This window comes from Rhea pennata, chromosome 2 (genome assembly GCF_028389875.1).
Source record: "Rhea pennata isolate bPtePen1 chromosome 2, bPtePen1.pri, whole genome shotgun sequence".
Classification (NCBI taxonomy): Eukaryota; Metazoa; Chordata; class Aves; order Rheiformes; family Rheidae; genus Rhea; species Rhea pennata.
In genome coordinates, this window is record NC_084664.1 from 98,826,720 (window position 1) to 99,115,077 (window position 288,358).

Here is a 288,358-nt window from a genome sequence, read left to right on the forward strand (position 1 = left end):
GGACCGCAGGGCGGCTACTTCAGGAACAGATCCCTTTATTTGAAAAGCAAAAGCGCGCGGTTTTTCGCGGTCTGACTCATGCCGGGGTGCTCCCGACGCCGCGAACGCCACAACCGCGGAGCCGAGCGGAGCGGTGCGCGCACACGCGCTCATGCCCGCGCCGGCTGCGAGGCCGCGCCCCACTCCGCACACGCCCACCGCGCAGCGCCCCGCTACCGCGCATGCGCGCATCCCCCGCGGCCGCGCCGCCGACGGACCCGGAAGTGACCTCATGGCACAGCTCCGTTGCCGCTTCCCGCTCGCTCTCCGCGCGCTGCCTCGGCGAGGCGGGTGACGTTGCTGGGGCCGCTCCCCCATCGGCGGCCCGGCCCGGCCCTTCCCGCGGCGCGCGGAGCTCGCTGGGGAGGAGCGGGAGGATGTCGGTGCCGCTGCGGCGGCTGCGCCAGGCGCCGCGGCACCTGCTGGTGTGCGAGAAGAGCCACGCGCGGCACGCGCGCTCGCGCCACGCGGCGCACGTGCGGGACCACGCCTACAACTGCCGCGTGAGTGCGCTCGCCCGCCGGACGGGCGGTGAGGGGCCTCCCCGCCCTCCGCCTACCCCGCTGTCGCCTCCGAGCTGGCGCGGCGCGGGGGGGGCGTCCGTTAACGGACGCTGCGCGCGTTGACTGTCGCGCGAGCGTCGGCGTTGGTGGCTCTGGGGCGCGAGGAGAGAGGGCCCCTCAGGCAGGGTGGCCGCGCTGGCGTACGGCAGCCCCCTTTTACAGTGGGCCTCGAGCGGAGCGCGGCCAGCCTACGCGGGGCTGCTTGTCGGCGTGATTCTCCTGTGGTAAAAAGGCTGAGTTGCTGGAAATCCCTCCTCGAAACAGGCCCCCGCATCCCCACCTACCCCGAGGAAAACCAGAGCAGGCCTCAGTCCGAGCAAAGTGCTCATGTTTGGAGTTGGTTCTGTGGCTCAGTTGGTTCTGTGGCTGTTTTGCCAGGCTGGTTTGTGTCGTTGTGGACTGGTCCAAAAGCCATTGCTTGCATAACAGTTTCCCATCCTTGTCAGAGGTAACCTGCACACATCTTTGGGGGGGGGGGGGGGGGGAAGACAGAAAGAGAAGAAAAGTACTTTTTGGCCACGTTAACTTCGCGGTCTGGCACAGCATGCAGTGCCTCACAGAGCAGAACCAACACAACCAGAATATATGAAGGGTGAACTGGTGGAAGAGGTGACAACGTTCAGTTGTGCTAGTGCCTGGAGAGAGTAATGTGGGTGACTGTATCCGTAAAAGTCAAAGCAGTGAGGGCTATCGTGTTTCAACTGAAGCCTGGCCTCAGGTATGCCCTGAAAGGCCTTTCTCATGTGATCTCCACTTCTCCCAAAGTATTATGTATTGCTGTTATTAACAACTACTTCCTTATTTTAGACAACTTAATGCTGCTGTGTTCAGTGTTTGTCTGCTTACTGCCGTCTTAGACTCTTGCAGGTTTTGGTCAGATCCTGTCTATGTCCTTGCCTAAGGAATTTTTCTAGTAGGTAACTGGTTTTTACTGTGCGGTAAGCAGTTACTTCTCTTGTGTGTGTGCGCCAAAGGAGTTGTGTACCTGTCCTCTGAGAGCTATTTTGCTCTGCAAAACCTTTTTTCTTGGTGTGTGATGTGGGGGGCAGGGAGGACCTTTCCTCTGCTAGCACACAGTTATTGGGAAGCTTGGTGCCTATCCTGGTGATAAACTTGTTTGCTCTGGAATCCTGGACTTACAAATTCTCTTAATCAGTGAAACACTTAGAGCAAAGGCTTTAAACAGAGTAAATAGATATTAATGGTAAGCAATTGGACTGAAAGACTGAGTGCTGAATTTAGTAAGAACAGCTAGGTGCTCAGCCCTTTTGAGAATTAGTTTCCTAATTAGATTAGCAACCTGTTACTGAAATCTTAGCTGTAATGTGTCTTTTAAAAAGGAAAAAGACTTTACAATTTTTTGTGATTATTTTGTCACTAATAAGACCATCTTCAGGTTTTTGTCTGGTGGTGTCTTCACCCTGCTAATCCTCAGAATATTTCAGTAATATGTATTTGTTCAAAAAGAGATTTAAATTCTACTTTGATTTTCATTTTTAATGGTGGTTATGTAAGTGACTAGCATACATTCTTAGTTATAACTGCATCTTGCAAAAAGGGCTGTAGGAAATTGTCTAAGCTAGCTTTATCATGACTTGAAACAAGATCTTTAGTCAGGTCATGCTGTGTAGAATTGTCTTGTTACATAACATCTCCAGTGCTATTGTATAGCATATAAAATGCAAAAAACTATTTATTGCTGTACATGGAGACTTTGTGAAAATTGTTAAATTTTGAAGGTACTAACATTTTTTATTTATGTCATTTTGATGTAACATATTGATCTCCTCAAAAATAAATTTATTTTAATATGTATTTCTCTGTTTTTCCCCAGAATAATTTCTGGACATGATTAAAGTTACAAATATGTTCCTAATAGGTGTCTTTTTTGATCCCTGAATGTGGCATACTACCTGAAGTGCTGAAAAGTACGATTGCAGATGTTGGAGAGTACTATCTGATGAGGAATTTATCACTTCATCAATTGGTCACTCATGAATTCATTGATACTTTTGTGAAGAAAGGTAAGGAGGTAATCAGAATGTGATAAATACAGTAATATTATATGTTCTTCATGACACAATAAATTTCAGTAATTATATGCTTTAAAAAGTATTTTAAAGGAAGGGAGGAAGTACTAACAAAATTCCACATGCATTTCTTTGTCTGTTTTTTTCTGCTTTGTGGTGTGTCAGCATATATTTACACCTGACAGATCCTTCTGTGGTTGTTCTGCCCATTCCTCCCGCCCTTTTCTGCAGTTTCCATATGATGCATATTTTCTGTTCCCTAAAAATCAGCTTTCAGACCCATGATTCTCTCTCTAATTAATATTATAATTTATTGTGCTCCTAATGAAAAAATTGCATCTCTAGTTCGCATAAAGTCAGCCTTGTGTAGCCTAATGTCTTCGTTTCTTCCTATCGCATCTTAATTCTACAAACCAGCTGTCAAAAGTGTTTCCATATATCCTCTCAATTATTTATCTTCTACCTCTCATCTTTATTTAGATTCCTGCAGAAATAGCTCCTTCTCCACTTCTGATTCCTCATAATTCAGCTCAGAACTGTGTTCCACACCTGGCAAAGCCTAGGCTTCCCTTGCAAGAGAAAAAATAGCCTTGTTTCTAGCAGAGTTGTAGTGGGTCATCCCTGAATAGTAAGAACAAAGTGGATGTGAGGAAAGATGCAGCCTTTGCCCAGCAAACTTGCTTTTATTGCATATTCACAGCATTCTGGTTTCGTCTACTAGAGCACATCTTGAGCTCAAGATAAATGTTGTTCCCTTCAGATGACTTGACAGAGAGAGAAAAAAAAGCTTTAAAGGACATAAGAGAACATATAAGAGAAATGGGAGAACAAGAGATACATTACTTGCTTAGTGGAGGACTATGTTTCCTCTTTTCTTTAGTCTCATTAATAGGTTTTATGCTAGTAGTTTTATGGAAGCGGTATGTTATATGCCAAGTTTACAGGATCTGACTCTTGATTTCTAGAAAAGGAAATAGATTGTGGCAAAAACTACTACAAAATATATTGAGTAGTACGAGTATCTTCCATCTTATTTTTAGGTGAACTGATAGCTGAAAAGTGTATGGAAACAACTTTTTTTCCATTTACAGAGTAGGAGAGGTCATAAGTGGAAATAGTGTTTTTTGTATGGGCATTATTGCTTGTTATTTGTGTTACAGATCCTTTAAAATAGTGCTAATATAAGGTTTATAAGGATAATAACAAAATGCCTTTTTGAGAAGGTGGAAGAAAGTTAGTTAATTAAAACACAAATCAAGAATGATTCAAACAGTATTTGGCAGGCTCTGTTATCTTGAGATGAGTCTCATGTTGTCATATCTTTCTCATGTGTAATCTCACGGTTTTCTGTTTCACTGTTAAAGGTTCATGCTACGCACTTACCTATAACACAAAAATTGATCAAGATAATACTGCAGCTCTGCTACCAACTGGTATGATTCTTTTTAATAACACATAATGATTATAGTCTCTTTTTCATTTGGAATGATGTAAACTGGAAAGTATAGTATCTTCTATAGTTGCTACTTTATTAAAAATATGCTTGTATTATTAAAATATTTCATTTTAAGTTATTGCTTGATTCATGCTGTTAAATTACTTTATTTCTTAGAAAACTAAGTAAAAATTAGTTTCACTTACAGAGTCAGATTGTCAGTGCTTCAGCTGTCATTGCAAATGCTACCAAGGAATATTTTTGTTCCAACTCTGTTCCAACTACCTGATCTTAAAAAGAGAATTTGTATCAAAAAAGCACATCTTTTAATAAAATAAGCACTGTTTCGGAAATCTTATTAACTACTCAGTGCTCATTATTTGAGAAATGTGTAACATATTAAAATACTCTATTGTATTTCCATCAGAGTTTTACAACAAAACATTCTGTGATTTTCTAATTACTTTTCAGGTGAGATTTTTCATGCAAAGCAAACAATGGAGCAATATTTTGGGGGTTATATTGTATCTTCTTTATCAAATATAATAGACATAAAAATTAGTTCAATCACCCTCTAGCCTAAAATCTTTAAAAGTAACAGGTGCTAATCAGGGCATCAGTAAATTCAGATTCTTCAGAGCAGGAAGTCCTTTGTGTGCTGTATTTGCATAGGCCTAGCAGAATGGAAACTTAATAATGATTAAGTTTGTATGATTTAATTATTACAAGATATACACACTTAGTGTGAACCAATGTTAGAATTCCTGGTGATGCCACCTTCCCAAATTTGTAGCAACAGCCTTATTTGTTTATATTATGTATTATGCCATTGCTTGTATTCAAAAGACTGTGGTTAAGAGCTTTGTGGAAGTTCTGTACAGAGCGGCAGATCCAGGTTCATGAACCTGGAAGTGGGATTAGTGATAAGCAGATATGCTCTAGAACAATAAATTCTTATCTTCACTTATGTGAGCAGTCCCATTGGGGTTGGTAGAACTACTCTTTTATGTTTGGTTGTGTGGTGTATGTATGAATATTTGCAAAATCAGGCCCAGTGTTCAACAAATCATATAGCAAATGCTAGGGGACAAGTATAGGAAGGGTTGGGGTAATATAAATAAGGTAGAACAGATAGGAATGGTAGCTGTGTGTATTTAAGGAATAATATTACACTTATTCTGGTTCATGAGACATATTTGGTAACAAAGAGTAGTTGAGTTTTGGCTTTTTTTTTTAAGGATTAATCAGGTAATCCATTTAACTGGCACTAAAGGACTCTGGATTACATTGGTAATATCCAAGGGATCCAGCGCTATCATTGCATAAAGGTTCTCAGAAGACTTGAAAGGGAGCTATTTTGAAGATTATTTGTATTAAGGCTTGTTTTGTTTATAGGAAAACTAATTTTATCAGTGGATAAGGATACTTATGAAGAACTTGGACTGCAAGGTCGCCCTTCTCGGTATTCTGGCAAAAAAGTAATGAGATATAGTAAGTACTGTTTATGTTAACAGCACTTATTTCAGATCTGTCTGTGAAGCACCTTATGTAAAACTAGCCGTACTTAACTTTTCTTAAAATTGATTAGTGTCTCGGTGGTATTTTTCCAGATGTACATACGAGGTTTTCATGATGAGAAACATTAATTTTTGAAATAAAAAAGCAGTTGTAAGGAAACACATGTATGATCTTATGGGTAATGCTATAAAACTTTTAATTCTCACATTTTTCTAGAAGTATTATTTATACTGGAGTGATGCAGGAGTCAGAAATTTTTATATACTGGGTACAGTATATATGCTTTCTGATTTTACTCAGAAAATACTCACCTAATTAAGGCAAAGTTTATAATTTGCACACTCCAAAAATTCAGCAAAGAACGTCATCGAAGATTCCTTTTTTGAGAGGGAGAATTCTATTACATTTGTCATTTAAAATAATAGCATGTATCTACTAGGTACTGAGAAAAAAATAATATTTTTGAACGGATACAGAGAATGTTGTACATTTTGTTATGTACAAAAATATTTTTGGGATAACAGGATATCATTTTACCATTCAATTTGTCAAATAAAATGTATGTTGCAGTTTCCATCTTAAAAATAAATGCAACTTTTAGCCTGGGACTAACTTACATGGAGAAACTGTTAAAAAAAGTGTTGTAGCCATACACATGGCTTTTAGTGTTAGAAGATTTAGCTTGTTTAGTGCTAATTACTAGTTACTAAGATATTTTTAAATCCACTCTTCTGTGACTTCTGTTACTGGTTTTACAAAAGGAATCTATCCCTCCTGTCCCTAGAAGGCAGTTTACAAAATGTATTAAAATAAGGGTGGCAGAAGAATGTTCATTGGCAAAATGGGGAATAGCATTTGCTTAATTAAATACTTCATAAAAATTCTGTACCTGTCAAAAGGATGTTTATTTTTTTCTGGTTTCTTTAATTTGTTTAATTCTTGTAACATTTAATATTAAAATTGAGTTCCATTGAGTAAAACTTGCTTTTGTTTATTTTGCAGTTATAACTATTGACTTGACAGATTCCAGCTTTCATCCTGACAGTAAGAAGCATAAGAGGGTGCTTTGGGCCTTGAAAGAAAAGAAACCTTTAGAATTTGACTTTCTGCTAGCTTGGTATAATACAGGTAATAAGAACAAAACAGAAATCTAAAATGTAACTGACACTGGAATCTTAAATATTCCTAGTTAACTGTTCTTTTCTAATGATTGTCAAACCATGTTTTTAGTGGAGGGAAAAAATTGATTTAAGTTTGCTTGGGTGAGCTGTTGGCTTGTTTGTTTGTTTGTTTTGTTGTATATACGTGTGTGTATGTAACTTCGTATACACCAATTTCAGTTCAGGAAGGCAGTAGTGATTCATGGGAGTTAGTTGTTTCCTTTCCCTGTCTTTCCTGTAGGATAAGCTTGCTGGCCTAATTTTACCTCTTTGATAGCACTGCCTCTTCTTTATAAATCTGTGGCATCTGTAATTGTTATTAATGCACAATTTTTAAAGCTTTATTAATGTGTATGTGGTACAGATTTGGTGTTGTGTTGTCAAAGTACTTGAGATGGAGAAGTTTATGCTTCAACAGTAGCTATAGTGCATGTATGGAGTCTCTGTTTTTGTCAGGTGCTGTATATACTGATGCAGACAATATCCCATGTTTCTTCATTTTATTCTCAAGCACTTGGTTGAGATTGGAGCAGAGTGAGAGTTTCTTGTTATTAGAAATTGTGTCATCTCAAATCATCTTCTAGTGTTTGTAAATGTACTGTTTTCTGATGACATTAATTTTTTTTTCTGTATTTACTTATTGCTTTTCTTCTGAAGGTCGTTTTCCAAAGTTCTCAGTTGCTTGTATTCCCTCAGAGCAGACTGTATTGAGGACTATAAAGCATTTGCATGGCATTGACAGAAACTGCAGGAGTCACTGCTACAGAAAAAAAATGTGTATTTGTTCATCAGAACTGTGATGTTTCGCTAAGAAACTCTACTGCAGTGCAAAGGTGTTTGAGAGGTCCTCAAGTATGCTTTCCCTTCTGTTCTTTATATTCTGACTGGTTTTTGACTCTTCAAGACCAAGTCTGAGAAAGAGTTATTGACTTGAGAAATTAAAAATGCTTACAGCACCCTTTAGTACTGTCCTATGTTTCATTTGAGTCCTTCATGTTCCTTCAACCCCTTTTCTTTTTAAGTATTAATTATTTGACAAGGATTCTTCTCTGCGGGTGATACAGCAGAATTTTAGAGGCTTACATTCCCACTTTGTCTTCCTCTTCAGGAAAGGATAAAAGAATAAAGACTCTTGCTACCATAAATGGTGACATAAATTCAACTAAGGTAGCAGAGATCCAAAGACTCAGCTTGCTTAGATTTATTGACCCTGGGCAGAGAGCAAAATGCTTCTAGGGCTGGTATGCTTCTTATGTTTGCTGCTGCCAGTGTAGCAGTATTCAGGAAGAATAGCATTCCTTTTCTGGTTTTTTACTCTCCAAAAACTATAGTTCAGTCATCTTTTGAATATGGAATTAAAATTGAGTGCTTTTTGTGCAGGAATCTAGTGCTTATAACATACGCAAGACTGTTAGTTCTACTGCTGAAAATAAAATCTTTATAGATTTTATTAATAGATATGAAGCATCCTGTAGATTTTTCTGGAAGGGGAAGGAAGGACTGTATTTCCTCCTGAGGTTCCTCATCCTCATCAGCATAGAAGAATGTTCTACTTACAGTCTTAGTGCTGATACCTGGTGTTTTTTGCTATGGCCAGCTCTGCTGCAAATCTATAAACAAGACTTTTTATTTTCCACAAGCAAGGTTTTCTGTTTTCGTACCTTTTTTTTTTTGTGTGTGTGTGTGGTTCTGGCACTGAGAGAAACAGAAAAGGGGAACGTGAAATGTCTCATGTCTCTAATGACAGATTGAAAACAATCTTTTTCTTTTCTCTTCTTTTTGCTGTAATTTCTGTGACAATTTTAAATGTTTCTTGACTGAAAAGAAAGAACTTTGACAATGTGCCTGGTTGTTGTTGACAGGAGAAGCTATGCCGTAGCTAGAAGAATTGTTGTGTTGAAGTCTTGGCTGTAGCCTTTGGAATTTCCTGAAGCTGTGACTATAGCTGAGGCTCCCATTTGGAATGGACATTTGTAGTTTATGTATAAGTTTTTACATTTGACTAAGAATTCAGGGGAAATATTATACATTCTATATACATCCTGTTAGTATAATGAAGGCCTATAGGAAGCACAATCTGAAGAAGAATCACCTGTTCTAGCATTTTTCAGACTTCAAAACAAAAAACAAATTAGCAAGAGTTGAATAGCTGCCTCTCCTTGTCCCTGCACCCTTTTGCACTTAAACAGCCTTTTCTGAAGGACTGTTAAAAGGGATCAGCTTAGTCCTTTTCTGTTCCCCTAAAAGATTGTCCATTGGAAGATAGGTATGGCTGATGGAATTTAGGCAGTTCATAACTTTTTGGTAATGGGCCTTGGATATTGGATCCCCAGTTATTCTATCCTGTTCTTGAGTTTCATTTGTTCATACTTGCCTTTACAAGGGTAATTTGAATGCTTTTCTAAACTTCTGGCTTCTCATGAGTAACAAACTACATTTTTACATTTTCTTAAAGTAATAACTACCAAGAAATAATGCTTTATCTAGAGTATCAAATGCAGGAGAATCGATTTTGCATCAGTTACCTTATTGCTTCAAAAAGGCATTTGGTTAATATCCCTTTATTTGTGAGGTGTTTGTCTCCAAGTGTAGATTAGGTTTTTATAGTTTTAGCGTTATACAGGCAAGTGGATCAGATTTCTTCTGACAATATGTGTAGCTAGGTTGTTGCACTGCATCCTTGATCTGATTTTTGTCTACCGTTTTGGATTACTTACTAGATGTAGAAGATACTTGACCTTTCCCACAGATCGGTCATAGTGCATCTAGCTACTATATCTATACCATATTTGAGATTGTCTCACTTTCTTCTGTCCTCTGAACTGAAGTAATGGATTTCTCCCCTGCCCCTTCTTCTTTCTCCCTTCAAAGTCCTGCTCCCTCCATGAACCCTTGAATTCATCTTCATGTCATTGGTGAATCTGTTCTTCAGCTTGTAATCACCTGTTTACTTTCCCACTATTCAGGAAAAGCTGGATTCTAGGATGGCAGACGCCACAGGTTTAGCTCAGCTGGTTAGAGCGTGGTGCTGCTAATGCCAAGGCCGTGGGTTCAGTCCCCGTATGGGCCATGCTGAGGGTTGGACTAGATGATCTCCAGAGGTCCCTTCCAAATTTATCATTCTATGATTCATTCTATGATTCATAGTGAGGTGGGTAGGAGAGCTTCTAGTCTTGATGACTACTTTGGATTTTTTTCTGAGATAATATTACCTTGCAAATACACCTTATCTGAAGGTGATTTCAGGATTTCATATAAATCTCAAATTTTTCCAGTATTCCTTCCTAAATTGAAGTTTCCTGTCACACCTGGAATATCAAGTGTGCAGTCTTTAGATGATGGGATAATACATCCTAGAATGGTTCTTATATGTTCCTGTCTTCAGATGAGAGACTAAAAGAACCACTAATTTGACCTGCTAGACAGCAGACTTTGAGCGTCTTCTAGGACAAAGAAAAGGGAAATATCCTGTGGTTGTCAAGGCATGTTGCAGGAGAAATGCACACTAATAATTTTTTGCAAGGTATTCCTGAGATCTGCTGGGCTGCCACCAGTGATTCTGTCAGACTTGCTCATGCTTCTAGATGTCACGTGTCTCTAGAAGACTGTTCTTATTGAACTAGTGATCTTGAGGTTCTCCAGGTATTCAACGCTTTTGGAGGGAGAATATGACTTGAGTTCATTTGAATTTACTTCCCTCTACCTGGTTCTGGATGCATTATCTCCATATATGTCTTCGATACATATTCCTATCCCTCTTGCTGAAATACTGAATTACTTTCCCAGTTAAAATGCTTGAATTTTCTGTTGGCAAATCTATTTCTTTATATACCAGTTAAATAGGACTTTTACTGAGCTGTACGAAATTGCTAGAACTTGAACTAATTCTCACTTCCAAGAGAATAATGAAAATGACAATTCTATGGCTTTTGCAAAAGACAGATAATAGCATGTAAGGTTTTATTTGCAGTTTAACATTGCATTCTATTTGCCTAACAGTGCATGTATGAAGATTTCATGTATTCAGTGCTCCCTTTGTTCTGTAGTTTTGTAACAGCTCTTTGTGGTGTTGTGTTGTTAAGGTACAGAGGGATCAACACTGATGTCATACTTTCCCAAAACCCAAATACAGGCTCTGAAGCCAAAAATAACATTCAGCACATTAAGAGATTTGCAGTGTCCAGTGTTACAAAGCAATGAACTACAAGGAAAGCCAGAAGAGTCGTGCAGCACAGAGGAACTGTTTGAATGGTTAGGGGCTGTCTTGAATCAAGTTAGTTTGTAAGTATCTGAACTTGTTTGATCTTAAATATATTTTTAAGTACGGAAAGCCACAATATTTTAAATAAAGAAAAGGCATATTTCTGTAAGTGGAATGCCTGCGAAGTATTTACGTACTTGTTTAACAGTCTTGAATAACTTATCTGCATTTTTGGTGATGCGCATGACATCTGAACTGTTTGAGTATAATTTAGATGATATACACAAATATTATTTGCTTGGTAGTAGATAGCATTAGGAAGACTTTCGGCAGAAGACCTAAAATATGTTTATTTCAGCTATGCTTTTTGTTTTTTTTCCAGAGACAACAAATCTTTTAGTTTTTTATCAACCTACTGCTGTCCTCAGCCCAACACAGTAGTGGAACAAGCTTTCTTGTGCACAATCACAGGGTTCATAATTCCTGAGACGATAATTCAGTTATTGGAAAAACTGTGGTAAGGGTTGACAGGGGTACATGATTAAAACATTTATACTCTACATGAAGTTTTTACTTCTCAGAATCACTTTTAAATACTTATTTTCACTAGTGCTATTGGAGGTAAGTAACAAAAACAGTACACAAAATGAAGATACTTTTTAATTAGGAAACTAGCAAGAAGCTTAGCAATGGTATAAAAAACAATAAATAATTTTGGGTACTTCAAATTTGAGAATGCCTGCCCTATATTCTAATACTGACTTTGCTTTTTATCTTAATTTCTAAAATCAATGGCTCCACTGAGCTCACGCATCTTTCAAATTTCCATTTTCTATGATAGTCTGGCACTCTGAAACACACTTGATCTGCACTTTTAACTGTTGATGTACAGTATGATTGGAAACCTTTGCGATACCAAAAAAATATTTCACGTTGTTATTGTGGTGTTGTGACAAGTTAACTTATAATAGGTTTTTTTGTGTGTCAAGTGGTATAACGTGGCATTGCATAGTGATGAGCAGGGTATCTGTGATTCTAATTGAATATCAAGCTACATGGTACTGGTGTATTGTAGGTTGTTGCGATATCTAAGCATGTTGTACACTAGTGCTGCTGCTACTGATAGCAAATTCTGGAAGCTCCTGGCTCTGTGTAAGAAAACCTGTGGAGTGGCTGGTGGCTAATGGTTGCAGCATGACAAGTGACAATATTGCTGTTGCTTTGTCTGGAGTATTATTGTTGCTTCTCTGAGCAATTTTCAAATCTCATGCTGAAAGCTTGTAGACTAGGGTTAGAACACAGATACACTTGGCTTTTAGTCTTTGCTTAAGACCAGTGGATAATGTCTGGTTTTGATCGTTTGTTAATCTGTTTCCTTTCTGTTGGTAAAAGTGTTAGTGTCAACCATAGTCTGACTGTGCGTCTCTTGCTCTGATAGTGACTGCTCTTAGTAAATGTTCTTGAAAGGTGAAAGAATGTCTTAGGAAATTCAGAATAGCTAGTTTACACTTTATAACTATTTTTAAGTTATAACTTGCAGTTTTACCTGTCAAATAATGTAGTGGGAATACTAAAGAGTCAATCACATTTCATTTCCTAATATCTTCTAGAATATATATATTTTTAATTTATTTATTATGTACTAAAGCATTTTAAAATTCTTTAAAATAGATGCTCCAATTTGCGCTTTAACTTTACACTTCCATCTTACTCTGTATTAATCCTGGAGCATCAGTTGAAAAACAGTGCCCCTTTGGACTTTCCAGTTGTATCTTTCAAAAATAATGCAATTTGAAGTTATAGATTCTTTACTGGATAAAAGGAAAAAGTATGTAATGGTTTTAGTAGGCATCTTCCACAGCTTAAATGATTTTTTAATTCTTTTAAATAAAAATGTTTATTATGGCATTATGCCATATGCCTGTGTCTTTGATTTTATACTTTGTTGTACACTTGAACATACTCTTTATTCTGTTACAGTTATTAACTTGTTTTCTATCTTGCAGCTGCTATTTTGATGAACCAAAACTGGCACATTGGTTGACCTTAACTGTGCATGGCTTTGCAGACAGCCCTGTTTCCTGGAGAGAAAGCGAACATGGTTTTCACAAGGGAGGAGAAAACTTGTACAATTTTGTTGTTTTTAGAAACCTGGACTATTGGCTTCAGATGGCTGTAGGAACGAATGATGATTGTCCTCCGTGAAGTTCTGTCTATGGAAAAAGCATTCTAATAATTTCATGTTATTGTACGGAAACCTAATAAGATACTTTTTATAAAAAATAATTGGATAATAAGTTAAGTACTAAGAGAATGTTGTGTTTTTTTTCCATTATTTATATCTCCTTAAAGGTGACCGACCCGCAATGAAATAAATGGATTTTTGTTTCTTGATGGTCATACAATGTCTTCTGAAAGACCACAGTTTTAGCTTTAAGAAGATTTTTTAGTTCTCAGGAATTGACTATAGGTGGTGTTTCTTTTTACCCAGGTGTTACCCAGAATTTGAAAGTTTGTTTCCAGATTGTTAGCTAAAATACTTGGGAGGAAAGCTCATTTTGCAGCTTAATGTCTTCATGCTTTAAAGATCCAGAAAAACTTCAAAGTCATGTTTTTTCAGCCTATCTACTGGTTTAAAGGCAAAAAGTGAGATGTTTGGGAGGGGAAAGGAAAAGAATGGAGGTGAGGAGGAGCTATGTAAGAGTGGGTGGAGCACCTCTCAAATGTGGAAAAAGCAAAGGTAGCAGACCTGCTTTGTTTTTGTAGATCACTATTACCATAAAGAAGAAATTCATTTTTAGCAGTGATACAAATGGATCTTCCTCACTTTCTTTATCTACACTTTTCCCATACAGATACATACACCCCAAATCTCTACTTTTAAAAGCAGCTTGTGATTCCTACTTGCAGGACAACTTACAGAGCTAAGACTTCATCAGTTACTGGAGACATGCTCACATTTGGGAAGAACATGATGGACCTACCCTCAAACAGTGCAGTTGAAGTGAAACAGCTTTCTTTAAAGATAAACAGTCATCCTAAGGGCATAGGCAGTTCTAAAGAAATCAGTTTAACTTCTCTTGAGATTCTTGGAACTATTTTTGTTGAGAGGGTACGTATCATTAAAGTACCAATGCAGTGCTACAGTAGAAGCTGTTCACTTGGTAGATGGAGAGATTGGTAGCAGAAGTTGGGGCATAGCTGTAGAGGAAACATAAAGATCTCCCATCAGAATAAGCAGCACAGAAAAGGAGAGAGCCCAATAGAAGTTATTGATCGATTGATTCTATTGAATGAATCATCATCATTGATTTATTGCATGGTATTTTTTGTTTGTCATGCACCTTCAGTAAACAGAATTGCTTTTGCTCAATTCTGTTACATCTTTCACAAACGCACAACTCTGACAAGCCAGCAATTTTCTGCAGCAGTCAAACCTGCAGAAAAGTAGTAATACAAAGTTAAAAGTCTAAATCTTCACGCAAAGTTGGACAATGGAAAGTGTTGTTGCTATTCCAGTGAATGTTGTCATCTTTCTGGCATATTCTAATAAACTGATTCTAAAAAAACTTTCTTCCCTTCAGCAAAAAGGAGAATGTTCCCTTGTTTTAGAAAACTGATACTTAACCTGCTTTACCACCATGCTATGTACAGCCATACTGAAAAGTGTAATGCACATTCTGCTTTAAAAAAAAAAAAAAAAAAAAAACTTTCCAAAACTGAAAATCTTAGATCAGGGAGTTAATTTCCCAACTGAGAGAAAGACCTGAAGTTTTGTGCATATGCTTCATAATACTCCCAGCAGGAACACAGCTGCTTTTGGCTTTGGCACTAAAACAATGCAGTATGACCAGGTGAAATGAGTTTTCAAAGGGCTCCAGTTACAGAGCACTTCAAGACAGTTGATGAGGAAGCTGTTGTAGAAGCATTAGCAGATAAACTGTGATCACTGAGAAGACTCTGAAAGGAAAGAAGCTTGAACAGACCTGACCTGATACCTCTATTGGTTTTCCTCAGCCTGTGACTATTGAGATGAGCCTTTAAAGGATATTTCGTCAGACCAGCCAACAGTTCCCTCTGCCTCCTAGATATGTAAGTGAAGGACTGTATAAATACTTCTCAAAGCTCAGTGTAGTAGGGAGAGAGTTATTTGGGCATGCTGGTTTTTGCAATCTCTTGTCCTCAGGACAGGTTGGTTGGATGGCTTTTCCAACTAAGGAAGGGATAAAAATACCATACTAGCTCTGAATTCAGCCATCTTGTCCTGTTGATAGTCACTGCTGTTGGTCTACTCTTAGACTCTGTGAGATGATACTGCATTAACCTGCTCCTTGTTTTTCTAGCAGAGTCTTAGGATTTGCCTGCCTCTCAGGAGGCAGTGTTTTCTGTGCTTACTGAGCCTTGTTGCACAGAAGAGAAACTCCACTGTGTGGAAGTGGCCCCCTGCACATCTCTGTGACCTGGTTAAAGATGGTTGGTGGCTAGCAGCCTATTCCCTACTGTTTGTAGGCGCAGACTGAATATTGTGGGAAGGATGTGTGCCTTGCTCTGGAAACTCCCAAGGGTGAAGTAGTCCCTTACTGGAGAAAGGAATAGGAAGTCATTGCTGACATGCTTGGGAGAATGGATAGAAGGAAAGAGCTGGGAATGGGCCAGGTGAGTGGTAATTCAAGGAAGAATTGGGCAGAGTAGATAAAGCAATAATCAAGTTTTGCATGAAATTGAAAGGTGGCTGCTGATGTTCTCACTCTATATCTGACTGTGAGGAAGGACAAGAAAATCTGAAGGGTTCTTGAGAGCTGTAAATATAATGGAGAGCAGCTGTGCTCCAGCTGCTTCTGAGATCAAAGAGCTGAGCGCTTACAAAGAAGTTTGGCGTCTGGGGAGTGTTTTATCTAATGTGGGGAAGAAGAGCCAAGTGTTTGAATAGGAAGACATTCCTATATCTTTGAGCCTCGGGCAAGCTGGTTGCATGAGGAGTAGAGATTTTTATTGTCCTGGTATGTGAACAGAGTGATAAGACTCCTTCAGAGCTAGGGGAACCACTTTTCTGCTTTAACCTCCACCCTTCTGCTGAGCTGTGCCTTTCTCTCATCTGATGGAAGGAAAGCAAATTTTACTGAGGGTTTACTGGGGGATATTGGAACAAGCTGAGAATGGGCTGCAAAGATCATGTACTTCCTTCCAGTCCCATATCTGAGTCAGTAGTTAATATGTATTCAGAAACTGGTGGGTGTAGAAAAAATTGAAAACAAGCTTTCATGGTGGTAATGGGTACATAAAAGCTGAGGCAGTTGGACAACATGTTATGCAAAGTCATTCTAAACAGAATATATTTGCTTCTTCATTTAGCCTTTGCAAATGCTAACTGAATCAGGAACGTCTCTGGGGAACGAAAGGTATCTCCGACTGACAATGGCAGGAATGTGAGTTAATTTTGGTAGCACTATTCTGCATGAAGAGGGTAATGTGAACACAACAGATCTAAGAGAATTAAATAAGAGTGTGAGCAAGAGTCTTTGTCAGATTCTAGAGGTGATGTGGTAGCAAGCTGAAGGCAGCAAGATTTGGCATGGCTTAGATCTGGGGAATGCAGGAGTAACAAGTGTTAACCTAAAGCTGCTTGAGAGGGAGATGGTAGAGCTTAATAGTAGAAGCATGATCTTTGTTTTGGCTGTGTAATGCTGTGGTTTACGAAGAAATACCTATTTTGGAGAGGCTAACCAAGATGTAAAGTCAGATGCCTGGAAAAAGTTCAACAAAAAACAGGTTTATAGTTCATTGGCCTGGGGATTGTACAGAAATCATGGGAGTCAGTTTGCTCAAAGATGGGTGATAATGATTTTGACTGAAGTAATTTATATGCTTTTATTTTTCCCTGCTATAGGCTGCCTCTTCTTGGCTTGTCTGTAAAGTTTCTCAGAATATTTCAGAACTCCCAAAGATATAGAGCTGTGTTGAAATAGGTTGGACAATGTTGGTATTACTTTTAATTGCAGTTAGCACCCAAACTGCTCACCAAGGCTGCAGAGCTAGTGTGGGGTTTTGTGCATGTAAAGAGAGACCTTCTGCTATTAAAAAAAAAATGTAAAGCAGACAAAAAATAGAAAGGAGAATAAGGGTTTTGAGGAATGATTTGCCTCCACGACAACCTGCAAGGCACATAGCAAATGAATGTCTGCTCTGGGATTAGAATGAAGGCTCATTATAGTTACCCAGTACTGTAAGATCTAACTCTAGTTCTTAGATTATAGTTTCTCTGATGCTATTAATTAAATATTAATATGTGTAAGTGACTCTGTCTTTACCATTTCTTTATGTGGTAGCTGGAACATGCTTGAAGTGTTTTAATCATTTTTATACACGGAATTAGATCATAAAGGGAAAAAATCAGAATAATTAAATTAGTGAATTATTAAATAATCTTCTGAATGTTAACAAGAATTTCAGACATATCTAGTGTAAATGGAGGCAATTCTTTACGGATCATCATATTTGTTTTCGTGCAGCCCTATATAGGAACAAAAAGAGAGAACAAAACTAGCAAACAGTTTTCAGCTTTCCAGCCAGCAGTGTGCTTTGGCTATGTCAAGTTTCTTTTAGCTGGTTTTATTAGAACAATTAAGTGGGCTTTAGTTGTTTGAACATGGATGTATTATACTTAGGCAATTGAAGAATATCCTAAGCGGTGATTTATGTTTTAAACATCTCCTTTCTCACCCACTCTCACATGTAGATTGTAGTATTACTATTAATATCTAGGCCAGATGCCTGGCTTCACTAGATACCAGCAAACTAAGTTTTCTGCATCATATTTTAGTAGAGTTGCAGAGGATACATGGGGATTAATTTTTATTATGTATTTGTAGATGAAAAATAGCATGTTTATTGGTTTATCATAAAGATGGAAATTTCTAATCTTCTTGATCACTGTCAGTCTGTAACTTCAGTACTACCAAATCAAGTATGTGATTTTAAAAGAATTGTAAGGCTGTAAAGAAAGTTAACCCTGCATTACACTGCAATTTTCGAAAGTTCATGTAGTTCAACTCCCAAGTTTAACACTGGAACAACGGAACTAGGCACCATACTGTCATAGGCTTAACACAGATTGTGTTGAGCAATGTTTCTTCTTTGTTATTGAAGCAAATAAGAGCTTACCTTTGCAGGGAAGGCACAGAATCAAGCAGTTATACATTGGGTTTTGAGCCTGTAGTTCAGTTGGATAATCCAACTTTAGAGCTCCTAGTCAGAGCAAAATTTTAGAACAAACTTACTCAAATATGTTTAAACATTTTTAGGAGTTTTATGACAGTTTGTGTATCATTTGTCTTCCTGTGGTTGCCCTAAATGCTGTATCGTATACTTTGACTGATTTGATAGAAATGCAGTCGTATGTTCCAGATCTATTGAAATGACTTTTGTACTGCTGTTGGCATGTGGCGACTCGCACATCTCATCTTAAGTATTGTGGCCTCCCAGTCTGAGGTGTGTGGAATCTCTGTACCTACTCTTAAAGATCAGCAGGAACTGGGGGAGGAGAGAGAAGGTTTTGAGGGGAGGTAATGTTGGAGAGGGAGAGGTATTTAAACAGGCAGGGTTGCCTAGAGGACTGAAAGAGGGGGATCTGGGTTTTATTTAACAAATTGCTGGGTGACCTTGTAGAAATAACTTTGCGGCACGCTACCGTGACACTTCCTCAGTCAATGGAACAGACTTATTGATGCTACTTGCTTTGTAAAGAACTTTGAGAGCGCTACAGGTTATTATTTAGTATACACAAATTACTTCAGAACCTCAAATCAGCTCTTGGCACATCCATTTTTCTTTGAAGACTGCTGATCAGAGATGGCTGACTTTTACCAGAGCTCCAGGGCAGAACAGGTCCCATCATGCCTCTGCCTGTCTGGAGGAGGATATAAATCAAGGAAATGGCATGGGCTTTACTCTACTTACAGCAAGATTGTGCTGGAAAACATGACTCCATTTTGTCAGCAGCACTGTAGAAAACAAAGAGTTGAAGGGTAACTAAGCGTAACATGAGGCATTGAGGATATTCTGACTTTTGTTAAATGGTTTTTCTCATTAAAAGAATAGATATGCATCATTGAAGGCTACATAAGCAAAGTGGGAACATTCTTCCAGTATCAGGAGGAGAGAAATCCTTAGCAGCTGCTAATCTGTTTATGTTCCAGTCATGCTCACCATGTGGCTTTGGGGGCTGAAGGTCTTGTAATTGCCTGGAATATGTCATTCATTGTTCTACTCTCACCAAGAGGAAGGCTGAGACCTCTAGCTGTAGGAGTTCCCTTGAATTTGAGTAGAGAGACATGGCTAAATTCCTGTGTATTGTTTTGTCAAAACACTATTAATAATGACTTTCATCATAAGCATGTTAGTTCTATGTGATCTAAGTAGAAATTGGTGCATTTGGTGCTAAGCAGGTAGGCCAGATTTTGATTGCTGTTAATAGAAGTCCCCTACACTTTGCAGGATCAGTAGGATACTCATTTGGTCCCCTCACGCCTCCAAGGATCTGAGAGCTCATTTTTTCTTTCCTTTTCCTCAGCTTCTTCCTGGCAGTCTCCTTTTGCTGTTCCCCAAACACTACTCCTTATAACATATCTCAGAACTTAAACATAATGAAATGAGAGTGAGGTCAAAGCTTCATGCCTGACATAAAGATTTAGAGGGGCAAGATTCAGCAGGGATTGAACAAACTTTAATGAAACTTTCTAAGATATGACTTCAAAGGGGCCTCCAGCCCAACCTCACTTTTCTTTTTATTGTTTATGGGAACCTTCTCCTTTATGCCTTGAAGAGAAGTGAATGCATTTTTAAATTATGAAGCATTCCTGTAGCTTCCCGTCAAATCCCCAAGGTATTGCAGGCCGTGGGAACCTCTCTATGTAGCTCCTATGGAAATGGGAGCTTGGAGTGTGGCCATGGCACTTCCATTAAAAGAACACATGCTCTATGGAAAAGTCTTTACTGACATTGGTAGACTGGACGGAAAAGCGTGTTACTCTATAGATTCGTTCTTTTTGTGAATAACAAGCTATGCTGATGCTTATTCACTACAGCTTGAAAATGGAATTACTGTTAAGTTTCAACTAAATAAGATGTTTTTAGATTCAGACATTTTTCTCCCTCCTCCTCCTTTAATGCATGGCCTGATCAAGTAAACTCTGTACTGAGGATTTCAAGGTAGAGGAGCTGTGAAGAATATGTTTTCCTTCAGGCCTGGCAGAAGGTAGGCCTGTTCCATCCAGAACTGTTTCTCTACTTCATAGTTTGAAGTGACTATTTCTTTCCTTTCTTAGTTCAGTATGTGCTGACGGGTTGGTTCAGAAGATTCCCAAGTCCTGTATTTACTGGCATTGTTGCTAAAATTCTTCCCTGTGCTGAAACTTAGAAATCAGCCAGAGAGATGGGCTTCGTTGCAGGCAGGGCACCTACTCAGTCACTTAAGTATGTCACCCAGCTTGACTCTGCCCTTGGCTAGCAGTTACCACAGCCTGTGTAAAAAAGCAAGCAGGATTTGCTTCCAGGGCATATAAACTGTGGAGTTCTTGGCCTCTCTTCTAGAAAGAGCAATCTAACAGCCATCAATTGACAGAAAGTCCTCACCATTGAGAATTCTTCCTCTGCTCTTTAACTCACAAACAGTTAAAGAAAGGTGGGTTTTTTGTTTTTTTGGTTTTTTCCCCCCAGAGATCACAGAGATTGGTCATTTCAAGAATACCTGTCCTTTTCTGAAAGACCAAAAAATTTTGATTCAGAAACTAAGTTAAGAGATTAGAATTGCAGTGGAACATAAGGCAGATGTCTGAGGCATTTTCAACAGCAAGGAACTTGCTTTATTAACCAGATTTTGTCCAAAACATCATAGGTTCCTGTCCTTTTAAATTATGAGGTCACAGTGAATACACCTCAGGTTTTGAAAAAGGGCTGTGTATACCAGCTATTACTGTTACTACTCTAAAATGGCTATGGAGCCTTCCTTTTTCCTTCTGAATATTTCAACAAAAAAGCAAAAATGGTTAAAGAAGGAAACTAGAATAGCTTAGAAACTGGTCTTAGACTGAGATTAAACATAAGAAATTTTACCCTGATGGAATATCTTTTAGATAGTAATGAACAAAAAGATACAATATTTGAAGACTAAGTTGAGTCTGATGTATTTCTCTCTCCAAACTGTCACAAACAACATGACTAAGTAAGAGTCATGCTGACTTCTAGAAGAGGACAGAATGTACTAAGATGGGTAATTTCAGGGTAAATCTAGAATTCCCAGGTTCTTCCACAGAGTCCTGAATTTGGACATGATTTCTCCCTAATGAACAGATAGCTTACTGTGCCAAATGATGAGATGATGAGATACTGCCCTATTGCAGAAGACTTATGAATATCAGAGGATGCACAAAAATCAAGAAGTTGATCAGCATTCTAACAAACATAGCTATGCCCTTGGGTAGCTATGGAGAGAAATAAAGTCCTCTTGGTAAATGCCTCTGAAAGGCATTTCTAAAATTTTATTAAAGTACCTGCAATTATGCCTGGTCTTGTGAGTAAGCACTGTTATGAATGATATGTTGTTAACTAAATGGTCTGGTTCCAGTGGCATTGGACTGCTGTCCTCTCATCAGCACTGAGCTGTTCTTTGTGACCCTGAGTGTGTGTTTGGGGTGGTATCAAGTCAGACGTTTCAGTGAACTATATTTCTATTTAGAAGTAGAAATAAGTAGCCACCTTCTGTGGAGTTAAGGTTTTCTGGACTTCAGACGTGTCTAACACTTCTTCTAACGTTTAACTCCTCCACCTCAAGTTGCTTCAGTACTTCTGTAGTTCAGAAATAGCCATAGTCGATTTTACTACAAAGAGACAAACCTTGTCTCCTGCTATCTAAAACCTTCCTACATAAACTTCTAGGATGTCTGCAATGAATATTCACTATTTGTAGTAGTATATTTCAGAGAAAAACTACAAATTCTGAGAATGGGAGTTTCTTTAAACTTCACTGAAATTCTAAACTATCCTAATACATGACACAATGTTGCTATCAGACAGTTGCCATTTGGTGATAAGTGCTATAGTAATATGTAATAAGAGATGATCTCTGCCTTCTAGTACTTCCAAACTTAAAAAAAACTAAGCAAAACAAAAACCTACCTCAGGGAAAGCTGCAAAGTTACACTGAAGGTCCTGCTGTTGTTAGAAAAGGGATGATAGAGTAGAGAGAAATACACTTCAGTGTTTCACCCAAGCCAAGACTTTTAAATTTTGTTGGCTGTTCTTAGACAAAGTTCAGAAAGTTTGGCCTTGCCCCATGGTTTTGATTAGATATGTAGCCCATTGTCCTTTGTCCCTGTAACTAAGGATTTTATTACCAGCAGAATAATACTGAACCATCCTACTTACCATTTTTTGGAGATAATGCGGAAGTACCGAAGGAATCTGTCACTCCTTATTTTTTCTTCTCTCCCAAAGGCATCTGGCTTCCCTTGTTGGTATATGGAAAATTCGGAGACTGACTGTCAAGAGCAATAATGTTTTCAGAGTGTGAAAATCACTTTCAAGGTATTGTAAAGAGCAAGAGGAAGCTTTTTGGAAGGGAGTTGAAGCCAACCGAAGAGAAGACTGGACTATTAAATTAATTAGCCTGTCATGAGGTTTTTGAAAGCAAAGATGGAGTTGTTGGCTCCATGGCAAGTGAGAGCTGGCTGGAGCCTGCTCATCTGCATGTAGTTTTGGAATGAATTAAAGCCTGTGGTTTTGCTGAAAAATGACGTTTTGAAAGAGGCAAGTTGGCTGCTACGAGTCAGAGTCACAGCAGAGCCAAAATAAGCTTCATATTTCTTAACCTCTGTGTTGCTATGAAATGTAGATTTTCCCAGATGATACGCAGACACACAAGGACCAAGCATTGTGAGCTCCCAGGTTTCAGTGAGGGGAGAAAAAGGAAAATAAGCTGTTGTCCATTATGTAAATACATGGCAGGTATGAAAAAGATAGAGTTACTCAGACCTGATGTTTAAAGGGAAAAGGAGGGGCAACTATAGAATATGAAAAAGAGGTAGGGATGTGAGTGAACTAAAAATTCAAACTATGACTTCAATGTTTGGCTGAAGTCAGAACAATAAATGAAGTACTTAGATGGTAGGGGATGGGGAAAAGAGAAGTGTCAAGATTAGCATAAATAGTGAGAGTCTAGATCCAGCACACTGTGCATTGTGTTAGAAGGTAAACAAAAGATTGAGCTGTGCTCCAGTATTTCTTGTACTCTGCTATGAATCAGATGCAACTTCATGGTGATTAAAAGAGGCATTTTGACATAATGGTAGGAGAGAAATTGGCCTTCTTTTTAGAAAAGATAAAAAAATAGATAAACCGTGATTTATGTGATTCTGAGTATGTGGGGTGCTGGCATCAAGGGCTGAAAAAATAACAATTTAAAAGGCCTAAAAAAAAACCCAGAAGAACTGGAGTCTGAGGGACTGCTGATTCTCTCTTAATACAAAATCACCATTAAGAAAGATGAATCTATTTAAGTATAATTTCAGGCAGACTGTAAATGACATTGCTATTGGCCTACTTCATATATGTGCAAATGGGAGTTTAGGAGTCTGAACACCTTGGGATCTTGAGCTTTGAAGTAACACTATGTAGTGTTAGCTCATGACTGATAAAGCAAGAAGGGTACTAGGCTCCTTTCAGCTTCCAAATGTTCCTCGTATAGATATCACTGATCTTTTAAACTGGTGAGCGATTTCGCATTTCGCTGTTAAGAACTGTTCTGAGCTTCTGCTTCAAGGCTGCTGTGCCTAAAGGTAGCATAACACCATTCAGCCTTCTTTGTTAAGTATGTAGCTGGATACAGTCCTGCTCTGAAAGGAAGGGAAGGATACAGTACACAGCCTTTCAGGGGCTCGATTATATTTTTATATAAAAAATTATGAAAAGTTAATACAAAAATGTGGTTAGCATTCTTGAGATGAGCAAAACCATGCATACTAGCTGTGCTGTACATGCAAAATGTACTTGTGAAGACTGCATGTTATATTTTATGTTTATACAATCAACTGGTCATGTATCACAAGTTTATCTAAAACAAAGGATTTTTTAAAAAATTTAGATCTATGCTAAATTTATTTTTCATTTGCTTTTGTTGACAGATGTGTGTCTAAACTATTATCTTAGGACTGCTCTAAGTTTATTAATTTACAGATATGGAAAAATAGCAGCAAAAAATCTGTATCTAACATTTTATCAGAAGTTGAAGGCCATTTTGCATTGCTCCAGAACCATGCAAACCATAGCATGTTTGTCAGTTACGCTAGATCAGGGATGTTTATCCTTTCTGGACTTCCAGCCAGGCTGACTTACAAAATTGCAGTTATCATAGTTATTAGGAGTAGCTGTACTTCTTGCCTGTATTTCCTGTCCTTGCTTCCTTTCTTCGTCAGGGAAGTACTAAAATTTTCTGGGGAGACTCATATTTTCCCCTGAGGGGTTCCCACATACACCTTTGACATGCAGAGTCGCAAAGACTCCCCACCTCTCTAACAAACTGCAAGCCTTTTTGAAACCATCTTCAGTCTTCCACAGAGACAGCAACAAGGAAGCACGTCAGTGGTTCCCCATTATCAAAGCCCTGCAGGCCCCAGGCCACAAAGCAAAGTCTTATTGTTCAACAGAGAGCTTTAACGGTCAATATTTTTATTGTTTAACACAGAAATTCTTAATGTGCATCTTACTGAAAGGCTGAGATGCTTTCATATTTGCATTCTTCCTCATTTATGACCACACCATTTCTAATGGCATTTCTTCTATTCTAGCAGTTGTGAATGTGAAGAGGAAACAGGTAACATAGCCCATCCCTCAGTGATGTTTTGACACTCATTAACAAAACACAAGAAAGAATTGGCACTAGGTGCTGGCCACCCAGCAGGTTTTGGTCAGAGTATGCAGGAATGACATGAGGAAGGCTAAGTCCCATTTGGAATTAAGTCTGGCAATATATGTCCAGGATAACAAGAAAGGCTTCTTCAAATACATCGGTAGCAAAAGGAAGACTAGGGAAAATGCGAGCCTGCTGCCAAATGAGGTGAGTACCCTGACTGATGAAGGATACAGAGAAGGTAAAGTTACTGAATGCCTTTGATTCAGTCTTTATGGCTAAGGCCAGCCGTGAGGAATCCCAGACCCTGGAGATGAGAGAGAAAGTCTGGAGAGAGAAAGACTTTCTCTTGGTCGAGAAGGATTGCATTAGAGATCATTTAGGCAAACTTGACATCCACAGATCCTTGGGCCCCTGTGGGATGTACCCTCAAGTGCTGAGGGAGCTGGCAGATGTTATTGCTAGGCCACTTTCCAACATCTATGAAAGGTCATGGAGAACAGGAAAGGTATCTGAGGACTGGAAGAAAGCACATGTCGCTCCAGTCTTCAAAAAGGGCAAGAAGGAGGATCCAGGAAATTACAGGCCAGTCTGTCTCACTTCCATCCCTGGAGAGGTCATAGAACAACTCATCCTGAATGTCGTGTTTAAGCATGTAGAGGAAAAGAAGGTGATCAGGAGTAGTCAGCATGGATTCACCAAGGGGAAATCCTGCTTAACCAATCTGATAGCCTTCTATGATGGCATGACTGGCTGGGTAGATGAGGGGAGAGCAGTGGATGTTGTCTATCTTGATTTCAGCAAGGCTTTTGACGCTATCTCCCATAACATCCTCATAGATAAGCTCAGGAAGTGTGGGCTAGATGAGTGGACAGTGAAGTGGATTGAGAACTGGCTGAAAGGCAGAGCTCAGAGGGTTGTGCTCAGTGGTACAGAGTCTGGTCGGAGGCCCGTAGATAGTGGAGTTCCCCAGGGGTCAGTACTGGGTCCAGTCTTATTCAACTTACTCATCAGGTCACTGATAAGTAAGATGAAGGGACAGAGTGCCTCCTCCTCAAGTTTGCTGATAAAAAAGCCCCCCCCCCCCCCAAAAAAAAAAAAAAAAAAAGGCAGTTGCAATGTTTTGATTATTACTTGGCTTGAAAGCAGACTGAAAAAAGTCGAGGAACTCTGAAAATCATACAGGACACAACAAGCTCCTGACACAACAAACTACTGACCAGGGAAACAACTGTTTTAAGAACACCTATTAAATATGGAGTTATTAAAATGCAAGAGTCTGCACACTTAAGAGGTTTCTGGAGTGGAGTGGACCCAGTGTCCTCCCATCATAATGCATTACTGAGAGAACTGTGCTGATCCTCACAAGGCTTCCCTGCTCTACTCTGAAAAGTAGAGGTGTTTCGAATAGCTCGGTGAACACGTTTTGTCACTACGCTGGATTAAATGTGACCAACTGATATTTTAGTTAAAACAAAGCACTTAGTGTAGATGAAGGTAGCAAGGAGACTTTTCACAGATATTTATAAGTTTAAACACTGGTTGAAAATTTACAGATTTCAGTGAAAAAAAAAGTGATACTCATGCACAAGAACTCCATTAGTGAGTCATCTCAAAATCTGAAAATAGTTGAGACTTTACTATGATTAGCATATATTAAAATCCCCTTCAGCTTCCTAGTAAAGGAACTCAGACACCCTCATTATATTTCCTAAGAACAGAGTAGGTCCACCTAACGTTCCTCTAGTAAGTTTTGTGAGCAAAACTTGTTGAAAGAGAGAAAAGACATTATACATCTGCCTCTCAACAGTTCTTGATATAGAGAAATTAAGTGACTCCATCACTGAACGATCACTGCTCCTCAGCATGTCATTTAAGATCTTTTCTTCAGTTCCTTCTCTGGTAAATTGGGTTTATTACTAAACTTTTTTTTTTCTTTTTTTTTTTTAAGAAAAAGCCTATACAACAAATTGCTCCTATTTTTGTGATGCTTCCTACTCTTCTACTAAGAGGCTATAAAGTTCTTCAAGGCAGAGGAAAATAACTACTTTTACTGGGGGACAGGGAATGCTAGAAATGATCTCACTTCACCACCTGACATCTCTTAGTTCAATGACTTTAAAATCTAAATGATGTTAGATGACAGTGTTTCTGCAGTTCAGTTTTTATGTTGTATGTCAATTCTTTATTATTTTTTGACCTGAGCTAATTTATGTTGAGGGAAACTTATTTTATGTGTAGCCAGAAATAAATTTTATGTGTTTTAAAGAAAAGACAGCTCTAGATAGTCTATGAAATACTCAATTTTGATACCTGCTTACCTTAATGGGTAGAATTCTGCTTTACACTTTCCCATTTAAAATTACATACAGTGGCTTTGTGTTTTGATCTTTTCTCATACACCCAAGTCTCTCAAAAGAGCCAGTATAACTTTTAAAATTTTTAATTGACAAAAGTATTTCTGTGACCAGTCTGTATTGAGACAATCTATCCAGAAAAATAGCTACTTTTTCTTGCTGGTGGTGGGGAAGCATTAGTTCAGAAATTCTTGAAAAAGAGTACTGAATAAAAATGAGGAGAACTTCTTCCTGAGGAAACAAATGACCAGGATATGACTCTTCCTGGGGAACTTTTTCTTTTTTTTCTTTTTTTTTTTTTTTTTTTTACTGAATTAAGCTATAGTTTACTCATCAGCACAGTCTTTTCACTACTCTCATCTTCTTTTTCTTGTGTATATCCTGCAGTAGTCCTGTCTTTTATTTTCCTGGTAAACAGGGACAATTACCTGTTTGAAATTGAAAGTTGTAGGGTGTAGTGATTTTCTTTTGTTCCTGAAATTGCAACATGCCTATATTCTGAGCTGTGTAGCCAAAGTCAGGTTCTGCATCTTCTCTGTAGTGATGCATTTGTATTTGAGCAAAGAGGGCTGCTTTGAAAATGCCTCTGAGACACTGAAGCTGAGCCACAATATCTAGGTCTGGAACAGAATATATAGAGAGTTGAGTGAAGATCTTGCAACTTCATCTGGATGGTTGATACTTTGATCCTGTTAAAAGGATGTATCCACTGTAGGTGAACCTGAATCGTAGATCTCGAGGCTGCATATTTTTAAGAATTGAGTGCAATAGCCTGCCTGTTTTCTTGTGCCAAGACCTTTCAGATGCACTAGGGATCTGAATTATAGTTAAGTGTTTGTTCTGGTTCAGACTTGGGCTATGTATGGCCCCCAGATTTCCTGCTTTATATTGATTGAACTAATATTTTACAAAGGTCTTCTTGTCTTGAAGATACTGGACATAATTCTGTGACCTGGCGGTTTAAATGAGGAAATAAATTTGAGTTGAAATAGACTGATTTTAAAAAAAATGCAAAAAATACTGCAGAATCATTGTACCTGTTTTACTTAATAAAGCTTCTGTTATGGTTTATTTTCCTTCAAGAAAATTAGTGTTGAAACCTAGCTTTAGGGTTTTTCTTTTTTCCCCTCTTACCTTGGATGTATGGACTTCTAATTTGTATCCAGAATAAAATTTTCCAAGCATGAATGAACATGCGATTCCTTCATGAACATTCAAAAATGAATATGTGACTTTAATTATTCCCAGGCACAATGTAAGGCTGATTTCACACCTACTTCTGAGGACATTGTAGCTTGGTTCTTAAGATCAATACCTTTGCTTAAGTTTGTAGGCCCCTGTTCTGGCATGATTGATTTTGACAAGCTTACTAAAAAGCAGACAAAAACCTCTGGTGGACAAGGTTGCTTTTCCTTTGCTGTCCTTATTTTCGTCTTTGTTCAAGGGGATCTTCCAGCTTAAAATTACCGGTTTTGCATTTTTGTTAAGTTTGCTAACTCTTATTTAGAATCCAAAAATTCTTCATGTACATAGGTTCAAGGTTTATCAGATTTTCAGCTTCAATCCACACCACTCTTTCTGAGCATTACACCCTGGCAGAGGAAGAGGAAAAAGGGTAGGGAAGGAAACAGGTGATGTACCTGCCTTTTGAGATTTGAATGCTCCCATGAGCATTACTGGCCTTACTGAACCTGACATAGAAAGAAATTGCCATGTTATTTATTTTGTCATGTTTACATCATATAACTCAGGCATTAGTTTTGTAGACATATGTGTCCCAGTTATCACTGTTTGTTTGTTTGTTTGTTTTAATAGTGGTGTTTGTCTAATGATCCCAGTCCAAACTGACAAGCTCAGTGAATTTTAAAAACATTAAATGTATGAGTAGCAGCATGTGCTTTTCACAAAGGTTGCTACTGGCAGTAGCCAGTTGGCTTAGCACATTAGTGGGGGTCGCTTTGAAGGTGGGCTCAGTGTGCGTGCATCCCCCCTGCCCCCCACTAAGACAGATGGTATGGTGAATTTTGTGAAAATTTAATTAATAGGAGGGGAGAGAAGCCAAGTAGGACTTTGAAGATTACTTATGTTCTAGGTTTTGTTTAGTAATCAGAACATTTTGTTGGAGATTGAAGTCGAGGGGTATAACGAATGAGTCTTGGAAAACAGTATCTAGGAAATACTGTTTTATTACAGCATTAAGAATTGGCTTCTCACCCTGCAGTTGTCCTGTAGTGTGTATTTGCTATGTTATATCCAAAGGACATAGTAACGATGTGTTAAATTGAGCTTACAGACTCGTGCTATATATTGGCTTGTTGATTAGCCCATGTAGTTACATTTCAGTAAGCCTGCCAGCTTGCTGGATTGCTCTTCACCTTGGTTGATTAAGGCAGCTCTTGGAGAAGGGGAAAAAAAAAAGAAGGTACTTCTGAGATCGAAGCAATGTTTCAGGTTCTATAAAAAGCAAGTTTTACAGTCCTGATTATCCTAGAAGGAACAAATAATAAGACCTTTTCTTTATGCTTTTTACTAGACAGGATAAAGGATGATGCCTGTGTTAGCTAACACTCACACGGAGCGGCTCTTTGGTCTGCGTGATTGGTACCATCCAGTAAAAGGCTTTGGGTTCTCAAGGGTTAAAACATATCGTGTTGCAGAGCCTTCTAATACTGCAGCCCTAGCTACGGAGATCTTTTGGTGAGTGATGGGTAGGTGGTCAGAAAATGAAAGCAAGTACTTTTTCTCATAGCCTATGTAAACTTAGGCAGAAGTACTGGTAATATGCTCCACACTGATGTATTAAACAGGTGTATGTCCATCTCATGTTCTTGTTGTTCAGTGCATCTCCCTTTCCCTTGAGACAAATGAGGCCTTAAGATGAGAGTTAACTGCCAACCCTTTATTTCCTCCTGCAGCTCCTGCAACTACTAATGGGCTGTGTCTTGGTAGTTTCCAGTTCTCCTTGTTTAAATTTTTATTTTTTCCCTGTGTAGGAAGGATGGGGAGGCCCAAAAGAACTCCAGTATCATCTCCTCACTTCAAAAATCTTTGCGCATCAAACCATTCTTTATCATCATGTGAATTCAACCATAAATGTTTGCTTGCTAGCTCATTCTCTAGGTTAGATTTTTGCAGTCCTGTTATATCCACCCTTTGGGTAAATTATGTAACTTACAAGTGTAACATTACATAGTTAGAATTCAGTATTAAAAGTAAAAAAATATTAAAACTTCAGAAGTTGCTAATCGAAGTCTAGATGTCTCTTGACATCTAGAATGTCAGAAAGCAATTCTGACACCGTATTATCAAGGCTCTTGGGCCGCTTTACATTTCGGCCCCAGTACTGAACACATCTACTCCCAACGATTGGTGTGTAGTGTGCCTTATGTTCTGTTAGTAATTTATCAGATTTTGTAGTGACCAGATCTGTAGTGATGCAAACAAGATGATAGCTGACGGTCTTCCTGGGAGATTCAGGGGTCAAGACTGAGCAGGCTGAAGCCATTTCAAATTTATCTTTTAATATCGTCTTTCCCTGTTCCACTAAACATTGACTAGAAGCTTGACACCCATTTGGTAGTGGTAATTTATGTCATCGCATCTGATGGATGAAAAAAGTGAGGAAATACTCTTCCTTGGAAAAAAAAGCCATATGAAAAATGCTCTCTGGCATTCAGGCAGATACTGGCTCTATTTTTATGTTTTTACTTTGCACCTGGGTCAAACGACGCTCATGTTCTAAAATGCTCCATGAACAAGCTGTTCACACATCAGTCCTGGAATAAGAGAAGAAAAGCCATCGCAAACATCCAAAGCTGTTCCTGCGCGGCTGTGATTCCAAGTGAGCTTCCTCACTGGTAACACTGGCTTAAACAGTCTCCTCATGCTGTTTGGTCCCAGTCAACTTTTTGTGGCTGCAGTTGTAATCAACCATCAAAGGCTAACGCTGATGCTTCAGGGTGATTTACAGTAGGTATGCAGTACTGCAAATTTATGTAGAACACGAGCATCAGAAATGAAACACAGTAGACAAAAAGAAAGACCTCTGTCTCCTGCAGAGAAAAACCTTGAAACCAGTGATTTAAAAATGTCTCAGGTCACTCTTTATGATTGCTTATGTCTGATTGATTGATTGCTAGAAGAAGAAAAATCTTTCATTTTATTGTCTTTGCGCTGTGATAATTTTGCAAAGACTAAACTAGGCTTAACAAAGAAGTTCCATTTAGATAATATAGACTCCTCAGTTGTTTGTTTGAGATAATTTCTAGATTTATTTTCCCAGGATAGATAGTAAAAAGTTCTGTGTTACCTATTAGATACTATTTGATGGAAAATTTTCACCTTGCTATGGTTCCTTGCAAATGTCAGCAATTTAGTTGCCCAGAGTGTTAGGAAACATGCAAACTCTTTTCAGCAATACAGGTGGCTGTAATAATTCTTAATAGAATTACGTCCTGCAAGAACATAAAACACTGACATATCTGTAACTACTGTAGGTAGCTGTTGTGGGTCAACAGAGCCCTAATTCTGACTGGAGATGAATGAAAAATACACCCACTGTATCTTAATTCCATACCTGGTGCCTACCTTGCTGGATATGCCTCTCCTGTTGGATTAGGTTTTCAGTTCATGTTACTCCCACATATATATTTTAGAGCCAGAGAAAGAAAGAAAAAAAAAATCCTTTTTAGTAGCAGTTTAGCTACTTCGTATATGACTTCTTTAGTATAAATGGCTACACAAATAACTAACGTCTACTGGCACCACCAAACACATCTGAGTCTAAGTGAAAATCGTCTTCAGAACCAGCATGGGTAAGTAAGTAAGTTTTGCATATGACTGACTAACTCTATCATGCATATTTAGACTATTTCTTGACCTATCCTGAAGAAAATTAGAAAGTATTTTTCTAAAGAAACAGTGACTCTGTAGTTCAGTATATAGATATGTGTACATTATTTATGAATGAGAATAGAATTTGTTAAGGGTAAAGTCAGCTACTACTTGTAATATAAAGGTAAGGAGACTGCACAGTGTGCAGCTGTGACACAGGCAGTGTAAATGAATTGGTCTGAACTAAGGACTTTTTCATTCAAAAGACAGGAATGTACATAGGTCACCCGACTTATTTACATCCTAATATGCAAATTGTAGGCAGCATAATAGACTGATAATAAAAACAAAAAATGAAGCAAGTGGTATTATTTTTCCATTGAATTGCCTTCACCTTGAATAGATCTAATTCTTCTAAAAATCGCAAGCTCAGATCCTCTGTTACAGTGAAATTCTTTCATACTTAATGACAGCATAAAGCATCCTAGAGCTGCAATTTATGCTGACATGGCTCTTACATGTGCCAGAAAAGGGATACTAATACAAACTTGAGTGAAACTCCAAGAGGTCTAAAGGTAAAGGGTAAGGTCTCTTTCCTTCTCCCTTTCAATTTGATCAGATTCTAATACGAATTTCCATTTTGTTGTATACAACAGAATTCCTGGGAAAACGGCCTATTTTGAGGAGATTATAATAAACATTTACTAAATGTTATTTTATAATTGTAAACAAAATAATTAAGAGTACTTAAGTGGCTTCCTGTACCCCTACTTCCTCTATCTGCCTTAAGAGAAAAAAAATCTATATAATTTACAGCAATAAATTAATTTTCAACTTTTCATTGAAGGAAATTGCTATAAGCCTGAAGAAGTTTAACAGAATAAAGCATTAGCATGATCTTTTGTCATCTTTAATTTGCAAATTTAGGTAACTTTTTTACCTAAGAACTGAAATGCCTTTGAAAGAGACAACTGTATGAGAAGCACATTTAAAATGTGTTAAGAAATATTAGTTTTATTTAACCAGTTTTCACAGCTGAATATTTATTCTATAAAAACTTTACAGATTGTACAGTTTATATATAGTTCAAACTACTAGAACAAAAAAGTAGGTCCCACAGATGCAAAAATACTGTACCAATCCAAGGTAAAGGCAGATTTACACACTGTACAGCTCTCCACTGGGAAGGGGAGGTGGGTCAGTTCCAAGTAAAAACTTCAAAACTGTACAAAAATAAGGTTTGATTTCTTTTTCATTCTTCATAATACATTCAATAAGATTGCAAGCACAGATACCCAAATAATAATAGATATCTGCAGTCAGGAATCAATAACCACTCCTGAAAGGAATGCAAAATAGGTCTATTTACACAGGGCACTCTTTTACACCATACTGGATATAGTGTATATTTAAAATAATAAAAAAGCATAGACAAAGAACATTAAACATCTAATATAAGGTAGTTTTTTTTTTAAAGGAGTTTTTGTACTTTATAGTGTGCCAAAAGAATTTTAACTTATTAAATAATATATTCTAAGTGAACCTAAAATTTTATGAACATAAAATGCATTTTTGGTGTAATACATCAATTAAACCAGCAAATAGGAAAAAAGAAAAAAAAAACAAAAACCAAACTGCATATAAAGTAGTATTCTCACCCAGCAACAGAAGCACTTATGTAGTTATTAAAAAAAAGTCAAACCCAGAGAGACTATTTAAAAACCCACTAAAACTAACTTTTAACTTAGGATATTCATACATAAGATATTCAGTGATTCACTAATACTGCAAAACAAGCTCTTTTTTTGTTTCTTCCCCCTTGACTCAGTTCCCCTCCCACTTTCCCTTATTCCCTCTCCCCAAGAGACAGTGGTTTCTTCATGCTATCTGGGTAAGAATTAAATATATTCCTGCCCCCTTCCTCCCACCCCTCTATACCTCCCCCCAAAAAAGGACAGAGTGTTTTCTTAGCATTAATCCTGAGCACACTCTCTTTTTTGGGATATCTATGATTTTTTTTAATCATTCTGGGGTTTCATTCTACAAAAAAAAAAAAAAAAAATTTAGAATGTTCCATTACTTGAGGTATTTCAACCTTCTTCTGAGACAATGCCGTGTATCTTAACTGACTTGTTGGGCAGTGAAAGTAAGGGCTGGCTAATACCCGTTTCAATTTTGTATTCTAATGAAGGAAAAACAAACAAACAAAAAAAAGCATTATTCCAGACTTCCCTGCCACACAGAAAATAATGCAACACCATTCACTTTTTAATCCATTCTCTATTTGATACAGTACTAGCCATAGATAACAAACTAGAGCCTTAACAGAGATGTTTCGTAGTGCACTCTATCATCTTTTAGCTTGTGTGTGTGTGTCTACATACACACTCTCACACACATATTACTTTATATATATATATAAAAAGATATTTTGTGTGTGTATATACATTATATGTACACACACGTGTGTGTGTGCATGTGTATGTATATGTGTGTGTGTGTGTGTATATATATATATATACACACACACATATATATATATCTCTATACACACACACACACACACACACACACACACATATATATATATATATATATATATAAGGGAGAAGGGAGGTTTGTTCAAATTTAAATGATACAGTACTTTTCAACCCCTTGACAATAAAAGGTGGGGAGGTCCACTCCTGTTCCCAAGCTGAGCAAGGGGTATGTTTTCTAATGGGCATAATTTGTTTGCCCTGATGTCCAAGAGATACAATTCCAGTGTCAATGGGCATCTCATCAGAACTCATCAATTTTCTTCTGCAGGTATTTTAACATTGAGTCCATCCCTTGTGCAGAGCCCCAGATTTTCTTCAAAACTTCACACTCCTTTTCATTTGCTTGTTCCAAGTCCACCTTCATGATATTACGTACTAAAGCTTTGGATTCTTCAAGTACCTAGAACAAAAAAAATGAGAGTTGTTCAGTATTACACAAGACATGCACACTTACTGATTTGTTTTTGGTAAGTCATGAAGTTGATAGTAAATTTAAGCATATAATTAATGGACATACTGTGTCCTCAAAAGCTTTTTTATAGACTCATACAGGATTTCCTTTATCCTATATCAATTCAATTTGCAAAAGTGTAAAAATCTGGACATATTCAAAATCCCAGATATGGCATTTATAAGTATATGTATACACACAAACATTATATAGGTTTTAAAGTGATACTCAAGAGAAACTCTAGTTTAGTGAAATCTAATCAAATCACTATTATCCAGGACTGCTCTAATAACCTGGAAGAGCTTGAAGCTTGCTTAAAGAAAGAAAGACCAGCATTTAAAATATACTGAAAGACCTCAAGTTTGCTTTTTCATTTGAAAGACTGTTACTCTCATTCAAAATCCAAAATTTCTAATGAAAGGAACAGTTGATTTTGTACTGAAACTGACCATCTCTTCCCTTAAGAAAACATCAAATTTTGATAGGTTTAGCCACTGCCAGTGATGCACCAACTATGAAAGACCAATTTCTTGAACTATGCATTAGTAAACTGTAATTTCAACCTAATGTCAAGGATTGCATTTTTGCTACATTTGCTATATTTACAATTTTCTACCATGTGATACTTGAAGAAACTTGAAGAAGTGATTATTAAATGTGAAGATATGATTAGATGCAAGTAAAAAGATTTCTTGTCCCTAAACCAGAATGATTTAGTAGCAGACTAAGTGAAGCTGGTTGAAAAACTGCAAAAAGTTTCCATTTATCTCGCTATTTCTCTTCATACTGACCTTAGCCCCAGATAGTTTTGCTAACATTATTATTTTATAGATAGTGGCATCCATTCCTCTCTCTCCAATTAAAATTGGATAACTTCTGTATTTTGATTAATTTTAGTGACAGTTTTTTTGGTAAAATAATTTAAATAAATCTCATTAGCACAAAGTTAATACTCGAGACATCATTTCTGTGATTCTGTGTAGTTCTTAGGGCCACTATTTACATCACGTATACTTCAGTAAAAAATTTGTTAAATCCCATTTTTTTAACATAATTAAATGCAAAGTGTTATGGTATGTGATAGAGAGGAGATCAGACACTAAAATATATATATATATATATATATATATATATATATATATACACACACACACACACATATATATATATATATATATGCACACAGACATATATATATGTGTGAAAAGGCAGCGTAACAGAAATTTGTAGCCCTTGTTCCATGAAAACTGTCTTTCTAAGAAAAAGAGTATAATGATGTAGTACAAAAATAATTAGATTTTTATTAATCTAATTATCAAAGTATACTGTAAGAAAATAAGTGAAACTTACAACTGAATTACATGTGACAAGTTCCTTAATTCGAACCATTACTTCCTGTGTGAATGTTCCAGGCCAAAACACTTGAGATACGAGTCCTTTGGCACAAGCTTCTTGCGCAGTCAACTTCCTTCCACTGAACAACATTTCATTGGCCTGAAGGGATAAAAAGTTACTTCTGGTATGAAATGTAATGAGGCAAAACTCATTAAAGGAAAAATGTTCGAAACAAATAAGGAAAATGCCTGCACTATGTGAGACATAGTTTTATTATGGCTCTTCCAACATTTAGTTATTTTTATTTTTTTTTTAAAAAAAAAAAAAGACTTTGCCTTCAGAGGAACTGTTCTGTGTTATAAACTACACTACTTCAGTACTAAAAACACACAGGTTCTACAATTAAACATGAAATGTGAAAATATTGTCATTTCCTATTCATGAACAGCATTCATCAGCTCTAGTTTTCTTGAAGTTGCTGATTTGATTAACTTGAAGTAAATGTGGTAACAGGCGGCAACGCCTGACAAATCTGTAAAAGTGTAACGAAAACATCAAGTTGCCCTTCATAATAACAAGAATATTAATTGCAGCTAATCTTTCCTAAAAGTCTACATTATTTTTAAATTACGAAAGTAATCTAGTTTTGGCAGGTGACCGCTTGGGAACTGCCACCTTGGAAGGAAAGCACAGTTAAATATTTATTATTGTTTTGCTTAAGTATTCTGCAGCTAAAATTCTTCTTACTACTAGAATTTTTTTGAACCCTAAATGTACATGGTTAATTTTCAACACTGCTCAAACCTCTTCAGCAATGTGGTATTTCATTTACAATACAACATTTGACAAAGCTGGACAGTCTTAAGAGCTGGATCTCCAAAATCACTGAAGTGAAGGGGATATATTCCAATTTGCGATCAATTCTGTAGAAAAGAAACACTTCTGCTTTATTCAGAAGTTCAATATTCAACTGAAATTATTTCAAAAGCTAATGTAGTGTTGTTCTTATTTAAAAAATCACTATTTAAAACAAGATCTTACACATAGCTTGAAAGCATCAATTTAAAAATATATAGAATAGAATAACACATTCTATGCAGTAAGAGATCTCGTTTTGAAATTTTTGAGTTGTAATTATCACACACTTCACTGTTTAGCAGTTTCCGTGTTAAAACCTCAACCTAAAGTAAGTCAGTCATTGATTCTCATGCTTTAATTTCACCTTTAGTGAAATTTCTTATACAGATAAGCTTTTTGTTCACACTGACATCTGCACAGAAACAGCCACTGAAGATAAAAATTCAGAGTAATTACCAACCTCAAAATATCATTTCTACTGTCTCTGAAGGACTAATTTACTTCAAAAATATGACAAAGCCATCACTGGACTCTTAAACTATGGGAAATGAGGCTGTTGTTAGAAAAAAAAAGAAAATAAAATAGAAAGAACCCAAACCCAACAAGTATAGCATTTCTTAGGACAAAATGCTGAATAATTCTTGGTAATTACGATAGCAACTTTTAGTTAAGGATTTCAAATGATCTAATTACTATAATGTTATTAGTACTGCCCTTTTTTAAAGATGAAGAAATTTAAAACTCAGAGGTCTATTACTTGTGATGAAGTGTAAAGTCTGGGTTCTACAGACAGTTTGCTGACTCCAGTGTGCTAGGCACATAGAAAGTGATGTTTCTTAAGATCTTTTCCATGAAAGATACCATACGCAGATCTCTCACAAGTTAATATGGAAAGTTGTGATTCACACTGATTAGTTTAAAAAAGGGTCAAACTAAAGGTATAAATTATATCCTTTTAGTTCTACCTTCTGTGAAAGGTTCCAGTAAAATTGAATATACAAGGTTCATCGACTATTGTAATTATGCTTTCTGATTTTCTAGACTATATGTGAATGATAATAACTTGAAACTGCAGCGATAGTCAATGATATACAAGTTTTGCTCAAAATAGGAATCATTTTCCTAAGGAAATATATAAAATGTCTTTCAGAGTCATTTTAGAAGATACTTTGCACTTACTTATATCAAAGACCAAAATGTCAAGTCAATCTACTGGGAGTTAGGAATTTCAGAAATGTAAAGTCAGCTGGTAAATTCTTACACATTCTTCACATGTATCTTTTGTGATGAGGAAAAAAAATGTATGCCGGAGAACTTTCACAATCTTTTTCTCCCCAAACTCAGTAAATACTACTAAGTTTTTTTTGAACATGAAAAACAACAAATAATAATGGTGCAGGTCATCTTAATTCTGTCAAGCCGTCACACCCTGTTAGCATCAAACGTCACATGAAATGAGTGCTCTCATTAGCGTCCTCAGCTGAAAGGGTTTTGAAGGCAAATGTTGCTCTCTGGCATTTCACTTTTGATCTATTACAATACATGCTGGAGCCCCACTACTAAGAAATTTTAATCATTCAATCATGTCTTGTATCTGCTGTGAAAAATCATCATACTTGTTGGCTACTCACCAAGAAATATGATATAAAAAAAACTAAGGTGACAAAAATATTTCACTCTTTATTAACTCTCATTTTCTACTCGGCCTGCCTTCCTCTTTCCACTGCGGAGTTGCCATACTTCCCTGCAACATGCTGTGGTCTCCCAGTTCCCTTCTTCCGGAGCGAGCAGTTGGTGGCTCACGCGGGGCCCCTCGCACAAGCCCTAGCTGCAGTGCAGCACCTCAGCTCTGCCCTGTGCTCCGAGCTGGCTTGTGAGAGGCAGCTGGTCTCCAGAGAGCCCGAGACCCAGGCTGCGACATGGCCTGGAGACACTAGGAAACGTGAATCCCTCACGGCTGATAGAAAAGCGTAAGAAATACTGCTAAGCATGCCAGAGACTGACACAGAAACCCAGCGTGTGAGACCTGATCACATGGATCCTGTGCTCTATGGCCAGAACCAGCTTCTCGACAAACCAGACGGAGAATGGCACGGCAGACAGACACAGAAAAACATATCCCCCAAAACAGACTTCACCTTACTCTATCAAAGATTGTTTTAAAAACTCAAGAGCAAAGTTTCAGAATTCCTCTAGAATCCTTGATATTCCTAATATAGAATCAGTTTTAAACCCTAAGGTCTTGGCTTCAAGTTTCCTGTGCTAATGAATTCTGCATCAAAGACATGTTCTGTGAAAAACATCTTCATGACAGTCCTGCTCAACAGTCAAGATTGACCTCACAGGGAAGGTATTTCCAATAATCTTGAGCTAGATGATTTTCACTTAGCTGTTGATCAGAGAAAGAAGGCACTGAATCTGGTTAAAAAGAGTTAAAGGTGGGACTAATATCTCTGAATTAATATATTTGTGGCAGTTTTTGTGATGGATACAAAGATCCCCAATTCTTTTTCTAAGACATATTTAATTTGTTTTTGTTTCGGAATGTTTTGTTTTGGAATCTCACTCTTGCCATCATCTTTCTGCTGACTTCTCTCTCCCTTTTAATGGATAGAAAGCAGGCTCCTTTTCAAAATTTTCATATTCTGAATATATTTAATGAAATTCACTGATTAATCAATCCAATTTTGGGCCAGTGCTCATCACAGCACTGACATTGCTACAGTATCAAGGGTCAAGGATGGTAGGAGAAAATTGGCTTTGACTTCACTGCCCCCCATCCTTCCTTTTGCACTTAAAAAGCTACTGAGTATTGTGGAATTGTGATCACTGGAAGCTTTCACAGATAGTAACTATATCTTCTCTAAATTATAAAAATTAGAGCATTCACAAAGCACATGAAAGTATACTAGGGAAGAGCTTCTTGTATAAAAAACCAATTTCTAAAATAAATAAATAAATAAAAATAACAACCACAAGTCTCTAAAGAATGGGCATGGATGGATAAATGGATGGATGGATGGATGGCCAAATAAAAAGGGAAAGGAACAATCAGTAGTTTGAAACATGCTAAGATATTAAAGACAGTTCTATAACTTTATTAATCTATTTCATTTACCTTTTCTGTTTTCTTCTAATAACTAAATCAGACATCACACAGTTAGTCAAAAGGTTTAGGTGCTTTTGCTATATCTAATATATTTACATTTCTATTTTTTAATCAATAAATATCTATATGGAAAAATTGGCTTTTACAGTAAAGAGTAATTTAGGAAAAACACTTTTAGATGCAGGCATTTGTTTCATACTGTTACCATTCATTTTCAAATTGGAATGGGATGTAGGTCTAAATTTTCAGAGAATGCAGCACAAAAATTTTAAGCAACATGAAAATAATATAGCTAAGTGACTTCTAAATAGCTTGTGGTTTTATTTGATTCTTTCATCTAATTGGGAAGCAAAAAAAGAGAAACTAAATATAATATGCAGGTAGTTTCAGCAGTAACACAAAGTGTTACCATTTTTTCGATCCAGCAACACTGTAAATCCAGAGCGCAAAACTAGAAAGCCTGACTTCCTTCACAAAGGAAAAAAAGATTGGACTATTTCCTGCACGACACACTAATGTTAAACATCAGCATAGTCCTACAAGGTAGGGAAAGTCTGACAAAACTGCTTGTGCTGCATGAAATCTGCATCACCTGTTTTGCACATCAGCATGAGACTGCTAATCGCTGATGGTACAGTACTCTGCTGTGAAAAGATAACCGAGCGCAGACCAGCCCATTCTCCGCTGCGCTCTGAGACATGCCAACTGCACGACACTCGTGGCTGATCCCTGTGAGGGAACAGCAGGGAACGTGTGTCCAGTTATACCCCTTTCCTTTCTGGCACTGCGCCCGCGAAGGGGGGGGTGCTGTTCAGGCCCCCTGCTTGCTTTCCCTTTTGTGCACTCAGGTGAAGACTCGTCATAAAGGCATGGAGCAGAGAAGCTATAAATACAATTTTCTCATGAAAAGCTTTTCATGAGAGAGCAAATAAAAAAAAAACAACAGAGCAAACATAAAAAAAATTGAAGTTGCTCTATATAAATGAGCACAACTGCATTGAGGTGCTGTCATTCCCTCCCCCACAAGCTACTTACAGAAGCCAGGCCCATTATCCGAGGGAACGTGAGCGATGAGCATCCGTCTGGACTTTGTCCAAAAGTAGTGTATGGTGTCTGAAACCAAGCCTTCTCGTTAGCCCAGACCACGTCACATAGAGGCAATATAGACGCTCCGAGTCCAATAGCTGGACCATTTACTGCTACAATGATGGGCTTCTTGAACTGAATAAAAGTATTCACAAAATTCCTGGAGAGAAACAAAAACATGCATTTACTATGCTTTGTACAAGTAAAATATACCAGCCCTTGAGAACTCAGTAATAACTCATCTCCACAGCAAAATGATTTTGGTAATGGACTATTTCTCCCACCCGGACACAGCACAGCCCCCAGGCAGGCACAGGCTCAACGCCGCTCCTGGAGCACCATCTGCTACAGCGCCGGTGCACGGTGCTGCGCGTGCTACAAGCATGCGCCTCGCAGCCCCTCTCAGGTGAGGCTCCAGCCGTACCTGACCACAGGGCAAACAACTGTCTTTACAGCCCTGCTTCAGCTTTGCTCTAGGTTTCCATACGACATCGGTGTAAGTGAAGAGCCAATAAGCAAAGAATTAATGAGTTTGCTTAAGGAACAATTCTGGATTTCAGCGAGAGCTCTCTCCTAACGAACAAGTCTGCTTGTTTTAAGTTGTGAACAGGCCATATATAGTTGGTCTCCGTCCTCAAATACCTCAGACCTTTAAGCTTCTCCCCCTCATCTCCTCCTTTTTGTTGGTCATAATGCTATTGGTGCTATGCTATTAATTTACAAATGTATACTCTCATCCTTGTTATCAACGCAAAATAGTAATTCACGGCAGTACCCAGATATGTTGGTCGTTGTGTAAAGTATGGATGCTTACACACCTCTCAAAGAGCAAATGTCTTCAAGACACTCTGACAAGTGACTTTTCATTGCAGCATTAGATGCTGAATGTGGGATTTTTTAAAATGAAAATTTAAAAAATGTATCAGATTGAGTGATTTGGAGGTAGTAATATCTGTATTTCTACAAAACAGGGTATTTTTACTGTATTTCATACATCACTAAAGATTACCATGTTTCTCATTATCTCTTTACATTTAATTGAAATGAATGCAAAAAAAAAAAAAAATCGATAGGAACCATCCTGTCCAAGCAGTCAGACAAACAGCCCACCCAGAGACCCAGGACAATAATTGTAATCATGTCTGAATATTCCACAGACGACAATCTCAAGGATGTATATGAAAAATACCATTACTATATTTGAGGGATATTTGGTAGGAGTTTTAATTTGCCTCTACATTTATCCGTTCTATTAACACTGAGCAGTGGGTCCTAACTCAGGCTTTTGGAAGAGCCTGAGTTAAAAACTACGATGGCAGAACCTCACTGTTAAAAGCTCTGTCCATTGCCAGCATCTGAAGTCCCTGCATGAGCAAACGTTATATGGATGACAGAGTTTTCCTTTGAAAAAATAACTGTCGTTATTCTATGAGTCAACTGTGCCTACAAGAAAGCACGCTTTAAATGTTACAAGCCCTTCTTCAGGGACATAAATATTGATAACAACAACAGAACATAGAGAATCTGTCATTGAAATACTGAGGTCTCTGAGGGAATATAGATATTCTGGAAGAAAACAAAAGCTATTCTGGGATCTCAGGCCTTCAAAACCAGAGTGCTGAAATGGATAAACTACTTCATAGAGTACGTATGAAGAAACTTCTTTATAGTTTACTCATAAATATAAGATGAAAATCTTGGTTTTATGTATGTAAAACAGCCATAGAGAGTTTCAGGAAAAGAAATGTGAGTCTTTTAAAACTGGTTTCAACTACAGAAATATTATCATAATAACAGCTTTTCATAGTTAAATTCTAATAGTATAAATAGCAATGCATGAAATGACAACCCAGGTAGAAAGGGAATATAAAGAAGTTCTACATACTGTATCATACAACAGGTGAATGTTTGAGCTCTTGCTGAATTAAAGGATTTTGAAAGAGCATAGTTTATTTTTATCAGAAGATAAAACAAGCTAGTCTAGACAACGAATAACACCCACTCAGATGACTGAAGACAAGTTTACATACCTAATCGCTTCTGCCATCTTAGTGCTTTCCTTTTTTCTATCATCTGTTAAACGTCGTATAAAATAAATAAAATCAAGACCACAGCAGAAAATGCTACCAACTGCACTGAACAGCACAAGTTTACTGTCATCTGCAGCTGCTGTGTTCAGTGCACTTTGGACTTCCTTCATTACCTGAAAAATCATCAAAATTTAATCAGAATCTTTTTAATTATATTATTAAAAAGTAGCATACTGTTCTTTTTCCCCCCTGACAAATCAGAATCTTTGACATCTCTAATTTTTTCTTAAAATCTACTCAACAGTTATACTTAAAAAGTTAACTTCTTCATTATCTTAAAAATAAAAAGCATAAAGTAACATACTATTAAATGTTTTGTTGCATCTCAAAAATGTAATTAGGCTAAGATAATGAAATCATTAAGAAAGGATCTATTAGATGTTATCTGTAACTACAGCATTCATTCAGCATTTCTGTAATTTGGACAGCAGATGGCATATGCAACCAGTTCAGGAGAACCTTAATTCAGGCTAAAGTTTGTTCCAAGTTGCACTTAACAGATAACCACATTTATAATAAGAGATAGTACATCTAAATATTCAGATAATGTAGTATACATAGTTAATAACTAAAAGTGGATTATACTACAAATCAAGTTGTCAAAGAGTAACAAAATACAACCAAACGTAGAACACTTTGCAACTCAAGTCTTGTTTCGTGTATGCGTGTGCTTCAATCAGAGGCGTAACTGATGCGGATGTCTGGAATTCTTTCTGCATCCTTCCCCCAAAACTCCAAATGGTTCTTACCTCTGGATTTAGTGAATTGTTTTCAGATGATTTCGTTGACAGCAAAATGTGTGTGAATCCATCCTGTTTCCTGACGACAATGTCTCTGTACCGGTATGCGCTCTCCGTTTGTCTCACGCTGAAACGTAGCCTTTTATCAAAAGGTTGATCTCTCCTATCATCAATAAATCTCCGCTTGCTGGCTGACACTCCCGTTACAGATGTCTGTATATTGGTTGTACCATTGGCTGCTAATGATTCCATAAGGGGGGAGGTACCTGTAATAATTTGAAACAGTAACAGTGTGTTACTTATTTTATTAGTTCAGCAGTTTCAAAATCCCCATTTAGTTTGAAAACATGATAGTCATATTTTTAAGAACACACAATAAATATGAAACTCATTCATCTGGAAGTTACTGAAACATTGCAAAAATATATGGTATGCACAGCCCAAAGTTAAAGGGATAAAGGCATCCAGTGAATTAATTTTATAATTTAAAAAAACAAATTTTAAACTATCAAAACAGACCAATCATTATTTACTTATTTTTAGTAAAGGGGGGAAGCTTTATCTGATGTTCCTAATATCAATGCACTACAGTAAGTTTCTAAAAATTTTAAAATTGTGCAAGATACTAATGCTCTGCTTTTTCCTTTTCCAAATCCTTTAAATGATCTAACAGCATCAAGATTGCAAAGAGAAAGCAAAGGCCTTGTGTTTTCAGTCAACATGAGGTTAATATACTAAAAGAATGACACCTACAAGGAACCAAATAAAGCATTTGATTGACAAGATCACATAGAGCATAATAGTCTTTAAAGGAAAACAGGAATGAATGAAGAAATATAGACTCTACTTTGTTGAGAGGGAAACAAAAAAAAAAAAACCCATGCATATCTGAATATATGAATATTTTAGTAGATTCATACACAATGAGCTATTTCTCAAGTTAAACAATTTTGCAATTAAAACTGGCAAACAGAATATTTTGTCTTTCCGGTCTTCTTCCCAGCAATTTAAATAAGCAGAATTTGATGGACTGCGAGTAAGCAGGCCGTTCTTCATGACACAGAAGGGACACGCTTTTCTGTACTCCACAGTAGAAACAGAACACTGAAAAATCAGCTTTCATAAGAGAAGCAAGAACAGGAGAACATCCTGTGTCTATTGCCCATGTGTATTTTAAAATCTTTATAAAATTTGTCAGATTAAAGTACTGGAATGTGTATGTGCCGGAGGCAACAGGGTTAAAAACACTGGAAAAACACATTACAGCCTTATATAGGAGAGCTCTGAAGTGCAAGACTTTGTTAAAATCTATTGCAAACCCACTGCTATCATCTCACATACTTCAGGACATCATGCATATGTCATCTTAAAAATACAGGTTAAATATCTATAAATAAGTTGTTGATTAAATGTCACCGGTGGATATTGCTTTGTTCCCCATCATTGTTTTGAAGAAGCTATAATTTTAAAGTTCTGCTAGCATGTAATGTCCTTTCTTTTCTTTTTTTCTTCTTTTTTAAAGACACATGAAACACGTGTGTGTCCAGTGATGGCATTAAGTAATAGTTCACCTATGTGATTAAGTAATGATGGCATGATAATGATGGCATTAAGATGTCTCACCTAAATAGTTAGATTATTGTATATCTCTACATTTCAACAATATTCAAATATTGCTTACTTTTACCCATATGAAGTGGGAGAACTATTTTAAGAAAAAGGCTAACTAAAACAAAACTAAGAGGTTATACATTTCTCTATTTATTTTTCAGAAACCACCTTCAAATAGAAATGAAATTTTTATATTAAATTTTTTATATTAACTTTTTGCAGACACACACATCTCTAATTACAAATCTGTTCTGATTAATTAGGTATGTTGCCTGTGAAAGAGGCTATACTGTAATAAGGTTTTATTTTACTTATTCAATTCTTTCTTGTTGTATTTCCTCCATAAAAAGTGATGTGGTAAGAGAGAAGAAGATAAAGGCAATTCAAGATTTTTCAATTGCTTAAAGAAACAGAATTCAGTTTGTGACCATTTGCTGGGAGAACAGAAGGGAACAAAATGAAATGGAAAATGAGTATTTTATATTGTCACAGAAAATTCTTGTTAATTCTTATTTTTTTAGCGCTTATCAAATTCTTTTTTTATTTCAGTAGAATAAATAAAAATTTGATCCATGCCAAATGTGAAATTGATGACAGATACTTTAGATATTTTTGTCTTTAAAACCATATCATCTTGATTATTGTCCTTTAGAAGAATTCCCTTCAAAGGAAAATGGCAGGGTCACCACTGATATCCAATTTTTCGTTACTAACAGAAGATGAAATGTTATCACTCACTTCAATGGTTTGGTTTTCCATAGGAAAGGTAAAAGGAATGCAACTTAAATCACCTCTGATTACCAATCCCCTCATGCAAGACTTTATTGCTCTTGTCCTAGCCATAGCAAAAGCTAGCCGAAGAGGCAGGAGAGCGCAGCACGTTTGGCCAAGAGTCAGCTACCTTGTGTAACAGCTTGGGGTAGATCTTTGCCCACAAGCCATGCTTCTAAAGGTGCACGCAAGCACCAGAATATTACTTTTGAGATTTAAGAGGAAATGATCACACACTTTAAAAGACAAAAGATAGACCAGGGTATTATAAACACCACACCAACACGTGTCAGGCTTATACAATTGCCAACAGTTTTTATATAAAGTATAAAAGTTTTTATATAAATTGAGTCTGCACTTGTCAATAGTTACAGTTTCAAGCCAGAGACAAGGGACAGCTGCAGTTCAGTGGAAGGAGTCCCCTCGATCAAACACACTTTTAGGACACTTAGACTGGAATCAAAAACCTGTTGGCTTTCGAAACAGTACATGTTGCACAGGGGGATTTAGCCAGCTGTTACAGATTAGAAAATTGCACTCAGATTTAAAATACATTCATTAATATTTGTCAAGATCAGCATCCGGTTGTGATGGTCCACAACTTTTAGGTGTAGGGGACCATTTCTTTTGGCATTCGGTCTTCAGAAGTGAGGAGAAAAGTTAGAGAAGTAAGGCAGTACGTTGTGCTAATTGTAAACAGGCAAAAGTTACATCACTGGACAGTCTTGGACATCTGTTGCAGCAAAGAAATATGCCAGAGAGAAGTAACTGTATTTCCATAGATTCCACAGATGATAATTTGGCACTGAGGTCATTTATTTTCAAGTTAATTATAACTACATTTTACAACTCAAAAAATGTATTTCACAAAAAAACAAAAGTTCTGCATTTCAATATTTTGAGACACATTGTAGATCAAACAAAAACCCACAACACTCCTTTTTCAAAGGTTAACCTTCCCCCCAAAATATATACATCTAAAAAATATACATACATACATATATATATATATATATATATATATACACGCCACAATTTACCCTGGATGTTTTGAACTAATGCAGAACTTTGTTTGTTTAAAAGATACACAAACAGCTTATAGTTACAAAAATACTTTCCAAATGCAAACTAAGTGTTAATTAACACAATATGTTCTTCTCAAAGGTGGAGACATAATACCACTGCTCAAAGCTTCACCATACAGACACAGAATGGATTTAGCAGGACTACCCAGTTTTACAGCTGCTGATCAAAACCTGGTAAGAGTCACCCTTTTCATGCAGCTGCTCCTAGTTAGAAAGAAACCTATGGGCAACAGATAAGAAAGGAAACAGTCTTATTCAAAAGGAAGAAAGACAGAAAATATGTAAGTTGAAAAGGGGCAGAACAGCAAAGATATCCCAGTCCTACTGCCAGAAGGCTCTGACAGGAAAAAAACATAGAAAAAGCCTCCTCTCCAAAATACAAAGGAGATAGCAATTGAAGTGCATCATGCCAGGCATACATAAGCATTTAGTTAAAAATAAAATGAGCAACGCGACTCCACAACGATACCAAAGTTAAAACCCCAAGGTCCTCTCTGTGCCATACTCGACTCACTATTAGGTTTTCCCAGCTCTGTTTTCATGAGCAGCAAGTTTAGTTTAGTTATAGCAAGTAAGTATCTATAATTTTTCTGGAAATCTGAGTAAAAGCATCCCCTCCTCAACAATACAGTGGACACATCCAAAGAGATACTTTAGCAACAGTGACTAGCCTCTAGTGCATACTTATTTTCAACTACAGATGTACTAGCACTGGTACTCTTAACTCTTATGTTAAAACTTAGGTTTGTCAGACACAGTACTCTGCTCCTGAAAGGCTTATCGCAGATGGCAAGGAACGAGCATAGGTAGAGCAGAGGTACAGAACAACCCTATGTGAATGTTTTCCTCAACTCTAGCAATCAGATTCCCAGAAATTTGCATGTCCAGAACCAGCGAGTGCATCCAAAACAATGCATTTAAAGCTTTATCCCCTACGGACGTATCCCATCTGCTTTTGAAATCACTATGCTTTTGTCTGCTAAAAGATCTCGTGGCAGAAGGCTCCGCAATGCACTGTTTCCTTTCTTCATAGGCCTTTTCCAGACTCTTTACTCTCTCTTCCAGAAGCCATCCCAAACCTGTCACTCTTCTTCTGCTAATCTTGGAACAGGGGACCAAAATGGCACCATACTCAGGAATGGGACTTATATTGTGACATATTCATGGACTCTTTTGTTCTCCTTCTCCAAAATAATTTTTAACAAATTATTTAATTTTTAAATAATTAAAGCTGAACAGAACTTTGCAGCAAACTACCTAAAAAATTCCAGTGCCTTTGTCCTGAGCAGTAACATCGAATCAAGAACAAGTCATTTTCCAGGTGCAGTTTTATGGTTTGTTACTGGCATAGTTTTGTTTACAATTCTGTTTTGCCCTCTCTTCGTTATTTGGCCTGCACCAGCACTGAAAATAATTGCTTACTTTAATCGTGAAATCACTCTGCATTTTGAGATACGTCTACAATGTTCACAACAAGCTTCAGATGTGGCTAGCCATAAAAATCTACTGCTTTATAGTTTCCACGGTCACTCCTGGAGTTCACACAGCTTCTGTTTCTTTGGTGCTGAGGGCAACCAAATACCTCAGTAATTTTATATTTGAGTGCCTTTAAAACTCTTAGGGGAATATTGTTTCATCCTGGCAACTTGTTCTGATCATCCTTTTTCCTACATATTTTCTACTAGTCCTCTGAGAGTGTTCCTGAGATTCCTCTTCCAGGAGAAATGGCTCTTATGTGAGACTTGCTGTAGTGAAAAGCAAAACAGTATTAATTTGTTAAAATAATTACAGTAAAAACAAATCAAACAACCTTCCCATTACCTCCCCCAAAACAAAGAAAAAGCCCTTACACTTATGTAGTGCTGCTTTTAAACCTTAATCATCTCTGGGCCCCACCTGACTCCCTGGCAAAGAAACATTCTCTAGTTTCCAGTTTCTGCCCTAGAGAAACTCAAAGGGAGGGATTCAAAAGATATCAAGAAAAACAGATATTCAATTCCCAATGCTAAAAGAAGTTGGGATCCTCATTCCTTTTCTCTGCTTTAATGTGCCAACCACTTCCTCTCTTACAATAAATAAAAAATTTGCTAATAGAAGTTTCCCACTTGAAAAAGCAAATGAATCATCTAACACTATCAACAATTTCTTAAAGTGTTAACTGCAAAAAAGCCACTGTAATTTTAACTGTTTAAAACTCAAATATGAGAGAGAGAAAAATATGATCTGCAAAACTGAAAAAAAAAAACAGTAGTAAAAATTAGTTGTATTTATCCCAGGAAAACTGAATACAAAGTCCTTTCTGTACTTTCAGTGCTTTGTAATCCCAGGATATATAACCCACAAGACTGCGTCCATAGATTCAGTTGTCCAGTGCAGGTTGCCTCACGTTCCCTTTCGTCTACAGATGAAGAAAACCTCTTGCCCCAGGTTTGTACGTACTAGCGAGTCGTAACTGAAGTGCTATTAGGCCTTTCCAGTTTGAACTCTGCACTACGGCAAGTATTACACACACTGGGACACCAACCCCAAACAGCAATACTGCAGTGCAAATATAATATACACTGGCTCTCAAGAATTTCTCCACCTCTGCTTCAGTAATTACAGAGCAAATATTTCTTAAAATTACAGGGTATTGGCACAAAGTCTAGAAACCTGTACTGAGGATGTCTAAAAAGCTATCAAAATCTTACACGCTCCAAAAAGCTACTCTATATGTATCCATTTTTTGTTGTTGCCTTCCTTTGAACCTCACCATAAATATTTTTAAGAAGAAAAACACACTGAATTTATTGTACATTTCCCCTAAAATACTGGTTTGCTCTGCAATTTCAAAAGCGTGTTCAGAATGTATTATGTCCTTTATGAAAGCTACATTTTGCAAAAATCATTCCAGAATACGTTATACTGATGTGGTGCACAAAAACAGTGCTAGCAAAAATAATCTGCACATACCCCAGCATTAGAATAGGCAGCTAAGATATCCCCAAACAGAACTGGGAGGAGAGATGGGGGGATGGTGGTAAGTCCTTCAAATTACAGGCTGCTGAACATCGTGATACCCTGGCACTAACTCTGAAACCTCCTCAAAACTCTTTTTTTCTTTTGGGTGGTGGTGGTAACTGTCTCTTTTCAAATAATTACTTTTTGATTCTGTTTTAAGGAAATTGTTCCAGAGGAAATCACTGCATATTCCTCAGCCACCTTCTGCTGTTTCTGCAAACCCCTCACCCCTCCGTACACAGCGAGTGCATGTTTTAACCACCGGCTAACTGGCAAATTACTGTGGGAGCTCTTGGAGGAGCAGCAGCAATACGCGACTGCAACCCAGCAGCAGAGAGGAACAAACAGCCCTGCAGTGGCTGGCAGCCTTGACAGCCAATTTCCTCCCTCAGCTCCTAAAAATCTGCTTTCCCAGGGCACACCCGCAAAATACCTGCACTTAATTTCTATTCCCCTCCACATATTTTGTATAGGGTTTATTTTAAAAGACAATTTGAAACGCACACTCTTTCAAAATGTAAATTTCTTACAGGACACTGTTTTTGTGGACAAAACTAATGTAGAGAGAAAATAAGCCTAACTTTAAAAAGGCGCGCACACACACACACACTTAACCTTGGTAGTATTTCTCTATTTTTAAAATTTTCAGTCCTACACTGATTTTTATCTCGGCCACCACATCACATTTAAAGTAGTATGGTCTATAGTAGCCATTCTTTCCTGTTTTAAGTACCTGTCTCTTTGGTAACTCCTAGCATTGACAACTCAAATATATTCACAGCTTTACATGATGCCATTACCAAGATGGCAGCATTACTGGCCACCTTTGACATTAGAAATAAAGGTAAACTCCTATTTCCAACCAGATCCAAACACTGAAGTTCTGCGGCTCAAAGTGGGCAACTGTGACAAGTCACAACAGCACTTCTCCACCATCAGCATGAACAGGCTTTCAAGTCATACGTGTAGGACTGACAGTTTACGTACTTTAAAAAGATGTGAATTAACAAAGTAGTAGACCTTACGTTTATTAGGACTATGCCTGTAAACACAGCAGGGATAATGTTATGAATGTTATTAATCAATCGAGTCTGATTGATTAATACCGCTAACTTGGAAAAAGAATTACACATTTTTATGCAAAACGGTATTAAGTAACTTTTTCACAAGCTGCCTTGCAATGAAAATAAATATCCTCTTTTTAACAACTATACGGCTTTTAAGATACATTTTCAGTCTTATGCTCACTTCACCTCAAATAGGTAAACAACCACTCCCAAGATGAGAAACTTCTTTTTCTCCTTTGCCATGGCATCAGAATAAATCGGGATTGCTCTCTTCTTCCCCTCCTCCCTTCAGCTTTAGGTTGGATTTTTCTTCCATTAAATCTACAACCAGAACACTACTGACAAATACAAAGCAGTGCATATGCTCATTCTAACCATCTCAACTGTTATTCAAGCCATCTGAAAGAAAAAAGCAAAAAGTAGTAGTCCAGCAGAGGACTACTAAGATGATGAAGGGACTGGAGCATCTCTCCTATGCAGAAAGGCTGAGGGAGCTGGGACTCTTCAGCCTGGAGAAGACTGAGGGGGGATCTTACAATATGTATAAGTATCTGAAGGGAGGGTGCCAAGAGGATGGGGCCAGACTCTTCTCAGTGGTGCCCAGTGATAGGACAAGAGGCAACAGGCACAAACTGAAATGCAGGATGTTCTGTCTGAACATGAGGAAAAACTTCTTTACTGTGAGGGTGACAGAGCACTGAGACAGGTTGCCCGGAGAGGTTGTGGAGTCTCCTTCCCCGGAGATACTCAAAAGCCATCTGGACACAATCCTGGGCAACACACTCTAGGTGACCCTGCTTGAGCAAGGGAGTTGGACGAGATCTCCAGAGGTCCCTCCCAACCTCAACGCTTCTGTGTGAACACCTCCAAGTCCTTCCGACATCATTCCAGTCAAGAAATCCCAGCCATATTTCAAAGTAACATGTACCAGTGTATTCAGTGGAGAAAGCAAAGAGTTAGTGGTATTACTTTTTTTCACAAATAAATATAAATAAAATAAACCTTAAGTTACAGATTGATTTTTAAGGCCTTTAACATCAGTGATATTTCATAATAACTCATATTTCATAAAACCACTCTGTATCCTATCCTTTGATAGTCTCTAACTGCAGATTATGATACCACAGCATTCATTCAAAATGCTCTCAAATCTGAGCGTTAAATAAGATCACTTGGGACTCATACATAGAGGAAAACTATCACAAAATAGGCTAAGGTTTAAACTTCAAGTACACCAAGCTATTTCACACTAACTCCTGAGGTGAACACATTCTATATTAAGAGCACTTCACTGCAATTTAATCTAATTCCCAAAGTGATCTAAAAAAAGGCTCTCTTCATGTGGAAGAGTGCCCTAATGTAGGGCTAGCCTAGAATAGATACTGCCAAAAGACATGCCAGGCAGTTTCATGTATAGACATGAACATACACGAGTTCTGTACATGTGACATTTTCTTGTAAAGTTATCAAAACTTTCTAAAACACTACCTAAATTATTAACAAGATTTAATAGGTGAGTATAACATCCTTATGTTGACAGAATACTCTATTTACCTTCTTTTTTAAAAAGAAAATGTCAATAAAAAGTATTCATATTACATATCTATCACATAGGTGAGGCACAGAGTTTGCAAGAACTCCATAGACAACTGTACACAGAAACATTTGGCATTCCCATGGTGGGCAGTCCTACGTAAGCAGGGCTAGTGGACTTCCAGGTCTTATAGAAGACCCCAAGCTCTGAGACCTTGGAGTGTCTGGAGTGAGCATCTTTGCTGCAAAGAGCTCTCTCTTGTTTGTACTCATCAACCCAGCATCTGGCATTTATCAAAGACGACTCAGCTTCCTGTGGGACACCAACCACCAGGTTTGTTAAGAGGTGGTCAGTGAACAGACTATCTGAAGCCATACCAGCTTGCAGCACAGGTGCTATTAATACTTGTAATCTACTCTGCAGCAGTAGTAGTCCCTTATCCGAAATTACTGATCTTAATAGAAATAATTGGCTGGGGTGAGAAAAAAAAAAAGGAGGAGTCTCTTGAGACTCTTGGGTATCTCTTAGAAAAGCAAGGAAACAAAAACAAAACAACCAACCAACCTCCCCCAAGTATTGCAGTGCTGGGAATTCAGCCCCGAGTCCTGCACTTAGGCAACAGTGCTCCTAGTTCCTTGAGCATTTCTGTCACGAAGTGTTGCAGAGAAAAAAGCAACAGAGCTGTGAATTGACACCAGAGGGGAGCAGAAGGAAAGGAAGTATGAGTGAAAAGAAAGTTAGAGGTAGAGCACTCTGGGGAAGTACAATACAGCTCTGGAGTCCTTTGAGGAATGAACACAGATTTAGAAATGCAAGTGTCAAACAGATTTTTCCTTTTGAATCAGAGGTATGCAAAGGAAAGAAGTCTCTATGGGAGAGCCAAGGATTTGAGTCAAGAGGATCCATGTAAGACCATGTCTTCATGCAAAGCATGAACTGCTGTTTATATCACACCTAAAGAGGCATTCCCAAATTGTTCTGGAGGCAATCAGTCTCCCAAAGTTTTCCCAGGATTCGGGGAAAATAAACCTGCATTAAAAGCAGGATGATGAACGATATCTTTGGGTATGCCATACAACAGGTGCTGGATAGTTGGATGCTCTGAACCAAAAAAGCGATTCAGAATAGTACATTATCTTGCCAAATTTGTCCTTTCATACTGTTGGAGAGAAATATATCCCAAACATTACCTACAGGCAACAGCTGAAATGAGGGATGATGGAAAGGAGTAAGTTAACTGAACCTGTGCTTTCAAGTTGATTCTGATCTTTCACTTACTTTTGGCAACAGCCTTACAAGATGCTAAAGGTTGCTGCTCAATACTAGGTAGGAGCAGCATGTATGCAAGGATACATCTAGAGTGGAGAATTAATGAAGGACATCCAGAATTCCCTGTACCGTCTACATTAAATAATAATAAAACACTCCAGAAAGTTCTAAAGTCTACAGTAGAAGCCTTCTGACACTAAAAAGAGCAGTATCACGTGCTTTCCATGAGGAAAGCATTAGGCTTTGTCCAGCATCACTGCGGGTAACCACTAGAGAACATACGAGGCATTTGCCTCCACACCACCCTGCCCCACAACTTGACCCCAGTACAAATGGTATGGTTCTCCAGTTTGTGGGATTTGCAGAGGTAGCAAAAACCTTGAACATGGCAATAGGTCTTGGAAAAATGTCCCTCATAAGAACATATTTCCATCAAATATTGAAATTGAGAAGATAGTGGTACACAAGCAAATCAAAAGCCATGCCCACAGTAAATCTCAAGAAAATGAAAAAGCTGAAAGAAGTGAAGAGAAAAGGCAATGCTCCAATCTCCGCCAGTGGCTGGGAGGAATTCAGTGGAGTGAACTGTCCTTATGCAGCCGCATGCATACCGCATAAATGAGCGGAGCTTGTCTGCATGCCCTTGCTAAGGAAAAAAAAAAAAAATCTGACAGTCTTTAAGAGAGACAGTCAATGAAGCAGAACAGCCTATCAGAGGGGCCAATCTCACACACAAAACCTCAAAACTGATAACACTATAAAAGAGTAATTATGTAGTTAACACATGCTACCATACATAGAAAATAGTGCAGAATTGCTCAGGTGGCTTGCCTCAGGCTGAAGAACAAGTCAACTATAGAAGCCAGGCTTCTTGCAGTTATCAGTGGTCTCAACTCCTCTCAAAATACTTTCCTTTGCAAAAATATGCTAACTTTTAAAAATTACTAGAAATTTTTTTCAGAAGTTATATGGATCTAGATTAAAGTACAAGTAGCGATTTTGATACTATTGTTAGTCAAAAGAATCAGATAAGGAAGCAATGGGTTAGGTGCTATAATATATAAGTGGGACACTATTTCAGCAGCAACAGTGTATTAATATGAAAACACAGGTTCTAAGAGATTATGAAGAATAATATTAAAAGGATGAAATCCTGAAGTAAAACTCAAAAAGTTTGGAAGCTGCAGATGTGGCAAAGAAAAACAAACCAACAAAAAAATCAATAGAGTTTAGGGCAAATTTGGGGGATGGGCAAGGTGAGTGAATAAGCAAAAGCAAACCGTCTCTTAGAAAATGGGATTTAACAAATACTATTGACTTCGTCAAAGACAAAGTGAGCTTTATTAGGTACCAGGAATGCTCAGCAGCTACACAAAAATGAGGACAAAATATATCACATCTGATGCTTCAAATTAAAAGGGGCACTGGCCTCAGAGATTTCTGTAACTTACGTAGCTAGCAATAGGAAACTAAAGTTTATCTGGCTATTTGGAAAAGGAGATAGGAGCACATTTTTTTCATAGGTGTGACACTAGCATGATCACAGTTCAAGGGTCATAGAATAGAGTATCATAGAATTAGTAAGGTTGGAAGGGATGATCTGGAGATCATCTAGTCCAACCCTCAAACAAGTGGCCCCCATACAGGGATTGAACCCACAGCCTTGGCAGGGTCATTTTGTAGATTTTGTAATCTTGTCACTGTAATAGCATGGAAGTACGTGGTACTGATAATTTGAAAAATTTGCTCTTAGCATCTTTAGATTCAGCCTAAAATGCTGCATCTTGCCGTGGGAAACAATCCATTAAGAATACACAGAAAGGTCTAATATGTCAGAAGAGGTCAATACATAAAGGATAAGATAATTACTATTAAATAAAGCAAAGATCACATGCACACAAACAACAGGACGAGCATATAACCTCACTGAGAATTATGCACAATTGTCAGCACAATTTTAATTTGGAAATCACTTAGAAATGTGTTACAGATGAGAAAAAAATATAGATGAAATAAATGACTGTTTCTTTAAACCTGCCAAAGACCTACCTGTCCAAATTGACCACTGGACAGAGCAGAATACGTAAAATGGAAACAGGACAACATAGTGAAATGGAATTGAAATTTAAATTCTACAGAGATGAAAGTTGTGCAATATAAGGTAAGTGTATATATGAAAAGATATAACTTAAAATATTTTTTCAGACAATTACCACGACACCTCAGTCATAGTATATGCGTATAACAAACGGGTGCATAAATTGAACTAAACGTATACAGTAATTAAAATGTTTTCTTCAGAAGTGAGATGTAGCTTCAATTAACTCCATATGGTTAAACAGGTCAATAGAAACTGAGGGGAAAAATAGAATATGCTATACTTACAAGAAAATAGGAAGTAAAGAACACTGGGAAGAATACAGGGAGATGCTAAAACAGATAAAGAACGGTATTAGAAATGCAAAGTAAAACTCTGAAGTTTTCACAGTTACAGATGCTAAACATAAATTATTTTTCCAGGGATACAAAATAAGAGAGGAGAATAAAGACCAAAAATAAGGAAGTGAAATGTAATGTAAGTTGCAGTTGTGTTCAATTAAAAATCAGAGGGGAAACCAGCATGCCATAAGAAAACAGAAAAGATTTATATTGAATATGAATATATTGAACATATAATAAATGACAGACTAAAAAGCTGCAACATGGCAAGATTGCTGACTTACGGGAAAAAAAAGAGAAACATACAACTTTGATAGCCTGTAATGGGAAATGTCTTTTAGTAAATGAAAACCTTTGAGACTTGCTTCCTTAAAGACTGGCAAGTTTGCAAGTTATCTTGAGTAATAATATTTGTATTGCTGTGATTTCAAAAGGAGTTGGAAAAAAACTGAAAGCAACAACAACAAAAAAGCCTTAAAACCTCTGCAGTTTATTTCTGTTTATAAGATTGCTCTCATAAAGTCATGTTTTAAAAATTCCCGTCTGATTAAAATCTACTGGGGATCCAAAGCAATACCCAGCAGAGCCATACATACTGTAGAGAATTTTAATCTTCCAAATGTTCACTCATTACTTGCCATATGTTTTACCAATATTCTGTAGTTTCATACCATTATAAAACACGCATCAGAAGTCTCTCTATCATGAACACTTATATCTAATGGAAACTTCAGAATTTTTAAAAAATAACACAAACAACTTGTTTTGCTCAGCATTGAAACTGTATACATAGAACGATTCTTAGTCACATAAGTTGGGAAATGCATTGAAAACTTGAAAAGTGAAAATTTTCTATATAAAATAGTTTATTTTTGTAAGATGCTAATACTTGGGAGTCACTGATGCTAAAAAGTAGATCTCAGTACTCATTTCTGATTTTCTACCTAGTCAAAACCAAGATTTCAGGGGTTCATGTTTTGTATGACAAGAATAGTATCATTCTCCATCATTGAGAGGTGGATTTACACAGTTATATAAAACTCTGCTTCTCCATTTGATTTCAGTGTGTTGCCGTGTCACTATAAGGTCACTAGTGAACTCAGAGACCAGAATCTCATTGATATATTCTGTTCTTTTATTATCTATAGATAGAGTGGTGATTTTTATGGACCCAAACATTGTCTGTTTCTAATTACTGTAGCATATGAATTTTAAAATACAGGTACGTCACAGAAGATACTATACCATCAAGTATTCTTGCCTACAGCTCAGTTAAAATACTATTGAGATCTCCGAGGAATTTATCTTCAAGGTATTGTTTCAAATCATTATAATCAACAAAATAAAACTCTGCAATGAGACCACCTTACTAACATTTTCATTATTTTTTAAACAAAATAATAGGCATGTTTATTGATTTTATTTCTAAAAGAATCCTTGTGGTGCTTTGTTCAAGGGAAAAACAAAAAGAGGTTTTCTCCTTTTTCGTACTTTCTTTAGAGTTTTAAACCAGCTAAGAGACTAAGGACAAGAAGCATGGTCATACGTTGGCTCAGATCAGACCAACACTCTGAATTTGTTATCAAAGTCTACCCCTGCTACAAAGAGGGAGAAGCCTGCCGCAGGTCTGTCCTTGGGCTAGCATGATCTTGCCTGCAGACTTGCACTCTGTTTAGCCAGCAAGACCAGGAAATCAGCTGAGGATCTTCCCATGAGTCTCAACTCTGCACAGACTCTCCTTCCCCTATGATCCAAGGGAGCAGCACGAGCTGGATTACTTATTGGTACTTCAGTACCAATCTACTTTACAGGAAACGAGAACGAAGATTTGTTTTCCTGAACAGCTTGGTTGCTTTCTGCATAGCCTAACAGCCTGGAAACAAGTCATCTGTCATGGGTATTCATGCCTAACCAAACACAGGGCAGCAGAGTTCCCTAATACTTCCCCTTCCTCCACTGGTACTTTTGATGATCAATCCCTTCCCATGAAGGCTTCCAAAGTTAAGCCAAATTTTAGTATAAAATAATTGTTTTGTCAGCATCATCAACGTTTTTGCCCCATTTAACTTTCCTCTCCTTTCTCTGTCTCAAGCAAAAGAACTGGAATCCTGAACCAAATTTATGAAGATCATTAAACATAGTTCAATTAAAATAGAACATTCAGGAAAAAGTAGTAGTGTTTTCCTACTATCAATTCAATATTGGACAGAAATATTAAATTATGACTAAGTAGCAATAAATGAATAATACACTAATATAATCTAATGAAAAATATGGAGAGAAGAGTACAAAAGAGCACAATAACAAAAGGAACAGGCCAACCTTTTTTGAGTGGTGTATTGGGATAGTTTTGAGCGCTATCTCTTCCCTCAGTTGGCTCATCATGCTGCCTGACTAAAAAGGGCAGTAAAAATGTGCAAGAAGGGGCAGTAGAAAGATAGGCAGGATCACTGAGAATAATTTGAAAAGAGATTTTAAAGGGAGCAGTAACACATTTCTATCAATTAAAAAAAATAAACTACTGACTGGTAGATAACAATTACAGAAAAGAGTAAGTATTTCCTCATGCAAAGTGTTTAATTATGAGATTGAGTCTCCTGCTTTGCAAAATAAATTTCAACACTACTGATCTATCTGCATAGAAAAATGGCAGAATTGAAACTATAAGATAATAGATATTATTGTATTGCTGCATACTCTTTCACAGTCTATAATTTAAAACATTAAATAAACACCTGCTCTGAATCTATCTTCTGATTTTTCAATTACACGGCTACAGCCATTAAGATTTTGAGCTACTTTTGCAGGCCTAAGTAGACTGTGAATCTAAGCACTACTTAGAATGAATGTGTGCACTACTTTATTTACACTGTATAAAACAGTCTGCAATTTAAGCTCTTCAGATTTTCTAAAATGGAGAAAACTGGAGAGTTCTGAAAACTCTTTCATGAGAAAAAGAGTTGCAAAGCACTGGAAGGGAAATACCGCATGCTTCGTTGCTGCCATCAGTTTGTAGTTTATCACTGCTTGTCTGGAAAGCAAAGACACAGGAAAAGTTGTCATAAAAAAGAAAACTGCATGAGAAGAGGACAGGAGGTCCCGCTGAGACATGAGCAACATTAGGAAGTGGGGGGTAAAGCCACGCATCCTCCGAGACTGCGACAATTTGCAATGGCGCGATGCACAAGCAGGGACAGTTGGAGAAGAGCAGCTATTCATCCCCTCCTCTTCACAAACATTTGCACACAAGGCATTTCCCGGCCTGCTAGGTCCACAACTGTCTGTTGAGTTTGGACTATAACGAATTCTAGAGTAAATTCGATAGGATAGGAAAGGAGAGTAATGCTCAAGCTGGGGTTTCACAGATCAGACTCTCAAAATGATCCAGCAAGCCCAACTGAATTTTAGACAAAGGGTGGAAGGTCCTGAAGTGTTTTCTTTTAAAAGCTTATCCTTAGGAGAATATTTTGAATGATATAAATCATACAATTAGTTCATAAAAATGCTGATAGAGAATAGTCACACATCACTGAGAATTATACTAGCAAAATATATACTCAAAAACTCTATTTTGGTTTGTTTAATTGCTGCCTTTGGGAGCCTTTGGGAGGATACATAAAACAGTGGAACCAATGCAGCCTCTCAAGCTATTGGGAAAGTTTTGTTTTTATTTTTTTGAGAAGTAACGGCTGCAGTAAATAGTAGTCTTCACATCAACAGACATCCCTTCTACGTGCCATGATATGTTGCCCATCATTACCAGCCCACGAAATAGTCGTGTTTTCAGAGGGACTTTCACTCGGCACCAGTCCAGGAGCTCTCTCAGGACTTCTTATTCCAAAGGCAAGTCTTATTACTATATGCCACTTTGTGTGCACAAGCAAGTGAGCAAATATTTCTCCTTAATTTTACGCTGGTGAAACCTTAAACCAATTAAAAACATTCTCACTTCCTTTTCATCTGGTTTATGCATTGTCCCTGTAATATACAATCTGCATCCTTCTTTGATTAAAAAAAAATATGACGATCACTAAGTAGGAAATATCAAGAGTAGAAGTGGGCAAATAACAGATTGATTTTGGCTCAAAGGCTGAACTGCAGAGGCAACAATAAACCTGAAAAAATTCTTCAGTCTTCCGTCTTTTATTTTCAGACTTACTCCTTCTATGTAACATTTTTTAAATTGTTCTGAAAGGAAATGAAACAAAAATGCTGCTCCAAATACAGTCATTGGAGGTGGGAGGAGAGAAAAAAAAATTGTTTTATTCCCCCCCCAACTAGTCAAAATACTTGAGAAATCTGACTTGTATTTGCAAATACAATTCTGTTCTTCACTCGTAGAGAAAGCATCACCTATAACCATTCAGGAATAAACATATTAATAGTATTTATTACTACAGTTAACATAGCAGTTTTAATTCTTTTGCTGTATGATCCTGAATATGTATTATTTGTGTTGTTTGTAGCAAAGATAAGTAAGAGGCATAATAAAGTTTGCAAACACTAGTAAGGCATCTAACTCATCAGATTCTCCTTGAGAAAGGCTAAAATTGAAGTAGAACAAACCCACCTCTGTATCTTACTGGCTTATTTAATTATAACTTTAGGCATACATGCATTTAGCTGAAATTAGGCACACGTGCATTTATCAAGAAATGATTTATCTTAAATACCAAGACTGGAAAGATGCTTCCCATATCTGGTGAAAGGAAACTCAATCTGACTTTGGGCCTCACCTATTTCAAGATCCCTGTTCAGCAGGTCTGTTCACTGTGTTTTAGCAGCTCAAGCATGCACTGTTTCAGTGGTCACAAGGCAACTGGAACTACAAACTTATCACAACTATTTTCCTTCTAAAAGCATTAGAGAAGGAAAATCTCCATCTCAACCTCAGATCCACAGCTCCTTCAGTCAGGATTCCACTTCAAAAACACTCACTAGTGAGCTACTACATATTCCATACAATCATACTACATAACCAAACAAATAATCCATTACCCCTAAGCAAAAAAAGGGAAGAGGTATGACCAATTCAAAATAACCCATAAATACTGCTTTGTGTTTTAATTCTACATTATAGGCCTAAGAGGTGTCTTTTAAAGTTGTGATGCAAATAAACACTTTAAGTAGTGAATTCAACCTGAACTCTAAGAGCAAAACCAGATTTCCCCAATTTGTAGTCAACACCAGCCGATAAGATTCAACAAATCAAGTATCTCCAGAGACAGGTAAATTATTTGCACTAAAAACCATTTTCACTTAAAATTTCCTTCATTAAAACTCTTTTTTCCTGCATCTTTGACTGTCTGCACCTGACTGTCTGCACTACCTAAAATACCCTTTGCTCCACCAAAAGAGCCTCAGAGAGCTTGCTCCATTTCACAGTTCCTTGCTGTTATCTAAGCACAATAATACAAAAGCCACCAGCTTTTTTTTCTTTCTTTCTCTCTCTCTCTCTATCTTTTTTTTTTTTTTTTTTAAACAACAGGCAGATTGTTTGACCACACAACTACAGGTGTTTCATTATGGCTTTAATGAATTCCTCTGCATGTGAGGACAAGTTGTTTGAATCAACAAGTAGCATTTACAAAAAAGTTTGGGGCAGGAGGATGGATTAGATGACAAAGGTCTCTTCCAGCCCTATTTCCTAGGATTCTGTGAGGAGTACCTGATGGCATTATGTAGGAGCTTTTGCCTTTTTGTCCTGACTTAATGGTAGGACAAAAAAAAAAAAAAAAAATAAAGAACAAAAAAGTACCTGAACTGAGGAGATCAGATGCAGATTTGCAAACCTTGGACACCAGCAATTGCTTCCTGTCTCTGTTGATGTTACAGATTCTTAGCTAACTGCTGCTTTCAGTCTTGATGAGGTACTCTCTGCCTGTGTCCTTGAACAACCCCAGAGAAAAAAATATCCTCTTCTGTGGACATGCCTGAATTTTTGTCTGGAAAGCCACAACCACAGGTCTACACCGGTGCTTTAAAATTTGCAGTTTCTTGCTGTTTCTATAACAATATTCCTATGGATTGCAGTCTCCACTGCCCTCTGCAGTGACTGATGCGACAATTGCTCTCATTTAAAAAAACACTTTATTTGTAAAATATTTCCAAATCAGGAGCTTGGATTCTATGACTAGGTACAACAAAGGATAACCTTCTTTATAACAATTTCAAAATAATGATGAGAAAAATAGCCTGTAGTAACAGGAAGCTTTAAATGATCAGATTAAAACTGACAATTCTCTTTTCTCCAAGGGTAAGGAATATGAAGAGCTTTCACCAGGGGAAACTGCTAAGTTTCTCCTTGGCTTTAAAACACATCAAAATACTATTTAAATTAAACATGGGTATCCACATATCCATAAATATGGATAAATTTTGTGCAATGCCTTTCAGATTGCACAGGGTAGTTCACGGTCTACCCTGGGAGCAACTCTCTGAGATGACCTTCTGCAATGCTTGGTGTTTATCTAGAATTTGGCAAGGTTGCAGCAACAGAAGTGAAGCTAGTCCGATCCTTCCGTAATTACTGGCATTTTAAGTGGGGACCACAACAAAATCACTTTTCTCCTTACAGGGGGAGGCAGAAATATCTGATAAAACAATAGGGAGGACATTAAAGACTCCCCCACATTTCCCTGAATTCCTTATATTCTTGCATTTGTTCACGACAACACATTCACATTTTTAGTGATACTTTGTCCCCTTTGATTTACAGCAGTGTTGTAGCTCCCTGTTTCCTCCAGCACAGTTCCCTGTTACCACACTACTTCTACTGACTCCTTAAGTTACCTGATCCTTCAAAGCATACTAGGAGAAATCATTTTTTCCATAAGTCCCAGCCAAAGCAGAGCCAGTTCCCTCATGAGGGGCTTCAGGTTCCTCCGTTTTTTCCCCTAATTAAAGCAATACTTTGTCAGGGAAACATCCTTGTGAGCCAAACCAGCATGCAGTAGCTGAACAAGAGTTGCAGAAAGGTCCCTTGCGCTGGCTGTGCTTTTGGCCGTCTGCCGTTCTGCAGCTGCTGGCCTGGGGCTGGCAGGCAGAAGGTGGGCTCTCGGCTGTGCCGTTGCGGAAAGGATGCGGCAAGAGCACAGAGACGCTCTTCTACACTGTGACTTGAAGCAAAGGTTTACATTATAAAAAGATAGAAAAGCCCAATGAAGTTTTTCAAGAAAGAAGGGAGGGGGGAAAGGAGCCGAAGCCAGGAGCCCTTAGCTAGGCACCAGCAGAGGCTGGTTGCGATTTGGTGAGCAGCCCCCGTCCCCACCTGGCCTGCTCAGAGCCCACTGACCCTACTCCAGCAGCACAGTGTTCCCAGCATAAGAAGGGTAAGCTACAAAACACACTGCCCTTGGGCAGAAAAACATTTTCTTGGTAGATTTTCAGTTAAAATTATATCCACTGAAGACCACTGCCCACTTCAATGTGTGTAAAGACATACACACACTAAAAATTCTATGTAAAGCTTTTTTTTCTTTTTAAATTTTTCCTGGCAAGCATGTTACTTTTTCTATCATACTAAGGAAGAGGTTAATTTGCCCTATTATTTCCTCATCTGCTTAGCAGAGCTGCATTTGTGATTCAGCAGAATCAGTTTTTGTTTAGTTCAGGTTTTGTAATTTTTTGCCAGTTTAACTGATTCTCATACTATGTGGATTCTGGTATTAAACTCTATTAAAACAGTTTAATATGTGCTGATCTAATTTACATCTATAACCTATATTTCAAAAAGTGCCCTAATTCTCTCTTGGCAAAGACTCGCTTCTTGCTCGTATTTAATCCGACAACATTAAGGCTTATTTTCTCTTACAGAATATGACAAAGTACATATTCAGTATTACTATAAAGTCGAAAAAGCGAAACATAGTTTTGGGTAAACCATCAGAAGCACATATACATTTCTCTGCACATCTGTGTTTATCCCCAGCTTGAGAGATTGTGAAAGTGGGCAATTCAAAGCAAAGGGTCACGTCTCCGCTGTCAGTTCTAATGCTGAAGTTTAGTTTGGGGGACGGGGGGACATTTAAGAGTAGTCCAGAAGCCCCAGCAGGAGGTTTGGAGGAAAAAGGCCAACGCCACTTGGAATGCACCAGCCAACCTTCACCCTAGAAGACACATGACTAAAAGTATCGGCGCTTTGGCAGTCCTGACCACTACAGCAGCAGAAAATAGATGGACTGTAACCTGCTGCACTTGTAAGGATGGCCATATAGCTCACGGCACAGAATCGCGCACACTTCAGGCAAACTAATTCAGTCAACCAGATTATTTGGCTATTGAACTCCTTTAGTTTATACAAGCACACAATGTTTTCAGAGAGATATACTGACAAAGAAAAGAGATCCCCTCTAAATTTTAAAAATTTGTCTATTGCCTGTTACTCTGCTCCACAATTTAAAATATTTAATGATAGTTTTAACAAAAAAAAAAAGAATACAAAGAAGAAAAAAACGAATAACCCCCAAATCAACCACAAATACTGAGGTTCCAGAGAAGTCTAAATATTTTAAACACTGAACTATTGCTGCCAAGATCAAACAAGTAAAGTAAGAAATAACCTTTTCTATAGGACTTTATGCTCAAATTAACAGGCAAAAAAAGGGGCTGCAGAGCAACAATTATAAGGGGAAGCCCAGGTATCTTCTGCTGAAGAAACTCTACATAGATCTTGGTGAATGAGCTTTCAATTTTCCTGGTAATATTTAACTGAATTTTTACTCACTGAAACCTGTGGCACTCGATTATCAAGTGTTCCAAGCCAATCTTACAGATTCTTGTGGTTTAAATCCTGTCAAGTAAGCTAGAAATGAAGAGTAATGCTATCTGCAGTTTTAATTTCTATCATGCTACCATTACCTGAATCTTTTCCCCTCACAGTAACTGAAAAGCTGCATTACAGTGAAAGAACACTGAAACCTAAGAAACCTTTTACTATTGAAAAGCAAAACCTTATTAAAGTTATTGAAAAACTAAAATGAAAAGACAGAAAGAGTAAAGGTAAAACAAAGAGAAATAAAGGTACTGATCTGAAGTAAGTGTTGAGATATCAAAAAAGCGCTTTTTTCCCCCACATAGCAGTAGTATAAGACAACGTGCTAGTACCTGCATCAACCGTAAAAGAGTAAAGAGAACTTCACCCCAAACAAAACACGCTCCTAAAAGATATCTGTATTTCTTCAGAAGTAAAACGCAACTTTTTATTAAAAAATTTTTATTAAATAAAGCTTTGAATATATATTAGCTCTTTCATGGAAAGATCAGAGTATAGTAAACTAGCCAAATGATTATACAGCAATTAAGTACTAGAATTACACCAGCTTCAATTTAATTAAAACACCTGCCAATGACTTTAATGTATGCTCATGTTGGAAAAGGGTAAAAAACCCCATAAGAAAAAAAATATACATATATCACCACAACATAGCTATGTGATAGTGAAAAAGCACTATGTGCTTGACTTTTGCTTAATCTAAGCCAGAAATCCAAATCCTGGAAATGCTACCATTAATTGCCAATCATAGCAAGTTACTGGAAGAAGCTTACAAAGTACTAATTGTACGATCTTTAATAGAAAGGAAACAGTGAACCTCATCTCCCAGCTGAAATAACCCATCCTGTGTACCTCAACTAACTCCAGAAGAGTCGTATGAGATGTGTCATGAGAAAGCACAGCTGAGATGCAAGAGTTAAAAATTCTCTCCCCAAGTCATGGTCTTAGATTTTTCTTCCTTTATTTTATTTTTAAACAATCTACATTCTGTAGGTCACAGAAATAATTAAAGGATTTGCTACCAAGCCTTTCTCCTATTAGACTGACTTGAGCAAGAATCACAAACACCTGGTTAAAGCCATGAGAAGACTAAAAGAAATGGAAGAGGCAGCAAAGACCATTAGTGTATAGGAACTGGGATTACCAGTTGTCACAGTCTTGGTAAAACTTAAGGCTTTAGACCAACCTGGTATATTTGCAGCATTCCCTACTAGCCTAAAGAACCATCTGGACTTCTCACCGAGCTTAGACCTCTGGCATGACCAGACAGTAGGACAGTGGAGAACACTCTACACTGGGATTAAAAAAAAAAAAAAAAAAAGCAGGGATTTTCCGGGTATCAACATTGGCTAGATCTGTTACTTTCTAGAATATGTAGACAAGTTTAAGAGTCTAAGGTAAGAGTCAAAGGTTTTAATGAAAGTCCCAACTGATTAATGCTTCATTGCTTATGGTATTTGAATAGGTACACACACACAAAAAAGTAATAATTTAAAAATGAAAGGCATTTCTGCTGGTAGGACGTAAAGACAGCCAGGCTTTTTAGGATACGCATGATGTTTCTTTAAGTTCGTTACAGGAAGCCAGAGCACTGACAGGAAAAGTTCTAAGCAGAAATTCACTGAACTGGAGCTCTGCCAAATCATAATTAGTGATCTGACCCATTATGATTTTAGTTTTCATCCTAACCAGATATTCTGTTTTGAGAATAAAAAAAAATTCCGTAACTCTCTATTGTTGTCATACGAATTGTCATACGGAACCAGAAGCTGTTGTGCTTTGTACTATTTAAACCTAAAAGCAGGACAATGAAATAAATGCTGAAAGTCATCTATTCAGTGGATACTCTAGTGTTATCAACTTAGAGGATATTTTAAGAATAAATCTTTTCCCCCTATATCCTGAATCACAAACCTTAATTTAAGAAAGCTAAAGTCCAGTAGCTAGGCTACTAATTCAGATACTTGAACTTAAGTGATTTATAAATCATTTATCTTCACAGAGGAAAGAGAGTAAGATAACTATGGCACTGTTTTAAAAAATGGATGAAGATTACAGTACAAAATATATAAAAATGGCCCACTTTTACTTACAGCAGCACAGCCCAAAGAATGGCAGTATTTGTGAGTGCGGTATGAGGAAGGACAAGTATACAAAAAAAATATTCAAACAAGCAGCACATAACCTTCTGGAAAGTTTGGAGCTAAAAATGACAGAGAAAGTGCAACTGATTCAGCATTATCAACTACTGAAAATGCAAGTTGCTGTGCAATCAGAGAGCCAAGGCACTATAAATACTGGGAAAGATTCCTATGGGAAAGAGTCACACAGCAAATAACTCCTCCTCCAAAATCAATACTTAAAATAGTAGCACTTACAGAGTTCCTTGGTCAAAATACATCGTTAGTGCTACAAAAAGGAAATCAAAATCCACCGCCTCGAAAGAGATATATGTGGAGGGGGGAAAGGAAAAAAGGGGTTTGCTGTGTGTTGCAAACATACATCCGATCATCTGCTCTGATCTCTCTCAGTGAGCCATACTTTCTGAAGGCCGCATCTACAAATACATTAAGGCTGATAATCACCAGCGATATTTTAAATCTGACAGGCAAAATGCTTCAAATTTGCAACTGAACAGCACATACTTTGATTTACAGAAGCTGACGAAAACGTGATGCAGTCATAAACTAAAGTAGCCCAAGTCACTCTTGGCTTGATGGCACTATGGATTACCTTACCCGGGGCAGTTCAAAGGTTGCCAGCAAACACAGCCCACTTAAAGAAAGGGCCATGATTTAAGTATCCAGAACTCAAAGGGTACAAAAGAAGGAGGTAGGACAGTGAACGCAGCACAGTTTGGTGCTAAGACAGTGAAGCATGCCCTTCTGGTCCCAGTTCAAACGAACGAACAAACAAACAGAAAATCTAGCAATCTCTTTGAAGAGAAAAAGGAGGAAACGTATTTTCTTCCCATTGCAGAATATAACACCTAGCTTCACTGATGCAGCAGATGCAAATAGGGTATTAAGCTTCACTGTGAATGTATCAAGTAAAACAATTCAAAGGTGCGACTTGTCTTTAACTCCTTTTTTAGCTTCACAAAGATATGAGAAATTTCTGGGAAAAAAATGAGGGCACTTGAAAAATCTCACAGGTGAAAATATCATGTCTAAGTTTGAGAAACAGCAAAACAAGCTAAAGAAATTTCTGAAGGCAATTTTAGCTGCTGGACCAGACAAACACGGGGATAAAAGCATGCTATGACAGATTATTAGGGTTAATGAGGCAGGTGGTTATAAGCGTAGATGGAGTGGGCAAATACAAATGTGAGTTTATTTCTTGGATGTGATGATTGCCATGCTGATTTCTAAACAGGGGAATAACATAACACTGTTTGAAAGCAACAGTTTGGCTCTTTCCCGTTTCTATCATTTTATTTGTATCAAATGATAGAAGTACCCCTATCTATCAAAGTACATTCCTCAATTTTCCTTTATTTGGTGAAATTTTGGCTCCTGCTCCCACCCACACAGTAAAAAACAAAAACAAACAAAAAAAAAGAAATCTGCAAGTTGCTTGAAATCAAGTAAATGACCTAGTTATAAGGGCAAAAAAAGCAGACGGAGTAGATGCTTTTGGCATTGTTCACATAACGAGGAACTATTGCCTAAGGGTAATAACCTCTGTGTGCGCACACCGCAGAATACATGACTGGTTGGAAAAACATAGGCAGAAAAACTACCATCCATACACTATCAACTGAAGAGGACATTTCAAGTTCCAAGGTTTGCCAATTGTAGTCAGCATTCTTGAATACTGACTATACTTAATGAAATCCCTAGGTTACACCAAACTGAAAGGACTACAAGCTTTCAGAAAGGCACATTTCTGAAGTACATCACTGAACTTGGAAGATGGTTTGAAGAGCAAATTTTTACTCTTGTAGAAGAAAAATAAAGCTAATACACAAAAAATCCCTAATAACAAGCTAGAAAAAATCCCTAATTATTCCCCAATAATAAGCTAGGGAGGAGTACACAGAAAAGGTTCTGGAGTTAACAACATCAACAATAACAATAACATGATGTTAAAGTGTGGGGGGGGGCAGAGACCAAATCTAAGACATATTAATAGGGAAAACATACATATGCAGGGAGATAATGCATTCTTCTAAGTACTTGTGAAGTATCTGCTGAAACAATCCAGTTTGGGGCACCACACCTACAGAGAAATACTTCAGACATTCCACAGGAGATGAGCAACTACAATAAGATTTTAAAATATGACCTAGGAGAAAAGATAGAAAGAATAGAGTTTATTTAGTCTAGAGAAAGAATTACAGAGACTTGACAATTTTTTTTTTAAATAGCACATTGAAATTAAACAGGAATTGTTCTTGTTCACTGGAAGAAAAACTACTAAATGGCATTGGCTTAACCTGTATCGATTAAAAGATATCAGAGAGAAAAAGGAAGATGACTTTTCTAATCAAAGCAGTATAAAAGGTCAGTTAGGGATGGTTTAATCCCCATTATGGAAGCATTTTAAAAATAGGATATAACCCTTGTCAGGAAAAGCACACTTGTTTGATTCTGCCTCAGTACAAAGATGAACTAAGCTGATGAAGACCTCCTTTAGCCGAAGTTGCAGCCAGAACATCCCTGAGGTTTTTAAAAAAATAAAATAAAAAAGCTGTTTTCCACATGCCCAGTTTCAGTGCTACCATAATTTGAGAACAGGCCAATATTTATGGCTTCAGTGACACATTGTTCTAACACAGCTCTTAAACTTAAGACGTTAGGTATTTCTAAATGGAGAAAAAGCATTTGAGTAACAGACTTATTATAAACACATACCATCTTACTAGCTTGAAGCTACTGGACCTCTAAAGACAGAGTCAATGGGGCCTTACCTTTCTAGGGCATTTAAACTGACTCTGGGATACATGCCACAGAATTCCCACCTCATAACAGATACCTGTTTAAGGAGCCTTATTGATCATTCAAATTCTCCAGCTTTACAACAAAGACTGTGAAGCCACATGTCCAACTATTCAAACAATTCAAACAGTGACTAATATTGAACAGCAACATTGTTTACAACAGCAATAGAGTTTACAAACCTAACCTGGCTATGTGCTTTCATCTATTGCATAACTAAAATTCCCTCTTCTTTCCTCAAAAATCAGACTCACAAAACTGAAAGCTAACAAGCAAGGGCAAAAACCTTTCAGCTGGTGGTTTCTGCAGTCTCTGTAGGATGGAATGACACTTTGGGAAGACGCACTTAATGAAAGCCGAGGATCTTATTGATGTCTTTACCTAACAGGTGGCTGTACAGAAGCAGAACTAGCTTCTTCTTGGAGCTTTACATGAAAGGACAAGGACAAATGGACACAAGTTGCAACCAGGGAAATTCTGATTAAATTTTAGGAGGAGAAAAGAAGTTCATAATGAGGGCAGTTGGACAGTGGTGCAAGCATCCCCAAGAGAGGTGTGGAATCTCCATCCTTGGAGATATTCACCTTGACCAGATCAGCCCTAAGAAACCTTTAAGCCTTAAGATAAGGTTTATCATCATCTGACTGGGAGCAAAACAAAAAATAGGACCTTAAGAGCAAGACCGAATCATGGAAATTTTCTTGACTAATCAGATACCACCCAATTTATCCCATTCATTAGATTACCTGCTAGATAGTGACAATTAACATTATCACAGAGCTGAGTAAAGAATAGGGACATATTTTTCTGAAAAGCACTGGCTTTTTAAATGTGTTCAGCTTCTACCTTTTTGTGACCTGCATCTTTGTTAATCAGGCAATTCAAAAAAGAAAGTCATGTTGCAAAATGTAGCCTGGGTTCATTGATTTGGATCTGAATTACAAATTTCTGGGCTAAAGTAAGGTTTCAAATCAGTTAATTCCACTCTCATCATCCACAGGGACACAGCTCCAGTGAAGAGTGCCAGATTGTTAAGGTAAATCTTCATTAAAAAAGACCCTGTATTAGCTTAGTTAAGGTATAAAACAAGCTTTCCGAGCTGTAAAACTCACTTCAGATATTTTTATGTTCATGGATTACATATTGCTCTTCCTAAGCAACACTGTTTACTTCTACAAAGGAGGTAGCAGATTTGTGTATTGTGTAGGAGTTAAGAGAAACATCTAAGAGCTCTTTAATTAGGAGACTTCAGAGTTATCCCTGTACTTCTACTCGTTGTAATAAAAGTCCTTGCTCAGTAAAGATACCTACTCTTTTTTTTAAAAAAAGTAAAAAAAATAAATAAATCACTCTCTACCACTTTTCCAGATGTTTTTAGCTCTCACACAAACTAGACATCTAGGAAATGGTCATCTGAGCAATAAACACAGCTTAAAGATTCCCCTCCTTTGCCCACTGCCTTCTTGTTTCAACTCCTACTCAACCCTTTAAGTGGGTTTGTATAAACTGAAGCATTTCGCACCGGAACAGGAATGAACAGTCAAAACTATGGATGGTAAGAGGGACAGGTAGAAGAAGAAAAGACATTGTGCAAACAGGCTTAGGAAGTACTTCTACTTAATGTTTAACTACAGTACTAAACTGAAGGGCTTCAGTTGGATTGGGCTATGTTGCCTGACATAAATCTGGGGCTGTATGTCTTCATTCCCTCAAGGAAGCAGTGTGAGTTGAATATTTAGAAGGAGCTTCATTCAGACGGAATTAAATTGAGGAAGACACTCTAGAAATTCATGGGGAAAAATGATCCAAATGCTTTCTGGAGAAAAAAGAAAAAAAAAATCCATTCTTTTTGCCAGGATCTTCTGCACCTTTGGAAGGGATCAATATAGGGAAGTTGAGGATATTCCTGAAACTAACTGCCAATAATTTGAACTTTTTCCTTACTTTTGCAGAATTTTATAGCCCTCATTATGCAAGGATAAATATAGTGTGTTTGTGACACCTTCTATCTCAAATTTATTCACATTAGGTTGTCCCTGGACTCAAGCTCCTGGTACATGTAATATACAAATAGAAACATCTTTGAATATTACAACATAGGCAATTGCAAGAGTATAAAGGGGAAGAAAAAAAAGACATACCCCAAAACAATCAACACCCCTCCTTTGTTAAAAAATGAAATTTTCCATAATTCTCTTGTATTCATAAAGCTTCTTATGCCAACTCAACTTTCCCTTTTACAAGGGAGAGAAAATCCACAGATTATGCTGCAAAGATTTAGGAAGGAATCCTCTAAGCCCTCTTCTTTTTTCTGAGCGGAAAAGGACACTAAAGGTAGAAATCGCTAATAGCAGAGGAAAGCCCTTAAATGGGATGACCTCAACAGAAGCTTTAAATCTCTTGCCTACACAGTTTTTCATTGCCAGCATATTCAAACATTGTGGGAGGCAGAATATTCTGCATGAAACTCAGTGGGAAGCAGAGGTTGCCAGAAGGAAATGTTTGGAGGGCACACTATCAGGGCTAGGCTATGTGTATAAGGCTGAAAATTAGCTGTTTTTCTGCAAGGAAGCTCTTTTAAGAGGAATCTAGTTTATTTATTTATTTAGATGCAGATGGCAGCCTCTCAAGATGTTATGCAGAAATATGACACACAACACAAGTATTTTCATCTGAGCATATTTTTTCTAATCAACTCCCTGCTATTCAGCACTAAATGACAAACAAAAGTTTAGTCCCCAGAGTCTGGTAATACCCTAGTCTAACTCAATGCTATATCTTGAGTCCAACAGTTTTAAGTGATGAAATGTAACGACTATTAATACACTGGAGAGCAGACCAGATGAGCTCATAGGATTGTCTGACTAAAATCTTCTAAAGGAGGGAGGGAAGGAGATTCCAATTTGTGGGGAGGAAATCACACCATCCATGCTGATGAGCACATTTGATGGACAAACGCCATAACCTAAGGTTAGTCAGAAGTGCCTAATGCAACTTCTTGGTTCTGTACAAGGGAAAATAAGAGGAAAGAAATCCAGATTATATTGGCTTAAGACATATCATAAAATATGTTAATAACAGTCTCATGTAATCACTGTATCACATGATTCTCTATGACATTGCTGATAGCTTTCACATTGTGTTTTCATGCAATTCATCCGGAATCATGTACCTCCATTTACAGTGAAATATAAGCAGCCAAGACTTGTGGAAGGACATCATATAAGGATATCACATTAAAGAATGTTAGCACTACAGACGGCAAAAAAATTTAAAAGGAAGTCAAACACTACCAAAACCTTTCTTCTCTTGATCCCTCCCACCGTACATCTAGTTTCTGACACTGTCGCATACCAGCTTTAATAAATATTACATAATTTCCTTTTGATGGGAAAGTCATATATACCCAAATGTGTTGATGCAGGTTCATTCACCACACAATAGTGCAATGCAGTACACCAAGAATGAGTCATCCTCTCATTATAGCCACATACGAACATAATTAAAAATGTAAGGAACTCCCACACAAACTGAAGTGGTTTTAGCATTTTCTACATGAAGAATGCACATGGTTATAATATTTTCCAATAATTTAGCAATTTACTGTTTTTATTTTTAAACAAGAGCATGCTAAAAGAATGTTAATGCCAGTTCAAGGAATTTCTATATGCTGCGCTATACCAGGGTGGTCTAACTTCAGCAGCCATGGCATTCACACCCAGCTTTTATAGTCCCTTGCCCCTTCCTTCCAGCATTTCCAATTCTTTTCAGTGCCCTCCCCACCTCCCCAACAGACCGCTACCTTCCATGGTCTGCGCAAGTAGGTCCTTCCCCTCCTCTCCTTCTCCCGTACAAACAGCCTTGCCTTCCATCAGCAACAGCTGCTCCTGCACACACCACTCCGAGACTGCTAAATGTTGTCTGAGGAGCAATGGGCCTGGGAGGGTTGCTGCTGCCAGGTGAGGCAGGCCATGCTCGTAGCAAGAGCGTGGCAACTGCTGCTGCTAGTGCAGGTTTCCCTCCCAGAAGTAGGAGCAGCAAGCCTGGATCCCTGGGAGGCCGAGGAAGAGGAGAATTTCAGGTACTTGAATCGCTGCTCATACTTGCTGCTCAGAACAGCTCAGTCTCCTTTTGAAAAGGGCAGCAGACTGCAAAGACGGGTCCTCTGCCCAAGAACTGCTTGTTGAGATCAACTATTACGCAATTAAAGATATGAAAAACAAATATTTCTGACACACTAACTACATCTCAAGGAGACTTAGTCTTTATGGTTAAGAACAAAAAAAATTTACAAAGTCACAGTTGCAGTAATAAGAAGTTTCTGTATCTTCTGTATTTTAAAGGTAACTTGCTTAGGTAAACAAATTCTCACGTGAATTCTTCAGTCCGTACAAAGGATGTACTCCCACTTTTATCCTTAAGAGCTATGCCTGAACATGGTTAAGAATAAAAGCCCCAAACTTGCATTTCTTTTAAACTTCAATTTCTCATTTTGAAAAGCAACTGGGGTCTTTACTATTCAGATGATTTTGCTCTAATTGACCCTTTGAGAAGATTATCCCAAATCATTACTTTCCCTTCTCTGCTACATCCAGTAAAAGTCTTATGTGGCATGCAAATAACACTTAAGTTTCAGCTTTGCTCGGCAACCTCATGTATTTCAGATTTGAATAGTTTTTTTGTTTTCAGGTAGATGCCCAGCACTACCAGCAAGTATGCTTTTGTGTTCCCTCCCTCCTTTTGGGAACGTGTAGTTGAAGATAACTACTTAGAATTTGGGATTCTAGCAGTTTCACACGAAGGAACCATCAAGCTTAAATCTTCCCCTTTAGTCTACATCTCTCTCAGTTAAGCCTACTGAAAGCCAGCTAACTAGCAGCTTAACACTACAGAAAACCTACCAAACTAGCTGGTAAGAAAGAGCTATTCAGATCTCTTTGCACTCCTCCTAGTTATTTTTTCTGAAAAATAAAACTGTGAACGTGTATTTCATGAGAAACTACGATAAAAGGAAAATGAAGGGTTTAGATTCATGCAGTTTTCTCCCTTGAAATTAGCAGTAAAATCAACTTACCTGCTGTGCCAGAGCATCCTACCTTTTCAGAAATGATGAGCCTGTTACTGTTAGGGGAAAGAAATGGTTGGAGCAAGTGAATGGTTACAGCAAACTATATAAATTGGGCCCGCATATGAAAACATATTAAAAAAGAAAGTGATCACTGCAGCTGGCTGTCTCAGTGCTGACTTTTTTTTTTCATTTTTTTTAAGGGAATTTACCCTGTTGCTTCCTACAATGGAGAAGCAGTGAAATGGAGGTAGTCATTTCTCAGCTTCAGTCTCTCAGTTGCTCCCTGATGAGAATAAAAGATATCTGGGAATTTAGTGCTAACTAGAGATCTCACAATTCACCATAGCTAAGAAAAAGCCTTCCTGCACTTCTGAATTATTTTCCCCATTAAGGGAGGTATATAAAACCTCCCTTTTCCACTCCTTCCTTCGACTGGGTCTTCTCTAGTTCTCCTCAAAAGAAGCAGAATGCATACACAGCCATGGATACACCGCAGGGCTAACCCTGTCAATCCTAGATAAAAGTTTCTTTCTATCAATGTAGGTGTACCTTGAACAAAATTTCAACTGTATCATTCTCTTCATAATTTTTCAGCTTGTTACACCACAGTTTGGGGCGTACGAGCTCTTTCCAAGCCAATCAACTAAATGCCCAAGCATTAGAAACTTCATCGTAGCAATGGTGCAGTATTTGATTTGATTAGAACAATCACTTCACAGTGTCTGACTGATGTAAATGAGACTGATTGGAGGTACAACCCAGGACAGACCAATTCTAGGACCTGATGGCAATTTTAGTAATTTTCTGCAAAACCTATGTGTAAAAGAACAGCAGCAAATCAATTTACCCACCTAACCTCACACCCTCCCCCAAAGTTCTCACTTTAAGAGAAGCAATAATACAGTTAGAGCAGAATTATAAAGATACCTGAAAATATCTGTAAATACTGGGCACATACCAAGATACATATCGACCTGTAACAAGATCTATAAAAATAGAAAAATGAGTACATAAATACTATTGTGCAACCAAGAGAGATCTTTCTTAACGGCTGAGGACTCCCAAGGATGCTGAACTACCTACGTTTCCCTCCAGTGGCCTTACCTAATCTTGTAACAACGCTGCCTAACTAATTCGGGTGCTGATCTCTTCTCCTCAGAGAGGGAGAGAGTAGGTGTAGTGTGTTAGGAAGCATACTATCATTCTTACATGTCTTGGACAGAGACCAGAAAAGACAACTAGCACATTAAATGGGGGGGGGGGGAACAAAAAAACAAAAGAACAATAACAAAACAGTGCTTGAGAAACAGAAATAAAGAGTCAAACTGTAATTAAAATCTCCCAAGAATGTAAATACTAAAAAATAAAACAAATTGCAGCAAAAGTATAGAGATGCTAATACTAGGTCAACTATAGACCTGTTGAGTGAGTTTTATACAGATATATCCTGAAATTAATTTTGTGCCTTTTAAATTTAAAAAAAGACAAAAAAAAAAAAAAAAAAGACAAAATGCATTTCACTTTGTACTAATGAATTATTTATGGAAAATAATCATAAACTCGTATGAGAAGAGAACCTTACCTATCCTCATCCTTTCATAAAAGTGCTTATAGTAGTTGCGTAGTACTTGGTAAAACATATTTTGCACAAGATTATCACTGTTATCTTCCCCTTTTCACCTAAAAGTATAGAATTATATGGCATATTTGCATTACATTACCCTTATTAGGCTTGTAATTTATAATATACAATAGTGCAGCAAAAGTTTCTTCAGGTGGGCATTGAACAAACACTACACTTTAACTGCAAAGAATCTGGATAGATGTATTAATTTCACTGGGGGCTAAATTTTACATGCCATAATCTAAAACAAGAAAGATATCAGTAAGTCAAAAATCATACTTCATACCAGGAATTTAAAATATAAAAACTTGAAAATAAATCCGTATTTTATTATCAGAAGTCTCTATCTTTCAAAAAATAACTCTTAGTGATTGCAATTTGTGTATTCTATTATTATGTTAAACAAATCTGTATTATTGTTGATAAACATAAAAGATGTAAAAGGTCATGCAGTGCTCCTTAACATTTCATGCATCAGTTACAAATTTATTCATATATCTTTTTCAATTAAATGACATTTCAAACTGGACTATACTAACAAAATAATAATAGGGAACCCTTAACTACAGCATGATATAGCGAGAAGAATAATTATTTCTTGAAGATGACCACTGTGCCAGACTAAAATCTAATACTATAACAGATAGGACTTAAGAGCAAAATATCTTGACACATTATTGTAACAAACTCATTTTCTTCCTTAAGTTTCAAAACAAGTGGAAAATTAAAGATCAGTTAGGGATACTGATTATTTTAACTTGTATTACTTTATCAGGAGATTCAAAACTCAGCCTTTAATGTTAGCTGGGTGAATCCATACTCGGAAATGTAAGTAACAAAGTCTGACATCTGAAAGTGCAGAGCATCAGTACTTCCCTATGAAGTCAATAAATTCAGTATGTATCCAAATTATCAATTCAAAAAAAAATTTTTTATTTTATTTTATGGAATCTAAAGAGTTGTTGGCATTTAGCATTCCAGAAAGGCAAATAAAACCTTTGAAACAAATATTTCCTCTAATTTCTAAGAGCAGAAACATCAAGAAGAATTAAAATCAAGTTCAGAAAAACTTCATTTTGGAGGGCTTACTTACCCCAGAATAGGTCCAGAATCTTGGCCCATAATAATGAGCAGTTAGCCCATTTACTAAGTTATAGTACAGAATCTTTTGAGAAGGCAAGTTCTCTTAATTACACAAAATATTTTGTATTCATTTTAAGGTTCCCCATCCTATTTTCTTCTGAGGGAGAGTACCACGTATATTTGCTTAGTATCTTAAAAAGCCAGTTCCTAGAAGAACATGAGATAACCAGTATATCTAAATGTCCTTTTTTTACTCTCTAATTTAAAAAGTTTTTTGCTGCTCCACTGTTCATGTTTAGAAAGATCATTTCAAAAAAAAAAAAAAAAAAAAAAAAAAAAAAAATCAAAAAAACCCCCACACAGACACAAAACACTTCCCCTGACCTAACTGACTATACAGAAATCAATAAAGCTGACTGAACATGAAGCACTGTCAAATGTACTGAAAATGGAAAAGAATCAGGAAACAACAACCACTAGCTTTCAATAACATTAATCAAAGATATAACTTCTGTTGATTTTGCTGTCTGATTAATTGCCTACATATACACACAAAGTAAAAATAGATAATTCTTAAACAAAACACAATAATCTGTCATCTTTTATATTTGGGAATAAAAAAAAGAAAATCACAGAACACCGTACACTGTTCAAAATACCCATTTTTTGCTGTATTAAGTTTTTCTCCTTATACTCATGAAAGAAAAAAAAAACTTATCTTCAAATTCCTTGGTGAAAGTGTGTTTCCCTGCACTGCCATAAATACATCTTCATACAATCACTGACTTCAAGAGACGCTCTAGTTGGTTATTCTTTCCATATGTTGAAAAGTATTTTTTAAACTACCTATGTCAATACAATTTTATCTATGGCCAAATGAGAATCAGCTTTATGGTTACAGTTGGTTTTGACTCATTTCTGTGTTTTGAAGAAGTGCCTACTGAATTTGAAACGTGGCCAGAAGTCTGAGGGCTGAGGGCAGGGCACAATCCAAAAAAATCTGTTTACACTTGAAGGGTTTTTCTTTGAGCTTGCTGTCCCAAAACCGAAAGGGACAATGAAAAATAAGTAATCTTTACTCAAAATATTTACATTTTTTGGTTAGACTACCTTTCTCAAAATGATCTCTTTAAGCAGTTCTCTAAGCATCTGTTAAAGGATGTCATACATGGATCTAGAGTAGAAAAAAAGACAGTATCCCAATTCATAACCAGTCCCCTAGAATTTGTTAATAACAAGAAACTGCCTTCTATTTTCAGCAGACATTAAGACTCTATTCTTTCAGTTTCCAGCTTTTTTAAAAAGTCTTACATTAGACTACTTCAATATGTATTATTTATTTGCTACTCAATCACACAATGTTAAAAGTTTCTTTTGAGTCTACAGAAATAAAAACACTTCATGCAGTATTCTTGCGTGTCCTGCTAACAAGCACATGACATTCTCCAGCTATATATTTGATATGCAAAATGGCTCCAGAACTGGGCATATTTGTTGATGTGTGATGAAAAGCAAGTATGTAATGAAAAAGAAGGGAAAAAAAAAGTTTATTTCACAGGCACTCCTTATATGCTGGTGGAAAAAATACCAGTCATCCATAACCCAGAATGTAGTCCAGGTTACCACAACATTAAAAAAAAAAACTAGTTCTGGATTCCAAGGAGCTGCCAACACTGATGGATTTACAAAGTAGGTACCTCAGTAGAAACCAGACCAGTGCTCCACTTCACTGGTTTGTACAGTGCCTATTCTAACAGGACAATGAGTAGAATCTCTCAGTGTTTACACAGTACAAAATTAATTTCATAAATAATAATTTAGTGAACTGTTCCATAATTGTTAACGATGCAGAAGGAGGTCTAATAATCTCTGCATTACAATTTTCAAATATCTCACACGAAGTTCCCTCCATCCTATAGAAAGAGGACTTGCATTCTTTCCAGAAGTATTTTTATACTACTTCTATAAACATAGTTTTTTCCTATTTTTCTTATAAATGCCTACAGTTCTTTTAAATATTCGTTACCCCTTGGCCTCATATATATTGTAGTAAATAGTTCTTAGAACTAAACAGAAGCAATATGAAAAGCTATTAACTTTTTATTTTGAATTTAAATTTCTTTGTACGTCCATTTGTCCTAATTTGCTTAATTCCAGAATAGACATTTCCATACACATCAGCCATTATTTCTTCATGTCTCCATTTTTCCTGCTCTCTAAAATAATCAGGTGCAAGCTTTTCAGCATTCCCTTCGTATACATTATATATATATATATATATATATATATATATATATATAAAGTATCCTCTTTGTTGCTGTTGTGTCATGTTTCATCAATGGCACGTCCAAGATTCTCCAGTTATATATACATTAGAAGTCCACATAGAGATCTCTCACATGGAACTAGCCTGAGAAGACAGCTGGCCAGTCTCTCACATTGAACTAGTCTGAGAAGCAGCTGGCTAGTTTCTCAACTCTTTCTCATTTTATCCCATCTTAAAAACGATCTAGCAATCCAAGTCGAATTCTGAGGGACAACAGTACTAACACATGGAAAACACTATGCCAATACATATTATTCACAAAGTCATTCCACACCAAGCTTGACTGAAGAGAAATAGCAAAGACAGGACTAAGAGAAACCTTGAGAGGTAATTCAGTCCAACATTAATCCAAGTCTTCTCCGAGTTGCCTTCAGCAGGCAACTGCAGCAAGGCACGCAACTCTCACCTCAAGCCAAAAAAACCCTAGGCGCTAGTAAGGAAAATGAGCAGTTTAAGTTATTCTCTCTGTTGTTCATCACTTTGCTTACCTTCCTGCTTCAGTTATGTCAATCTGAAGTTTCTATTTTCTCCTGTCTTAAGTAGTAAATAACTATGTGTTTTTCTGCAAGTTTTGTACCTTTGCGGCTCTTTGCATTTTTTTTAAAATCAATCACTAATAAATATTAATAAGCAATGATTTTTATCAAAGAACCTTATGACATCCTACCCTTAAACTTCTGACTTGATAAATGAAATAAATTTACTGATTCCTCCTATAATTTTTCCTCCTCTTGTAACAGCCTCCTTCCAAGGATGTTTTATTGACTGAAGATTTAACTGTACTCTCATCATATCCCCTTTTTAAGTTGCTAATGTGATCTAGACAAATCTTCCTTGACCCATATTAAAATGATTTGGTCCAATTTTTACACATTTTTGTATCAACTTGTTAACATTAATCTTGCCAACAGGAACACAGAATAACCCTGAGAGCTTCTTTAGCAAACATATATTCTATCTACTTCACAGTCTTATGAGATTGGAGACATTACTTTCTTTTTTGTTTGTTTAACTGAAGCAGCAAGCAAGAAAAAGTTGAGTTACTATGTCATGCATAGCTGCAAAAGACAACATACTTTTTTCTGATTTCAGGTTTCCTCTGTTATTACCACAAGCTATTCTGAAGGCCTACAATTTTAGCAATGATGGGGGTGGGAGTGGGGAGGAAGTCTGATCTTCAGATATTCTCTGTACATAAAGAAGTGAGCCTTGTAAACCGAGCCTTTACTTCATTTTGCTTCATCTATGCTTTTCCAACGCTGATATATCAGGTATGACAAATATGTCCTCAGAAATCACTTTTGTCTCTTGTAGGAAGATGTAATGACTGTTATTGATACCTTTTGAGTAGTCCTTAGAGATTTAGACTCCAGAGATCAGATTCTCAGTTGGTATGAACTGATGCAATATCTGAAAAACTACACAACTAATAGCATTATGTTAACCACTGATCCTGGAGATATAACACAATTTTTGGTGAAAACAGCAGGAGTTTATGTCTAAAGTGAGTATTTCTTGCTAGTATATTAGCCAGAGCTAGTATTAAGTTTTTTTCAGGGACTGAATTAAAACAAGGAAAAGAGTGAGTGAGTCTGTCTGTCTCCTCTCTTTAATGAAAAGCTAGTAAGAGTCTGTCTCTCCTTAAAGGAACAGTTAGACGATATTATAAACTGAGCATGCGAAAACACTGGAAAGGAATGGGACTGTTCTTTCCAAAGTAGCTAGCTTTTAGATCAGTCTGGCTTTGTCAAAGCTGTATGCCAGTCTTCAAACATGCAATACACACAAAAACACAAAATATAACACAATTATGAAGCACCTCTGTTCAGAAGTAGCAGAGGATGGCAGAAAAAGCAAGCAAACAGTTACTTACACCTCATGTTCTCAAGAAAACAGCCTTAAAACTCAAGCAAACTCTGCACTTAAACCCTGTATTATTATTATGATAGTATATTAATGTTGTCCCAAACAATAAAGCCAATATAGCCCTTCACAAGAAGTTCTCGACCCTGGACCAAGACGTAAAGCAATGATTATCTGTACCAGAAACTGCATAAGGAATGGGGACGGGATAACTGATCAATTTTCCCACACAATGCAGACTATCCGGTCTACCATATTACTTAAGGCTTTTGCATTTATATTAAGCCAGAAAATACAGATAAAGAAGAAACTGGCAATGCTTCAGAATATTATTTAAGAGCAGAGAAGCTGAACAACTTCAAAATGACTTACAGGAGTAATATAGATGGAAAGTTTGGTGATAGGTTACAATGTTGCAATACTAATGGGAGTAATAGTGTGAACTCTAAAGAGCAGGTTCTAAGCAAAATGTAACTTCTGAGGTAAAAACACACAAGTGTCTTTTATGGTTTGCTAACTGAAAACTCTTCTGCTCTGAATTAACCATTTGCTAAATGCATTTGCTATACAAAAACATACAGAAATACTCAGTTGAATTTGATAAATACATTAACAAATAATTTCAAAAGCTTACATGGTTTTACAAAGGGTTTTTAATCCATTTCATAGGCTCTTGTTTGGACTATTAAAAATACTTGGCTGCTTTCCAAATCACTCAGTAGAGATCAAGTCACCATCCAAGTGCAATGTACAAACACACTGAAAAAGGAAGTTCCTGTCTTGAAGGCTTTTTTTGGAATAACATTTTACTACCAAGAAAAATAAATAAAGGGAGGGCTGAAAGCAGCTTCTGTCCTTCCAGAATGCTAGAGAAATCTGAAAAAAATGTAACACATCATCCTAATTTTCTTTTAGTTGCACTATGCACTGCAATTCCCCAAGCAATGAGCTTCTGCAGCTTTCCTTTTACCTTTGCCTTATGGGAGGGTTGTACGTACAACATGTGATCTACCAGGAGAAATAATTTGGTTCATGCTGCACACCTTTCTTGACTGCTATGCTATTGCAGGTGACCTGAATGAGTTATGCTGGAGAGGACAGACTTTTCTAGAGGCCATTTTTTGTGTGGCATCACTTTGTCTTCTGTTACTGTAATGCCAACCATTTAGGCACATCAAGGGTGGGAGCAAAAGAAACCGGGAAACTGGAAAACTTGACAGCTGTCAGAAGAACAATTCAAGCAGCCTGCTCTTTGCCATCCTCTTTCCCAAGATGCCTTTAAAAACAGGCAGCAAACTGGACAAATTGCTGTATTGCAACAGCTCAGAGACTTACTGGAAACTTGCAGCTCAAAAACATATCGCGCATGCAGTCAGCTCAGCCACTCAGCAGAGAGAGCCCACAGCACATAGCCACTGTCACTACCACCAACTACATAGTTCACTCGTGGCTAGGATCAGCTTCATGCCCACTTACAAGTCAGGTCAGGCATTACGGTCACGTGAATCAGTTCCTCTTGCCCTAAGGGACGAGAGGACGGCCAAACTCCTTTCTGCACGGCTCAGCATTCATTGAGAACATACTGCATTCCTCCCCATTTCCAGTCTGCTCCACAAGTGCTTCTACACTTGCTTGATCCCTGCTGAGACTAAAGCCACGAGACAGCCAAATAACAGATACTAATTTTCCTTTAGTGTTAGCACGGAATTTTGCTTTCGAAATCTGTTTTTAATCTCAAACTGCTCTGGGTAAGAGAGAGAAGAGGCGGTAAACAGAACTTAAGTTCGACCAGTTGTGTCCCCCTGCCTGGCTTTTCTTTCGGCACAAATATCATTGTTTCCAGTAGAACAATGACCTGCACATAGCACCATTAGCCAGCTTAAAAAAAAAGAAGAAAAAAAAAAAAGATATATTCCAATCATCTTTTATTGTCAAATGCCTCACGCTCCTGCAAGTTGTTCATCTGAACTAGTATGCACAAGGAGGACGACGCTAATGCCACAGGACATACTGATGGTGCTTGTCTATTCTAGCAAAGTGATGTAATTCACTATATTTCTTCTTTTCCTATGTGCCAGTCACCAATCTGCCTTATTTCAATTACAAATCACAAACATATAGCTAGATATGCTTTTCTTGTGTTATACTATGAAGGCCCTTCTACCCCAAATCTCTTTTTATAGAGTTTACTCTTAATTATATCCAGATACTGGACATTGCCCACTTTCTACAAAACTTCACCTTAAACTAAATGAATTCCATTGCTTGGCAAATTCCAGCTGCCCTGTTAAGGTTCTCTCTGGATCACCCAACAGATTCTTTGATTTTTATCAAAGGGTTTCAGCCCTTTCTAAAAGGGCAAGACAACTCTCTAGGCTTGTGCGAGTCACAGATTCCCTTTCTTGTTTCACTTTGTGTACTCCTATTAAATGGCACTTCCCTGGATATTAATGTGGAGCTTAATACACTTAAAAGACTTGCAATAAAATTTCATATTAACTTTTAGTTCGACTTTGATGAAGGAAACTTTCCAAAACTTCAGATGAATCACAACCTTCTGTCTGATATGAGGCCACTTCTTGTCTTGTCTAATTTTCACTAACATGCACTGCTTCTAGGTACAAGAGAAAGCCCTGTTTAAATCTTTTCTAATGATCACAACATTTCAGTTCCTTGTGGTTGTTTTTCTGTTTCACTGATCCATTTAAGGATCACTTCTTTCACTTGTGGTAACAGCTGACACCAGTATCTTTTGAAAAATTGGAACCATAGTCAAGTTTACTCAGTGACCAACTCCCATTTCTTCCACCTAACCACCTTTGAGACTTGTGTTTCACTCCAACTCCATTTTCAAAATGGTGTTTTAAAACTTTTTTAAAGTTTTAAAATACACATTTTCAGTACAACCATTTGTTTATTAAAAATGTTCTTTTGATAACAGGTAGATATTAGTGTGCTGAAACGACCAACTCCCAAAGTAAACATTCCTGTTACTTTATTCCCTGATACCCTGCATATCTGTACCATTTTTTGCTGGTTGTCTTGTCTGAGACCATACGAACTCTGGAGCAAGAGCAGCATCCCGCAAGCTTGCCTCATGAAAAGCATGACTTTAATACTAATATTTAATAGTAACTCCAGTCATGAAGATGGGATTTGACTACACATACAAGCTTTCTTTTTTTCCCCCCTTGTGTACTCTGAAGAAAAATGAAATAAAGAAATCTAGGCTAGAAAGAATACACACACACACACACACACACACACACACACACTAGACTAAGCTCTGAAGAGATTTACTGTCCTGAATTAGGGCTACACAACCAACACAACTCACATAGTTCAAAAGCATTCATTGCAATAATCCAAATATTAGTAACCACTTTCACTGTAAAGTTTTAAACAATTCTTTCCAATATTTTTTTCAAAGTCAACATCTGAATCAGTTATAATTTAAAAATTGTCTGAAAATTTTGAAGTGTGTGCTTTTCTAGAAGTTTCAAAATTATCCTTTCCAATTAACAACTTCTGTTTTGACTAATTGAGTTTTTCCCAACAATAAAGATGTTTTGATAAAAATTTCCTAAACCAACTTAAGTAATAAGTTGTTTTTCAAAACATGCTTTTGTCTTCCTGACAGCATCCTCCATGGGGAAGCAGGAGCTCTCAAAACTAACAGAAGGTGTATGCGGAGGAGGTGGGAAGTTTGGAAAGAATGCTCCAAATGCCAGATCTATCATCTGTATTAGTAATATGTCAGATCTGGTGCGTATGAAGAGCTAACGATGAGGGTAGGAATCTGATGAGATTTCTGCACAACAAATACTTTACGATATATGATCCCTGCAGTGTTGACACTGTTGGAAACGTGATGAGGTGTCAATTTAAAATGGGAGGAATGTCCTGAGTAAGGAACAAAACAGGATTCTGAGCTGCAAGGGGAGGAGAGAAAGGACCTATTTACTACATCTTACTGAATAGCAGTGTGAAGTTAAAAATATGAACAGTGAAGAGTGCAGCTTTAACAAGAGATGGAGAACGTGTCAGCTTGGGAAGCACCAAGGACAAGCTAGCTTTAGGAAGAGGGGCGTCTCTCAGCTCCTCTCTAGAAGAAGATCCACTCTGGCAATCTAGAACTGCTGAGCTGGGCCCCATGCTTCTGTGGCAAAAACATCTGCCAGAAATCCTAAGCAGCTAGAGAAGCAGATTGATGCCTGGTATAATCTAGGTCGGCAAAGTATTTTTCTTCTGTAACTTTGTTTCCAAGTTTTATAATCAGAGAATTACTATCAAGAAATTACCTCAAGAAAGACACAGATGATCATAACCAACTGCAATCTGTAATAAATCTGGAAATAGTTTTTATTTCCTAGCAAACTACACAGCTCAGTTTAGGGTTCGACAGCATTGTGTCAGGACAGAGAGGCAAAATCTCAGTTAGTTTACTTGAACAAAAGTCCCCTCAACAGCAGATATAAGATGTTTCCATCTTGCATATCTTTGGGTAATGACACATTGTGACCATCTCCTTGGCTCTTCTTTTTTAGGGACCTATACCTTAGGTCCACTGAAAATACATGAAAATACAGAAAAGTCTCACATGACTGTGATCCCAAGAGTCAGTAGACAGCTTTCAGTGTTAAATTGTCCAGACAAAAGCCTATGGAAAGCAGAAGGATGTGGTGGCAGTTGAGGGAGTAGTAACAGCTCCATGACATGCAGGCGTATGCACCTCAGATAATACTTTATGTGTTACTGTCATTCCAGTGCGGGCCTTTTCACTTCCACTGGATGTGCCGTAATGGGGCCCTAGCTGTACCAATATTAACAGAATGAAAGGTCAGTGGGAATGATTTACTCATTTGTGGCTAGTGATCTACCCAAGAAGGTCCTTTTGTTTCCTAACAACTTTTTTTTCTTTCTTTTTTTTTTTGGCGTACCATGAGGCAAAAAACCCCCCATACTTTGAAGGCAGTGCTATCAATCACTTCATCAGGAGCAACATCACACTCCAAAACCTGTATTAATTATCACAAAACCATCACACATGTGAGCACAGTCATCTAACTCAACTACTCAGACAACTTACAGTCCATCATCTCGTGCATTTTCCCCTCCAGCTTTGTTTACCTCCGTTGAGATTTACATTCCTTCCTTAGCCCATGCAAAGGCAGAGATATTCCTGGCATCAGTGTGTGCATTACCATGGTTACCTGGTTCTTCTGCAGCATAATGGGTTGGTCTATGACCCCACAGTGCAGCTCCAGGAGAGCGTTCCTCCCTTGTCTGCTGCTTTTCAACCTCGCCTGCTACAGCCCGTTTTTCTGAAAATCTGAATGTAAGCCATAGAGGGGCACCCCGCACAAACTCTAACAAAGTCTTTAGCATATTTTTGTGCTTATATAAGTTGTCTCTAAGCACGCTTTTTGGCAGACCCAGTCTTTGGTTTTCATGCAGTTTTTCCAGCAAGCCATCATCAAAAGCATACCTGCAGATACTACCTCCTGCATTTTGTTTGCAAATGCAATATTACACTTGGAAAAGTAACCTCACAAGTATGCTTACAAGAACATCTATGACTACACAACAACCTGGGTCTGCCATGAAAGAGCAAAGATTTGGGGGATCAGAACGAAGAACATGTAGTCTCAAACGAGGGTTTCAGATTAGAGGAAAAAGAAAGAATGGTTTCCTCCCACAGAAGTAGTTCAGGTTTTTGTGGTGTTATAAATTTTACAGTACAACTTGAATAAACTGTAATCTACTGAGATATTAGAAAGCCAGGCATTAAATCAAAATAAGCTCTCAATTAAAAGTATAAACAAGAGAATTTTAACAAAATATAATGAAATACAATGAAGACAGAATTCAGTTCAGATAGAAGGCATACGCATCTCCACAACTAGCTCAAATTTTCACTGAAATAAAACCTAATAACTTTATTTTCTAAGCAATATCATTCTCACAGGTTTACTCCAGACAATATTTGCAACAAAATAGATGTGTAAAGTATTATGAAGACCGCCTACTCATTTCATTCATCTGTTCCTATCATTTTTGTTTCTAATATACATAAAAATTTGAGTCTTTGACCTATTCAGAGAAATTTAAAGAAATGATTTAATCTTTGGAAATGGTACACTGAATATGTGCACCACACAATGTCAAGTCAAACACAGATGTATCTTATGATGTTTCTGAAAACACAGATATCAATGAATCTCTGTGAGAAAAGCAAAAGCTGGCAATATTCTAAATGATTTAGTCATATAGCTGTGTAAAATAAAGTTGTGAAATTCTCCAGGCTCAGTTTAACGTGGCTGAAACAAAGCAGGTAATTTGTCTGCATCTGAATAGCAAAAAAAGGTCAATCAAATGAAAAATCTACATGAAAACAACCAATTTGTACACTTACCTTTTCCATTTATTGTTAATGCTGATGCGATTGTGGCTGTTACTGGCACTGGTAATTGTGGCACTAATGAATGTATCCTTGGTCGACTCCCCATCCTGGCACGCTCGGCACCAGGTCCTAATAAAGCTCCCACTGGTTTTTCTGCTGCTACTTCTGGTGCTACAGAATCTTCTTGATCCTGTTCAATGTGGTCCATTTTATCAGGGCTTTCATTCTGGAAGCCATCAACTGTTGTCCGGCTTTTAATTGGACTTTTGGGCACTAGGATTTTAATACCTGATTTTGCAAGGTCCATATTTTTCCTGCCAGAAAGAGATGGTGAATTGTTTTTCCGGAACTTCTGGGCAGCAGTAAAAAGTTGATTATTTTTTGACTCATGGTCTTTACCCATAACTAAGGATTTAGCGGATGTCTTTGAAAAAGAACTATTGGTAGATCTAGAAATTTGTTTTCTGGCATTATTTGGAGAGGTCCTGTTTGTCCTGGTTAATGTGCTTTCTTTTTGCTTTTCATTGTGACGTCTGTTAAATTCATGTATATATTCCTCACAATTAACAAGGTGCTGTTCTGGCTCCCAAGTATCGTCTTCACTGTCATATCCTTTCCATCGAACCAAATACTCTGTTTTTCCCTTCTTGTTTTTCCTCTTGTCAACAATTCTCTCTACCTGTTAAAAAGGAAAATGAAGGGTTAGATATGATAGATTTATAAAAATAAATGTGGAGTCAAGTAAGTAACTTGCACAGAAATTCTTTTCAAGCATAGATAAATTCAAAATTACTGTTGTAGTTCTGTACTTCTATATAGTAGCTCCATAGCTTACAGGAAATGCATCTTTTTAAATTTTGTCATTATCTTCTATCTAATATAAGATGTTCTTAAAAAATTATTATATATATAAAATTTATCTATATATATATTCTTCAATAAATATTTTGCATGCACAGGAGTCTGATTGTGACACATCACAGTTGACAATTAGAGTGAAGCACTGGCCCCAGCAAAGCTTTGACATCAGCTTCAACAGGGATGGGATTTCACTCTGCAAATATAGAGAGCATGCTTAAATATGCTGTATAAATACTTTGTTTACCTTACAAAACTTATGAGTTTGATACTGTTCGAATAATTTAAATAGCACAAGGCATACGTGAGAACTTCTTGCTTATCCTGAGCTGTTCTTTGGTTACCAGGGACAATACTATACTGCTCAGAAATCAGGGCAAATACACAGAATTTCTTAGAGGCCATTCTTCTTGTGAAAACAGAGAACTTGAATGGCCGGCGTCTTTGATACACATTCTTGAGCAAATTACTATGCCTCACTTATCTGCAAACGGAGATGATATTTATGTCACAAGTATCAAGCATGATCATGCTACAACTGCACGTGGGACCCAGAGGCTAGAGGAATCCAGGCACTGGGGCAAATCAGGCAGGGCAGACGGCAGCAGCTGCACAGGCAGAGGCGTGTGCCTCGTACCAGAACTCACACCACTTGCGCTAGCCCCACAGGAAGGGAATTCCTCTGTGGAAAGAGAGATGCGAGTGCAGTCTTAGGATTACCACATTTTACCATTTCACTTTTCCTACCTAAACTCCTCCTTTTGCTAAATTCTCCAGCACTTCATTTCAGTTATAGGATTAATACAGTTTACCTTCCTGTTTCTGTCTTTCTTTTGGTTATTAAAAAGAAAAAGCAATGGTGGTGGGGATTTACTGCTTATTAACTTAACTCCTAACCCCAGCACATTTCCCTGTATGAACAAAGATCATTCACACAAACAATGATCACATATACCCAGGATAATCTCTAAAGATTATTAGATATTTGTTTTCAAAAGTGAATTCAAAATCTAAATTAGATTTCATTATTAATCTCAGCAGAAATGTATCTATACATCTAGAACATCATGTGATAGCTTGCAGGTTTTTACCATGCTATCCTATCATTAGGATGTTGCAGAGTTCTGTTTGCCTAGGTCTTAAAACATACAAACCAAAAAGCTGTCACACTAGCTCCATCTTTACCTTGTTACTCAAGTGTATGTTAGTGCTAACTCAACACACTTTAGAGAGTAATGCAAAATAAATTATCCAGATATTTAATATAAAAAAAGTTAAAATACAACTATTTTTATTCTGGCCATTGCACTTTTTAACAGTGTTACTAACTTCTGAAAAACATACAGCTAGAAAAAGATTAAAAGGAACTATTAGATTTTCATGAAACTATATTTAAGAACATCTTAAAAATGCTTCCCCAAATAGAAAAAAGTCACCATGGAGGGGAAAAAAAACAAACAACAAAAAAACCCCACATGTATTACAATGATCTTGCTTTTCTAAAATGGGGTTATTAATTATGAATCTCAGAGAAAGATCTTGGCTACCAGCAGGTATCTGTATTTTCTATCAGGAAATCTTAACAAACTGCATCTATTATCAGACACAATGTTGTACTGATGTCTTCTAACAGTGCAAAGCCACCCATTAAGGACGTGTCCTTTTGCAGTAGGAAGCCATTCTTCTCATTTAAAAAACGCAGACACCTTACAGAGATAACAGATGAACTCCAGGACAGAGGATGTAAAAATCTATTCCTAATCAGATGATTTATAGCACAAACAGGAATGCATGTGGGAAATGCTTATATTTAGCTGTATTGTCCAAGTGTACTACACAATCTACTTTGGCATTGCTCTTTGTGATTAAAGAGAAGATTTTGTTTTAACATTGTTTAGTTCTTCCTGAAGACATCTTATTTCTCTTATTTACAATACAAAAATGATAGCAATTAAGTTGTGATACACAATTTATCAGACGGTTTTATAGTTTTAGTGATAGACATCTTCAATTGCCTCAACTGGATTAGTCTAGCTTCCCTAGGATTACTTGAAAAACTGCTCAGGAATATTCTGCTGCAATACTTCTGTCGATCATTACAGCCACAGAAGTATTTGTCTTCCAAATTTGGGAAGAGAAAACTCATATGCTTCCATAACATACACTGAGTTACTCATCCTGGACTAGTGGAAGATTTAAACTCTATTTTAAGGAAAAAGCAGGGTCTACAAACTTGTGCTTATTCCTCTGTTGTCACCGAAAAAGAAAGCTTCTCCAAGTCATTTATACGCATTTGATGCCCAAGTAATTTTATATACTTTGATACACAGTGGTAATGTGACATGAAATACAATTCAAGACACCTCAAAGCCTTCTAATAGAAGATGCTTAATGACTTGCATCCAAATATTAAAAAGAAAAAAAAACATTACAGAGTGGACAAACAGAGGTCAGTGTTCCCACTTCCTGATGTGTCAGTGATGGTGCAGCCTGAGGATGCAGCTAAGCTGATGGCATAGCTAGCTGTCACCAAATAGCAATATTTTTTCTCTGCCCCTGCTGTTACCATGGAGCTGAGCTGGTGCTTTTCTGATCCTAGGATGAGTTAGTTCAGGGAGCTCTGGCAGAATGCCCCTAAGCAGCAGGGTAAGGGCAAGACCGCATCCTTAGCGATGAGCACGCCAAAAACTCTGGTGTCAACTAGTTCTTGCTTACTACCATTTCTGCAGTGTCCACTGCCTTCTGCCACAGGATAATACTTATTTTTAATTTTAAAAAGCTCTGTGCTGCCAGGATTTGCTGCTAATGTTCATTTTTCAAGTGTAGTGGAAGAACCAAAAAAGAAAATGATGTAAAAAAGGAAAGATAGAACAAGTGTGGAGGCAGTGCATCAGACAAAGATTTTGGAGGGCAAAAGATACGTATCCTAGTTTAAACTTGTTAAATGATCATTTCTCCCACCTGGGGTATTAATCAATGATGTTCAAAAACCTCAACCAGCCAAGAGATTTGACAGAAAAGCAACACACTCTTCAGAGGTATAATCCAACAGTGCAGTGCCCTAATTATAACCCCAAATACAAAAATTATACTTGAAGTTCTTTTTAAAATGGCAAATTACGCTTCCTTCCAAGGATGTTGTAAGAATTAGTTAGTGTTTGCTTTCTCTCTCTCCAAAGAGGCAGATACTTTGATTTCAATTACTTTTATTAACAAAATACATAGCACTTGCACCTTTTTTTTTTTTTTTTTAAAGGGACAATAACACAATAAGGTTGCAGTCAAATGGGCTGTTTGGCTAAATCCATGCCAGGCGAAAAGGGTACCACTTCTAGCCCATCTGCAACTGCTCCTTCCTGTCCTGTGCTCAGAGACGGCAGCTCCTCCCCATCAGCCAGCACAACTTCTTCTGCAATTATTCCCTAGCGTAGTTCTGTCAAAGTGATCTGGCTTAGATATTAAGAATACCTGAGCTAATGTAGACATCCTGAAATGACTGGTTTGGGGAGCAGCCACATACACAGTATTTCTGACACCTTTAAGAGGACTGTAACTTTCAGCAGAGGACAAAAAACACCTATGAGCAGAATGGGTAAAGTAACCTCTTTGCTCTGCTACAGTCAGAAAAAGAACATGCGATCTTACTCTTAGATGAAAGATCTTTAATTCAAGCTAATTAAAGCCAGGATTGAATTCAAAAAGATGTTCTCAAGAGTCTAGAAGAGATTGTATTTTGGGGCATATTTATGAACTCTAAGGCATATTATATGTATGTCTATCACACTTTAAGACTTGAAAAAGTTAAGAGGTATGGTTGTCCCCAGATGGAAAAAAAATAAAATAAAAAAATCCCGAACAGAATGAGCAAAATAAGCATATAAGTAGGTAAGTAAATATTGAAGAGCTCCTGCCTTACTTATCATAAATCCATTTTCCATTCCCAGTGTTCCTCTCTGTGGGAAGATTCTTATGCCAGACTAAATTAATTTAAAATTAACAGAATAGAATCTATTTGACTTCATAGTCTGGTGTCTGTAAAACAGTCCAGAAGGCCTTGTTCTGTTAGCTTAAGGCCATGTTTACATTAGTGTTTTGGTTCAGAGCAATAGTGTAATTTAGAACCAAATCCTTCCCCCAGCCCCTCCCTTCCCACCTACTGTGCAGTGGTTTTGTTTGCAGACTGATTTTTGTACAGGTGATCTGATTTTTTTCTGAAGAAAACTTAACTGGAAATACACATGGCATGGAAATTCAAACCCAAGAGCCTCCACTAAATCTAGTCCAAAATAATATTGCTGTACAGCAAAATGTGTAGATGTAGGGGCCTCAGGACCAACTGCTTCAATCTACTGATTTGCTACTATTGTGCCAAATCACTAATGTAGACATTCGTTAACCCTGACTCGAGCTAGCACAAGTGCAAGTCTTGCATGCTTACTTGTGCTACATATGAACAGCTGTCCTGAATTAAATTAGAAGCAATTCTATGTACAAATGGAACCTTAATAATCAAATAAACACTGCTGACTGCTTATTTCCTCTATAAAAATCTTGTAGAAGTCAACGATAAACATTTCAAATACTGCTTCTTATTGTAAATAAGACAAATGCATTCTACATTAAAAAAATGCAACTGATACATAGCAGCAGCCACCACTTAAAAACAGTTTAGTGCCAAATTTTGCTTAAAGTAAAAGGAGAAAATTGTTTGAGGAAAACAGTTAATAATCAAACAACTTTTTGATTATGTCTGCAAAATATATCCCAAGGTCTGCAAAAAGTAAATTAAAATCTTTTAATGCACACATTTGATCAGACAGGACAATACTTCCAATAGTATATGATTTAAAACGAGGTGTGAGCACTGCTCACTACAGGTAGTGCCAACGGGTAAGTTGAAAAGCAGCTTAATAAATATAGGTTCAGAATACCAAAGCCACAGTACTGCATGTTCAAATCAACACCCCCAAAAAAAAGAAAAGAAAAGAAAGAAACAAACTAGAATGCAGTATAAATGGAATGAACTCCTAGAGTTCATCTTCCCTGCCACTTGCACCAAGATCCAACTTACTCCATTTGCCTCAGTCTGTGAGCACATGTAACCCTGCTGCCACCTACCCCTGGAGCTGACCAATTTGATTAGCAGAACAGAGTGATTGGATTAACAGCTGATGAGCTGCTGTAAACTGAGCTGCACAACTAGGGCAGACGTCTGCAGCACAGGAAGCTCAGGCCACGGCTCCATCTGTATTATACACATGTTGTCCTGGAACTCAGAGCTGTATAAAATAAATACCCATTACATGTGGCCAGACTATTGCTTTTCTGTCAAGTTAGCCCGCAATACAGCTTTCCTGCTACTTTTATGATGGCTCTGGGAAGGGAGAGAAAACCTGATCCATCCTAAGACACGCCGCTACCAGGTTACCCCCCTAGAGTGTCTTCTGGCAACCAGGACCAGCAGGATGCATTTACCCGAGATCAACACTTCACAACTGCCAGCCGCTGGCCTTCTCGACCCAGGGCAGGGAGCCTTACGGCCTCATCCTCCCAGGCTCCTCCTGAGGCAGCAGTTTGTGCAATAAAGTTGAGACAGATTTGTGAGGTGAACAGGAGTCAGACAAAGGCTAAACTCCACTTATACTTCCTGTGGTCGCTCATATCAGCAGCACAATAAAGAACTGTATATCTCAATCCTCCTCCCAAAAGTTAAACCGCTATGTCAAAACAATTAAATACCAAAATCAAGATACTAATATATTTAACCGTAACTTGACATATCAACATGGCAAATTGGAAACTTTAATATTGGGAAATTTCATAAAGATAATCAACATCAATGTTTCTGTACAGGACAGTTAAAAGCATTTGGTTAATTCTCAAAAATGGTATTAGTTTTGAAATTTAGAGACTACTTCACACAGAAAACAAGCAGAACAACTGCTTGTTTCAAAATATGAATTTGATTCCAGACGCAAAGCAGAAATGGTTCCAAAAACACATCCACCTGGGACAAGGGATTAACAACAGAACAGTTTGAGCTATTTTACCACTGGAGATTGTAATAGCACTAAATAAAGATGACAGACTAGAGGATTTGGACGCTTCTAGGGCCAAGGTTAACAAACATGAAGGCAATCCACGAACAGGCCTGACCAGTAAATGTTTGGTTTAGATCTCTGAATAATTAGTTGCTTCAGTCATGAGACAGCAGGGATTGAATGAGGTCAGTAGTGTTGTACACTCTTTATTTCTAAGCAGCACTAGCTATTTCTCCTGAAACCACTGTTTCTCCCTCCCCTTCTCCCCCACCAGAAAGAGTTCATCACTCTAGATGCAGCAACATATGCTCAATCAACGCTTGCTGCAGCCACTGTCTCTTGTTTTCAGATCTCTCCCGTGCTTACAGCTCCATCTGCCTCAGCTATCAAATCACAATATTGGATTTCTGTAGCAGGAAGCCCCAAATTTTATTATGCATATAAAAACCAACAACAGAACCCCCAAACCCTTAGTTTTCAAGTTTCTCAGAATTTTACCACATTTGGAGGATTCAGCATTAAAATGTAGCAAAACTAAGCTCCCGTAATTTCAAAATCCCAAACAGCTGGTCTTGTTGAAATATAGTCATTGACTTTATGGAGTATTTGTTGTGAGCTTTTAAAAAACATCCACCTTTACTGAAGTGTATATATATGTATGTATGCATAGTCTCTAAAATACATCTTCACAGCAGTTTTTGATTTATTCCTTAATAATTGCTAGCAAAGACCATGAAATAAACTTTCAGAACAAAAACATCTTTTCCCTTCATAAATTGCTCAGCTTCCAGTCTTGTTTATTCATAATTTTAGTAGTTCTTTAATCCCAGTCATATTGGTCTTTACACAGCCTAGGACAAGTCACAAGCAGCACTATATCAAGTAGTTGCAGTTAAACTTTCAGAGGTTTTTAAGCTATGTAAAGATCTGATATATAGCTAACTCAAAAAATTGCTAACAAAACTAGATAGCCACCAAGACAAGGAAATGAAAAGTTATTGCAGCTGAAGTATAACTGGACAAGCTATATAAATGCCAAAACTTTCATATATCTGTCCCCTTTGATAGAAAAAATTTATGCACAAATGTGCCATCGTTATTGAAAAAGTACTCATTATTTGCAATGCTCAATGAGATGTTCATGGAAGAAATGTAGCAATCATACGGCAAATATATCATAAGCTAAAAAGACTTTTTGCTCAATATACAAATCCCTCAAGACTTCATAAGCCAAACCTCTTGATGCATCTGTCACTTTTGACAAAAAATTGTTAACTATATTTACTTAGGCTAGTATTAATGATGTTCTTGCTTTTCCACTAACTTGTGTGGCATTGGAATTTTGTCAGAATTGGTACTTGTGAATAAGAAAATACCAGCAAAGAGAAATCCATAAATTAAATTCACGAGGCTATATCTTCATGAGGCATCTTGCTCTAATATCACAGATAATTTTTTTTTAATTGACACCACTTCAAGGCTAGAAGGAACCTGATCATTTTATTTGTTATTAACTTCATACCATTTCTAATAGCTTGCTCAAATGCAAGTTATCTTCCAAAAGGATACAATCTTAATATTAAAAGAATCAAAATTTATGTTCGTCTGATACTTGGTTACAACAGTTCAGTTTCTGTAATTGTTAAAAATCTGTGTCCTACCTCTTAGTTAAATTTGTTCTAGTTTCAGCTTCTGGTTGTTGCTGCTGCTTAGGCTTTTCTCTCCAGCACTGAACAGTGCCTAATTACATAGCATCCTGTCCTCTTACTATTCTGCAAAGTCACTGTAGGCAGCTCACCTCTCAGTCTGCTTTCATAACTGAAGATGATTGAACTTTAACTTTCCTATTAGAATGTGTTTGCTTGAGCTTTCCAATAGTTTCTTTGCAAACTCTTCACATTTCCATTACCTAATTAGAAAGTTCACACCATAGTTACATTGCAGCATTCTAGTATTACTTTCACCAATATCATATACATAGGCAAACTCTCTACTTTTTTGCTAATTAATGCTTTCCATAATATGATCACCCAAGATCACATTAGCCCTTTACTTTCCTCTGGCCAACACACCTCTGGCACTTTTCCACAGATCTATATTTTCTCTCTCTTTTCTTTTTTTCCTCCTTCCCCTCCAGTCTTTATTTTGATCAAAGATCGTCCGTTCTTTTAGACTTCTTGAATACAAATTATACAAGAGCTAACTTTGTGACTATCTGCAATATTCAATTAATATTCTGGCCTACAGGTCATAATTAAAGTTTTAATTTATCCACCGCATAAATTTCTAATCAAGTTGCCTATAAAAATACAACTGTCTCAGTCAAGCTTGTAAATCATCATCAACACTATGACTGATATACTTCCATAGTCTTAACAAAGACAATAGACCAAATAATTTAGTTACTGCATTCTCATCAACACGAGCGCTTCCAGAGAACTATAGCTGCGCCATGTGCCATACTCAGGCTGTACAGTAACTTCCTAGAAAGGCATTTCATGAAGTTTTATGCCTCTCACATTCAAAAACCTGAGCATCACTGTGAATGTAAATTCTTCATGTTCTATATAAACATACTAACTAAAATCAAAAAAAAAAAAAAAGATCTTTGGAAGCCTTTTCCATGGAGAAACATTGTAAGGGAGGGAAGAGGCAGCCAGTCACACAGTAACTGTGCTTTAGAGAACTAATTTTCTGCAGAAACAGTTCAAGATTTACTTCCTCACTAGTCACCACTGATGATTGATGCTAGAATGCCTGCACCACAAATCCCTCCAGTTGTGGTTCACATAGAAATAATCACAGCAAGCTATAAGTGGTACAAGTTAAAGTCTACTGCAGAATTTTTATCAATTGCCTTAACAAAATTTCTATAATTAAGGTATTATACAAATGGTTAGAAAATCCTACTCATCAACTCAATTTTCATGACTTATATTTACAAATAGGTAATATCTTACACATATCATGCACAAAAGCAGAATGAAAATACCTGAAGAGTTATTAAAATGTATGTACAATTAACTACTAGTTATAAACAAACTCCTGCGACAATGTATTGTTACCAAACATGCACTGTTTCTTCCTTTTGAAATAAGAACAAATAGCATTGAACAGGCTTAAAATTATTTCCTTAAATGAGAAAGGCCTTGATAAAAGAGAACTACTAAAACTACTAGCATTTCATTTAGATGTGCATTCTGGGCAGTCAAAGCAATTGCACAAGCATTGCTATGTTATTCTCATTAAGTTATCAAAATTTTCTCATCACGAGTTACCAGAAGATCTCAGCATCACCCACACATAGAATCCCAAAGGAAATTCTTCCCATCTTAAATTCATTAGTAATAGCTATAACTTGGAAAGCAAATTCTGGACCTTTCATTTCAAAGGCAAATATTCCATCTATAATTGTCAAATCCTGCTGCTGGTATCTCTTGACTGTAGCCAGGAAAAGTACAAGCCTCATACTTGTTGCAACCAATACTATCCCAAAGAAAAAAAATACGTAAAACTGAAAAGTGTATTTATTATTGGTGACTATGGCAACATAAAACACAGAAAACTCTTTCAGTCAAATATGCCCATATTTCAGGGTGTGATAATTTGGGAAAAAGTAGTAACACATTAAAGCTACCTCATAGTAAGAGTTTCAACAGCTTGACTTCACTTCACTTAAAAGATAATTCCAACAGAAATAGTCACTTTATCATGCAGCTAGAATAATAGAGTAGCAGAAGAAGAATTCATCAACATTAAGCATCGAGACTGCAGACATTTGCTTTCAAAGCAGGATACACTGAACATTAAATAGTGCTCAATTACAAAGACTCTCTATAAAGGCAAATGACTGATACAGATTCAAAATATTTTCTCTCAGGAGTGCAGTAAGGGGAGAACAGCTCACAGCATAACCATGACCTACTCTATTCCAGAAAGCATCCATATGCTTTTGTTATGGCTAAATAAACTTCAGAAGTGATAACTATAGCAAGGAAGAGGAGAAAGAAGGAAAGAAGTACAGGTCAGTTGAAAAGGGAACTTGGTATGCTGTGGTTAAATTATCAAACGCCACTTAGTTCTGCTATAGCACTTTAATCTATGAGAACCAAATGATGCCTTTCAGCAGTCTACTGCTTGCAGAGGGACAGTGATACGAGTCTGCTGTTGGAGATCTCTTGACTAAGCCTCTGTAATAAGGGACACCAGACCTTGTATCAGCTCTTAGCAGCTCGGCAGGTAGCGCTCTTTTTGCTTCTCTCTCTTAGAGGTTCAGCTTTCTTTGGAATCACTGTACTTGAGAAAACAGAGTAACACAGCTGCAGGCTTCTCACAGACTCCTCCCACCCTTGCCACACAGGTTTAGGATAGAGTTACTTTATTTCAGCATGACATAATTCAAGCTTCTGGATACAAGATCGCGATTACATTTTTGTTTTCAAATACAAAAGAATGCACAATTCTAGATCATATTTAAGAGCGTTTAAGAGTAAAGATGTTCTTTACCGGCTTTTTCCTGTATTTCTCGCCTTAATTCCAACATATCCTAGATGAACAAACTAGATGAATGGGGATCCCCAGTCACTCCACCTGATACATCACTTCTCTCAATACTTAATCTAATCCCATTTTGGAAAGCTGGTGATGATCAACTCCGTGCTCCACAGCTGCCTCTTCACTTTCCTTCCTTACATTCTGTTTCTCTGGGGGATTTATTAGTAGATGCCCTCTCATCTCATGAGCTGTCACCTGGAAATAGCCATTTCTCTGGTTTAAATCTTTACTCTTTTCATATCTCCCTGGTTAGTCTAAACCTAAACACTCATTTTGCATTTAATGCAACTGCAGCTTTGAGGACTCTGCTCTCACATTTCCTTTGTCTTTTGTACTGGTTTTAATGTTTATTTGCAATAACTAGGAAGTTCTAGAGTGTTCTTACAATGTATTCATTTGTAAAGATAAGTGAATAAATGAGCCAAGCAGAAATAAAACTGATCTGCCTTATATTGCTGTAATTTAACATACATTTAACCCTTGTTGGGGTTTGTATGTGTTTGTATGTATGCTTGTAATGAATATCTCTGTCCTGAATTGTATCTAGTGCTTTAGGCATGACACATCTAAATATCAATTCACTACTCAAACATAACACATTACAGTGAACATTACTAGTCCTAAATCAAAGCAAAGAGAAGAAAATCTTGGAGGCATCAATCTTTTGAAAATATGCTTTTAGTCCTGGCTATTTACTGATCCTATCTACCATTAGTTCATGAATGCTAAAAATAACAGACATTAGAATTTAAACTGATCATCCTGTTGTTATCAGATGAAAACGTGTTGTCCCATCTCAAAATCCCCCATGCTTTGGCAATGACAACAGAAATAGCAGAAGAGAAGTGTTTTAGGCTTGGAAAGTGGCAAGTTCAGTAACAGCAGCTTGTGTTTAGATAGCTCTCCTACTCATTTTTTCTGTAATTCAAGCATTAGAAGAAAAAAAAAGCTAGATAGAAAGTTTTTTCTATTACACAGTTAAAAAGAATTTCTGAAACAACAGAGATATTAAAACCTCCTTCAGAAGAATCTTTTATTTACCTCTGAATTTAAGCAAGGTCATGGAAAATATACTCTGTTTCTGGAAGTCTGATGATGATAAAAATACTAATGTTATTTGTTACCCACATTTCTTCTTGCCCATTATTTGGGTCTGGAGAACACTGTCTCAAAGTTGGTCCTGTAGCCATTGTACTCTTAGTAAAAAAACCTTCTGTTTGTAAAATTTTTGTCCTTCAACATCCATTGCCAATATTAAAGAAACCTAAACTATTTGTTCAGTAGGTTCTGCCCATGCTCTTCATAGTCTCAGGAAAGTCTGATCCCTCTCAACAAAAATCATGGTTGAAATCTTTGTTCAGGCTGAAGTAGCATGGCACTACAACTTGGCAAATTCTGACCTCGGGAATGAAGTAATCAGTAGTTACATTTTAAAAATCCAAGTTTCCTTTTCTACTTGTATTTAAGTTTTTTTCCCTCTGAGATATCACATAAAATGATCAGTCAATCTTCTATCATTACTAAAAAATAATTATAAAGAAACTGTTCTGTGCTGCCAAGGAGGACATTTTTCTACATTTTCAGTAGATACGGATACTTTTTTTGGTGTTTGAGGCTTTCTGAACCCTCCCACACACATAAAACATTAACATTTCTTTCCCATATAATAATGCTTGTGTATATTTTAAATGCAATCAGCAGACCTTAATTTTAGCTATTAATTTAAGAAAGTCTTGAAGGATTTTTATTAATTCCAGATTTTTCCATTTTCATTCCTCGGAACTGGCTCAAAATTCTTTGATAAGAGAATAACAGCAATTTAATTTTATATTTACATTTAAGTTCTGTAGCACAAAAGTAACTTCTCCCCTAAAAATCAGCAATATTTAAAAATATTTTCAATCAACATCTTATTAACAGCACATAGAGATACAAAACATAATTCCATGGTCAGTCACTTCACCTTCTTTCTCCTAACCTTATGTAACTAAATTTACTTGCAGCTTTTGATTTTTTATTTAAGTCTAACATTAAGTGAGAACTTTTTCCACTTTGTTAGAATAGCCTTCATAATTTGTGAAAGCATTTTGAATTCTCAGTTTCCTTCCCTTCTCACATAAATACCCGTATCACCCTTCTTCAAAACACAGCCTATTCACAGTTGTTAGATCCAAGTGTTGATAAGTCTGTTTGACAATGTCAACGGATTGTCCACCACACTATCCAAATACCCTTTTATCCAAACTGATGGTCTCACCTAAAACAGCAGAAGTAAACACTCTATTGTAAACATATGCTGCCTTGGAAAAAAAAATCCTCTTAGGAAACGGAAACACTCATGAATCTGATTTTTCAGGGGAGGAACAGTGATATGGACTGCAAACTGGATACCTTGACCTAGATAAAATACTGGCACTTTGAAAGCTGTGAAGACATAATAATGAACCTGCATAGCTTGTGGGACAACGTTTCAGAAGGCAGATAAAATCATTGCTAGAATAAGGTTAACAGCAGAAGAGAGCTTATATTGCTTCCAATACATGTATTCTGCTAACAAAAGGCCTGCAGCTGCCATAATGTTAAGCTCCAAAACCAAACCCCACAAAATAAATGTGTGCTGTTACAGTAGTTTGTCTGGAACAAAACCATCTTTTTCATATTCTGTCATAGACTGGTAGAAAGAAGAATGTCCCTTTTTAAGATAAGGGACCATGGACAGTCCCCAAGATCACATACATACACACGTACAAAAAAAAAAATCTTTAAAAGTAAAAAATATTTTCTCCTAGATTTCTCTTCAGAAGAGATGCTCACTGTTTCTGTATACTGGAAACAGAAATGCAATTTCACATTTAGTGATCTATCCTTTAGCACTAAAGAGGATTCTGCTTTACTTCCCTTTCCCTTCACTCCGGTAAGATGTCACAAAATTCTGGAGGAGTCAAGAAGATTCGGTTCATTCAGAAATTGGCATCTCAATCTGCTTTTTTAAAAAATGCTTGACTTAAAGGCATTTCTGAAGTAGAAGCAGTCATGCATTTTTTAAGCTCTTTGAATGAAGATCCCAGTCTGACTCTTCAATAACACTTTCTGAACATGAAATGACAATTTAAAATGATAGTATGCTTACGTAACAAAAATAAAAGTTTTTATGTAATTCTTTTGAGTTTGTGAAGAGTACAGATATATGTTCCTCACAAAAAGATTTTCTTGTTTCCTGGATTGGGATGTCTTCCCTTTTACTTTTCTTCTCTTTTACTTGTTAGAAAGCAGAATTTCTTCTTTAAACATAAAGTCAGGTAAGGAATATGTGAAAGAAGAGACATCTTAATCCTTTGTTTTGACACCACATTATACTTGATTACTGTGAAAAGATTCATGTCATAAAACAAAGGATTAAAGGCTTCGAGTTGAAAAGCTTTTGAAGCAGATGGACTCTTCAAAACAATGATATTGTCCTCATGTAATTTAAAGCAAGAGCAAGGAAAGAAAAACTATAAGCAAGTATGAAACAAAGGTTTTAACTCATATGCTTTTCAAAGTATTCCATAAAAAGCAACTGATTAGTCCTTAAGAATTCTTGATTATATAATTAATTATCTCAATATCTTATTTATATGCAATTTGTAATGCATATAAACTCAATACTCACTCTTCAAAATAATTTCTAAAAATAACACATTCCTTCTGCTGGCTTGCCTACCTCCAATTTTGTTTGCGTTAAGGGGACTCTGGGTTGTTTCCCTTGTCTTCATTATAAATCCACATAACACGTGCTGCTACTGAACTTCAGGAACTTCCACTGTAATTCCACTTTTTCTGTATTTCAGCAAAACTAACCACCACTGTTTCTCCACCTACTTTCCTCTGCTCTGATCCATTTCCATCATGCAAGTGTATGTTTACACAACAAATCCAACCTGAAAAAAGATTTTTTTGGTGGAATGAATTCATTTTCAGGTGCATCCATTCACTAATTTAGTTTGTAACAGTTTCTGGAGAAGGAAGAGATCAGCTATGTTCTTCACAGTAACATTGCCAAGTTATACCAGATTCAATGGAATACAAAACAAAGATATTAATTTTTATGAATTATAATTGGGAAAACAGGGCAAGCTTTTCAAGCCCATCTAGTCTGTGGAGGAAAAACAAATAAGTAAATCTTAGACTTCCCAGAAATGAATAGATAGCATGCCTTTTTTAAAAACAGATTTTAAAATAAAAGTTGAAGCAAAGAATAACCAACTTTATCTAAGGCTTCTGGGTAAGCGAGGTTTTCAGATTAGAAAACTCTTCCTCACACTGATGACATGACTAATTTCTCTTAGAACAGTAAAAAGCAAACTCTTAGAGTCAAAGTCTACAGGTAACCATAGAATGTATCCTAGTGACTGAATAATAATAATAGCAAGGAAAAAAAATAGAACCATTTTCCTACTCAAGTAGCAAGGACCAGAACATGCAGGCTCATGAACTACACGACAAGGTAGAGAAGTTTAGACATAGTTTCCAAGAAAGCTCTTTAAAAATTCATTATGGCTTTGGCCTGGATCTGAATTTGTGCATTTATTTTAGTGCTTCAGTTCTGCTCACAGAATGTAGCGGTAACAGTATCAATTCATTTAGTCAAATTCTTAAGTAAGAGTAAACATAAAATTAAATTTTATTCTGTGTAGCAATAATTTACTTTATTGTGCTAAAGTATTAAGAATACTATAAAAAACTATCACAAAAGAGCTTGAAATGTTCTAAATGCAGGCAAAAAGGTATTTTTAAGTGTGTTAACAATGTATTCAATTTATTCACTAGCTGTTTTGAATACACAGGTGATTCTGGCCATTACAAACGGATGACTGGATTCATTACCAGCACCTGGAAGGGAAATTATCTATTTTCAAACGATTAATACAAAAGACTTTAAAAAATAAGACACTTTATAGAAATAGATGGACTATTTTTGCAAGGAGTTTGCACTACAAATTTTTGGATGCAATATAGTTATGCAGCAACAATGGTAGGAATAAAGATAAATAATATGCTACTCACATCACTTCTTCAAGTTCCATTTTGAAAGTGAAACATACTTGCGTATTTCAATGTTACTGTAATTGTACAATGACAAATAAGTATAATGCAATATTCCTGGAATAGCCTGACTTGCTTCTAAATAATTTGTACTTTATGCAGGCAGGGATTACCAATTTTAGAAGTCTGGAAGACCAACATAGCACGTCTTGCAAAGCATTCCCTAAATTTAAGGGCTTGTTTATGCAAGAAACTGACTGGAATCACTTCTGCATAGAAGTGGGTAGTGAGGCAGTAACTATTACAGAGGAGTAACTCCCCATTGTTGACACTGTCCCCTGATGCCAATTTCTCACTGTAGGCATCTCTAAATAACATTAATGTTGAAACATTAATTTTATGTAAATTGACATTTTACGTTCTTTTTGTGGTCACAGTTTGGATATCAGGTTTTTCAATCAAAAAGAGGGGAAAATGCTAAGATGCTACATAATAAAAACCACTATTAACTAAGAAAACATTCACTGTCACGGTGCATATTTAAACTCACTTTAAATATGAAAAGACATAATATAAAAGAGAAAATTGATGCCAGAACATATTATATGGTTAAGTCTACTGATTTTCCATATACCCATTAGAGAATTCATCTATTTCATAAATAGACGGTTACTTCTTCTCTACAGCATACACTGTATAAAGATAATATTTTGAAACCTGTCAGTGAAATTGTACACATAAGTAAGGCAAAACCACTAGTAGCCAGCATAAGTTACCAAAGGGAAATCCTGCTTAACCAACCTGATAGCCTTCTCTGATGGCACGACTGGCTGGGCAGATGAGGGGGTAGCAGAGGATGTTGTCTATCCTGATTTCAACAAGGCTTTTGACACTGTCTCCCATAACATCCTCATAGACAAGCTCAGAAGTGTGGGCTAGATCAGTGGACAGTGAGGTGGATTGAGAACTGGCTGAAAGGCAGAGCTCAGTGGTACAGAGTCTAGTAGGAGGTCTGCAGCAAGCAGTACTAATACTCCCCCCCCGCCCCAGGGGTTAGTACTGGGTCCAGTCTTGTTCAGCTTCCTGGATGAAGAGACTCAACAAGTTTGCTGATGATACCAAGCTGAGAGGAGTGGTCTGACAAGCTGGAGAGTTGGGCAGAGATTAACCTTATGAAATTTAACAAGGGTAAGTGCAGGGTCCTGCACCTAGGGAGGAATAACCTCATGCACCAGTACAGATCGAGGGCTGACCTGCTGGAGAGCAGCCCTGCAGAGAAGGACCTGGGAGTGCTGGTGGACAACAAGCTGACCATGAGCCAGCAACGTGCCCTTGTGGCCAAGAAGGCCAATGGTCTCCTGGGGTGCATTAGGAAGAGTGTTGCCAGCAGGTTGAGGGAGGTGATCCTGCCCCTCTACTCAGCCCTGGGGAGGCCTCATCTCGAGCACTGCATCCAGTTCTGGGCTCCCCAGTACAACAGAGACATGGAGCTACTGGAAAGCGTCCAGCGTAGGGTTATGAACTTGATGAGAGGACTGGAGCACCTGCCCTATGAGGAACAGCTGTGAGAGCTGGGCCTGTTTAGCCTGGGGAAGAGAAGACTGGGGGGGGGGGGAGAATCTTATCAATGGCTACAAATACCATAAAGGGGGGGGGGTGTCAAGGGGATGGAACCAAACTCTTTTCAGTGGTGCCAAGCAACAAGACAAGAGGCAATGGGCACAAATTGAAATACAGGAATGTCCCCTGAATATAAGGAAGTACTTCTTTACTGTGAGAGTGACAGAGCACCAGAACGGGTTGCCAGGAGAGGTTGTGGAGTCTCCTTCTCTGGAGATATTCAAAGCCCGCCTGGACACAATCATGTCTAACATGCTTTAGGTGACCCTGCTTGAGCAGGGGAGTTGGACTAGATGATCTCCATAGGCCCTTTCCAACCTCAACCATTCTGTGATTCAAAGCTTTTGGTTGAATTTAAATATTCTTTTATATAAAACATCTGTTTGGGAACAGTGACTGTACTACAAACAGCTGAGAGATTGCATGGATTAGAGTGAACACATTTTTTTTAATAGAGACATTATTCTGCTAACCATTCTACATATTACTTCAATTGGGAAATCAGAGAAATGAATAAGGGCTTAATATGTCCTGATAATGAAAAATAATCCGCAAGGCATTATTTGGAGATCAACCTTTAAGCAGGATTATGAAAAGCACCCCAAATAGCAATATCAAATTCAGGCAAATGAATAAAAAAAAAACTTAGACTACAGGTGATGGCATGAGAGAAGACAGATGCATAAAACACTTTTTTTAAAGCCTACTACTCTTTTTAAAAAGGGGAGGAGAGAGAGAGAGAGAGAGAGAGAGAGAGAGAGAGAGAATGAACTTTGCATTTTTTCTTCCTAGAACAAGATGGTACTCAGAGGGACTTTTTTTTGAGCTTTTTTGCAAGGATCAGTATCTTGAGGCAAGCTACACCCCATTTAGAACAGAATCCTCTGCTGAAATAAGCTGTACATCTCAAAGTCTCTACATAGATCTTTAAGGGGACTGAATTTGCTTTTGTCTTATCCATTTTCCAAATATTTTGGTTTATTGAACTAAACCATTTCCAACCATTTTCTGAGTTTACTCAGAAAAATCATTTCTTTTTTATACTCCCCACGGCCATGAAATCCTTCTTGTTTAATCAACTCATCACATACAGGAAAATTTAGAATCTTGAGGACTACATTTTTTTTTCTAATCTGGAAAGTCCCCAAATGCAATTAATGATCTTCCTGAAGTTTGCTTGAATTCCTCAAATATTGCCTGGTATAAACTTGAATACCCTTCATATGACAAAAGGATATGCAGTTCTTTCTTCACCCTTTTTGATACACCAGAGGATTACAGATAATAAAAATGATCAGAAATATTTAGCTGTTTCCAGAGAAAAGGAAACTAGACAGACAGACTCTTCAGTCTGGGAAAGAGAAGAATTATGTTAAGATTAGAGGTATACGAAATCATGAATGAGAAAATGAATAGGAAATATTTCCTAGAACTCCCATAACTAAAAAACTAACAAACAAAAACCCACAACCGGATGCCTACTGAACATTCTAAAAACAATATTGTGAAAACAGACAAAAGTAAGTTCTTTTTCTACATAAAATAAGATACTATATTGTATTGTGGAGGGACCAGACAATTTTACAGACAATAGAGCTGTTAGAGATTATGAGTCATCATGAGCTGGATATAAACTCCAGCTCAGGAAAGTACTGTGTTTTTACTCTCTATTCATTCAGTATTGTCATTTCAAGACAGGACACTACCTAGATGGATCTTTGCCCAGCATAGTTGTTCTTACATCAGAAGTCGTGCAGTATTTTTAAGAAGTGGAAAAGCAGAGATTTTTATTTCAGCGACAGTAGGGTGAAGAAGCTTTATGCAAAGGCAACCATCAGATCACGTGCTTGATCTGGAGTAGCCCTTACATTCTGTTTAATTCAGACCAGTGACACTTCAACACCAGGGTTACAGAGGTAATATTTAAAGTACAAGTGACATAAACATAACTTCTTATTTTAAATTTAAATGTTGTCAGGAGTTTTCCAAAGGAAATATTTTCGTATAAATCAGGTGGTTTCCATTAAATCAACATTTTCATGGGAAATTTCAGTTTTTCCCAAGTTATTTCCCCCAATAAACAACAAGAAGATACGTTTTCTTGGTTTTATCTTATCTCATTTGGAATGTTATATGTTATTTAAAGCAACTGAAAGCACCTTGCTTTAACTTAATTCAAAAACAATTTAACTTCATTTTCCTATAAGAATTAATGTGATGGTCTCTTTCCTGAAGCCCTCTTTTTCTCCAGAGGGCCACAGACCTTCTCCAGAAGATTACAAAACTCCTCACTTTATGCAGACATCCCTCCTACCTGCCTGTGCAGGAAGCATACACTAGACATAACTCTTGTTGCATTCTGGGAGAAATAACTTGGGTAAAGATCCTGCTCCTTTGGGGAAAACAGGATATGGAGGTCCCAGAATTACAGCATTATGTCACAGAGGGAAAATACATGTTTAAGTGTTAGAAATCAGCTCAACTTCAATATTCGAAGAAAAAAAAAGCTAGAATATCTATTGTCAAAAAAAATCACTCTATTTGACTTCCAGGAAGAAAAGAAAATCCCCCAATCAACAAATAAAGCAACTCTGAAAACAAACAAAGAAACTCTGTTTGTCAGCATTTCCATGTAGTAGAAATCCTAAATTTTGGTTAGCTCTTTACAGAAACACTGACTGTGGGGATTCTGATCTTTGAAGATTGTAAGAGGAACAAGCAGAGAAGCCTTGAGAACGCGCAGCATATTTAGGGAAGAAAGCCACTACAAAGATTAGACCCAAGACAAAATGAGACATGAAAAACATACACTGCCTGCTACAGTCTTCAGCTTTAACTCGCCCTCAATGGGACCGATTATACAGCAAAATGATGTTAAGGCAATCACAGAGCCGTGGCACCGATTCCAGAGCCATGTGATAATATTTTAAGAATTTTGCCTTCATACTGAAAAAACATTGGCATAAGAAAGTGTTAAATAACCCAAATGAATTGATACAGCAGTGCCTAAAGCAAGGATAAGAAGCATGGCACTAGTGCCAACTAAACTAGTGCCAGCTCTCTGAGGAACCAGTTAACTGTCCCATCCCCTTACTTATTTACATTTTTTAAACCATTATTAATACATTAGCACAAGTCTTTTGTGTTACACAATCAACCAGTTTGGGGAACATATACAGATTAAAAGCGTTCCAGCAAAGAAAGAAATACTGAATTCCATTTCCTGTATCATTTTGCAGCACGATTCCACAAAAGCTTTGCCACACGTGGGAGCAGAAAGGAGCAGCCAGGCACAGGAAGAAGACTTCTCTGCTTTTTATGGCAGCAGTGCTAACTTATGCAAATGTAACATAAATTCTAACTGTGGTCTGACAGAGCAAAAGACTACAGCTGCCTAAGGATAAGGTGTGATGTTGCCAGTAAATTATAAACTATCACTTAAACTTATTCTTCAGGAGCTGCAGATTCTCTGTATCTGATAAAAGGGAGGAGGCTGGGTAGCAGTGAAACCATGATTGCCTGTTTAATTGCTTTAATCAGTTCACGGCTTTTCATTGTTGGGGGGTGAAATAGTTCTTTTTATTTTTCCTTTTGTTTTATATCAGTTGTCAGGCCTCAGAAAGGCTTTTTGAATTGCTTTGAAACTCGTAACTTCGACAATAAATAAAAAAGAGAAAGGGAGGCTAAAATACAGGGAAAAAAAGCCTTCTTCAAAAAGGATAGCTGAGTCCACCTCAAAGACCTTGCTTCTGCGTTTGATGGCCTAGCATCAGATACGATTTCCACAGAAAATCTCTTTCCCAGAATTGCAAGCTTTTTGTTCTGCTTGATATGATATGACAAAGCCCGATGACTATAGCAGAGATGACACAACTCGGTGATAACCAGTCACAACCATTCCTACGCGGTTACCAGAACTAGTCTAAAGGCTTCTGGTAGTGGGCCATGGCGCGCTCCGTCACGCTGTCACACCACACTCTATCCTGAAGACTGGTTTTCCCTTCCCTCTGCTGTACTCTTCTCCTTCCCTCCCCACAGCTATCTTATCAATTGCCTCTTAACAACAGAGCCCAACGAAGATTAGCTGATTACGTGCTACAGTATTCCCACCCACCGCACAAATAAAGTCTTGCAAGCCCGAGGAAGGTCATTCAATCTGATCGCTTTACCATTTTCTGTCTTTTCTGTTAGGGAAGCTCCAGGAAAACAAGAAATCTAAAGCGTTTCTGCCACAGTCTCGCTCTTCCCACCCTCCGGTTTCCCAGGCCCCTCCGCCGGGCTCTCTCCAAGCTCGGGTTATCTCGGAGGGAGAGGATTCAGAGACCCGCCACCGCCCGCGGCGGAAGCCTCACCCGCTCCCCAGCAGCTCGGCAGCGGCGCTCGCACGGGGCGCCCCGGCGGGGCCCCGAGGGAAAGCCCGCACAGCGCGGCAGGCCCGGCCCGGCGCGGCCCGGCCCGGCCCGGCGCGCCCGAGGAGCCCCTCGTCTTCCTCTCCCGCCGCCCGGGCGCACGGCCCGGCCCCGCGGAGCCGAGGACCCCCTCGGCGCGGCAGGCTCCTGCCTCGTGACTCAGCCTGCTGCTTCGCCGGGTACTTCACTCCGCCCTTCCTCTCTCAGATCGGTTGAAGCAGTTTGGTGGGTTTTTTTGTTTTGTTTTTTAAATGTTGACTATCGGAGGGGAGGGGAAATAAAAACTAGCATCAGAGAATAATAATAAATTTAAAAGCCCAAGCCCACCAAAATAGAAAGCCTCATTTAAAAGACAAAATAAAAGACTGTTTTGGGCAGTATAAACAGCTAGAACAAAGGTCGATTATCTACTTCTCCCTTTCCATTTCCTTCTCCTCATCTATCTGCTAATCAAGTTGCTTTAACTCAGAAGCGTTCCCACCTTCTTTCCTGCCCATCTGAATTCTCCCAGGCGCACAGGCAAAATGGAAATGAACCGGAACAATTTACGAAGGGTTCAGTTCAATGATCTTTTCACTCATTTGCTTCAACCCTATCTACGGCTTCCAAAGATTTAAGGTCCTGTTCTTGTTCCGTTTCTCACTTTTGTTACATTTGGGAACGAATCCCTTCTGATTCAGTTTGTTCACCTCTTCCTTCTCGATATTCCCTTCCCTGCTGTGCCCAGAACAAATAAATTCAGAGGTGTAGGAGCAGCAGAATAGCCTCATTGAAAAATAAATAAATAAAGGAACTAAGACCACCACAGATTTTAATCCTGGTATAAGTCAAGATTTTCTGCTTGCTTGGATCATACGTTTTAAAAGCATCTGCATTTTACATATTAATGAAAGGTCCATTTTCACTGACTGGCATCATTAAGTCACAGTGACAAACATCACATTTTAAGCAAATTTGGCAGGTTTTGCTGAATAGAATAATACATTGCTTGTATTTATTAGTGTGATGATAAAGCTGTGAAAACATTTAATTCATTTTCTTCTTAAGCTAACAAATACATAATTCTTAATTCTAAAAAAAAAGAAATTGTGAATTTCTATGATTTTACTGACAGCCTTCATTAAGTTTTATTTGAATATAAATTAGAATTCAGCTCAAGTGCATAAAGCTTACCTTTTTGACTTGTTTAAGTATTATTTAACTAACAATTAGCTTATGTACTTAAATAATATTTCCATAACATGCTTTTTAAAAAAATGTTTTAAGACAATCATAAGTAGCTGGAAGCTAAGTGCTTTTTTATAAGCCATGTGCTTCAGATTTTGGAAGTAAAATATCTTACTTCATACCTACTATTTAGACAGGAAAATATATGACTGATTTCTCAAGTCCAAAGCAGTTTCTTCATTTTGAGTCAGCTAGTCAATTATCTGAGACAGCTGAATAGGCTGAAATGAAGAAAATCTTCTGAACCTACAAAAAGTTTACTACTATAAAAACCAGATTATATACTTAAATCCCAAGTTTACTTAAGGTCAGCCAGTGACTGATTCAGTGGTGTCATTCCTGTAATAGTACTGTAAGCAAAATACACAGCACTTTTTATTTTTCTTTAGTTTTAGTCTTAGTGTGGGTTATTAGAAGTTCATATCTTAACAAACACATCATATTTTAAATATGTTTTTAATAAAGTTAAATGTTTATTTAAAAGTACACCCACCCATATCATCACTACTCAATTTCATATTAATCTGTATCTTATCTGCTTATACAGTATAATATTGTCACCTCTGTGTCCTATGAGTAAAGAAAATTGTTAAAATTCCTCAGATTCAGTTCTCTTACAGCTACCTAAATGTTACTCTTTCTCTGTTATACCTTATTATTTCACTGCCTGACCTACTCTACTGAGAGAAAGAGAAGAGCAAGAAGTTACAGTAGTAAACATGGCTAAATTAAATTCAGACCCTAAATTTAACAAAAAAGTTTCAGGCACTTTTTCAGACCAGCAGTGGGGATCAGCTAATGCACAACAGCTGGGGACAGCTATTTAAATCTAGGAAATGAACAGCTTAATTAGGGAAATATGTTAAGGAATGTGAAGGACCACAAGTACAGTATGTGAGGATTAGTTCTGATAGCCATTTTCAGATCTGGGAGTCAGCATATGATCCCTTTCACAAATTATACTGAAGTGTACCTACTGTTTGTAGGTCTCAGTAACTGCTCCTATCCTAAAAATTTACGTACATGTGTGTTTCAGCTGGGGGGGTGAAGAGGGGAATGCTATTCTCTGAACATATCCCAAAATTATTTCAGACTCTATTTCACAGTCAAAGGGACTATCTGCTTGAGTCCACATTTTTCACATAAGTTGGAGGACTGGCTTTGTATTCTTCTAGAAAACAGAGGTGAATATCCCACTACTTAGTGAGACTCACCAGCATTTACTTTATTCTGAACAGTTTCCAGAAAATATTTTTAGTGTAGAACCAGCTACAATGGATCTAATGACAGTAGTACGTGCTTTGGTATTTAAAGAAAAATGTGAAAGCAAAGGGTCAGAGGTACATGTATTTAAGTTTTACATTTAGCAGTGTGCAGTGTGATTCAGTCACACCAAGAGAGTTTGCAGGATGATAGGCTGCTGACTACCAATAACCACTAATGCATCAAAATCAGCAGAAATAGACTTTAATGGGATACTAGAGGAATTCTTAAAAAATGCTCTGCTTAGCATCTGCCAAATGACTTGAAATCCTGTTGGTAAGTGCTTAGTGAGATAGTTGATCCAAAAGGACTTAAAATACAACAGGAGAAGGGTAAAGAGGACAAAAGGTAAACAGAAAGGAACAAGAAATGAATAGTGAACTACGAGAAAGGGGATCATTTAAAAGACGTCTGTCTATCCCTTGTTGCATTCAGTTCCAGAAGGTGAAAGAACAGACGCATTTTTTAATAAGCACTTAAGGAAGTATCACTTGAGAATAATGACTGAAGCAGAAGGGAAGAAAAAACATTTTCCAAAAAAGAAGCTGAAAGAACCCTCTAAAAAGAAAGTGAGGATGAGGACAGAACAAATGATATGAAGGCTCCATGTAGAAAATACTGTATGAAAACAATTTCATCAAAAGAGATAAAAAAAAGGTTGTTCTTTAGTACTCTATGCAATAACAAATCTGAAAATGACGCAGAGTAGAGGGCAGGAGCAAAACTGCCGAACAGACGAGCATAAAAAGCATTGTGGACCAAGAGTCGGGCTACAGCACGGCATGCACAGCTGTTCAGACAGCTGCCTGGTTCGGGCTCAGAAGAATCCTGCTTTGGATTCTTTGTGATCACTAGCTCCTGCCTGACTAAACCCAGTCAGGGCTCCAAGAGGGGCAAGGATGTGCTTAAGCCCAAATTAAGATCCTGGTCTAGTAAATATGCTCAGACTGCATATAAGACTCAAGATTGCACTGAAGTCAATCCAAAACTCTGCTACTCAGGACACACGTGAAAAGAATTGAAGAATAAATGAGGGCAAGGTTACTTTGAGAAATAGCACTAGACTCTCACCTAGATTTTCCCTCAGCTTAAAAAAGAGCAATTGTTACACTGGAACTGGACAGCACTGGAATTACCAACTTATTTAAGTACTGTCTTCCAGAAAGGCATTGTTTCTCTCAAGTATATTGGCTGATATTTTGGAGTATCTTTATGGTGGTGCAATATACTCTTTCTGAATGCCTCCTTCCCCAGCAGCTGGCCTGAGCTCTGAACTTAACAGTAAACAATGTTTTTCATATTTGCCTTGCAGTACAGTCATTACTGTGATTCCCAGCATAAGGGTGCAGCGCAGGTGAAAACAGTTAGATGCAGACCTATGTTTCATCAAACTTTCCCACAATCTGATGCAGACGGAGGTCTGGTAGCCTGCATTAATCTTTAGTGCCTTTTTTATGAACATCATAACAAGGAAAAATGGCAAGCCCTCTTCAGCAATATTCCTTCAGACCACAGAGTGAATTTCGAGAATGCGTTATTCTTCAGAAGGCTTCTCTTATTCCAAGATACTTCGGAAGATTGTAAGCAAATAAATCCTTAAAGACAAAGCAATTCTACATAGAAAGGTAGGGAAGGAATTCCTTCCCTTCCTGGGAAGGAACTGGAGGAATACGCCCTATAAAACATCTGACTGAGCTTCTAGGACAAAATAATTTTTCATAATTTTTTCTGGAAAGAAGATAGGAAAGCCTTGCAAGCAATCTTTTGCCACTGCTCCATGTACATCTGTTACCACTGGGACATAAATTATGTATCTTTTAGAGGATGTCTAAACTCAAGCGTAGAATTTAAGAAAGTATTAAATGCTAGCAGAGGAAAAGTAGTCTACTACTCTGATCTGCTCTTAGATGAGGTCTCTGCCTGCCCTGGGCAGCACCTCTTATTCAGATAAGAGGGTGTAAAAAAGCTCTTTCATCATTCTCTCTTGTTTTCTTTGAAAGAAATGGAAAAATATGGGAGGAGAAGACGATGCAAGGCCCAGCTGTAGTTAAAACTGAGGATACATCTTACTGAGAATGAACAGACGCCACTTTATGACAACGTGCAGAAAGTACTACCCATTGTGTACTTGCTCATCTTTGCTTCTTTTCAAGAGTCATTATATACATATAAAAAGGCGCTTTTTCTTGAAGTTCCCTTCCATTGCTCCCATGCCATTCCCTCTACGGGGCTGGCACAGGTGATGTGCAGCTGCATGTTGTACCCATTCAGGGAACTAATTCTGCTGAGAAGCAAAACAAGATAATATTTATGTTTTAGCTCAATTTCTGGACCTGGTTCATATTCAGCCATAAAAACAGATGAGCCAGCACAATAGAAGAGAGAGCACTGGGAAAAACAAAACACAACAAAAACAAACACCTCTGCCCCCCACATCACTCCTGCTGCAGTACTTAATTTATGTCAAAATTACAGTCTAAAACTCAGATGGGAATCACCAGTTTGTTTTCAAGAGGGAAGAGAAACTGATTCATGAATAGAGAGAGATCTTTCCCCATATGAGACCTTGAAAGAACCTGATCATCTTCCTCCACAGTTTTCCAAAGTGTCACAAAGTGCAAAGGGAGCCAGAAGAATGCCTGGACTCTTTTCAGGACTAACAGATCGTTCTCCACATAAACAGCATTGGACATCACAAGAAGATGGGACTCCCACTCCAATGAACTGTTATTTCATACAGTTTCACAAACTGTTTTTTTCTTTTGCTTTAGAATAGAGTATTCTGAACCTCAGATGAACAGGTTTTGTTGAACACAGTCCACAGGGATACATCGAACCTGGGTTCAAATAGGTAAAGTATTGGGGGCTGCCTTCAGTTAATCATTTCTAAATATCAACCTGATCTGGCTCACGTTGGGGCAGCAGTGCAAATCAATCTTTTATCTTGCTCTGTTTCTCATACTAGGGAAGTTCTTAGGTATATATTAGTTCATGACGAAGGAGGAGAAAAGCATGCGTCTGAATCAACAGTCTCCTAGAATCATCTTTCTAAACAATTGCTTGGAGCATCTTCAGAACTGGTTATTTTCTGAAAATACCAACGTGCCAGGCTGAGTCAGACACATCATTTGTGGCTATTTGAGAACTGCCTGCTGGTATCTTGAGCTGTCAAAGCATTCTCAAAGTCAGGAAGGTATAACCAAAAAATACCAAGTCTAGAAGCAACAGAGTTCTTTTGATGCATAGCATAATGCACACTTTTGAGCAACACTTGCACTGTGTTTCCTGGGAATAAGGAAAGAATAATTTACACACAGGCAGCTGTAAAAAGCATCTTGTAAACTGGGATTCTGTGAAAGGGGCCAAAGACCTGAGATGGAAGGTGATTTAAATTAAAAATTCCTCTCTCAGTAATGGCATCAGTTTTTAGCATTTTGTTAAGGAGACGTGTGGTGGCATGCTCCTGCTAATGTCTGAAGTTTAAGCCATTCAATCAGCAGGGAAAGGACTTTAAATTAAACCTTAATCATGGTACTTTGAAATCCACCAGGGCAGAAAAATTCCACAAGGGAGACTAGTTCTTTGTGGTCAAGTAATTTCCAAAATGGAAACTCAAAAGAATTGGTAAGAAAGCAAAAATTGACAGGAATCCTCTGTTTCCGTTTCCAAAGAGCTGCTAAGACACATACTTCCAAAGTGGGGCGTTTTGTTGTCAGAAGAGGTGTGGAAGACAAGCACTGCTACAGCTGACAGTGAACACACAGTTCTGACTCTGTGTGTAGATGAGCACTATGTACCATGAGAAAAAAGGTAGTCTACTGTCTAAAGTTACCATCAGCACTCTCAGAACTGTTATTTCCAGGACAACAACAAAAAGACCTTTCTCTTTTCATACATTTGGTTTCCAGTTGCTCAGACCAATTATAAAATCTTGTGCTTTTACAAAGCAGGCACCAGAGGGAGACCTGCACTTCAGTTCAACTCTGAAATAATGCTGTCAGGAGTCATTCAAGAGTGGACAATCAAAGACTCTCCGCCAACGTACCCCAGGTGGTTCCAGGTGAAATTGTGGCTAACAGGAACACTCAGGGGGAATGGTATTAGGCTGGGTTTTTTTCTTTCTTTTTTCTTTTTTTAATGGCTCAACAGATTTAAGAATGCTCCATGAAGAAAAGCAGGTTCCCAAGTTTCAGGATACAGACAGTCAACCAGTTTGGTCATACCTGAGGAAGACCTGATTGCTCTTTGCCATTCATGTCCCCAGCTTATCATCACATCCTGCTGAAGGTTACCAATTCTCAAATCTTCTGGCTGAGCTGCATATATAAGAACTCCCTAAACATGTCGGTCAAAATAAGCTAGATCAGCTTAAGTAATTTAAGTAACAAATCTTTCCCAACGTGGCTCAATTTGACTGAATTGGATTAGGGAGAGCTCCCATGAGCAGCTCAGCTAGCAGACCTGAGAGGGCAGTAACCCCAGGTAGAGGGCAGTAACGAATTCTGTGGGATGGACTTGCTCTTCCATCTGCATAGCCACTACTGAGGCAGGCTTGTAAAGGTATATTGTAGGCAGGTTACTTCTTCTTTATAAGCCTGATAAGAGACATGAATAGATGCTACATAGACAGAAAATGTATTGTTCTCTTAAAAACAGGTACTCCTAAATTCAAGTGGAAAAGCAGTAGCAATGACTTCTAGGAAGCAGGCAAGATCCCAATGGCTCTTACTATCCAGAAAATGGATCCCATGAACATGGAGTCAAGTATACTAACTGGAATCCACGTGGACAGCCAAATAAAAATGTCATTACTATGACTGACAGTTTTTTTCCATACCAACAGATCTATCAACCGGTATCTATGCAACTTGATACAAGATTTATATTGATGATCATCAGAAGAGTTACTGATGGGCACAGAAAAATGCTCATTCAAATTACTCCTCCTACCTCAATATGTTCCTCATTTTCAAAAGGGCAAAACCAAATCACTGAAAAAATTATCAACTCCTCACTTGCATTCCAAGTTAAGAAACTTATAGAACGACAAAGAATACAGATAAAATCTTAGAAGGAAACCAAAATTTGACCCTGCTTTCATTTGCAATAAATCAGCAGGCAGTCTTATTCAATAAATTTCTAGAATGTTTGGTTTTTAAATGCCAGTTTGAGTATTTGGGCCTCACATTTCCATTTTTAAAAGAGATATAACTCAAGTTTCTAATGAACAAATTAATTTTAGAAGCTTCAAATTATAAATACAGCAATATTGGTATTTCAACTTCAAACAGTTATTATACCTTCAAAATAATTTTGCATTCTACTTTAAAGACATTTCGTTATAGGGGAGATGCTAGTGAAATAATGCTGTATTTAAAGTTGCCTAATAACAGCAGTATTTTTGAGAAATTATAGCATCTTCAAAGTTGTCAGCAGCCTATGAAATTCAGCAGATTGAACTCTCCAAGGATATTCCTCTACAGCCACTACAAACAATCTTAATGGAGTCGACAAAATCTCTTCCTGTCTGTCTTCACCCACCCTCTGCCTCAGCATTGCTGCTTGTCCAACATGGAGGTGAACCCACTCCTGGAGCAGACCTAGCCTCAAGCTAATCCTACTTAAAAAAAAAAAAAAAAAAAAAAAAAAAGGCACGGGAAGAAGAATTTTCAGACTAATAAACTCCCCAAGCTGACTCTCAGTGAAAGCCTATGAGTACAGCATTGATACAGGGAAAACACAGCTGAGGCAGGAGGGTGAAGGCAGGATATCAACATGCATCACATTTGCAATGCCCGGGAGTCTGTGGTGGTTGTGAACAGGGGCAGACAGAACCTAAACATGCTGAGTGACTCAGTTGCTGCTCATGGCTTACATTTCCCTCTGGGGATCACCAACGGGGGAAGCACTCTTCTCCCCTCAACTCATCAAAAAGGGTGGACTAACTGAGCAGCTTTTAGTTCTACTGTAACTATGACTGCAAACAGTTTTCTTCCCTGACCACAAGATCCATGATCTCGTCTATGCACAAATTAGATCCAAAGAAAGAGAATTAAGAACTCACAGGCAAGCATAAATCTAGCATTTCCTGATTTTAGAGTGTTTGAATTTGTAAGCATAAAAAACAGTCTTTTCACAATGTGGTATAAAACATATAAAGAAAAAAAAAATGATGGTCAAACTTGGCCTTTGCCCTAGAGAGTTCACAACCTTGGTACTTGCGAAGTGCTACAGTTTTAGTGGATTTGTCAAGTATACGTGAGCTAAGGGCTAACCTAAATGTGGTTTGTTTATGCGCACAAATCTTTATAAAACAGGCAAAAGAATAATCTCACAGTCTGACAGGAACTGAACTTAACGTAGCTGTTTTTTTTTTTTTTTTTTTTTTTTTTTTTTTGTGGTAACATATAAACATTGTAAGGCAACTGTATCACAGAGCATATTTGGTATAGTTTCAAATCATATCATACCACTTTTTTATCAGTCAAATATTCTTTCTAAAAGCATCAAACAAATATTTTAAATGTGATCTACTAGAATATGCTCTAACATAAGGAATGTTGAAAATATTCGTTATGCTTGGATACAGTTTCTAGCTCATTTCCATGAATATTAGTCACGGTAGTACATTTCTGTTCTAAGTCTGCCACCAAAGGATTGAGCAAGCATCACCAAATTTAGTACATAGTGTCTGCCTTCCATTTTTCCACAAATCCATTAGTATAAGTCCAGGTTAGTGGTGGTGAAGGAAAGGAACAGATGAAGCCTGATCAAACATTACCATTTAGCTAAGGTGATCATACTCACTAATTGCAACAGTGGAAAAAGAAACAAAATTCATAGAGATTTGCACTATGTACAATTCATAGTCATTTCTCCTATATGGGCCATATTTTCCTAAAAAGAGTGAATAGCTAAAGCCATACTACAAGAAAGAGCCTGGTAATTAAGGAGGTAAGATGCTTGCTTTCTTCTTCCTAATGCAAGAGATGCATTAAATATTTATGTAGGGACACAGAACAAGTATAAACTTTACAGCATATTCCAAATAAATCACATAGACTGTAGATAAACAACAATACACAATCTCAAGAGGTATATCACCAAATAATATCCAGAGATATATACAAAGATACACACACAAACACACACACACAAAGATACACAATTAAACAATGCACAATTTTAAGGTTAGACGGACTTTCCTTGATAAATCATTTTCCCTCCTACCACTTCGGAAAATTCATATGACAAATCTAAGATAAACATAAGTCTTGAAAACAGCATTTCATCCCTTCAAATGATTTTTAAAAAAGTCTTAATTACATAAATAACAAATCTTGTGAATTGAAGAATCTTCACTTGCTATATATAATTCAGGACACAACATTAATCTTAGAAAACACTAAAGAAATTCAGAGAATTTTACCACAGTAAGTAAAATCACCATCCAATGCAGGAAAAAAAGAAATTATCCTTCCCAGCTAAAGTACAAGATAGTTAACATTAAAGCCCAGAATTCAGGAAATCAAAATAAAGTTTCCAATAAAGAGTTCAGATGCTCAAGTCAAATACCTGAAATAATCCAGACAAGCTGAAAAGTGACACACCAAACTCAAATTTTAAATTGAGACTGCCATTCAACTGGAATAAAAATATCTGAATCACAAAAGCCTTCAAAAACAAACTTCTAGAAAACTACATGCCATTCAAAGAAAATAAAATTTTACACAGTCTTTTAACTCTTTTTTCCCCTTCATTATAACAGCCTTCACTCCATATATAACACAAGATTTTGTCTTTAGTTACTCCAATGCGATAATGCTTCTGGAGTGTAACAAATCAGAACACGGCAGATAGGTCAACAACAAAAGACAAAAATCTACATGTGATCTGTTTTTAAAAAGTCATATAGAAATTACATAAAAAATGCAGCCAAAAAGGATTCTGACAAATTCACCTCTGCCCTCATCAGAGGAAGATCTACTTAGTCTTTTTTATATTGTTTATGAAGTAAGTTGAAGACTAAGTTCAATAGCTGTGACATGGTTAAAAATAGCTGCACAGCTTAAGAACTGCAACTCATACTTCTCCATAGGAAAAATTATTCTCCTGGTCAAAATATTTGCCTTTTCAATGAGCTGAACTTTCAGGTCATCTGTTAACAATGTAGATTCTTTCCTGTCTAGAAGAACTTTGTTGTCCTCTCCTTTAACAAATAGCAGGGTATTGTTCCCAGCTGGTTGCTAATTCATGCCATTATCATGTAAAAATAATTCAAAATGCTATGTAGTAGATATACTTGTTGCTTAAGTTATTGCATGTTTTTATTTAATAAATAAATCTCATATATGTCCCATGTACATATGTAATAGAATTTAAACTCATTTTTATTATACCTTCTCCCCATGTCCCAACCTTCGCTTTCTCTTCTCTCTTCTTTCACCCTACCTTTCAAACATACACAGACATGCAGTACAACTGAGTACAGGGTGCTTTTGATGCTGAAAACATCTTTGCTAGATTTTGTAGATGACCTGTGTTATCCGAACTCACAGATTTTACTGAGTGGGATCGTTCAATTTGCCCTTCTGTACAACAGGGAATTTCACACCGCATTTCCTGCATAAGGCTATCATACTCTGCTTGAGCTAGAGGCACCTTTTTTGAAAACTTTTTTGAAACTGTTCTGGAGATAACTGCCCTCAGTTTTAAGTTTATTATATTTCTAGAAGAATACATCTGGATTCAGCTTCCAGCCACTGTATTTTGCCATAACTTTGTCTGCTATACTAAAGGGACTGCTCTTACTCATCTCCTGAACTTCCCTTTGTCAAGCTAAATGGATTGAGCTTCTCCAGGCTGTCAGGCTAATAACCCAGGGCTTGTTCTCCTACTTGTTTTAAGGTTTTGAATTGTCCTTGAAATTCTTTTCTGAATCTTCAAGTTTATCAAAGGTTTGCTTTCTTTTCTGTTGCTGTTGGTTTTGGTTTTTTTGAGGATTTTTTTTTTGCATCTTAACATTAAGCAACATGCATTTTCTAGCAGTTATCTCACTAGTACAATATACCAAAGAAAACTCCTAAATTCCACTTGAGATTCCCTATATTTATACTAAGAGACTGGAAAGGGCATCTTCACTTCGGTATTGTGTCTCTGAATTAGTACTTTCCAAAGTACTATTCTCCATTCTACACGTATGATTTTACTGTCTAGATAATATATTTAGCAATATTAACATATTTAGAAATGATCCTCATTAACTAAGTACAGACCATCCTGCACATCTATCAACTCATCAGCTTTTGAATCATCTATCTACTTTACCAGAGATAATATTCTGTTTTCCTCAAGATCATTATCCAGATCCTCAATGGACCGTGAAAAGATCTCTATAAAATCCAACATGAACGTCCTTCATTTATTACTGCTTTATGATCTGTCAATTAACTAGTTTGAAATGTATTTAATATGGGCCACACTGATTTAGCAAAGAGCTATGTTTTAAATATTGGAATAACATGCAGAACTACATCAAATATCTTACAAAAACTTATTATAAGTACATGATTATCTTTGTAAACCAAAATTTCAGACTTGGGAAAAAAAAAAAAAAAAAGAAATACATAGACAAGTTCTACTCAGCATGAACAACTGGGCAAGCACTGACTCTACTGTCTTAAATTTTCTGCTAATGAATTCTTATTTCAATTTTTCAAGTGTCTTTCTTCTCAGTTTTTTTTTTCTTTCTGTGATCATTATCAACCCATCCAGCCCAGTATTTATTTACCTGACCATCTCATTTATACTTCTATGACAGTGATAACTAAAAAAACAAAAATAAAACCCAAATCCAATCTAAAAAACAATACCTCAGAGGTCTTCAGCTGGTTAATATTTTAGAATTTCGGTGAAAATCCTGACTCCTGTACACTTCAGAAAAAAATGAATTTTGGTTGTTCTTACTGGAATAAAGAAATATTTTATAAATCACTGTCAACTGTGAACACAGCATCTAGATTCTGGCCACAGAACAACAGTATTTGGACTCTCAACGTATTCTTTTATACACTCAACATTGTTGGCAATGTTTCTGTCTTCTCTCTACTATTACTGTCCTTATCTGCAGACCTATATCATGACTAGTATTTTTTGGCTCTCAGTAAATAAGAATATTTTCATATTGTCCTTAACCTCCCTAAGTTTTACAGTTACTGTCTGTATCTTTTATGAACAGTCCTTTGTTTATGACAGCTAAGTGATGGCCACTATTGTCCACTGCATTTTCTCTGTTATTTCTCTGAATTTTCATTCATTTGGTTCTTCGTCTCTGCCTTACGTATGCTATGCCAGTTTCATACTTATCCATTGACTTACTCAATGACTTCTTCCGTTATAAGAATTGTAGATTCCCTGAGTAACATTTTTAAGTAACATAATTGTCAGATACAATTGTTTTGCTTATATTTGCAGTAAATTTTGTATTGAACTATTCTTAGGAAATCATTCTTTTGGAAAAAAATGAGCATTTTACTCTTTTTTTTTTGGAAAAAGAGTGAGTACACTTTACTGGCCATGACTATACTGGATATAACAAACATAAATGAGTAATGATAACTATCAGCACTGATTGTTTTGGTGAAAGTTAAGTGATCTCATATGTCATTTCATTTTTGTCAGAAGAGTAAAATTAAATAGAATTTCTCATTCTCAGAAAAACATGAGTGACCTGACACATCAGACATTCCAGAAAAGCTTTATTAATCACCACCTAATATAATCACTTTGAAATCATGAAGCTTCTTTTCTTTGTATCTAGACAGTTAAAGAAAGATTCTTCCCTCACATAAGTGGTCCAAATAAAAATCATAAAATAGGGCACTCAGACAGAATATTAATTCAATAAATATTTCTATTTCTGCATTTTTACCTTATAGCAAATGATACCACTCCTATTCTTTTTCTATCCATAGTGTCTCCTCCCTAATACAGTACAGATGCATTGTCTTTACCATAGCAGTAGTACAAATATTCCCTAACATGTTACAGCTATTAAAATATGAAAAAGAAAATTATTCCTTAATCAAATAATACAATATTTTTCCTTCTGCTCCTTAGTCCTTTTTAGTTAGGATACCTTCAATGCAAAAAGTATTTTGGAAAGACCAAAATGTGATCAGTGACCATTTCCAAATCTCTCCCAAAACAGCAGACACAGAAAAACATTGGCGATAACAAAAATCAGCAAAACATGCCTTTATCTCTGTAAAAAGAAAGTTCAGAACTTAGGAACTCTCTAAAGATACTTTTTTTTTTCAACCCTATCCTTCAGTGTCAACCTTGTTTGTTGCTCTTATCTTGTGAATACTTAGGAATAGAATGTAGCATTTTAATCCTTGCTTTCTGGATCTAATACAACAATGTCCAGGCAAGACTGGCCGTTGGAATAACATCAGAATTGAAGCACAGAAGAAAAAAAGGAATTAGCCATAAGAATGGTTTGATTTTAAAATTTGATTCTACTCTTAATAAAGTGTGGCACTGAATAAAAACTGGCACAGTGGAAGTTCATCTCACCTAGTAATTTTCATGCATAGTCTAAAATTTATTTTTCTAAACACTTTGTTGGCAAGTAAATCAATTTAAATATATTGTTTTGAATTCTCACATACTGATGAGTAGAAAATGTTATTTTAAAATGGACCTTTATCTTTTCTGTATTTTAAATTATTTATTTAATGATTTGTAATCTTTTTTACTAAATAAAAGATTGATCCCAATGGTTGGCAATGCCATTAAATTCATAACCAAGGCAGTTTTTTTTATTACTGCTACATACACCTGTTAAAAAAAGAATTCGTCTGAATATACATTCACGCAATCTTAATTTTTTTCTGCTATTCCTCTGAAATAACAAAAATTTTAAGCATTTTAAGATGTTTTCAAACTGCATATAAATGCGGCCTAGATTTGTAAAAGTATACTACAAAAGCTTTCTAATAAAAGAAAATATCTTAAAAATGCTGAATACATAATCCTTTTTAAATCACATTTAACATTTAGAAATAATATGTTTCTTAAGTAAGTATTAGCTACACTTAATCAACAGAATATTTTTCCTCAATATAAACCAAAATAAGGGGCCTACAGACAGACACAGAACTGACTAAGAAAAATGGATTTCAGGCACTTAAACTACTTAGATGTTTTAGAAATTGTCATTTAGTTCCTATCTCCAGGTTCCCAAGTCCTTTGATAATATAGCACTATCCTTGCAGTCTTTAGTATTAGTAGATATTTTTGTCTCCTATGCTGTTTTCATTTATATATTGGAAGGAGTTAAAAAGAAAAAAAAATGTACTTCCTTATCAGTTTTCCCACCTTCAAATAAACACGTTCTAAGTGGAAATAGTTTGTTTCTGTCAGTGAAACCGAAACCAAAAGTAACTATGGCAAAAGTTTTTCTACTCAAAAGATACTGAAGGTACTTATACTTGGAATGTTAATACCATTGGAGAGACTAAAATAATCCTGATGAATGGTAGCGTTTTAAATAAAATATACCTTAAAGTGATCTCAACTATTAGGACACATCCTGTCCCATCCCATTCCCTGCCCACTGCCTATTCACCGCATAACCTGAATACTTAAATATGATTTATATTCTTAACTATGCCTGTACTCTGCCCCTGTCTTCTGATTGGGTTTACACAACAGCATCAAAGGATAATTTTAATATAATCAGGGTGGACAGATAAAAGACAACCTGACACGCCTGCAGAATTTTCTGTATTTGTGATGCATGCTGAAAGTAGCAAAATACTTTCATTAAACTTTATAACTGCTATGCTTCATGCAAAATTCAGGGAAGTGTTAATAACTACTTCAGGACTGAGAAGTCATTGGAATCCCACATTGTTGCAGGCTTAAGTTTCTCATTCTCACAGTAAAATAGAGGCATAACTGTCCAATGCAACCATATAGCACAGAATATTTTTGCTCCCTACGTTGAATGTGATCATCTCATTGGTCTATGGAGCCTCTTTCTCAGGCACATTGCTATTCACACATATCAGCGCATGCACTCTGCGTAGAGTACATGACCTCAGGGTATGGGTCTAAAGCACCCTGAGGTGGGACGCCCAGAGTTAGTGATGCTCTGTTCTTGCCCTTGACTTGTGCTGTCTCTAGAAGTTGTGCAACCATACTGAAAGTCAGTTCAGTGAGCTAATACAGTTGAAAATTAAAAGGTGTTGTTTGGTGGACTTTTTAACTGATACAGGTTGCCATCATCCCCCTATGTCTACCCACAGTCTCTTCTTCTATTCTCCTTCAATCAAGCCATGTATTTTTTCTCCTTTTCTTGTACAGGCACCTGTTTGATTTCAACCTGAGTCAGCCAGAAAACTCTTTCTACAAAGAAGTGGGCAGTTTCCAGCCACACAGGCTTCCTTGGATGGTGTTCATCTGATGCCACTGAACAAATAAGTGTCAATGCAAAGGAAGGGAGGAGACTGCATGGCTTGCTGGAGAAGACAGTAGTGAAAGGCAAGGCTTGCAGTGCTTAAATTGGCTTAAGCTGTAGAGAACGGAACCCTTGGACTCCAAGTTGAAACTGGATAAGGAATAAATAACATCCTTTCTTAGAATTCAGTATTTTTTAAAACTGCATTTTTTTTTACAGCATGCCAATCAAAGAAACATTAATAGAAAGAGAGGAGAACTGACACAAATGCTCTCAGGTTACACAAACTTCTTCCCACAGTCCAAGGGCCCTTTCATTGAGGCTATGCACAGAAGTGCATATCATTTGGTAGCTATACAGCTCAAACAACCTTTGACGTTACCTGCTTTGCCATTCTGGCAAAAATATCTATACAGTCATGCACTGAACCAGACTGAGGAATTGATTCAGTCAAACATTTCTGGGTCTAGGGTTTTTTTGTTTGCTTGTTTTTAATTAACCTAGATCAAATTTTCACTCCTTTTAATATGTGGTCGAAATGCTATTGTAGCTCAGCGGAAGGAATAGCTGAGTAGTCTGAGTAAGCAGCTGCTGAAGTCACTTATAAAGCACTAACATACAAAAACCTTTAGAGATTTAAAGTAAAATGAAATAAAGCACAATAATTATCATTCAAAAGCATAACTTGATCAGTTACTGTCATTCAGATAACAAACCTTAACTTACACCATAGTAGCTCAGTGCTGTGCCTAAATTCTTTCACTGCAACAGCACAATTAACAACATTCACCTAGTAATACAGTTCATAGTCCCAAGGCACTTCTTTAATGAATGAAAAGGTAGGTATCATCATCCTGCATTAGGTTCACAAGACAGTAGGAAAAAAAAAATCAGCATTAAGGAGGTCATATTAAGCATATTTAACTGAGCTGACTAAATTAACCAGACTAGCGTTTCTAAATATGGTTCTGGAGAAAGGGGATAAGGTTCCTACTGTGGTGATTTTCTAGAGGAATTTCACTTAGATGGGTCTCCACGGCCTTCTGGATGACTTTCATCCCTGATCGTGGAGGATATCAAAGATGACGATGCCTGCTAGTTAAATACCTCTCTTCAGTTAGCTCCACAGAAGCATAAAATGGAAACAGCTTTTTTTGTGGCTTGTAGCATACTTTCCTTCTCTAAGACTCAATCAACTTGCAAAAAAAAAAAAAAAAAAAAAAAAAAAAAGAAGAAAAGAAAAAGAAAAAAAAAGAAATGCCTTCATTCTGCTTGTGCTTTGGCTCACGGGTTTACAGTTTGTCAGGGAGATGAGCAAATGATTATCTATCCATCTCTGAAATATAGTCTAGAGAAACTATGACAGAGGCAAAGACAGAATTCCATTTTTGAAGGCCGCATTCAGATGTCTTAATGATGAGATCCTCCGTTTTCTCTTTACAATCCCTGTCTACCCATCTGCCAAGTTTTGCAAAAGACAAGGCAGCTCTAGCAGGATGTACCTTTCTAAAATGTTTACCCCACTAAAATTTTAGTTTCTTGCTCAGTAAAAAACTGTAAAAGGCATCATTACTTTATAGTCAATAGACAACTGATTCAGCACTGAAACTGCCCTTTTCCAAATAAATCAGATGAAAAAGATTTTTCTTGTGGCTTAACTGAAAGAGACAGGTATTGAGAAGCTGATGGGGAGGTGAAACTGAAACACTTGACAAAACGAAGGGGTGGATTAATGAAAAGGAAGCAAATATTCATTTAGTGAAAAGCAGAACATAAAATTACTGCACTGTTCCACAGTCCAATCACTACTTTTTCCTCTTCTCATGATTTACTGTGTCTCAGTGAACTTTACTTAGCACAAAAAAGATATAAAATCCCTTCCCCAAATTAATCATTACTATTCAAATCTTAATTCAAGCTTCTTACAAATAAACAAGTCCTCAACAAGAAGTGTGCATAATGAAGCCAAAAAAGAGCCGATAAAGCATTACTGTACTACCTGAAAGAAAAAAGTATATACACAGACAAGTTAAAATAATGAATGTTATTAATTCCCATTATTTATGAAAACATCCATCATGAGCAGGTAAAGAAGCCAAAGCATATCTTACTCATTTTAAAGTATGAGTATCATAATACATCAAACTATTTTGTATGTGGGCAAGGACTTAATATTTGTTACAGTTAATAGCTTTGATTAGAGACATATATGTTCAAGTACAGGGGATCACATTATTTAGAACAATGAACTAGGCTGTAATTACTTAAAGAGGGACTTTAATATTGTTGTTCAAATAACATGCAGCAATAAAGATAGGAATGCCTCATTTTACAGACCATTACCAGTAAAGAATGATTAACTAAAATTTTCATTTGCACTGAAAAAAAAATCAATTTCACTCTATTGTAACTGTGACTTAACTGACAGCTGTCCATCATTCAATGCTTTTCAGGAGTATTCACAGGTATGAAGAACTAGAGCATAACAAACAATTGAATATGAATAATGAGAGGAAAATAATAAAGGAATAGGTATAAATGAATAACAATTGCATCTGTCCCCATGGGTGGATCAACAGCTACCATTCATGGGGACAGGAATCATATGATATTCTACTACTCATTCCGCCTCCCCACTAAATCTATGTTTTGTCACTAATGGTAGCAAGAGTAACTCCTAAAACACCATCCTATCCAACACGCTTTTTCTGCATTTCACTATTTTTAAAGTAAATTTGAAATTAAAACTGTAAAGTGAAGTAGGTCCTTGTAAAGAATTCGTTTTAAAGATAGGAAGTTTAATGATGTACCTCCATAAGCATAAAAAAAAAATCCAATAAAAGACAAACACTGCTATTAAATCTTTACTGATAGGAAAGCAGAGAAGCATAGCACTGTTTCCACACAGTTATGACATGTATGCTGCTGATGAAAAAAATGAGCAAGACCACATCTTTTTGTAGCGTTGAAGATTTAAGATATAGTGAATTTTTCATATCCATTGGGTTTCTGTAGTCATGGACATAAACTGCCAAATCAACAACTGCTTGATGCACTGTATGATGCACTTTCATATTTTAAAAGTCTTGCAACATTACGTCTCAAAAAAGCATGCTTAAATACAGTAATTTCTGTCTTCTCATTCAGAATCTAATATTTTATTCTTGGGCAGCAGAAGCAAATAAATACAAATCTCAAGAGATTTCATGAGTACAATATAATAGAGAAGAAAAACAGATCAATTAAGGAGCTATCTGGATATGAGAGAGATGTCTCTAGCATGAATGAAATCAAATCTGAAACATTTATGGATCTTTTAAAACAGAAGTTGCATATTTGAAATCTGCATCTGGGAAAAAAGAAAATCTATGTTGTTATTGGTGATCAACAATGACCTAGATTCAAATACACCCTTTCTAGTGTTAATTCTCTGGAAGTCATGCCTCCTCAAAATCATATGATATTAAATTAGTATTAGTTTTCTGCATTACATTATGTATGTTTTTTCCAAGTTAAAATAAAATATGGATCAAGTGTCCTTTACTCTCCCACTCAATAAATACCTTTTTGTATAATCGAATCAAAAGAAGTACATAACACTAAGCATATGAATCAGATGAAGAAAGGAGCAAATCTAAAAAAGAATTTTTAAGTTTGGCTTTAATTTTCTGCATATAAGTATATACACTATACACAACCTGGTGTGCACTAAGACTTTTAACTTTGAATCTTCTGAGTTGACTATATCATAAGTGAAAATTGATTGACTTACCTAAAACTGCACTAATTTAGAACTTCCGTTGCACTTGGGAACATTTGGACATCTACTTATTTCTTCAGTTGCGTAAGACAGCAGTTGTTTGGTTCTATGGAAACCTCAGTCTTCCAGAGGAAGAGGTCCTACAGTGTCACTTTCAAGCTGCATTAGAAATCATAGCGCTAGAAATGCTCACTCAATTGACTGCAAAGTTGCTTTAAATACACTTATTTAAATACCTACATTGATGATCTAATTCCACCAAAAGGTACAGTAAAAAAAAAAAAAAACCTCAAGATTCTAAGGATGATGAAAACATCATTCCTTCTACTTTCTTTTTGCTTCTTTGTTTTTAGAAAACATAGTTAATCAAAGATCATATTTGGTCATTATCTGTGACCTAAAGAAACAAGTGAAAGTATGCTAGCCCTGCAAAGATGGACCATCCAAGATTTTAGTATAGTTATTGTACAGTAAAAAAGCCAGATTTTTTCATTTAAGGAAAAGAGGTTTTCTCAAGTTTAGAAAGATTACCCTTTAGTATGGTCTATTGTGGTCTATAGTTACACCTAAAAAATAGTCTTAATTTCAAATAACCAGACTCATTCCTTGAATTCATTATTACAATTTGTTTTATTATATGGCCATTGTCTTCTCTAAGTTTCTTTCACTAGGAGTCTACTCATATAAAACAGTTGGCTAGACCTTATTTTGGGACATGGTTCAAAAGCATATCTGTTCTCCATTAAAGACTTTGCAGGTATCTAGAGTATACAATACTTGATGATGATTTTAGATTTTATTCAGAGTTGATGTTTGTTTTGTTTGATCACATATGCTAACAACCTCTTTTTAAAAATTAAGGTTCAAGTTAATAGTTTATCGAGGTCAGCAGTAGTGATCTGTTCAGTGGTTATGACTCAGAAGAGACTTGTACAAATGCCTTAAACTCCACCATCTGAACAAGGCTGCAGTGAGTGCTAAGTGTAGAAACTACGTATAGAGAAAAAATGGTAGAAGTTTAGCCTGACAATCAATTCCACTAATAAAAGTAAATGATCTGTGATTCATACTGTTCTCCTAGTTACATCATGCACTACTACGATCAATAGCTTGTAAGACATCATCCTTCCTACAGGTCTGCTCATCCTTGCTGGATTTTGCACCAACAGCCCTCCAGACAGGTATGTGCAGGGAATGAACTTGGGCTCTGAACACCTGGAGAGCTGTTTTTGTTGCTTGAGTTTTGTAAACAATGCTGAAATCTTAGGCCCCCAAAAATCAACCACAAAAGCTCCCAGTGACCCCTGATGTCCCACATTTCCTTTTCTTTTCTTTCTTTCTTTTTTTTTTTATTTTTTTTTTTTATTTTTTTCCTTCTACAGTAAGACATTACTGACCACTGGTAAGAATAAGGATGCTTAACTGGATAGCTCTTTTGTCTCAAAACATATAGTCTTACATTCTTATTATTTCTTAGAGGCAGCACTCCAGGTCTATTAGCTTTAACCTTGTAAGCGACCTAGCCATTACATATGACTGAAAAAAATCACACTATGTTACCATGAAGTATATTTTATGTGTATCTAATTGGAGGAAAATCAGATGCTAAAATCAAAGCATAAGTAACAAGTCTGATTATCAGCAAGACAAACTATAATCCGGGTAACGTTCCTGAAGTTACTTTGAATCATTTTGTACTCTTGACGTATCTACATTGTTACTTGCAATGAAGATGTTAGCAATACACAAAAGAGGTTTCATTAAAGAACTGCACTTTTTGGGAAGAACTTCAAAAACTTTTGAATATCCATTACATGCAACAGTCAACACATTATGGTGTCAGGAAAGTATTTGAGGGGCAAGATGTGTTAATTTCTACAGTGTTAAAAATTATACCACAGTGGTCTCCCCAGTATCACAGCACACTTCCAAAGCCTGCTTTAAACTGTGATGTCTTCAAACTAAAGCCAAATTTTTATTATTTTCTAGAACAAGCAAATTTCTATAAACTAGTATTTTACAGAAAGTAAAGTGAGGATGCTTACAGAAGTACTTAAATGCATTTGCAAAATGAAAAGCAAGAAGATATTTTTAAAAGTGAAGTACATCTCTTTCCTTCCCTGACCATCCAGAGTAGTCTCAAAGTTTTTTTTTTTTTTTTTTTTTTGATTTTTTTAGATGATACCACAATCGTCAAAGTCTGAACATTAAGACTTAACTTACTTTAAAGCTGTGAAACCTTTAGAAATTGTGGGGACAGAAGGGTTTGGAGAGGAATAACCATATATGTGGTTAGGCCACTTAAAACAAATAACTCACCTTTCCCCACATAAAAATAAATCAAACAAACCATTATATAAAAACATGGTTAAGAAGAAAGATTTGATGAGACTTATACTAATTTATTTTATGCAGTATGATTTTAAAAGGTACAACCTCACTGAAGAATCACAACTGATAGTTACAGCAATTACTTTTTTTCATTATTCAATCAAACAAATATATAGTTTAAAATATTGAGTATATATTTAACTTGTTTTATTTCAAATTTCATGCCAGTAAAGTGGCTTCAAAATCATTAAACCCCCAAAAAATCTAAGGTTAAAAGGTTTTTTTAAAAAATCAATATCCATCTATGCATTCATACATATTTATAGACTTGCAAAAGATCTACAACAGATCACCATTAAAGGACATATGTAAATCTTCTGAGGATTTTTAATAAAACAGTAAATAGTCTTGCTTTCATAGGGTATTGAACCAGTAACTTGGCAATTTTATTTTCCTCCAAGTAATATGAGAGAAGTTCAAAGAACTTATTTTAGAGAACACAAAATTCTATGTGCACATATTAAAAGCCCATCAAAATTGTAAAAGTAAAAGCTCTGCTTAGAAAGATATCTTCTGGCATTGGAGGTCACACTTGATCACCAAAAATACAGTGTGCTTTCTCCGACAATATGTTGTTACTCCAAAAAAATTCTAAAAGTGAAAGTTCTGTAAGATAATATTAAAATTATGAACGTTGTATTTAAAGAAAGACAAACAAGCAAAAAAACAACACTGCATTTACTGACTGGTAAGGTTATCACAGGTTTTCCAATCATCCAAAACCTCACAGGCACCGGAAGAGACTTATGCATTCTTTTTCACCTTGCAAATACAGTCTGTAGAGCTCACCCTTCCAGCAGATATCTAAAAATAATAAATAACCTAATAATATTAGATTTGGAATCTAATACAGAACCTTAACAGTGACATTATTGGTCTGCATATCAACTACAGCCAATAGATCCACACATCTTGTCACAATATACTCAAAAAGTCAGTCTGGATGTCAAAAATTTTGTACCAAATATAGACTTTGCAAGCAATCTAATAGAGAGGAAAACAAAACTGTTAGTAAGTTTCTTTTTCCCCACAGGTTTGGCACAGGGCAGAGACACTGCAATAGGTGCAGCTTCATTTATTTCTGACTAAGGAGGAGTCAAGGAGAAATACTGCATTGCTGACACTGCTCCAACTGAACCAACCTTCTTGAAGAACAAGAGTCTGTCACATGTCTCATTAAGTTCCTTGTGCCCAATAATTTATCTCCTTTCAAGAAGTACTAAAAGTAGACATAGGCAAAGCAGCCTTCGGTGATAGTATAGACTTGTAAGTTGAAAGTAATTATTCTGTAACTGTAAATGTGACTGGCATCACATTAGCCAAAATCTTTGAACCAACAACTTCAAGAAATAAAGTCACATTCTTCATCACTTCTCTGAAAAAGAGAGACCGTGAAGGTAAGAATTATCAGAGCCTAGTATCTCTGATGGACAATTTCTCTTCCCCTCTCTCTCTCTCCTATCTTTTCATCCCTAGCAGACACTGGTAATTCAAAGCAAGTTAACATGAAAAAAAAAAAAGATTTATATTCATAACGTTCATGTTCATAAAACAGTCTTTGTATATAAAAATTGCTAAAATAGTTCATTATCTGCAATAATTCATTGCAATTCTATACAGGGCTCAAGCAGAATTTAGTAACTTTGGCCCTCAACATTTGAGCTAAAGGAGTTCTGGTGTCTCACAAGGCCAGTGACACAGAGCCTCTCCTGGGCTGTCTAGAGCCCAGGAACAGAAGATTTGAGGTAACATGCACTGAGGAAAGGCAATGGGGCAAGGGAAGTGGAAACAGGTCATCGAGTTTCTTGTGCTAAACATGGTGGCTCCACTCATTCTTGCACTGTCTCTCTAGTCTAAGAAAGCTAACGTCACTGAAAGGGGATCAACAGTGCGTGCCCAATTCTGTTTCAGGCTAAATCTACAGTTCCTGAGGGTTAGACATATATTCCTAGCCTTGTTTAGTTACTAGGGATTGTCAAGCAAGTCTCTCTTGATCTTTTACCTCCTTTGAAATAATAATATTCGCACCATCCATTAGCTGTCAAACTAAAACCACAGAGTCAACCATTACAGCCCAATGACTGCAAGACCCTCTCTATGAACAAATATCACTGATGTTTAACCAAGATTTTAAGAATCAGCATATAAGAAACAAATGCACAATATAGGCCTCAAGACATTTTGGACTTTCTGCAAGACAAGTTGAATAAAAATGAATCATTTCAATGGGAAAGAAATTGCAACAGCACAAATGGGCAATTCTAATTTTTGTTAAGATTATTTTTAATCAAACAGCTATAAAAATTGCAACAAACTCCATGTTATGTATTGCAGATAATGGAATTAATCTTTAAGTTAGGTTAAGTAAAACCAGGGCTTAAACTTCCCAGTAAAAGCACAGAAAACAGGATGCTGTGATCGCTGCAGCTGTGCTACAAGATTTGATTTTAAGATGGTAATTCCCAAGGAGTATCTAATTTTCAATAGAACAATAGCATTTCTCCTTAGGTTTTCAATATTTTATCATTTCACAACTTAGTATAGAAGCTGTCCACAGTATCAGAAACATATTTTGATATTTGTGAACACTGCTGCATACACAAAATTTAAATTTTCACAGAATGTGTGTCTTTGAGCCTAATTTATTAGGTGATCAAAATTGTCATAGATCATAATGCAAGGCCATAGAATTTCAGCCAATTACTCCTAAAATTAGTTTCAGCTTGTGATTTCTCTATATCTGCGTAATTTAATGTTGAAGGCTTTAGTTCTAAAAATAAAAACAAAAAGTACATCTTCTGAAGCGAACTACCGTCTTTAGAACACTAGGACACCTCTCATTTTACAAAACATGTTACAATTAATAGATTTTAGATTACAAGACTTTATATATGTTATCCTCTAATATTTTAAGGGAAAAATTCATAAATTTTAAGTCATTGCTAGTTTTATGACCAATGTCAGGGTGAAATGCAAAGTGAAGAAAAGACACTGACACATATGTGCATTTGCAAAGTTCTCATGAACTGTTTCATCTACCTCTTGGTAAAACCCAGTAAGAATGTTTTAATATGAGTAGCAACCACACTGCAAGTCTAACTATATAGTTACTCAAATGGATCCATTCAGTGAGTTGTGTATACCATCAACTGTAATGGAATCACTTAAAAGATGGAAACATCTTGTAGTTTGTGCTGATATGATCTACAACAGGCAGAAAATTTAAAACATTTCCACTTTGCTTAGTATAAGGAAGTTACTAAATTTTAGAAAGCGGACACTTTTCCAAACTCAGCACAGCTTTGGTATTTGTCTACCATCTGCCATCTGGTACTTCCGACCTGCCAGCTAACATGCAATGGAACTGGGAAGTAGATTCTAGTAGGTCACTTACACATTCATCAAATACAAGTTTGTCATATGAACAACTATTCAGGATGATTTTAATGCTAGTTCTCACTGCAAGGGTCTGCCAGAGGAAGTCAGGTGAGATGTATACATAGACAGCAACCATCGTTAGTTTTCTAAATGAACCATCGAAATGATTTGGGTACCATACTTGTAATTGCTCCATTGAACAAGATGAGAGAAAGCAACAATCTTGCAAGAGGCAAGAATCAGTCAGTGAAGTAAAGCAAACTTGTCACAGTGTAAAAGAAAGTAACCCTAGTATTTGCCCAAGTAGCTGTAAGTGCACACAGGACTTTCTCAAAGCTACAGTAATGCAGAAGGCTGCAGGCATGGATGAGGGATGCCGTAAGATGTCAATACATATTGACACAAATCTGGGGGGGTAGGGGAGCACCATCTTTTCTTATTTTTTCCTTTACCTATCTTGTTCACTAATTTCTCCGAGTCTGTGCTGCTCACTATGGCAAGAGTATGTTATTTGCCTCATTCACAGAGGTTGGCAAGACTACTATTTGTTTCCTTCTCTGTGTAGGAAAAACAGCCTCTTCTCTTCAATGCTTTTCAATAAATGTTTCATATTTTCCTCTAATCTTCTTCACTCCCCCCTCCAAGAAAACCCAGAAAAAGCTTATGAGCAAATAACATCCAAGATCAAGCCAGCCCAACAAAGTCATCGTCATCCTGTTAAGAGTATTTCAAGGTTTCTGTCTTTGAATTCTGAATCATTGGCCTACAGTCAAGCTCCCTCTCTCCAGACACTACATCCTGAATAAAAATAAAAATTATCCTACCAACAAATACTGAATCTGTAAAAGATTTTTTTAAGACAGGAACTTACCTCCATGTTTAACTTTGATTATACGAGGATTTCTCATTTATATTTTGGAAGAACTGAGACATATATTAGCAACAGTAGCTGGTATTCACATTTAGTCTAACAGCCTCAAATAGATTATAAACTTTTTTTGGATCAAGACATGATCAAGATTTAGGAGCAAAAAGGAGATATAGCAAATGGCACTGGATTTCAATCACTGGATTCAAAGAATATTATATTGCATGAACTACAAAGAACACATCCAAATAAGCAGAAGTAGAAACCCAGTCAATTATACGTGGTAGTTCGTAGAAGGGTCTAAATTACATAGTCTTCAACATTTCAGGTCAGCTTCCAGTTAGGTACTTCCTCAATTAGTTGTTCAGTATGTATAAATTATTTATGATTCCTGCCTTTTCAGACATGGTTCTGAAATGTCATTAAAAGACAAAACTTGTCAAAAATGAACAGCAATTTAGAAAAAAAATAAAGAGATAGCTTGACCACTTCTGAGCCCAAAACTTTAACAATTTCAGCATTTCAAACATACTTTGCACTTGCACAATTAAAGAATGTGTCTGATTTAAAAAATAAAAAAGTAGATAACCACTTCTGCCATTTTGAGAAATAGGCTTTTGCCCAATGGATAGAACATCTGGCCTGGCAAGGGCAGTCATGTTCAACAGACTACAGAGCCTTTCACAAAAGTCAGCATTTTGCACACAAACTTACACTACCACAAAGACGAATAAATAGTGGTCGCTATTAACCTCAGTCCCAATGTCCAGCAAATAAAGAGTTTTTCTGGTCATTTTTTGTGCCTACCAGAACTTGTATCCTGTGGTCAGTCTTTGATCAAACATGGAAACACACAAAATGCAAGTACTGGCCACAGCACAATCTACAGGCCCAACTCTTTAATTTAACAGAACTTCTTATGAAGTCAAAGTAAGTTTTCGGCAATTCTTTCCAAGTGCAGAGCGGTCCCTAAATTTCTTTCCTACTTCCAGAGATGATCCCTTCAAGAGTGGCTTAAGCCACATTACGAACATGGGGAATCTTGCCAAAGCAATTAACCATGATTTATCTGTCTTGGGAAGACAGGCCTTCAGTCTTCTTGTCTATGAGTTCAGCACCTCCACTAAGCATTCAACTTGCTTAAAATGTAAGTGCACATGGGATACTTTTCACTGCCTTATGCAGGTCTTTTCACCCATGGCAGCATCAATGTAATTCCATTAACAGGGGATACATGTGCACTAGCACTACAGTAAGACATCTTCTCTAAGAAAGTGTTTGAAAGGCTGTCTCATTTGACCTTAAAATTCCAGTCTCTGGATACAAATAATTTTTGAGAACACTGCCCTAATGCATATTATCTACAAGATATAAACATTTTTGGGCGTGGGTGATTACTTATTTACCCAAAAGACAAGAATGGCTCCCGAACAATAACTGCTTTTCACTCCCAGGGATGACTTCTCATAAAAATAAAAACAAGGAAGTTAAATCCAAGAGAACCATAATGCTTTTCAATTAAGGGTAAGGATGTGAAATTGCCACACATAAGACAGGAAATTCAAAGTTAGGCTGTCATCTCGTTCCCTTCTTCACCCCCAGACCCTCCTCTCCTGTTAGCATACCCTTCAACCACCTCTCGAGCAGCAAGTGAAGGATGGCGTGTCAGAGCCTTAACTTTGAATCTCTTGGCTTCTCTCACAACCTTAACCATATTGTTAAAGCACGTAAAGCCAAAGAGTTTAAATTTTAATATTTTGCATCACCGCAGCTTGCTGCATGGCCAAGGCACAGGATGGTAGCTCAGGACTTTGGTACAGACACAAATCCAAGAGGAAAGCCCCTCTGCCCTCCCCCCCTCCGGACACATGCAATAACTCGGCTTTGCACACATTTTTGCACGCCACCGGGCTAGCACTTTTGTGTGCTCACTCTCCGAGCAAGTCGCGGCTGTCAGCGCTGCTCCCCACCACCTAGCACCCCCCCTTCTCCTCCCGGAGTCAAAGTGTTGTGCGAATGTGTGCGTGTGCGGGTGGGGGGGGGGGGAAGCACAGGCCACTGGTAACACTTTGCCGTCTCCTCCTTTCAGTCATATTTCCGTCCTCCTCCAGCAAAACTGGGGAGGGAAGGGGGGGCGGGGGGGCCGGGCACCGCGCTGGGGAAAGGCACGCACTGGGCCCAGCAGCAGCAGCAAGTGTGGGTGACAAGATCGCAGTGTTTCCGAAGAGCAACAAAAAGGAGGGTGGGGTGGCCGGCGGGGCCGGGGGCAGGGCTGGTGCTCTGGGGCTGTTACCTCGTAGAGTTCCTCGGAAGCCATGCTGGGGAGTCTCACAAGGTGGAGTTGGGTGCTGGTTTGGAAATACTTTGTTTCAGTTGGGGTCTGCGTGGCCTCCTCCTCTTCTTCTCCCTCTCCCTCCTCTTCTTCTCCCTCTCCCTCCTCCTCCTCCTCCTCCTCCTCCTCCTCCTCCTCCTCCTCCTCTTCTTCTTCTCCTCCTCCTCCTCCTCTTCTTCTTCCTCCTCCCTGCGCGTCTCTCTCCAGCGCAACTAACAGCTCCGCTCGCTAAATGCCAGTGAGGTGGTGCTGCTGCTGGTGGCGGCGGCGGTGCTGTGCGCAGAGCAGCTGCGCAACTCGCCCGCTCGCTCCCGCTCGCTCCCCGTCGCTCGCGCTCCCGCTCGCACACTCCCGCAAGCACGCACGCACGCACACCCGCTCGCGCACACGCACACTCGCGCACACGCGCCCGCCCGGCCGCGCGCTCCCACCCTGGCGCACTCCCGGCGGCGGCGGCGGCGGCGGCGCCCCGCACCCCCGCCCCTCGGTGCCCGGCTCGCTCGCTCGCTCCCTCCCCAGGAACACTAATCGAGCGCAGAGAGCGCGCCACACGCAGCCACCCCGCCTCGCCGCCCGCCGCCCCCCGCTCCGGCCTCCCCCGGCTTTGATCGCCCATTGTCTGCTCAGCTGAGCGCGCCGGCGCGGGGCGCGGGGCGGCGGGGCGGCGGGGCGCAGCGCGCGGGCGCCCCGGGCCCGCTTCCTGCCGCCGCCGGCCCCGCCGGGCGGCCGCGGGGCTGCAGGGGCGGCCGGCGCGGGGCGCCGCGGGCACGCACGTGCGCGGCGGCGGATGCCTGCGCGCCCTCCGCGCGCGAGGGGAAGCGCGCTCGCGGCCCGCCGCCGCGCTCGCCCCTGCGCGCCCCTCGCCGCCTCTTCACACGTCCGGCCGCGCTTCTGCTCCGACCTGGCGCCAGACCCACACCTCCCTCAGCCATCCCTCCATTGCCCCACCAGCCCTTGTCCCGGCCCCGCTACAGCGCGTGTGGCCCGGCGCGGCCCCGAGCCGATTCCTCGTCCTGCTTCGTTGCCCTGCTCTATCCCCATCCCATGTGTAAGCAACATTATAATGTGATCATGGCTGCGCACGTTCTTCAGCCCAAACTTCCTTGGTTGGATGTCTTCGCTGTAAAAGAGCGGAGTGATGCACGTGGGGCAAATCTGTGAAGGAACTAAGCAATCCTCGTTGAGCATTGGCAACAGCAGATAGGGGGCTTACATCACCTAACTGTGTTTACAAAATCAGCAAGGCCCCACCACAGCCGCCCAGGTATGATGGGTCAAAACAAGGCGATGCTATTGTTGAATTTCCCATGAGTCCAGTGTTAGTTACACCATGCGACTTGTTCTTGTCACCTAGTATGTCATCTGGGGGTGTTTTACAGGAAATTGTGCAAATAAGTTGCCTTGTAGTAAATTGTTAACTCGATGACTTACATGCATCATTATGCAAGGTAGATGCTACATGTTGCTCCTTCGAAAGGAAATTCTACAAAATGGCTTCTCTCAAAAGGGAAAGGGTGGGATAAAACCAGTGTCAGGACAATAGTGCTGTACAGTGCTTTTTATCATACTCAGGCATCCATTCATGTGAGTATTTCTTATTCTAAACTATGTCAGGGAGCCATACTCTGCTGCGGAACAGCACAAGTTAAGCTAGAGTGCGTCATGTTCATCTGTTTAACCCTCACATTGACTCAACTAATTTTTGAACAATGTTTCATTTTGATAAACAAGTTTTGGGCCATTGTCCAGCAGGTATCAATCCAGAAAATACTGACCGTTTGTGATCTTTGGATGATTTATATAGAAGGATCTGGAAAACCTTTTTTGAGACTTGGTATACCTCTCATTCCTTGAAACAAATAGATAACATCTTCAAGGTCAACATTCTTCTAGATGACTGAAATTCTGGTCCTGGTTTGCCACAGATATCATTTCCACAGATAAAATACCTGGCAGCTTTCAAAGGAAATTAGTTTATGAAAAGGGTAGAACTGAACTTTCTTTAAATCATTGCTTGAAGTCTTCAAGAGCTGCACTTCATCTGAGTGGTGGAAAAGGAGGTCTCTAGTGACAGACAAGACCACTGACAGGCCTGTAGAAGAAATTGGGACAGTCCGATCAAGGAAATCTGCACCTGCCTTCCACCAGAAGGCCAGCATTTAATCACAGGTTCTGGAATGTGGTCTGAACCTGCTGCTTGAGCTCTACTCAGCATACTATTGTTGTTGTAGCCATCCTTTGAAAGACAACCTTTTAAAGTAACTTGTACTCATATTTTACCAAAGATGCCAACAGTAGTTGACAAAGGTGTTGATTTGCTGGAGGGCATAAGACTAGAACACAGGAAGTTCATCTTAGTCTTTACTTAGGGTCTTACCATTATAGTAAACCAGACCTTAGGCATTTTGCTCTTCTGGATGAGAAAAAGGAAATACATTTCTTCAGTATTGCTCTGTTTTTAGGAATTCAAGTAAACAATGAAAGCTCAGAATCTTTACTAATTTTTAATGTTTTATATAACCTCCACATTTCATCTTCTGTGAAAGAATGAGTTCTTCATTTCCACATATTTGCTGCTCGCATTGTCATTAAGTCTTCTTTGCCTCCTGTTCTAACCTTTTGTACTTGTTGCTTTTATAAAACTCCAAGTGGATCAACCATGCTATATGAAAACACCAAGCAGTAAGTGCTATGGTTCGAGCCACTGAGAGGAATTAAATTTTGTGATTGGTGCCCAGGTTTTGTGGTTGGATATAGTTACACTAAGTTTCCTAATAGCTTATGGTCACCTTGCTTGTACTAGAAAAAATCATTCTCTAAAAGCTGCATTGTGAATTGTCTAGATCAACATTTCTGTCATCTTTAATTAAGTGTTTCACACTTCCCTCAATAAGCAAGGATGTGTAGATTTTTTTAGCAGATTTTTAGTTTTTAAAACCATCCTTGGTGAACATTTTGTAATGGCTTTAGTGACATTGCAAATAAATGATTCCAGTGGAGAGGCTGTATGGAATACAGTAATGGATCAGTCAAGGAAAAATGAGAAGCCAAGCCAGTTTGAATTCTGACAGTGACAGCAAATGTTTTTATGTGTGTTTGAAATAGTTTTTGTTAATCTAATATTGGTAAGGATTAGACAGTGTCAACCATGCAGGAATTTTTATACTATACAGTGCTTACAATTTGAAGTAGAGGCAGCAGTCTTTTACCAGGACTGCCTGTAGTGGCAGTCCTCATATAGTCAGGAGGACAGTTGTCTCTATTTAGCAGAATGAAGAATGTTCTAGGTCAAGGATGAGCTAAACATCATGCAATTAAGTTAATTCAAAAGGTCAACTCCATTTGATCACTCTTTAGTACTGTAATGTCTATAGATATCTTCATAGCTGGTGGGATAGCTGGTGGCACAGCTGAATTTGAAGTACTTACTGTGGTAGGCCATAGTTGACTAAGAGTTTACAGTACTGAAAGTATTGGAGAGCTCTGTATTGGACAGGAACAGATCTATATCTCTAGGATCTGCTCTAACAAAGGTATCACAGCCAAATTTGAGATTTAGCTACAAGATTATAACTCTTGATATTAAGATGGTGAGCAGTAAGTATATTGATTTCATATAGATATGAAATATAAAATAAATTTGCCTTATATTTTCACTCTCATATTTTGCTGCTATCCTCATCTGTCTTCATCTTAGCTCCTATGATATAGCTCTTACTTGTACCCTGAAATTTCAACTCCTCTTCCTTTCCCCATTTCTTCTTCCTTTCCTTCTCTTTTCGGCTAAATAGCCTGAGCTGCTTCACTTTAACAAACAAAAAATGCTAGAAAAATCATTAAAGCATTTCTTGCAAGCTGTATCTATACTTTCAATGCAGAATTGAGAATTATCTATCAAAGTCTGTAGTGGCTACAGCTTAAATAAAGATTATTTCAGGGAGAAAGAGGGCTTTGGTTCTGTGACACCTTGAGGAGAAAGGGAATGACTATTAAATGTGATTCTCAAAATGGAAGTCTAGAAAAAAGAACCTCCTTATTCTCTGAACAAAGACTTAATTTTTGCTGACCTGTAAAACATTGACTTCTGGATTAGATCAAGACAACAACATAATCAGATTTAAATAACTGAAGAAGAAAATGGTAATGACACATATATTCTTGTTAATTTTTGTTGACTGATATCATTATATCTTGCTCTTTATAGATAAGGATATAACTGCTTTCCCTGAAGTTCTTACTTCCAAAGAATTCTAATGTTGCCTATTCTATAATAACTTTATATATACTCTATAATACTCTATAATAATGTTATATATTTCTTTTTTTTCCTACTAGGACCACTGCTCCTAATTGATAGTGCTTACTGAACTTTTTTTTTTTTTTAAAAAAAATCTTTTTTGTCATGTAGAAGGAACCCTAACTGAACAACAAGCAAATATTCCACTTTCTGTTTCCTTGTTTCACTTTCAATTGTGGTGTTCATGTAATAATTTGGGGGTCATTTTGTATATTCATTTTTCTCCACAGTCTGTCCATGAAATGAGTTTGTATTTATTGTTTGTTCACATGTGGAACGGAGACATGAGATTAAAGTCAAAACTACCTACTGATTTCTGGTAGATCATTTTGTGATCATCTTGTGGAATTACATTACTTTCCCTCTCAGTTCACCCACTGAGAACCAGCAGAGCCTAGATGTTTGAATCCAGATCAGAGATGAACAGTTTTAGCTACTTTCTGATCTTCTTCAATCTGTTTAAACAATTGGTGCTCTCTTGCCACTGGAACATGTCTTTTCTTGTCTTGGTGAAGATGAGAACTGGTTTATAAAACAACTAAGAACACAAAACTAGCTTAATAGTTGGGTTGGGATGGGAGCATGGACTGAAACTGGGGGACAACTTTATCCTTGAAAAGCAATTAAAATGGCTGATCAACCATAAGACTTTGCTCATTCTCATAGTCACTGTCATGGTCATTATGAAGGATGAATTACCTGAAAATTAAATTAAGGAATGTCCTGTTAAATATTTGAAAGGAGATATCATGAGCTAAGAAAGCAGTAGATTGAGAACTGATATTTGCAGGTTCTATGTCTGAAAGGTCGCCATTCTTTGCTTTCCTGTGGAATCTGTAATTTACCTTCTCACAACTAAAGACAGCTTTAGAGTCAGTACCTATGTGGAGAATACAGACAGCTAAAACTGTGTACTTCCACAGATACTACAAAGAGTCCTACAGATTTTTCATGCAGCAGGTATTCCAATATAACTCATGTAGGACATGCTGATATTTATTTATAGAGAACATTCTTTCTGGTCATGAGTATGATATTTACTGGTTGAGTTTAAAAATCTCCAGGAATTTTTCTCAGCATGGCATATCAAGCATTTTCAAAATCCTATGGCCAGTACTGTCAAGTGAAGAGAGTAGTAATCTGCGTGGTAAAACTTTTGCTGTTTTTCCTGATAAGGACATCTGTAAATACTGAGAAAGAATATGGTATTTCTTGTGATAATTGTAGAAAGCCTAAGAACCATTGTTTTTCCATTTAGGTGGGAACATTAAAAAGTTTGACCATCTTTTTTTCTTAAATAACTGAATAAGAGAAAATTGAAAAATGGAGACAAAAGCTATTTTCTAGAGCAATAGAAATGCACCATTAAGAAAAAAAGAATCTGAACTTTTGATCTAATAGTTACTCTAACAGTTACAGATACTTTGCAGATCTGACATGGATCAAAGACCTACATCTTTCTTTCAGTTTCATGATTTAATCTTATATTTTTCTGTGACAGTAAGGTAATTTTACTTTAACATGGTGAATATCAAATACTGGAGTGATGTCTCATCCACAACTGCAGACAAAATGTTACACACTGAGATTCTTTCTTTCCTCTAACTCAGAGAAAGGCAACATATCTTCTGAAGAAAATGACAAGACAACATCGTCTGTTTAGGTCTGGTCAACTGGTTCAGCACCTGTTTCTTGGAATTCAATAGGTCCTTCAGCTTCCTCTTAGTACTGGGAATATAGACCAGTGCTTGATTTCCCTTGACTATCTAGAGGAAGATTTTCTACATAGTGGATTAAAATTCAGACTGTCTGTTACCATCATAAAGTATGATTATCTGGTCCATTGTAGCATAAGCCTAGTTCTGCAAGTACCTCCTGTCAAAGGCTCTGCTTATAAGAATATTAAGATAATCAGTTGGTCTTAGTGCTTGAAATACTATTTTTATGCAAACTACAAACTGTACGTTTCCCCTTCCTATGTTTCAGCATAGGAAGGGGAAAGTAAAATGTCAAGTTAATCTTGACCTGATTCAGCATTAGACTGCAAATTTGACTGTGCATTCAATACAGCTTGAATGAAGACAATGCTAACTCCTGTAAAGGAAAGGGTGCAAAGACTAAAGAATCTCTCATGGGGGAAGTAATGTATTTTCTTGGAGGTGATTCCTGAGCCTTTTCTGAGAGAACTGTGTTCCTGTCAGTATACAGCATAATAAAAGTGTGACAAAATGGAGGAGGAAGTGGTCTGAATGCCTTTCATTTCATTTTGTTATCTTTCTCTGAGGTTGTCCATAGGGCACACTTATCTGACTGATGGTCCATAGATGAATTAAAGCTGTGAATAAGAGTTTTGGAAATAATTGTGGCTATAGTAGAGATCAAAGAGGTACGGCTTCTTGAGATTTATTCAGCATTACCACTGGAAATAAAACTTATTTCCTACAGATAGACCATGAAAATATGACCTCTTAGCATAGTAGCTTAATTCAACACGATCTACATCTTTATAGATGGAGTTTTTTTTCTGGCTTTAATGACCTACAATTGCAGATTCATGCAATTTACATCTTTTCAGGTAGCCCCCTCTAGCAAAAGCTGGCACATGCAGTCAATAGCCTTGTTGTCTAGACTGGCAGTACTGGAACAAAAGGCCTTGTTCCAGAAGTTTGTCTGTGTTAGGATAGGCTGAATTCTACTGGATTTGTTCTGTTAATTTGTAGCAGCTGGTAGCTGGGGATCTTTTGGTACCATTATTCAAGTTTTGCTATCAGTAGGCAAGGGAAATTCATTAGCAAACACTTTACTAGGTTTTTCCGTCTAGCCTTTATGTCATCTTGAACTGCACTCATTGTTTTGACATAAAAAAGATTGTGTTTTAGTATGTCATGGATACATTTCTGTCAGTCTTTCTACAGCAATGCAATGGGGAATGACTTTTCCTCTAGAAGGTCAAGCATTAAGATAGACACAATGCATAACTTTTTCCTAGTATTAATAATCTTATGTTGCAGTATAATATTCATTATTCTTAAAAGCAAAATACAAAGTTAATAAAACAAAATGGCCTAAAGTCATTTGACAGTCTAATCAAACTGTCAAACTAAACACCAACCATGTTGATGAATTTGTCTGGCTGACTGAAATTCCCAAACTGATCACTACTGTAGTTTGGAAGAAACTCCTGCAATTAGGTTCCCTACATCTACTTTTTATAGTATTAGCTTTAGATCACTGTGAAGCAGTAAGAAAAAGAAGCAAGCAAAGGAGATAGGAGAACACTCCAGTGAGTACTTTCTCAGAGTCAAGCTGTTGTTAAGCTGTACTGTTGGCACATCCCAAAAATGAGAAGCTACAAAACCTATTCAAAGAAGAAGAACATATTTTTCCTGAACGTTGTTTTGGGGAAAGAAAAAAAAAAAGAATCTTTTTAGGTGAAATATTCTTTCAAATAATTCATCCAGAAGCATATATCCAGCCTGAAAAATTGTAGTCCAAATGTTTTAAGCTTAGTAAAGATAACAACATAAAAGTGTCTTACACTAGGAAGTGTCAGGCAACATTAACTATAGGCATTACTATCTGTATTGCCTATAATAAAAACACTACAGCATAGCAGGTAAACGCATTCCCCAAATATACAATACCAGATCAGCAAAGGCATGCATAAACACCACGTGGTATAAAGATTTTTAGAAAATGAATATGGGATGATTCCACTACTTATAAATAGCAAAGTTATGAGTTAGTTATACAGGTCATCCTGAATGACTGCAGCAGACATCATCATTATATATCACATCATGGCATTATGTGCTTTCAATACAGTACATATACCAGAGAGGATCTATTTAAGAATATTTCCGAAAATTTGAAAAACAGTACTGCAATTGTTGTGTGTATCCTTTGTACCAACAAAGGCTTGCCTAATTAACTAAAGTACAATAGTTCAAGGTTCAGCAGAGATGAAGACTTAGGAGTAATACATGTAAAAGACCTCAGAACTATGGAAAATTATTTCTGTATAGGGAATCACTATTAAAGTGTAGTAAAGGATTTTCTATAGCTATAAAGACTGTAACACTGACAGTTTCCAAGGGAATAAACTTCTCACTCAAGGCTCTGCAGAGTGGCAAGGAAAGAAAACCTGTCAACCATCAAAAATATACCACAAAATGTATCACAAATCAGTTGTGTTTGTATTAAAAATATCTCAGTCCAGAGCAGAGAACGGTGCTTGTTCATCTTCTTGGCTCTACTCAGAGAATCTGTCACGTGGAATATGTCAAGGAAAATGCAGATGACGTCACACGAGAAACTTTGCTGCTTCTGAATGAAACGTGAGAATGCTGAAAGCTCAGGGCCTGCTCCAAATCACCTTCTTTACATTGACTGTGCTTAAGTGTATTTGAAACATACCAAAGAACATCATTAACAACTTTTATAGAATAGCATTAAACACATTTTTATGTTTCAGAGCAGAAACAATGTACTGTATTATGGATGAAATCTTCATGCCTCTGAAGTCAAGTAATAAAAATCTCATGGACTTGAAAGTGTGGAATTTTTATGAAGCAACTTTTAAAAGTCAACAGATAATTTTACTAAAGAAAAACATATTTATTCTTGGGCAGACAATATACGTATATTGATGGGATAATAAACTCAAAAGGATAATTCTTTTTCAGGGAGTTTTAAATTTAACAGTAGACACTGGAATCAGTATCATCATTTACCAGAATTCTGACATGTTGTTTTCAATGGTACAGGACTGGCTTCACCTCTGGCCCCTCTCTGACTTGTTTGAGTCCGGGCTCCTGTTTGTGTGGAATCTTGCTCTTCTTTTATTTTTAGTTACGAGGCAAGCACTATCTCGAATATACTGATGCTTATCAACTTGCAGATCCAACTGCTTTCAGGCCCCCACTTTTCTTTTGATATTGACAAACAGTTTTCTTAAAAGAAGGTGTCTTTATTTATCAGTTAGAATAAAGCATGAGAAAAAGAGGACTGTAAAAACACCACAGTGGCTAAACACATATTTAGTTTAACTTTGGTTAAGGTCCAGCTGGAACCAATCCACTTCATAGGGATATGCAGGAATAACACAGTCATGCTGATAGTCATCAAATAGCTTCTCACAATCCCCTTCCCTACCCTTTCCCCCCCCCCACCCCCAGACAGACAACCTCTAACAACTGACACAATCACCTCTGAAAAAGTATCTCAGCTCAGAGACCCTGACTTACATGAGTGAATTTAAAAAATAGTGGGGATATTAGTGAAACTAGAACTCTGTTGTGGAAATACTCTTATCCACAGAAGGTTAACCCAAGTGTTCAGATATATGTCAGTCACTAGGCTGAACTGGGCAGTGAAGATGTACTTCAAAGTCAAATGCATCCACTAGCTTGTATGTAGTACAGAAACATCCTATTAATGACAGATCTAAAACAGCACAAAAAATTATTCAAAGGCACACCCACATTTGTCACAGTCACATTCCTATTATATTGTGTAAGAAGAAAACAATATCTGGCAAAAATAAAATAAACAGAGGCAAATGAATGAAACAGAAAATTGGTTACAGTAATTTCAATTTCAGATTTATCTGATATTGCAAGGCTTGTTAAGAAAGGTGTTCAGTGTTATCAAGAAATGTCATATCAGGAAATACAATACTAATTTACTTACAGGCAGTTGAAGAGGAAAATGGCTATTAAGTATATGTCCTCAATAGAGATGAAACAATGTAATAGTTATTGAAGATAAATACATACATTTTGAAAGTCCTCTTTCCACCTTTTTGTTTATTCTGTTACATAGAAGTCTTTGCAACCTTTCATCATGGATACTTTTTCAGTAACATGAAAGACAGTTACATTGCTGCTGATGAAAATGTAGCACTGAATAAGGTAGTTAAGGTTTATTTTCTCTCCAACTGGTTAAGGAGAGTTTTCAAATGTGTCAGCTAATTTAGAATCTCAGGGGATGTAGGGAGTTTATGTAGGTGAAGGTTAATGACCATCTCCTATGCTACTCCTGACACTCTGAAAAATATTTAAAACAATGTTTGCATATCTGTAAGGATTCTTGAGTTTTCAAGAGCTGCCCAAGTGAGGTAAGAATTTTATTCCCCATTTTTAGGGTATTAAAGAAAAGAATTATTGTTTTCTCCAGCAGAACATAAATCTTAAAGCAAGACACACTGCACACACAGAGATTTTCCCTACTTTCCTCTCCACTATAAATAGTCTTCAGCTTGTAAACTAATGCTCTGCTGATTCAGGCTTGCTCAAGAAAGGCAGTTTATATTTAAATATTGACAGGTAATTAGGAATGTTTTCTGGGAAATAAAAACAAAAATAAAAAAGTCACCACATGGATATTTTTCCAACTCCCCTCTCCCCCATTTCTGAAGAGAAGGATAACAATTTTCTGGGGAATTTTTAGTTCTGACTGTTAAGTGACCACTGAGGTAAAGACTGGTAATATATTAAAATCTTTAGATTACCATTAATTGGTAATCAAGTACCAATAAGATTGATTTCTGAGTATTCAAGTTATGCAAAATTTGAAAGATCAGCAACTCTTGCTTAATGATAATTCTTGTCATTTCCTAGAGTGTTTATTTTTTCTTTTCTTTCTCACTTTGTCTTCCTTGGTAGTAATCCTGAGTTCCTGCCATTTGTAAAACAAATCTTGTAATCTAGATTTGTTATCTTTGTTTAAATTTGTTCTCCTCTCTTTTCTCCTACATGTTAGGATCGAGTGAATGGATCCCTATGGTTTTTCAAGCATGAAAAACTGCATTTGCTGGAGGTCAGCAGTAATTAGAGAAGATTTTAAAAGACTGAGATTGGTCAGCTTTGCCAGTGCCCTCTGTTCAGAGGCAAGCAGTCCCAGGCAAATTTCACTGTGAACAGAGTCTTCAGGAGGTTCTAAATTTTGAGGACCTAGCTGACCCATTAAGGCCACATTCTTCTTTCTTGGCTTTTGCAACTGGCTTTTAGTTTCCTTTAGCTGGCATGAAATTTGCTTTATCTTTTCACTCCAAAGTTAAATTCCTATTTTTTGATTCTACACATAACAAAACCTATCTTCTTCCAGCTTGGATTTGATAGATACAAATTCCAGATAGGTTCTTCCTATTCACTTCAGATGGTGATATCTTAGATAGGAGGTGACAATGGTTTTGATCTCAGGAACAAAATCGATTAAATTCTGGAGCAACTCAGTTACTCTTCAAGATTCACTATCAATGCTTTGGAAGCCCACACTGCTACCACATTAGATAATTTTGCTCAGAAAGCTTGTTTTATTTTAATGTAACTTATAACTATGAATAGGTCAGAGGACATATCTGTTGTTCTTTTTACAAATCAGAAGGATTCATTATTATTAAATCTCATTCAAATGCAGTCTGGTACAGAGAAGTTCTTACTAAGTCTCCTTTCACATTGGCTCTTAATATTTCTGCTATCAGTACAGTTAGTTGAGAAATATATACTGGAGATTTCTATTGCTGTCCATACTACCAGGCTGCTGTATGTTTATGCCAAATAGCTTTGGCATTTCTGATTCTCAAAGAACGACTAATGTCAGTTTTTCTTTTTAGAAACTTTCTGTTGATCTTTCTTTTCCCTTTAGACATCACCTACAAGTGAAGGTGACAGGGTGATATGTTTGGTGACATGTTCAAGCTATTTCACCACACAATACAAAGCATTCCAGAAAATAATGTCACTTGGCAAAAACATCTGTATAATTTTCTCTGATACCTTCCCTGAAACCTTTGGTAACACATTCTGTGATACCAGAGACATATGAGTAACTGCAGAATGTGCTCCTGAATTAGTGTTCAAGAAGCCTTTCAAGTGTGTCAGTCGAGTTTTTTTTTCCTTCTAATTAAGTGGACACTTACTCTCTTGAAGCTACTGCTCTGGTGATAGAAACCATCTTCTAAAACTTACTAACATTCACAGGTATTTCCACTATCATTTCAGTGGACCTCAAGCAATGCTGACAACCTGTCACTGTGTGTGTGCACCCTCTTCCTTTTACAGCTAAGCCCACCTCTTGCTCAAGCACTTTACAACTTCTGCAAAATTATTTCCGCTGTGTTTTTATTATAAGCTTCTGTAATGACAGTTTAGAGGATGCTTTTGTGAGCAATATACATTTAGTTGCAGTGATCCTTTAATGTGTACTTTCCCATGAAATAAGCATATTAAGCCTATATATGTTTTCTAATCCACAAAAAAATGAGCGTCTTTGCCAATTAATGCACTAGCTACTGACATCTAGCTGAAGAGGTTTATCTCAGGACTTAATCAGTATTTTGGGTTAGCAGTCATTTTGATCAGCGCTAGATGCCACTGCTAACAACAAGAGCTAATGTGGGTCTGTCCCATTGTTCTGTCTTTAAACCAAAATAGAACTGAGGGCTACAGCCTCCCAGTTCCAGTTCATCCATTTAATTTTTAGCTCCAGAAACTGAAATTAAACATTCTTAGCAATCACTACAAATCACTTCTCACCAAGATCCTTTGAGAACATGAATACAAGTATCTTTTGTTTGGAGCAAAGTGCGAAAAGAAAAAAGGAAATCATAGGCATTCACAAATGAATAGCTAAAATCACTCCATCAGCATATCATTAACCTCAGAACTTGAAATAGAAATGATACTACTCATCAGTCTGCTTGGCTTTGGTGGTATCAAGAGTAGCAATGGGAAAGTCTCTTGTCCAGTCCAAAGAATATCAATTAAATTGTGACCCACTTATTCATGCAACTAGCTGGTACAGTTTTCTCACATGAGCCAGGCTGTGACCAACATGACAGTACTGTCATCATTTATCAGGCCTCTTGGTAAGTGCAAATCTTTTCTACCAATGCTACCATGCTCAGAAGTCAGCTCTGCAAATGCTACTGCTAGTCTACTTCAGCAAAGTGCTGAAAATTCACTTTATGCAGGTATGAAATCCCCAGGTAGATATGCCTGAACAAAGGAAATGTTTCCTCTTTGAGTTTGTTGATTTTGAATTTAATTACCAAACCAAATCTACTTTCCATAAAGCCAGAGTGATTCCCTGACATTAACTCAATTGAAACAAATTCTAAGCAAAGCTACAAAACTCTGTGCGTGGAATATCATGTAATTAATATTATAGTTATCTAGAGAAGGCGATTAGTACTAACCTTTCCCCTTAGCCATCACAGTGAGAAAGAAAGTACTATCACATTATGCATAGCGGGACAGAGACATTATAATTAATACAATACAAAGAGTTCTTTTTGCTTTGCAGGTGCCAATAAGCAACCTCAAGGGAATATTCAAGAATCCTTGGCAAGTTCAGAGTTTTACTGCAGGAAAATTGTATGATGTAAGTGCTTGTATTTCGCTCTGTTTCAGCTATGGTGCTTTCAGTTGGCCTGCTTCTCCATATAAAACACACATGTCTCTTTCTCCTTTTTTCTCAGCTTTTCCAAAAATATTTAATGCAGAGATTCAGAACAGCTTCTATATGACTACACATGCACAGAAAACATTGAAAGAACATGAAAGTTGCTAGGTCAAGAACTCAAAGTTGCCTTAACTGAACTCTACTTGTATAGGCATTATGATACTACCTTTAATTATACCATGACATACAGTTTTTTTTTTCCAAATGTCAACTTTAATTCTAGTATTTCTTCATCTCAGAGTGCTTATTTTACAAATTTATTAATCTTTTAACATAGATCTTTTTTTCATTTTGAGTTTTCTAGAGAATTAAACAAGCAAACAAAACTCCGCGATCTCTTGGGAGGCATCATATAGATCACAGCATTATAGTCCATTAGCAGGGTTAAAACTTCTAATTACAGAAAGGAGGCTTCTGCCATTTTAGTTAGTAAGTAGTAGATAGTATTAGTAAGCTATCCACCTTCATATGGACACTAGTAGAGGGGAAAGAGGGCACCACTTCAGGGCCAGTAGAAGTGGATCTAAGACCAAAAGGGGGGGGGGGGAGAAAGAAAAAGAAAAAAAAGAGGGGGAAGAGGAGAATGTATTCCCTGCCTTTCCATCTGTCTTTGTTGCAGATGCCACCATTTTAACTTTTGTTGGCATGAATAATCTGTAGCAATACAACAAATTAGACCAGCTTGCTAATCTTACTGAAAACTGCCTCTGCAAAATGCTGTTTTGTTAGATCTGTGAAGTGCCTCAATTCTTATTGTGGGCACATAATCCTTAGTGCTGAAGCAAGGAGAGCAATAGCAATAGGCAGCCATAGGCGAGATAGAATGTATGTTTACCTTTTTCAGCAGCAGTATCTGCTTAAACCATATGTAAAACAACATACTGAGATACCCACAGGAGTGACCTTTAAAAGTTCTTGTTGACAGGAGAAGAATGTTAACAGTCAAGAAATTTGGGTTCGGGTCCAAGTTCTGCCAGGGCATACTCTACTGCATCCTCTGTTCACCACAACTAGATGCTTTCTGTGCCCACCCATTTAAATCTGCCTTCTTTGCAGGTCTTATTTCTTTTATTTGTGATCTTAATATATCCCTCTGTCACTGATTTCTCTCCAAACCAATATATATCTTCAGTTTCAGGATTCTTCTCACAGCTCCAGCCCCCCACTACCATACTCTACTTCCATTCTAAGTGTTTGGCTGTGGTTCCCAACCAGTTTCCTGCTCTCATCAGCATGCTTAGCCATTCCCAGGCTCCCCTCAATCCTCATTCCCTGTTCTATTTCATTCTCCACATACACATGTTGGATCACAGCCTCTTTTTCCAGTCTCACCCTTAGCTTCCACAAACTTTTAGTCCACTTCCTTTTCATGCCAGTTCTCATCTTATGGTCCTTCATTGCTCCAACCCGTACACTTCTTGCTTTAGTTTCTTCTTTTAGTGAGTCTCAGAATCCCCCTTAACTTCCTGTTCAGTTTCAGCCTTCCTGTTCCCTGACTCGCATAGTCCTAAGTCTCCCTTTTCCGGAGCTGAGTTTGTCCAAGTTTTTGTTGTATTTTGCACTTCAGACAGATTGCTTTCCCTTTCTTTCTGAATTTCAGACAGCTTCTTTCTCCAAGGCTGATGTGGCAGAATAAGAACCCTGAGACTGTGGTCTCAGGACAAGAGTCTTCCTGTTTTCAGCTCTGATGCCTGTTCTTACAGTGGTATACAGCGATCTGGAGCAGCAGCTGCAGGGATTGCTCAGCTTAGCACCTCAGTGCAGAAAGACTCTTAAGAGACTGTAGCTGTCAAATTGTAACTAGGCACTGCTGAGCATGTGCAAAAAGTGGTTTTCATGAAAGGCTTATCATTATGGCAGTTCATCAGGGAGATTACAAAAGGCTCATCCCTGACACAGAGGCTATTTTGCTGCCAAATTTCAAGTCCCTCATCCACACCATAAATACATATTAGCTTCTCAACAAAATAATTTTAGTATTTTAAGCAGTCACAACAATTTAAAATAAATGGCTTGAAAAAGGGGCATTGCTTAACAATTTGTAATCTATTTATAAGGTCCCTCTGAGCAAGGTTAAAAAAAGAAATACACAATATAAATTTTCCAGTGTGCTTAAGAAAAAAGATGGTCCATGTTGGTCCATCATCTAACATTTGTCACTGCAATGGTGAAATAATAATTTCATTAATCCCTAATAAACAGTTATTTTACTTTGGAAATATCTGTAATCATTTGTCACAACAGTCTTAGTTCTATTTTAATAAAGTTAAATGCAAACTTATTTTATTTACACTAGCATAGCTAGTAATACATAGCCTGTCAGTTACAGCATTTTATCTGAGATATGGCTTCTTAAGAAGCACCCTGGCTTCTTAGTATCTTGTTGACTAGAGAGTACTTGACTGTATCTTAAGGATTTGTCTACATGTGAGAAAATTACCATTTATACCAGTTTGGTTATGTTCTTATTAGTTGTATAGGTGTATAAAATAAAAGTCATCCTTACCAAGAAATCCCTTATTTCAGTAATAAAAGTGATTTTTTTTTGGTAGCCTAATACCTTACAGCTTATGTGATATCTTCTGTTAGGGTCTCCTTAATGATCTTATATATCCGTTAACTAATTTCAAAAAAGATTTGATGGAAGGAAAGAGATCTCAAAGATCCTTAAAATGTAGTGGAAATCAGCAGCAAGGTAGCTAATGCCATGTTCTTACCACTGAACGAAAAGCATGTTACAGTGGTGTGGATTTTTAGGGATGCCAGACTGAAACTCATAGAAGAGCTAGCTTCCTTAGCTCTTCTTGCTCATGAAAGAATTCATTTTTATACAACTTACCTTCAACTCAAGGTATATAATTAAAAAAATCATTTTTGTTATAGGCAGCCTTGGTATTGGCATGTCATATTCCATTATGAAATTTATTTTTATTTGCTTGTTACTTTGAAAAACTTAAAAATCATCTGTTTTTCAGAGGTTTAAAATATATGTGCATCCCACATTCATGAAGAATATGGAGTACCATTGTTTAGGTTTAACTTTACATAACTAAGTTTTCTGACAATTATTTTCCTTTCTTTTTAATGAAGGATGTACAACTGGGACTTACTTGTGGGATGTCAGAAGGAAGTCTTCTTGTAGATAGCGCATGGGTGAGGTTGGTTGTTAAGACCATCCAAGACATTAGCATTTGAATCAGACAAGTTCATCTGTGTGACTAAGCACACTTTTTTATATGTAATAACTTTTCCATTTTGGTAGTTGTTCTAGGACAGTTGCCCCAGTGAAAATTGCATATCACATTAGTTTTACCTGTGTATCTGCTATACTGCTGTTATTTACATGATGCCAGTCAATTTTCATGTAGTTGAAAATACCTACTTTTATTGCAATTTTGAAAAAAAATGTTGTAACTGTGCAGCTGAGGAATGCAGAGGAAAAGAATAAGAAGCCTATAAACACCTTAAGAAAATGTGGAATATATAACTCTCAAACTTCAGAACACTTAATGTGCCAGCACAACATCATTTCATAACATCAATTCAGGTTTGCTGCTCAGATCTCCAACCATATTTCAGTTCTGCTTGTTGCCAGAAGCTTGAATTAAATAAAATACCATAGATTCTTTTTTAACTTTAGACTATTTTGCTGATCCTAGTTACAACCTAGCTACACGGAGAGTCGTATTAGCACAACTGAATGGGGCAGTAAACTCCTACGCAAAGGTAGGAACAATGGCCCAGGGCAGAGGAAGATAAAAACACTTTAAGCTGGTTTTGCCACAAGGAAAAAGGTTTGTATACTAACGCCTAAAAGGACCTATAGGAAGGAACATGGTAACTGATAGGCCATGACATAAACATTTTTTAATCAACGTAGTAAAAAGACTGTGTGGGAGAGACCTAGATAATCTACTTTATTTTCAAGGACAATATCTGAGAAAGGGACCTTAGCTCCTTTGGACTAAATATGAAATAGCTTATACATACCAATAGGAGATGCATTGAGAGAAGTCAGCGGAAATGAGTACAGATTTTCACATTAGTTCTCAAGGGTTGAACTGACCTGTCCAACTTGTGTGTTCCCCTATCCTCCCTGAAAGTCTATCATTTTTCCAAGTAGCTTTACTATCATCATGGAATTTAAAGCACTGAATATTAAAACCAATTATTCACTGAGGAGACCTACACCTGAGGAATGCTTTCATTAAATGTCTATTAATTTGCCTGCAGAAGAAAATTTGTCAATTTGTCATCCACTACCAGAATTTATATACATTTCAGAGCATATTTAAAGTTGAAAGGTGTTATATTGTGGGCATTGCATATTGGGATTGCTTTAATCAAATGATCTGAAGCTTCTGCTTCAGATTCTACTATTGCACACTGTTTTCAGGACAATGCATTTAGGTATGTAGCTCAACCACCTTGATTATAAAAATAACTTCCATTGAGTAGAAAGGCAACCAAAGCAAATTATCTTAAATGTGTACTTTTAATTCTTTCCTTCCATAAGTATATCCATTTTTAGAATAATTTGGATATGAACACTGATTATAAAGCATTTTGAAATACTGTCTCTTAAACCTGAATCATTGCTTTCAGGGCAAATGTTCTTGAAGAATGCAAACAACATGCATAAAAAATTCTTTAAAATGGCAGGATTCAAATTCATATTATCCAGGTGTTATTTGTGTTTGATGGCTTCAGCATGTTACTGTAACCGACACATTTATTCTGGCGCAAGCCTGCCTGCAAATACTTTGCCTTGTAACTGAACTCCATTCCTGTTGTACATGCACAAATTATTTCATTTGGCTCATGACCTGGACTCATTTCACTTCTTATTTCTCATTCTCAGTATCTATTAACACACTACTTTTCTTATGGAATTTGGAGTGTTGTGGCCAGATTTGAAACATACGAATCAGTCTAAGGAAGATCAGCCTCCAATTTGGTCCAAGATACATAAAAATTTTTAAAAGAACTATGACATTTTGATATGAAACATTTTTTTTTTTTTTTTTTTTTTAGAGGAATGACGTTTCTAGAATGTCTTGTTTGGCACCATTTTATTCCCATATTCTTCTAACACTGAGGAATTTATGAAGAAAATTATCTCTTTTGATGGATGCTTTGTCTTAGCAGAATTCAGCAGGAATCTGAGTCACCTTCCTTCAGTTTCTCAGCCTATTCCCATGATGCTATCTCATGTCTAGAGACTATCCCTGAGTATCAGCAGCACTTTTGCAGTGCATCACACCTTCCTCCAACAGATTTCCATTGCAGAAGTACTGAAATGCCTCTATCTCTAAATATATAGATAAGAGACTCTGTGAGTCTTTGCCCCTTGGATCCAGACCAAATGTAGATGAGCTGGGTCAAGTGCCAATGAGGTTTAAAGATTTCTCAGAGGTTTGGCTTGCCCAGCATGAATACATGCTGTGAAGAAACATGATTTAAAAGGGGAATATAAATAAGAACACACCAAATGGCTGGAGTGTGCAGATGACTCTTCAAGTGTGAGTTATGTCAAGCTGAGTGGGATAAATGGCTATTTTTGCCAGTTTATATCTCTGACTAAATGAGCACAAGCACTAATGCTAATGACTAGCCTTTTGCCATTGGCTAGCAGTTTTCCCAGATTGGCATCATTACACATGCAGCCTGCAGACCAGCATCATGATTTGCCTGAGACAATTACATTTACATTCTCTCTTGAATAATATGCAACTAGATCCTAGCACAAAGATAGTTACATTCTATATACCACCCACAATTTTGATATAGAAGATACATGTTTGTTTCTGAACTACATCATGTTTTTTGTCCTGGTATTTCTTATGTATGTGTCACACTTTCTAACCTATGTTTACTTCTTATCCACCACTATCACTTGAAACTTACAGGTACTCAAAAAAGCCTGAGATGGAATGAGCTATGCTTACAGTAAATCAGGATTATTTTGAAAAGACAGGTAATTCATTTTAGTAAGCAATCCTCTGCAGATTTCCCCATGCTGACACATCCGGGAGACCAAAGCAGAAGTTAAGGCATAAGCCTGGGATCGTTGCCAACATGCGCATGCGTATCAGGTATGTATCATAGATAGATGCCATATTCACTGAGTCAGTTTCTGTACCCATTGATGTAGGTGTCTGAATATCTTAGGTTGTTATGTAAGTCATCCACAGATTCCAGGAATATGGATAGCATGCAATTCAATGGAAAACTCACTTATTCCCATGCTAAAAATATTTACCATTAGAACATTGATTAGTTCACTACACACCACAGAGAGACCTCTAGAAATAGAGAACATAAAAAGTTGGAGTGTATTGACTGACCTCTGTAGCCTATTTATAACCTTCTGAGACAACCCAGAGGCCATGATTTAAAGTACAGTCATGACCCTGGAGGCACTGAGAACACATGACTCCTTTACATCATGGTCACAATGTCATCATTTAGCAAAACAAGGAATTTGAAATCAAGTCAGGACTGACTGAGCATATACCTAAATGTTCAAATTTGTTCTGACATGCTGAAGAAGCTACTACAGAGGCACAGTGTGTCATTTGCGATATCTTCTCTAATCTCCTTTTCTTCCGATCTCCTCCTATTTTCTATGCTCCTGTGTCTTTCTCACTTTTAAATCACAGTCTATACATCTGCTTCCTCCACAGTCTCTTTGCTTCCTTTGCTGCCAGTAAACACCCTCTCCTACACCCTGTCCTAACTACCTTATGTTATTTGCCCCAATTTCTTACTATCCACACATCCCTAATAGTCCAGTCTTAGAAGAGTAATTGTTTCAGTAACAGTCACTTTTCCTTGACAAGTTAACCTGATGACTTATTTATATATCTAAGCATCTGTTCTTAACTGCAAGTTACTTTAATAAAAGGTTTGATGGAGTTTCTGGTCAAATAAAATACCACCTATTTTTTCTGTAAATGAATAAGCAAATTAGAGTAACCTTCAATTCACTGCAACAGTGATTTCTTGATTTCATAAAAAAAAAGAAATAAAAAAAAAAAAAACAAAAAAAAATAAATCAATTTAGCCAATTGACACATGAAGTTTAAGGAGGGAGTAGAAGTCTTCCGATCTGTCAAATAAGTGACACAATTATTTAGCTCCTTCGGCATCTAGTTCAAATGAGGGAAAAATACCATTTATTTCTCCTTCTTTCCCTTCTTCAGAAAAAAAATTGGAAGTGGGAGGGAAGGTAAAGAACCATGCAGAAACAATGTGGTAAGTCTTGGATAGATCCTGCCTCCTTTGTAAGTCCACATGGCTCTTGGATACATGCAATTTTAGAGGTTCCTAACCTAATGGGCAGGAAGTGAGTCCAGAAATTAATTATGAGGTTATTCTCAGTAGTGGTAGTATATTTGCTGCATGGGGGAAAGGAGAAAAACAGGGTGGGAACTTGACGGTAAGTAGACTTCATTGATTAAATAGAGCTTGTTTCTTATGATCTGCTTACTAGGTAGCCTGCTCTTGGTCACAGAGCTTTAAAAACGACTGCTCTAAAGCTCTAATTTTGCAAGCTCATCTGACCAGGTCAATTCTTGATAACTCATGAAACCAGCACGGGGATATTGTGAAGGTGTAAGATTCCTCCCCAGAGAATCAGCTCTATAGTCAGCAGCAAAGCTGACTGTTGAAAGAAATTATTTTTCAGTAACTAAGTATGTAATTATCTTACACATAATAAAAATTTCTGTACATCCTTTGGAGAATTCTGATCCATCCACTGGAACATGCTGATTTCTAAAGCCAGTTGTAAAATCTGAAACACTAACATCACATGCAATTATAGAGATTAACTGAAATACAGATGTAAAAAAAGCTAATGGGCCATGGGTGTGCCATTTCAGTAATGTTGGTAGGTAAAATGTGTTTGTACTGTTTCAATCTTTAATTATGAGGAATACAGCTTTTTGGGAGTTAGATTTATTCTGAGTATTGAATTCTATTCTCAGTCTTTTCACTTTCCAAAAAGTGTGGAGATTGCTTTTAAAATGGATAGGAGTCTCCTCCCCTCCCCCTAGCTTACTCATTTTCTCTGACTTTGCAGAACTGTGACTTACGCAAAGTCATAGGGAGCCAACGTCAGATCTGCAAATAGTTCTTCCATTCCCTTGTTCTGATTATTAGATCAGTGTTCTAATAGTGCAGTGGATCAAATGTAGATGTATTTTGAGGAGCTTTTCCTTATCAGATATTTAATCCCTTTTAATACAGCATTGCAACTGAGTTGGCATGCTCATAGACTAAGACTCCTTTGAGAAAACTCTAACTAACAAACCAAGAGGAAGTTACTTATTATAAATGCACTAAAAAGATCACAAGCAATTCTCTTATCATTCCCTAATATTTTAGAGAAAGGATGCTTTAGTTAAAGATCAAAGGAAGTGTTTTAAAAATTCCCAAAGTTTTTTCTTTTGAAAACAGGAGTTGTTTCATGCAAAATGATTATACTTCCCATTTTCTGCCTCATCTAAATTGACTCAAGATACTTGTCAGATAGGTAGCTCAGTTAAATTTTAGTTATATTTCCTAAAATAAATATAATGAATTGCTAAGTCTATGTAGATTTCCCCAGCATCCAGATGGCCATTGTAATTTGATCTCTAAAACACTAACAAAACAGTTTTATCATAACTAACAAGGTCTGGTAGCAATTACAAGCAACAAATACTACATTAGTAAAACAAAATTTGATCTGGCTTCCCTTCATCTCACTTTAGTCATCTGAAAGTTACTTACTGATTCTGAGCTAGTCATATAGGTCTGTCGCCCTTATAGTCAAGGGACAGAGTTAGGAACTTCAGTGAAAGACTGACCTAATACCTGCCAGATATTTATTGTACATCTGGATTAATCATTCTTGTGCAGTGCCAGTCTCTCTCTGTTGACTATAGAGGGAGCCTTGACAACTAACTTTTAGAAGATTAGTATTGGTGATCAATATTGGTGAGATGAATCCCACCCTTACAGAGATCAGAAAGACAGCAATCTATTGCTTCTTAATGTTGTCTCTTCTAATCCTTCTATGGATGTCTCACTAGCATATTATTCCAGCTGTGTTCATGTTTGTGATTTTTGAAAACAAAAATAGCATAAAAGTATCCATAACGAGAAACCTTGCTGCTTTCACAGATGTGCTTTGTAAGACAAATAACCAAAAATCCTTATCCTGTTTGTTTTAGGCCTTAACATTCTCAATCCTCTCCAGTTAATTCTGAATTCTTTTAAAAAAAGCTTTCATAAGTATATCAAATGATGGAGATGATTCCAGTTTCCATTTCAACAACTGTAATTAAAGAATATTAACTGTGCATGTGGACAATATATAGAACAATCCATGTCAAATCTCTGTGAATGTTGACTGTGAATCTATGCTTCTTACTTGTTCTGTACATGTGAAAACTATCAAACACAGCTAACCCACACTTTTCAAAAAAGTGGCACAGTGATGCCTAAACTTTGGTCTGCTAAGGGGCATATTATTATTTAATGTATTTATATGTCAAAAAACATAGAATAGTAATATATGAAATGTCCACTGTACTACTATATTGTGCCTGAACCTAAGCAGTTAGAGTGAGAGATCTGAGTTCCTTCACTAATGTCTCTATAAAAATCCAAATGGAAGCAGGAATAGATTTGTCTGACCAGAAGTAGATGTCAACAATGTCTGTATTTGAGCTTTTCATCTGGACTTCTTTTATAATCAATGGGAGAGAAAATGGCATTCATAGACATGATTTACTTAAGCATAAGGCAGATATCTAAAACAGGTCAGATGAATCATTCCCTGTAAATCCCTTTTCTTTTTTTTTGATGTCAGTGAGCCCAGAATGACTAGTTCAGGTATAAAAGAATTGTAGAATTGTGAGACTGATCAGAAGCCTTGCTCAAGCATTAGGGTTCTGCCATTAAAGGTGGGATTTTGAGAGAAGCTGGTGCTACTTAAGGCAAATAGGAGAAACATAAAGTCTTGTTAGCCACTGAAAAGCTAAACTGATCATTCAGGGATGGAGGGGAGATTTCCTGGAACACAGAACCAGCATCTGAATATTCTGATGAGATCCTGACATGTAGAAGGGCAAGATTTATAAATGGCAAAACATCTACCAACTTGTTTGCTCTGTTCAGTTACTGCATGCATGCTTGTATTTTATATATCTTTCATATGCTCTACTTACCTCTCTATATACATCAAAAGAACTATCAGTTACTGATATGCTAATGAAGAAACAGCCTAACATATACTGGACAATCAGAGTGATTCATGAGGCACAGAGAAGTACATAAGTAAACATTTTGTTGTCAAAGTCAGGCATGGAAGCACTGGTGAACAAAGAGCGGCAACTTCAAAATAATTTGCATCTTCTATAGCAAATATAGTAAATGAGAGAACTTCCTTGAAGTATCATTACAATTAAAAGCACTTAATAATAGCAAAAGAGTGATTTGAAGCATATTTAGTATATCTTTGACTATCAACTAGAACTTTTTCTTACATTATTTTAAAATCTGGACCAATATGAAATCATCAGGACTAATCTCTGCATTATTAAAGTTATTTTGATAAAACATTGAGCAGAACAGAAGCTAATGAAGGCGTGTCTTCATCTTCTTCGTCTGATTTTGCCTTCTTAACTAAGCACCCCTACTAGTATAAATGTTCTTCAAAAATTAAGTGGTAGAACCATTGTGTTTTAGAGCTGAAAAACACGTGATTTACATAAAGTTACATCTCATGTATTACATTAATTGAAGGGTTTCACTACTGTAAAAACAGATGCCTAGAGCCTCTCCGGATTCTGGAATGGGAAGAGCAGGGAATCATCAGTAGCACTGTACATTTCTGAAAATCTTTTGGCTTAAAAGTCTCCACTTCTTTTCTTCTAATTTTGTAAGACAAGAAATGACCATTTCAATGACCTAATCTTTGATTCTGTGTAATACAAACTAAAGAATCTTGCCTTCTAATTTCTTCACTGAGACCTTAACTTCTCTTTGAGGCTTATCATACTTAAAGACATCAATTTTAATTTAGGCTGCAAGTGACAAAGAATCCAGCGTATCCTGTGCGATGTTGTTCTGGTGGACAACCTATTGTCAATTTCCAATCAGTGAAAAAAACAAAAAAAGAACATCTCATTTCCTGTCTGAATTTACCCAGCTTCAACTTCAAGTATTAGATTTCATTATGACTGTTTCTGCAAACTTTGATGTTCACTTTCTTATACATCCAAGAACTCTATTTGCTTGCCTAGCTGAAGCACCACATGGTAAGCACTTATTTATTTAGTTATTTGTCATGACTCCTAAATTCTCTTCCTAGTCATTTATTCCAGAATATAGCCTCCCTTTTCACCCATTAAGTTTACAGTTTTGCTTCTAGGAAGAGAAGGTTGAACATCTTATTGCTATTTACAATTACCTGATGGGAGGCTGTAGAGAAGACGACACTATATTCTTCTTGGAGGTACACAGTGGAAGGATGAGGTAACAGTCACAACCCGAAATACAGGAAATTCTGACTCAATATAAGGAAGTGAATTTGTACTATAAAGGTAATAAGACATTGGAGCAGGTCCCCAGAGATGCTGTAGAATCTCCACCTTGGAGATATTCAAAATCTGACTGGACAAGGCCCTGTGCAACCTGCTTTACCTGGATCTGCTTTGAACAGGGGGACAAAGTGAACAGGGAGACAGGTGAAGGTTCCTTTCAACCTATGCGATCTGTGATTCTGTGATGCCAGATATCTGATCTTGATTTGGTAGGTTAAAAATTCATATTGTGCAAACTAAACAGTACCATTTACATTCTTGTAGCACAAAGGGCTCCTATACCTGGTACACCAACTAGGGCAGGTGTGGTAGTCATTTACATGGAGATCTTTTCAAGCCTGTGAAGCACTGCGAAGAAAAATCATATAGGTCATTATATTTAACAGATGTTTTTAAAAAATGTTTTAATAACCAACCAAATTTCAGACAGGAGCTGACATACTGAGAGTAAATGGAAATGGCTTGAAAAGTTGAAATATGTCTGCAAGGTCCCTTTTTTACAAAAAAAAAAAATTGTATTCTTGAAGTGATAGCAAAGAGGGAAGGAAGAAGCAGCCTAACATATACTGTCAAGAGAGTGGAGAATTCCACTCTTAAGTGGAGAGAGTCAAAAAAAAAAAAAAAAAAAAAAAAAAACTTTGTTTCAGTTAAGAGCAGGAGAAAAAACGTTTTAATATCTGATAGGTTAATATTATAAGAATTTGGATAAGAGTTTTAACTTTGTGGCTACCTACAGACTGCTGAAATAATACGCAAGATGGAAACATAATCTGATTTTAAGTTCCTAAAAAGCTGTCTGCATCACCTGCCTGCCACACAAGCCTGGTGATCACATTATCCACAGAAATTCTAAAAGAAGGTAATTTTAAGAACAGGACAAGGGAATAGAGGAGGGGGTGAGAGGCTAAAGTCATGCTACATTTGAGCTGGTAACTATCAGAAGACGTTGAAGTTGAGAGACAAGCTAAGGTGTTAAGGATGAAGTAGAGGCATAAATCTGTATATCAGCATAGAGATGGCAGCTAAACTTTTGCTTGTGGATGAGACTACCAAGACAAACCGGACAAGAAGAAGAGAAAGGGACAAAAGTCAGAACTCCATCCAGTTATCTATGAAGGTAGAGGATCCTTGAAACAACATACTATCAGAGTGACTGGTAAAAAAGCCCAGAAAGGACAAAGTCACTGAAGTCACTGAAACTAAGGAAGGAAAGGAATTAAGAGGAGTGTGGCTATTGTGTTAAGAGCAACAGAGAAGAGACGATAATGAAGGAAAGGTACTGATTTTGAGCCTTAAGCAGATGTAGGTCAATAGAGTCATATTAACTGTAACCTCTATAAAATGAAAAGGTTGGCAGCAAAACTGAAAGGAGGATAGAATGGGGGATGAGGCTCCTGAGAGCAATTGCAGATAGTGTGACCTTAGAGAGTGTGAAGAGGAGGTAAAAAGTGGATTTAAAATAGTTACAATGTGAAAGGAAAGATCAAGGAGATGGAGAAGTTAAGAGAAGAGTAGGGAGGTAATACGAATGGATAAGAATGAATCCTGATCTGCAAGGGAATCACAGAGAAGGTCACCAGACTAGATGCGTTAGTAATAAGAAGATGTAATTGAAGGAGAGGACGGTCATCTGACTGGAAGTATCAGTATGAGGAAAATGTAATTGAAGGAGAGGAGGAACAAGTGAGCTGAAATGAGGGAAAGATTACATAGTTTGTAAGATCATAGTTCGTCAATTTACTCTTGGACTAAATCAGTGACTTCCTTCACAGAGAAATAAGTGAACATGAAATTAAAGAAAGGTTTAAGAAGCAAGCTACAGGTAAAAAGAAAGCATCTACAATATGGGTGTGGAAGTCAGTTGAACCAGAGAAGTGGAGTTATTTAGCTTGAAGACAGCAAAATTGAAAGGGACGGAATAAATTTGTAGGACAGGAAGTCAGACTGTTCACAGAACCTTCCACTGAAGATATCATACAGCATGAACAGAGGAAGCAGATAATGAGTCTGGCCAAGAAGTAGGCATGAGGCAACAGTTCGTGTCCTCTGCAAAACTTTTGAGAAATATTTCATATTTTCATTGGCTATCATGGAGCTCAGTTTAGCTCCTTGATGAATACACAAGTAACTTCCACACTAGGTTGACAACTCACCATTTACAACTCCGTACACTTATCATGCTTTTAATATACTTAGCATAACCTTCTTTGATATTTTGTTTTGAGCACCAATTACTGTAATGAAAGTGTCATGTGAGACTAAGTTATATTCTCTGTAGAAATCTCAATATATTATATCACATTATCTTTTTCAGCAAGGCTTGTAATCCCTAATAAAATCACTTTTTTAAAACAAGAGATATGTTCTATAAGCCATGTTGGCTTGAATGACTTTTTAAAATCATGAGAGCAGTTCTTCTGACAAACTTGTTTTCATCGACTTGTCTGTGGGCCATAGATTTTAAAGGACCTCGTGAAAATGCGTAAGTCAAACACCTGATCTCCTTTGCTGTGTGGACATGAAAATGCAGATATTTGCCTGTAATACTTCCTCTGCTTTGCTGTAATTTGAGGAGGTTGATTTTCTAATAAGTTTTTTTGATCTTTTTGTAAATTCTACTGTTGCCTTCTACTACAGGAACAGAATGATGCCACAGGAGCAAACATTACAAAGCATGTGCCTACAACGATGTTGTGAAACTAGGTACTGCCCAATCACTGTGAAGGAAAAACCAATGAAAATGGTCTGTATTTATATTAAAATAAGTAACTAGATCAAGGTTTTTGGAAGACAGCAGGTAGATGTGTCTTCATTATAGATGCAGTTATTCAGGAGTGAGATAACGTTTTTTTTTTCCTGTTAACTCTTGTTTTTCTAAAAATAAGCAGCCAATCATATTTACAACACTTCAACTGTAAGTACTGATTGTTAGCCCACAGCAAATCAAGGAAGAGCATCTAACCCATTAATTAACAATTTGTTATAGCTGGAGAAACCACAGTGGCTGATTCTGCTCATTTAAACCCCTATTTTAAGATTTATTTGTTCCACAAAAACCACAAGAATTGAGACAATTTTTTAAGAAAACATAGCTTTTGAGTTATCAAGTTCTCTTCATGTCTGAACAGAATAACTAGGTGGCATTATTGCTATAAACCTTGAACCAAATCCTTGCTGTTGCATTTACTACACTTCCTTGATGTAACTGGAACTAAAGATACTGGTTTAGCAGACTACCTGAACGATCAATTGCAAGAATGGACTCAGACTACAAACACCATGACATTAGTATGGTATCTAGTCACCAGAAAATGTAAATAAGTTTAATTTCATTGACTGCTATTTATTTGTTACCTTTCTATCACCACAATATATGCTGTGTCATCAGTCAGATTCTGAATCCTTCCTGCAAAATCAGGAATTATTAAAGGTTCTGAAAACCACTGTAAAATATTCTGGACTGATCTTCATATGTGCTAGTCATTGTTTAGTCCTGCAAATTTTCTCTCACTGAATATCACTTGGAGGAATTTTTCATTTAGCCTCTTTTGTGTGTTCCTCCAGCTGCTCAGTGACAAGTATGCTAAGGCACAAGCTTTGGCTTCATTCTTAACACATCCCCCAAATATTTCTATTTTGCTTTCTGGATAGCTTTGGCAAGATGGGTCTGCTAAACTTTCTGACAAATGTTGGCATGTAATACCTAGTGCTTTATTCAGGCATTTGAGTTTGAAGAGATTTAGACATTTGTTTTCTCCTCTGTTGGACTTCTAGCTGTCACATGCATATATTACAATGGAATATGTTTTGAACTGGAAACTGATAGATAGCTCCTAAAACTCTAGGTGCTTGATAACCAGATCTTGGTTAAGCTTGTAAATACAAGTGATATCTCTTTAAAATTTATGACTTCAAGTCCTTTTGGATATTTTTGGGCTTTCATGCGGATGTTAGCTCAACACTTAATAACAACCAAAAAAGCAAATCAAATATTGGGAATTGTTAGGGAAGTAATAGGAAAAAAAACAAACAAAAAAAAAACCACACAGCACATCATTAAGTCATTGCATGCCTCCACGGTGAACCTGTATCTAGAATACTATGTGCAGACCTGACCACTCCTCTCCCCAGTATCATGTATCAGAAAGGGGACAGTAGAACTGGAAAAGGTTTAGAGAAAGGCAAAAGGAATTTTCTAAGGCATGGGAACAGCTTCTGTATAAGCAGTACATAGGTAGGTTAATACCTTTCATCCTGGTTAAGAGGTGTTTGAGGGGGAGGATAAAATAGAAGTTGATAAAATCTGAGGGGAATGGAGAAGTTAGGAAATGATCAATTATTTAGTCTCTTCTGATATATGAATTAGAAGGCATAAAGTGAAGATGGCAGATACAAATCCAGGAAGAGGAAGTGGTTCTTCACACCATGTGTAAGCAAGCTACAAAGCCGTGTAGCAGTGAGGAGTACTATTTACATAAAAACCACCTCTGATTCAAAACTGCAGATTAGAAACACAGAATCATGTAGGTTGGAAGGGAACTCCAGCAGTTCAGCAGTCTCTAGCCAATCCCCTGCTCAAAGCAGGTCCAGCTAGAGCAGGTTGCCCAGGGCCTTATCCAGTATGGCTTTAAATATCTCCAAAGTATCTCTATTCCACAGCTAGATTTTGGCTATCTCCCAAGTATTTCTGTTCCACAGCCTCTCTGGTCACCTGCTCCATTGTCTGATCATCTTCAGAGTACTAATTCTTCTCCCTGTATTGAGTCAGAATACATTCAACCATTTTTCAGGTTGTGTCTGTTGCCTCTTTTCCTTCCACTGTGTATCCACAAGAAGACTGTAGCTTCATCTTCTCCATAACCTCTCCTCAAGTAATTGTAAACAGCGATAAGATGTTCAACCTTATTTTCTTCAGTTGAACAAACCTAGTTTTCTCAGCCTCTCCTCATAGGTCATTTGCTCCAACCTCCTGACTATCCTGGTAGCTCTTCTCTGGACTCATTACTTATGCCAATGTTTCTCTCATAGTGTGGAGCCTAAAACTGGACACAGTACTCAAGATGTAGTCTCATAAGTGAAATGTCCACAGGTCCATCTCATTAGAGCTTACCTTTTCTTGCATTATTTTGGGCATAGAATCTGAACTTCAGATAGATCCAGTTTATCAGCTGACAAACAGGTCCTCCTGAAACTTCTGCTTATAGCAATAAAATAAAGAATCCTTTTATTCCTAAAATTCAAGTTGTTGAGCTATAAGCACAGGACTCTGCAGAAAGGATGGCACATGGGCAGTCTCCCATGGGAACTAGTATCTCCCATGGAAACCTACCAAGACAATCTCTGAATAACTTCAAATTTGCTTTTCTGAAGTCCAAGGTTTTGATTCTACTGTTTGTTCGCTCAAGATTAACTCCATGATCTCATGGTTGCTCTAACCAAGACTGCCTTGACCATTACATCTTTGACTTGTTCATAAGCATGAGTTCCAGCAGATTATCTCCCCTAAACAGCTCACTGATTATCTGTGTCAATAAGTTGTCTTGGACACATTCCAGAAACCTGTGTTGTTTACCCTCAGCCCTATTGTCCTTTCAGCAGATATTAGGATGGTTGAGTGCCCAAGTGGCTGTGCAATTATGAGGCTTGTGGCTAAAGAAGACTTCACCTATTTTGTCTCCTTGATCAGGTGGTCTGTAGCAGATACCTACCATAACATCATCTGTGTTGGTCTGTTCTCTGACCATTACTCATAAGCTCTCAACTGGCTCTTTACTGCTCCAAGGCAAAGCTCCATGCACTCCAGCCACTCCTTTGCATAGAGTGCAACTCCTCCTTCTTGCCTTCTCAGCTTGTCTTTCCTGAAAAGCCTGTATCCATTCATTGCAGCACTTAAGTCATGTGAGCTATCTCACCATATCTCCATAATCTCAGTGAGGTCAAAACTCTCCAACTGCATGGACTTCTAAATCCTCTTGTTTGCTCATAGGCTGTGTGCATTTGTGTATAGGCGCTTGAAATGGGCCTCTAGTTGTGCTGCTTCCACAAGGGGAGTGTGAGAGCCTCCATGATTATGTCGTCTTCCAGATGCTGCCCAAAATGTTGGCTGCTAGGAGAGTATTTGGAAAAGTATCATTATACGTTTGCCTCATTTCACACTCTTCTCCAGATATCTGATTTAGGTCACCGCCCTTCGTGTGTGCCTGAGCTGCCATGAGCAGGAAGGGTCATCTGCTAAGTTCTGTCAGGAATATGACATGAACTCAAGGGTCCACAAGAAAGTCAGAAGATATTCCACAGAAAAACTTCCAGGTATGAGCTTAGTATCTCCACCCTCACTTGGCAACCATTAGAAACAGGATAGTGGGCTACACAGACCCAGTACAACCATTTTCATATTCTTGGGCTGCTGCCCAGAGCAGATATGCAAACTGAATTACTTCTATTTTTCTTTTTCCTTTTAAGGTAATATGTGATTTGGAACTGCTGAAAGTTTTGCTAGTTTTTTCATAATTGTTTATTTAACTCCACCTTTTTGATGCTCATTAGTCCTTCAATCTTAGCTTGCATACTAATTGAGTCATCCCCTAGAAAAAGCATGTTGTCCGCAAAATCCAAATCTTCTAATGTAGAGTTGTTGAAGTAGGTAATGCATGTGTTACAGCAATTCGTGTCTTTTTTTCATAAGGAATGACTGATAATGCCAACAGAAAATGTGAAAGAATACTGACTTATTTGACAGAATCTGTACAAAACCTTTAACATATATGTTCACCTTGATTCTGTCTTAAGGTAAATCTTATGAAGTCTATGAAGACTTATTGATACTGATTTTTTTGGCATACGTAAGACATAGATATGTTCCAGAATGATTCAGAGTGATGCTGTCAAATAGTTTCTGGAAATTTATGATGTTTATAACTTTTTTTTTGCTGTCTCATGCTTAATTTAATGACTGCTCTTAGGCTAAAAGATCTGGTTAGCACATGACTTTCTGAATCAAGTCTTGACTGATCACTCTTTTGCTTCCATTCAAGATGGTATTATAGAAGATTTTGTATCACTTGCAAAAGCATAATACCACATCAAATGTTGCAAAAGCATAGATTATCTTTGCATTACTTTTATTATCATGCCATTTTCTTATTATTCTGCAAAAACAGTAAAAGTTGCTGAAGCAAAGCAAAGCAAAAGCAAATGTCAGAAGCTCTCCAAATAGGTGCTGATTAAAAAAAAAATATGGGATGAAAGTGCTAACAGCATGTCATAATGCACAGGTTTGTAATTGCTTACTAGTGTTAGTAAAAAACAATAGAAAAGATGGGATGAATTTTTAAATGTTTGTAGTTTAAGATATATGGATTCTGGTCATCAAAATGATGTTTGTCGGAGATGATTCAAATGTCTGTATTATTAATAGAAAATGTCCACAGGTCCATGTCATTAGAGCTTACCTTTTCTTGCATTATTTTGGGCATAGAATCTGAACTTCAGATAGATCCAGTTTATCAGCTGACAAACAGGTCCTCCTGAAACCTCTACTCATAGCAACAAAATAAAGAATCCTTTTATTCCTAAAATTCAAGTTGTTGAAATATAAGCACAGGACTCTGCAGAAAGGATGGCAGAAACACTTCATCTGATAATGAAGAAGCTGCCCTCAGCATCTTTTGCACAGCATGCCTAGGCAGGCCTCTCTAGCAGTTATACCTTACAGACAATCGGTGGAATGAAGAAGTCTGCAGAAATGGATACACAAACATCACAGCTATGTTATCCTGCTCACATCATGAACTATAAACCCGGAAAGGGGTATAATGTAGATACTGGGTTCTCAGCTCTAACTCTTTCTTGCCTTTTGGTTCACACCATTTGCTAATATAGACACAGGCTCGGTATCCTTCCTTTCACATGTACTGGCCCATCTCCCATCTCTTTAAATTGGCAGCTCCGTATAATCTGCTTCTTCCTCTATGTGACTGAGAATGCTCTACTTGAAAACATCTGCTGTACTTGAAAACACTTTTTCTCATCTTTCAGATCATGGGTTTGGGAGTATCTTAAAATTCAAACTCTGTATTTAACAATCATTTTAAGACAGTTAAATGGAATAAAATTTGTGGCCTATATACATAGGAGAAATTTGGAGAAAAGAAAAAATACAGTGCATTAAAAGCTAGAAAAATATTGAAATAAAATAGTTTTAATTAATAGAGGTAATTTAAGATAACACTGTGAGAATTCAGAAGTCACTTTTTTCTGAAAGATAAACAAATCAAGATAAACTAATAAAACAAATAAAAAACATATAGTCAGTGGATAAGTAATGTATTAAGTAGAGAAGGAGCAGTTTGATATAATCATTTTGCAGCTCAATAGTCATTGAGACTCCTTCTGTGAGTATTGCTCTGCTGCAGATTTTGTTTGTATGGAAAGGACAATGCCTGAAAGAAGGTATTTCAGTTTCAGTTCATCCTTCCAGTTTCCAGACTCTTGACAAATACAAATTCCATACTTTTTCTGTGCAGGGACAATACCACATAGGAATTGTGACTTGATAATTTATCTACTATTTATTTAACTTTTAATTCTTTCACCTATAAGAATCAAACAGGTTGATATTCCTCAAAGCCTACAAAATGGATTTTTAATTAGCTACTCAGAGAATGATCCCACATGATGAATGTGAAGTTGATTTTAGTATTCTGTGTGACTCTCAGCTAGTGCTGTTTGCACTGTATTTTAAGTGAGGGCTTGAGCTCAGGCTTTTGATACAGCCAGTCTACCAGACACTCGCTGCTGTGTCCACAGTCTGGCATTGGTCTCTGCCAGGCAGGTGAGGAAAGTGGAGATACTAGTACTCCACTACAGATGAGGAAGTGGAGATACTCCAGTTAGGTGACATGGGAGATCTCTTGAGGAGTTTTACTCTTTTTTGTTTTAGGAGGCAGACAACTGGACTGGGTGCCCTACCAGCCAGCACTAGGAAATTTCTTATGCAACAGAGAGGGACGGAGAACATCGGAACTAAATGAAGTTCTATATTCAGTTCCTACTCTTCCTGGCAGCTGAGCAGCACTAACTGCAAACATTGCCAGGATGATACTGGGAAGAAGTACAGGGAGAGGGAGGAGAACTGCATTTGACTCTAAGGAGCTCTTCCTCCCCAACTTTCGAAGAGAGGCAAAACCCTGGAATCAGTAGACAGTACTGCCACTCAACTGATACAGGAAGCTGGTAGGAGCAGAAGTCCACTTGGTTCCAGAAAGCTTTTGCTTCCGTTCATTCCCAAAAGGTACGTATTTATCACATATATGCCTGAACCCCAACTCATCTCACTGAATGGTTTTACAAGGGCTGGTAGGTCTTGGGGCTGAGTTAGAGGACAGTCAAGGTTGGATTTAGATTCAATAACATGAATGTAATTTGAGTTAGATTTTGAACCTAGAGAACAGATCCCAAAGTAAAACGCAACAAAAGCATGAACAGTGAATTGACACTCACCTAAATTAAGGGAAGAGACTCCTATTAATCCCATTGGGATAAGTCTGCACAAGTCTTTCTTACAGCATGAGCTAACCAGCTGTGAGCTGGAGGTTGTGTAGCCATTAGGAAAACTCTGTGTTGGGCTTGGAATGTTCTGCTGAGCAGTAGGATATACCAAATTAGGTTTAGCACTAGGTTTACAGTGGTATATAGTATCTCCAGGCTAAAGGATAAGTGTATGAAGCATGTGTATCTGAAAAATACCATGTGGGTATATCATTAGTCCAACAACCTTAAAGAGGTCAGGAGAAGTAACATGGAGAAATAATGGTTAGAACAAGGTGCCAGAAGCCAAGACTGCTGAATTCTACATTTATAAGAACAAAGTCAAGGACTATTAGATCTTTTGTCATTTAACATCTACACTGATATTTTGGAGAAAAAATATATATAGTATTAATATTTGTAAATAATAATGTGGAAGATGGTGTAAATATAGGCAAGAAAAAGTAAAAATTACAAATGGAATATGAGGGAAGGAGAAAGGAAGAGGAAAGGAATTAGAAACATCAGCTCTTTAATATGAGAGGAAACTGCCTAAAGATGGACAGCAAATTAGTGAAGAGTTTGTACTGAGAAGTATAGTCTCATCAGGAAGTTACTACTGCAGAAACAATAGTACAAAGTGTTTTACTGTATGTTTACTTTTACTATATATTTTCACTTTTACTGTATGTTGATTTCCAGAGTACATGCTTGTGCTGTGCAACAAATAGGAGTCTTTGCTACAGCGAAGAGAGGAAAGCTACACTGCGTAATGTTATACAATATATATATGCAGTAATGATATATAAGTGGGCAGATTTTACTGGTATAAAGATCTTAGCTTACCTTGTTCATATAAGAAAAATGAAAAACACTGAAGTATACCATCTGAGTTTGGGTTATATGTGTTGAGACATTACCGAAATGGAAAGGAAGATTTTTCTTCTCTAAAATATTGGCAATTCTAGTCTGTTTAGGTTATTCCATTGTGCCAGTCACACTCAGAGTACTCATACTCTGGGCTTTTCATTGCCAGAAAGATAAAGAGAAATGGAACCCTTGACTGTTGCTTGGTATTTTAATGCTTATAAACTATTTTTAACTTTTTGCCTGTAAAGCTAAGGGCCTCATTACCATCTGTTAGGCTGTATAGACAGGAAAAGAAAGTAACAAATATTTATGTGATTGTGTATTATGTGTAAGATCAAATTTTGTGACAGCACATTCTTAAACCACTAAAAATGACCCAATATAACTTTTTTGATAGAACCTGTATGTATCATTCTTAAAGGGATACCTCTCTTTAGAGTTGACATTAGAGTATCCTTTCTTTTCAGCCTAAGTCATCTATTCCTCAGCAAGCTAGCTGGAAATATTTTTCCAGAGAAACATACAGTCTGGCTTTGTGAATGATAAACCTCAAGGGGTAGCTCCTTACTGGTTAAAAGGTTTTTGAAGTATTAATCCTGAGAATCTGAACATAAGGGAGAGATATGGGAACTATAAAATGAATTTTCATTTGAAGCTTCTATCCTCTATCTGCTTGAAGAGGGCAAAAAGCAGGAAGCACTGTCTCTTTGAAAAACGAAACTGTTTTAAGGTGTTACAGTTAGGATACTGAAGATTACTGGTCATGAAAAAAATCCAAACAAACTGCTGACAGGTATATCTAAAAATATTTCTGGACTTCAGATACATTCTCTTTAAAAACTGAATTCAATACTGCCCATTGTACTTTGGTACCATTAAACTAAAAACAAATAGCTTTCAAATGATAACACATTATGAAGCAGCCAGTTTATCTGTTTTTAGAGGAAGGAAAGACAGAGGGGATGATAAATAAATAATTTTGTGGAACTTGACCTACTTATTATATCTTTCTATGTAGGCATTATGAATGTTCATTCTAAGAAACCGCATCTCTCTCTAGCAACTCAAAGTTATTCTTTTTTTCCTGAATTAGATGTCACATCCTGCATACAAAATATGCTAGGGAGAACTCATTAGCCCACAACTGTGTTAAATTATCTGTCCTCAGTACTCAGAAGAGAAAATAGTTGAGGGCAGAATACTGTGAGTGTGGATTTTGGGGTTTGAAATTTAGCATGTCTCTCACTTTGATCCAAAATGTCCCTCATGCCCAACAGTGCTCATTGTAGCACTGGATTTAGGGCCTACTCTTGTTCAGATTATCAGTGTTAAGATTCATTAAATTTTACAAACATAGACTTTCAGACAGGTATAGTTTGAATTTGAAAGTTAATCAGAATGGTATAGAACAATGTATGTTGATTTAAGAAACCTGAATACTTAAAATATTCTCAAAATCACCTGTGGATCATGTATTTAAAGGACAGCTAATGTTGACTAGAAAGCATATGGAGACATATCTGTATCTTTGAACTTATTGAAAGAAGTCAGGCACAGGTCCTATGCAGTAAAACAGGATTTTCAAAGCTGGCAAGGAAACAGAGATTCCAGGTGTGACTGCCTATTGTGCTGCTTACTTCACTTTCTGTCTGACACATTGATCCACCTGCTTTGTTCACCTTTATTCAGAAGTCTATCTCTTGAGGCCCTTGCTTAGTTTTTGCTCCATAGCTTGGAATGCCAGAAATGTGGTAGCGTGTGTCAGTCCTTCTCCTGCAGGAGTATACCTTAGGCTCTGTGCCCCTCAGGGGGGCACAAGAACAGAACCTCCTCCTTTGTGCAGAAGCAACTATGTTAGCAGAAGCTCTTCAGTCTATCTAAGGCCAATGTTTGCCACAAAAAAAACCACGTTGGGATTTTTGATAATAAAACACAAATAGAGATTCTTTCTTATTTGGCACCACCCACAGCTCAGTGCCATTGCTGTCAGACTAATCCATAGAGTCAATGCTGCCATAAGGGAAGAGCTGCCACTCATGCAGAAGAGAAGCATCATTCCTTGTTACACTTACAGTAGTACTGTCCTAGATGGACTATGCTAACTTTAAAAAGGCTGCTGAGATTCCAGACCTAAGTGGTATGACCACAGGCCATACAATAAAAATAATAAAAAAGAAAACACAAACATAAATCTGGGGGGAGGGGGTCTGTTTGCAACAGTAATGCTCTAAGCAGAAGCACTAAGCTGCACTTACCCTATTTGAATTATGCTTTTCCAGCCTCTCCTAATAAGAATCACTCATATGAGCTAAGTATTTCCCTCAGTAGCCATCTTTGCATTATTAATAACCAACTCAATTTTGCTTGCTAGAATAAGAGCTCTCCTTTAACATGTAAGATTAGGTTCAAGTAACAGCTTTCATGAACACATATATTATCAGTCTTTTCCACTAATTGGTCTCAAAGTATGTCATCAATCTTATCACTATGTCCACATGGTTTGGAAGATGTTCTCCAACTCAGATGCTAACATTCTGCTAAGGACCTGAACAGTCAAGCTGCAGGAAAAACTGAGGCAAATGAATTGTGTGCTAGCCATGTGCACAGCAAAAAAAGCAAGAATGGAAAGACATAAAGCTGTCTAATGCTCATAGAAGAATGAGCATAACTACATATAAAAGAATACCAGAAGTGAAAGTCAGTGATGGAAACCCATGACTCTAGACCTAATCTTTCAGTTCTTAATCCTTCTTGATGCAAACAGGTCTACCACCAGAACTAACCTCTCAAGGACACATTTACTTTAAACAATTCTGCTAAATTTTTAGATTATCCCAAAATACATAGATAGGCCACAGAATTAGGTATTTCTGATTATAAGAGGAACAATTTGGTAGACAGGACTGTAGCAAGCCTGCGCTTTTTTTCTTCCAATATAACTAGTTTAACAGTTGGCATCATTGCTTATAGTCAATAATAGACCAGAATGCAAAAAGTTTCTATGTACCTTTGGCTGAAGACAGAGTTATGTATCTTGATTCCTACTCATTCCCAGCTATGTGACGCATGTGGAAGTTGCGACTCTAAATAAAAGTATTGGAGCTGACTTTTGGACTTTTTCTGCATGACAAATGTTTTTTATGACATCAAAATTAGTCTCAGTTCTGATGGACGCCATTATGGGAATCATTATACTAGTAAGCTATGGCTAGCCAGTTGTGTCAGAGAAATTTCCTTTTCATAAAATTCATTATCCTCACAGGATAAATGAAACATCTCCGCTGTCAGGGAGAGACAACGTATTGGCACACTCCTGGAACGGAGTCTGCATTCAGTAGCACAAACGTTCAGTTAAAAGCTTTAGCATATATTATCTGTTTTCTATACGTGACTTACCAGTTAACACTTCCTCATTGACAAGAAAATGGTTGTTCATGGCTCCAATTCAAGACTAAACCACATGCAACAGCGATAGCAGATGTTTTTTCTTGCATCAAGAACTGCATGCTCTACATGCATTTGCTCTGGTTTTACCAAAAGGAGAAGCTCCTAGTATGTACATCGGGCTGGTACAAGGCTGCTCCATTTAAAGTGCCGGCCAGATCTCCTGCTACTGAGTTCAGTTGCACTATTGAATTGTAAGCTTTACATCTCCAGATCCTGCAGGAGCTGGATCCTCACTTGAAAACACATACTGCTGGACCTTACAGGCAGATCCAGGGACTCAGCTTCTCAGGCACGCTGACATTTCCAGGCGGCCAGATTTAATTCATTAGCCTTGAAGAGTCACACCAGCAGCTGCAGTGTACAAGACAGTGGCCTAAAGCCCTGTGCCAGCCTCGCATCGCCTAGCACTGAAGCCAACTGATTGCGTGCCTCATCACCTGGAAGCCCACTTCGCTGTGACGGGAGGCGGAAGACAGGAGAGGCGGTGTGGGAGGCACGGAGGACGCCACAGGGCACGGCAGCTGCCGATGGCGGCGGGGGAGAAGTGGGGGGCTGCACCTCGGCAATGGCGGGTCGGGGGGGGGCGGTCAGGAGGGCGGGGCAGGGCGGACGCAGCCAACTGCCGCTTCCTTCCGGAAGGTTCCGGCGGCTCCGTGCACAGGTGCCTCGGCTGCACAAGCAGCGACATGTGAGGGCGCAGCTTGAGGAATTTCACTTTCAGCTGACTAACCTCTTTCCTTGGCAAGAGGCAACATTTCTTTGTATTTGATTAAAAAAAAAAAAAAAAGAGAGAGAGAGAGCAAGCGAGAGAGCACACACCAGAGAGTTATTTCTTCTCAGCCTCTCATCTGGAGAGAGGCTGGGAGAGTGTTTTAAAAACTGTACGTAAATCTAATGATCTGCTCAGATGAGAGTATTTTCTCTTCTGATGGAATCAAGGCACTTCAAACTTTTTATCAGGCATTTAAGCAGTGAGGTTTCAGCACATTTTTACTGCTTTTTCTGTGGGACAAGCATGACAAGGGTGTCCATCCTACCCCTTCCTCCACGCTTCTCATAGTTCATCTTCAATTTGTGAGAAACGCTTAGACGGACAGTCTCAGAGAGTGTTCCCTTGCGTTTGCCTATCTAGCACAGTCTCAGCTTTGTTTAAAACCTCAGGATTTAAGATCAATCCTTTTTCAACAAGTCAGAGGCATTTTGTAAATTGTGTCCTTCCAGATCCTCAGTCCTCTGAGTCTTTTCCTTCACCTAATGTGAGAAGGATTTTACGGGTTTTCCACTCTTTTAACAAAACATATAGAACAAGTTAAATGCTGCTTCTCAGAGAGTTAAATTGGATTTGTCCAGATGGACACTGTTACAGGCCTCCTTTATAGGTGAGATTATTTTTATTAAAATATAATCTTTCCATGCTTACATTATCCCCTTCAGACATTCTCTTTTAATCTTCTGCAAAGTAGCATTAAAACAGTTTCTGGCACTCATTAAGAATAATACTAAAATGCAGACACACTTTTTTAGGCTACAACTGCTGAGAAAAAGTAAACTTGGGATTTCCTTTTTTTGGAGTCACACTCTGAGCCGATCAGATATGAACCAGCACGACATGGTTACACTAGTCACTTTGACACTAATGCTATAGGGACATGAAGCAATCTCATGACCACTGAACTGCTTTGCGCCTATTCTGGAGATATTGCTGCCTCCCAGTCTTGGAAATAAACATGTGTTGTTCAACAGCCTTGCTTTGAAGGGCGATCTAGAGTGGCTTCTGTGATTTTCCATTTCAATTTCACCCCCATGCAGCGCAAGGCCTATCCAGCACTTAAATCCCAATCAAAATAGGGCTTAGGTAATCCCCTTGGCAGAAGGGCGAGTTCCACCCACATTCCTTTGTGCTCATCTGGGCTAAAGAACGAGAACTGGAAAGCAGAGTGGGTTTTTTTAATGACTTGGAACCAAACATTTCGTGTGCACCTATTTCAGCTTTGTTTCTGACCAGGCTTTCTGTGAAGCCAAAAATTACCAGAGTAAAAACTGTTTCTGTTATAGATTTAAAATTCCATGACAGAGTTGAGGGGAAAAAAAAGAACAAAAATGAGAAATCTTAGTCATTCATTAATCTCATACTGGGAATAAGTCGAGAGAGACTTCTCAATTACATTATTAGTCTCAGAAGAGATTCTCAAGTTTCCAAAATTCTGTCAGTCAGTTACGAAACATACGCATGTTGCAAAAAAGTAAATAAATCTCTTTCGATTTGTCTCCTGACTTCTGGCAAAGCCTTACACAATACGTACTTTACTATTAATGATAACATGTAAAAGTCCATATATAACTGAGAAATAAAGGAAAGCTAATACGCAGTACAAAAAAGGGAAAAGCCTGCTGAAAAGCCTGCTGAAAAGCCAAATAAAGCAAAGAGAAAAGCAATGTGTTTGGAATTATTTCATTTTTATCTAAAACACAAACTTTGGTAATTGTGTTACACACTTCAACATACAATGTGCCCTGAAGAAAATAAGATCATTTATCTCTTTTTTAAAAACCCTTATTGCCTAATGTCATAGCATCTCTGATACTGATACACTTAATTTGTGGGAAGCAGAAGCAAATGTCTGATACAAGTTGTCAGGTAGCCATAAAATGAATCTCCATCCAGCCCCAGCTAAAAGGGTAGCAACAATTAACCAGGAGATTTGAGGAAGAGCTATAAAAACAGACACTGGAAAGCAGAAACGTAAGAAAGGAGAGGGTGCAGCAGATGTGATTGAACACAGAGATAGAAGGATTCACAATATGGGCATTGCTTTTTTCTCCTTTCACTGATACAAGCTGATTTTCCAAACTGGTGTAATGTGGTATTATATGTGCAATTAAACCATAGCAGTTATCATCTAGGTTTAGAAATATTACTTTACACTTCGTAGTAGTTGCTTAAAAAATCAGTTCTGAAACTGGAAAATTCTTCAATTAATTCACTTTCTCATACCTTTCTTTTTTTAAGGGAGGGATGGAATTGATAAGTGTATCCCATCTACCGATATTTGCTCTCTTAAGCTTTTAGCTGTCCTGTATCAATTCAGTCTCAGGCCTTGATATGCTATAAGCAATGCATTAGCAGTTTTGGTCTTGAATGGGTTGATGCTAATGCTGGACATAAATATCTGCTCTACCTTCCCTCTACAATAAATACCACCTTTATGTAATGAGTGGAAATCTCCATTAAAATTATAGCCACACTTCATGACTGAAGCATAAACCTATGTCTGTACTATCAGCTGTAGATCTGAAAGAATCTGACCAGCCACCTGCTTGTTCTCTGCCAAAGATCATTAAGACCAAAACTGCTACTGCACTGGATCAACCCACCCATGTTTCACTTGCACCATATAAAATGATTGCAGTCATGCAGCTATGGAGCCCCGGTCTGATGAGGACCATAGAAATCCAACAGGCACACTACATGATATCATAGTGACGTGGCAGGAGGAAACTCAACTTCCTCAGTATGCCTAGCACCTTTAGTCATCTGTATCTCAGATCACCACAGCTACATTATCACTAGAAACCCATTTAAAGCCAACTCTAGAATTTCCCAGCTCTTTTACTTTACATTCTAGAAATAATAGCAAATCTGTACTATGGCAAAAAGGGTATTCGAGCTGCCTATATAATTTCATCTCTACTGGTCATGATATATCTACATTTGTACGCAGAGTTACCTGTGCACTGTTATTCTGATTAAGCCACATAGCTACCATACGAATAGTATATCTCTGCATGGCACTAAGTTGTGCCTTGTTCCAAGCCAACTTGGTTAACAACTGGAAGGCAACTATTTCCAGGTCAGATGGTCTGTCTAAGCTTTTGTAGATGGGCTTTCTCAAATCTTGCAGTAGAATTTGAAAGGTTATATCCTCTGTCTGCCTACTTCCATCTCTCTCCTAGAAGTTATTATACCTATAGAAGCATTAAGTACCAGAATAGGGCAGAGCCACCACATTTCAGCATTTTAGCACTGCATTTAAGTTGGTGGTCCTTTGTTACTTATCTAGTCTCTTGTTCCTGTTATAGATTCAAGAATACTGAACAAATTGCTCATAATGCACACTAATCCATATCATCAATGTGTACAGACAGACCACCTTTTGTTCCAGCAAGTGCAATTGCTAAAAACCTGGGTTACCCTGATGGCAAAATCTACTTTATCTTACTGCCTTATGAAAAGATATATCAGTTTGCTTTATAATGTCACCTGCTTGTACTGGGAGATCACCATCATTATATGGAACATGTATTTCAATTGCTATATATATGCACACATACATACATATATATTCCTTTCAAACGCATGTATCTAAACATTGTGAGCAGAAAACACTATATAAAAAAGTTTACCCAATAGACGTAGCCAAAATGAAAATTCTGTCTTACGTTACTTTACACTCCCACTGCAAAACCTCTACAGCCCATAAAGTCCCAGCAATACCTTCCATTTGCACTACACAGTTACCTTCCACATAGTGCTTCTATGAGCACTAATCTACCAGCCTGGCAAGGTGCAGAATACGCTGTGGTGAATTTTAAGCTGTGCACCTAGTGACTGTCAAAAATTATTGATTTTGGTCAACAAGTTCTAAAGTTATTGGAGGGAGAAGGGGAAGGAAAAAAAGGAGGACTGAAAGATGATGCAATTGCATGTTTCACCTCTCAGAAAACCAAGTTAAAAACCATACTAGGGAAGTGAAATATAAACTGTTTGAGGAAAGATGCTGCAGAAAGGTAATAGAATACATTTAAGATATGGACAGCCAGTCAACAAAGACATCAAGACAAATGATAAGAAGTTAAATGTTATCAGAAATGGAGAGCTTTTACGGCAGGTTAAGCTGCAGGTGTTTAACTCTTGGTTATTAAGAGGATAAAAGATGAGCAGATGTTGCTTTAGAAAAAAAATAATTTTTCACATCTCTGCTGATGAGGACACAGGTGACATTCCTGAACTGCTGTTATATTTTTAAAAGTAATCAAGTCATGGTATTAGAGGTAATGATTTTCAGCAATCTCATTGATCAGAACAATAAAGAGAAGTTAGAAAAAAAAAGAAAATTCGTAAAACCAATGGTAATCACTCTGCAATTTGAAGGAAAAGAAAGAAAAAAGTGGCTGAATTAATAATCAGATATGATTAGTAAATCTTATTGAAAACTATACAACCAGAGGAATGTCAACAATAAATAAGCATTTCAAAGCAAATAATTGTGATCATTTTAAATGGTTTTCTCAATCAGCTTTAGATATGGCTATTACTGATTCTGACAAAAAGATGCACTACACCTGCAGAAACAGAATAGTGCCAGACTACCTGTAGGTGGATATTTGCATGTAAGGCTGCTCTTCTTAGTGAGGGCCTCTCAGTGAGGCCAAGCCTGAGGGCTTGAAAGGTGCTCTGGAGGAGTGCAAGCAGCCCCAAGAGAAGGTCATTGACCTTTGACTCTTCCCTTCTCTTTCCTCTCTTAAAGTTTTCCCCAAATAGCCATGTGAAGTGTGTAACATTTACTCTGAGTCGATGGGAGGGAGCCAAAGGCTGTGGCTTGTGTGTGGTGGCAGATGGCTGCCTCTTCCTCTCCATCCTTTCCTGTCCCTCTGTACAATGGTGAGTTGTACTGAGCTTGAGGAGGTTCTATGGGCCTCTAGGGAGGGGGATTTATCTCCTGTGGGAACAAAGCCTGGCTGGCTGAAGGCGGTTGAAGGGCTGCACTGTTAGAAGCTGGGTTAGAAGGCAGAAATATGATTTCTGCAGAGCATCTCTAAGGAGGTGGAGCACCAGGGACAGAATGCATCAGGAAAATACTCAGAACACAGGGGTTCTAAGTGGGCTTGCTAAGTGGCAGGGGAATGAAAGGGTCTTTTGCTGGAAGCTGAGATGCAGGATTTGAGGGAAGAGATTGCACTGTGTAGTCTGTTTTACTGGAGGCTGAGATGCAAGTGTATTTTTTAAAAAGAGAAGTAGGTAGCATAGATTTTTATGCTGCAAAACAGTTTCAACACTGGCTTGAAAGACAGTCCTGATCTAAACAGTTTGAGAGCCGATTGTCTGCACAGCCATTTCCTCTGTGATACAAAATATTTTGTTCTTAATTACCTTAGGGAAGTAACAACTGAAATATTGTAAGTAGCAGAATCTCATCTTGCAAATAATGAAACACCTTTAGGGAAAGACAAAAGGTGGTTTGGTTAATTCATTCTTGATATCAGAGTCCAACTGCAGACAAGAAAAGAGGTAGAGTATGAGTTACAGGAATGGTCTACAATGCAAGTGTTGTGGCTTCAACTCGCCTTCATTAACTAGTTTCAGTCTTTCATACAGGTCTGCCACAGCCTGCAGGTGACCTAGGATAAATTTGTTTAATTTCTCCAGATCTTAATTCCTAATGCAACATAACAATAAGATTTCTCAACTCATAAAGCTACTGTGAAAATATTTGCTTCATTCATGGTGTAAGGTGATGAGACAAACCAATAAAACAGGTCATATAAATAGCAAAGGAGAAGTGGACTAATTGACATGAAATCACTTCTACATAGCCATGAAAGGTTATGTTATGGCAGGTAATGTAAAAAAAAAAAAAAAACATAAAGAAAACAAAATAGCTTCATTTATGATTGGTCTGGTACTGAATATTCACTGGCTCACAAAAAAAAAATTTCTAAAAAATTAATGCAATAGTAAAATCACAATTGCTATATTCAGTTATTATTGCATTATGCTACAACTTGGAAGGTATCTTTGTTAGAGAATGTAATTGTAATATTATTTCACTACCATCAGATTAAGATGTAGTTGAACTGTCTCTTGGGTTAACAATTATCTCTTGAATTCCTGTTGAAATATAAAGAAATATGCTTCTAGCTTGAGCTTGTTATATTCTTTTCCTTCTTTTAGTATATTTCCAGGGCATTATAAAGTAATCTCCAACAGCAAAGGTTATCTATAAAATCTTAAAACTATTATTGGGAAATAAAAAAGGCTGTAAAAATAGAAAGAGTCAGGAATTTAAAAAATAGAAACAGGGGCAGAAAATACACAATTGGGAAAATGAGAGATATCGCTACTAAAATAATTTTGTCCCTTTGCCCCTTCCCAAATTAACACACAAACTGAGCCACAACAATTTGTTTCTTCAGCAGTGTATCCCTTTGTACCCCATCTTTTCTTTAAAGATTTCTCCTTAATTACTTCATCACCCTCTCATTTTGCAAGAGGCAAAAATTTGGGCAGGGTATTGTGTCCTAGCTTACAGGTCAGAAAATTCTAAATATCTATGTACATAAAAATATCTACGTACATCTGTATACATCCACTGTTTAGCTCAAGTCAGTTTAAAACCAACTTAATTAAGTGCAAACTACTCTAGGGACACTTTATTTCAGTCTGATATATGCCAATTACAGGTGATTTAAAATAAATTGAAATAAAAGGAAATTAAACTAGTATTTACACAAATGTTGCATCACTTGAATTTAAATCAGCAGGTTATCCCTCAAACTTTTTTTTTTCTCTCAGAGTAAGCCAGACTATATTAAGAGAACTATGTGATTTAATGAATCACCACCCCTCAGCTAGAGGTTACTGCCTGTTTAGCTGAAATGTCGTAACTGGAGTGAATGCTGTACTGTAAACATGAAATAAAGAGATTAGATGAAAACACCTTCTTGAAGGGGACATAACTTCTACCTGAAGGCTTTCATCCAGTCCCACAATAAAGCAGCAAGGGAACATAAACTGCTTTCAATTTTAAAATCATGATAGATCATAGCAATAAGCTATTCCATAAGCAGAGGAACCTATGAAGCCTGTATTTATATGGAATTGTATCCTATGTCCTCGTTAAGAAATGAGGACAAATATCCAAGCTCCCTTAAGTGGATCTTCTAAGTTCTGCCCCTACATCCTACAGTACCCATAGATTTCTCCTGTTTCCCTTTAAAAGCTAAGAAACAGCATATGCGATGGTTGAGTTGTAGCTCCATATGTGTAGATGGATTAGATGTGACGCACTTAACTGCACAATCAGAAGGACAAACAGAACAGGTAACTGTTGGGCTTATGCTATAGCATTTTCATGAAGGGACAGTGAGGAGAAAACGGGAGTGCCAATTTGGATCTCCTTCTAGTCCCTTTACTTATTTGTCAATTTTCAGGAAATTTCAGTAACTTAATAACTACTACTGTCCTTATTCCCTGTGAAATTTAAAGTCAATGATTGAGTAAAAAAATAAGAAGAGTGAAATGACAGACGTCTCAGTCATATAAGCTTTATTTCCTTAGGCGAAGAAATGCTTTGCATCTGTATGTCCACCAGTTTCACATATAATGTGAAACATTAAGCTTCTTGCCAACTACTGCTCACTTCCAGTCTTGTACTCTAACCACTGGATAATGCTATTTGGCATTCACTTCCATGGAGAAATCAATGAGCTCACTTTCACTGGGGAGATGGAAAGATTGGCTATAGTAGCTTCCTTGTATTTTTATTCTAGTAAGCAACTTAACATGACGAATGAGTTTCCAATTTCCAGTTGTCTAAGCTGCAGCAACAATGGATGTACTGACCCAAGAATAAAATGTCAACAAGATGCCCCGTCACAGAACAAGGCCTTTCTGGGAAACCAAACTAGCCCCAAACCTGCTTTTATCAGCATTTTCAAAATGATTATATTCTCAGTTTGGAAATATTTGAAATATTTTGCATTTTTCAGTTTTCTAAGCAATTTTAATTAAAAATCATGGAAAGACTTACCTAAAGCTTTCAAGTCTTATAAACTCTAAAGAACAACTACGTTTCAAAAATGATTTTGGAATTAAATTAAAAATGCCTTTGTGAGAAACCAATTTGTTTTGCCAGTATCGATAAAAGGAGCTCGAAAAGGCTCATTAGATGAGCCTTTCATTAGATGATCTAACAAGCAAGTTGGTGTAAAGGAGCAGCGCAAGGACTTTTCTACTATTGTCATTTATTCAGTCAGAACTGTCAGGCTAATAAAACTCAACAAATTTGCTGCTCTCCATACCACTGATGACGGAGCAGACTTTGTGCACCTGGCTCTGAGACAGCACAGGGAGGAACGGTTATGCTTTAGGATGGTTCAGATCACTCCTGGCAGATCTGCAACTACTCCTTTTACTCCTGACCTTTCACCATCCCTATTCAAGAGTGCTTCAGCTAGACTTCTGGGAAAGAATGTGCAATGCCCTGAGCTACAATGCCAGCAATATGCTGACAGCACCCAGCTCTGCGCCTCCAGGCTGGCTTGTTCCCAGCTGTTCTACTGTCTGTAGGAAATTGGAAGCTTGCTGAATGAAAGGCAGATGGTGTGATGGACAACCTCTGATCCCTATCGGCAAGCTACACAATGCAGATTGGTAGATCTTTTCAGTACCCGATAAAATTAATTGTGTTTTCACTGTCACCAAATTAATTCTTGTTTTCAGTGCTTACAGACCATCAGAACTGAAGGTGGTTTGCTAGTTCAGTCTGAAACATTGGAAAATAGTCTTACTTCCAGCCTAATTTTACACTTCTTCCTTCATTTTTACATGACGTAACATTAGAACAAGGAAAATGTAGAGTACTGCACATACAGTGATTTATTTTCACACTCCAACATTAGGTTACAGGTATACATATAAATAGTAAAGGAAAACTGAAATGAACTTTAAAAATAAAACCACAATAAAATTTCTAAAAATATGAACACAAAAACATATTAAACGGTGAACTAAATAAAAATAAATAATTTCTGAAATAAAACAAAAACAGAACCATTGCCTGTGAAATGAGTGGAATTATGGGCAAAATTCTAGTTATTCTGAATGATATGAACAAAACCTGTCCCTGTATTCATAAAGTAATTTATCTTCTAAATAATAGTCTTGGTGAAGTGAAGAAGCCTTAGCATTAAATCCAATCAGTGACTGATCTTCAATTCACTGTCCGGAAAAAGCAGTTGCATCTTTAATCTGTACTTCAGTACACACTCTAGATGAGACCAAGACTTTGCTTTATTACATGAAAACTTCATTATGTGAAGACTTCTTTACCTTATATTTCCTCTGTGAGAATTTCTAGAAGCTCCATCCTCCAAATTTACATATTTAGAAAATACACAGAAAATAAAGTGCCTGGTGATTAGACTTTGTACTTGATAATACATCTGAGTAGGACTGAGGTGTTTTTAATAGACAGAGCGAATTCACTAGGCACCAAAACTGCCTAGTGAGGAGCCTGTTGCCTGGTCTTCAGTTACCAATGCCAGGGTTGCATACAACCTAGATTTAAGACACACCACAAACAGGGTGTATTTATACAGACACGTGCTCGAGGTGAGACGAGGTTGTAGCTAATGGGCTCCATTCACGCTGTAACAGGAAGCTCCTGTGGACACAGAGGCAAACTGTGTTTCTCATGAGCATGAAGAGCTTACATCATTTTTCAGAGGTACAGAGGCTGTGATGGCATTTGTTTACCTAACTGATTCCTGTGCCAGGTATAGTGCTGCTGACAGGGAACTGGAGCTGAATGGGATTGCTTTCTTTCAGACTTTTACTTAGGGTCCAGTGCTGGGTGTTTCTGGTTTCCAGACGGGGTGTGCCTTCAACTGCTGTTTCTCTGGTTGCCAGGAGGGACACAGAAGATAAATGAAATGGCAGAGCGTTCCAAGCCGTCATTCAGGCTATGGTTGCTAGGCGGTTTTGGTTCCCAGCCTGGGTGTGTCCTCTGCTTCTGTGGCTCCCTGCAGGGACAATGAAGATAGATGATATGACAAAATTCTCTATAGCTTTTATTCAGGCACCAGTGTCTTCCCCATTCTGGAACAAGATCCCCAATATCTGTGAAAGGGAGGAAAGTTCCCAAGTGTGTCAAATATCTGTGTATTTAAGAAAATACAAGGGCAAGATGTCTGGCAAATATTCTTTTTTTTTCCATACAAAGAGACATGCTTGCATGTCATCAGCCTCCAAGAGATGGCCTCAGAATACTAATTGTTATTTAGATACCGGGTGTAAGTAGCTGTCACCACTGTCTTTCCCTGACTAAATCAGAAGAGAATTAACCTAGAAAGGAGCGGTTTAGTGACTAAGAACATTCAGCTCTGCTACACCAAGCCGAGGAGGGATGAGAGAATGGCAGGCTGGGGGCGTGGAAGAAACCTACTGGGAGACAGCAGTGGGAGCAGCAAGCCTATGATGGGGAAGGAGAGCTGTTGCTACGGGAACACATCACCATGCAAACTGCTCCCTGGACATCCTGATCTTCTTGCAGCAACTGCAGTCAACTCAGCTTTCCACAGGAGCCTGACCACAGGCAAAGCAGGCATGGCTGCGGCTGCAGCCTTGGGGAACAGACTTTTTGCTCATGCCTAAAGTCAGCTGCAGGGCAGACCAAGAACAAACATTTTCAATTTCTCTGTGTTCTTTTTTCCCCTATTTCTGGTGTAAGACACCCACAGGCACTAGGAAAAAGAGCATGGCTATTGAAGCCTTCCTTGCATTTTAGCCTTTCAAAGTGATCAGTAGAGAACAGCTAAGAATTAAATTACTCCCTGTTATATGGGGAGAAATATTTCTTGGTGAATGCATATGCATGTGTGTAGATAGACAAACACAAAAAAGTGTGAAGCTAATACTACCTCATTTCATCATATTCTTTCCTTCTTTTACACTCATAAGAAAATGTTACATCTAATTTACCAGTTTTTACGTAAAGACACAGTGAGCTAAAGTTTGAGAACTAGATATTCAGTTCTAATTTGCAGGTAGGTACTATTAGGGAATGGTTTGACAAGAATTATTTTTCAGCTGCTGCACTTGCCTATGCAGCCCCTGCTCCTCCCTGGTCCCTTGCACTGCTCTCTCAGCTTATGCTGGTACCACTCTTGGTGGGACCAGAGTAGAGAGCTAGTCTAAGCTAAATATCACTTGGCAAAAAAAATGTAGGGGTCGCAGAAAGAAGGTTGTTCTTAATTGCAGTAAATTCCCAGTCTTGATCACCTTGTGGGTCCAGAAACAGTTATACTGGCACAGCTGAGAGGGGGACAGCTGCTGATGGCCCCAAGAAAGACAAAGCACAGTCAACCACAGCCTTTGCTATGCTGAAGTGAGTTAGGACATTCACACTGTTTAAATTTTAGGTCTGTTTGTCCTGAAGAAGTGGAATGAGTAGCCAGGAGGGTGGCTTCCCATTCTGGCAGTGGTAGTTACTGCATTGGCTCAAAGTGTACTGTGGAACTTGCCCTAGAGATTGAGTAAAGGGAATTCTTTCTGTCAGGGCAAGGATTATCTTTTTTACTTGTTTGTAAAATACCTGACAGAGGAAGGGTAGGGTCTTCCTCTGATAGAAACAACAAGAATAATAGAGCACTTCAGGAAAACTCACACTCAGCAAGAAGAGCTTAATCTCATTAAAGGGACATGAGGATCATACACTGTATAAGCTGATTAACATTTGCATAGACAACATTACTACTTTTGAGAGATTTTGAAAAAGGATGCCTATTTATAGTGTAAGGAAACTGAAAAAAATTGCAAGTAACATCTATAAAAAGCACAAAATAATAATAGGTGTAACAAAAAGTTTGTTTACGCTACTGCATAACGGTTTTCCAATAACTCAAAATAGAATTCGGTTTGTCTTCGCATGCTGGATTTTTCTTTCCATGCAGTTCTCATAGGTAGAGTGGTTTAACAGAGTAGTAAACAAAAAGATAAATAGTCAAATGACTTCAGACACATACTTAACTGAAACTTAATTTAATGCTTCAGAAAGGCACTGGATTAGCAACATCAGAAATTGAATTATTCATCCACAGAACAAGAACTTTCTGTGCAGTAGCAATGACTTCTTTTCATCTGATCCCATGAACTGGCCTCCACAAGGAACAACAGAAAAATATAGCTTTTTGCTTCTCTGATATAATAGCAACTGGTACCAATATGATTAGGATTTTTTTGTTGTTGTTTATGTGGGGCTGAAGGAAAGCAGGTAATAAGTAGGTAATACCTACTTACTAGGAACAAAACTAAAATGACTATTCTATCTCATATTGGTTACAGAAAATCATCAGATCAACTCAAGTTCTTAAGAGCTGCTGTTACTGATGGGATGAGTTTCTGTCACTAACTTATAATCCAAAGGTCCTAGATTCCATTATCAGTTCTCTGCCAGTTTGCAGGCTGGTTTTTGGACTAATTAGCATTTGTTTCTGTTTCATCAGAATTCTGATGAATTCTAATATTTCTGATTCTCTAAAATACCCCTGTAATTTTAGAGATGAAATCAGCTATTTTCTCACACAAATGTGTAATCATATAATCAACCCAACTTAGTTTTCAGAAGTATCTTCAAAGACTTTTTTAATGGGCAGTGCTGGATCTTCTGAGGTTAGCTGTGCACTTCAAAAAGGGGGAGGTAAGGCATGGTCAGACAAGCTCTGGCAAATCTTGCTTTTGCAGTTTAAGAAATTACTGCCCCCAGCTCTCTGTTCAGCCTCTCTCCTGGAAGTTACCAACCCCACACCAGGTTTTGCAGGGAATTGGTCGGGACATGCAAACCCATTCGCTTTTGCTAACTTTGTTCTGTGAGCCTGTAACCTCAGCAGAGGACTGGTACAACTTAAAACAATGCTGCTGTTTCTGTAGTGAACATGGAGAAAAGCCAAGTTTGGCCACTGTAAACAGCTGGGCATCTGGGGAAAGACAAAGCAACTAGGCCACAACAGGAGCAGGGGAAACTTTTGTCAGCACAAGCAAAGGTCCTGTCTCCAACAGCTTCGGCATATGCCCTCTTTTTGCCACAGTGACCTATGTCTGCAGGACTGTATTTCATTTATTTTTGCTAGTAGATTCTCTGGTTAGAAAACACCAGCCTGAAGTTCACATCCTTTGGCTATTTCTGTCAGGCAGGTGTTCTTGTAGCTGGCACCTGCAGCTCTTCTAACTCCAGGGAATGCACGCAGATCACCGTGGACAGTATCCGGCTATGACAAAACCCAAAGGCTGGAGTTGATGCCAGCTTCATAAACTCTGTGTGGTGTGTGTGTGAGAGTAATTGCATATGCATACACATAGCATGCATATATATATTAACATCTGTGCTCAGATGACTGTATTAGCTTCTTATTCACATCAAGTGGCAGTTAATTTGTGATAATTTAAGAAGGAATGAATGGTTAAGAACTAGACAGCTGAGACATTAACACTTATGTTATTGTGACTTTATGTCACAATGTGATTATTTTTGTCTGCAACAATTTTGCTAAGAGGTCCTAGGGAAAACATTCAAGCAATAAGGATCTTTAAATAAAAAAAAATGTGGAAATCTAAGTGTAGAATTTACAGGCAAACTCACAGAGCTTATTTCCTAATTTACAGGAAGAGATAATTTAAATCTAAATGACTGGGCCTTTGTTTATAAAGAATTTGATGCGTAGCAAATGATCTAAGCCAGGTGGACAGGTAAAATAAAGTCTGTAAGTATGAGATCTGTCACTCAGCCTACTGAAGCACGCTAACAATTTAGATAGGTAATTAAATTGTTTACCTTAATCAGGAAAAGGCTTGTGAGGCATTGAGAATCTTCTTCTATTCTGTAGTCAAGATACAAAATGTTCTCTAATGGGAGTGAAGTTTATGAGGGGGAAAAATATTTCCTCTGTGTAAGGATACTTGTGAGAGGAATTTCAATTGAGGGTAATTCATTAACAGCAGAATCTCTAAGCATCCTTTTCTATTGTGTTTTATCACATATGAAGGTACTTCTAAATAAAAATAACTTAAAATATTAATAAGTATATATGATCAATTTGCTGAAATATATAGGTGAAACCTCAGACACGCTTTACACTCATGCTTCAAGCTTTCCTGCTTCCAAATGTTCCATAGAGTCAAATTAACTACTGTGGTTTGCTGTCAGTGGTTGGCAGCAGGCATATCGCTCAGTACATCCAAATCTGACATTTCAAATTGTTATTTAATCCATAAGGAAAGGAGTGATTGTCACATCTTGATATATTTAGTATTGGGAGATTGATATAGATTCACTCTGCAGCTCTTAGAAATGATAGAATGTTATTGAATCAAGTGAGGCTCATGCAGGGTGTGCTATTGCAGCTGTAAATTAGAATTACAACTCATATGGTGACAGGTCCTTGGTGGAATTGTATCTCTAATCTCAGGTTGTCTTTACTAAACTTCTTGCCTGAAAAGGTATGCATTTTATGAAATATTTCTCCTCCTTACACTTAATGCATGGGTAAATTATATGCTAGTGTTCTCTATGCAGTTCTGAGATCCATAATGGTGTAAAATATATTTTGAATTGTAGTTTGATTAGATTAGTCAACATATTTTGAATAATAATTTATAAAATAATAATTGTTTTTACTTTTACTATTTGGACAATTTGTGTCATTTTAAACTTCCAATTCTTTCAACAAAACTGGAGAACTAACAATGTGGGACTTTTTCTTCTTTTCCTAGGAAAATATGTCCTATGCTATTACACTTTCTGTCTCAGTATGTATGTGCGGACAAGTGCTCCTTTGTCTATGAGTGTCCTACAATAACTTAGATCCTGTGGCCAATTTCAACAAAATTTGGCAGAGGAAGAGGTTTGAAGGATGTTAAGTTCCTACAGATTTTAGAAAAAGTTTCAGCTAAGTGGAAAAGAGAGACCATTGTGATAGAGACCCTTCTGGATCCCTCCCTCGAAGTAAGGGTGCAGTGTGAGCTCAAATCTTACTAGACTGGAAAAAATTCACATGCAAGAGCAACCTTGAGTACAAATCCAGAGAACGTCTCATTTGTCTCTGCTGCTCATAGCTACCCGTTGGTTTATTAGCTTTTACTCTCCCTCTTCCCACTAAATCTCTCCCCCTTTCATAGTGCCGCAAATCAAACAGTCCAATAACACTGGCAGATCCAGTGGTTCACTGCCACTGCAAGGGGCAGCCCCACGCCCTGCTCCTCCCTCCCCTTGCCCCTGCTTCTGGCCACCCTGTCATGTCCCCTGCCTTGTGCTGAGCTCACCAGCCTCAGAGAAAAACATTTGTGTTTTCGGTGGTTTTATTCTGATAGGTTAATAGTGGAGTTAGTTCAGCGCAGGCCTTGCGAGTGCCAGAGCTCCCACAGGGGAAGCGGCAGGAGTGCGTTAACAGGAGCAGGGTAGCAGCACTGAGCTGTTAGATTGACTTGGACCGCTGTGGAATTTTATTTTAAGGCCACTTTACATCTGCCAGAGATTACCCAGGTAAGAATCTTGTAGAGTTTAATTTATATGTGTTAATATTGTACCTTTAGTTAATTTTAATTCAGAATTCCTGTTTGGATAAGAGATTTCTGTAGCTGATACAAGAGCAGGCCACAGATAAGGCCTAGAAAACAGAGGCTCACTCTATCTAAAGGAGAGAACACTGGAAGCTTGGAAGGCAAGGCGAAATATCCCATCATTGCCACTTACTAAGAGCTTTCACAGAGAAGGGGTCTGGTACATTTAGCCACATCAGGGGAGTAACCAATGCCGCCTCTCCTACCCACCCACTCCATTCGCCTGCTGGAAATTACTGTGATGGTGCTGCCTCAGAAGGGGACATCCCTGTCCATTCGTCAACCCCACTGACAGTCATTATCTTAACACAAGCCCAAACTCAGCCCTGATTAAGCCAAGTGAACTGGAATCAGACATCCTGCCTTGCCCCTCTCTGTGAGGGCAGCAGCATCTGGAAGACGCTGGGGATGACTGCGAGCGTTGCAGTCGTGTGTGCCAGAGCTGTAAGGCAGTACCTTGCTGTTTGTTACTACGGCTCACGACTTAGGCAGATCATTAGATCCAAGTCTTCTCTGAGACAGTTATTATCCAACAGATGTGACGATTTAAACTCCGGAAAGGATTCTGTTATGAATGGAAATCTTGGAATACTATTAATGGAAAGACATTTCTTAGAAATTGAAAGAAAAGAATAAATGAGAATGAAAGACCTCCCACAGTAACACATACAGTAATCACAATTGCAAAGGCATAATTAAAAAGCTAATAGTTAAACTGATGACAACAGCTGAAAATGATAAAGCTTCTTCTACAGGAAAACTAAATTAATATTTTCAGTATTGGTAAAAATATGCCTGTATGAAAACACTTCAAGCATTGACATATTAGACACACACAGCTTATGCTGGATATTTAGTTAATGCTTAGCTTTGACTGGAATATAACACTGACAGTAATCATTTGCTATCTTAAACAAACTGGACCTTAAGTAGTTTTGGGGTTCATTAGTATCGTTAGCCTCATTTCTTAAGGAAAGAGGCTAATTGACCATGCAGTCATGGTATGCATGTATTAGGCATCTCTGTATCTGTTCATCTCTTCCTTTCCATGTACCTTTTGATTCAGTTGACTAATTTTAACCAAAGTTGTCAGAAGGGTGATGATCTCACAGAAACAAAGACCTCATTTTCATGAAAATAGGAAAAAACTACTTGCTGAGCAAAAAGACACAGCATGAGCTCAGCCATTATTAGATTCCTATCCAGAATCCACATATGGGACAGGAACAGGATTACTTCGTCCTTAGGTGATTAGAGGTAACACTTTCTTAGATTCCAGGGAATCCAACAACGAGATATAAATCTATAGAAAATAAGGCTTCTGCTGCCCACAGAATTACTTGTTGTATTGCTATGTAAATAGTAAATAATCTAGATTTTATGTTTCCATGCAATGGCTTCTGCTGTATTTGGATATAACTGTACCAATAATATTTTGGTTTGAATTTAGTAATGGAAAAAAACATTCTTTCTTCACATCTATTTTTATATTTGAAGATTATGACTGTCTAAGTGAAGAAGCCTCCAAGAGAGCCACACTGTACTGCAGAGGAGCATATGAATGTAAGTGCCCCATAAAAACATAACTCATACAGAACAAAGGAATCTCTCCAGGCTACAAAGCATGATGTGCAAGTCGGAACTGCATCAGCTTTCTCTGGATTTCAGGAACTGCAGATTGTCTAATCTGCACATTGTAATAAAGCACAGAAATACCAAGCAAGTGTAAAAGAAGATATCTCGAAAGCCAGAAGCAAACAAACTAGCAGCCTGGAGCTCATGAAGGCTAAATTTCGCTGCTGAGAAGCAGTGTAAATAAACCTGGCTGTGTCTTGTGCTTCTAAGACTGTATTCAAACTAGCTAATTTAACTCCAGCTTGCGTTTGCCTGTATTACACTGATGTTTGTCATATAGACACTCTCGTCTGAGTTCCAATAAACAAAGTTAATATGGAAATAAGATCTATTTCAGATTTCACCCCACTATCTATAACTTCTGGATGTGCTGTGCTTTGTTGAGACTGGCTCAGAAGAGAAATCTAGGTAAAGGCCTGTGATGTCTGGTAAATCATGAATTGTCAACATGTCATGAAACACTGGGAAAAGGATATGATTATGATTATTTCAAAAGGCAAGACTCCTCTTTTAATTTAAATTTTCCTGTAGGAAATCATTTCAAAGCAAAAAAAAAATGTAGCTTATCAAAATATCCCATTGTGTATGGGATAGATCCTCTGATTTTTTTTTTTTTTTTTTTTTTTTGATCTAGAAAACTTAGAGGTACCTAAAAATGATCTTTTTTTTGCTTTACTGTTCATGACAAACCTTAGTTTAATACATGCAAAACTTCCAAACTGCATACTTGCACACATACATATATTGATGACGTCTACTATAAAGAGCATGTATTGAATTTAATATTGCCTCAATTAAGTATTTGCATTTCCTACATAACTTTTCATTTACACTAATGCATTTGTCGATGAAAGTATTTTGCTGTGGATATGCAAAGTGATTTAAAGCATTTTGTGTGGTGAAACCAACACAAAATGTATTTTGCAGCATTTAGGATTTACAGGACACAGGATAGTACACCAAAGCCAGGTTTATAAACTTACCAAATTCCCTGTCGGGAACCAACATTGTACCAACACTTCCTAGTACCTAAGTCTTGCCTGAAGCCCAGCCCTTCCTGATAGCTGACAGAGGGTTCGCATCTCATTTCTGCCTCATCAGAAAAAGCATCTAGTCCTGCTGGGAACTTTCATCAATTTAGTTCATTCTAACAAATTGTTATTGGCACAGAAGAGAGAATATCCCAGTGGTTAGCATGGTAGCCACAGGCTACTTTTGTGATCTCCAGCAGTCACTTAGAGGCAAAATTGCAGGTAAGTAAGTACGAGTAGGATTTCCAGGGGCACTTTGGAAATACTTGCTATACCGAACAATACCAATTAGGCATCTGGTGCTTTCAAAAATCCCTTCCTGAAGCCCATAGCCATACCTAGACTACAGAGCAGTTGCACTCCAGTGATCTCTGTCTTGTATGCACAGACTTCCCTCCCATGGAAGAATAAGAGTGAGGCACAGTGTGAGGAGAGGGAGATGCTCCACTCACAGAACACACTTTGACATAGTTCAAGCCCTGGGAAGCAAGACTGGGTTCTGCAGCCTTCCTGTATCTTTATGTATCTAAATACTTTTAAGCTTTCAAACAAAATGTCAAAGTACCTTAAAAATCAAACCCTTTATTGCTTTGGGACTTGTTTCCCCATCAGTAAGATAGAGATAATAACTATCTTCTCACTTGGCCATTATAAAGAAAAATACATCAACAAGTGTGCAGAGTTCAAAAGCTATACAAACGCCAACCAAAACCATGAAGAACAGGAGAGAGAGGACACTTAGTCTATGCAAGTGCCATATTACTAGGAGGGGAGGAAAGGTTAAGGTAGTACTAGTCTGCCTATTAATACAGCTTTGTGCACTATGTAACTCCCCATTCACTCTGCAGTAGTATTGCTCCCTGAGATGTCAGCAGAAGACACAATCTTCCCAGAGTGAAATGGAGACACTAACAGGCTGCCTTTGCGAGTCTTTCCCCTCTCCAATGGCTATATAAGTTCTCACTGACAATTATGCATAAACATTTGATCTACCCTGGATCTCCATTTTGCCAAAATACTGTCCAACTTAGGCACAGTAAGTTCTATGGCTAAGCTCCACTTTTGCACTGAACTGTGGGAGTTATTTATAGCTATAAATGAGGATGATTTTTGAGAATACTGTCTCTATAGAAACTGGTGGTGGACGAGACCAAAGAGGTTTCTTAGAGGAAATTCCCCTGCTCTTTTCCCTCTGTAGATGATGCCAGAAAGAACTTGAACTCCTTGTTGGCTGGTAGAGAGGATGCGTTTGGCATACAAATGTTTTATTCATTTCATGAGTAAAAATGTAAACACTTAAAATTGACAATATTTACTTAAATAAAAATCTTCCTTCAATTGCATTTCAGCTGGGTCCATGTGTTCGCTTCACTTAACATTCCAAAAAACCAAGGGAAATTCCATCACACACACACAAAATTGCATTAAGATGGTGTTAAGGTTGCTGACTCTCGTTCCTAAATAACACAAAAACTAAAAGTACAGGAAATCCTGAGTTAAGGCTCTTTCACAAACTTTAGACATAATTTCCTTTTTCATACATAATACTTCCTCCAGTGCTGGTGGAATCAATTTGTGGCTGGCTGTTCTGGCACTGGGACAGTGATGTGGCAGTGCAATACAGCAAATCTGTGCAGTCCCATTTCATTTCCACTTATATATGTGGCACTACCAGAAGGCCAAAGCTTTTAAAAGCAAGTAGTGATTTTGAGTGCTTAAAGCTGAGATATCTTAAGAGAGATTTTTGGAGATTGCAGCCAGGAGGTATATTGAAAATCATTTTAAAAATTCTGAAAATCCTAACAGCCAGCAGGAACCTGGATAAGAGGTGCACATTCAGGTAACTGCCAGCCATGGTCAAACTGCTGACTGTATACTTCAGATACCTTAACATCTTTCTGATCCCTAATAATTCACTTTCTCAAGGCATCTCATGAAATCCAACTGTTATAATAAACATTAGCCTTTCCCTGAGGGGAACTTCTGCTAAGAAAGATAATAGTAAATTGCATTAGCACGTTTCCTGCACCTAAAGGGTCTGCATTATGGGTGCAATCATTAAAAGCCCTTCACCTACTGAGGTGCTATCAGTGTCAGAGAGAGTTCCACACTTTTAAGCCTGCCAGTGAATTGCGCTTGCTGCTGGGGAAGGAAGCAATAAATGTTTAGGTGCTGATAGCAACATTCCCTGCTATTTTAGAACAGGAAGTTAAAAAGCAATATGCAGCTGAAACTGCAAGGAATGTTCCAGCAGTTAAACTGAATTTGGTTACTGCTTGGAACCTGCCCACTGCTGCCAGGACAATGCTGCAACTCACATGAGACCCATCATCCTTACTCTGAACTGAGTAGCATATCCACTACTATAGCACCAAATAACCCAATAGGAGAGCTACAAATCAGAGCCATCACTTCAGCACCTAAAGATGTTTCATAACATATTTATCTGAATCTTCCACCCTTAAATGGTATCAGGTGAACTACTTTTTCAAGACTTTCTCTAACAATACAAACTCATTTATAGAATGGCAAAACCCAACCTGATTAACTAGACACTAATAAACAACTAAATACATTGAAAGCCTTTTGTTCACACAGAGTAATAACTGCCTTGATGAACAGTCCGCACCACAGTCACTTCCATTTTACATTGCTGCTAAAATGATGTAGTGATGCAGCTGAAGGGTGGAAGAAGTCCTGTACCCACATCAGTCTACGGTCACTTGCTCCACTTGCTTCCTGTGTATCACACCTAATGACAGTGTAGTTGCAAGGTGAGTCAGTTCAACCAGCTGATCCAGTGGAAAACTAACCCTGAGAAAAGAAGGAACAGTTTTCCATTGGATCAGCCTGCAGCATCAAGTCACATTGATGCATGACTCAGATTTGGTAACTGCTCAAAGAGAGGAGAGAAGTAGAGCAAGACCATGCTTTCTGGCAGCAGCTGTCAACACCTGCTGTACCCTTAACTATAGCAGGAAAATTCACCCTCAGACTAACTGCAAAAGATGGTACAATTTGGTGTAAGGACAGCTAACATCTGCCTCCACATGCACCAGCAAAAGTAATGGACCACTAGGCAATCAGAATAAAGGGCTGCATGCCCTTACCTGTCACACTAAAAGATGGCCAAAGTAGACCGCTGAGAAGCTTGGTCTCAGGGTTGTGGTGGGGAGAGTCAGAAGTATGACATAACTACAGCAAGGTCCTAAACATCTGAGGGATTTAAAAATAGGCATTAGCGCTTTGCACTGGCACAAGAAGCACACTTCAAATTGTGATGGAATTCAGAAAAACAGTGCCAGGAGCTTGCAGTATCCATCCCACTCAGAAGCTGAGCAACTGTATTTTGCAAGAGCTCCCAAATGCCCATCTAATGTAGTTCTAAATGTCAGAAAACATCTCAGTAGTTTGGCTTATACATGACAAAGAGACCTGCCTTAATATCCACCCTGGACAAGAGGAAGCCATTTCACCTAACTATGTCATTCCACATCAGCTGCTTATCCTAGTCAGCCATTATAGGCAATAGCAAGACATATTACCCTCCAGAGTGTTATTCTTTTGCCTGATTTCAGACATCTATATTAAATGAAATGGATTGTGATCCACAAGGTGCTTTATTCATTCCCCTGACAGTAAAGGGAACTTAGGGTGATTAGCTCAGATGCAGCTGTCTAGGTTTCAGTCATCTAGAGTTAAGTGAGATGCATCTCACCTGAGAAGCTGTCACCTTCTGTCCACTAAGAGATGATAAAATACATTGCACTATGATCCAAATATTCAGGAGTAAATGTAGTGTGACTCAGAATTATTTGGTTTTACAATCTCTGTCACCTCATTCCCTCAGAGGCTTTCCCTAAGTAGCTAACCTCATACCAATCTTAATGCATTAGGATAAAGCCACAGGCACTTAATGTCTATCTTAATTAAACACTGTAAAAAATAATAAAAAAAGAAAGAGTGCAAATTCTGGATTTCAATAACAGAATTTTTTGAATTAGAGATCAAAGAAGTTCTGTTTAGTCACCTCTCTGTAAATGCTTTGTATAGTGTTTTGTTCAATCAGGTTCTAGAAATTCCAAGAAACCACATGTCTACTGGTTTCCTAGGTATCTTCAAGAATCTCATTATCAGGAAAATTTTGTCCTAAAACTTACATTTAATATTCCCTCATTTAATTTATATATAAAAATTCTAGTTATAGTTTCCTTTATAGCAGTAAACCTCTCCCCTTTCTTGATACTTAGATGCACAAATACTTTATGTCATCTCTGTACAATCCTTTATACTTTAGGCCTTTGAATCTTCTAATCTTTCCTTGTAAACCAAGCCATCCTTCCCCAAAATCACTATCTTGAAAAAGGCCTGCTAAAAAAAATACTGAAATTAATCTAGGTCAAAGTAACTACCTTTTGCTCATTTATAATCATAGATCTCCTCTTTAAGCTATATGAAGTTCACTGGTTACTTTTGGAGCTTTTACAATCTGTCTGAGTGTCTGTCTGTAGAACCTTTTCTTAGTACCAACCATTGACAGAGTGTTACTGCCAAAGAAGAGATGCTTAGATGTTGCTTCAGATTTGTTTCAGTTAAAGACACATTTCAAGTATTTCTCTTAGCCCCTGTGCTGAGCCTCCAATATGCGTCTTCCATTCTCAAGTGGTAAATAATACATGCTACAATTTTTTTAAAGCAATATGAAAAATACAGAATTCAAATCCAAATGTTAAGTCAATAGAAAAATGGGGCTCAAATACACTAAAGACTTACCATACCTTGAAAAGTAGGGCCAGGCTGTGCATCAGCTGAGCACTCAGTATCCAGGCTCTTAGTCCATAGTAAATGCAAAGAAAAATGTATTAGCCATTGACCTCTGAGGCCACAGTCTTGAAAACTGCTAGTATATTTGGTATTTGTCTTAATGTTTCTGCTCCTGGTCCAATTTCATTACATACATAACATGTAAATGAAGGTTTCTTGCCTGCCTAGTTACAGAATAGTCCTTGATTACAGAACCTCCCAAGCTCAGAACCTGGAAGAGAAAGAACACTTTCACCCTGACTTTCTTTTAATTACATAAATTTTAAATCACCCTCTTGATTTTTTCAGATCTGATTCAGGATTTTAGTATGGCTTGAGTTATCCATATGGCAATAATTGCAGATGTGGCATCATAAATACAAAAATGAAACCAAAGCTTTCTAAGTAACTTCCTTGCACCCTCCTACAACAGCTGTGGTATGAAACTTGAGACTGTGATGACAACAAATCCATGACCATGAGAAGAATCGTTGCTCCAAATTTTAATGGATGTTACATTATAGACAGGCCTGGATGCACAAATGCCTAGCAAGGTTGTCCAATATTTCCCATCATGAGACTCTGTTTTCAGTTATTTGTAACTTTGCCAAAGTTTAATTATTTGCACTGAAATTTTCCACACTAAGCATCTGCCTCAGGCAGAATTTGTTTTTTTTGGAAACAAATAACTCAGCCATTTCTGAGATCAAGGCTAAGGCAAAACACGTCATTTTCTTCATATAAAAACAGAGTTCTGGTAAATTCTGGCAGAGGAGGGGAATGATAGGACTACCATGATTTGCAGAATGGATTTAAGATTTGGCAGAGGATTACCTTCATTCCAGGGATGTGTCTCTCTCCATCTTTAAGAAAATTGTCGTACTTGGCTACATTCTAATCCTTTGGAAAAAAAATGCAGTTCACACATGCTCAGTACAGAAATCTCAGGTGTCAGTAGTTGCATTTCTTAAAGAGTCTGTAATTATAGACTATGTTCTAGACCAAGGCTGAGCAGGATTTTCCTTGCAACTATAGCTCTCCGTCATACTGGGCTACCGTCCAAGACTGAGCACAGAAACTCTATTTCTCCTGCCTGCTCCAAACAGGAAGTGAGAAGGAGGAAGCTACATGATTTAAAAGCAGACTGCAAAAAAAGCTGATCTGCCTGGAGATGAGGAACAGACAGGAACCAGGATATTAGGACGCTGAGATAGAGAGAGAGAAGAGGGAACTGGGACAATTGCGGCAGTAGAGACACTGAACTGCACACAGAAAAGGAGATGAAGAGACTGAAAGCCAGCAGGAAAGAAAAAAATTAAGAGCAGTTAATGAAATGCTGGCAACTGAGAGAAAGACTCAAGGAGCCACTCAGACTGGACAAGGGATTGGTGCTGGAAGCCAGTCTACATGGAGATCTATGGCAGGGAAGGAAAAGGGGCCAGGAGAAGATATAGAACAGATAAAAAGCTAGAAAGAAAAGGAACTAGTGGAAGGAATCAAGATTGTAGCAGAGCCCAAGAACTTGGTCTCCTACAGTCCAACCACTGCCATAAAAGATGTTGGGAACCATCCATTAAAATGCTCTATTACCTTGTGGTGGTCCATATAGAGGACATCAAATATTACTCATTATATATATTCATTACAGCTTGAATGTCAGGAAATTATGCTGTGCATCTACATTTTCCTTTTTTTTTTTTTTTTTGATAAAAGATGAACATAACATTACATAACACCTGGAACTTTTTTTTTTTTTTTTTTTTTTTTTAGTTTGGATTAAGAAAAGGGAAACTTATCTACTCATAAAAAATTACATTGGAACATTTTTAAGATTCTAAATCAGAAAGTAGGAAATGGAAAAATTAAAGCTATCTGTATAATCAGAGAGACTGTTTATTAGCTCCTTTGTGTTTAAGTGGACACAATTATTAATTGCATGATTATATATCTGCCTGATTTATTTTATAGTGAGACAGTATCCCTTCATCTGTCTCAAGATCCTGAGTAATTCTTAGCAAGTCATCTACATTAAAAACTTTTTATATGTGACACCACCTTTTTCTGGGTGCCTCACCTCAGATTCTGTTATCTGGCTTACAGAAACATTGCACACTCAGGGATGTCACAAAAGTCAATGGGAATTAAAATTTGAGTAAATAAATTGCCACACTAAAGCTCAAGATCTTCACCTTGTACTGAGCACCCCAAATTACTGGATACTTTTAACCATATCTCTGCAGGTAGCAATATCACTTTAACTGACAGAGGTATATCATAAAAGTAAATGCATTTGTATTTGTGAACCACTCAGATAGTGATGAGCACCAGTGAAAAAATCAAGAGGAAATTAAACATTCTGTTGTCAGGGCAGGTTTTGAATACTATGCAATAAACAAGGCAGATAGACTCATATTGAAAAAGGAAAAGAAAACAAAATATCAAATATCATTTTAAAAGTACCTGTCACTCTTGAGTGCTGACTGAGGCCTAGGATCTCATAGAAAAAAACATATGGATATGTAACTAAAGGCATTTGTATAGGGGCGATGAGTAAAGTTTGCAGATAAACTGACTTCTAGCAGTTCCTACCATTTGATTTCTTGACTTTGCATCTTTAATGACATTCTTAAAGCCTGCATTTTAATATGTTTTATACACACATATAGAGCCTTAGCAATCCTGTATATTATATAATTGCCAATATCACCAAAACCCCAAGATGGCATTATAGTTTTGCTTTATAAAGCTGTTAGAAAACAAACATACTTTTTTTTTTAATGCTATATGTAGTTCAAAGGTTTAAAAAACTCTTCTTTCTCTCTTTCCTCTCTCTGTTCTCATTTCTCTCCTTCATTCTCCACAAATGCCCTCTTTCTTCAAAAACTGCAGGACCAGCTCTGGCTCAAACAGCTGCAGAAACAGCTTGGCTTCAGACATTTACCACAGCAGATTTGCTTAATCAAACCACCATCAGAGCAGCTTTGTTCCAAGCAGTTGCCAAAAGCCTGTCATGCTACAACTTCAAAAAGCTACTCCAGCAGCTTTGCAGCACACCAGAGGTGCTCATCATGCGTAGAGGTGACATCATACATTTTTAAGTGGGAAATCTGATGATATTGAAGTTCTGTATATTTCTGTGATAGTTTCAGCCATCCAATTGAGGTATTTTTAGTAATAAATGTTAGACTTTGGAGTCCATGCCTCTTTATCTGGTTTTTATCTTTTACAAGAAAAGTATTACTTTGTCCAAGACTCCACAGTTGGCTCCTGTCCTAACATGATTTATTTTAGGAAGTTTCAAGAAAATTGTTTCAAAAACTTTGAATAGATTACTTAAACCCAAAACCAACACAGAGCCATAAGAATAAAACACTGGAAAGCACACTGTGAAGTCATCAAGTTCCAATCATCAACTATTACCGCATTTTTTGATAGATGTTTGTTTAACCTCTACTTAAATCCTTCAGTGATAGGGGTTCTATCAGTTCCTGAGGCAAACCTATTGCAGAGTTTCATTACTTCATTATCTGCACTTTTAGCTAGTTTTTTCCCACCATCTAACCTCATTCTTTCTTCCTGGAATTTAAGTCCATTAATTCTTGTTGCACCCTGTCATGGTCATGGAAAGCAAAGTATTCCCTTTTCTACAAAAGTCTATTACTAACTTCAAAACTGTTACTGTATCTTCTCTTTAGGCTACACAACAGCAGTTCTTTCATTCTTGCCTCCCTGCACACATTTCCTTTACTTGCAGTTATTTTTAGTGCTGTTCACTGGCCTACTTTCACTAGACCATTTCTTTCTTGATGAGCAATGCCCAGAACTGGACACAGCAGTCCAGCTAAGGCCTTGCTAACTGTGAGTAAAGCAGAAGGATTACTTAGTGTGATCTGTAGGCTGCGCTCTTCTTAAGAGAACTCTGCACACAGATAATGCTGAAGAGTATTGCAAGTATTGTATCTTAAATGTCACAGTGTTTGGATCTCACTTGGGAATACTCAACATGTCTGAAGGAAACAGATTAGATTAATTAATAACATTAGATTTTGGATGTACAGCCAGTTTTGGTAAGATCAAATATTTGTATCTGTAGAAAATGAAAACCAAATTTGCATAGTGACGTAAGTAGCTTAGAAGTGAAAAAGTAATCTGCTTTTGTAAATCTACATTATTTGGAAGTTTGGAAATAATGGCTACACCAATAGCAGTTAAATGTTAGTGTTTACCCCGACAGATTTGTGCTAACCTTGCCAAATCTCTTGTGACTTTTCAGCATTTTCTTTGCTGTGCTTTCTGCAAATTTCATACATTAGAAGCCTTATCTGTCATGGCAGGCTTCATGTTTGGGCATATCCAAGTGTGCTAGGCTTTTTCTCTCACACTTATCTCCTCTAGGCAGTCTTTACTATGTTTCAATACATGCTTTAAGGTACAGGATACAATATCACTATCTAGTTTATATCAGTGTAAGAAGCATTTTTTCTTTTATAGCGTCAGTAATTTTTCCCTTGAAAGCTATGAAGCTTTCCTAATGGTCATCCAAATAGAACGACTCTCCAAAGCTCTTTTGGTATTACCACTTCATGAGTATCTGGATACAAAATACTTACCTCCAGAAATGGAAAGCACTTCTGTTTATTTCAAACTTTTCTTTTGACTGCTCCTTCCTTTCACTGTTCAGCATATGTTCTCCACAGAAAATTCTCTATTCATATATCTGGCTTTCACTTACTGTACGGTTGGCCACATTCCTGTGTCTATTTTGTGTTTCCCTTGGAACTTTAATCACTTTGGGATGACAGATGCTACATAAATGTAAGGTATCAGCACAGCGTTGTTCTTATTAGAGTTGCATATTAATCACTGTAATGCAAATCTATTCCTCATTTGTTGCTGTGTATCTGTAGTCTTATCTATTAGGTGGCATTGAGTGTACTTCTGATCTCTAATCAGAATGCTCTTTATCCAAGGAGGATAGAACAAATATTAGGATTTTAAGTCGTACAGTGAATCATGCTGACAGCAGAAAATACAAAATCTATACCTTATCATTATTACTTTATGTAGTACAGTAGCAATCAGGGTCTCACTGTGCTAAGAACTGTAGAAGCACACAGTAAAAGGCAAACCTTACTCTGAAGAGTAACAGTGTAGTTGGACAGTCTTTTTTTCTTTCTAGCTATCATTATATCCATTTTACCAAAGGAGGAAGCCGCAACACAGAAGTGAGTTACTTGCAGATCAGACAATATGTGAAAGGGTAGAGACTGAACCCTGAACCACTGAGTCAAGTCCATTTTTTTAAATGGGATTCACCAGTACCATGTACAGCATCAGCAAAACAAAATTAAAAACCCCTCAGATCCTCCATTTTGACAATTGTATAAACCCTACCAAAGACCATCCTTAAAATAAGGCAATGAGTAAAGAGTAAAGATGGAGTAAGAGTATGGTAAAATACATTCTATTTATAATAAAGCCATATCAGTCCTCTCAGATCTAAGAAACCTCTTTTTCCAGAACAAGAGTTACGAGCAAAGCACTGAATTGATGGATAAATAAACCTTCCTCTAGGGACTGAACCAACAGAAACCATGTCTAGTGTCTGTATCTGATGACCTTCATATTGGCAATTATGAGTAATTTGAACAGAAATAGACAAGTCGCCACCTTTTCAAAAATAGCCAAACAGTGAAATAAATGCAGAAAGTAAATGGTATGGCACTAGCTATAATATGAAACTTGATAAAATAAGCCAGTACAACTATTACAGAATAGTTAGGCAGCTAGGAGTCTGCTCCGTCTGCAGTTCGTGGTTCATGGGCCTGAGCCCACACTGTCAGCCTAAGTCACTGCTTTGATCTTCTGCAGTTTTTTCCACAGTGATTTCACATCTTCTGTGCCAAAATATCACACTTGGCATTCAGCCAGTTATGAAAGAGCTACTTCAAGTTGACCTCTGAGAATACAAGAAAATGGTGGATATCCTCGGGGTGAAGTGCCTTCTTCTAACAAGGTGCCTTTTCGCTGCTTCTTGTTCCCTTTGAATTCAAAGATTAGTATTTTGATGGTTTTAGTTCTCCTGAGAAAAACTCAAGCCTGCTGCCTTTTTCCTCAGTGGGAGTCATCCCTTTGTGGAGTAGTGTCGTATTTCAAAATCCCAGTAATGCATCTCTCCCAGAAGTGATCCCAAGATCTAGCTCTTCCTGTGAGTCCGCTCATGTTGGCTCCAGCTCTCTGGCACAGCTGGGCATTCCAGGGCACCAGCTGCTGGGTCACTGATTTCTCTGCCAGCCATATGACAGACTGCTGTAGCTCAGAGCAGCTCACGATATCTGCAAGCTGCTTGCAGGTCTCAAAGGGCTGTCAGTGGATGACTATAGGAGAATGATAAGCACTGGACACATCAGACAGGAAGGCAAAGGAGGTGCGTGTGCACATGCCAGAGCTGCCTTGCTAGCTAGCACCTCTCCCTCAGCAAAACAACTTTCAAATGAGATGATCTTGTGGATTTGCAGGCTCTAAGGGACAGAAGCAAGAGAATTGTCATGTGAGTTGTCCTCTTGGTTCTATGGTTCTGTTTCCTCCTAGTTTAATTTGCTCATTTAATGCTGTCTTACATTTCCTCTCTGTTTTTCTTTCTTTTTTTTTCTTTTTCTTTTTCTTTTTTTTTTTAGGGAGAGTACAGACTATGAGATAGATCCCTGATATATAGAGGCAGCTGCATATTTTACGTTCTAGTATCCAATTTTAAGGTGTCATGTCCTAGCCCTGAGTCAGGTGTCCATGCTTCAGGGCTCAAACACCAGGAGCACTCAGAACAGAAAGACAACTATGTCAACAAAAAATAGCAAGAGTATGGAGGCTAAGCTCTCTGAAGGACTTAAGTGCTTAATCTCAGGCTATAGCAAGAAAGTCCTTTTCTCTTGATGTTTCCTGCCTTGAACTCATGGCTGGGCTCATATATGCCAGTGAGGGTGACAGGCAGAACCTTAATTTTCTCCAATAGCTCAGTGGTTAGTTTGAGGATAGAAAAAAAAGAGTCACAATTCCTCTTGCTGAAGCTACTTCACTTCACTGGGAACAATTAAATATTAATTAGGTGAAAGAGTGAGCAATATTTTATTGTCTAGCATTCCAGGCACTCAGCTACAAAAGGAGAGGCCTCAGTGCCTGTGCCAATGAAATTTTAAGTATCTTATATTAAGTAAGCATGAGAACAGGGACTGGGATTCAGGCCTCTCTTTACTTAGGTGAGAGAGCTAACCACTGGGCTATATAATCACACTAGTTTTCGTATACCTTATCCTCCTTCCCTGCTCTTGCTCATTTCCAACAAATATTTTGCTACTCTGTGCCAACTGGAACAGCTTAGAAAGCATGGATGCTGAATGCCTTCACTCTGGAGAGCAGACAATGCCTAAGGTTAAAACATGATAATGGCAAGTGGGAAACACTTATTCAAAAGACTGAGAAACAGACAGAAGGAACTGGGTCTCCCACGTCGTGGCTGAATTCTTTAGCTAAGGCATAAAAAGGCAGGCGAGAGCGATGAGAACTCCGCAGCCACGTTTCCTATATAGCCCCATCCAACATGTCTGTACTCAGAGTGTCTTCTGGACTGGATTTTAGATGTCCCCCTAAGAAAGGGGACAAGTTCCTTGAGAAAGCCAAGGCTCAGGCATCAGCTCTCCCAAGATCATTCATTTACCCACTTAGTAAATATCATTGATGAAAACTTGAGCATCTATAGGCCTCCAGGCAAAGAGCCATCTAAAGTGGAGACTTTGAATATGTGTTTGGTATTCCCTGTCTAAATATTCTTGGAGAACAACTATATACCCAATATTTGACCATAACTGCCTACCAGGTATGCATGAGTGTTTGTTTCATTGGACTTCATAATAATTTATGTTTTAAACATTCATTTTCTGTCAGACATTTCTGGAACCAGATGACAGTAGCTGTGCTTTAATTCAGTGATTGGCAAGCAAATAGCTTGTGGGAAATGATACCTTGTCCTGCTTAGCACTTGGAATGTTGACTTTGATAACAGTCATTTGATTTGATGTATTGTTATCATTTTGACACTCCCTCCCAAGCCTTAGGAACATATCTATATTGTTTTTCATAATGGTCTCCCAGCCTATTAATTTTGAGTTGTCACAGTGCTGTATTCTTTAAAAAAGGAGGTGTTTTCAACTTGAACAGGGGAAACTGTACAAGGTTGGGAGCACTACAGAAAATCAGCTTCTTTGCACTTTGAAAACATTGATATTTTAAGAATGAGTTAGCACATTTCTAGTGTGCCTGTACCCTGGCTCTATTTTGATTAGAAATAGATCTGGACAGTACATAGGACTGTCATTGGACTGTCCTTGGTTTTGCACCAGTCAGCTCAGACCTCATACAAAGGACCCATCATTTCAGAGAAAATAGGTCAGCAGGGAAATTTACAGATACAAAAAAAGCTGAAATAACCAGTTTCACAGTAGTATAAGGATCTGCCTACTTGGTAAGTGGAACCAAAATAACAAATTGGCTCAAATATTACACTTACAGTAATGGTAGTTGAGGTATTCATGAATGCTATAATTTTAGAACAACAGTTCTCAACTGTGAAATAATACAGGTTTTAAAAGTACATTATTTAGAAATAGGGCAACCTTATTCTAAATAAAAGCATCCATAGACAGTCAAAAGTCTGTATTTAGACAAGGCCAAATTCCTCTCTTGGACATTTGGCATTAGCTGTTTATATGATGTTTAATAGCCATATTGAGCACAGTAATCGAAACAGGCTGCTTCTGAAAGCCTGAAGGCACTCCTTGTGCCATGGGACTGTCATTGTCTATACTCTGAGATCTAAACCGGTCTTCTAAATGGAATATCTGGAAATTGAAATGGACCTAAGAAGAAAGTGTAGGTAACAGTAAAAATATCACTCATGAAAAAGTGGGAAAATCTAAGCAGGTCTTTAATAACTGCATATGAGTCATTGATAGGTAACCTGGAAAAGATAAAACATATTTGAGCCGTTTTTTATTTCTTTATGAAATAAAAGCTTTACATTTGTAATACATCTGTATTTTCAAAACAATTTATCTCTACTTGCTGTGTGCTTAGAGATCTAAAATAAATCTTTTCTGTTTTTGAAAGACTTCTTGGATGGCTTAGATGAATGGGTGTGAATGGGAAGATTTTAGCCATTAATCATAGGGCTCAATTTTTCACCAGAACATCTTTTCATACAAATATTTGTGCCAAATAAGCATTTGAAGCAAACAGAATTCGAGCTGACTAAAATAATTTCCTCTTTCAGTTAAGTACATTTCACTTACCTGGCTGCTTCTAATAAAAATTAATCACAATTTCTTTAAGGCAATCAAGGTAAGACTTTCTTCTTTAAAAAAGTAACAAAGAAATGTTCAAAACATCCCTCTTACAAAATATTTCCTTTTTGTAAGAAAATCCGGATCCTGTACATGCCACAAAGCAGCAACAGAGATACACAACCTATCTTTCCCAGCCTCAGAGAACACCTTCTTGCCTAAGTGTGCACCTGCAGCCATATCAAATTACACTTCGAGATTCTCAGGAAAGTATGTGCTTAACTTTAAGAGTGCATATTTTTCACTGCCTTTTGCAGAGCTTCAGTGTGTACTAATGAGTTTTCTTGCACAGGGACGATTTCCTGAAATGGGACCAAAATCTGTTGCCAGCTATTACAAGTTCCACCAGTTCTAACATTCCACAACCTCCATTATGAAAATGTTGCAAGAAACACCTGTGGCAACCCACAGGCAGCACTTTGCCTTCTGAGTCACATATACCCAACAGTGCAGGAAAGGGAGGAAACTCTGCAGCTAGAAGAGCTACCTTCTGGATTACTTTAGATAAGTCAAGGTATGACAGCATTTTTTGTAAAAATGGCATGGTTAACCCAATACTATTTGTCCAATTCCAGTGTGGTTGATTAGAAGTATTCTGGCATATCAATCAATAATTTCTGTGCTTGTTTTCAGACCTGTTTGTCTGATCTTCTATGTTAAGTAGGGACAGTCTTACTTAGAGCAATAAGTGCTTTTAGTCATTCAGGACCAAACTCTGTTTTTATTTGTAGGAAGCTTAATAAGGAATATCTCCAAGGAAACAATGGGTTTGCTCCCTATTTAGACAATTTAGCTTAGTGCTGGGTCTACCTGGCAGCTGATAAAAGGTATCACAACCATCAACTGTAGAGAGGGATGAGGACATTCGTTCTGCCAAGCGTAACAACCCAGGAGGATCTTGATGCTTCTGGCCTGCACTTTCAGATGGGACCATGAACAACACATTCAGTACTTTTTAAGTAACTCTAATCACGCACTTGATGAAAGTCCTGTGTGCTGAAAAGTCAGAGTGATTATTCAATTTTTAGTGTGATGAACAAATGAAAACTCTCTGCAGTAAGCTGTAAGGCTTTGCCTGTAGATTTGGAGAAGATGAAACACTTGACAGCATTCTCGTCTTCCTAGTGCAAGGTGGAAGAACCTGACTGAGGCATTTGCATAGGCTCTGTGAGCAAAGATACTCTTCAACTTGCTGATCTAAAAGCGAGCTTTGGTCCTAAGTTAAAACTTAAAATATTTTCTCACAGACAAAATCCCTACATTAAGCCTGGTATAGGAAAGGAGTGTGCAGAAATATCACTGAATTTATATGGTTGCTTCCATAGCAAATATTGACTAATCTTTTTAAGCTGTGTTTCTTTTTACCAGTGAAAATCTTCCCTGATAAATTTTAAAATTGAAAATAAACAAGCTCTATTTACAACACATACACTAAAGCAAAATACATTAATAAGCTAGGCTTTGATTTCAGGGGCCTTCTTGCAAGCTATTGTTATCTGTTAGCTTCAAATTTTCTTTTTTTAAACATACATTGATATAAATTATCATTCTTAATCTTTATAATGTCATCTTAATTTCCATTTTGGAGAGTTGAAAGTTGCGGTTCATAGTAACTTTCTGGCACTTTCAATTAGATTTTCAGATACAGCTAGGCTTGGGGGCATCTCAGGAAGATGCATGTTTAAAAGTCCTCTTTTCACCTCGTAATTAAATTACATCATGATAATTCTAATTTTTTAAAAAACAAAATAGACCTAAATGTATCTAATATACTGGGGAACTAAGTAACATTAAGTGCTGGCAGCTGAGAGTCTCAAGTACAAAACTGATTTGGGACTGCAGGCCCTAAGCTAGTGGACACTAAAAAGCTTTGCAGATGTGATGTGGTCATCCTCTGTTGACACTGGTGGTCATGCTGATATCACAGCACTGCTCTCACAGCTGTCATTGGAGTGATGTTGGCAGAGTCTCTGTTGGGAGACATCTGCCTTGCTCTTCTAACTGGATTTGAAATGTTATGATGACAGCTGCACAGAAAGCGAAGAAAAAGGGAAGACAATAGAAATCTGAAAGAAATATTGAAGATATAAATGGAAGCAACTATGCTAACCACTGTCAAGATTCAGACCAGAATTTCAGAGAGGTTACAAAATCCAGTTACAAGGGGCCTCAGTTTAATTTCAGTTACAGTGGTGTTAATTTGGGACTAGGTTAAGTGACTCTTTCTTTCTACCAGTATAGATGAAATCAGAATCTGCTTTGAATCACTAAAGTAACTTTAATTCACCTCCCTTGTCTATTTATACAGCAGTGGCTCCCTCACAGCAGCGCACTATGATCACACAACATAACACAAGACATTTTATAGCAATGCTGTAAGAGAAGCTGAACTCCCAACATAACAGCTTGCAGTCAAGTTACTTCTAGGAAAGTTGAGAGGAGAGAGGTTGTTTTCAGTGTACTCTGGTCTTTTTTTCATTGGAAGGATAACAATAATATCAATTTTTTATCTCTAAGCAATATTGACTGTTCTGGTAGTTTAAAAACTACAGAAAATGGTATTTTTGTCGGGAACACTATATATATTTTTTCTATTGTTCTGTATATTAAGCTTCGCCCCCCACTTATGAATTATTCAGACCCAGTGGAAAAGCTATTGTAACTGGCATGATTTTGTTATAGGGACTTGGAATGTAACAAATACTTTAAAAGCACATACATAAACTAGATGAGTTTAGAGAAATATAGACAGGGAAACATTCCCCTATGCTATTCCCCTATGCTACCTAAATCCACTGGATTAAGATCCAACATGAATGCACCAAAACTTTGTTCAAATATGAAAATCAAATACCTCATACGTTAAAATGAAAAAAAAAAAAGGCACCCTACTTTTCAGGTGCAAGAGATTAAACTGTGCCCAAAACCTGGCTCTCTGCTGTAAGTAAATTAAGTCCCAGTACAAAAAACTCCATCTTGCTCCATTGCACTTATAGCCCAAGCATTGCAAATATTGCACTTACTTAGAGCCCAAGAATCCATTCACTAGGGCATCTTGCTCTGTGTTTGCTACAGACTGGATGGTGTTGGAAAAATGGACTTCTGAGGGACACACAACTTGAATCTGCATGACTTAGAACAGATGGAGGATAAGAACAGCCTGCTGTGCATGTGACACTATCTTACCCAACTGTATGTGGCAGCATGCCAAATGTGTGGGTGTCCTGGCCCTCAAGTACATGTGGAGAACGAGTCTTAACCTTTGCAGACATAACACCTTGCTGTATTTTTATGTAACTAAAGCCTTTAGATAGGGTTTCCTTCCTTTTTCAGGATTGGGCCTTGGAAACATACACAATAGCCTATGTGCCATAGCAGTAGCACTTCTCCATGAACTGCAATTCTTCTCTAGGACACCAAAGTACCTGTGGCTGAATACTTGCACATAACAAGACTATTTAGTCACAAAATAGACACATGAAAATACACAAAAGCACAGGGGAGATAATGAGAGAGCCCTCCCTCTGCTAAAAAAGTACTGAGAGAGATTTTCTTCAAGAAACATGACTAATAAATAGTGAAAGAATATAATAAAATTGCCTATAATCATAGCCACATTAACAAATTATGTAACAGTCAGTACTTATGGTTATCCTATTTTGGAAGCAAACATCTGTTAATGGTTCTTTTTTCTGTTTCTGAGCATCCTTGTCTTCCTGCTGAGATCTGGCTTGGATTATTTCTAAAAGTTCCTTTATAGTTTCTGTTCCCTAAACACAGTGGTTTTGTTGTGGTGGTGTTCCTCTGTTTTGTGATGCCATGTATGTGTTTTCTATCCCAATTTCTCTCCTCACAGCCAGAAATTCCCTCCAAATTGCTGGGATAACCAAATTCAGGTCACAGAATAACAGGATCCTGTTCCCTAGATATGAAAGTTCATGTTGTTCTCTGGCTTTTCTTGACAAATAGTCCTAATCTTCTGTGTGTCAGGAAATACAAGAATGAAGATGCCATATTTTTCTCAGCCTCAGGATAATGTAACTTGCTTTGCTGCCTTAAATGTGGGTTATGCTCTTTTCAGTCACAGGATTTGTGCACACTTCCCACAACAACTGCTTCACTTCACCTATGCATTACCCAGGGACAGAGCCCCCAGACTGCAGAATATGTCTTCCATCAGTTCATGCACACCTTCAGTTCATTTAGCTCCATGGAGCAATGGCGACAACACCAGACAAGAAAAATAAATGCCCACAGCAAAGGTGAGAGGTCTTGGTAGTATTAACTGAGAACATGAAAATTAAACAAGAATTACTGTAGAACCTTGATTATAGCAGTGACTAATTCAATATCCTTGAATGCAGTGACAGAGGTGTTATGGGACTCCACAAGTACAGCGTTAAGCTGTAGAATCTCGGAGAGGAAACAAGGGTGTAAACTTGAGAGCAAAATGCTTGCGAGAAATGAGATCCTTCCTGTTTCAAAGGAAAATTCCATGTCTTCTCTTCTGGTTGACTTGCCGTAGCAGATACACTCAAATACAGCATGTACAGTACATAAGTAACTATTTGCATTCATGGTCCAAATCAGCAGTGCTTGAAAATGTGAAGTGCAAATTTCTCTCTCTCTCTCTATTATAGGTTTCATTATTGTTGTTCTTGTTTTTGCTTCTAAACAATATCTGCTCACTTTTTAAAAGAAGGACCTCATTTTAACTCTGTGGATGTATTTCTCCTTTGTTCAGCCAGAATGTTCTTCCTTTCCTTCTGATGTCCATGGCAGACAGTTGGCAGTTTCCTGTAAAGAAACAATGCTATAGCACATAGCAGGGCCCAGAACCTCTCCTAAGGACTGCAAATGTCATCTCAGACCACCTCTGGAGCAATACCAGAAGGACACACTTAACTAGTACAAATGCAACAACCGTTCTGCCCAGATACTAAAGGTTCTGTGTGACACTTGCTCCAGAAAATATAATTAAATTGGATGAAAGTCAAGTATCAGCCTGTGAATTTCAGGTTCACCATGAGCAATTGTCTCTCCTAATTAGTAAAATATTTACTGCTGCCCATGCTCCCTTCCCAGATCAATGTATCTCTAGAGTTAAAAGACACGTCACTGGTTATGGTTTATATTATCTCAATATCTGTACACGTTGGTGATGGAATCAGACACTCAAGATGAATAGCACTGAAAACCTTCACTGTCGATGAAGATGATAACTAATTGGAGCCAAGCAGCAGCTCAGTATGTCCTTGGTAATGGAAAACATTAACAATATGGAAATGTTCTAGAATGAATTGGTCAGAGCAGCTGCGTATGAGTAAGGAAATTGTTCTCTCCAGGGCTGTGGAGGGAAAAATACAGGACAGCATGATAGCAGGGAGTAAAGCTCCAGAGAATAAAACACAGCAACTTATCAGGAGAAAATCTGTGTGCTCAACTATCCAGGTTTTTCTTCATGGGCATGTCAAAAAACATGTTTCCTCCTATGGTGTCCTATTAGCAATAGAGACAGAAAATCCACAACCGCAGTTATTTCTTCAGGCCTGCCTCCATTCCACTTCACAGCAGCCATCTGGTGATGCTATCTCTCAACTTGTCATTCTTGCAGAGTTGATCTCTTGCTAGTAAAACTGACCAAACCACGGAAATTAAAACATCCTATTATCTTTCCTTAGTCAGTTAAGTGTGGAGAATGATAGTTCTCATAGAACTCCTCTGCTTTGTCATAAAGCTTTAGAAGAAAAAAAAGACTGTAGGACTCATTGGTACAGACCACTGACAATAAGCCAGCTCATACCAGCCTCCTCCTTGCTTCAGTGAAACCAGTGAAGACCTGCCACTGGAATACCTATCACATCCTCATTGGTTTGGAAAAATGTATTACATTAGGAAATGTGTCAAACAGTTTTGCTCTTACTTCAGGAAAGAACAGCTATATTTAAAACCGTCTGCTGATCAGACTTAATTCATGGATTACTCTGAACAGAAACACGAACAAAAGTACTGTTCCCCTTTCTGTTCCTATTTGAAACTTCACTGCAACATGGTTAAAAACACATATGCTCTCTTTCACAATGGGGAAGAGCCTAAAATGCTTCATGCCTAAAATGTTCAGACAACAGTCTATTGTCTATTCCCCACTTATTAGTTGTTTGACTCTAATAATGTTGTTATTAAAACAACCACTTGATGTCTATTATGTTGCACTGAATCCATGTAAAAGGATGTTCATATAAATAATCTTTGAGCCATGGGAAACTTGCAGGATATTTTGCCCAAGTCCTTATAGTGTTTGTGTCAAGTAGTGTGAAGACGTTTGAAGAATATAAGAAATTCCAAATAGAATGTAAATTCATGTAAACACACATTGCAGTAATTTTCTTCAGAAGTTTTTTGCACTTCTAACTGTATTTGAACACACTTCAGCCATTCCCACCTTTCTCCAGAGATCTTCTGATCTCGGATCAGCCAGGATTTCTTCAGTTTTCCAGTCTTCACAGCTCTACCCATCAGAGATTTTCCAACTTTCTTCAGAATTTCTTTTTCCTGTCTGAAGTCCTTGCTGAAAGCCTCCAACAAATCAAATCTTGACAGCATCTTCTTTTATCTTCAGTTTAAAAACCTGTCATCTATGTTTCTGTAGAACAATCTTTTAAACTAGTCTACCAGAGTGATTTATAAGCTTAGAGATTGCTTTATTCGACCTCCTTCACCTTGAAAGGACATGTAAAAGGAAACAGAGATTCATCTTCCACCATTCCATGGGTTCCCAAGCTCCTTTTCATTGAGAATAGGACACGATCATTTATCTTGAGTAAAATATTGCAGGTTACATACTCTCTACTATCTTTACAATATACTGTATTTTAACTTACATTTTTCTCACAATGTTTTTAATGCTAAATGCAGCAACATGTAAAAACCTCCAGTGTCTTCATTTCTTCCTTCACCAGCAGCTTGCCAAAGCATCAATACTTGCTTCTGCCTTCATGACATTTTATTTTGCCACTCATGTAAACTAGGAATAAGGGAATCTGGATTTTTCTCTACTTGATAACCTAGATGGAAATTATGCCATGGTGCAGATGGGGTTCAATAGTTTTGACAACAGTATCTTTAATAAAGCGTGACTTTAATAGCAGCAGTGGTCAGATAAAAGCAGTCATGTTGTGTTAGGTTCAATGGAATAAATGAGACTGCAGTCATTGGTGTTAATATGCTGTTACCAATGTGAAGTGTTAAACTGTTTAACATGGTTTGTGGTTTTAAGTACTGAGAGCTTGGCCTGCTCAGTCACATGGCAGCTGCACTGGAAATTCATGCCAGAGCTGGGAAGTTTATTGATTAGTATGTACAAAAACAAAGCATAAAGCACTTGGAAATTGAAATCAAGAGGTTAAACAGACCAACTTAATCAAAACCTGTCAGAGTGCCTTTGCTAGACACAGGTTATTCATTTACAATCCATTATTCTCTCCAGAAGTTCTTCTCAGCAACAAGAAAGTTTTAATTCTCTTGTTCATCTTTGGGCTGATGACTGTAGGCATAAAGATTGGTTTCCTGCTTTTGACAATAGACAGCAAAAGGAGAAAGGATAGGACAGTGGAAAGTGGGAGTACTGCTGCTGCTGAGCTTTCCAGGATACAAAAAAACCTGTGTAGTCACAAATAATACTTTGGATTAGCCAGTCACCCATGATATCTGCTAGCCTGGACCTCAATTCCCTTACTAGGTATGGGTTATCACCTGCCTGGCCCAGCCCAGTCTCCTTCCTTCTACTCATCATTCTGAGTATGGTAGACTCAGTTAAAAACAGTGCAGTTAAAAACAGAGAGACAAAAACAGATAGGCCAAAAAAGATAACAAAAGGAAAGAAAGAGACTCAGAAAACATGGAAATGCAAGGCAGAATCTCACATTTGGCAGGCTATTGATTTGGTGGCAACAACTGGGTACTCTCTCGTTTGATGGCCCAATAGAAGCTCTTCAGTGGCAGAAAGAATCAATGAATGACCTTTTCTCAGAAAATCCTTCAGAATTCCCTTTTACCATATTGGTTCCCATTCTTTTTCTTTTTAAAGGTCCAGGTGGTAACGTTAGATCAAACAGACCATTCCTCCTTTATTTCATGCACAAATTTTTGTCCATTAATTTATCATTTCATTTCCTTGTCTGTCATGTAACATCTTCATACCTTCCTTGATGGTATCAGAAAGACCTCTTTGAATGAATGACTGTTGTCTCCATTTCTTAACATTTCTGACGTTATTAACTGTTACAGTTAATTGCACTTTTTGAACTCCTACCTGTTTTTCAGAATTGATTGCACAATTAAAATAAACAAACGGTCTCCAATTATCAGAGAGGTAGAGAGACGACAACAAGTAAGTAACAAATTACACTTCATTTCAGCCAGAGATGCTTCCTGGAATGTGAGCTTCCATTAGAGCAGTTAAATCCCCTATTAAGGCAGGGAGGACACTGAAGATCCTGATCTAGCTGCCATGGCCAAATCTGTTTTACATTCCAAGAACAGACTTCAGGATATACACCAACCACCGTAAAGCTCAAAACAGTCCTTCCAGCCCTTTAGGCTGGTGAGTCTTTCTCCACAGTAAATGTGCCCCATGTTTCACAACAGATGCTCTCAGACACAGCAGTTAGCCACCTGGCAATCAGTTTTATGAGAGGTTTTCTTCCTTTTAATTATAAAAATATCCACACAAATGCCTCCCTTGTCTGCCATGCTGTGTCAAAATACAGTTCAAAGTGATTTACAAAGGAGTAAATTAACACATTCTTACTACGGTCATTATAGCTGTAGTTGATTGGGCAGTATCAAGTGCCCTATTTTTGCAGCTTAGATACTAGAATCATTCCGTTTTTGATCTGATTGACACTGATGACATTCAGTGCTCTCACTCTCATAACATAACAACTTGTCAATACCAAATATTTCATTCTATAAAGCCATTATCCAAATTTTATTGGTGATAGATTGGAAATGGTAGTTCAGACCTGAATAGCCTTGTATTCTGGGGACACTGAACATCCTTGAAACAAGCTATCATAACTGTCTTGTATCTTGCAAGTGGGCAGACTAGGAACACTCACTCAGAGAGTGATAGCTGTTCAGCTGAGCTTTGCCACTGCTCCCTTCTGCGACAACCAGCAGAATGAAATGCTCAGCTCCATCTAATATCGAAAAATGGAAAGGACTGGATCTAAAACTAAGGCTGAGTTTTCCTCTTGCTTCTATGCACAGTTATACATAGACTCAGAGCAGTGTCTCCTGTAGCCCTCATGAATTTTACTATTGATTTCAGTAGCTGCATGACTGGTCCTCTCTACACTGGGGGGAGATTGACTAGTTACTTAATTAACTAGTTTAAGCAGCATTAACAATAATCTCAGCAGTACCCAATGGATTTTCTGCTTTAAATATACTGTGCAATTGCCTATTTATAGTAAACACCAGCAGTGGGATTCATCTGTCCAAATATAGAATCTATGTTGTAGGTGTCTGTATCTGAGTTAACTGTCTACGTTCCATTTATAGGGTAGGGAATAGGCTTACTGAAGGCAGAGCTCCTCTCACCCCATTGCAGAAGTCTAAAATAGATTAAATGAATCACCTTTGTCTAGGAAATAAAATAGAAAGGCCTATTTCTGTCTATTCAGTATGGATGGAGTCTGGACAACTGGCAAGGGTATAGATGTCTACACTGTAGACAGAACACCACACCCTGAAAGCCTGTGGCCATACAGCATACCTGTGCTTCTTCAGATCAAAAATTTACCACTTTGGTGCCTTTCAATAATGTTAATCTTTATCTCCTATTAGTTTCACCTGGAAGCTGGGCATGTTCCAGAACGGCATTTTAGACCCTCCCCCTCTCCCTGGCTTTAACTCTTCTCCCCCTAGTTTCATCTCCATGGTCTCATTTTACTTGCCAAGGAGGTTCCCAGCTATTGAAATGAAACAGTGCTGCCGTATTGCTGGTTGAGGAGATCACTGCTGAGCAGCGTAACGTGCTCTTATCCTTTGTCCCCAGAGGACTGAACAAACGTTTTGTGAGGCAATCCCATTTAGTGCTGATGCCAATGCCAGGAAATGAACAGTCTGTGTTAGCTTTTGACTTTTAAAAACAATGGGCTGGATGCGATGCCCTCTGAAGTTACCAGGAGTCTTGTTCTTCCTTTGTTTTTGAAGGGCATGAGGTCAGGCTCAACACCAGGAGTTTATTTTGCTTTGTTTAAATACTTAATGAGAAATAAAAGTTAAAAGAAGGTGTAACTGCAATTATAAGTTGTCGATCTATATGGCCAAAGACTAAAGTGATTAAAAAAAATACTTTTTAAAAAAACTACTTACAGATGTAATTTTTTATCTCACATGCCCTAGTTTGGAGATAATATAGGAGACTATTGGTTTCTGCATTATAAAGTTTAGACACAGAATAATTTTGTTATAAATTTTTTATGCTTCTTAAAAGGACTTCCCTGAAGAACATGTGTATTATTATTTGTTTGTGTACAATTCTTCCCTAGTATGACAACCTTTTATGTAAGTATTGATACTTATATAAGTATTATATATATTTTATGCAAGTATTGATTTTATCACCCATACACTCCTTGCCTCTATTTTCCATGTCTCCCCCTGCAAGACCCTTAGGACCATGCATGACCCAAAGTTTATGTATTTTTGTTTGGGGTATAACACACACGCTTCTGATCTCACTTAGATTCCACTGAAACTAACAGAGTCCAAAAAATGGTTATCAATATTTCTGAAACATTAGTTACCTTCAAAATATCTATGTGGTACAGCAATGTTATCATCTTTATTTTAGAGTTGCGAAAGTAAATCATAGAAGAAAATAACTGACTTATTCACGATCACATAGACAAGAACAGAGTGATCCATGTGATCGTAAATGTGTCAGTTATTTTCTTCTTCCCACATAGGCTGAGCAGAAAGTTGCAACTGTGCATGTTCTGTGCAGACAGCAGAACCACCTGCTAGGACCTGGCCTGTGTCTGCCACACAACTCAACATCACCAAACATCTTCTCTGTAAACTTACAAGGGTAAGCAGACAGAAGGATGTAACTGGCAGTAAGCTTCCATTTGAGAGGCTTTCTTACATATGGAAATATACAGAGCATCTTTACAATCTTGTACCATCTTTATTAACATCTTTTAACATCTTTATAGAAGACATGGAGTGTGAAGGAGTATATTCTCATCAAGTCTGCAGATGACCAAATTGGGGTGACCAATCAATGGATTTGAGGGCAGGGCTGCCATCCAGGGGGACCTAGACAAGCTAGAGGAATGGCCAACTACCACCTTATTAAATTCAGCAAGGATAAATGAGAACTCCTGAGCCCAGGGAGGAATAATCCCTGGCTGCAGTACACTCTGGGGCTGCTGGCCGGGGAGCAGAGCTGCTGGGAAGGTGCTGGGGCAGCGAGCCAGCAGTGTGTCCTGGCAGCCAGGAAGGACAACAGCATCCCAGGCTGTAGCAATAGCAGCACAGCCAGTAGGTTGAGGGAAGTGATTATTCCCTTTTATTTGGCCCTCAATAGGCTGCATCTAGAATACCACATTCAGTTTGGGCCCCCCAATAAAAGAAAGGCATTGATAAATTGGAGCAAGCTCAGCAGAGGGCCACCAAAATGGTCAGAGAGCTGGAGCATTTGCCCAAGGAGGAGAAACTCAGGGACTTGGGCTTGTTCAGCCTGGAGCAGAAGGGGGACCTAAGTAGCAGCCTGCCAGTGCCTACAGGGAGGTTACAGAGAAGATGAAGCCAGAGTCTTCACAGCTGTCCATGGTGGTAGGATGAGAGAGAGTGCGCATGAATTGAAACAAGAGAGCTTCAGATTGATTATAAAGAAGTACTTTTTCCTGTGAGGCAAGACAAGCAGTGTAGCAGGTTGATCAGGGAGGCTCTACAGTCTCTATCCTGGCCAAAGTCCTGACTAACTTGATCTGATCTCATCTCCAAACCTGCTTTGGGCAGGAGGTTGGACTAGAGACTCCCGAGGTTCCTTCCAATGTGAATTATCCTATGATCCTATGAAAGAGAATTACTATAATTGCTAGCAAAGGATTTTGTCTGGGAAGCAGCAAGTAATACTCTCAAGTCACAAACTTCAGGAAGAAGTACAAACGAATGCTAAAATCCTACAGTAAACATACTTTCAGTGTATAGCAGCTACTTGTCTTGTACTGTAGCATTGGCATTGTTCCTATTTTTAATGCCTTTATCATCACCAATCACTACTGCTACATGGAGTGACACAGAGGATGTGTAGATTGCCATACTGCTTATAAGGGCTTTTGGATGCATTGCACAATGTACATGAAAATTGTATATATTTATAGAGAGATATTTTGGCCCCAGCCATGGCAATACCATGTCATTTACATGAGAAATCCTCACAGATCTGACATGATTAAAGTTGCTATATTTCTATATAATATTTCATGGTCAGAATTGTGTGAATATGCACTGTGTGACACACCCACAGTGAGACTGACACATTGGAGAAGTGTCAACTGCAACTGAGTTATTGTGCAAGCACATACCATCTGCGCAATAAAAGAGATGGCCTGAATACGGCCATTTACCCATGCTCTACTATCTAGGCCAGAGACCTTCAAGTCTTGGCCAAACGGCCATATTTCTCTTTTTCCACTGGGAAAAAGATTAGATGAATTGGCAGAAAAGGGGGACAGGCTACATGCAGATGTAGGTTAGTCCTAGAACAAATGTGTGTGGTTATCTCTTTCCCTGATAGTCCTTGAAGTGTTAAGACAAACCTCTTTCATCTCGCATGCCAAAGAAGTGTCACCTCTTTTTCTTTTGAGGATAAATGAAAGTCTCACAACTACAGCTTTCATTTTGTGTCCTCTTCACTCCTAGCACTGTATGATGATGGGAAGAAATAAAGTCACATTGGCAGGATGGGCCAACTTAAAAAAAAGAGTTTCAGTACTTTTTCCTGCACTAGATTTATTCCCAGGCATCTTTTTCTGTGGCTGTTCCTCACGGCTGGTGGGAATGATCATGGCAGGGCAGAACAATTTCCAGGTCTGAAACAGGCACAATACCTTATGCTTACAATCCATCCAGACCCCTCTTGACTTTCTGCACAGTTTTTGCCCACAGGGTGAATTCTCTGTTTGTTCTAAAAGTGAAAAGGGCAGTGATAAAGCTGATGAGTGGTTTCCGACTTGTCTTCTTTACTCTGGCTTCTCAGCTGTTGTATAGACTATTTCCTAGAGGAAAATAAACTTTCCACTTGTGAGTGATCTGTGACCACTTGCACACCCAGTAGCCTCAAAAGAACCAAGGAAATAAAACAGGAGTACAATGTGAGAGCAAGAAAGTTTTCATCAGGTTCTCTAAAATGGCTTGGGCTTGTCTGTGCACCGGTTTTTGTGCTGATCTAACAAAACCGAATTGGGGTTACACCAATTTAATTAAATCATTGCAAAAGCTGTGTAATCTAATCTCTCATTTTGGTTAGCACATATGCAACTCAAGCTACATAAAAAGCTCAAAGGCACAAAAATGCTCAAGCTCCAGCCCACTACTCTCACTTTCAAATAAAGGCTAAAAAGCATGCGCTTCATGCCCTTATCCTTTGTTGTAAAGCAGGGAGAAACAGAGAAAGCAGAAGATGTTGCTAAAGTAAAAAAACCTGCCCTGGCAAGGATAGGCGAAACGAAGCCAAATAACTTTCAGGTCTTCCTCCTCTATTATAAAACTAGCAGTAAAGGCCAAAAGTACTGTTTTTTCATGGCAAGTCACCTTTAAGAACAGAGGGAAAGAGTGTCCTTGACAATATTGTATGAATCCCTGGAGGCTTTTCCAACACTTCATTTTGGGCATCTGGAACAACTTATCAATATATAGTCATTCCTTTCAGAAATTTCCAGAGAAATTAACCCAGTATTACTCACACTGTAAACCCCTAGGGAGCAGTCTCGCTGATGCTTTTGTGTATAGTGACTCTTGCCATGCACGACAGTGCCAGACTCATGGAGACCATCAAAGCTTTCTGAATAATCAGCAAAAACGGATCACTTTCTGCCTTTGCCAGTTGGCAGCTGGCAACGCCTCTACAGCTAAGTTGGCCACTCCTCCCCATGCCATTTGACTGTGTGCATGCTGAAAGGGAAACCTGTGGGAACGCAAAAGGCATTCAATTAGCTGAGGCAGGGGGTTATCGGCTGATTTCTGATGGCAACAGAAGCAGACTGAAAAACAGCATGGCTAACTCATTAGAAGTCAACAAATGATGGCTTCTGTTGCACTGCTGGGTAGATGAGGAGGGAGTTCGGGAGTCTTTTCCTCTTACACTCTTAAATACTCATTAACTGGAAGTTTTCTTGGTGTTCCCCTGCAAATAAAAGTGGGACTGGGAATTACAGAATCTGGGACTGGCTCCAGGAAGAATATATTCTGCACTTCTTTAAAATTGTGTAAGCAGTTGCTTTTTCTACATAGGCCCTACAGGACTCCCTGAAGACCCTCTGACCATCTCTCCTCATTGAAAGTTGACTACTGCTGGTTGCAGGCATCTTTTCTTAGCCTGCCACTGTGCTCCACAGTTACAAGCTAGGCTGATGAGAGGGCTTGGTACTACATGCTGGGCTGTGGAGGAACATCCTCTTCTAGGCCAACTGTGGCAGCTGGAGAGACTATTTCTCCCAGTGGCTTGTCACAGACCCTTTGCCAAATGCCACCATCTTCTCAAGTCTGCCAGAGGGATTCAGGATAGATCTCTGGGACTTCTGAGTCCTCCTGATGCTCTGCTAACTAAAAATGATGACACCAACCACAACACTAATGAACTTCACAACAACTTACAGTGTCCACTCTGATAACCTGGCATTAGATAAACAACACAGAATTCTTCCAAGCTTTTTTTTTTTTTTTTTTAATCTTTATCACTGTCAGATTCATTGCTCCCAAGTTTATGAAATTAACTTTTTTCTTCTATTATTTGCTTAGTGAAATCTGTGATATCCTCTTAGATATGACAGAGTTATTAGGGGTAAGTATACTTAGAACTGGACTCTCTTCTCAGTATTTGCTTCTGATACACATCAGTTAAGAGACAGAATTTGGTATAGTTTTCTGACCTAGATCTCTTCTTGTGGTCTTGTTTGTTATTGTTGAGACATGTATGTAAGTATTAAAGTATCCTTGTTTCCACCAGATTATTTATATTTTTCTGTTGCCAAATAAATATTAAATATATCTTCAGTTTATAATACCAATAATGCTTCAGCAGCATTAATTACTCCTACATTACAAGCACAAGCACTTTCTGTTCTCTGGTGAATACATAAACCCTCCCTCAGAGCCTTGTACACAGACATGCAAAAAGGCACACATGCAGGCTTACACTGCCTTTCCAGCAGAAAGAAATCATCTCTATTCATAGAAGTTTTCTGTGTTTACAGAACAGGCATCTTCTTCAGGCTCAGTTATTACAACGCTCCATTATTTCTTTTGTTGCAGAATGTTAGAGTTGGCAGAGACTTACGTAAGCCTCATTAGGCAACTCCTGCAGTATGCATAATCACTGTGATGGAAGTTATAGGAATGTTTATGATATTCTTACATGATTTAATTAAATATGAGACTTAAAATGAGTGAGTGCAGCACTCACTTCCCACCTGTCTGACCTCTGTTCCCTGTAGGCATGCTGGACCCTCCTCTTGTTATGGAAAATTAGGTTCATTGGCCACCATAACAGATCCAACCCTAGGTTACCCTGGACAGAAGTCTACAGCCAAACCGAGACAAAATAAAGTTTAATGGTGCACGTGCATTAATTACCGCTCAAGCCAGGCGCCTCCGGAGAGGGACCCCGAACAAAAAATGCCTGAGCAATGACACCCTTACAGCCAAAGTTACGATCCTTCACATGATGGTTCAGACCCATCATAACGTTAGGGCCTGAGGTCTCCTTGTTCCTCACTGGCTCCCTTCACTGTCTCCAGGCAGGTTGTTTTCTAGCTTCTGCTAGTGGTTATATCTGGCTTGAGCCAGCTCTGAGGCTGCTTATGGTCTGAGGCTGAAGCAACTAGGTGTAAGTTCACAGCTTATGGCCAAAAGCTTCAGTAACTCTGGCTACTAATGCTATGCTAACTCTAGACAGCTTCAGTCCAACTTTCTTTAACACCTCCCACAAAAGTCTGAGCCTAGTATGTATCTGACAAGCACTCTGTATGACTTCTGCTCATCGCAGAACGTGACCAAGCCCTGGGCTGCAAGGTTTGTTACTTTCCTCTCAAATACATACTCACAAACCTTCTCTCCAAAAGGAAGAGAGTGTCTGCTCTGGAGATGTTAGGGTGAGTTATCCATTGACACGGCCACTGAAAGGTTAAGTGTCTTCACAATTCATTAGCTTTATCTACTCCCACAGGAATATCTCATACAAAGCTTTCTCACTGCCCTGCCCATCAGTATTTGTCTCATTCGGTAACCTGCACTAACGCTCGTAACTACATGCAGTTGTTACATGTGTTTATCCCTGGGTGAACCTTGTTATGTTTTTAGCAGCTGTTGCAGAGACACTAGGAGGGGCAGTGCTGCCAGCTCATTACAAACAGACGAAATCCTTCCTCCAGAGCAGGTCACTGGCCAGCAAGCAAAATGTCCCCCAATAGCCCACGCAAGTGGTATGGCAAATATTATTTTCACTGCAGTGAATTGCAGGAACATCGATTTTATTTCCTTTCTCTTCACTATCTGGAATGCTAAAAGAGGTAATCCACTGGAGAGATGAATAAAGGCAGATTCAGCTGAGCAAGGATAGATCAAAACACGTTGGGCTACAGCTGAGGGCTTGAAGAACCAGCAGAAATAGGTAGCTCCCGGCACTTGTACAGTACAGCAGGTTCATGCTGGGAAGGTCTGAAGAGAATCTGTGCTTTGCCAATGCAATAACATCTTAGTGTTTCCTAGTGAAAGAGCGACAAATTTATCAAGAAATTGCATGAGTTCTCCCATTTCTAGCAGTACCCAAAAATATGCAACACACCACCAAAATGGGAATCACAGAAGTAATAAAAAACATCAGAACATTTTACACCACCACAGTATTGGTAATAATTACTACTTCATTGATAATCTACCATCCATCCTACATCCAGTAAAATTACTTGCCTTATAAATAAGGTAAGTATTCACAGAGAATAATCTACCACTAATGTTGCAAAAACAACTTAGAAGGATTGTTTAAATTATGTGGTATAGTATATACATAATATATATATTTTTATATATATATATATATATATATATATATACACACACACATACACACACACCCCCTTGCAGTTCTCAATCATCATTTTGAGAGTGCATGAGTACAGCATCTTTAATATTGCTTCTTCACATCTTGACACTCACACTCTCCCTCTGTTCCTGCACTGTAGCAGCAGTATGGACATTACAGACCTAACTTCCTAACCTCCTAATTTCCACTTCAGGAGAAATAGAGAATATGCAGACTCTATGTTACTAAGAGCGAAGCCCCACATTTGACAACAATATTGGGTAAAAGAATGGATCCAGTGGGAAAAATTGTGCAGAGTTTTCCAGTTGCATAAGTTCCCTTACCTGATTTATAATATAGACCCCGCACACAAAATTTTTCCAGCATGGATGAAGGATTAGCAGGGAGGGGTGGAAAAGAGGCCAGTGAAAGAGATATGGGTGCTGTGTTTATACAAGCACTGATGCTTGGAAAAATTATGTGCAATCACAGATAAGATCAGTTTATTTTATTTGTATATGAACTTGAGTTTGGAACTGAGGTGGCTGCAAACTGCACGTTGGCCCTCTCTTCTCCCAGGAACATAACACCAGTACTTAATTCACAGACAGCAACTCCACTTTAGGACAGACAGCAACTTGGATCTTGCTCAGAAGCTGAAGAGGAAAACAAGGTGACTTGAAGGTAATACACTTCCTACACACATAAGAGAGTTAATAATAATACAACATATCTCAAATCTAAATATTTGCTTGCTCCTTAGGACAAAAGCACTCTGAAATCAGTGTGCAGCATTCTCAGTGGTACCTGTCGTAGCCATCAACCAAGCAAGAAGCTGACTGCATGCTGTGTTATCAATATGTTGTCTGTATGACTGTGCAGCAGATTGCTGCTGCTTCCTTAATGCTGTCACTGCAGACTTCAACATTGCTTTTATGTGTATGATTAAAAACACATTACATAGAGTCTGCAATATTAATCATTAAATTTGAATTGCAGTCAGACAACTCTTCTAGTTTACAGTCACCAAAAAGTGCATTCTACCAGGTGTTTATTTCATATACAGTTGAAACTGTCTTTCAATATTCTCTGGGAATGCTTTCAGAAAAAAAAAAAAAAAAAGTAAGTATTCGGGGCCACTTGGAACTGCAGCTGAGTATAGACATTATGAATGACAGTGTTTTGGCAGACATGACGCCAAGACTGCTTTTCCCAATGGAAGTAAACATTGCAAGTATGCACTCTGCCTGCCTTCCCTATGTGTAAGTCAACAACTTCCTAAGAAGATTCACTAAGACATCATCATCAGTATTGTTACTTACACGGAGAGCTCTTCAGAGAAGGAATTATCTCTTACTGTGTATGTGCACGACACCTGTCATAGTTACCCCATCAAAACATGCAATTGCATTAATTCTTGGTTAATATGCTTTTTCTATAAAATATTTCTGTACATACATTAAGAGACAAGGGATAAGAAAACAGAATTATGTTCGTCTGTTATTCTTCTGCTCTTAAAGAGGATATGCGAACACATGAATTCCATCAAGAGCTCTGGAGAAACCAATGAAAGTTCCTCAAGCGCCTCTTCAGCACACTATGATTTCTATGTCAGCAAGTCAGGGACTGCCCGGACCTGAATTAGTTTTCAGCTGACTACCGTTCCTGGGAGGAAGGGTAGTCCACTGGCAACCTCAGTCACATCTGACAGTCATTAGCACTCTCAGCTTGGAGGTCTGGTCCGGTAACACAAACCTCTCCTTCCTCTTCCATGGGAAAGCTTTCACTGTGCAACTCACAACTTGAAAACAAGCCTGTGCTTTAGACCAGGCCAGAAGATAGAAAGCCACAGATGTCACCACCCTACAGAACCATACAGATAGTCTATTTCTGGGCTGAGCTTATGCAACTAGTATGAAGGGCTGGTCTCACCATCTGGTTCTAAGAGAGTACTTCCTGAATGCCCTGCGTCAGTCTGATGTTCCAGCTGCTGTTACAGAAATTCCAGCAGACACCTCTTTCCTTACCAAGCAAAGAGTAAAAACAGAGCATTCTCCCCAGCCTACGTTAGGAGAAAAGAAGTTTGAAATGTTTGATGAAAATTTTCTTAGCAACTCAGCAAGATCTAATCTTTCCCCTCACAATTCCACAGGTCTCTGAAGAGTCCTTCAAAATCTGCTAGAGTTTCAGAGGTAAGTGCCCAGGGAGCAAAATGCTGCATTTCTGTGTAGCAGAATGGGAGGCTCAGAACAGCAGCGAAGTGAAACAGTTAGTGTGGACATACTGCATCATTAGCACTTCCACAAATTCCCTTGATCAGTCAATTCCACACAGAAGAGAGTTCAAGAGGATCATTAATTCCTCACAGTAGAATTAGAGGTCACCTGTTTTTTAAACCATCATTTTAGAGAGAGCTGCCTACCAATAGAAGAGTAAAATAAATAGCATATTATTTGTGGGTGTACTCCACATTAGATTCATCAATTTAGTCATCTGCTGAAGTATTCTCCCATCCTTTGGTACTATATGTAGACAGCAGGCACTGAGAGTTGCAACCATAAATACTGAGATAGGAAGATATTGTAGATAAAATATAACTTACTGGCACTGTACTTAGAGAATAATATCATACAATAAATATAGTCTAATGTATGTTTGCACTGGCAACAGAAATTTGCAACTGTGAAAAATGTTCTGATTTCCCAAATTTATAACATCTGTATACCATAAAGTAGACTACAGTACACTCTCCCACTTCATACAATCCCATTTTTCCTATTAAGATAGTATTATCTTTATGCAGCTTTCCTTCTACGGCAAGTTGCATAAATCTGGGTTCTAATATCTTGCTGAGTTCACAACAGAGACACTTACATGAGACCAAAGGGAATCAGAATTGCCGTATTCATCGTAATGGAGTGTTAACTTGCCTACCTACGTCCATTTTAATGTTTAATTTGCTGAAGTGTTTGTCTATAGCAAGACAAAGCAGCATGTATGAATACAGATATAAAAAGGAAATAGATATAAAATACAGTATTTTGCTATATATTTTACAGTATTATGCTAGATAATATAAAATATGTTTGAAAATAAAGTTGCAAATAAGAAAAAATGCCATATTTGTGGGCTACACTCTCCTTTTCATTTAGGACAGTCTTTTACACATTTAAATTTCAACACATTTTGTACCAGAGAGCCTGAGTCTGTTAAAATTGGGATGATTTTTAATTATTCATTTCTTCATACAAAGATAAATAAGTTTTCTTCTGCCATTAATAACCATTTTAGGCATTCCCATTAGACAATGGACAAGGTTCTACAAGGTGTTTAGAACTTAACTATCAAGCTGAATACAATTTACGTCAAACCAAGCCATCTGTTAATTTTTGGATTACAATTTCCTATAACTTTTGAAAAGAGAGTGCATAGTCTGGAAAGAAGACATAGAGATTTTGAGATCTACAGGATGGTATCAGGGATAATGTAATACCTCAGATACGAAAAAACACTTCAGTGAGCAATGGAGTATGTGAATAAGAACATTACAGTCCTGTAAAACTAGAGTAAATAGAGTTAAAAAATTGTGGGAGACACAACATAAGTATGTCAAGCTCAATGTTGAACAATGAAAATACATCCTTCATTCTGCCCCTATCAGATAAGGAGCTTCTCTCTTCTGTACCATTCTTGTCATTATCCCATACAATTTCATGAAAAGAACATCCATCAGGCAATTCCACGGGCTAGCTTCTGGGTATTCCTACTGACCAGTGGTCATAAAGGTGGCAAGATCCGGCCCCGTTCCAAAACCTGATACTTCTAGGGGTGGCCATTAAGCTTATTAGTAAATGTGTATTTTCCAGGAAAGCTTCTCATAAGAAATACAAAAAAGGCAACCTACTGCATGGCAAAATAACATTTGCAATTGTACTATAGAATACTCTGTGCAGTGAATGCAGCACTGGACTCCTTTTCAGTATCGTGTTATTAGATCTGAGTTGAGGAGCCAACCTGGAGACTTCCAAAATTATGTGCAGAATGAAGTCGAGGAAAGTGAATACAAGTAAAGTTTATATGTATGGCAAAACTATATATGCTTATTATCACAAAAAACAGAAGATGGCACAGATAATTCATTCCAAATATCAACTTTTGGCACAGTTGGCACAGTCTATTTTTTGAGTAGATATAGTCAAAGACTCAAGATTATCCAGAAATGACAGATCATTGTTAAAAAGCACAAGTGAATTTAAACTTGATGTATTCAAGCTATTCTCATGATCTTTATTTTTTTGCAAACATTCATGCAGTTGAATTTTACTGACATAAATGTTCACAGGAAACCAGTTTCAAAGTGTTGAATTTAATGTAATCTCAGGAGTGGAATTTTATACTCATGCACAAGTATTATTGCTGAAATACTTCCAAATTTATGAAATTGGAGAAGGGAAATAATGGCATGAGACTTATTTAATCAATCTGTACTCAGATATTAAAAAAACCCTGGAGGATTGTTTGCACTCCAGCCACAGAGTCAAAGACATCTGCACAAATATTCATCAAATACTTCAGAATAATGGAAACAACCAGTGAAATCGCAATCCATTCATTGATAGCCATGTAGCAGAAAGAAAGGCTAAATTTCTTGTCATTGCTGATGAATGCCAGCAAAAGATGTTTGGGTAGCAGGGAAAAAATGCCCCATGATGCAAATGATCATGAGGAATTCAAGACAAAAAGATATAGTTAAGGGTTAGAGAAGTAAAAGCAGCTATAAGAGCCACAACTTCAGCCATAGCTTGCAACATGTTGGTATGACATTTATACTAATGACTGAGAAAAAGTATAGCATGACCTTTACTCATCAGCCAAGAGTAGCATAATAAACACTGCTGAGAACAGCAGAGTTACAACTCAATTATATCTGTACTGAAAGTAAGATACTCATAAGATAAAAGGTCATTTGTTTCAAAGAAAGAGCTTTGAATTGCTTTATTTCTTTTGTTTTCTCTCCTTAATTTTTATCTTGTAATTGAAACATTGTCATTACAGGATAAAAGCATGAAATTTCCATTGGCTAAAGCAGTAAGGCAATTCAGCCAGAAATCGTTTTCTGTTCAGTGCAATGGCCCTTTATATTAATTGTCTATGGCTAATTGTATTATCAATGCAAGAATTATAAAAATGAAATGTAACTGCATGTTAAAAATCCTTGTCCAGTCTTAAGACATCTGTTGCTTTTATTGCTATAACCCCTTCCTCTATGACTTTCTTCTGCTCGTGTCTTCAAGAACCCGTTTATACCAATGGCTCTGCAAACACTGAAAACTGGTATCATCGAAAATCATTCTACAATGTTGTGATTTCAGGAGAGCTGCGGCAGTGTAAAACTGGAAGAGAATGAAGTATGAGCACTTGCATTTTATTTAGGTAAATTTTAAACAACTACTGCAGTTCCCTGCTGGGATCACTAAGGCAGAGTTCAGAGGATGTGTGAGACAAGCAGACAAATTACACTAGAGAGCCACTGTTGTTGCACTAGTATAACAATGATGGATACTTTTCTTCCATATTCACAAACATATGCAGCTTACAGGTCTGAATCTTCATTCTTTATCCCCAGAAATGCCTGTAGAGTTTCCCTCAACAGTATGACTGGAGTGGCAAATAACTCTTTTGCTGTTCATGATTTCTGATTTATTTTGTCACTTCTAATATTTCTTCAGTGGATATTACATTAATAAGTGAACAATGTAACTGTAACTGTAGAAGATTCTAAAAGAATTAGCAGGAAACAACCGTAACCATGGTATCAAACTGTACTTTCTTTTTCTTGAAGAGAAACATTAATAAGATTGTACAGAAGAGGTAGGAGGGACAGAGATACCAACTGTAATGATGCATTGTCTAACATCTTGAACTAAAAGAAGGAAATTTTTTGAGAACCTAAGATGTAAAAAAAAATTAACAACCTATTCCCACTGGTATTCACATATTGCCCACAAAGCCTTAAACACATCTACTGGAAAATAAATAAATAAATAAAAACTGAACAGCTATTATAAGTTATTTGGATTTGACCTGCAATAAAAAATAAGGAATGAATAAACTTGATTTATGAAGTCATCTATTTTCTCTATCCAATTTTCAGTCTCCATGATTTTTTTCAAGACTTAAATGAGTTTATCCTGCTGTGTGTTAGCCTTAAAAAGGCATGCTCTTCTTTTTCAAATAAGATACTCATTCATCAGAGAATCTAACTCCTACCTTCAATCTCTTATTGGAAAAAGGGCTCTGAATAAGTGAACTCCTCAGCATAATGTGGAAACACTTGATCACTTTCTCAGAACAAATACCAAAATTGTGAGGGAGACATCTAATACTGTGCTCTATATTGAGAGATATTGGCTAAAAGCAAGCCTCTAACAGACAGGTTTCCATGGTTGTAAGGTATTTAAAATCTGAAAGTGCATACTTTCATATATTCCAATTTTTCTTTCTTTAGTGTATAATGCATATCATCCAATATCAGTGTGGTGAATAACATATAAATGAAGAAACTGCTTCTTCAGGTTTCACCAGTGGTGTCTATTCCTGCAGCATGTCAGGCAATGATCCCACTGAAGAATCAGGGGGAGACTCCTGTAGAATCAAATCCATAAGTGAATTGGGAAAATTACAAAAATAGAGAAAAGTGAATAATTCTGTAAAAATTATCTGCTCAACATATTCAGTCTTAGCCTACTTACTTGTTAATTTTTTCCAGTGTTTTTTACTTTATGAACTCATGAACTGAGAGCATTTTGATATCTGGTATTTGGAAGTGATTTTGTTCTGTGATTTCTCACATGGCATTTTTCATGTGGTTTGACAGGGTAAGCACAGACTTTATATTTAGTCAGATGGAAAACTAAGGCTTTCAAATGTTAACATGGCAAAGTAGTGTGAAAAATGGAGAAAGAAGCCTCTCTGAGAATGAGGCAACAAAATGTGTTCTCTCTTGAAAGTATTTATAGTAAAAATTGACTTCATCACCTTGGAAGTTGCTACTGGACATGTAAATATTTGCAGGAAAAGCTGGTTGCAGAAAGGAGCAGATCTTCAAAATGTCTAATTTTTATTTTCAATGAAGATTACAAAAGAGTTATCAGAAAAGGCAACAAGAAATTCCAGACTAGATCTAAATAACTAGAGATGACACTCTTCACAGCTAGCTTTTGTGCTCTATATAGTACGAGTTAAGTCTAAGCCCACCTATGGTCAGAAGCAGGTGATCGGTACCAACCTGTCTCTACCTTGTATGTTTGGGTGGGTCAGGTTGATCTTTGAAGATACCTGTCTATAGAGGAGCTTAATGAATAGGTCAGACAAGATGCCCAGCTTTTAAACTGAGAAAATTGGGGAAGATAAATCTTATGTTAAGATTGCTTCAATGGTTCTGCTGGTGGAGATCATCTCCTGTTCAGCCACTCTGGGAATGTCTTGCTTGCTAAGAGACAATCCTTCCACTTAAAATTAAAAATAATGCAACTATGATGATCTTTCAAAACCATTTTAGAAGTGTGATTTGAATTTTGATGATTGCCCTTCAGATTTTTTCTTCCTCATTCACTTGTTTTTAAACAAGCAAGTAATAATTGATAAGCAATAGCCAAATGTACTTAACTAGCAAATTCCCCCCATGGCAACTCAATCTGTCTAAAATTATTTTTATCTTTAATTTTTAGATCAGAGCTTTATGTGTCACAAGATTGTAAATTACACCAATTTACTTTTGATTTTTTTCCAGAGTACTTTCTTTTGCTTCAGCACTCTGGAATAGCCGTTGGTGCTGCTGAAGGTGTATGTATATCTGATTTCCACAAATGTTTTTTGTGGAATTTTAATTATGAATCTGTTGATTTAATAATTAAAAAAAATAGTTTTCACTTCAATAGCTTCAGTGATGTAGTATTTAGCTTAGTTTAGCTTAGCTGCTGTCTTCACAGGCCTCTTAGTTCAACAACTCTTTGCCTTATGGAAAGGAGCCGAAGTTTTCACATTTTGCCAAGTGGTGTTTCAAGTGAACTGCATACCATTTTAAAGCAAAGTACAGGATCCGATGCAGAAGAGCCATTTATTTTTCATGCAGTGAATTGCGGTCTTTACCTTTGAGCTTACAGCAAACAAGACCTGTATTGTTGAACTCCTATAGGACTCTATACTTTAGGAAACAACAGAACTGTCATGTGACTTCATTTGACATTTGTCCACAACCACTGGGAATAAGGTCCTGCAAAGGAGCACAGGCTCCCTGAGACTCTTCTCAGGTTACAAATTAGCTCCCTGATCAGATCATTCAAATGAGCACAGCAGAGCAAAGGAACCAGCTTCTACTCTAAAAGTTTCATTGAACAATCTGTAGAAAGGCTTGACAACAGGACATGGACAGGAAATGATGGACACTGATTCAGATCCAGATGACAAGTCAATTTTGCCTAGGCCTTAGCAAGGTTTCAGCCATATGATGTCTCCAAGACTTCTGTTTTTCTCAGTATTACTCTGATTGCTTGGGAAGCAGCTGAAGACCGCTGCTGCAGTTCTGAAATACGAGGGAGGCATATGGGCTTCCTGACTATGCAGAGCTGGCACTAATTGCCTGGTCTTCAGTAAAACTATGCAGTGGATCTTGCATGAGGGTGTGGAACTAAAAGAACCTTATTCTAAACAAATAGCAATCTGGTGTTTCTTGGAGAAAGCATCTTTTAAGAAGAAGGTCATTGTGATCAACTGCCAAATGCCTGGATTGTCAGATGACAAACAATTGTCAGATGACAGATGTCCACTGTCTCCCAAAGTCTGACTTCTGCTTTAGGTAGTGCAGCTTCCATCAAACATCCTATTTGTATCCAATATGGAACTCTGTCAATCTCTGTGCAGCACTTGTAGCTAAAGCTTATTAACCTCATCTGTGATAATCAATCCTGCTGAAGGTTTCTAGGTGTGTTATAAGAGTCTGTTTTATAGGATTATCTCCACTCCACTTCCAAACTTACTGTATTCTCCCTTTTCTAGGTACAATCCTTTCATCCTCTTCACATTTATTGCAAGTCAGAGGCAATTGCACCAATTTTCTAAGATAGCCAAGAATCTCTCATCAATCAAAGTGTGTCTGCCAATTATATGACATCAGTTACACAAGTTAGAAAGCTTAACTGTACGTTACAAAGCCTCAAACTACAGTTTGCAGGACAGATCCAGCCTGTCCTAACAATTTCAGTCTAGTAGTTCATTGCCTGCTACTTACATATTTCAGGTTCCTTCAGACAGATTTTAGGAGCAAAATAGAGTCTAGGTGTGTTGTTTTTGCAACCTGTTATTCTCTAACGTCTTTCCTCAGGTCATGATAGTTCTGAGACTAGAGTGACTGGAGTTTACTTGTTACATAGCAAAAATGTAAGCTTTTTCACATCACAGAATTTGTGTGACATGACAGAATTTGTGACAAATGCACATGAATGTTGGGGAAAATGATAGGGACTACTTCTTTAACCAGTCTTGCAACTGAAGGTGTAATACACTTGGCATGGCAGAGGCAGAGGAGGCCTTGAGATAGTCATAAGATGGTATTTTCCAATTGAATGTTTAAATAACACTGCTCATCCAATGTTACACAATGGATTTCATCATAGCTAGTTTAAGAGCGATGAAAAGGAATAGCAATTCTATGGCCTGTTCTGTTCTGCTGGCCTTTGAAATGGATCGATTGCTCAACTGTCCTTCAGTTCTTATGAGACTGCAAGATTCTTTGTATGCACCCCTATCTACAGTTCTATTTGATTTAGTCACTTTCCATAATGCTTTCTTTCTAAGCATCTTTTTATAATGTCATTATAAAATCAATGGAAAAAAATCTTATGAAGAAAACTTTTTAAAAAAAGCTTTAAACTCCATTCTTACTTTTTTCCAGTTTTCTCTTAAAAAATGAATATTCAATTTACACAGCTTTGGCCATGCCTGATGTTGCACTATGTCTCAGTTCCTATTTCTTTTAATCTTAATCTGTTCACAAATACTTTTAAAATGACTTTTCCTGGTACCGACAATAAGTGTTATCTATATAGTTATTTGGATTAGCAAGACACTCTTTCCTCATGAATATATTTTAAACACAATGCATTCCAGATGCTTGTTCCACTTGCTTCTCTTACTTTAGTTGCATTCCTGCATCTTTTGCATTTTCATCTGTCCCTTCCTTTTCTTAAGCTGCTGAAGACTCAGTGCTGAGATGTATTCTTGTCCCAAGATCCATACCATCTTACCTTGCAAGCTGTCCTATCCCTACTACACACCCAGAATCTATGCATCGTGTTGGCTACAAACATATACATGCTTTTAAAACATTTCTCCCTATCTGCAGCACTTCTTTAGGGTTTGTTGTTATTGTTAGTTATCATAACACCAATGGCATTTACTCAGTTGCTATTTAACTTCCATGTAAATTGTTTCGTAGCTTATTTGAGATCTTCCCTAGTTGCTGAACTTCCTTCTTCCAAATCTTTGCTTGTACTGTCTTTGTGATCTCTTCACTGCTTTGATCATGCTCTTGTTTTGCTAGCAGACTTGGCCTGTTTATGCTTTTCTTGTAACACTCTGTTTTGTTACTTGTCCAGCTTTTCTTTGTTTGTTTATGACTTCCAATAATTTCCTCTGAAGTATTTGGTGTAACTTCCTCAGATATTTCCCATACAAGCTACATAAGATTCCTTCATCATCTCAAAGTAATAGCCTGAAATGCACTCTCATCTCCACCTTGTATGTTTCCTTTGCCAAGCTGTCTTTGCACTTACAAAGCATCAGGGAGACAGCGATATCTAATCATCTTCCTTTGTTGTATCTTACTGTTTCCCATAAGATAACGGTGTATGCTCACTACCACACTCTGTACCTCTGTAGATAGTAGCATCCCACAATGACTGTAATGACTGTCTATATCTTTGCCTAAAATAATGTGTTTAATGTGGTTTTTGATCTGCCCATTAAATGACCTTCATATGACTTTGTGCAAATATATCCGAGAGAGCCAAACAGACATTATGCATGACTTTCTCTTTTGACAACTGCTGTTCAGTGCTATTCATTGACTTTTCATTTTAATTCCAACCTTCACATTCACGTGATCAGTTATCAGATTCTAGAAGCTTGTCTAGAATGCTCTCTCATCTGTCCTTCCTTCTCTGCCTCTTCTGCTGCTTGGCTGGTGTCTGCAACACCACATCCTACCTATGCACAGTTCACCAATAGTAGGGTATGCTCTGTTGATATGGGGTATGCTCTGTTGATATGCTATGCCAGTCTACGTAAGTACCAGTTTCCAGTTGCTCACTGAGGAAATTGTAGTGTTGCCTGCTGCTATAGCAATGATGTTGACACACTTTGATTGCCCACTTGTATATCTGAAGCTGAAAAAAGTATAATTTCTTACTGTCATCTCTACTATGTTTTGTTCTGAGAATTCCTGAATTCTCTAAATTCTGTTATACAATCTAATATATTATAGTATAAAATGATATGAAACAATTGGATGCAAACATTTCCTGCTTTCTTTAAGCTAACTGTTTTGACCCTCTGAAATTATTTATTTTCTCCTAAATTTTATTTTGCAATGAATGTTCTGTTTCTACTCTGATTCACAACCAGAGCAAATTAGGAAATGTCAGAATCTCCCAAGAGAAAGGAAACTCAGGACTTTGACCAGATGTAGTAAATCACTGACATAGACCAAAGTACATCCCTGCAGGTCATAAATTTATATACAAGATATACAGTGATAGATGAAAGCCGGGATGGTGTTGCTGACTCACTGTGATTCTGATCCTCATGCTCAAGAAACTGAATATGTATCTAACTTTCTGCAGGGCTAGTCTGGTCCCAGCAGGCCCAGTTCTGCTAGATTTACTACCCAAAAAGTCCCATGGATTTACATGGACTCACTCGCAAGTGAGTGCCTGAGGGAGAAAGAAGGCACAAAGAACCTTCTCCTTTTGAGGAACTACCACGAGGTCTCCATGACAAGATAATAATTCATAATTTAATGATTTTTTCTTCCTCTCTTAGAAGAAACAAGTGGGATATCATATGGCTACATCCAATAAAATGTAAGCTGAACCTCACAAAAGAGTTTTTCAGCAGAAGCACTGCTCCTCTGTGCTGGGTAGGGGGGGTGAGATAAGCAGATATTCTGCCTGAGCCTAGACGAAGCAGCAGAAATGTGTCAGAGCCTGTGCTGGAGTCCTGATCCCTCAGTTTTCCACAATGGAGGCTTTGCTGCAGTAAGGCATGGCTCCATTCTGGCCTGTTACAGTCAGATTTCCTTCCAGTGCCATTGGGAAGTCAATAGTTGGAGGGGCTGGTTTTTGCTCAGGCCACTCTCCAGAGTGAGGCTAGGATGCAGCTAAGGCACGTACGATTTGCTCTAGTTGGGACTTTTCCAAAAAAAGGAAAGTGGCTGGACTATACTTCTAAATCTGAAAACATGGAAGGACTCCCACTTATACCAGTTCAGTCTGTATCTCCCAGCACTCCTTGGAGGGCACTGTGAATACCGAGCTGTGTGTGCAGGATACCGTCAACCAAGTGGCGCTGTTTGGCAAGTAAGATGTTGAGCAGTCTAAGGCAGAATCAGGTTGACAGCAAGGAGTGTTTTAAGAGATATCATTTACTTAAAAATCAGAGAGTCAGGAGTTATATATGAACCAGTAAAAGTTTGTATTCAGTCTAAGGATTTGATTCTCCTTTCACCCCAGTGTAAGTGTAGAGAAACCACTAAGAAGCCAATGGTGTATAAACAATGTAAGATGAAAAACAGAGCAGGAGGTATTCTCTAGCCTGTGGGCCCTGATAATCAAATCCACAGTGTTATAGCATGGCAACTCTATTCATTTTAGCAGATCAGCATGAATAACACAGCAGAGAACCAGACCTAGTAACAAGCAGACAGTGATCCTAGAAACATTCAGGATCAAACTATGTTCTCATTCACAGTAGTGTAAATCAAGCAGAACTGCATGGATTTCAGAGCAGAACTTGGCCATAAATCACAAACACAGGAACTAAGAGGTAGTGAGTCATTCTTGCACTCCAGATGCCATTCCCCATGTGCAGAAACAGCACATGTGCTGGAGCTGTTCTTGCTGAAAAAAGGACACAGTAGCTCTAGGTACTGAGATGTAACAATAGTTTGTCTGGCTCTGACATGTTCAGCAATATTAATATGAAGAGAAAATGGAGCTACTTTCTTCTAGGAGTGGTCAAAATATTGTTATTTAAACCCAGACAAAACAGATGAAAAGTATGTTTTCTTCAAAAATCAGAGTGAGATTAACCACTTGCACTCTTGAAAACTGAACCTATATCACACATTTATATTCTACAGGTTTGTTATACTGAGCCAAACAAGCTGGATGAAAATTACTTTAAATAAACTTGCCACAGAATCCAAGATGATGTACCTGGGTCAGGGCTATGAGGGTTTTAGTGCTGCTGTTTTTGCTGCTAGATTACTGATGGGCAGAAATGCTGCCTAGAAAAATGCTCCCACTAAACGTGTCTGAAAGGAAGTTCAAGAAGTAAAATAATCAGTCCTCAAAGGCTGCTCTTGCTGGAGAGTTTGGCAACAAGTAGGTTTGCCCCAGAGAACACCCTATTTTTCAAGTCTGTAAATAACAGGTCAGTTCTTTGCACTGTTTATCTATCAAGACAGACCTGAAAGAGGTTCTTTGGATGATAGGCCTGGAAATCCACATCATTCAACGTTATTTATTTAGATTGGAGAATAATACCATTTAGGAACTTACTCGTGGTTACTGATGCCTTTGTATTTCCTGGTTTTGTTGTTACATAGTAAAACCAGAAGATGTTTCAACAGACAGTATTCTAAATGCACGTTAGTCTAGTCTATTGACCACTTACCACTTACTTACAATGGGAAAGTATTTTATAAATAAGCATTCAGATGGCACCTTTATAGAAAGGCTTAAAAAGAGATGATATTATGCAGTCTTAGAGTAATGGTATCTCTGTGATAGGGGAAAGAGCAGGATAAACATGGTCCACTGCACTGGAGAGCAGCATCTGCTGTGCTTCTACGCTTTGTTGGTATTTATTCCATTATGAACATTTCCACTTAGGAGTAACATGATGAAATAGTGAGTTTGTTTGTAAGGTACACTTGGGATGACCAGAGCAGTGAGCAAACTCACCCTTGTGCAAGACCACCACACTGGGGTGTCAGTTAAGAATTCTTCTTGCTTGTTGAGAATAGGCTGGAAAGCTAGAAGCTGTGGTAGGAGAGAAAGCGGAAGATCCATTCTGCCTCATTCCCAAAGACGAATTCCAATAATTTCGGAAGAGAAAATCCTGAGTTGCTGTTTTTCTGGTTTTATTTTGAACCATAACTGTGCCTTGAACCAAATCACTTCATTATTTATTTATTTCACCCCACAACCTATACCTTCATTTTAATACACGTTGTGAAAGGATCTTCCATACCTTATTTTACAACTGCCACTGGGCAAGTCTCCCTCAGTGCACTTTTCTACAGTGACAAACAACACTGTAGAATTTGTCTTCAAATCCAGTGTGGAAGTATTATATAATATAGCAACACAAGGGAAAAAATAGCTTTCATCCCTTTTCATGCATCCCTCCTGTGATGTCTGCATGATCCGCAGATTGAAAGCAGGCTCTGAATTCAGGCTGTTCTCTGTAAGTACCACATGTAGGTGAAATTATTACAACTTAATCCATTTATCATGACAGCTAAGGAACTGAAAAGAAATAGTACATTTTGTGGCCCTGCTGCCTAAAAATGTATGTAACAACAGAATTTGAGGGCACAGGGTGGGACATTTGGTTTACAGAGAAGCACTGCCTAGCAAAGTTTCAGATAATGCACCTAGAATAGACATTTTCCTTGTCAGAATGACACATTTGTGCAAGCAAAATGAATTCTGAAAAAAAACCCCAAACCCTCATCTGAATGACAGTGTTCACCAAATAAAGTTCATTTAATTTCACAAGAAAACAAAATTCAATCATTGAAAGAACATCCTCTGAGATTATGTTTCATCATAAATAATTGTCCTTCCATGACCTTAGCAACATGAAAATGAGAATTCTTCCTTGACATTTTTATGCTTTAGGGTTCATAGGGCAGACTTTTGTAGTTAATCATATGTAAAGTAATGAGTGGCAAAGGCGGCGTATCCAACCTATCTGATAAAAGTCTGAAGGAGATGTTCTTCTGCTGGACTTCTCCACTCCCAAGTAAAAAATACTCAGCAGCTGGGAACGTGGATTTGACCCTTGGTTAACATAGCCATTTTTTGACAGTTTATATGCTCTTCTAGGTATTTGAATTAGGATTAACTGCATCACATATAAACATTTATATAAACCATTGACAAAAAAATGGAATTTAAAAGCATAGTATTTGTGATATATGGAGCACTTAAGACCTTGCAGTATGTCAGTTCTGCATTTAGCTAAATCCATTCCACCTTACTGAAATACATTCTTACTGAGTTTTTGTCTGAGACTGTCCTTCCTTACCGCAACTATCCTTAATCTGCAGTATTTAGAACAACCACCAGAAGATAGGGGAAATGAACTCCTGGGATATTAACTGAGAATTTAAGGGGTTGCTTATGTGGCTTAAGACCCAGCTACAGTCCAAATTTTTACACTACCGCTATTAGCGTAAGTCGTAACGCGCTTTAATCCTGCGCGACGCTTCCTAAAACACCCGCTGCGGCGGCCGCGAGGGCGAAACCCCGCGGGCGGGCGAGAGGGCGGCGGGTGAGGGCCGGCCCCGCGCTGCCCGGCTGAGGGCACGCAGCCAGCCAATAGGAGGCAAGGCAGGAGCAGCCCCGCCTCCTCCCCACCGAGGGCAGGCTGCTATTGGCTGCCCGGAAATTGGGGAGCGGGTCATCAGTCGCCTAGCGGCCGGGGCAGGGACGGCTGCCCCGGCGGGAGCGCGGGGCCGCGGGAGCGCGTCTGCCCTCTGCGAGGCGGCGGCAATGCTCCGCTCCCCCATTTCCCCACCCTCCTGATCCCTGGCATTTGCAGTCCGTGCTGTCTCTTGTGCAGTTTTGTTAGCTGAGGTCACTGCAGCATGTGAGCAGATGATTACCTAATTTGTGTGTTTTACCGGCCGCTTTGCTCGCTGCTCTCTCCCGGGTTCGCCAGGTCGCTGCTGGCCTGGAACTCGGACAGAAATGCTCAGGTTGCAGGAGGGAAGCGCGTGCAGTGGGTACAAGACCTTAAATCTATTAATGCTTGTTAAAATAGCTTTTAAAGTACTACAAGTAGCTGCAGATGAGACTTTGTAAATAGCTTTATAATCAAAAAGCATTTTCATCTTGCTACTCTGCACACAACACCTGAGATAACCTGGCAACAGTCAGCCTAGGAAGAATCATATGAAAGAAACTATGACCAAAGAGACAAACCATTTCACTTAACCAAATGTATACTCTTAGAAATGGTGGCATTTCAGACATCAAGGCAAGTAAAAACTGAGTCCACCATCTCCTTCTCTGGAGATACTCAAAACCTGCCTAGACGCAACCCTGTCTAACATGCTCTAGTTGACCCTGCTTGAGCAGGGACTCAACGGATCTCCAGAGGTCCCTTCCAACCTCAACCATTCTGTGACCCTGTGGTTCTGCAGCTGGCTGGTCAGCTGCCCAGCATGAGGGAGATGCTAGAAAATGTGTTTGCTGAGTGCTGTAGAAGGATACATACTTCTTACCCCAAACCATTAAATTTCAGGGTTAAGAGGCCATATTCACATTTTACTTCTTAAGTTTTAAGATTCCATTCTTAAAGGAAAAATATAGGGGACACAAGTCCAGTTCAGATGAGAAACTTCTGCAAGAAACAAATCAATAGCAGGCATCAGCTCAGAAGAAATACTCAAGCCAAAAATCCCAGGTAGCAGAGAGGAAAGTGGCCAGGGAGACAATAATGCAGCAGATTTATTATGGAAAGCAGTAAAAAGAAGACTGAAAGATGCCCAGAGGCAAGAATGTCAGGGATGTTGAGAGCAGGATAAATTTCTCATCCCAGGGTTGCAGCTGACAAAAAAAGAACACAAGAAACAGATCACACACCAGGTAAGAATCTATAGACTTACTATGGAAAAGAGAGTATCTGTAGCACAGGCTTCAGGCAGCAGTATTTTCTTACCGCAAACTGTGGGCTCTCAGCTGCTTTGTTTGCAGCTATGTAGTGACATCAGTGAACTGTTTGACCTTAGTAGAGACAGCTTTAAGGTGGCTGCAGTAGCATTGACAAGCCGTGTCCTCCACGTGTAAGAATGTGAGTAGCTGTGGATGAGTTGGTATGGACACAACAAAAGGAGAGACTTTGTAGAAATACTCAAAGGATGTAAAGCAACCAACCCAGATGACCAATGACGTTTCCAGAAAAGAACAATAACCTAACAGAAGGCAATGAAGCTTCATGCCATTTATCAAGCAATGCTGAGGAACTTGAAAGTGCAGCAAAACATAGCAAAAAAAAAAAAAAAAAGTGTTGAAAGTATAAAGAAAATGCCAAGAGACACTGCTTCTGAAGACTAACAACCCTGCAAAGCTGCTAGCTCTCCAAGGAGACCTATGGTTGCATTATGCAAAGATAATGTGCAAACCCCTTGCTAGTTTAACAAGGCTCTGCATGGAAAGGGGACCAAAGCCTGGCAGCAGCCAGTAACAGCTACTTGGGGAGGACTCCATAAAAGGATAAACAGGTACAGAGCAATCTTTCCCCTGTGACATTTCCCCTCCCTGCCAACACACCTCCACTTGTGCCTGCCAGCTACTTAGGAGCTTTCTGAGCCACAGGTACATTCAGATCAATCACAGTGCTTAGAGTGTTCCCTCCTTCGTGATTTTGTCTGATCCTTTCTGAATCCAGCTCCACATTTGTATTGGTTGTGCTCTTTGGAATGAGACAATTTCATCAGTTTACCTTTGTGTGTGAGGCTGCTGTGCAATGCGATCCTAAGAAATTTCAAAGTATGAGGAGGAATTCCCTGCTGAATGCAGCTCAAGATACTGAAAGTACAGGATGATGACGTGAGGCTGAAGTAGCACTTCTCTACTGTTAGTGATGGTGACAGCCAGCAATTTATTCTTCACAGAAGTGTTACATGAGAACTCATAATCAAAACGGGAGTCCAGTTTTTGTCAGGAAGTCTTTTTTTACTGGACATACCAACAGATGAGGATAAAGTCCTCTGTAGAAAAACCATTGCGTGTGTCAGATTATTTATGCAGAGAACGGTTGGTTGCTTTTCAGATTATGATAATGATGGTTGTGCATAATCAATGGTAGACTTCTCCAGTGTATCACAGTATCTTCAGATTTGTATTGGAAAGCTCCAGCCAATTCAATGAAGTACTGACAAAGATGAGACATCATAAGGCAGAAAAATACTTGATTATCTTTTGCAAGGAACACATGATGGAAGAAGCTGCCTCACACTGACAGAGTGTGGTGCAATGTATTTGCAAGCTGCAATTTTATTTAAAGGAAACCAAGCACTAAACCTGGATAATTAAGGGAATACATTTACAGACTGGACAACTTTTAAGGACAGATTTACAAGGATATTTAGTTGTTTAATAGTACAAACAGTCATCCAAGGTACTCTGCAGATGAGCTTAAGTACCTAAAGACCATTAGCTTTAAGCATTTTGAAGAGGATAAATACCTTTGTAAGTCGTGACCAAAAAATTGTTCGCATCACTCAGCTGGCAAACAGAAAGCCTCTACAGCAAATATCAATACGTCAGCTGCTGAGCCATGATAAATATCTGGCCACAGTACTAACCACATTTAGCATGTATGTAAAAGGTATTTCTAATAAATATACAAAGAGGAAGCAAAACCTAAGGTGATGACAGGTAACCCAGGAAGAAGTCCTGCTCATGAATACAGCCTTGCTACTGCAGTATATTCTGAATGTCTAACTTTAAAATCATGGCTGTTTGTAAGTAGTTTTTATTTTACCTTTGGCTTCTAGTGAAGTCCCATTTTTAACCGTGGCTGTTGCTTTGAGAAGGGCTTTCTGGATGCTACCATCAGTCTGTCACCAGTTTCTGTGCAGTCATATACAATTGTGAGAATATATCCTAGAACAGCAGAATATTCTTTTCTCTCTAGTTTCTAAGCTTACACTTCATAATACTGTAATATCTGATAATGTCTTCTAGTTTTCTGTCTTTGGTAGTTAACAGTCACTTTAGCAAATGGTTTGATTTAAAACTAAGATTGTACTTTTTTACTTCAGATAAATACATACAAAGACATACAAATTATGTCTTTTTGCCCATTTTTATCTCTTCAGCTACTACAAACAACAATGCTATGCATTTTATATGACTGACTATATTGTGAATTTTGGATCTCATGAGTGGTGCAATCTCAAATATACTGAGTAATAGTATACATAAATCCCCTTAATAAGCCAACAGTATATTTCTAGTACTACCCATGGATGAACATCAGTACTTCATAAATCCAGAGTAGTCCTTTCTCCATGCAGAAGCAAATGTGCATTGTAATACAAAGATAGTAATTTTATGAAAACTGTTTGGTACTGTGTATTGCTTTCTGTCTAGATGAACCCCAGTTAGTACAGACTTCTTAGAGCTATAATTTGTGAAAATCCTACAGTCAGATTTGTTAGCCTAGTCTCCCTGCAATGTATAGCATCACATTAAATTCAGAGGTATGGCTCTATATGCATTTCACATGTATACTTTCAGGCTCCTTGCAGAGTTTTACAATATTTGTTTAAAACTAGCATTGCCCATAGATTTGATCTCAGTTAAATCATATTCTCTGTCTAACATGCTCTAGGTGACCCTGCTGAGCAGGGGGTTGGACTAGATGATCTCCAGAGGTCCCTTCCAACCTTACCAATTCTATGATTCTATGGTATTTTTCACTAGAGGAGTTTGCAAAAGTACACAAAAGTGTTTAACAGGGTGAATTAGTTCATGCTTTTCTATAGAAACATATAGGCCTCACCAATATTTAAATATTTTACCGAGGCTTAGACCTGGGTCTGTATTTGGCAGCTCAAGCTGATCAATAAATGAGAGCTTTTCCATATATAAATGTTGCACCAACTGAACTACAATCAATGTTTTAATTTAGTGCCAGTGGTGCAAAATGCTTTGTGCACGTCTGAAGACCTACGAGCCTGCAAGGAACTGACTTAATTGTAATGAATTTAAGCCAGATTAAAATCTAATCAAGAATATCCACACGGGATTTTGTAAGTATTTTAACTAAATTTTATAATATATATTTGGATAAACAGATGCAACTTTGTGCATAAGTGAGACTAATACTACAAAACTGTACTGAAATCATTCTTCAAGTCTTTCAACTTATTTTCAAGAACTGCAATTTTATCCTTAAGCTCACTGTAATTCAGATGAAATTCTTTCTGTTGCATGCTGATCAGCTGTTGCATCAGACACCGTAGAGGAAGGAGCGTGAGTAAGATTTATAACCATTTAGAATGTATCAGCCATTATGTTTTCATTTCTCGTAAGTTTTAATAATTAATGTCCTGCGAATAGCAGATGGCCCCAATTCTTTTTAAATTACGGTAGTTAAAAATATGTATTTTTTTAGTCTTCCAATATGGCACCAAATGTTACTGCTTCTGGCTCCAGTGCTTCCTTCTTTCTGACTTACTTACTCTGTCTGATTTATTTCTACTCCTTTGCTTCAACTGAGAGACAAGTTGAAAGTAATTGTCACTCCAGACAGAAATATAGATATGTAATTTCTGTTTTCATTTTAAACATCTAGGAAAAAGGACTTTATTTTGAAACCATATATAATCTATAATTTGAAAAGCACACTGTTTCAAACTCCGCTGAGATCTTGCTTACACAGGAAAACTTACCAGTCCATCACTTCTTTCCTATGTATCAGTTCCTCTAGTTTGACTCTCTGTGTAAACATTCTTGTTCCCACATCAAAGTATCATTCAGGGACAAGAATTTAAGGGTCAACAGTTACAGTCAGCTATAACTGCAGGTAACCATACAGTACATGTCTATTTTATAAAGTTCCACAGTAGCAGAAGTCCTAACTACCATACACCCAATATATCAAAAACAGTTCCCACATCCTGTAACAAAATGTGAGATTTGGAGTAATCCACTGCTGCAATGTAGTGCAGGAAAAAATCAACACTATCATCACTGTGCTATGACCCTGCAGTAACAGAGTAGTTCTTGAGCAAAACTCCTAGATTATCTTAGAAGGCAGACCATGGCCCTCACAAAAGAGAATGGCAAGAAACCTAAAGCTAATGGTCCTTGCCTCTCTGACCTAAGTCAGATATTTTGCTTTCACCCTAAATCTGACTGTTGGTTTCTCTCTGAGCACACCAGAGCAGAACACACCGACTTTCTGACTTCTACAGACAATTGAGAAAGCCACAAGATGTGGAATTTTTACTGTGCAAGTAGTGTAAACAAATTGTGAATCATCCTCTTTCAAATCTTTCTGAAGATACCAATATTTTGGGTACCCAAGGGGTCTTAATTTCCCCTCCTCATAAATTCTCTCATTCTGTCATTCAGTCCTGCACTTAAATGTGTAAAGTTCCATTTTTAAAATAGCATTGACTTCTTGCCCTCACTTCTGTTGTTTAGAAGATCATTCCAAGTCTCACTCTAGAAAACAGTTAGGACTTTTTTTCCTTATTTCTGTTCTAAAGTTCATGGTCATGCTCCAATAACCAATCTATGGAGATCTTTTTCTTCCACTTGGTCCTTTGGGATGGATGGCATTTTTTAGCCATGTTTGTGCTGGTATGTCATATTCCTTTAAGAAAGAAGTCAGTGAGTCTGAGTCATGCTTGCCCTTTTGGAGAAGGGGAGGCTGCTCCTGCCTTGGAGCAACTTTGCCTACCTGGAGGAGAGAAACTTTGGGACAGTAGGGTGGTGCAGGCAGAGGAAGAGGCAAAAATCCTACAGGGCAGCAGAGGGACTGAGAGATTGCTTTAAGAGGACCAGGTAGCAGAACCAAGGCTAGAGCTCTACAGTGAAAGAAAAGGAAGCTTCTAAAAGGGGATAATTCAGATTTTTCTGCAAAATAGAAAGCCACTTAGTGAATTGAAATCATCACTGGACACAAGACTTTAGCCAGAAAAGATACTGTTGGCGGGTGTGTGTGTGTGTGTGTGTGTTATAAATTCATTTTTATTTCTGTTCCATCTCACCCAGATACTTTGAGTTGTCTTTGTTTAATACATGAACTGTCCTAGTTTACCTCATAGTAAGACCTGGCTTTTTGAGTTTTAAAGCCTTTTTTATCTTCTTTGGGCAGCTCACTGTCTAGGTGGATCCATTGCATAGTTCTGGCTGAATTAATATTGCATGAGTGCATGACTTTGTACTACTGAACTTGGTACCATTTCTTTCACTTGTCCTTAAGCTGAAAATGATTAAACTGGGTAGTCTGAGTCTCAAGACTTTTCAGTGAGGAAGTGCCAAAAGAATCCCTTCTTCATCCTGAGAACTTCTCTTTTAATACATTGCAGTCACACGCTTGTCAGTACCTTATCGACCTAATCAGTTCTTGTGGTAATCCTCATCACTTCCACTTCAGTAACGATTTGCCATCCCACGATAACAAGTGCTGTTTTCACATGTATGAAAATGGAGTCTATTGCATTGTCACTGTCTAAAAATCAATTATCTCATCCAAAAAGATTTTAGCCTGACACTATCTACTTTTGATAAAACTGGGATTATCCCATTTTGATTATGCCTTCAGACCTTTAATTATTCTTTCTTTCAGATATTTTCCAAGACTTTACAAAGTATTGCATTCAAACTAAAAGACTCAGAGTTATCGGGATGATTTCTCTGTTCCCCTTTTTTAGATCACAAAATGAAAGGAGATAGGGTGTACTCTATCATGTCAGTATACTGACATGAGAACATTTATTCTGTATGTAGGGTCTGAATTTTTATTCAGCTGAAAAGAGCCATCTTTTAACAAATTTTGACTTCTTTCATAGGTATAATACACTGTGATCAGGGTTTCCAAGGTTGCTGAATCTTCAGCTTTGCAAGAGCTGCCCGCCTACATGCCAGTTCATAACAAATATAAAAGATTTCACAAAAAACTCATTTCAGTAAAGCCTCATTTTTCATCAAAACACTATGTCAGAAATATTAGTCAGCCCTATCCATAGATTTCTTTTACTCTGTAGTCTTTTCCATCATCTCTGTGGTCTCTATGACAAGCTTAACTGGCTAAATTTATGTTCTGTTTGGGTTCTTACACTGTGACCACAGTCTTGTTGCTTGAGCTTAATCATTTAAATTTTGGGTAAACATTGGTTAATGTCACTGGTGCATTATGTAAGTGCATTTATGGAGTAGTATTTCACTAGAAGACACATATCTAAGAGTATTTTCTTGGATAAATTCTCATTTCAGTAATATACACTGTGATTGAAGAATAATTTAAGATGTACTGTCATAATTTTTAAACTTGTTTTCAGAATACTTAAGCTCATGGAGAATTAATGGTAAATACTGATAAACAGTTACAGACCTCTTACCATTTTTATTTCAAAGAATACTTGGTAATGTGTTTATCAGGCTATTCAAAGTGTTTATGACATTGTGAGTAGATCTATCTTCAAACAACAAAGCTTCATGGATTTTAAGCCCAGAAGGGTATACTGTACTACACAGTATTGTACTAATGGTTCCCTGTACCACTCAAGGCCATACATCTTACAAATAATTTCTACTTCAAATCCAAGAGCAATGTGGCTTTGAAATTTTCCAGTGATACATCTCTTACAATTCTTGCTTAAATGTTCCAGTGGAGATTTTTCTTATCCCAAGATATTTTAATTTTATTCTAGCTGTGACTTTCAGCATTAGATCTTCTTAAATTTCGTTTATTAGAAGTAAGAGCCTTCTTCTAGTGTATGTTGACAATTTCATAGCAATCAAATCACCCCTCTACCTCTGCATCAGTGAGCTCTGAATGTCTCACTATAAATTGTTCTTCTCTGTCTTTAATCATTCTGCATCTCTCCCAAAACAACAATTTAACATCTCTCTTAAGACAGTATTTTGGATAGACAGCATTTTGGTAGATAACAGTATACCAATGGTTGTTGCCTCATTGCTAACTCCAGTGGGAACATAACCTCCTATCTTACTTGCTGTTCCCCAAGGATTACATTAACCACTACATCATACTGTGGAGATTATTTCTCACAACACTTAATTCTTTCAGAGTCTTTAATTTCCATACTATTGTCCCACTTTCTGTAAGTATGACTTACATTCTTTAAGATGTCTGTGCTGAAATGTATTTCATTTGCAGCTGGCTTGCCGAATAATTCATGTCACTGTCTTGATGTTCTGTCTTCTTCATTATAATTCAGCACTCCCCCACAGTTTGTGAAACCTGCAGATTTTATCAGTAATGGCTTGATGATGTTTTGCCTTTTAAAGTAAACATTTTAAAATCAGTTTATGTTGAATTTTACTTGGGATACTTTTACAGACGATAAGCACTGACGTCCATACAATGAATCAGCAAGACTGATCAGGACAGCAGCCTGTATGAAAATGTGTTTTGAGTGAACTTGTATTTCGTACAACAAAATCTGTCAGGCTGTGACCAATCCTTCAGCAGTGCATTACTTCTACTTTGTGAGTCAAGACTGAGTTTTTAAATTATAGAATGAACACTAGATTTTTAAAATATAGCTGCATTTTCAAAGAAATAATCACTGAGTTAAAAAAAGTTGAGGCCATTTTCAGAAATTGAACATTTTTGCAGATGCAGTAGTGATCTAAATAATACCGATCTTCCCAGTAATAGAGACCAATGAACTGAAAGACCAAAACTCCGTATTTTTGAAAATATTTCAGCAGATAAAAATCTCACCTGCTATGTTTGTGTTTCAGAGGTGCAGAGAGCCTGGAATGGGTGTGGTGGAGGCATAGGAGCTGAGAGCACCAGCCACAAGAACCAGCACAACCAGTTCTACTCTGTATAGCCTGGGAAATCCTGCCTTCAAAGACATGACTCGATTGCTTTTACTAGAATATCCAGCTCACATTCAGGTAAAATTCAGACTATAAATCACTGCCTATCTGGATGTAAGCCATTTTCATAAGAGCACACATTTCCCTGCCACATGACAACAGAATTTGACTGGCATGTTTTGGGTATTTCTCCAAGTGTGAAACCAGAGAGAGCCATGGCAATTTTTCTTCCCCAAAACTGCAGAATTCTTTTTTTCCTGAGAATCAGCTCCTGCCAACATATACCCCAATCACAATCCCACTTAAAATGTACTGTAAATGCAGTGCTTAGTCCAGGCCCTCCACTAGCTGCAGATGCTGGAACCACTGGCATTTATCCCACTATTTAAGTTCTTTCCATCTGTCCTTCAGAAGGAGAGTGATTTCACTACATGTATGCTTTTTATAGACAGTAGAAAAAATGTTCTTTTTGAAAAAATTACATCTAGCTAAGTGATGCTTGGAAACAATAGCAAGCAGTACCTCATATTAAATCTGTAGCATTTAAACAGGTGGAATGCTAAATAAATCTAAATATGTGTTTTTCTCATTTGACTAACCACAGTTATGCTCCTGTATTCATTGTTGATCAAGGAAATATGAACAGTTGTTTTACTGACAAATCTTTGCTTTGTGCAAATCTACATTTAAAAATCAGGCTGATAATCTACATTTACAAATCAGGCTGATATTGATAACGTTGTAGTCGCAGCACAATTTTGTTTCTGTTACATTGGGATTACTATCTTTCCTTTGTGTAATTCATAATGACAAGTGCTGTGTATAAAGAAGGTTGTGGAAAGGTTAACAAATAGAGCATTAAGATTGAGTCCAGTGGCGATATATAAAAGGAAGGGAAGGGAAGAGTCACTAAGTCATTATATATGATACACAGATCAGGACAGACTGACCTGAACAGCTAACAACTCATTAATAATGTATTCATTCTCAAGCAATCTTTTGATTCTTCATGGATTCTCTCCCCACACATATATTATTATGCTTACATATTGTTTTCATCCACAGTGGTGACAAACCTTCAAGAATCATTTCAGTTTGAAAGAGTAAAGATTTCTACAGGAGTGAATCTGCCCTACACAGATGTCCTCGGGTGACCTGTTTAGATTGCTGTGATGTTTAGAAGGGGGCATTCTGTTTTAAATGATGGAGACAGTTTATCATGGGAATTCCTAAATACTGATTTTTACGGTAATTTACAAAGCAATTGAGTTAACCAATCTGATATTGTATTATAAGACAGAACAATTTACTAAAAGGTTATAGCTCAGACTGTAGGAAAACTTGGCTATTGTTTAGGAACAAACAGAAAAAAGAAACAATTTACTAAAGGAAAATATTTTCTACCTGAAATTAAAAAGGAGAAATAGATCAGCTATGGACTGTAGGTTTGAAACTGATAAATACAAAAGAAATTTGGGACAAGAGGCCATTACATTGGACAATTAGAGTAAGGAAGGGGTATCTGATACATAGGGACTGTAACTGCTCAGCAGAAGAATTAAATACTGAAAAATTCTCTGCTCTTTTTTTTCACCCATTTGCTCCCTATTTATGTCTACTTTTACTTGATGGCTGGGAGTGCAGGGATGTGAGCTTACTTTGCTCTAAATTGCCATCAGACAAGAGATTTAAGGGATGAATCTAGGCCCTCCTTTAAAACACATGAAAAACAGACCCATTATAGCTTGATTCATATGGAACAAGTCACTAGGCTGACACCCACTCATTTCCTTTCAATCATAGTGCAGGGGAGTTTCCTGTTTAATCACTTCTCAGATGGTCATAATTTTGTTAGGTTCGTCCTTTTATCTTGATGATCACCATGAATTCAGCATTAGAAAACACATGATATGCTAATTAGGAGTTGCTGTACTCTGTATACAGTAAATAGCTTGGCTGGATCAACAAGAAGCTGGAAATGATAAACACACAGAGAGAAGGTGGGGTAATTGGTCAAGTAAAAACAAATAAAAAATGCCATCTTTATTCAGTTCCTGAGAACAGAGGTTACATACAGACTATGGAAGTTCACACAGAAATTATAAAAGCAGGAAAAGACTGAGAATAAAGAGACTGAATAGAGTCATCAACTACTGTTGCTGATGAATGAAAATATGTCGACAATCGGATAAACTAAAAAAAAAAGTGTTGAAAATATCCAAAATTAGGCAATGGAGTAACAGTTCGCCCTACTATTCACTCTAATTCAGTAGCTGTTCTGGTTCCATTTAAGGATGTAGCCATTTATTTATAAACAAAAGAGATAGAAATGTAAATTTCTAGGCTTGTTTAAAATGATTGATGTAAATTATCACTAAATCGTGGATATGTCTAACACAGGTGGTAACATGTAGGATGACAGTTTTTCCCATAATAAGGCACATCCTGTACAAGGCTCCTTACAGCACAAAATTGTTTTTCTAGACAGTTTTCTATTCCACATAGAAAATATTTTCCATGAGTCATTTTATTCAAATGTAAAAGCAAATTAACTTTGATTGTTCCTGTGTCCTTTTATGTTTGCTGTCTAAGAACATTTAGGTGATATAATGTCTGCAGAAAGTGAATTTTAAGGGTAATCTTCTCATGTTGCACAGGGTGCTGTATGTTAAACTCTCCAGTATTCTCCATGCTCACCTAGTTAGTATGTGAAAAATTATTATGATGCTTAGGATCATTTAGATCTTGTTACTCTAAGAAAAATTATTTTGAGAAAATATCTGAGGATATTGCTGAGATAAAAAGTGTTACATTAAGTGAGCATGCATGGTTGGTCATTGAGAACAAGGGAAGCTGAAAATAGAACCTCCCTGTGAAAAGCACCATCACAGACCTCAAATACTGCTGTACTGCACCAGAAAGAGGACTATTCACACAAAACAAGAGCCTGAGGGAAGATCAGGGAGAAACAACTTAAGAATTGTGATTTTCCAGCGTGGATACAAAAAAAGGAATATAGTGAGGTTAGCCGGTGGTAAGGGAGCATGCAGTAAGAACAATGATGAATCTTTAACATAACATGTAATCTGACAGACAGAAGTAAAAGGAGCTAGTGAAGGAGGGCAAGAGATCTTTATGCTTCTTTCAGTCAGACTGCTCATCAACTAACGCCACAAGCAACTAGCTTCAGTCCAAATTATTCAAGACTTAGTTTCATACCAAGCCTATTCAAGGACCAATTACTTATATTAATGGGCTTGAATGATTTGTATCTACCACTAGTGTTTACTGACTCTTTCAGACAGAACTTAGCATGGAAGTTGCACAATCCTGCTTGAGCACAGCTAATGGCATGTTGCATGCCACTGCTCCATCTCTTGAGCTATCTCTGGCAGTCTTCTAGTCTTGTGATCAGCTGATCCATCTAAATAAAATGGAGTAAAATGAAACTAGCAAAAGCAAAACACAAATTTTGCTGGTTTAGAAAGCCAAATTGGTTCATGCTGCAGATAGAGGAATGTCAGAGCGAGTGCAAAGGAGTCTCGTTTCGTGATAGCCTTCCTGTGAAAATTCTCTTTAAGGTAATGGAGGACAGCCACTGCTGCTTTTCACCAACCCCCTAGATTTGGTTATAAGATTTTAAAAAACAATAAGAGAATTTCATCCTTTAAAAAACCTGGAAGATTCAAAGATGACATAGAAACAAGTGCTGGTGATTTTCCCCAATGTGCTTAAGGACTTGATGGAAAAAGGGATCAAATTCAACACATGAAAAGCCATTACTAAGGTCAGGAATTGGATTATACTATTTTCTTTCCTGCAACTTTAAGCTTGTAAAGGAGAACAGAATGTTTTGTTTTATAAAAAGAAGGTTTGAAAGAAGTCCAATATTACCACAACAAAAGACCCTCCTCCCTGAAAGATAATGAAGACAAGATGACATGAAGTGTTTTAAAAGATGGGTGACTATTGTGTTGAATTTCAATTTTCAGATTATTCTTAAACTGTGATGGGTAAGCCATTTTATATTGCTTTTTAACTCTTCATTTTCCTTTCTTTAGGTCTCCTTGATTTTACCAGCAGAGGGAGCAGGTTGAAGAGCAAATTGGTAGGGAGAAGGAACTGACTCTGACTGAACTTTAATCTTTGCCCTGTCTCCGGAGAGAGAAAACAAGGGCTGGTTTCAGCAGCTGCTGTTAGTAGGTCAGAGTATCCATGACATGAATATACTTGCTTTGCTTGAGTTCCTCCTTCTTCCTTTTAGAGTTACGGTTTCTGTCAGCAGAGCTGTCTTTGAGAGCTTGACTATTCCACCAGTCCTGGCTTATTTTCATCCCTGTGGTCTGGCAATATTTACAGAAAATTGTGGATGTTTTCTCTAATTGACATTTTTAACTCAGCCACACTCTACTTCCAACCCTTTCTTTAGCCTCTCTCATGTGATTTCACCGTGTCTCAACCATTTTTCTAGTATTGGGCTTTACTGTAAATCTGGAAACATCCCAACCTATTTGTGTAAGATGAATACTCATAAGGGAATTCATATCTGAATAATGCAGTGCTAGTTTCGATCTAATGGAGAAGCCTTTCAGTTCACCCACCTCTCTCATAAGGGGATTTGATATGCTAAAATCTTGTTCAAGACTAATGAATTATAAGCCATTAAATGTTTTATCTAAGATTGTAAGTGTTCTCTGAAAAACACCTGTTCTTCTTCCCCTCTCTCATTTCTGTCTATTCACAGATGGCTTCCTCTGCATCATTCCTGAAAATGAAATGGACTCAATGCCTAATAATGAAATTAAGCCAATTACAGTCTCTGATAGTGTACCAAAGGTACTGCACTTTACTCCTTTTCAGAAAAACTCAGCCCGTACAAAGATGGAGACTAGCACTCTTTCTCTTTGAAATAAAAGCATTTGGGTAATTTGGAGTTACTTTCCTTAAAACAAATGTCACCTTACAGGACATGCAAAAACAGTTTGCAAGGATTAGGCATTGTTCTGTCCTTAGTAAGGAGGCAGAAGACCAGCAAGATCAGGCCAGAGATTTAGTGAAACGCTTGATATCAGACTTCTCAGACAGACACTCCCAGTAAGATCTTTAAAAAATAATTATAAATTAATTAAACACTAACATGCAGTAAATAGCCTTCTCAGTCCAAACTCAAGTTGCCCCTTTTTAAGCTCAAACAATTGTGTGGGTTTTTCAGCAAGACAAATTTCTTCCATACAGAGCAAAGGTGAGAACCCAATAGATCTGAAACCAGTGTCATTTGAATCAGATCACAGGCAAGTAATTACTAATCAAAAAGCAATCAGTAGCCAGTTTCTGAAATTCTATCTAGCATTTTACAAAAATGATTCACCATCCAGCACAGGGGATATGAGTGGCTTTGTAACAACTGTAGGCTCCCACAACAGAGCTACAGCTGTGGCTCTTCTCTCTTCCACCCAAGGAGAAAATCAAGGCTTTGAAGGAGAAGAGCAGACCCAAGGCCCTTAGCTCTGTTGCTCAACCTGGAAAAATACACCAAATCTTCAATAAAATGCTCAGCTTTGAGCTAGTAAGCAGTTAAGTAGACAACCTAGAGAAAGATCTTCGACCAACTGGTAGAAAAGTTTTAAAATCTGTCCTCCCTGAAGTGGACAATGCTGTGCAGAACCACAATAGTTATTCACCTATCTTCCTTATAAATGCTCATATAAAGTTATTTTAGGCTATACCTGGTAGGAAATTTGTCGAGGTCATGAGTGACCTTGTCCAGGTGAATCAGTTTAGATTTTTCTAAAAAGTTCAGAAAGCAATCAGTTGATTAGTGTTATGGCATCCCGTCCACATTCTGCAGTCCCTGTGCAGACATTTTGCTATAAACAGAGAATGTTTTCAACTGACAGAACTAGCAGCACACTGAATATTAGGTAAGTTGGTAGTTTGCAACTTTTTTCCATTTGTGGACTCATAAATATCTTCCAGTGAAAGTACAGATCTCTGAAGAGTGTTGTCAGCAAGGCCTGACAACAGCCTTGCTTTTCTCAGTTGAGGGGTCTTCTCGGACCCCTCAGAAGCATCCTGATCATAGGCCGAAAACCACTGATACATGTTCACATGTGATTCTGTATGGGAAATAGTGTTGAGTCTAATTCTCCAATAATTTCATCTTTCCCTTGTCTCTTTATTAGTCTCCTTCAAGCAACTAGTCAGGAGGGTCCCATTCTGATGAGAGGGTATTCCTAAGGAATACGGTGGTACATATGCTCCAAACAAGAGTTTAGAAACTAAAAAATACCTTCATCTGCAAATGATATCTTCTTACTTGGTACAATCCCACAACAATGTAGTCTGTACTGTATTCTCGTTATAAAATAAATTAGAATAAATTGAAAGGACTGATCATCTCATTAACTGAGTCAGAAGGACTCCTTCTACAGGGCCATTCAGATTGAAACATAAGGACTTCAAACGCTTTGGCCTGTAGTTTCCAAAGGAAATTCACAGTCAAGGTTAACCTAGCTCTATTAATTATGCAGTTAGTAAGTGACTTAAATAGATGGCAAAGTACTACTTCTCTCCTTATGGAGAAAAGTTAACAATTAAAATGAATACTCTCTCTGGCATCTTGTATATTTTCAACTCTCTCCCTATCCATATTTCTGACGTTTATTTTAACAAAACTAACATGTTGAGATCCTCCTTGTGGGACACTGGTAACCAGCCCAGAACTGCTCTACAAGTATTATAGAGGGCAATAACTTCTGTCCAAGTAAGTGGTCATCAAGAAGCCAAGGACAAAACTGAGAATAATCCTGCCTCCTTTAAGTCAAAGCCCAAGATACTAGCTATTAGTCTTAATTTATTAATTAAGACTAATTAATATCGCATACATTAATATTCAAGAATGCAGCATCTCAGTAAGTAGATTAGAGAAAGCTACAAGGATTTGAAAGCTACTTCCTCTGCAAGGCAAGACAATTGCTGAAATATCTTGGTCCTTGCACTCAAACCCATACTGCTAAATACAGGATGAGTATAAGTAACATAACCAAGTAACATATATGCCACACAGGTAATCACCATGCTGTATTGCTGCTATTTTTTGCTACGGAGAAGAATGCAAATACCTCATCCTTCAATGGATCTTGTCAACAATATGCATCTTTCTAATTGCAGAGCTAGATAATTTACACTGTGATTGCAGTATGTATGATCAAGTTTTTTCCACTGACAGCCCACACTGAAAACTAATGAAAAAGGTAATAAGCAATGCTGGGTTCTTTCATCTAACTTCCACCTACAAACATGACATGGCTCACTGATTCTCTGGTGAAACTGCCTAAAATAGTCCCTAATTATTTTATATAAATTCGGGGCTTATTTTTTCAACTTAGTCTTCATGAAAGGCAGCCTGCAAACCTAAACTCAAAAGACTATCTCTAAGTTCTCTGTTGGTGCCAACTTTTAAACATGTATGTCAATGATCTGCCTGAAATTTGAGCTTGTATATAATCTAACTTGATGACACCTGTTTGGGCATTCAGTCTTAGGACTTTTCTAATCTTGAAAATAACTGAAACCTGATTCAGTAGTAATACTGTCATAACTGGCACTTGCAGTGGAATGCTTCAAAACCAGTTTTGAACTGTCCCCATTATCATAATTTCTCCTCTTGTTTGAAAGTTCAATTAATGAAATACAAATCATATCTGGTCTAGGTCATAGTTTCTCTTGATAGATCTCTGACTTTTTTTGTCCATTGATGATATTAGCTGCCCATGTCAAGACCTGCAACAACCTATTGACAAAGTTGTTGGACCTACTGCTCACACTCTTCAAACATTTGCTATCACTTTGCTACTCAGGAGGGATTGCGGTATTAAAGTTTTGGCCTCCTCACATGCTACATTGGCCAAGATACAGCTCCATACTTGTTTTGGGCTGCCCAGGATGAATAGCAATACCCTACCACACATCAGTTCTGAAGATAGTGGAGCTGAAAGGGTCATGAATATCAAAATTTGCTTGAATTTCTGCTGTATTTGAAACTCTCTGTTTAGTCCCTGTCCAACTTACCTAATATTCTGATACTGCATGTGGTCAGCTCTGCTATTTTGTGTCATTTTGACAGCAGAAAACACAGACCTTGCTGGCAGTGACCTGCCGAGAATCCTATCATTTGACAGCCGTGTTTAATGACAGGATCTTCCTAAATTACTTGCACACTGCTTGAAGCTAGAATGCTGCAACCAGACCCTGCCTGGGTATGAGGAGAATCTGAACTGCAGGTGCACACTATGATTCATAACATATAGAGTAACTCTCCTAACTCCTCTCTACCTCTGAAAATGCTTTTGTTGGTGATATGACCAGATCTGCATATACTAGTACTGCTAGTAATATTATTTATATGAGCACTCTATTGTGATCATGAGAAACAACTGAAAGAAGCCAGAGTAAACAGATGCTTTCAAAGAGGTGTAGGAGATAAAGAAGCCATTATTATTTAAAACTGAAAATTGCTGTTCAGTCAGTCAACATCTCAGTCTCCTTTCTCAATAGCATCCAGATTATGCATCCCAACATCTAACTAACAAGCTGGATATTCTGTTAGGTGGTTGCATTTTCTTACTTCATGGTTTTAGTATGTTGTCAAGTCCACAGGCATTGAGCATATCATCTTCTTCAAGGAGCCTCAAGAGTCCTGTCTGTTCAGGGATGTTGCTATGCAGTAAACCTGACATTTCAATTTACAGTGTGCTAACTGCTTTATACTGCCTCCCCCATCAATGCTGATTTAAAATCACAGAGGCATTAATTGCAGAGGTAGAAGGTGAGAGAAAGAGGCCTCTGTACTGATATTAATAGTATGGTGAGCTAAAACAAGAAACATATCTTTTGCATGAATCATTTTTTTTTCACGTTAGTGAGATATTATTTACTGTATATATGGGAAAAGTAATTACAAGTTGTAATTTACCCTCAAAGGACTACAGTGGAACTACAAATGTGCTCAGAATTATACACATCTTTAACCTTAGCTGGACTGAGGCCAGGAGTGCCAAGAGGAAATAAGATAATGAATAAAGGCTTATTTTATACCACTAGACTTGTCTGATCACATCAGGTATTTATATTGATGCACATGTGCATCTGCAATATTGTAGAGGGAGTTTTCACTATAGAACCAGAAACTCTAAATGTCTTCATATTTCTGCTGTTCATTACCTCCAATTATGTCACTTGTATTTAGGAAGAATTTCTCTGGAGTCAGTGTTCAGCTGATAACTTCTTCCACATGAATCATGATAATGTCTGTTGCTATTTACATAGCAATGAAGATTAACAAGATGAACAGAGAATAGGAATGACCCTTTTTATTCATCAAAATGTAGTTTGCTCTGTTATTTTTTATGCTGGGAGCCTCACCGGTAATTACTGAAGCAGATAACCATACCAAAGAAAGCAGAACTCTAAGGAATAGAGGCATTCCTTGAAGTAGGGGGATTTGGACCTTCACCTTATTAAAAGGACACTAAATTATCCAAAATGAAGGGCAAAAGAATCCCAGCAGCACTTATCAAAACAACAATCAGTTTGTGCTGATTAACTTTATTAACTAGTTTATTTCAGAGAGGGTTTTCCAGAGTAGTTTTAATGCAGCATTTGTAATTTGATCTGAAAAACAAGATTTGGATTTCAAAGAGGGACTTTTTTCTCTTTTTTCTCACATCTGCCAGAACACTGTTTATTTTTGCCAGAATTGCATTTATTTATGCATAAGCTTGGCTTTTACTAAGCATATCTTTTTTGCTTGAGATTTTCTATGGACTGGCAACTGTAAATACTTAACATTTTAAATACTTAGGACCAGATTCTTAAACTCACACTCCATTTAAATAGCACCTCCTTCCTTAACTGACTCCACTGGAGTGAGATACTATGTAGCAGTCTATTGGACTCTGGCACTGAGTGGTTTGGTCATCAATATCTTTCACTTCTGCCACCAGATGCCAAACAATTACAGGAGGTTATTTTAAAACTGATTACAACAAAATCAAAGCAGAATCCACTGATACGGTTTTGTTTACAAAGGCTGAAATCTGATATCATTATTCACGTGACAGTTGGCTCATACTCAAGTCACAAGCCTTTCTACATGTAATCTATCTCACAAGCCCTGAAACAGACCTGAAGACATACTAACAGTGCCCATTTTTACTCCATTATCTGTGTATTCAATTAATAAAAGGCTATAAATGACTTATTATGTGACACTAATGGCTAAGCTGGGAGTTGCACGTGCAGTTTCTGTAAACCCACAATGAATGATTTGTGACAGGCCAGATCTATGTGTGAGGACATGCAGGAGGGGCAAAACAAATATTCTTGACTGTAATTGACTATTAAAATGATTGAAAGTCAGTGAGCTTCCAGCCTGTAGGCGGAGATAGTTTTATTTCATTTTTCCCGTTCCTAAAGACACCAAGAAACAGAATATGTGATAACAGGGTGGAGACTATAATTCTTTGGAGAGCTCAGGAATGCTTTATCTGTGGAATGATTTCAGTGAATTCAGGATGTCAGCTCCCACACACAACCAGATTAAACAAGGATGGCTGAAATGGTTACCGCTCTTGGCTGTAGCTGCTGTACTGCTCGCTCTTTGCTGGAGGCTGTTGCTCCAACAGCAAGGACAACTTCAGTGGCTTTCTAACATCTCCCCCTCACATCTCACATCTTATAATGGTTTATAGGTGAAAGTTAGGGTAAATTGAAATCAGAGTCACCTTCCGGCAATGGACAGGACTGTTACTTGCAGAGATTCTCTTGCTGCCTGTTCTCTTCACCTCTCTCTACTGTATCCACCTCAACAGGTCCCTCTGAAGAAGGGCAGTTATAGACAACGGGAAGTGGTAACAGCTTCTGCTCTTTCAACTTCATTTGTCACTACAGATGAATCAACATCAGTTTTGCACAAGCATCCCAATAAACGATTCACCACTGCTGGCATTAATGAACACCCTTGCTTAGAGTTTAATTTGGCTAACTCCTGAGTGACCCGAGGTTTGTGAAATGTCCATGTCCTGGTGAAACACAAGAAAAAGATGACTTTTAGAAAGGATTCCTATCTAATATTCACTGTCTTACAACCTGTAGCAGAGATGGCTTACATGCCACCAGTATGGCAGATATGAACAATGATTTCATTATATATGGCCCATCACCATATTATACATATATATTTGTATATATATGTGTGTGTGTTTACACACACACACACGTTTGCATTATTACTGGGTAACATGAAGTTCTGTGTTAGTGGGAAGCTTGTTAAATGTGTTTGAAAGGATCTGTTCAGCTCTCAGCAAGTAAAAATTTCCTTTCCCCTGTCCTAGAAGATTGCCTTTTTTTTCTTTTTCTTTTTCTTTTTTTTTTTTTCTTTTCCATTTAAATATTTATTCTGGATTTTAAAAGGGGTAAAATCAGCTGAAAGAAGGAAAATACTGCCCCAGAAATGAAGACTATAAGAGAGTGGTAATGGGAACAAGGTTAAGGACAGAAAGGCAGAACAGGGAATTTTTCATGAAGAACTTCTAAGTGAAAGGGTTTGTACTTTAAGACCACAATGAATCAAAACCACTGATCATACAGTACAAAGAACAAAGACCACAGGTCTCCAAATCGTCTGACTCAGAAGAGCATGACTGGTAGGTCAAAAGGCCACTTAGCTCAAGAGCTGTGACAGTAGTCAGTAGCAGATATTTGAGAAAGAATAAAAGCAAAAGTATTAAAAGAAAAACAGCAAACAAAGAATGACATTTCTGCTGAATTTTTCCTCCAGCTTCCTTGATATTGCAAGATCCTTCTGAAAGGGTCTTTTCCCACTGTTTACTTCCTTTCCCAGATAATTCCAGAACCTCAGTGGTCTCAAAGCAGAGGCCTGAGAGACTATTGAAAACTCCTGCCCACTCTAAACATTTGCTTTTGTTTCCTATTAGTCAGTTATTCATCCACAAAAAGGCCTTCCCTTCTATCCAGTGGGAGCTTAATTTCCATAGGAGTCTTTTGGGAGAGTGACTTTTGAAAACACAATATACTTCACTGATAACCAGAGAATCTTTAAATGTGACCTCACTGACTCCTTCAGACAAATTTATGAGACATGACACCCCTCTAGAAAAGCCCTAATATTTATCTTTGTATCCTCTAGCATAAATTCCACTGATTTGCATGGTATGGAGGTCAGACAAACAGCTCCCTGAATCACAAGGGGAACCTTTCCCTCTCAGTGAAGGTAGGTTTGAGTAAAAGAAATATGGAGAAGCCAGCAACCAAGATACATAAATAGCTTTAGATCATGTTAAGGACTTTCGGACAAGTCAGGCAATAGTATTAAAAGTGAGAACATTTTGGCATCAGCAAACAGATTGAGAGTGTGTCATATCAGAAATTATTGTCAGCTTGACGAAAACACATTTTTCAGTGGAAAACCCTTTCCCAAGGAAAATTTTAAGCAACACAAATTAAAACCCTGCCAGGAATCCCTGTGGTACTGTGGCTCTGGGACAGTACCTCTTTTTCCCACCCCATCCCTTCCTGGCTGTTGCCCTGCTCTGGCCTTTCCAGGCCTCTTCCCTCAGCCAGAGGGTAGGAACTTTCAAAGCTTCAGTCAAGTCAAGAGCAAAGAGGACAGAGGAAGAGTGACGAGCTCACCCTTTCCTTGTTTCAGAAAATCAGATATCCAAACCCAGCATTCACTCTCACTGAGGATTATTCTAAAGCTCCAAAATCATCACTGACAAAAAGCTTTCCTAACACATAGTCTAGATTTTCTTTTTTTAGCATGAGTCAGTTGTTCCTGGTCATACAATCATCTACTCTGCAAACATGTGGAATTTCTTTCCGTTTGCATCCCCAAAATACATGTAGATATTGATGCTCTTCCTTTAATACTTTTTATGACGACTTAGGAAATGTAAGATTATCTAAACAGAGGACATTTCCAGTCATGCTGTGGTTTAATTTTATTCTGCAAGTGCTTTAAGAGTACAAGACAGCAAAAAGAAAGGCAGATAATAAATCTTTGTATTAGTAAGATTCACAGGTAGTTATTTGGTCTCAGATATTAACACAGGCTTCTCTTCAAATTCGTATTTTATATATTTGTGGTACCATCTAACAGATGCTTTAGAGCTTGGGAATCCAATGTCTGACACTCAGGCCGTGCCTTATGCCAAAGTGTAAGGATCCTGTCTCCAAGGATCTCAGTCAAGGATTTAGACAATATTCCTTAGGTGATTAGGTAGATAAAAAGTGCCATGATAGGGCAAGGGAATAAATTAAGTCTGACCAAAAGGGGCTGCTTTATTTAATAGTCCCTGTGACCACAATCATAAGTACCCACACTAATATTTGTATCTTGAATTCTGAAGTCTGGATGGATACACTTTCAGAACCATCCAGCAGGTGCACGTGCATGCACATACACTTGTGTACAAACACGTTTCCAACTTTCTTCATAAAACAATCTTTCCAGCACCGCCATGCTAATAGCTGTCTTCTAAACTTTATCCTGCTTTTCAACATTGAGCTATAATGTTGTTCATGATACAGAGCTTGCTAGCTAGATCCAATGAGGAGTGCAAATGTAAATCCAAAAACTCTAAGGCTTTTTATTATCACTGTAGAAAGCAAGACTTTTAGATTTCTTCCCCATGCTTTTGAAGACCCTGTATATATATAGACCCTGTATAACTTTGACTTGCACTCCCGTTGTACTTTTTGCTCAAAATTCTTATATAGTTTTTGTCCATTATCACTATCTTTCATTTTCTTTTATTTTGGTACCACTGCTTTTTCTTCCTTTTTCTTTCTCTCACACACACTGGAGTCCATTTCATCCACATTTGTTGGCTTCTTTATAGCTATTCAGCTCTGCAAGCAACTCCTTTCTTTGCTAGCTTTCTCCTAATATTCTCTCCTTTTTTCCCTCCTTTCTCCCCCCAAAACTGGATAAAAGCTTTTCCTCTTTTCAAGCACAATTGTTCTGGGCATTCAGGCCAAAAGCATGTTATTTCATTAAGATGACTGCTACTGATGATGGGATGTTTTGATGGTGTCACCCCTGTCCTTGCTTGCTGGAGTTTACAGTCCAATTGTGTGGTTTGAGAGAACTGAAGGGGACTGCGAAGAGGAAGTAAGTGTTGCCTACAAATTTGAAGGAGGCTGGCAATGATAAAGAGAGCTACAAACAATTAATCCTGAGACAGAAGTATCCTGATTTACAGATTAACATAATTTTAGTATTTTTGTGACTGCCACAGAGGAAAATTAACCATAAACAAAGAGAATGGAAATAAGGTTTAAAATGGAAATCTATGTACATGGTTCCTGTTATGTCACTCCTCTGGCAGAAAAAGCAGGAAGACTGCTACTCAGATTTCTCAAGATATTAAACATGTGGCAGTTGTCTAAAATGTTGTTAATACAACTCCAAATATGCCTTCTGAAGAGCAACTATATGCTGCCCTTTCTTTTTTGTGTTTGGAAAGTATAACTTCTCCCTTTTGCATTTTTCCCACTCAAAATGTATTTAGTTTGAAGAAATTTTCCAGTCTCATCTTTAAAAAAAATTATTCAAAGGAGACAGAGTATCAGCAGTATTAAATGTATGGGGGAGCTAGACAGTTACATATGTCAAGCTGCTTGTATGAGTAAATATTTGCTGGATCAGGTCCTATATTTGCTAAGTTTAATATGATGGTATGAGTAAAGAAATGATGGTATGAGTAAAGAACATTAGAATTTATCAAAAAATTGCAAAACTTTTCACTCTATCGAACATTTTAACTTTCATCTACACTGTGCAAAGCAGTATGTCATTAAAAATTCAGAACATTGTCTATAGTATAAAAGAAGATTGTTAAAAGGTCCCACTGATTGCAACTATTAAACACGAAAATACTACCACTGTTCTAATTTCCCTTCAGTAACTATTCTTTTCCTACTTGCTTTTAAACTTTGGAGATGCTTACATCTTCAGAACTACAGTTTCTAAAACCAATCTCCCACATCTGTTCACTGTGGTTACAACTCTGTCTTAGATAAACTGATATCATACCTTCTGTCTTTGTTTAGTCAAGCAGGAGGTAAGGGCTGTTTTAAAACTGTGTTGATTTAGCAAGAATGGCAAACAAAATGCAGAAAAAAAGCAAGAGAGGGTTTAAATACATGTACTTCTTTGGCTCACAAGTGGCTGTCTTTCTCCCATAGAGTGCCATACATCTGTTCCAGCTCTCTTCTCATATCCCAGGATTATCTGTTTTGTCTCAGAGTTGTGACTCTTGGACCTTTAACGCAGTGCTTGACATCAGTTTGGCTCATGGGATATTATCTTTATCATTATAAATTAATTCATCTTTTGAAAAAGTAGTGTCCTACTTTGAAATGAAATTGTTTTTTAAAAAAATCACCCCGTGCACCTTACGCCCGAACACATATCCTTTTGTCTGCTTTCACAATAAAATCTGTTATCCTAAAATAATTTTCAACAGGCGTCATATCACATTAAATCATCTGCCTCAAGAGCTATATTAAGGGTGGGCAAACTCATTTGAATAATACAACAGCTGACCTAACCCTTAACGTTAACATCAGCATACCACTAGGCTGAAGTTTAAAGAAGTTCAGTTAGCCCTTGCCTGTTCCCCTCACCCACAAATATTTTCACCTATCTCAACACATCTTGGTTTTAGAGAGAACTGGAAAACTCTGAAGTAAGGTAATAAATCATTGCTACTTTGTTTTTACTGAATTCAATAGGCACAAGAATTCCCTAAGGCAGGCTCGTTACTGTATTTTTCATCCTAGTCTCTGAAAGAGGTGAAGGCACAACTTCTAAGAAATGTCAGAAACTACAGATAATTTTCAAAAAAACAAACAGCAAAATTCAGGCTTTACCAAGTTCACCATCACTGTGTGACAGAGGAGGAGGTTTTTTTTTTTTTTTTTTTAATTTCAGAGCAATAAGAACAAAAGAGAAAACAATTCAGCCAGTAGAATGAAAATGAAAAATTTATGACTTTTCCTAGCCGTATTAGAGACTATTATGTGAAAGCCCTTATGCAAATACTTAGTGGAAATCTATGTATAATATTATCCTCTGGCAGAATTCTTTTTCTGCCTTTCTATGTGTAGCAGTCAATTAGAGATTATTTTACATGCTCATCTATGAACAGAAACGGAAAATAAAGGGAGTTTCCCTGCATGATTCTTTTTACAACTGGAAATACATTTGCTTTTCTTCAGTTTTTGTAAGTACTAAATCATATTTTAGCATTGAAGACAGTGGGAATCTTGCCTGTATTCTCTGTAGACAGGGCCTATTGAAATTTCTGACTGGAAAATAAAGAGCCCAACACAAAAGAATGCAAAACAGAGAACTTATATTCAGCCATAAAACCACAAAACTGACTTTGCATTTTGTCTATGAATACCAGAAAAGCATAAGATGAAAGCCTAGCAGGTTGCTTGAGAGGAGCATTCCTGACAACTGTAAGCACCTGACTGTAAAATGGGGGTCAAATCCCATAGTCCTTACTTGGGCAAGATGGCAACTGATGCTTATAGGACATATGTTAAGAGTAAAGACAGTGTAATTCCTAATATCCCTAATTTGACGAAGGATATCTTTTTTTTTTAGGCAGGGCCTCAAGCCTCAATCCAATGGAGTTAATAGGAGCTCTTATATTCATTTTAAGTGCTTTGAGTACGTTGCATATGTGTTGTATAAGCAGTAGGGAAAACATACATGGGGATTTATACAAGAAGCATGGATAAACAGTGTACCAGGAACAAGGGTTTTCTTGGTCTTGCCTTTTCCCTTCCAGACAATTGTTTCTAGTGAGCAAGACGCACATAAAACTAGCTGTCCTCCTACGCTTAACTGGTGGGTCATCTTTTCCTGAATCCTTCATTTCCTTTGCAATATTTGACACTCCAAATGGGTCTATTGGTCAGCCACATCAGTGCTTTCTAGAACTCACATTTCATGAAACACACTGGAGATTTAAACAAGAGAAATGATTACCTCAAAAGGGACCAATACTGTTTACATGGAAGGCTGTTCCTGACGTTCCACGGCTGCTTGTTTGCACAGTGACTGATGCCTCAGTTGCAGTGCTCCATGCGTGTGAATGAATAACCTTAAAGTAAGGCCTTAACTCTTGATAGTGTGGCTGGATCTCTGTGAACAAAGGCACCTTGCCCCATTTTGTATTTGCTCCTACTGTGGGAAAATATCTGCATTACCTTCAGTCCTGAAGAGGTGCATACTTGACTGCAGTGAAAGGGAGCTTGAGGCACCAATACAGCTAATAGATGCATCTTGAGATGTGGACACCTTGGGACACGGCAGGTTTCAGTATCTGGTTGAGAACATAAACATTTCTTAATTGCTGAACTTCTGCAGCTGCTACCATACCTCACCTGCCAGCATGACTGTTTTGGAGATTCTGGTTTTGATTTTCCTCTGCATCTCAGTGTAGTACATAAGCCAGCAATGCTGCAGCTCTTAAGACCACTTTACAGCACATGGCATATTTTAAAGATGACAGCATTATGAACGGTTCCAAAGGAGCTATTTGGCTTTTAAGATGACTGCTCTAGAAAGAATTCTCTGGCTTAACAGCACTAGGAAAAGGGCAAGCGAAATACAGATGCTGCAGTCTGGTTAAGGAAATGACAAGCTCCTGTGCTGTAGTACTTAAGCATAGTCTCTAGCTGACACCATTTATGAGCTGTTACATACAGCTGCAATCATGCACAGGCTCAGTGAGGCTTTCTATAGTGCTCACATTTGTTTTCACGTTCACTTTGTAAATGAGTTTCTAATGTGGTGCAAATGGTAGCAAATGGACATTAAATGAGGCTTGTATGTGGGCTGATCCTTTGTAAATATATAGACTATTATAAAAGCAAATAGTAAGAAGTCAAACTAAACAACAGCAGCCCCAGCAACAGAAACCAGTGAAAAAGGAGTTGTATACTGTTGTTTTATATATATAGCATTTTGAAATGTGGGTTTCCTGTTTAAAGTATCTTCACTTTAGCCTCAACTTCTCTCTCCGTACTAAACCTACAACGTATTTTATATTGCCATGGATACTTTGGACAGAAGACAGTGTGCACTAGCAATCTATTTTTCCACAGAAAACTATTCCAAGAACCTGTCCCACACTGCAGTGCTCATATGTAGTTTTTGCTCAATAGTATACAATCTTTTTCAAAAGGGTATGACTAGCTAGTACTTCAGCTGCTGGTTTGCAAGCTTGGAATAGGCCCAAGGCTTTACTACTCTCCAGGATAATTATTGCTTACTGCATTTTGCTATCACTTGCCACTGCTAGCTGTTTACACCCTCCTAAGCAGGATGGGATGGAGTGCAACAGGAAACAGACTTAAGGGTGCAAAGAAAAAATGAGAGTTAACAATCTTTAGAAGACTAAAATTCAATCAAACCACAATGATAGCCAAAAGAATTCTCACCAGAGGAATTATACAGAGTTTAAGGTATACAGGTTCAGAAGGGGAATAATAAGCAGCAATCCTTATGAGGTAAGCATCTCATTTAATTAAAAAAACTCTAAGCTCTCAAAATAGTAAATAATTAAAGAAAATGATCAGGAGTTTAGGCCTACTTGATGGTGAACTTTTACCTGCCACTGAGGTCAAGAATGTGATCTATTATTTCACAGTATCTGTTCCTCTTTTGCTTCTTCTCTAGCAATCTGACCTAATTTCTTTTGTCCCTCCCAATGGTGGACTTCCTTCAGGGCAACATTCAATTACAGATGGCAACATTATTTGAATCTTTCATAATACTGTACTCTCCTCCAAACCAACATCACAGTATTATCAAGCTTTATGGCTAAGAGGTCAGTGGGGCTCCAGAGCTGGTGAGCAGGGGTCTTCTCTTCTCAGTAACCCTCAGCCCCTAGATAGTCTGATCTCAGCGGGGGTAGGCTGAACTTCAAGATACAGAAGTGTGCAGCAACCTCCTCCTCTCTTTTCCTCCATATGGGGCACAAAATAATCCTTTCCCTGGAACAAACCTTTCCCTCATCTGCTCCCCTCCTAGTGCACAGTGGCTGCTCAGGCATGCAAGCTCTACCCAGTTGTGGTGCTTCTCTAAGTAAATCAGGAGAATCACAAATTAGGAGAGTGTAGAAGGGAGAGTGTAGCCTGGGCCAGCCAGTCTTTTTCCCCACTGCTGGAGCAGCCAGGCCATGCATGGTAATATCCCAGCTCTTGGGAGAGCAACAGATGAATGACCAGAAGTCCAGCAAAGCTAGGACTGTGCAAAGTTGTGCATGGCATGGCACAAATTAGAAGCACAAATACTATGGTACTGAAGTAGTAATATATACTTAATGATTGGTTACTATCTTCACTGTTTTGAATACTTCCAACTTACACAATTTCTCTATACTTCAGATTCATCTTCTTGAAAATGTGGATACCCTGTATTTTTGCCTGAGCACAGTTATGTCTGGACTACTACTGCCTTTGCGAGCAAAATCTGATCTTGTACAGAAAGTACAATAGCAACAATACATACCTTGGTATAGGCTGCCTTATGTAATTCCTGTTGTTAATTTAAATCAATCTGAGATAAGATCCATTCACTATTCAGAAGCTACAGAGCTTCTGCAAAGAGCTGAGTACTTTAACTTATTTTCCAGGCCAATTTTTTTAATGTATCTTCTATATATTCCACTCTATTTGATCAAAGAATTTTTGGGTGTGCAGAGAGGTGCTGTTTTATGCAATGTTATATAGCTGTTTGAGACCTTCCTTCTACTGTGTGCAATTCATCTATCTACATAAAGTTTTAACAAATAAGGTTACAAATACTTAGAACTGTATACATACTTTTAGTACTGTCATTTCTCAATCGGCCAATGTCTGAACAAATTTTCATGTTATCATTTATTAAAGATATAAATCTATACAAAGAGCAGTTATTTTGCTCTCTTCTCCTTTTACATATTATAATTCTCCATGCTTCTTTTCTAGCAGAGGCATTTTTCTCTTCCTTTCTTGATCACATTAAATGTCTATAAATACCAGAGTGAAAACTCCTTTTAAAACCTTTGTGAAACTCTGCCTTTAAATCATCATGGCCTGCTACCTTATGTAGCTTCAGATTTATAAAGGCATATCCACTCCTTTCTTTATAGGTGAACTTGCCAAAACAGGCCTTTATTAAGTATTGCTAATCTTGGATTCTTGACTTCTGAAGAAAGGAAATTTTACTAACAGGGATGTCTCTTCTTTTGATCTTGCAAGCAACACATTTTATTTTTTTTTAATGGCTTTTATTATTATCTCCTATTGTAGCCTAATTCTTGCACTTCTAATTGGTCACATAATGGAACTCTCTTCAGCCTCTATCGATATCAGCTGGTTGAATCTAAACTGTCTCCTACCAGATCTGTCAGGGAGTATTCACACTATCTATCACTGCTGTAGTAGTACAGGTAAGTTGATCTAACAGGACACTGGCATCATATAGCATATATTCTCCCATTCTAACAATATTATGTTATTATTTTTATTTTTCAAAGTATATCTCTATTCTTCTCAGCTACAGTTCTGCAGATGATAGCTATAAATCATTGAAAATGCAACATTAAATTTCATATTTAAAAACCAATCTCAGTCTTTACAAAGGCATTGAATATCCAGCTTTCTGCTAGGACTTATTAATGTCTTGTGACTTCATTGTTTTTGTCCCAAATAATTTCCTAGTATGTACTGCAGCCCTAAAATTGCTGACAGAAGTTACAGCTACTCAGAATATACTTCCCCATCAGCATTCTCCAACTGTTTAATCACTTCCTCTTTCCACCTACCTAGAAACCCCAAAGCTCCTTACTGCTGAAAAAGGAATTAAATTCACCTAGTTCTCTTCTGGAGAGGAGTGATTAGTCCCTTCTCAGGAGAGCAGTAGAAACTTATTCACCTGGAAGCTGGGTGAAGCTGTAGCCTTGTTGTTTGCTGAAGACTGGCATCCCGCTCACTTCTCATCTGCTACATTCACATCTTTTCCTCCCAGTGCTTTCGTTTTCAGTCTCTCTTCTCCCACATCCATTTCCAATAGTTCAGTTCCACCACTGTTATTTTTATTTCCTGTGATGTTCCACCTTTCTAGTCTCTCCTTCATATTATTGTTCAGTTTTAATCAAATCCTCTTGAATACCCACATGCTTGTGATTTTTTTTTTTTTGTGATCTTCTTATCCCTTTACTTTGATTTCATTTTTTTTTGGCTATAGGAGTTTGTTATTGAGTATCATGGTGCTGTGTCTTAATGTCTACATTGGAGTCAGACCGTATTTCTAGATTGTTTTCCAACTGCATTCAATTCTTAAGGGATTTAATCCCTTCCTTTTTCTTTTTATGAGGTGTTGCTGTCATTGATGTACAATAAGAAATACGAAAGGAAAACTTTATATTTTATTTTTGCTGTTCTAAAGCAGGCTGTAGTATTGTTCACGTCTTCCTTTTCCCTCTGAGTAGCCAATGGTGGATGCTGAAACATTTCTATTTTATACCCTCCACCCATAAATTCTATAGCCTTCTTCAGAAGTTTATATTTCTGTTTAGGAAAGTGCAATATTTGTATTATGGTTCTGTTGGCAGGGGTACAGAGAGCTTTCTGAGCGCCGTCCATGATGATTGCTGTATTTGTTTCCAGCTGCACACAAGAATGAAGATCTTCCATGAAGTATTTAAAAGGAATTCCCTTCTTTACACCTTCTGTTAACTTCCCCTCCTCATTCTTATATTAGTTCTTCTTTCATGATTTTTCTCTACAAACTCCTTTTGTTCTGATTCTTGATTAAATCTTAATTTATTTTGCAGCTTAGATAGATTTTCTATCCTTCTTACTTTTTTAGGCCAACAACTTTGCCACTTAATTCTCCCATATCAGATTTAACCCTACATATCCTCACCTCTATGGAAGATTTTAGAGAGATGCTTTTTTTTTTGAGATCTAACATGTGTTAGTGCACCGAAGTCTCCTCAGGTAACCAGGCTGGTTTTTGTCATTAACCTTTTCCAGTCTGTTTTCTTTCTCCCTCTAGTAACCATCTCTGATAGTACCAGCACTGTCTTCTATTCTCTGTTAAGCTCTCCTGGTACTTTTTTGTTTTTTGGGGGGAGTGGGATAGGAGAGTAGGCGGAGAGCTAGGATAGCTTTTCATAGTGGTCTCCTAACTAGGCTATCCGTTCCAGAAAGAGACAGAGAGCAATGATATTTGCAGATCATGTCATCTCCTTCTTAAAGCTCCTATTTGAATAGCCATCTGCTCCTGCAACCCTTGGTGGTCCCCTAACAAACCATTTCTAATGCATTCATGAGGTCAAACCCACTCCAGTTGCATTCAGTGGCACGGTTTAGTTATCTAGAGAATGTAAAAATGCATTATTTAGGCATTTTGTTGTCAGACTTCGCAAATGGAAGTTCCAAAAGCACATGCAGAGGCAATGACAAGCTAAATTTGAACTCTGCGTAGAACAATTTGTATCACATTCTTTTCTTGTTCACAGCTATTTCTTGCCCTTAAACAGTCAGAATTCCTCTGAAGAGAAGGAGCACTTAAGTGGCAACTTCCTGTTTTACCCCGGTGTGAAGATCAACAGCAGGGACAGGGTGTCATATTTTGCTCTCTGCCAGACTGAAATATGGATTCTGCACAACTCTAACCTACTCTGGAGAATTAGGCAGCCCCCTGACTGTCTCTAATTGCCATACATCCAGTATCAGTAACAGTATCTTTTATCAAAAGCAAAGCAATGCTTATTAATAGAGCTTGCTGGGCATCTTCTGCCTTAAGTTTTTCTTTTTAAAATAGTGTATCTGAAACTTTCCTCTGAAATCACTTCTACTACCCACTGTGGCAAATGAGATCATGCTGCTAGTTTCGACAAGGATGACTCTTTGAATAAAAGGAGAGACACAGATTCACTTGCCTTAGAGAAGCATTGGTCTAATGACAGGACTACAGGCATAGTATATGATATATTAAAGTTCCAAGTCTCTGATATAGCTAATTTACATCAGGACCACATTCATCATGAATATGCTATTTGACAATTTCTGCCATATCATCATGGCACCTCAGTCATTGCCCTCAATATTGAGAGATGACAAACAGAGCAGGGAGGGACCATAAAAGGCCCAGAAGGTCACAGCAAGAACTTTACAAGCAACACAACAGGAAGAGGAAAACAGAGGTCCAGCTTTCCTGGTGAAACAACTTCACTTTGTTTAAGTAAGTAAATATCCAATAGACCAAAAGAGAGTATTTATCCTCCTACTGGCTTTTTCATGAAAAATATCAAAAGCTCTTGTGCCTGTATGGAATGGGAAACATTTTGAAATCTCAGAAGCTTACATGAAACAGAAGATTTTTTCTCATTCATTTTTTCCTCTAATAAAAAGCAAAGATGAACCACTGGGCTGGCATTCAGAATATCTGGGTTCAATTCCTGCTTCTCCTGAAAGCTTCTTATGAAAATTCCTATTCTTCTGCATTCTTCCATTTTGAAAAATGGAAATGATATTTCTTTTTTCCTTCCAGGTCATCTCTTCACTCACCTCTTTGCCTATGCAGTTCTGCCTGTGTTATGGTGCCTTTTACATATGGTCCTGAATTTGCACAACCCTTTTATCCTTCTTAGAAGTATGGTGTGACTGTAAGGAATTTTAGATAGTACTAAAAAGTAATCTGTCATCTTTGGGCCATATTTCAAACTTCATATTGGAACAGAATTATTGTACAAGACCGTAAATCCAGCAGATATACTAAGCCATCCATATTTAGAAGGATATAGATCTTAACTGTCTCAATTATTTTACTTTTTAAAAACTAGGAAACTTTGATCACTTAAGAAATATCCGCTCCTCTCAGATGTTCTGACTCACTGATCACAGATGAATCAGAGAAGCCAAGGAAACCACCTTTCTGGAAGAGTAAGTAATCCTGCCACAGCAGAACTTGATTCTAAATGCTGATTCAAGAAAACACTTAAGTCTGTGCTTCAGTCTCCTTTTTGGAATAGAGAGTATGATAACAAGCCTTCTCATGCTCCAGAGAACATTCTCCGGAGAATGTTCTCTGGAATCAAAGCAGCATATAGTAGTCTCATCTGAAAATGTGCTAAGAAGTATTTAATATTGACCTTACACATAATGATAGCTACTGATTGTGGTATAGCTGAAAGGGTTTAAACCTGATAGCTGGCAGATCTAGCAGGTTATCTGGGACCACTTCAAACAATCCTCTTGGCTCAGCTGTGGGTTCCCACCCCAACATTTATATTGGATTCTGCAGTCCCATGGCTGCAAGGGGAGTTGGGCTCAGCTTGTTGATCTGACAATATCCATCAACCAAAAAATAAAAGAAGAAAAAGAAGGAAAAAAAAAAGAAAGATAAATTTTCTCTCAGACCAGAAAGTTGAACCATTTTACCCTGTGGGCACACAGCTGCTAGATCCAGAAGAAGGAAGAGTGTGGGAAGTTATATCTGTAGGTAATGGATGGGAACTGCTCTTGTTCTTAGCAGCCTGAAGTCATACTGTGTTAGATGTAAGGTGAAACTGCAGCTTTGGTTGCTAAGAGAGATCTTTGCTAGATTCTTTTAAATAGCACATTAGCCAAACTACTCAACAATACTAATGTTCATCACACATGGGTGTTATTACAGGGGAACTCTGCCATTCAGACTTCACTAAGCTGAGCAACTGGGTTAGCTGAATGTTAATTGCTGCTGCCTCTGCTACTTCTTTTTGCTTTGCCATGACAGTATTTTGGGGGTTTAGTTCATACTATTATAAGCAATCTTTCCTTCACATTTACCTTATGGAAAAATACTATTCTTTCAGGTAACCCCTTGGGAATACGTTTGAAGGAAATCTACTTAAATGAGCAATGACCACATTAGTGTCATGGATTTTCACAAATCTGAACATTGGCATGGTCCCCAAATGTTCCATTTGGTGAAGTTTTGCTATCCCTGTTACAGAAGTGGTAGACAGCTGTTGGAATTAAGCTGAGAAAGTACATTATAGCTATAAATGCTGCTTGATGTTTTTAGGATAATTTTTTTCCCACAATCAATTATGACATGCATAGACTCAAGAGTGTGCATACTTTTTTATAGCCAAATGATAGGGTGGTTTATTTGGTTAATTTATTTCAAATTCAACATTTATATGTTTCCTTCTTTTTTGATGCTTATTTGTTCTTGTATGTTCTTCAAGTCCAATTTGGCAGGTGATTTGTCTTTAATAAAGGCTATGACTCTGCAGATGCAAAATGTGGAATTTGAAACATGCTGCAACACATCTGTTTTGTAATACTGAGATCATCATGATAACAGAATGGAAAGTTATTTTACCCATTTAATTTGATGCTGAAGTCAGTTTTTGTGACGTGTCCAAGTGAAGAAACATTTCAACTCATTTTGCTAAGTTAATTATAGCAGGTAACATTGGTGACCACAGTGGTTCAGACAGCAAGGTATTTTCCATGTTATGACACTGCTTTAATATATTCACAACTTTCTAAAAACACTTCTTGAAGTGAAACTTCTCATTCTTAATTTTGGCCTGATGGTTACTTATTTTTGTAGAGAAGATCTATGAGGGAGTGTTTAAATATGTGGAAAAAGGAAGATACAGTAAAACACAGCAGTATTTTTGACTTAGCTTACTCACCCATTTCTAAACAGAGTGTGTCCTGAACCTCACAGAATCTATAACCCAATCCAAAGCCCATTTTAATTAATTGAAATGCTCCCAATAATTAAAATGGGCTTTAGATCAGGTGTACTGTATTTAACAAAGAGAGTTATCTTCTTTTGGTTTAAAAAAATAATTCTTGGTTTTGAACCAGAGACATGATAGCCTAAAAATCTCCTGTTGCTAAGCTAACATAGGAAACTATGGTGGACTCACAAGAAGTTTACTTACTGTTTGCTATACCTGGAGATGTGGTTTGCTGAAGACTTGTTTACACACTGAAGCTGTATTAATGTTAGTACACAATACTGTTATTTACATCAGTAGAGTTTTTTTCTACCAAGGAAGAGAATACAATGGGATAACTTTTTCTGCAGTAGAGATTGAATTAGTCTATTTACATCAAAAAAGCAAACAAAAAAAGTCTTTCCCAAATGCTGCACCATTCTAAACTGATAGCCATATTGGTATAAAAATTACATGCATGAAACATCTGAAAGTCCTTAACAACAATGAATTAACATTTCTCCCGTGGAAGTTATTGAGTGCTCTTCTTTAGTAGGCATACAGCAAGGCTAATATTTAGTGCTTTGGAAAAACGTCTTTTCCTTAGTCTGTATATGGGCCAGAAATATAAAACTCGGTAGCTGAACAGATACTACTTTAAATTCTCTGGAATTCTCGGGAAAAAATGTCAAATGTTTATCAGTGTTTGTTGGTTTCCATGGAATCACTTGCTATAAGAAGCAAAACTGTTAGTGTCCTGAACAGAGTAGCACCATTTCACTTATCAACAACATTGATTTATATTCTCTGGAAACTTTGATTTATATTAATTGGAAAAGTGAAAGTAACAGGGCAGCTAGTTCTTCAGGCTTAACTTCTAGATAAAATCCTTCTCTTTTTAAGAATACCTAACATTAAGAAGGAAAGCAAAATTTGCATGTCACACCTCCCCCACCCCATGTGGTTAGTCTATTATTAAATTCTCAATTAAATTTGCATAGTTGCAACTACAGACAGTCTCAGGAAATGCTAAACGTCAGTGACAGAAACATCACTTAAGGTGACCATTATGAAGACAGATCATAGCATCCGAATGGGAGAACATAAGTTTCTAGGAGACAAGATTTGGCACCATAAATTTTTTCTACAACCTTGGATCAGTCACTTCAAAAGGATTCTTCTCATCTAATTTAAACATACTTGAAATTTCAGTATCTAGTCTACATAAGCCATCTAGGTACTCCTTTAAAGTCAGTGAAGAGAAACTAGCACCTCCAGGAAGTTCACGTTGCCTGTCACAGGATGATACATGTGCCTAAGCTATTCAAGCATGATACAAGCCCAGATGTCCAGCCAACAGAGATGGCCAATTTTCAGATGGCAAGATGTTGGCAAGATGAATTCTCCTTCTTACCCTCCTAAAGTCTCCCTGCTTCCTAGTTTTTCAACTGCAAGATTATCCCTGACTACAAGGATAATAGCATCTCCCTACTTCATAAGATTGATTTAAAGATTAATGTATGTAAAAGATAGAAATAAGAAATATGTAATTATCTAGAGTAAAGAAATAAACGCCAGCGCCATATCTCAACAGAAGAAGGTTTCTCCATATATCACTATATAGTTCCCTTTAAGCAAGCAAGAACAGCAGTTTAGGCAGTCAAGCATAAGTATTTGACTGCAGGATTAGGTCATGTCACCAGCTATTTTCTTTCTCTCCTTTGGGTTAAATGTCTTGCTTATCACTGCTGTTAAATCTATTCCTTAAGACATACGGCTGCTATATCATGAATTTTGTATATACTGATGTTATGGGAAACTAATTTTTCCCATGTACTGATTGAATTATTTCAGCCTAAATGCTGTATTAATATAGGTCTTTATATTTAATATAATTATGTATCTAAAACACACCATTCAAATTAAAGAGGTCTTAAAATAGATGTTCACCACTTGGCAAATGAACCTTGTGAAACACATGGAGACTGGCCTTTTAAAGGAAATCATTCCATTATTTCTAGAAGCAGATATTCAAGACAATGTACTTTGTTCAATATTTCTGTTCCTGGGAATGTTTGCCTTGACTCCTCAATGTGTAGGAAGCCATTACAGATATTATGAAAAGTCTGCATGTAAAATACAGTGAAGAAGATCATCTCAGGACATTAATATTACATTAAAAAGCCTCTGAGACAGTGGCTATATTGTATAAACCCCTTCTCTTTTTAACAAACATTGAAATATGGTGACACCTTCAAACTTCCACACAGTGTTTTGCACTTCAGAAAATATTCTTCATATTTTTGTAGTATTTTTTAAGAGCCAAGTAAAATGCACTTGTTTAACACATTTCAGGACAGTAACTGACAGTGATCTATTAGAAACATTTGAAACATACAGTGAAATAATCCAGGATATCTAAGTTTCTCCATTTTTTACTACAGATTTACAAAAGCATTGTTATTCAAGGAGTTAAAGCCAAATTTTTAAACTATGGATCTTTAGGTTAGTGGATGAAGTCCAATTAGCAGCTAAATAAAAAAAGCCTGATTTTCAGAAGTAAAATCAGTGGAAACTCCAGATATTTTACATCATAGGTCTGTAAATCAGTCCCAAGTGTTTAGATAGCTGAAGACCAATTTCAAGAAGAGCTCACTGGTTTCAACTAGAAATAAACATAGTTACCATTTCTGGAAAGTAGGCCCTGTTGTTCTAAAATATTGATCTATTCCTTTATATTTGCTATTTTTAAAGTTTTTAGGTAGGATGAAGGATATAAAAACATTTCTTCAGCAGAACAGACCCAGGCAGCATGGACAGGGTGTTTCTAACCAGAGTTGAATCATGTCCTTTTGTACATCGGTAAGATGCTGGATTAGCTTTGCTGAAGTTAACAAAATAACTTACTTTTTTTTCAGCAAAACACTTCCACATTTGTAGGTAGGTACAATATCACATTGTATTTAATGTTCAATTCAAATGTTAATATATTCTGGAAACAGGATTGTAGCAACTTCTGCAAAATTCAAAATGAAGAGAAGAGATGGCAGCAGGGAATGCTTCAGCTGGAGTGTGAGACGTGGGGCTTCTGCTACAACATTTCTATAAATAGTTCTCATAACAAAGCAGTCAACTTGGCTTTTATAGGCACCAAGTCCTTTCATGTCTTTACCAAGAAGTTCATAGATGAAACACGGCTAATGAAATTTTACTCTCCTTTAAAAAGAATAGCAGCAGAAGAGGAAGTTCCACCTAACTGATCATTAAATTCAGAAGAACACAACAGTTTGCTGGGTCTCAGTATAGGAGGCAGATTTAGTAACAGCTTAAAAAAACTGCCCACTCTTCATGCAACATACTATACTTTCCCCACTTGTACTACAAAGCAGAAACTCGATGCAATCTTGTTGATATGTGAAATGGTGCTGCTCTGTTCAGAACACCGATAGTTTTGCCTCTCACAGGAAGAAATTCTGTGGAAAATGATGAACATTTGACAGTCATCCGTTTTTATTCCTAACTAAATTCTACATACCACAAACATTCTATCTCTCTTTTTTAGAAATTTGTTTATTTTTTCACACAAAAGGTGGAATTTCTGATTAATCAAATGGAATTTTTCTGCAAGTGTTAACAATGGATAAACAAAAATCTTAAAAATATTTTTAAAAATAATTTGGCACAGAGACCTGGTCTTTCTTTCAATACTGCACAACTCTGGACTACTGGTAGAGTTCTATGAGAAAGTAACAGTAAACCTTGCCATTAAAATTTGAAAATTTTATATAAAGCTAAGGTTGGTTTTCATTTTTAATTCTAAATTAAAACATGGTGATGCAGAAGTCTTCAGTCCCAGAGTAGTTTTCACAGTTATTTGTCTTTCACATATGCAAATATGACTACTGGATGTAGGAGAGGTTCATCCTCTTTAATGTAGTCTATACTAAGTAATAACATCAAAGAGTTCCAAGCCTATCAAACTAAAACAAGTCTTTATTAAAAGAACTATTTATAGAGCCATCACAGCTGCATTTATTTTATGCACATTTCATCCATGTGCATAAAACTAACTTCATAGTGCCCTTTCTGAGTTATCCCCTTGTGCAACCTGTGTAACCTCCTCCCTTGGGAGTTCTGTGCAGACTCCAACGTGTTGGTGCTGTTGCAGGGAACAGGAGGTTGTGAGCCTTTGTGGATGCAGAGCTGAAGGATTTGCTTTATTTTTTAAATTAAAACATGTTCTGCATTATTTTAACTCAGTTAAATCACGGTGGCATAAGGGTGATTGAGTTACATGTTCTTCTCACTGTTGTCTTGGTCTAACGCAATATTCTTGTCATTTGATTATAATATTAAATGTTGTTCCTCAGATCTTAAATTCTTCAGGATGCATACATTTTCTCTCCAGGGGAATATACTTCTGTGTATACATATATATATAAATATATATATATACACATCCTCTAGCCCACTATGCAGTATTTGTGCTTCTGTAATGCAATAACAAACTGAAATCAGTCTAACCTATTTCTAAAACAGTGACAAATGAATATCCTCACACCTTTTGTTACTGACTATATATCAGCCATAGTGTTTGAGAGATTTTTTAAATAAATTTATTCATCATCATTTATATATGTTCTTAAGTAACTCTGACATTCTTCATAAAAGTTTGTAAACTTCTGTATCCTGTGCAAGATATTACCTACTCTTAGCTATCACTGTCTTTCAGTTAATTGACTAATGCCTTGATAAAAAATAAGAGATCACTCTACCTCAAAGATGTATTTTTCCAATAGCACACACAATGTAACAGTAGAGATGTTTCATTGTTTTGCATTCGGTAGCATATATTATTAAAGCATCAACTCGTATCTGTCACATGAAGTCATATATCTTTTTAATAAATTAAATAACCTTCAGCTAGTGTTATTGTGCGATGGCTTTTAGGAAAAGATTTGTCAAGAAAGAGACATTTTGACTATTTACTTAACAAAGGAGTTATACTGTTATATTCCTGACAGTTTTGGGACAAGGGAATGAAACAAACCTCCCTCTTTTAAATCATACTTGCATCCCCAGTAAAGCCCAAATTCTCTTTGGGCAGCTCCAGGGCTCAAACAACACAGTTTTGAAAGAGCAGAGGAAGCATTCTGGATATTGAAATGTAAATATTCACTACAATGTACTGTACATAGGAATTCTGAAGGAAAGCAGGATTTTGAGCATATTTGTTCATCCATCATTACCCAGAATGCTCTTTCTGCTATTTCACAGAAATGCTTTTCAGTTTGTTTGAGCTCTGGAAGAAACAGAGCTTGGGCATTGCTTTGGACTAGTCAAAATTCATTTCTTGGCACTACAGGGCACTAAAACTGATTTGAAGGCTTGATTCAAGAACAGATGAGTCAGTACCTTCATTAACAAATTTTAGACCTTCATACAAAAGTTGTACCAATTTCAGGTTTGGGTTTATTGGGAGAAGTAACAAGGCCATGGGCCCATTCCCTCCTCCTTCCCATTAGCACAGTCTCACGTGGTACAGCTGTGGTTGTGCAGAGGATATAAATCAGTTCCATTTGTATGTTCAGGCAATGCATTAGAGCGAAGATGAAAGATAGGTATGTAAGTGCCAGACACTGAACACTGCTGATATCTGGAGGGGAAAAGGATCACTGATCTATACATGGCACTCAATTTATAAGGTGGCCATTTCACATGTAACTGGCAATTCAAACAGTAGAACTTTGCCAACAGCTTGTATTTTCATTTCTTTTGTACTTTTGAACAGTAAAAATAAACAAACAAAAAATCTGAGAAATTAATTATGAGTTAGCCTGGAAGGATTAAAACATTATTTCATTTAGTCAAAAGGTAAATGATTCCTTTGGGGCAAACAATACTCTGTTTCGGCACTGAGCACTTCTTTAAACTGAAGGATGTTTTCAAAAATATATACAAATTTCAAGAAAAATTATAGCATTGTTTTTCAGAGGTGTTGAATTAAACATTGCCTTACTTCCCATTAACATTTTGCGAAATTTGTGCAGTGCTGATACTACTTCTACTGTCTTCTCCTTAGCTACAGTAATTCATCCAGTTCTAGTGAAGAGGCTTTAAAGTGATGTAGTTAACAATCTTTTAATTGCTCTGGCAAAGGGAGACAAATGTAAATACAGTAATATTTCAGTTACTATTACTTGCAAGAACAAGCCATTCTTCTTTCTTTACAAAGTGTTTAAGGTACATAAATACCTGTGAAATAAAAAGGGTATCTTAGCAAATCAACAGGGCACTTGAACTGAGAAAATTATGGCCATGTTATCTACTATTATAAAATCAAGATAAAACCAAACTATTTCAGTAGATAAGACTTTTTCTAAACTTGACTTGTTTTCTTCCTTTGAAAATGATGGCAATTTTTCTTTCTGAGTAAATCCTATGTAAATGCCTTCTTTTTCAATAGATTGGCCACTTCTGTGGATTCAGAATCCATTTACTGATTTTAACAACAACAAAGTTTCTCTCATCTCTAATGGCTAAGCCTCCACATCTAATATAGAGAACAGAGCTCAGTTGAACCAAAGTCCTTCTTTTGAATCATCAGCATAACCTTTTACAAAATTCAAGATAGAGAACAGGTCAGCAGAAGTAAGAAGCAGTCTTTTTTGACCTTCAGATCCCAGTAGGGACAGCAATAAAAGCCATCTGTCTACTTTTAAACTAAAGACAGTTTACCTCCTGGTGCTACTCTTTTAGGTTGTATCTGTACCTCAATGAGTCAAGTGCAAAGAGGCAGCAGTAAAGTAAACAAACTCAATGGAAAAATAAATGATCTGTACTGCAGCTATGCACCTTTTACATTTCTTGGTCCAGTGGCCAGAATTCAGTTGAGTGAACTGCAAAGGAGAAGAATGAGATTCTGCAGAGTATATGGGAAAATAGTATGTAGAAGAATGGGGACTGAGTTTTTTTAAAAAATGTAAATCTGGAGTGCAGCAAAATGCAGTCAGTATAAAAAATTTTAAGAGAGCTGGAATTAAAAAATAATTCCTGCTTTAATGGATGTAGGACTTGACTTTTGACATGAGACCAAAGGCTGGTACTGTATCTGAAAACAAATCCAGAAATTCAATCTGATACCCTGAGATTTCAGAAGAGTTGGTGGTGGACATGGAGATATTACAATGGTCTGGAACGTACATCACAAGCATAGCACAAAGGAAAACGTAATAATAATTTCAAAGTAAAAAGGAGCTACCGGACCTGTCATTTAAAATGACAAATATATACATATACATATATATATATATATATATATATATATATCTCCTTTATTTCTGTGGAAATAATATACAGTGACGTATGAAG

At 37.7% G+C, this 288,358-nt stretch overlaps 2 protein-coding genes across 5 annotated transcripts; one reads left to right on the forward strand and one right to left on the reverse strand.

The window, feature by feature from the left end:
- Nucleotides 1-273: 273 nt before the first annotated feature.
- On the forward strand, nt 274-13,248 carry RPP40 (ribonuclease P/MRP subunit p40). Of its 3 annotated transcripts, none has more exons than XM_062570007.1 (8): nt 274-542; nt 2,482-2,626; nt 3,997-4,065; nt 5,463-5,558; nt 6,588-6,713; nt 10,828-11,026; nt 11,329-11,463; nt 12,953-13,248. In XM_062570007.1, exons 1-8 carry the CDS (start codon nt 417-419, stop codon nt 13,149-13,151), a joined length of 1,095 nt encoding a protein of 364 aa, XP_062425991.1. In that variant the 5' UTR covers nt 274-416; the 3' UTR covers nt 13,152-13,248. The 3 variants fall into 3 exon arrangements, with proteins under 3 accessions (XP_062425991.1, XP_062425992.1, XP_062425993.1); XM_062570009.1 differs by having other exon boundaries at nt 524-570; XM_062570008.1 differs by lacking the exon at nt 11,329-11,463.
- A 21,344-nt stretch (nt 13,249-34,592) lies between these two features.
- On the reverse strand, nt 34,593-140,368 carry CDYL (chromodomain Y like). 2 transcript variants are annotated; one of them, XM_062568071.1, is made up of 7 exons: nt 140,254-140,368; nt 89,114-89,780; nt 44,255-44,511; nt 43,446-43,618; nt 41,365-41,575; nt 36,378-36,521; nt 34,593-34,976 (listed from the first exon to the last, which is right to left on the reverse strand). In XM_062568071.1, the coding sequence occupies exons 1-7, from the start codon at nt 140,275-140,277 to the stop codon at nt 34,818-34,820; spliced, it is 1,635 nt and encodes a 544-aa protein (XP_062424055.1). In that variant the 5' UTR covers nt 140,278-140,368; the 3' UTR covers nt 34,593-34,817. The 2 variants fall into 2 exon arrangements, with proteins under 2 accessions (XP_062424055.1, XP_062424056.1); XM_062568072.1 differs by lacking the exons at nt 89,114-89,780; nt 140,254-140,368 and adding an exon at nt 75,809-75,850.
- Nucleotides 140,369-288,358: the final 147,990 nt, after the last annotated feature.

Coding starts and splice junctions, on each gene's coding strand:
- RPP40 (XM_062570007.1), top strand. CDS start 417: ATGTCGGTGCCGCTGCGGCGGCTGCGCCAGGCGCCGCGGCACCTGCTG. Junction 5,559..6,587: donor CAAAAAAGTAATGAGATATA/GTAAGTACTGTT, acceptor TTTATTTTGCAG/TTATAACTATTGACTTGACA. Junction 6,714..10,827: donor GCTAGCTTGGTATAATACAG/GTAATAAGAACA, acceptor TGTGTTGTTAAG/GTACAGAGGGATCAACACTG.
- CDYL (XM_062568071.1), bottom strand. CDS start 140,277: ATGGCTTCCGAGGAACTCTACGAG. Junction 43,619..44,254: donor ACAATTCACTAAATCCAGAG/GTAAGAACCATT, acceptor ATGATTTTTCAG/GTAATGAAGGAAGTCCAAAG. Junction 36,522..41,364: donor GGATAATGGGCCTGGCTTCT/GTAAGTAGCTTG, acceptor TTATCCCTTCAG/GCCAATGAAATGTTGTTCAG.